The 245,831-nt window shown below is 38.4% G+C and overlaps 3 protein-coding genes across 16 annotated transcripts; 1 reads left to right on the top strand and 2 right to left on the bottom strand.

The window, feature by feature from the left end:
• Positions 1-2,681: 2,681 nt before the first annotated feature.
• On the bottom strand, positions 2,682-13,863 carry LOC117411770 (E3 ubiquitin-protein ligase XIAP-like). 6 transcript variants are annotated; one of them, XM_058989488.1, is made up of 7 exons: positions 13,797-13,863; positions 7,148-7,972; positions 6,603-6,702; positions 6,374-6,458; positions 5,893-5,932; positions 5,571-5,756; positions 2,682-4,414 (listed from the first exon to the last, which is right to left on the bottom strand). In XM_058989488.1, the coding sequence occupies exons 2-7, from the start codon at positions 7,938-7,940 to the stop codon at positions 4,221-4,223; spliced, it is 1,398 nt and encodes a 465-aa protein (XP_058845471.1). In that variant the 5' UTR covers positions 7,941-7,972; positions 13,797-13,863; the 3' UTR covers positions 2,682-4,220. The 6 variants fall into 6 exon arrangements, with proteins under 6 accessions (XP_058845471.1, XP_058845467.1, XP_058845469.1 ...); XM_058989484.1 differs by lacking the exon at positions 13,797-13,863 and adding an exon at positions 11,985-12,078; XM_058989486.1 differs by lacking the exon at positions 13,797-13,863 and adding an exon at positions 11,985-12,078 and having other exon boundaries at positions 5,601-5,756.
• Positions 13,863-53,885, top strand: LOC117411978 (THO complex subunit 2-like). Of its 4 annotated transcripts, none has more exons than XM_034019881.3 (40): positions 13,863-13,949; positions 17,027-17,085; positions 17,827-17,868; positions 18,637-18,728; positions 19,113-19,164; positions 19,265-19,335; positions 20,008-20,129; positions 20,826-20,959; positions 21,315-21,475; positions 22,150-22,242; positions 23,206-23,361; positions 24,335-24,507; positions 25,023-25,218; positions 25,855-25,890; positions 26,406-26,536; positions 27,140-27,241; positions 29,906-29,990; positions 32,416-32,509; positions 33,433-33,513; positions 33,673-33,769; positions 34,335-34,452; positions 34,919-35,098; positions 36,986-37,150; positions 37,735-38,010; positions 38,760-38,901; positions 39,692-39,849; positions 39,981-40,109; positions 40,292-40,423; positions 40,689-40,873; positions 42,195-42,376; positions 42,641-42,743; positions 43,165-43,580; positions 43,792-43,850; positions 46,218-46,253; positions 49,183-49,302; positions 49,927-49,993; positions 50,134-50,276; positions 50,653-50,729; positions 51,454-51,501; positions 53,054-53,885. In XM_034019881.3, exons 1-39 carry the CDS (start codon positions 13,885-13,887, stop codon positions 51,479-51,481), a joined length of 4,758 nt encoding a protein of 1,585 aa, XP_033875772.2. In that variant the 5' UTR covers positions 13,863-13,884; the 3' UTR covers positions 51,482-51,501; positions 53,054-53,885. The 4 variants fall into 4 exon arrangements, with proteins under 4 accessions (XP_033875772.2, XP_033875771.2, XP_033875774.2 ...); XM_034019880.3 differs by having other exon boundaries at positions 39,674-39,849; XM_034019883.3 differs by lacking the exon at positions 17,827-17,868.
• An 11,641-nt stretch (positions 53,886-65,526) lies between these two features.
• LOC117412419 (glutamate receptor 3) lies at positions 65,527-147,857 on the bottom strand. Of its 6 annotated transcripts, none has more exons than XM_034020827.3 (16): positions 147,233-147,828; positions 146,197-146,355; positions 124,267-124,506; positions 107,748-107,935; positions 98,769-98,822; positions 98,130-98,291; positions 94,717-94,884; positions 94,298-94,402; positions 92,769-92,876; positions 92,275-92,481; positions 87,573-87,946; positions 83,996-84,194; positions 75,084-75,331; positions 74,217-74,331; positions 68,379-68,626; positions 65,527-67,485 (listed from the first exon to the last, which is right to left on the bottom strand). In XM_034020827.3, exons 1-15 carry the CDS (start codon positions 147,318-147,320, stop codon positions 68,381-68,383), a joined length of 2,661 nt encoding a protein of 886 aa, XP_033876718.3. In that variant the 5' UTR covers positions 147,321-147,828; the 3' UTR covers positions 65,527-67,485; positions 68,379-68,380. The 6 variants fall into 6 exon arrangements, 4 of the variants coding, with proteins under 4 accessions (XP_033876718.3, XP_033876719.3, XP_033876720.3 ...); XM_034020828.3 differs by lacking the exon at positions 74,217-74,331 and adding an exon at positions 70,283-70,397; XR_004545926.3 differs by lacking the exon at positions 65,527-67,485 and adding an exon at positions 70,283-70,397 and having other exon boundaries at positions 68,489-68,626; positions 147,233-147,847.
• Between the last annotated feature and the right edge of the window lie 97,974 nt (positions 147,858-245,831).

The following is a 245,831-nucleotide window of genomic DNA, read 5'->3' as shown; positions in this document are numbered from 1 at the left end:
TAGTACCTGTATTATGAGCATTGCATAGAAGATTGCTACATTTGCCACTGTAAATTTATGGGTAAAGAGAGGCTTAAGAAAGGTTTACTTGACAATACAACTCTCTCAGCAACTGCACCAATTTGCATCATTAGATCAGTTAGGTCATGTAGATCAGGGATTGCTTAGATCGTATAGCAGTTAGGTCATGTAGATCAGGGATTGCTTAGATCGTATAGCAGTTAGGTCATGTAGATCAGGGATTGCTTAGATCGTATAGCAGTTAGGTCATGTAGATCAGGGATTGCTTAGATCGTATAGCAGTTAGGTCATGTAGATCAGGGATTGCTTAGATCTTATATCAGTTAGGTCATGTAGATCAGGAATTGCTTAGATCATATAGCAGTTAGGTCATGTAGATCAGGAATTGCTTAGATCGTATAGCAGTTAGGTCATGTAGATCAGGAATTGCTTAGATCTTATAGCAGTTAGGTCATGTAGATCAGGAATTGCTTAGATCGTATAGCAGTTAGGTCATGTAGATCAGGAATTGCTTAGATCTTATAGCAGTTAGGTCATGTAGATCAGGAATTGCTTAGATCATATAGCAGTTAGGTCATGTAGATCAGGGATTGCTTAGATCTTATAGCAGTTAGGTCATGTAGATCAGGGATTGCTTAGATCTTATAGCAGTTAGGTCATGTAGATCAGGAATTGCTTAGATCTTATATCAGTTAGGTCATGTAGATCTCATTTCCCTGCACATACTGTTCTGCCATTCAGGAACACAACAAGCTACACGTATACAGTGCAGTAATCATTGTATGGAGAAACCTTCAGCTCTTTTCATTTCAAATATGCACATATTTCACTCAAAGATGACCCAGGTAACTTGTATCTGTACCAGGTACTGTATCTGTACTGTATGTCTGCAGATTCCAATTTGAAGTGTAAAATACAAGCAAAGAACCAAAACACCTTTAATAGAATTAAAAGGATAGCAGTGATCATACTGCTCGTGACAATAAACAGTAACACATCTTTACTGCACCAATATACTCTCCCCTCCAACAAGTGTCCACCCAATACTGACCCAGCAGTCACCGGCGCTTTACCAAACGGTTTAACTACTATCTAAGTATATAAAATCATAGTTAAACCATATATATGTGTGTGTATGTTTACGTATTTACATGTAACTCCGTTATTATTTGTAATATTATATTGAAACGCCTGAACCGAATTTGAATAGATTTGAACTAATTTTGTCTCATACAAATACACCACTATTTGACACGTATTAATAACGTTTGTTAATATACTTGTATAGGGGGTGCTTTCATTCCCTGCCTCTATGACTGCTATCCTGGCAGGGAAGATGCTCTCTGGACCCTGATGGATCAGGTCTGCCATGCGAGGTGGCGTTCTGCAAGGAAACTATTTCAACTGTCACGATTAATGCTTCTGCAAAGCACTGGTGTTTTAAAAGTCAATAAATAACACATTTTAAAAAAGGGGGTTCCAGTCTGATGAATGGTGAAATTAACTGGTCTGGACGCTCTGGGTAATTAATGAAATAATGAATTATTAACTTTGCAAATTACATTTCTAATTACTCAAGGGAATAACATGGGATTGCTTTTTATTTTTTTCACAGCTGCAATTGACTTACCATACTAAACAGGGTGTTGATTTGAATCACCTTCCCAGCATACATGCTTCAGTTTCTCTAAGTTTCCGCACTGCTCCGAAATGGGGTTTCTGTTAATCTCCACATTAATAACAACATTAAAGGCTTTGTTTCCAGTAAATTGAGAAATTTTGACTGGCATAAAGTCCAATAAAGCAATTGATTTGAAAGAATGCACTTAACTGCTGTGTTGTGGTGCAGCACTGAAATAAGCCCCTTCCCAGATAGGGAACAGACAATTTAAAGTAAGGGGGCTGTTTTAAATGCTGCACACTGCCGCTACAGGTAAGGTGCATGCTTTATTGATCAATCTAATTGAAAATTAGAGTTTTTTAAAAAAAGCTTTTTTGCATGCAGGGCAAATTCCACTACTTACTATCATCTCTCAATTACTCCTACTAGGAATACTGGAACTCATAGCAAACACTAATACTGTGTTTGTATTAGAAACATGTACTGTATATATGGTCTGTTATTACATTAACCAAAACCAGTCATCTCTGTTCAGCAAAATTAGTTTTTCAGATGTCCCAGACCAGCATTTTAAAGACTAACAACTGTATTCAGAGACTGTGCTGGAGTGTTAGTGCTCACTTAAGTGTGCCACTGGAATGTTTTTTTCCTATTAAGATGCAGTTTCATTCACCATCCCCTCCAGAAATAAATGATACCATATTTGTAAACACACACACTATACTACAAGTCCAATAATTACTATAAATACAAATAGTAGCATCCTTTTAGTTTATAGTCAAATATTTAACCAAGTAAGGCATATATTACACATATCAGAAAGATTCATTCATTGAATAAAATACAGCATGTGCTAAAAGCAGCAAAGCTTTGGCTGTATGAAAAGGTTCATGAAGATCATTATGATAATTAGCCTAGACCATTGCTTGCAAGCGACATTTAGAATATACAAGATATTTCTGTTTGCATGTTTCAGTAGTGCGCATACATCCTAATGACCATCTGCAAGCTTGAAAAATAAAAACACTTACTAGTACTATACATTTAAGAGGATGCATTTAATTTGCATTTAACAAAAGGGATGTTGCAAAGCTAAGTAAATCACAATGAAAGTTTACAATAAATAATTGTTAAAAATAGTCTACTACAAAAATAAGCTCTAGGTATTCAATGTTATTGAAGCTGTCTATACCCCCTATATGTTAACCAAAACTATCCGTCTCCAGTTCAATCAAACTGTCACTGGATTTTAGAGAACACTATTACAATTACAAATAAATGATATTTTAGTGTTAAACTGAACATGATTGTGGTACACAGAAACTTAATGTATTGCTGTATTAACATTACAGTACTTCTCAAAATATATGAAGCACATTGCTATAACCTCTGTACAATACGTATATATATATCTTTAGCTCGACTGTAAAATAAATGATTTTAAATAGAATATATCTAAATCCCCCCCACCAATCAGAATCTACATCATAGTATAAATAGTTTAAGAAAATCTACATAACGACCTGTTAATATTATGTTAACTGAACAGCCCCCCGACTGCTTTACAAGAACGCATAACATGATTTAAATGCAAGGATAGATACATTATATATATATATATATATATATATATATATATATTAGATATAGATAGATATATAAGAATCATTATTTCCACAGCAATATATACATTCTTAAGTTTCACAAATTGTGCACTTCCTAGGCCAGTAGCTTAATGAACTCTCTTCAGTGCTCAGCAATGCCAGCAGTACAGCAGCATCATTGTACAGTTCATACAAGCTGGTGAGGTTTCAAGCAACACATTCAGGGTCTCTATGTCACAGCGTTGCACTTTCTGTTTATTATTCAAATTCAAGGCTTTGCTGTGGGCTTGTGAGGGGCAGCGTCAGGGGCACATACATGTTTCCCTGTTGGCATTATTATCTTTCTTAGCCCCGAAGGCACAAACAAAAAGCACCGCTCCAACTATTCAGTGCTGAACGCCAAAGCCCTTTTGTGTTTGCCCAAATAAGGCCAGCCTTCCCCAGTACTTGTACTTTATTCACACTACCCAAAGCCGCTCAGTCAGGTTTTCAATACAGGTTTATTGTGCATTACTCAGAGAATGGGCTATTAGGTAGTGAATAGGGTATCAATTACATACTTTCTACTATGCTGCAGAGAGTTCTATTAATTGAGCTTCACTGTTAATCTATTGCAAGGAATGTCATTTTATGTCAGTGAGAAGTACATGTCATAATGGGGACTGCCTGTTTGCTGAGGCATTGTTCCAAATGTGCCAAAGTCGAACGAATATGATTTACAGTTTTAAAACACTCTAAAAGTGTCTGCCCCACGGCAATGCTAAAACACAAAAAAAAATCTCTTGTCTACTTGTAATGTCAGAAGTCAAAACGGCCGTTTTACTGCCGTTTCAACAAAGTCAGTAATGGGCAGGGACTGAAATAAAGCAGAGCCTTGCTTTAAAATATGCCGATAGGAGTCCCAATCACTTCTAGTATATATTTAGCCAAGTAGAACACGAACAGTCGTATGCAATCCTAGTATTAATCAGGGTTCACGAGAGGTAGGTTTTAACCTTCTGAATGATAGGTGCGCAGCATATGGGGCATTTACTAAGGACCTCGGAACACTTCTTGCAGGTGACCAGATGTCCACAGGGGATGAAGACTATGGCAATGTTTTTGTCCATGCAGACTTTACAGAGCTTCTCCTGCTGTAGTTTCCTCAGCTTCTCCATAGGGTCCTCCTCTGGAAAACACAAATGAAATGACTTCCTTAAAATGTGGGGCCCCATTTAGAAATGAATTATAAAAACAGACACAGGATATGCATTGCTGTCTGCTTACTCCAGTGACTTAATGTTTGTAACATTACTCTTCCTATTCTGTAATAATTATCACTGAAGGTTATGGTTTTGGGGTTTAGATGCACACATGTATGGATGTTATTTGATAATATTTTTGTATTATAAGATGGCATGTATGTTATTTAAAAATTGAATAAATATTTATAATAAAAACACACAAACAGATACAGGAACTTGCTACCTAGTTGGATCTAACAAAAACTTAAGTTTGCATTCTCAAAAGTAATAAAACAAAACCAAACAAAAATTGATAAATAGAAACGAACAAAATTACCAGCATCACTACAGTGTTTTGTTTTTTTTGGCCATTTTCAGTAAATATAATTCTTCCACAAGAGGGTGCTTCCAACACCTCAGCTGTGACACCAGAATGAACAGATACGGCATAAGCAAGAATGTAGGCTTATCTATACAAACCTGTGCGTTCAAGTTACCTGTGCATGTTTTACCTATTTTTTCACGTACTAATAGTTTGAAAGGATTAGTCTTTAAATCGCCATCACGTATATTCTTTATTTAAAAGTACGCAGCTTGCTCCAAGTTCAGACCACTCCGTCTGATAAAATAAATAGGTTCCACAATCACAAGCTTTAATTGACATCAATATATTGGGTAATCTTTAATATAAGCTACAATACTTTTCGTCCACCATTAAAGAAATTCCATCTTAAAGCAACATATCGTAGTATTTGCATAATACAATGTCCTTGATGCAGGGAAAGGCCACAGTAATTTGAATGTTATCTACAGAACGAACCACTCAAGTAGAATAAAGCTTGGAAATGCAATCTTTTTTTTTTTAAATATTTGCTTGTTTTAATTGTATTTTTTTCTTTTTTAACTCTACAGCAATGTGATTATATACCCACACCGTCTTTACAGCATTAGACCACATTATAAAATAGAAGTTTACTGCATTACAATAAATAGGTCTACATCAATGACGGAAGATTTATAGATTCATAGAATTACCAGATATGCAACTCAAGTACAACAGAAAAAACAAAAATAATAAGGATACTTTTGTGAAAGTCCTACCCTCTTTATCTTGTGTTTCATCTGACTCACTTTCAGCCCTGGTCAGGTCACTGATCAGAGCTTCCACTGAATCATACTCCATCCCAGTCTTACAAACCCTCTCCCGGGCTGTTCTCTCAACTTCTGCAGCATCGAAGCCCATCTCCAGAGCCCTCTGCACTACAGAGGACTGCATGATGCCCGAATCTGTGAAAGATTAAGAGAAATAAAAACACAAATCCACCCAAACACTGGTACTGCAAAATCCAATGGTGCAATGTAAATAGCCTGAGCTTCCTTCAATCCTCTGAAACAAAAGAGATCAATAAAAACAGGCAAATACCTTCTTGTCGTACTGCCAGTCCATTTGGAACACGTTCTGCCTGTGAAATGAATAGAAGAATTGTGACACGTTAATAAAACGTACACACGTGCTCAATATAACGTTAGGGGACAAATAGCAACCTGTTTTAACGTTTCGTTACATGCACAAAACGCTCTCTAGGTTAACACATAAAATATTTGAATAAATACATGCCCAGCCATGGCTTAAAATATGAAATGAGAGATTTTCATTATCATGAAACAGTGACCTACAGCCACTCTATGTACATGCAAAACTGTACCACACTTAGATACTTGATGCCATAACTACGCTTTGTAGATTTGATACTTATCTAAAGTGTGATGTGCATATATCAATAGGCATTACCTGGGCTATGCATGCATACCATCTTACCACAACTTCAAGGTTTCTGTAAAAAACCTGATTCTGTTCAGAGAGAGAGGCAGTGAAGGAGAATAAGGGATGCTTGGAAGCTTACACTTACAGCAGAGTTCCTGCAGGGATTCCCCAACTGGATACTGTTCACAAACGCTTGGCCTTTCTCAGCAATAAGAAAGTTACACCTGTTTAAAAATAAGCAAGGAAATAAAAGTTCACAACGACGTCAAACTGAATCATCTGTACAGCACTTGGCAGTGACAAGATACAGAGACAGTATCCTCCAGATATAGGTTCTGATTTTAAATACTGCATTTAAAATTATTTACCCTGGATAGTATTTGGCATGTTTCTCCCAGGGGTCCTCAGCAGCCTGCCAGCCCTTCAGATCCCCTGCACATTGGAAACATATCACCTTGTCCAGCTCACCTGAAAGGACACACAATTTAACACACATTACGAACATACTGCACGTGTGGCTGACAATGCAGAACTGGAGTTGTATCAGAAAAAAAACAGGTACATTACAATGATCTACTGCATGTACATGTAAATATAGAAGTGTGACATACCTACAAACACTAAACATTGAAGTGCCACATAAGCGCTACTTATTTCAAAGTTAGAACTTAAGTGTAATACATGCGTTTTATTTGGTTAGATGACCCATTCCACGTCATGTGTGTTACAGCAACATTTAACTGGAAATCACTCCTTAAGAGTTTTAAAAAATATTAAAATCGTTTCCTTTAGGAGGCTTTTTGCCTATATAAAACTTTTCAAAAATATGCGTTACACCAAGTCTTCAGCCTACATTACAATGCAGAATGGTAAAACATGCAATGTGCAGATACATTCTATAAAAATACGGTACCTGTACTGTAAAACCCAGCCCTCGCCAGTCTCTCTGGGTCGACGGGATGCTGCTGGCCAGTGAAGCTGCGGAGACGCTCCTCATAGGATCCCATGTACGGAACTGTATCCATGTCAGGGGGCTGCTGGCAAGGAATGTTCCCCACTTCGTGGCCCAGGATGAAGAAGCAGTTGCTGAAGTGTCTCTCGTGCTCCTTCCAGGCTTCATCTCCAGGCTCCCAGTTCTCCAGCACGCTACCACAGCAAAAGCACTCAACCCGGTCCCTGGAGTTAGTGTAATAGAACCCGGCCTGGGCCAGCTCCCGGGGCCTCACAGGGGCAGACGGGGGCCACGACTGGAAGGTGTCCAGCCTGGCTTCCTCTCTGCACATGTCACGGTGTTTCGGATAGTCAGTCTCATCCACAACCTCTCCCGTTCGCAGGCGGTACTCCAGATCCTCTCTTTCCTCGTCGTACGCAGCACTGTTGGTTGATGGGGCCGCGTGTCCGTTGAGCGTGGCTGGCTGGGAGGGGACTCTCTGCGTGCAGCTCAGGTAGGTGCAGCAAGGGGACACCTGTCGATGCCTCTCTACAGGGGAGTCTCCACTGCTCCAGTTCTCCACAGTGTGATTGCAGCTGAAGCACCTGACCTGGTCGGAGTTGCCTGTGAAATAAAAGCCAGCTCTGGCCAGCCTCTGATGAGATACCAGGTTATCCTTGGGGAAGTTATGGAATGACTGGAGCCGTGTGTGGATTTCAGACATGTCCCCACAGTTGTCCGATTCAAGGTCGTTGTCAGACTGGGAATAAGCCATATCACAGATGTTTGCAAAGATAAGATAGAAATCTGTAAGATAAAAATATAATATATTTGTATTTATAAAACTGGATTAAAAGAATGAACAGTGAAGGATCTGTATAATGCACAGGGTGCAGATTTATTTCTACTGCAGCACTGGCCCTCAAATTATTGTTAATAATTGTCACTCCATTCCCCCTGAATTAAGATTAAACGTGTCGGAGGACTGGCAGAATTTGGTATTATATTTAAAGGTGGTATTTTGGTTGTGCAGGTTTCCATCTTGTTTAGATACACCTAACAGGGTTGGTCTGTGTCTTATTTAGCCATGGCAACAGTAACCACAGTGCAAGTATCCTGTGCCTTTAAGAGATTCCGAGTCACATGCAGCCCGGATACAGGCATGTGAGAGGGAGGAGGAACACTGTGTACTCTGTGAGATTATGACCCACAGGAGCCACCCAGCTCAAACCGCTATAGCTTGAACATAGCTTTTCACAATTAGGGTGCAGTAAGGCGCTAGATTCCTTCTGCTGAGAAAACAATCGTTGCTAAGAATTATTACCATTAACCATTTTGAATGCTGTTGTACACAACACATGGTTCAAACTCAGGTGTCCTGATTCAGCAGGGCAAAAAAAACTGCATGGGCAGGCTGTTAAAATCCTATCCTCCATTTTGTCAGAGGCTCTTGCTTATTTTTCCAGTTGTCTCAGACGAGCACATTCACTTTTTAGATGGTGAGAATTTGACATTGTCCTTGTCAAACCAGTTTCCCCACCCAGGATCTAATTTCACAACAATTATTAGTTTAAATAACTAGACGTGCTGTTTGTTAATACAGTCCCGAATGGATGATCCTAGACCAATTAAACCTGACACATCTCAAACCAAACAAGTACGCAACTGACCTATAGCATAAATAGCAAACATTTTTAATGGAACTCTGCCAGTAGTGATAACAGAGTACTGTGAAAATCTGCTGCTGTCAAGGTCTGACTTGACTGTTGAAGCAGTCTCTTTCTTTCTGTAAGCAACAGAAAACATCTCTGTTCATCATCTTCTATTAATTGACCCCTGGTTATTATTTCTGCACATCACTCAGGTTCCTAAATAAGAACATTGTGTCATTTTAGTTGAATTTTAGGATTTTTCTCCTTTCAAAAGAGTAGGAGTTAGTTAAGAAATGGAGAGGCTATTGTAAGAATCATTACTTTATACACTACCCACAACCAAGCACGGGACACTGTGTGTATGCGTGTGTGTGTCCGTGCGTGCGTGCGTGCGTCTGTGTGTGTGTGTATCACTGACACGACACCCGAGTGAGGCTAGTCTAAAAGGATTAGCGAGTTGCACTTCACAAAATGTTAAAGCAGGGAAGTAAGATGAAGCCACAGAAACTGAAGTGGGAAGCGAAAAACTGGATCAGTGCGAGAATGGCTTTTTCTTCTCTTAGTGCCCAATTACTGTTGGCATTCACCCATTTTCTCATGGATTTTAAATGCCTAATTTGACTGTTGCTGTAACCCATGTACCAACCAGGAGAAATGATCAACAGCCAGGCAACTGGAGGTGTCTGGCTTCGTTCACCCTGACCAGTAGAGCTCGCTGTGGGGCGGTGAGGCAGACCAACAAAAGAAGCCCTTCCATGGGAGCTCAAAGGACAATGCAGCACTGCCAGTGAACCGCCAAACAAGATCTGTATTTGAACCAGACTCACCCTGCACGCCATGCATCAGTGCCTTTACTGGGCGAGTTGTACAACTATGGACACAAATACTGCAGGTCTTCAAACTAACATTCAGAGTTGCTCCTTGCTAGTCTTGAAACATTACCACTTTACACACTGGAGTAACAAGCTTTGGGAAAATAAATAAATAAAATAAATAAATAAAATAAATAAATAAATAAATAAAAAGGAAAGTGCCTGTGTGTCTTAAAATCAGCATCACTTTTTCAGTTCAAGCTAAAAACTTTAGTCAGAGAGCATTAATGTTATATTAGCAAATGCGGTATTGAGATCGTACAGTAGATCATACTTTGTGAACTGGCACAATCAACTAGACATGCAAAACTTTCAGACGGAAAGGTGGTCAGACAGACAGACAAACAGAAGGGACGTCACTGAACTTGTATTAAACTTTCTTAGCAAGCTGCGTCCCAACTGGACAAGCGGGACATCAAAAGTGTAACATATGGACAGGGCCTGTGCATCACCAGCGGGGATAATACGTCTCTGTGGGTGCTGAGGAAGATAAGGAAGCCACACCGTAAAGGAAATTATTCATGCAAAGGGGGCATTGTTTTAAGATCATTCTTCAATTCCTGTTTGTTTTTTTTCCACAGATGTAAAAACCACTTCATTAACACAAAGCTTTGGTTTAAAGTCTAGTCGCTCATAATTATCCTTCATTGTTAACCATTAACTTAAATCAGATATGTTTTAAAACCTTTTATATCATGCTCTTTTACTTTTCAATTGTAGATGGTGCAGATTAATACATAAATTACCATTTTTTAAATGAATTGTTTTTGTTATGCTTACAAGATAAACAGTTTTAGGCACTCCCAACAGAAATAACATGGCTGCTCTGTGGTAATAACAAATATAGAAATACAATTCACGTCTGCTTTCAAAGGATTTGTTTTTTTCCCCTTCTATCAAAAAAGGAGAGGTTGATGGTAGGAGAATCTGTAGGGGAAGTTTGAGTGGTTGGGTGAAGGCATCGCATGGGGATTTTTTTCGTTCTCAGTCTAATAACAGGATACATGTATTGTTTATAGTAAAGTCCCGGGAAAGTTTCGGAGAATCCCTTGGAATTTCAGCAGAATCCCCTCAGCCAGTTTGTATCACAATAAAAAAAAATAAAAAAAACACTGACATGAGGTAACTTGTACAGAAATACAGATTCACAACCTAATTTTTTTTTTTTTTTTTTCAGCAGGGAGATTTTATTTAATAAAAGACAAACTTAGGCAGTCTGTAAACTAACTTAGTTTGGTGTTCTCAAGCATGCTTCTCTGTCAAATGCTGGTATTGACCTTCTCTTTAAAGTGTCATTTGCTATACACCCATGAGGTTTACAGGGGTACAATACCTTGATTTTAAGAGACTTTAAAAAACAGACTGGGTATTTCTGTATTGATCCCTCTACATTATACTTTGATAAATGAGTTTATAACTTTTCATGGAGCAGGTCAATTTGACTACAGCGCGCAGGGCATCCAGTGCTATTTCTTGAGACAAACTGTGTGTCTCATTGTGCTACACAATATAACTAATTGGATTTAGTCATCTAAGAATGCGAAAATGTATTTCATACAATTAAACGTTTAGGTTTTTGGCAACTACACCTATTAAAGCCTTTCCATTTGTACTTAATTTGTGTTTTTCCTGGTCTCTCGTTTGCGCACTGCACTATCTGGACAATATTAATGCCGCGTTGGTTATCTTGCGCGTAACGCCTCAGCGATTTATCATATTATAGTACAAACACATGTTTGCAAGAACGCTTAAAGAAAATAAAACGTTTGCAACGCGGATGATGCCACCTCACCTCACCAGCAGCATTCTGCTTTCACGACAGTTTAACTTTCACCTATTCACACAACAGCTACACATTTAGAACCAAAAATAATAACGCTACAACGACACATACCTCTTGTTAAGGTGTAGTAAATTACTCCAGTCAACCGAATGGTATTCGTTTTACTGCATCTGCTGTTACAAATTACACATTTCTGAAGCTGTCAGGACCCTGCAAAAATGAACCAAGCCCGTCCCTAATTTAAATCTCCACTACGTCCATTTGTACTGTATTAATTATACGCTTAGTGTCCCTTTGTTGTGTTTAAATAAGAGTAAAACAAAAACAAAATCATTTCTACAGCTAAAGATGTTACTTTCAATGCTTAACAGTATCGCTGTTTGCTTTTTCTACACTTTCGATATGTATAGACAGTACAGTACACGTGATTGTTCATGCTAGTTAACTGGTTACCAGTACTCTTAGACAAACATCTTTTCTCCTTTCTAGAATATTCTGAATACTTACAGTACCTTTCCGCTGTACGCCAAACAACGTCTTCCTTTGCCTGAGTGGAAGAGAAAGTAACCCGTCCCGTCCGTCAACCATAAACTGACGTTCGCGTTGAACGTCACATGAACGCAACCAATAGGGTGACACTGACAGGACATTTCTAGGACATTTGTTAATGGTTTATTGGGAAAGAGAACAAACACATTCTTCTTTTTGGATAATTTATGTTGCAAAACTATTATATACATATACATATACATACATACATTATATATATATATATATATATATATATATATATATATATATATATATATATATATATCTGATTGTTATACTCGCTATATGATGGCACAGTGCAGGTGCACCAGATAAATGCTCACCAGGCGTGATGCATCAACTCTTCAGACTGTGTGAGCTTACCGTTTATTTAAAAACATGTTTTAATGTTGTGCTGCACCTGTCTTGATTGGAACGACTAATTAGACAACAGTAAACTAATCTGATGGCACACCTGTTTGCTAGCTGTTAGTTCCTGACCCAGCATACAAAGCAGAAGCAGCAGCATTGTTTTTTTTATGTTGCACCGGATTTGCTATACATCATGGCAAAGGCAAAATTCCCCTTAAACCCCACAAGTTTCAAGTTGTTACCATATCCCTTTTCAAAAGCTATTCTTAATTAAGTTAAGTAAGTTAATAGAGAACTGATAGTACCATGTAAATGGTCACATTTATTGTGTTTCCCAGAAATGACGTCCATATACCACTTGCACTTAAAAGCCATTTGAAACTAGACGTGTTCATTTTCAAGTTAAATCAATTTGGGAAGACGTGGATCCTAGAGGAGGACGCATAGCCGCAGAAGCCGCTACACAACACATTGCAAGATGAAGAATTCACTTCACTGCCTAGCGATACTGACTGAGAATGAAATGCCTCTGTATTTTGCATTTTGTAACTTACATTAATAAAGCTGTTAAACTTGTTTGAGCCGTAATATAGTTTCTTAAATCATGAACTATTCCTACATGTGATTTATTTTTATTTGAACCAATATAAATATTTGGCCATTACCAGGTGTAAAGGTTAATTTCTTTCTTTTTTTCCCCCCTATGAAACATGTTTAATTAAAAGGTAGTGACGCTCAACTGAAAGACACTGGTAATAACATCAGGTGCCAAAGGGGGACCTCTAGTGGCAAGCACTTTCATTTTTGACAATGCCATTTTACGAACCTGAAGGATGAAACCAAGTTAATGAGACTGGAAATCAATCACTGGTATACAGGCCTAACATTTCAAATGTGTGGTCCTTGTAAGTAAGCATGGGTTATTGTAATGCACAACAATAAACAATTCCTAACTCAAAGTAGAATATACATTAACACTCTACCATAATATATGTTTTAGTAAATGTATCACATGCATATTCCTGGATGCTGGCGTTTGTATGTGGCTTTGATGTGCAAAACAACAACACAAATATACCAAAAAAAAGGTGTGTTTTAAAAGTAGCGTGCGTTTTTCTACAAAGCGTTCATGTTACTAAAATTAATGTGCTTTTTTTATACCAAGTGTGCATCTTTCTATAGTGTGCAGCCTCTTTCTAAAATTAGTGTGCATTTTTTTTTTAATTAAGCGCACATCTTCCAAAACGTAGGGTCAGTTTTGTTCAAAGCAACACCTAGTATGCAACTAAGTTGGGTAGAGAAATGTTTTGTGTTGGCGTTGTAGTACTGGGTTTTACTTGATCGATTTTATTCGAAACGTTTCATAGTCTCTGCCTTGTATAAACTTCAAGACAAAAACCTGTTGTGAAATATAAACTCACCCAGCTCGTCCCGGCATGCAGCTGCACGTGTCCTTTGACCCGGCGCTTTGTGCTAAACATCCGGGCTAAGTGCGGTATAGTGGGGAAGATGGCGGCGTTGGTGGTACCTGCTGATTGGATCAGAAACTGGGAAAAATCGGGGAAAAATGAGTTGTGAGTTGCAATCTTTTGTGATGTTAACAAAATATGTGAAGAAACGAGTATGCTTACAAGGGACGCGAAACTGACCGGGTCGATGTCTGTAAAGTACGTTACCAGAACGGGTTAAACTAGTACTTTCTGCATTGTCTCCATCTCCACCTAGTTACTCTCTCAGAGCCGTGCGAGATTAATACAGGGGATCGAGGTATTAAAGCGGGATAAGCAACAGGAGATGGGACGTTCCTTTCAGCAAATTGCATGGCAATACCTTAGATCAATATAGCAAACTGAGAGGTTGAAAAAAAAGGCGCTTTCTAATCAACCTCAAAGCCTTGTCCTGGGCGCCCGATCGAGTCTCATCGCGCTCGACTTTTTGCGTGTGGATTTTTTGTGTTGCACACTTTACTGTACAGAGGCGTGGGACAAATAAGTAAACTAACCCAGTCAGTAAGAACATTAAAGAGTTATTGCACCTACAGTAAACTCCATCCGATTTCGTGTTTTTAACACAGGTTTGCTGTGTGCGTAAAATATAGCGAGGGATATTAAACAATGTGACTATTGATATTTTCAACCAAATAATGTGAGTCAGGGTTAAATATGATCTGCAGTAAGAAAACTCTTGCTAGGACTATATTAAATAATATAATAATACAGCAGAGCAATACTAGGACCAATTAAAAAAAAATATATATATATTGCACAAGCATAGTTCGAAACAGGAAATACCAATGACGCGTTAGGTGCTAACACGACCATGTCTTGCGTTACATTTACAGTGTACACCACTACTTGCATTACATTATTGTCGGCAGACATTTTCACGGTATTTTTAAATGCCCCCCCCCCCCCCCCCCCCCCCCCCCCCCATTTGGATCTTTGGTTTAAAAATGACAGTGAACAATAACACAACACACGTGCTGCTACACTCCTTTCTTTTATACAACGTTTTTTTTATTGTAGTTTTCTTTTTAATAATCGTAGGAGTAAGTATAGTAAAGTCTAATAACCCTCACCTTCACTAAGTACGCATAAACCCTTGGGCGCGGGGGGGGGGGGGGCTGCTGGTGAATTCAGGTGTTTCATACTGAAAAATGTTTTGAAGTTTCTGTTTGTAATGATGGTCAACAAAGTGTTCTCGTTCTTCTGAATCAGGGATGACCAACGTTGGACTGTTCCAACCCTGTTCTAAATTGTTTAACTGAACCAATTAAACCTCCATCCAGATCCTGAATTTAGTTAATGATATGGATTTTACCTGATAAACCTGGAGTGGACACCCCTGTTTTAAACGTACAGCCAGTGTTTGCTACCGTCCTTTGATATCAGCTCAAGTAACAGAGCACTATTTTCAGTATAATTAGCAGGGGACTAAGCCTGGAGATTGTTGTTTGCAATTCCTCCTTGCGCACTAGTTGCCCTCCAGACATGTTATTTATCAGCATTCCCATTGCCTCATTCTGCACACACAGTGCAGTTGGGTTTTGCTTTAACTGAAGGCAATATCCTACTTGTCTGTAAATAAGTCAAAGATTTTATAGTATTTGACATCAGAATTCTGAATGTTTTTAATGCTGAAATCAGATAATACAACTATAACTTGAAATAGCTATATGTATAATTAGTACCATATTGCAGTAAATACATCCCTCATATGACCTATATGTTTTTCATATTATTAATGCATCGGTTTCCTTTGCATGTAATGTTTTTGATACTGTCGTTTAATAAGACATACAGTAAATAGATCTTAAGGCTTGACATGCCAAATAAATAGTAGAACGTCAAGAGTTTAGTGGTAACATTACAGTAAGTGAGCTTCAAGGGTTCGGTGTGGGAGGAAGCTGATTCTGGGGACGTCTTGTAACAGATTTCACACCCTGCTTTGAGTCCTATATTCAGCATGCCAGGCAAACGGACACTATCAACGGCCAAGAACACGTCAGATCCGTTTAGAATTATCTTAACTCAACGTCATTCATATCTGGTTGGCTGTTCTAATATTATTAAGTGTGCCCAGGATATCCTGCTCAATTCACATTATGTAAATGTTTGATTTCATAGGAACCATACTGTAAAATCTAGCGACATTTACAAATATCAATATATGGCATTACACATCCTGCTCATGTATGGAAGTCTCATTCATTTAGCATTGTGAACATGGCACTCTGATAATTCTAGGGTTGTCTATTGGGAGGATTGTGCTAAGCCTAATGTATAGACTGTGATGCTGGGAAGAGTCTCTGAGCCCCTTAAGGGATACATTTAACAGATGAAGAAACACAAATTAAAAACCCTTGAGGTGTAAATAATGTATTTCTACTGTAGCAAACCAGGGGCTGGTTTTTCAAAACTTGTAATCTTGATAAAATTGATCCGCATTTTGTGATCAAGATTACTTTTATCTGTATCGTTTTTTTCAGAAAATGTCACTGCTGGATTACATTTATCCAGATTACAAATAATTCAGATTAATAAATATATATATATATATATATATATATTTAAAAAAGGAATCTCGATCACAAAATATAGGATTACAAAATCCGGATCATTTCTATCCAAGTTTTGAAAAACCAGCCCCTGGTGACGTCTTTGTCAGATTGAGAATGATGTCCTTCATTATACAGTAATGGAACAGGAGTAATGTCAGTTTGTTATGTCTGAGGACGTGTGTCGTAAAGCTGTACTTATCACAACAACATCAAAGCCCGCACTCGCTTCTGTACAGTTTGAGTTCTTAATACAGATTTAAGAGTGGGTGGTACAGACAGTATTTAGGAGTAAGGCTCATGATCATGTGGCTTGTTAGTACTGTGTACTTGTTAGTTCATTTGCTAATAAATAACATGATCTTTTTTTCAACGTGTGAAAAGAACTAAAAGGAAACTATCACTGGGCAAATACAAGGGTTGGACATTAAAATAGAAAAATCTTGCGATTTACGTATTAGAGAGAGTTGAAGACCACACTGGGCGTAGCCCTGCATTTACACAAGTGTGTGCTGCATGTGGGATGTGTTTTCAAGGCAGCGGTAACTTGGTCATTGGTGATATTTAAGCTGTTTTTTTTTTTTGTATTTACAGTTTACAATTATGTCGGAATCTTGCAGAAAGTAAACCAAGTGATGACGTGACATTAAGAGGTAAGTTTGAAACACTGTACATCACTGAGAAAGCCATCAACAGAGGCACTTGCAATAAACATGTGCAGCTACAATTAAAATCGTATGCAGGTACAGTAGGTACTTGAATTGAATCTGATTGCCCTCTCGTTAGTCGGCATGTGGAAGGGGTGGAAAGTAAAAATGAATACATGAAAGAGCTGCTCGGAGACAATGCTGGGTGATATTGCAGGCTAGGGGCAGGTCATAAGGGAGCTGTGTTTACAGCGCTCTGCTCCCAGTGGAGTTCTGTAGGAAGCTGTGCAGAAAGGTTGCCACTGACAACCTTGTAACATTTTGGCTATTTTCAGTAAAGCACAGTGTGAAGGATGTGTTTCACTCCATACCCGTCACGGTGGATATGATTGCATTTACAGCACCATAGTGTTCATGTTGTTCTGCTCTTGGAGTAGGGGTTATTATATTTAGAACATTTAGTAATTATTGATTTCCCTTGGGAAATGAGCAAGGATACGCCCATCCTATCAGGCCTGTAAGACCTTTTCGAAATGCAATGGAGTTGCACGCAGTCACCCAGAAAAAGAATGATGAATATTGGGTGTAATGATTTTGATGTTAAACCGTCTGTATTTTGTGGTGTACTGTGTTTCTATAAAGTACTGTGGGGACAGGTGATCTTAACGGTGGCGGTGGCAGACCTGTAGTGCTGGTCCTGTCTAATTTTATCATCAAACCAAGATGTTTTTCCCTTTGTTGTTGTAGAAAGCTCAGCTGCCACATTGGAAAGAAAACAGGAGCATGATGGTATAAACATGTTATTTCTTTTTGGAAGTTCACAATGTGCAGGGTGATTAGAAAGTAAGCCAGTGATATGGTGTGTTGATGTGGTAAACTTACTTTCTAACCCCCCTGTATGTTGATTACTTTATTGTCACCCTCTCCGTGAGTCACATTCCTCACAACAGCACCTTACAGTATGATTTAAACCCTGCTGCTTTGTTACAAGCTTTAGAGGTTGAGACACATTTAATCTGGCATCAACTAACTGGCTCTTTGCTGGGTTGGCATTAAACACTGCCTTAACTCTGAGATTTGAGGGGTTTTTTTTGTTTTAATTGGCATCATTGACAGTTAAAAGGCCCCTCTTCTGGATGCAGGAGTACTGTGCAGCAGTAGTTTAATCTTTGGAAGGCTTTTTAATTGTGCATCGTTGAGCTGGAACTGTATAACAGACTGTCATCTCCGTCTGTAGAACAATCAGCCCATGAACTGAACTAGAATGAGCTTCATAACAGTGAATTGTGTTTAATGAGAAATGTAATCACTGGGACTTTGTTTTTCACAACTTAGAAATGATTACCATTGATTTGTTTCCCACTGTTCTTATAGGCTTTTGTTTTTAAAGCAGTGTTTCTATTTATCCTGTATTCTTCTTATGTGCAACAGTGTCCATTTGAATTGGCTTCATGTGGGAATGTCTTTGTTCTCCCTGTAGTGGCTTCATAACGTATGCAAAATGAATGATTAATGATCTGCAATTCATTTCTCTGATCTCCGTTTTCATTTCCACAGATATCCAGGCTGCTCTGTATGAGCTGGCGTGGCAGGTCATTAAAGGCAATCTCAAACTTGATCAGGCTGCTAGCGTTCTTAATGATGTAATGGTAAGTGTAAAACCGAGACTTGCTTTACTAAGCCAATTAAGTACTGTGTGTACTTGGAGCATGTAGTCATTTGAGAAGCAGAAATTCCTCTGAGGAGGGGAGCTGTGCCAGTGGCAATATATTATGATTATGTTGAAATCAGTGTTCAAATGATAGGGAAACAAAAGCAATGTTTTGGCCCCAAACGGCGTGGTTTATTATTTTGTTACTCTACCTCTGGATTTGATGTTTAAGCGCAGGGTGAATTGATGTTTAGGTTTGGCTGTTTCAAAACACTTTACTCAGAGTTTGAGCAATTCTGACCTGAAAAAGCGAAATGTTGACACTTACTCCAACAGAAATCATGCTCAGTATTGTGTGTTTTTTTTTTCATTTGTATTACAGGAATTTCGAGAAGATATGTCGTCAATTTTAGCTGATGTTTTCTGCATTTTAGGTAGGTTTGTCTTAGTGTTTTTTAATGTGTGTTGATGTTTGGATGTGCATGAAATTCACTTTTAAATACGATAACTTATTTATGTGATTTATTTTTGTAGATATAGAAACAGGTTGCTTGGAAGAAAAAAATAAGCGAGAGCATTTTACCCAGTTGGTTGGAGCGTGTTTGGTAAGTTCCACTCACACTGTACTCTACAGTATCTGGTAGTTTTTACCCTAGACTCCCTGTCAGGGCAGCAGAGCCCTCCTGTTACTGATTTTCTATCTAGCATCACTACACAGAGGTACTAAAAGTGGAATACTTAATGTACAATGCTTGTGAGATGATCAGTGTGTTTTTCCAGATTAAAAAAACAAAACAAAATGGCTTTCCGTGCGGTCACTAGGTGGCAGTATTCCTCTAGACATTTTTTTTTATCTCTTTCTAACACTGCTTAAAACATGCATAGCATTTGTGAGCACTTTTTTCAGTAAATTATTATTGTTGGTATTTCTGCATGAAATCCTCCCTAGACCCCTGGATTAGCTGGCTTAGTGCGAGTGAGGGACCTACATTCCCCTCCATCTCGCGGTCTTTATACCATCCTCACAAGGCCACATTACTATTCTAGGAAAAAAGAGAAAATTCTTCAGGGAAGCTTTAAAGATGACCTGTAACTAGATTTAAAATAGTGTCAATAATTGTAGCAGACTTGAAGCTTTCAAAGTACGTCTCTTTGAAGGCTCTGCAATGCCTATCTCGCTTCAGAGTGCAGGAGCACGTCCCGAAATGTATGTGCGTCCCTCTTGCGTAGAATAGCCCATCAGAAGGGGCTCAGCACACCTGGGTTTTGTTTTTCAGGTCCTGGTACCGGACACGGTGCTGAAGGAGAGGCTGGATCCCGAGACTCTGGAATCCCTCGGACTCATCAAGCAAGCCCAGCAGTTTAATCAGAAAATTGTCAAAATAAAAACCAAACTATTGTAAGTAATTGAAGTCTGGGACTGGCTTTGCAGATTGCCAGAGGCATGAAGGCTACAGATCCAGTAAACAGTACAGATGGGTTGTTTATATTCTGCCCATGCTTGTAGACACTCAGTATGGGTTTTGGCAGCTGAGATTTGAGCTGTGTTACTGTGTTTTCTGAGAGAATTTCATCTGCAGACCAGACTCCTTGTTCACATTTTAGACTGGAACTGCAACATCTCTGGACAGACATTTGCACTAATAATGAGCCAATTTGTTCTAAAATGAATTTTCTTGTAGACTTCTGATTTGTACTGCCAGTAGTGATTCGCCTCCCTCGTTTATATTACTTGTCTTCAGAGATAATCAGGCATTATCATTATTATTAGGTTGGACAGGCTCTCAGGACTGGTCCACATAAGCTTGTGTCTGCTAATCATTTTCCCCCATCCTGTTCTGTTGTTTTGCAGACAATGGTGTGATTATAATTCTGATTCAGTAGCCTGAATCGGTACAAAGGACCATATGTAAAACAAATGAAGTAGAGGAGTAATAGATGGAGATTTGGATCTGATTGCAAGTCCTTATTTTATTAATTTAATTTTAGATACGATACAGCAACGAATAGTCAGTGTATATGTGTCTTTCATTCATGATAAATCTATTTTTTAAAAATATTTAATAATATTAATTTTAGTGTTCTCTCTTTGCAGTTATAAGCAACAGAAGTTTAACTTGCTAAGAGAAGAAAATGAAGGCTATGCGAAGTTGATAACTGAGCTGGGTCAAGACTTGTCCGGGAATATCACCAGTCGTTTAGTCCTTGAGAACATCAAGTCTTTGATAGGTAAGCAAACAGAGGAAGAAAACCAAACGCAAGAGCCTTAGCTCTGCTGAATTGGAGGCTGCCTGTTGAAAGCCATTAAATCACTTGTGTCCTTTTTATTAAAATACATAACCATCCTCCAGCTATGTCAAGGCATATAACATCAGAATAATGGTTTCAGTGATTTCTTTGGGTTGTGCAAGTTGTCTGAGCTTCAAACCCAGTAGCGCGTGTTGCAAGATGTAGTATTCTGCTTGTATTTTAATGTGTACTATTCTCTAACACATAACCAGGTCTAACGCAGTGTTTTGGTAGCTATAGGTTAATATGTGTGTGTGTGATAGTGTTTGACAGTCTTGCTCTTTTCCCCCTGCAGGATGTTTTAATTTGGACCCGAACCGTGTGTTGGACATCATCCTTGAAGTCTATGAATGTAGATCCGATCAAGACGAATTCTTCGTACCTCTTATTAAATCTTATATGTGTGAAGCACAAACACTGTGTCACATCTTGGGATTTAAATTTAAATTTTATCAGGTAATGAATGAATGAATATTTTCTCTAGCTTTTTAAAAAAATATATATTGTATTCATGTTTAAGGGCTATTGTTAAAATTTAAATGTGAGCCACAGTAGTGATTCCTGATGTAACTCTTTTATATACATTGAATGGAGTCTATTATAGTGATTTAAATATTGCTGTCCATACTGTTTTTTACCCCTTGGAGTCATCTATTGACCCTCTTGTTAACAATACAATAAAATACAGTGCATAGAGCAAGGTCACAAGTTTTAGGATGGCAGTATTTAGATCCTCCAGATTAATTCAATAGACCCAAGTGTATCTACCCCATTCCTAATCTGTACTGTACTGTTTCTGTACGTTATGAATATACAAACCTAAAGAATGATCAGAAATGTTGCTAAAGCCTTACGCTTATTAGATTTGATAAAGGTTGCATTGCAAGTATATCAAGCCAACAGATCAGCAGTGTGCTGCCTGTGTTTAAAGCCCCAGCTGAACTCATTATGAACTGATGGCTTTTAGTCGTAGTCCCAGATTTTATTAATTACGAGGGTCTTGCTCTAGTAAACAGTTTTTTCTGTGCTTGCTCTTGTGTTGAAATAATCCATTGCATTCCACTCAGTTTAATGATATGCCCGTCTGAAACAATGGGCTCTAATTTAATGACTGCTCTGTTTGATTCTAGGAACCAAACGGGGAGACGCCCTCATCGCTTTATCATGTCGCTGCTGCACTGCTCCAGCATAACTTGATCGAGCTGGGGGATCTCTACGTGCATGTAAGCGCTTCATGCTTCAGACCCACATGATGTCCTGTCCTGGACTAGCCCAGGCAACAGCTACACTTCATGACAACGTGCCACATCGAAATGAAACCTATTGTAACAAATCAAAACTAAAACAAACTGTATTAGTGTTTAACCCTTTGACATATCAAGCAGCTGCTGATCCTTCTGAACAAATGAGCCGACTAAGGTTGATAAAGGGTTGATGCTGTGCGCTTTAGTATTATTTATTTCTTAGCAGATGCCCTTATCCAGGGCGACTACAATTGTTACAAGATATCACATTATTTTACGTACAATTACCTATTTATACAGTTGGGTTTTTCTTGGAGCAATCTAGGAAAAGTACCTTGCTCAAGGGTACAGCAGCAGTGTCACCCACCAGGGATTGAACCCACAACCCTCCGGTCAAGAGTCCAGAGCCCTAACCGCTACTCCACACTGCTGCCCTATGACCTGAATGTTGGATTGTTTTAAAGACCTTTTAAGCAAACCGTCTCGCTCAAAGTGCCCAGTGCACCCCAAGGGCATTGAAGTGTCATGTAAATCCACTAGTAATGTGTCCGAAACCAGGTGCTGGTGATTAACAGTTAGATCCTCTGGCAAGCAAACCTCCTTTGATGCAGCTGCCTTATTTTTAAAATGCAACTCAATAATTTTAGAATGAAAGTGGGTGAATTGTATGTAATTGGAAGTGTACATTACTATTCCACAGTGATGAGCAAGGGCTGAGTTTATAAGAGAAAGTCATTTTTTATGGTAATTTGAGAGTCAGTATTTACAGTTAAATCCACATTAATTGAATTTCCAATTCTAAGGTCAAGCGGTAGCCCCACTGGTACACTGATCAAGTCAGTAAAAAGTAGTTTGTTTTCTATGTTAGATTACAGTGGATTAGCTCTTATATCTCTTGCCATTTTGGTTTGAGTGTTTTTATTTGCTGTTTTTTTTTTCTAGCTGCTTCCTATGGATCCCAGTATCCTGGAGGAACACAAGCGGGAGATTACGGAAGCCAAGCAGATCGCCCGGAAGCTCACTATGGTTGTGGTGCCTTCTGAAAAGACAGAGGAGAAGGATAAAGAAAAAGAAAAGGAGGAGGAGAAGAATGAAAAGGTATGCAGTCTGTGTTTTCATGGATCACCCCTAGGCTCCAGCCCTGTCCCAGGTTGGCTGGTAGCTAAATGGAAGTCCATTGAAGGTGTGCTCGTTCACTATAATGAGTCTAAATAAAACCTCTCTAGAGTCTTATTCCCTGATTAGCCGTCCTTAACATAGAGTCTAGGGAGAAGTCTTTATTGGAGCAACATGACCCAGAACAAATTATTTCAGACAGCGGAAAATATTTTTTAATGTAAACAACAACAAAAATGCCTAGGATCTCATCCGGTATTGTCTTAATTATAATTATATATACAATACACCTAGATCCTGGCTACGGGGTTAGTACATATCCCAGTCCATTCAGAATATGAGTTCACAGCAATTACTGCACACGACTCCAGAAACGTTAAGTGTAGAGTGTTTGTTAATGAGGGAGACGAGACCTGAGTGAACTACTTAAGAGACTTTGCAGAAAGGGCTGTGTTCTACAAAGAGGAGTTTGATTGCAATTTTTTTTTATTACTAGATCACCTTGCTTTTAAAATGAGGTAATGCTCTTTTTTTTCTGTGATCAGTCATGAGGAACTGTAACTGAAACAGTGCTGACAGTGAGTGATGACTGAAAAGAAATGGAAGATACTTGATCAGGTCCATCAATGCAAAAAATAAGTTGTCACCAGAGAAGAAAGTGCCCAGTTTTTAAAAAGGCTGTTCCATTTAAAATTGAAGGGTATTTGATCTTTTTTTATGAAACTGCCGTTAATTACCGATTTGTGTGTTTATTATTTGGAACCTGTTATGTATTCTACTAATATTTTACGACATTGCAATGAAATGCTGTCTTCATTTTAAAGAAGGAATAAAAATCCACATTTATTCTGTTTACAGCATGATGAATAATTCATGAAGGAGGATGTGCTAGCAGGTTATGATGAAACATTTTCCAATTACTGTTGATGCTGAAATTTACATTTTTTTCTACCAGCCCCCTGATAACCAGAAGCTTGGGCTCCTGGAAGCTTTATTGAAGATTGGTGACTGGCAACACGCACAGAGTATCATGGACCAGATGCCTTCGTTTTATGCCGCATCCCATAAGTCTATAGCTGTCGCTCTTTGTCAGCTGCTTCATATTACCATCGAACCCTTATACCGAAGGTAACAGAACGTACTCCTCAGGGGAATTCTGACATGTTCTGCGTTTTGAGCACATTCCATCTTTTAGGTTCTGTTATTTATACAGCAAAAACCTGTATTTTTGCAGTAATACAATTTTTGTGTGTTGTACATCTTTTCTGATAAGCAGCATAAAGATATAGATGCTGTATTTTGTGCTGGCTGAACTTTAGATTGACATCACTGGAGCCTTGAGAATTGGAGGTCTCTGTAGTTCAGGTGCAGATGCAATGCAGTCATAATTTGTTGCCAGCACCTCTGTCTGTCTTCTGTAGACGGTGGGATGCGTCTGCTTGGTCTAATACAGCTTTGTCCCCAAAGGAGGTTATTACTGTGCAGTTTACGCTGTAGCATATGTTGGGTATTGACAGTTTTATTTAGAGAGTTGGCTACTGCTACTGGAAATTGTATTAATTTAGCCATTTTAGTTTTGTCGAACTTAGAAAGTTAATGTGTTGTCTTTCCGTGTTCCTCATTGTGTTTCATTGGTTTTACAGAGCTGGGGTCCCTAAAGGTGCCAAAGGAGCTCTCAATCGGCCGCTGAAAAGCAAGCAAGCTCCCAAGCCTGCTGAGGCATTTGAGGATCTGAGGAAGGAGGTGTTCACCATGCTGTGCTACCTGGGCCCTCATCTTTCCCATGACCCCGTCTTGTTTGCAAAGATTGTGCGCTTGGGCAAAGGATTCATGAAAGAGGTTATTAAGATACTGAAGCATCCATTTGTGGAGTCGGGCAGACATAACGAGACTGCGTGATCCCTGTTTGAAATTACAGAACCTCTGTGTGCTGTGCCGAGCTGACAGTTTTGCCTGCCATGTTGCTTTCAGTTTGTTGGTAGGAAAGAAAGCCCTGGCAGTACAGATGTATAATGCTGATGTAATGCCAGTCAGGACGACTACTAGCTGTTTACAACAGTTTAATGTGCGCTAAAAATAAATTGGTCTTATTGGCTTTTACCTCTAGTTGAATGTGCTGTTAAAAGCATCTTTCCTGTTTCTGAAATTAAATCCAGTGGAAGAGGATGGAGCAAAACTGATAACCCAGCTGCAGCTCCTCGGTACAGTCCCACATCCTGTAGATTTGTTTAAACGTCCTCAAAGTTAATGGCCAGGGGTTTGCATTTTTCTTATGATGTTGCAAAAAATGGTTTCTGTATCCCTTTGAATTCCAGCCCAGCTTATATGCCGGTCATGGAAGCTTGAATGGCTCTTTTTTTATTGACAGTGACAACCGAAGAGCTTTCACAAAGCTTGTGTCTAAAGTCTATCGATTTGCTCGACACGGTGTATACATTTTAACGTATGCGTAATGTGTTTTTACTTGTCTTGCAGTATCAAAATGACAAACAAGAGGACAAGGACAGAATGGTAAATTAAAAAAAAAAAAGTTTAATTTTCAATTATAATGATCATGATATATTTATTCCTGCCCGGGTGTTTTTAGTTTTTTTTTTTACGAAATTAAAAAGAGGTGGTGTTATGTCTCCTAAATTTAAATGATGTGCTGTCAAAATGATCAGATAGATCAAGAGTTGTAGCTAATTTTTGTTGGTTCTGATTTATTCCAATTCATGGCACGTAATAAATAACACGTAGGAAAGTCTTTTAAGAATTGATGCTTGGATTACTGGGGCTTGGGAATGTTTTTTTTCTGTTCATTTGAGAGCTAGAGGCTGATGTTTTATGCATGCATTATTAGCTTGTCTTTGTGTGTATGTAACTGCAGTAAAGATTACTATTCATTACTAGATCGGGGTTTTGCAGGTTATAATATAAAAGATTAAATGTTGCAACCCATTATCAAGCGAAATATAACCCATGTAATGTGATGCTGCTGTCTATTTCTGGGCTAAGCTTATTTGTGTATTTGTTTTGTTCCCTAGGACACACTGTTGAGCTGCTTTCTCAGTATAACAGACCAGGTTTTGCTCCCCTCGCTGACACTAATGGACTGTAATGCCTGTATGTCTGAGGAGCTCTGGGGATTATTCAAAATGTTTCCCTACCAGCACAGGTAGCTTACTACAATATTATTGTATATTTATTTTTACATATATATATATATATATATATATATATATATATATATATATATATATATATATATATATATATATAAATATCTATATATAAATATCTATATATAAATATCTATAGATATATATATATTTTTTAACACAACTTTAAATATAGAATTCATTAGAAATTGCCACAATTTTATGTGTGGAGCTGATGGTGGTGTTGCCCTCCAGTTTAAGCAGACCGTGCAATAATTTATCGATGCAACTTTAATTTGTTAACTATCATAGCTACTCCCTGGTTTTGATTAATGAAAAGGCAATTATGAGCCTGGTGCTGTTGACATACCAGCTCTGGTATATTTCACTCTGAATTTCAAAGAGATGTCTCTTTAGTAATAGTCCAAGTACTGTAAGAACATGAAAGCTAGAAACAGTGGGGTACATGTAATAGATTTGAACGTAGCCATCATGCCATTGTTAAGATGGGACCCTGTCTTGTGTGTTCCAAGGTTTGACTCCTGAGTCTCGCATGCTCTGTATTACCTTGGTGGTTCTGCTAAATTGTTAAATGTGTGGGATCCTGTTGTGCTTTTCAGGTATCGTCTTTATGGACAGTGGAAAAATGAAACCTACAACAGTCATCCTCTGCTTGTAAAAGTCAAAGCCCAAACGGTTGACAGAGCCAAATATATTATGAAGTAAGTCTTGGCTTTTTTTATTGCTTTCTTTCTTTGTGTGTATGTATGTATGTATGTATGTATGTATGTATGTATGTATATATAATATTATTCCCCACATTAAAAGGTAATATTACTATTACCGTTCTCCAGTTTGAACTGGTAAAATGGTTTTCCTTCTGAGAGAATAAATAGTGTCTGTAGCACACCAGCACATCATTATCACAAACTCACTTTGTAGGCTAGTTCACTCGGCAAGCTGTGAAGAACTTGGAAATGTCTGAAGCCGTAATTCGCTGTATACTGTACCTGATAATAATGCTAGAAGCTGGGAGTAAAAGTGTTAAGCAGGATTTTACCTAAACCTGGTAATTTACCTAATTAGCAAACCCCATTATTAGGCCTAGTTTGACCGGAGAGGTTTGACCTTTTAGGCATGGCTTACAGGTTTAAGTCTATAATTCTTCCCCGTTCACATGAATGAATATCACTTATTCCCTTAGTGAGAACGCCCTCTTGGAAAATGTCTGATTCTAAAGAAACCACAGACGCATCACTGAAATCTTCTTTATTCGTGAATGAGCATTGCCCAATCTGCTTTAAATCACCAGTGCTGTCACAAAATGTATCTGCTACGTTTTGCCTTGCTTGGGTCAATCATTTCCTTGAATCATTAATAAAGCTTCCATTCAAAGTCAAATAAAGAAATAAAGTGCATTTCCCAAAATTGCACAGATTTCCAAACATGTCTAGTGAGGAGAATAATCTTTCAGGAGTCCCTATGCATAATATTGTGTTTCAAGGATGGGGTTACCTGCAGATTGATCACGTGAGCAGGAATGCTTTGATCAGCACAGGCCTTGATAAATGGCTGGAGACTGCAGTGCTGCAGTAATGTAATGTTGGGATCAGTGGAGTGGTACATTTGCAAGAGTTATAGATTGGAAACCTATAAAGCTAAAAGCACTGAAGTGCCCGACTGAAAATTGAAATGACTGTGATGCCATCGTCCTATCAGATTTATATGAACAAATTGTTCTGTTTATAAAATCTGAATCTTCCAGTTTCAGTATTAAGCTGCCACTTCATTATTAAAGCTGCTGCTGAGCTGAAGAAGTGCATTTGTCATACCTGTGCCCGCATTTGTTTATCCTCGGGCTGTTCCAGTTTTCAGGGCAGCCTCATTTCGCTTGTACATCAATAAAGACGTATTTTGTTCAGCAGGCGTGCCACCATTCAACCATTCCTTTGCATTTTCTAATGTCAAATGCACGACAAAATCCCATTTCTACACAATCACACGTTGTGCTGCTACTATTACTAAGCAGCACAACAGACAGCTGTAACCACGCGATATATCATCATAAGATATGCGTGGAGTCTGCATTTATCCCCTTTTATCTGTTTTCTTTTATTACGGGTGTGTTTATAAATTAATATGCAATACCAAGCATCGCCTTCAAAGCCACCATTAACTGAAACAGCTTTCTAATGTGAAAGAAACACTAATTCAATAACTTATGAAGGCACATTTGTCTTTTCAAAACTACAGACTTGTTTTTTTACTAGCATTATTTAAAAAACAAAAGGAGGCTGTATTTGTAGCTTGACTTGTGAACTTTACTGTAGTGTGAATGATCGATTTCAGCTCCATGTTGTTATATGGGTTTATTCAGCCAGGTTTAATATCTCACAAGACTACATGTATAAAGGAAATTCTATTAACACTAATAATAATGTGTACAGTCTGTTCTTGACGCTGTCATATTTGACCAAAATACTGTAAATCCTATCTACTGTGCACCACCAGTCCCTTTAAATTTCCACATCACAGCCCACCAGTAGTGGTAAGTAACGTCCTGTACACTCTCCAATAATTTAATTTTTCACATTGCTTCCCACCCACCTCGTCTTCGTATTCCAGTGTGTTTTTTATATGTACGCTGAGCGAAGTTGGCGACTCAGTGATGCAATCAGCTGCGTTAGAAATGGATAGATTTAATTTGCTACATGAGGTAACAGTTGTGGGAAAAATCCAAACACTAAGGTGGTCCCTTGAAAAAGGTTGGGAACCACTGATCTAAATCATTCATATTAATCCTCCCCGTTATTTTTCTTCATATTTTCCCACACCGAAATAAACAAGTGTGGAGGAGGGGGTGGGACTGTTTTAATAAAAAAGTTATTCACAGTAAAATGCTGCTCACTTTGCTTAAAGCAACGCAAGGGTCTGGGCAGCATCATTTCCTTGAAGTGCAAATGTATAAATGTCTCTTACCTCTTTGCACCTTGTTTTAGAGAAAGGAACATGTACAACCAATTATATAAACCTCTTAATATTCCAAACAAATTAGCTTCACTTTTAAGTTGCAGTGTGGAACAAAGGCCTTGATAAATCTGGTCGAAATGAAAGTATTCAGTGGTGTTGAAGAGCATAACCATTAGACACCCTTTATTCAGCTCTGCAATACAAGCAGGAGGTGCTCCTGCCAATCATGTGGCTTTGCTAATTGAAGATTCAGAGCCCGTCTTTGATTTGTTGTTTTTAGATTTTACAGCATGGTGGTGATATTAAAATGTCCGCTACAACATTGTAGATAAGTGAGTTTATTTTGACACACTGCCTCAGTACTCCTCTGTATTGTAAGTGTGATTACACTACCTTCATCTGCACTCCTTTTCTAGGCGATTGACCAAGGAAAATGTGAAGCCTTCTGGAAGACAGATTGGAAAGCTGAGCCACAGCAACCCAACCATTCTCTTTGATTACGTATGTATTTTATTGCTTACGACAGATATCATTGGATAATGCAAGATGAGTGAGAAAATTTGATGTGGTCTCATTTGATTATTTTCTTTCTGCTGTTGAAACATACATTTTCATTGTTCTCATGGTGTCCTTTGAAAATATTGACTGACTGGTAACAACCGCACATTTGTAATGTCAAAACGAGAAGTAAGCAGCTAACAAACAGCCTAATGTAGAATCATGTATTGATTTGGTGGTCAGACTGTTCCTGTGTAATGTAATAAATTACAAATTACAACGTGGATTTCTAGCGAGCGTAATATCGCCGTCTTAGAGTCCAGAAAAAAAAAAAGTAATAAGCCTGGCTCGGTCTGCAAAAAAATGCAAGTGGTTTTCTTTCAAGTTAAATTAAATGATTTACTGTAACTAACTTGAATAGGCTTCAATTGCCGTTATCCCCTTATTTTACCACAACTAAACCAAACTGGTTTTTATAAGTTGCCCGTAAACTGAAAGAAATCAATCTGTTTATTGTTAAACCTTTGCTAAATTGATATTGTTGCCACGATGCAGCATGACGATACAATAGTCTTTTTACGAAATTCCAACAGTAAAATGCATCTTCAATATATTTTATGTCGGAGCTCAGATGTAGAATAACATACAGAAAAACAACTAACTTTAGAGAGAGTAAATATTAGTTGGCTTCACCACACAGCACAGCTCCACTTGTTACAACTTAAAAAAGAAATTAAAAAAACTTCTGCCTACCAGCATTCTGTTTCCTGGCAGCCAGCTGGCAGTGTAGACAAGTTCCTCGCACAAAAACATCATTATTAAACTGAGGTGAGGAAGAGTTTTCATTGAAAGAACGCTGGCTAACCTGAAACAGTATTTGCTAATCATTTGCTGATTTAGGTTTTTGAAAGTTGGTAGCTTTATCCATAAATGCAACACAGCGACTCTGATTGTATATGTTACTCGCGGGAACGAGATTTAGTGTATGTTAAACTGAGGAGAATATATGCTATTAAAATTTAACAAGAACGGTCCTATGGATTAGTGAAAAGCCAATGCCTGGCTTCAGTACAGGGAGCTGTGTCCTCGCAGGCTCCAGTCTACAGCTCTGGACAAAGTTTGGCATCACCTAGAGAATGAACTCATTTGATTGAATTGTCTGAAAGTCGAAATGAAACCTGCTGAATAATGTTACGTTAACATATTGAATACATACAGGTTTGTAGTTTTCCATAGTACTTAATGGAAAACTGACAAAAATTGAACAATTTGACATTTCAAAATCTAACGTGAAATACTGTACTGCTAATGGCTTTCGGTAGACTTTTGTGTTAATACAGTGGGTTTTTTTTTTAATTGTGTCTCAAACCTAATATTCCAGGTGATTGCAAAACTTTTGGCCATTGCTGTAGGCTGCTGGTTGACAAAAATAAAAATAAAAAACTATTTTCTGAATCAATAAATTGTTATTAAGTCAAACTATGTTGGTTCTTTTTGGTCAATTATTTTATATATGAATCCTACACTTTGGCCTTGACTTACGTTTAGTGGCCTTGGTGTTTCTACAAATCTATTAAACGGAAGGCCATTTTGGCCTTGCCCTTTTTGTTGCCAATTTAGAGCCCTGGATTAGCATCCCTTTTTAAGGCTTATTTAAAAAAACATTTTTTGTAAGATCCAATCTGGACGTGGAGGAAAGAGTGATTTAAGAGTGAAGGTTAATTTGTCGAATGGCGTTTTCACTGTGAGTGGTGATGGTGGAGGGTGAAACGAAGCATGTCAGGATTTCTGTCTGTCTCACAAGGGCAGATCCACAGGGCTTGGGGGAGCAAGATTAGAATTGAACAGCACAAACACAAGCACCCTTTAACCTTGTAACTCTTGCTCCAGTGGTTCAACTCCAGGTGAAGTACAGGATAAGTGCCACATCAGTTGATAAAAACAAAGTGCGTGTCACCAGAATCTGAATAATGAGTCTGCTGTATACTGACATGCATCCTGTTGATAGCATTTTCAGCAGAGGCAGCTGTGAGACTTGAGCCCCGGGCTTCTTGTATGAAGTCTAGCTGAAAACAGATGTGTGTGTTTTTTTTGTTTTTGTTTTGTTTTTTTTAAAACAAGAAAAGCCCTGAAGACAAAACCATCTGAATTTTACTAGATATATTATTTAAAAAAAAAAAAACATGCACTGTTTTAAGGTGACAGATGATTTTTCAGACAAAGTGCTTTACATTGTGTTTTGCATGAGAAGGTGTCATTTTGAAACACCTCCACATAGATACAGACTGTCTGAGACAAGTTTTTATAGAACGGCCTTTGTTATGAAATTCTAGGATATCTTTGAGGGGGGCGTGTTCCAAAATGATTTGAAGAGCATGTCGTTCCTCTTTATCGCTGTGTCTGAAAGTTCTGTCTTTGTTTTTTTTAGATGTTGTCTCAGATCCAGTGGTATGACAACCTCATAACGCCTGTTGTCGATTCTCTGAAGTATCTCACTTCACTGAACTACGATGTCTTGGCTTGTATCCTTTTTAAGATTTAGAACACTTTTAATTGGCGCGACAGGAAGCAACATTTTGTTTTGGCTTTTGCTGAAGAAAATAATGAAGAGCTCTGCGATTATGGATATGACATGAAAGTAATAAAAAAATACAAAGTCAAAGCTTGGAGCCGTTCTCACTACTTCACAGGCACTTTATAGACCCGGACTGCTCTTGATGATTTCGTTTCACACAGGCACGCAAAGCTTTTTTTCGGATGATCAAATGATGCACTGTAAAAAAGATAACATTTTCAAAGCAGGCATTGGACAAAAATATGCTCTTTCATCCATTAGAATGTGTTTGAGGTCAGTCTTAATTCATAACAGCCCATCTCTAAAACCATAACTCTATATTCATGATTTATTGCCTCCTTATTAACATCACTAAATGCAGTAAAACATATAATGGAAAAAATAAAAGTGCCTCTTACCAAAATCACACAGTTCAAGTAAGACACATTAACGCAGTATGACAGTGGCTTCAATTTTAACAGATTCCTATTCTGAGACACCTGAAGAAAATCTGTCCCTCATCAATGCCCATCATGTCAGCTCCAGTATGTGTTGTATTATTTATACAGTGACTTCCTGCTGTTTGGCATTTTGCATTTGAATTAGTCTGTGAGACAATGTTTATATTTCCTGTTGTCTTGCTCACACTATGTGCATATGTTAACATTGTGGTTGTTGTCTGCCTTCAATTGGACCCAGGAGGATGCATTCAGCTACCTGTAATCATCCATGCCTTTTCTCGCCTTTGCTGAAGGGTCTGGCTTTAGGCAGGAGGCTTATCCATGTTTGGAAGATAATACCGCATGTGGTGTCGGTGGTTCGGATGAGGTTTTACAATTCAAATTCAGGTGCAGGAAGCACTTTGCTAATTGTCCTTAACCCTTTCAAAAGATTGCATTATTGAAGCGCTGGCTAATCCTGAGAAGGAGAAAATGAAGCATGACGACACCACCATTTCTGCCTGGTTACAGAGTAAGTCGTTTTAAGAACAGTTCACTCTCCGTGCATCGTGCCACCATCCTGGGTTGAAACGATTTAAAAAGGTGCACCAGTCCAGTTACTTTCCTTTTATTGCATGTTGGAGAAATGCGTTTCTGATCCCTGTATTTTATTTTATTTCTTTTTCCACAGGCCTTGCAAGTCTTTGTGGTTCAGTTTTCAGAAAGTACCCTATAGAGCTGGCAGGTCTCCTTCAGTATGTGACAAATCAGCTTAAAGCTGGTAAAAGGTGTGTATGGAAATGGTAACCTGTATTATGTATCCTCGTGTGAGCTGCTGTATAATAATCACATTTTATAGTTTTTATTATGTTGCCCAGCTGAGGTCTGTTCTGCCACCACATTCTATTTGGCTGATATTTGTAAGCAGGGGCTCCATATATCCAGAACACTAAATACAGTTTTGTTTTTTGGTTTTATAGCATAGCAGTTTTACATTGTTCTAACCATTAGAGTGATCTGACTTGTCCATTTTAGTATGTAATTTCAAGACATGACAGGTGGTAAGGTGTATTCAATAAAGTACACAACATCCAGATGTATCCAAAGACCAATGCATTCACCCCGGCCGCTGGGAATGCTTTTTCAGTTGAGCGAAGAAACAAAATAAAAAAAAACATACGGTATGTAAAAGATGTTTAAACTGTGATCGAATACCCTAAAGATATGGGCATTAAGGCAGCATGAATAATTCAACCAGATAACTTCGGAGCTGTTTGTCTAGTTCGTTTCTTGAGCTCGGCTCCCCTGCTTGTTTTCTAATAAATTAACTCCTTTGTGGTCTCATCTATTTAGTTTTGATCTGCTAATTCTCAAAGAAGTGGTTCAGAAAATGGCTGGGATTGAAATTGCAGACGAGATGACACAAGAACAACTCGAGGCCATGACCGGTGGGGAACAGTTAAAAGCAGAGGTAAGGAATCAGCCTGAAAAATGAGCGCGTTGTGTTTGATTTCTACAGGGCTTGCCTTGCTTATCCGTGTAAAGTAAAGCTTTGCGATAGCCTGAGGCAACAAACCCGATGTTGTAGCAAATGGAATTTAAGTGGATTTTTTTATTTTTTATTATTTGTTTTTTTCCCTTGTGTACTTCTTATTGCATAGTTTTATGCCTTCCTCTGAATGAAGCAGTGGTTTTACAACAGGGCCCTGGTAAAGCTTGCTTTGGCACCCTCATCACAGCAGCAGCTATGTGCAATGAAGTAGCAAAGCATATCCCTCTATTGGCCTTATTGGTGCACTGTGATCTGTCAACTTGGTGTCAGAGAGCCCTCCTGCTCCAGCCAGTATTCTATACAGTCTGAATTGGCTCTGATTGGTTTGGCTGACTGCTGTCTCAGTGTCATCTCATTGCCATCTCGTCTATGTGTTCTTTGATAGGGTGGCTATTTTGGACAGATCCGGAACACCAAGAAATCATCCCAGAGGCTGAAGGACGCTCTCCTGGACCATGAGCTGGCTCTCCCCCTCTGTCTGCTCATGGCCCAGCAGAGGAATGGAGTCGTCTTTCTGGAGGGGGGAGAGAAGCATCTCAAACTTGTTGGGAAGCTCTACGATCAGGTAAAAACAAACGGTTCAGTGCAACTGCAAGCCCTCGAATTAAAGGAGCGACCACCGGTACTTTTAAAAACCTTTTTGATGAGCAGCATCTTTGTTCGTTACCTGCCAATTGGGATATGCAGATATGTCATATATACCAGGAAGCAACGGTGTATTTTTGTTCTGTAGAAATCTGTATAGCCTGAATTACAGTAGAAAAAAAAAAAAATCAAACCGTCTACAGATCAAAATAAAAAAGGGGGCTGTTTGTAAGGTTGCTTGGCTAATAAGAAGTAAACAAAATGCATTGTAAAGCCTTGGTTAATGCCCCGTATATTAAGCATGGCTTTGTATTTTTATTTGTACGATATCTAAAACATATATACATCTTTTTGACACCCTCCATATTTAACGTTGATGTGATTGTTCCATGTTGTTACATGAATAAAGCATGTGCATGTGAATATGTACATATTGATAAAATAGAAGAGCAACCAGACTGACGTCTTCTATTGAGCTGAATATTTTTGTCAAGTGATCTCCCAGATGTGATGTTTGAAAGAGAATCTAATGATGGATTGTCTGAGTCGTCTTTCATATTCAAATTGTGTACATTCTTACTGCAGATGGAGCTAAAGACCTTGCATTTTAAAGGTACTGCATAACATGAGGATACAAAAGACAGGATTTGGAGTATAATGCATTTTAATCCATGAATGATTCAAATTGCAGTATTTAAAAACGATCACCCATTTTTCTTTGCATTTTCCAAATGACTAGTCAAGAAAATCATTTTTAAAATGTTTTTTTTTTTTAGTTAAGTGAAAAATATTAATTGCATCACGTCCCCAAAGTGAATGGAGTGAAATACAAGAAAGCTGCACATTTACACTCCCTGTATTAACTTAAGGAATGCTGCAGAATGGATGAATCGCATTATAATGTACAAGCCCACTGCAGTTAAAAAATAAATAAAATAATAAATCTAGCAAAAATGTATTTGTCGGTTTTCTACTTTTAAATCTGTAAAGCAAGGTTATTACATAAAGGCAGGTATTACAGACACAGAGGCGTTAGCGCCTCACAAATCTGTAATTGGCTTCAAGAACAGATTGTGAACATATTGTACTGTCTGAAAGTCAAGTGAAAATGCAGACCCTAGAAATTACTCTCCTGCTAGTCTAGGATTCCTCTGTTCACAGTTGAATCATCTCATATTCTTCTATATTATTATTATTATTATTATTATTATTATTATTATTATTATTATTATTATTAATAACAGGATATTATTTTAATTCCTGATGCATTGTGATGTATTTAAACAAGGAACAACAATCCCATGATGCTGGGGAAGTGTGTGTTTATTGACCCCAGAATATTGAAATTACCCCAGTTTCGATGTGCCACCTCTTTCAGGGTGGGGCAATTTCAGTGTTATGGGGTGAAACACCCCACCAGGACAAAACATAATGATTCATTCATTCTCCTGCATGAATAGCATCAGTAAATACATGATCCTCTTTGTTGAGGGGAGAATACTATTATAAGCCTATGGGTTTGGATTAAAAAAACATTGTGTGCAAATTGTGAAGTGAGATACACAATGCTATTTTGCACAGTTAAGCTCCATTCCTGCTGAATGTTGGAGCCCTTTGAAATGGATAAAGATAATCGATTCCAGGACTGGAACCTGTATGTGAAAAAGAATTGCTTGCAGCGATTATAGATGCTGTGTGTGCAGGTGTCCCTCCTGGCTGCCGTATTCCATGGCTGGAACGTTTGCATTGAAGTTGAAGGCAGGCATGTGGAATCTGCATGTCATCAGTGCTCACATACAGGGTGCACATGTACACTCGCTTTGTGCTTGAGGATTGACAATGATTTTTTTTTGTCCCCTCCATTTAGTGCCACGATACGCTTGTACAGTTTGGAGGATTTTTAGCATCCAATCTCAGCACAGAAGATTACATAAAGCGAGTACCGTCCGTGGACATCCTCTGTAACCAATTCCACACGCCCCACGATGCAGCATTTTTCTTGTCAAGGCCCATGTATGCACACCAAATATTGGTAAGTAGAATTGATAAGTCTTGACTGCCAGCCAGGATCTGTGAAAGCTGCTGCCACTTCATTGCTGGCTTTCTCTCTCTGGGGCTTGAATTGAAGAGTGGGTGGTGTTTTTATATCTTCACTGCAGAGATTTTTCATTTCTGTACAAAATGCTGTTAGACCATTTTTATGGCGACATTTGACACATACACTTTATCTGTAGATTGTGTATTTTATTTAATGTTTCTCAGGTTATTTTAGTGTGGCCTTTTATAGTACAATGGTTCATTGTACAATTCCTTTTTTTCTTTTCTAGTGTTTCATTTGGGATGTGTTTATTAATTGTCATTACCCACAATGTATTTTCTGCACTCTGAAAAGCCTCCCCAATGTCTTGCCAAGTGTCCCTATCAGATGTTGGCCATTCTGGGGTTAGTCTTTTCCTTCTGAAGTCTGTCCTTCCTGCAGTGCCAGGGTCTACTTAAATTTATGAAAGGCGGGGAGATATTTTAATTGTATAACTTTTTTTTTTCTTTTTCTCTTGAGCATGTGTTGTAGTTCTACTTAGCAACGCCAAATTGATTTTGCACAATCCCTCATTGCAGTCTAAATACGACGAGCTGAAGAAGACTGAAAAGGGAAACCGACAGCAGCAGAAAGTCCACAAGTACATCGCGGCCTGCGATCTGGTGATGGCTCCTGTCCACGATTCAGTGGTCTCCCTGCACCCCCCCAAGGTCTGGGATGACATCAGCCCTCAGTTCTATGCCACGTTCTGGTCGCTCACGATGTATGACCTCGCTGTGCCACACAATGCCTACAACAGGGAGGTCAACAAACTCAAAGTTCAGATGAAAGCCATTGATGAAAATCCAGAAATGGTACGTGCTTTGTCGGATTCTATACTTGTTTTCTGAAACGCATATTCTGGCACACATACAGTATTAAAATACATTAATGGCATTTTTAATTGAATATGTTAACGGAACGGTTTCTTTTTCCTAATTTCTGATATAAGTCACACAGATCGTATCAGCCAGCACAGTCTCAGTGGAGTGATCATTATTCCACAGGACAGTGCACGTAAAGCTAACAGGAATCTTAAAAACCTTAAACTCCAAGCAGTCTAAGCGATCGAGTTCAAATTATAACCGAAAAATACATTTAAAAAAAAGTCTTCATACAAAAAACTTTTTTAAATTATTCAGAATGCATTAATATCCTCCACAGCGGTCACTGCCCATGGATAATTGACCTTCTTTTCCATTAAGTGCCTTTTCCCAGGAAACCTAACTACCTGCTGGATAATTGACTTGTGCAGCAATGACCGCTGCATTGGATATAACTGCTTGAGTAATACGAAGTATGCATACTGGAAAAGCTAATCATACATTTTAATAAAAACATATACTGGGGTCTTGGCTGCCTTAAATCTTTAAATTGTTATAATGGCTGTGTCTTTCCATGGGAGTGGGGGGATACGGTAACATTTAAAATGATAATAAATAATTATGACGAGGTCTGATTCTCACCAGTGGAAACCAAAAGCACATCTCGCTGTTCCGGCCTGTCCGAACTTTAATAGTGTGTGGTGTTTTTGTCTTGGTTTTGTCCCCTTAATACCAATCAGCCCCCAAACAAGAAGAAGAAGGAGAAGGAGAGGTGTACTGCGCTTCAGGACAAGCTTCAAGAGGAGGAGAAGAAGCAGCTGGAGCATGTCCAGAGAGTCCTGCAGAGGCTGAAACTGGAGAAAGACAACTGGCTTTTAGCAAGTAAGTCACACTTCTGTTACCTGTATGAATCATTTGCTCACTGCTCTTCACTACTCTGTCATTCTTGCTTTAAGAGCTCATCTAGATCAATTATTTCCGGTAAAACCAATTTTTTTGTCAATTTTTATACTGCGAAATGTAAAAATTCGTCACACAAAAACAGGTACATTGAGGATTATATCGCCAGTACTGCATGAACAGATGTTAATGTTAATACTCCATGAATAATTGAAATGTCAAAATATATGAAATGGTTTGTTATTAACCCCCTGTAAATGAGACGCTCCCCTGTGTGGGTATCGCAAAGATCTTCTAATGTTTCATCGGCAGCCCAGCAGCATCTTGTGATCTCAATTTAAAAACAAAATGCCATTATACGCAAGTGAATGCCAGAATCTTAGCAGTTGCTATTTTTCTGATCAGACAGATACAGAAGAAGCTTTTCAACCAAGAAATAGGTCAATTTGTGTCTTCAGGTTCTGACTGTGTGAGTAATCGAAATTGTGAAGCTGGCTTTTCTGCCACTTTGTGTTTGCAGTGAATGAACAAATAGCGGAACATATTATTATTATTATTATTTATTTCTTAGCAGACGCCCTTATCCAGGGCGACTTACAATTGTTACAAGAATCACATTATACATTATTTCACATTATACAGATATCACATTATTTTTACATACAATTATGTAAACATATATAATATATATATATATAATTAAAAGCTGAATGCCCTGGCCTGTGGCATTATTGATCGGTAACTTTGGTTTAAGCGGTTTGTTTCTCTGCAGAATCCACTAAGAACGAGACAATCACAAAGTTCCTCCAGCTGTGCATATTTCCTCGCTGCATTTTCTCTGCCATTGACGCAGTTTACTGCGCCCGCTTTGTGGAGCTCGTGCACCAGCAGAGAACACCCAACTTCTGCACCCTCCTGTGCTACGACAGGGTAAGACTTAGCTATACTTGGGTAATAAGGTAGGACTAGGAGATTTTTTTAGCCAGTCTGTAAATAATATCACCTGCACCATCTTAAAAGAGAATAATCGTTGAGATGCCTGCGCTTTCTTTCCTCTTAAGGTTTTCTCTGACATTATCTACACTGTGGCAAGCTGCACAGAGAATGAGGCCCGGCGCTATGGGCGCTTCCTCTGCTGCATGCTGGATACTGTGACAAGGTGGCACAGCGACAGAGCCATTTACGAAAAGGTAAAACCAAAACCAACCTTTTGAAACTAAAGCTGATTTTAGACATGCCTTTTTATAGGTCAATAGCAGAAGAAGAGAGAAGCTTGAGAAGAAAAATACATTACAAATGTAAATCTTGAGGTTCAGCGGTTGTTTTTAATCGTCTCAAAATTAAATCAAATTTATTTTCGTTTCATTGTCAGGAGTGTGGAAATTACCCAGGGTTCCTGACCATTCTGCGGGCAACTGGTTTCGATGGAGGAAACAAGGCAGACCAGCTGGATTATGAAAACTTCCGCCATGTTGTCCATAAGTGGCATTATAAATTAACTAAAGTAAGTACTGTTTCCCTTTTGAAGATTGCACTATAAATGAACTAAAGTAAGTACAGTGCTCCCCCTTTTTAACTGTGTTGTCAGGAGCAGCAAGTAAAAGAACAAGAACACAAGTCCTAGTGTAATGGCATGACCATACTGCCTTACATTCTGCAACCAGGCAGCGTATGCACTGTTCTTATCTAGCTTACGTCATCTGAAGGAATAATGAAATGAAATCCTGAAAAACTGGAAATGGATGTTGTGTTTGTATTTCTCTCTCTAGGCTTCGGTGCACTGTTTGGAGACTGGCGAATACACCCACATCCGGAATATCCTGATTGTGCTCACCAAGATCCTGCTGTGCTACCCCAAAGTGCTGAACCTGGGGCAAGCCCTGGAGCGCAGGGTGCACAAGATCTGCCTGGAGGAGAAGGAGAAGAGGCCTGATCTTTATGCATTGGCTATGGGGTAACGGAGTGACCAACAATTGAGTGATACTACAATACACTGCGATTTAGCGTTTATACAGTTCATGTTAAAACACAGGCTGAAAATACAGTTTTAATCTCTTTTTTTTTTTTCTTCCCATTACATTTTCTGATTTGAGATCTGTTGCTCCATTACTGAGGCTTACTCGTCTTTCCCTCTAAAACTTTCTGCTGAATGTGATGTTATTTTGTGCTTAGTACCTGCTTGCTGTCTCTTAACTTTCGATGACATTTTCATATTGGAGAATCAGGTTTCCCCGCTGTAACATTCAAGAGTGCAGAGAGCAATTTCCAGTGTGGCATCCAACATTGTGCACATGCTTGTATGTGTGCAGGGACTAACCATAGCAATTACAGCAGACGAGATTATCAATAGCCATTCCAATTTATTTTTAATTGAGGTTTTCTGCTTGCGGTGCATTAGAAGCTGTTGATTTTCTCTGCAAATACTGCCCCATTAATTACATGTGGAGCCTGTTCCCCACGTTTCCTGGTTATATTTTACTGCAGTCAATACCTTCTGAGATTAAATGGCAGGATAAGGTCACGGTTGTTGGCTAATGGAAACGATTCATTTTAACAGGTGGACTTGCTGGGATCACATCTCCCCAGTTTCGTCCGGTCATGATGAAGTGATCTTATCAGATGTTCATTGTAAAGAGATTCGTAATTTACTGCAGCAGAAAAACTCTTCCTCTTCCTGTCCACACCAGCTGACACTATTAAGATAACTGTCAATTTGGAGACGATCTTGAAGGGCTCGCTCCATGTTTTACCGTTGTACTCACCTTATTGGTGATTGTAATGTATTTGAACAGTGGGTTTTATTGATTGATTTATTTAAACTTTTTTTTGATATTTTTTTCGAATATATATTTGTATATATATTTTGGGTTGTGTATATTCCCTAAAGTAGGTCCTAGTGCCCAACAGCAGAAACACACAATTCCATTGTCCTTTTGATGAAGCTATAACAATAAATAAAACCATTTAAGTTGACAAGCCCAACCCCTTAAGTGTTCTTGAACTGAAACCTCGCCCTACATGGTTTATCCCTAAGGGAAACGCTTGTATATCGCTGGCTGAGAACAAGAACACCGTAACAAACAAAATCCATCCACAAACAAAATTCTTGATATTTAATTTTGTATTTTAATAACACGTATGCATTTTTTTTTGCGCTCAACCAGCAATATGTGCAAACTCCGAATACCTGTATTCGTTTTTTCTTTAATGCATTTTTATTTTTATTTTTTTTTGTTTGTTTGTTTGTGCCTCTTAACAATGTGTGCGACTTGCAGCTATTCCGGGCAGTTGAAAAGCAGGAAACCGTACATGGTGCCCGAGAACGAGTTCCACCACAAAGAGCTGCCAGTGAGGAACACCGGCCCTACCACGGTGCAGAACGGACCGGGTAGCGCTGGCAAGCCTGCGTCCACCACCAGCACCGGCAAACCCGAGGAGGGAGCCTCCGAGGAGAATGGTGAGATCCATGGCTGGCTCATAACCACTTTACGATCCCCTGCTCCGATCACATCACTGAAATGGGTTCAATTTGCTTTATTGTTGAGCCGTTTTAGGGTTCTAAATATATCCCGTATACAGTACTTTAACATCACCCTTTCTAGCATATTGTGTTTACAACCCAGCCTGCAAATCATATTCTTCAGAGGCTTGGATTACCTGATGTCATAAACCTAGAGTGCAGAATGTAGAAGGTTACAGAAACTGTATTTATCTTGCACAGAAAAATCCAAGGAGAAGTCTCAGAGTGCTGCGAAAGCTGCAAGCAAAACCAACAATACAACACCAAAGGTCACCACCAGCAATGGAAATGGTGCTACAAATAGGTAAGAAGGGATCACAGAAAGAAGCACAGGCAACAGAGAGAAATGCATCCGGAATATTACGATGTGAACTAAAGGAACTATTTGAATGCAAAAAAACTAATATTATTTTTTTTTATTTAATTGTTCAATATTTCGCTGAGGCTATACAATAAATTTAATATAGGAATACATTTATTTTGTAGAGCACCTTGAGAGCTTGATTTTTATTTGTATGCAGTCATTATTCATTGCTTGGTTGACTGTAGAATGGCATTCTTAAACTGAAATATATTGTACCCTGTGCAATTATAAAGCAGTGTGGTGGTACTTGGGCTGCTGACTAAACTGTAGCCGTTCTCAGTGGCTTTCATTAGTTTGTTACAGGTATAGGTTGTGATATAACCATTATAAATAGACTGACGTTTTTGTTGGTTTACCTTAGCACAAAGTTAATCAAGGAGAAGGAAGACAAAGACAAAAGCGGGAAGGAAAAAAATAAGGAGAAGAAAGAGAAAACACCAGCTGCCACTCCAGAGGCCAAAGCCCCGGGGAAGGAGAAACAGAAAGAAGAGAGGCCAGGCAAAGAGGAGAAGACCCGGGAGACCAAGGAGAAGACCCCCAAATCCGAGAAGGAGAAGTTCAAGAAAGACGAGAAGGCCAGCAAGGACGACAAAGCCAAGGCGAGCGGTGGCGAGTTGAAGTCATCTGCCGAGAAGGAGAGAGAGAAGGAGCCGTCCAAGGAGAGAGATGTAGCCAAGGAAGCCAAAACTAAGGAGAGCAGTAAAGGAGAGAAGGCAGCTGTGGCTGGGTCCTTGAAGTCGCCCGTTCCCCGGTCCGAATCCTCCGAGTCTGAGAGGGGTGAGTGGAAGTCTGGACAGCTTTTCAAGTACCTAGGATTAGGAGTGTGTGGTTTTGTGTTTTGTTTGTTTGTTTGTTTGTTTGTTTTTTTTTTTTTTGGGGGGTGGGGTTACTTGTAGCTATAAAGTTGGGTAGCGGGTTAAGTAGAAAGCCAGTAGTGTGTTCAGTGTTTCTAATTCCCATACTCAAAACAATCTCTTTCCACTTCCAGAACAAAAGCGACGCAAACTTGATACCCACCCTTCACCATCACATTCCTCCACTGTTAAGGTTAGTATAGCCTGAGGAAGGCAGCGTCCCTATTTCTGGCCCTTCTGGTGTTCTTCAAAGTGTCCGTCTCCCTCCAAGTTGATGTAAAGTGCACACTGGAGCCTCTGGAGTCAATTTGTTTTGGTGAAATAGAAACCTGCATTCCACGTCTATACTGGAGGACTGTGTTTTGTTTTTTGTTTTGTAGAATGAAATATTTTTTTAAAAAGAAATGTTATCCTTCAAGGACTTAGTCAAATTTTGTAAATAACAAATGTTTTTGAGAGTGAAAAATTCAACAACAGCATGCAGAAAAAAAAAATTCAAGTGCCTGAATTTTTTTTTTTTTTTACTTTTTTGTCGTGTTTTTTTTTTTGGGGAGTGCAATATCGCTATGAGCAAAACGGTCTTCCCAGCCAAGCGGAGCAGCAGAGTGTGTTTCTTTTTTGTTTTTGTTTCTTTTTTGAAGAAAGTATTGCACTGAAGAATTCCTGGATTGTTCACGGGCGTTTTACCTGGATACCTCTGGATTCATCAGGACCCCTGATGAGCCTGTTGCCGATGTGTGCCTTCTGAGAAGGAGATCCAATTAAAAAAAAAAAAAAAAAAGTCTGTGGCGTTCCAGTCTCCTGTAGTTGCATTTGCAGTATTCAGTCAGCGTGCACCCTTGCGGCGTTCACCTTCCCCTCGAAAGGGTCATCCTATCCCCCATGCCAGTCCTGCTGAGGCCTGCGTTAGGAATATAAAGCAGCCAAGCACACCAGCAAGCCAAGAGAAAGCTGAGGTGGCAAACCACTAGCACAAAACCGTGGGCGTAGCCTTCAGGAGGGATCTGGGTAGCCACTACTCCAGGCATCGTGTGTTTTAATTCTTTCTGTACCCTAACCTACCAAGAAGTCGTTGCATTCCCATTGCTTTGAACCCCTTTGGACTGTAAGTTGTTAATTATACATAAAGAACACTAGCAAGAACCGCTGTGCTCTTAAGCAGCCAGGCTCCATTGAAACACAATTAAATAGCATGAAGATATTTAATGCGAGTAGGACAATAATCTGGTTGGAATTCACGAAAACCTCCCCCCTCCTCCCCCCCCCCCCCCCCCCCCACACACACACACACGCACGCACGCACGCACACACACACACACACACACACACACACACACACACACACACACACACACACACACACACACGCCCACGCAAACACTCCACGCTAGGGTTTTATTTTGCAGGATAGTCTTATAGCATTTTATAATTTGAAATACCCACATTAAACTGGTGTCAATTTTAAGAAAAAAAAATGAGAATACATGATTTAGGTTTGCCCTTTTTCATTTATTTGGATATATGCAGAGTAGTTCTTCCTCAGGGATTTGTATAGATGTACAGTCTGACTTCACTGTAACGAACCCCCATGGGACCTGGAGAAATGTTTTGTTATATCAAGGTGATCACTACAATAGGCTTTGGCAGTTTGCTTCACCAGAATAATGAAAGAACACCCAATTTGAATTGAACATCAATATATAATACTTTTTTGAAGATTACTTCACATTGGTCAACATTTAAACGGTATGTTTAAAAGAAAACAGTAAAGAAATGAAAAAGAACAAGTTGTACTCTTACATGTTGAATATAGTATGGCATGTGAGAATATGGCATGTCCTTCCTCTTGAAAGAAATGATTGCAACAGTGCTGCTTGTTAGCTGAGTTCTTGGCAGATTGTGGCTTGTGATTTTCTTTTATTGTCCAGATCATCGATGATTTGAAGTTTTGTTTTCAGAGACAAAGCCGATCTCTTACTCCCCATCTTCACTCCTTTTGCCTGGCTGCAGTTGCCTGGTTGCAGTTGCCTGGCTGCAGTTAGCTAGTTGCAGTTGCTTCCTCACACCTGTTGAATTAACCAATCATGGTCTTTGTTTTCACTGAGAGTATAACACGTTCACACTGGAGAAAGCAGTGTCAGTGAGTACTGATATCATTGTATCCGGTCAGTCCTGTTAAAGTCATTGTTCTAATAGGGCTAATTTCCATTGAAAAAATCTGTTCTTTCTGTTGGTGTCGTTCAAAACGGGGCTCGTTATAGTGAAGTTGTACCATGTGCATATATACATACATATACATACACATACATACACACACACACACACACATATAGGTTAATACAATATTACATATTTGAAATAGCATCAATTAGGAGCTTTAGGTCCAGGCTGTGAAACAAGATTAACGTTTGAAGCCTTTTTGTCTCCAAATAACAATGTCAAAGACTTAGTCCCTGAAGGTCTAGCTGGATGTGTGGAGTGACCACCAGCCATGCTTCCACAATCTCCTGGTTTCTGAGAACTGTTCCAGCTCATCTGTCATCTCAATTCATTCCTACAGGATAATCTCAACGAACTCAAGGATTCAGCCACAAAGGTTTGGATTGTCTGTGTTTTAATATCAAAGCATTCTTCATTTCTAACTCTATTATTCTAAAGCAGTTATGTAGCTCCCTTGTTCCTTGGGCAAACAATCAATACGTTATTAAGCCTTGCTGCTTAAATATTAGAATCACCCATGTCTTACATTTTTTTTATGACTTCTCATGGGGGAAAAAAAATATTTTTGAAGTTATTAAATCTCGTAAGAGAGCTGTTTTAAAGAATTTCAAGTGTTTTCAGGATGTATGGGCACTTGAACGTTTAGTTTCGGATATTTTTTTCTATCTACAGGATTGCTTATTAAGAGAGTGTGGTTTTGAAGCAGAAAACAGTGACAGCACTCTGGTCTCAACCTCATGTTTAACCTCCAGGCTTTTTCAGCTATTGCATTTTATGTTCTGGGTCTTGGTCTTGTTTAGTTTTTATTTTCCCTCGAGGCTTTTTCTGCTGGTGAACTTTTATTTTCTAAAGCATTTCTTACTTTTTCTTTTCAAATGTCTGTTCCTTTAGCTGAGAACAAGTATTGGTGCTAGACTTTGATTCTCACCACAATCCACTGTAGTACACCCACAGTGAACACAAGTACAAAAAGTATCGTCGGAATCTTATTAGATTAAAGGTTACATTGCGGGCAACTTCCGAAGTTACCTGGCTCTTCCCTTAATAACCCTTACTGGGCTGCTCAGTCATACGAAGTTGAGTTCTTACACGTCTGTGTGTGTTAATTATGGACTGTCAGAGTCCAGAAGCCATGCAGACAAGGCAAAGTTGGTCTCCAGCTTGTGTAACCGTGGCCGGCTTGCCGTTGCTCAAGTCGGTAAACCCTGAAATTGTCAAAGCATTCTTCAGCAGTCGTGTGTGATGTAGAGCTGGGAGTCTGATGCTAATTATTGGTGCTATTTGTGCATGTCGTCCACTGTGGTCCCCTAATCCCTGTGGAAAGTCTTTGCTCTGTGTAAGCCTCTGCAGGTTGAGATTGGTGTGTGACTGCAGGATCCTGCACTGTAACTCACACTAAGTGTCATCTACCCATCAGCTACCCTCTGTGATGCTGAAGTGAGGTCTTTAGCTCGCTTTAACTGCACAGTGGCAGTTGTAAGGAGTGACACACAAGTCAGGGAGAGAATGTGTTTGAATGCCTCCCCAATAATTGGTTGTCTCTTGGGGAGAGGTATATATTATGTAGAAAAGACAGAACGCTGAAAAACATGCCTTGGAAATGAAATGCTAAACTTGTATGATTACAATTTTGCTTGCAGTTCAATCTGTCTAGGGATTGTACAATTTGAAATACAGTAGAGTCAATTATCTGAACTAATTGGGACCGATACTAGTTCGCATAAGGTATTAATAACAATTACTGTACCTTTTAATAATGTATAGAATAAAGTTAACGTTCACAAGTACCTACTGATGATATATAGCTAGTAACCTATTCTGTCACATTAAGCATACAAAATGACAAAGCTTTACAAATTATTAAATTTAATACAATTCAGTAAAACTGTAACACCTACAGTTAAGGTAATGAAATACTGTAATTAAACGTACCATATACCAAACTTTGAAAATCATCAAAGAATACAATTTAGTACAACTTTGACACATTACAGAACTTCAGGAATCATTAAAACTTCAAAAATTCAGTAAAATGTTTCTATACTCTGATACTTGCTGTTAAGGCATTGTAATAACATGCAATTGAAATGAATAAAATAAAAGTTCTTGGCTGCTCAGTAACATATACAGGATCTGCAGCCCTTACTGACGAAATAGAGAAGATTCAAGAACGAGGTTTTAATTTGCTTAACTGCAACCATTTAAAGCACTCAATGCTCCATCTAAGGTTTTGGTGTCTGAATAATTCTGTAACTTTCATTAACCTCAGTCTGCTGGTCCTTTTTTTGGCAGCTAAATCTCGTAGCCGTTTCGGCAGCAGAAGCTGTGTTCGTAATACACCACACGTAATACATCACGTGATTACAGGTGCGTTCGGTTGATTAGACAGCATGGTTCATCAAAGATCACATAATTGACTCTCTATTGTACGAGTATATTCAGTGCCACCCAATGCCATTGTAAACACCGTATATTGAATCGTATGTTTGTTGTTCTTCTGAGAGACAAGTAGACAATCATTTTGGCTAATGCCTTCAGTTTTCTTCTAGAAGACAAGTGGTCACATTGAATCCATTCCTTCGATACCTGTTCCACTGTTACACCCATTATTATTTCACGATTCTTAATGTGGTGTTTGCAGTTAATCAGGTATTTATATAGCTTAGTTTTGGTTACACCATGATTCTGATAGAGCCAAGTAAAATCAAATACAATCAAAATAAATAAAAGGCCCTCGCTGGCTAGAGATTATTTGAACACAGAGGAGCCTGCAGCTTTACATAACTTTGCAAGTAAAAAAGGAATATTCAGAATCTTTTATAGGCCTAATTAGGCCAAAGGAAATAAATGTGCAGTAATATATATAGGCTTGCATTAAGCATTAAGTGTGCAGCTAACCCTCTGCTCAGCACTGCATGGTATAATGAGATCCAGTGTTTTTCCCCAGTGTACATACTTTTTCTATTGCAGAGGAATAAAATAAGGCACAAGTTAATACTGTATTTTGTAAAAGTGGAGTAAGAAGTAGTGCCGCAATTGTGTGATGCATTGCTTTGAAAGTTCAGTGGATATGTGTAGCTTTAAACTGATTGAAATGTTATACTGTAGATAATATAAATACCCATTCATGTTAAAATCAAACATTTCCAACAAAAACAATTCTTCTTCGGCGCCTTTTGTGTTGGACTGGGTTCTTATGCTGGGAAAGGTGTAATCATTTGACACCAGGAATAAGTGTTTAATCCTTTTAAGTTTACCATACCGGTAACCCCAATTATAAAGTGCATGTCCCTTAATTTCACCAGCACTACACCAACCACAGCACAGCCACACTATCCAAGAGCAAAGAGAGGGAGGTGGATAAGAAAGATATGGAGAAATCCAGGGATCGATCGAGAGAAAGAGAAAAGAAGGAGCGGAAACGAGTAAGTAGCACACCACCCTCTACCCGAGACCCCCACTGGTCTGTATTTAAGATGGTAGAGTGCATCAACAGCCAGCTGATTCTCACAAGCACGAAGTAACCCTCACGTCTTCAGTAGGCATGTTCAGTGTTTTCTCTGGTACCATCAGCTACATTGAATTTCCACTATGTTACAGACTGTTATGAGACTAAATAATCTACAAATCAACCAACAACTACCATAAGACCAGCTAGGGTTTGTATCTGGTGCTTAATATATAGGTAAATCCACTGTAACTGCAGCAAGAAAATTAGTGTAATGTTCTCCTATATAATGTAGAACGAGGAGTGAGATTGATTGATTTACCAGTTCTCTTATTTTACTGTTGGCCATTGATAAATTAATTTCCCATTCATGCATTGAAAAAAATGGTACATTTAGAATCCTGGTTGATGTATGTTGATAGTGGGGTGTTGCATTAAGTTCAGTAGAAACTGGTTGATGTAGGTGATAGTGGGGTGTTGCATTAAGTTCAGTAGAAACTGGTTGATGTAGATAATAGTGGGGTGTTGCATTAAGTTCAGTAGATGTATGGCTGGGGTAAACGTGTCATTTGCTGAATTTTAAATGTTCTTTTAATTGAAGGATCATTCAAACAGTGACCGTGAAGTGGCTCAAGAATTAAAACGCCGGAAAGATGAAAATGGAACAAGTAAGTAATGAAAGGGTGTAAACGATGCTTCTCATCACTTTCCGAACCGGCTGCATCTCTGTTTTCAGTTCATCGGTGAGCCCTCTAGTGTTTCGCTCGGTTCTCTTTCTAACTACAAGCGGTGGTGTTGAATGTTGCAGGCTCCTCAAAGCACAGCAAGAGCGAAAGCCCGTCCAATTCCCCACAACCCAACGAGAAGGAAAAAAGCAAAAGCTCAAAATCATCTAGCAAAGAGAAAAGTGATTCAGCCAAACCGGAGAAGGGTTCATCTGGAGGCAAAAAGGTATTTATTTAAAACCTGCCCTTTAGACATGCTTTATTTTATTTTGTGGTACTTTAGGTTTCTTTTATGGAGTTGTTTTATATGATGATAAAGAATACATATCTGCATGTTATGCAAAGAGAAAAAAAAACATTGGCACGAACAGTTTAATAGAATACAATTCTTTTAAATAAAGTACAAGTCTGTGTAGCTTTTGCAGTCAACTTCATTATCTGAAAGAAGTAACTGCGGGTATTTCTTTGTCTGTTGCTCTTTAGATAAAACAGGACATTGCCGATCTCAAACCCTGTTGCATGTTCCCTGTATAACAAAGACTAGAAGGCTATGAATGTGCCTTGTATCACTGAAGTCACTCTGCCTGTTTCCCCTTCTCTAGGAGTCGCGACACGATAAAGAAAAAGCTGAAAAGAAAGAGAAGAGGGAAAGCACTGGAGCGAAGGAAGACAAAAAACAATATCCTTTACTGTTTAAATCTGTTTTTGAGATGTAGATCTGTTCAGACTCAAAGACATGCTTCCATTTCAGTCAAACTGCACTGCTGCAAACAGGGGCTCTCCAGAGCGCTGTGAGTTAAGCATGTGTGCAGATAGAGGCACTCCTTGACACTCATTTCCAGTGCGCAGAAGCAATGCCAGAGCTGTGCTGGTGCCCGTGGTGATCACATGGCAAATTGATGTGTGGAGTTTGGACGGCTGGGACCCCCTGTACCTGCAGAGACCGTCCTATCAGATGCTATTACAATTAGCCACTTCTATAGGAAAAACAAAAATATTTCATTTGATTTTCAAGTAAACAAAACCAATCTGCTGTAGCACTCCAAGGAAGAATGCTGCTAGTGTATTATCGCATTAGCACCATATTCTGTTAGCTCCACAGCTGGCTGTATTACTTGAGCTTTGCAGCAGTTTGCATATCTTTTTTTAGTTTTTTTTTGTGTATCTTTTATATTAGTATATATACCCCACAAACTAGTGCTGTTTTTACTGTTTTTTTATTTTTGTATTTATTTTTTTACTGTTTTTAGTCTTCATACAAATTAAAAATGCTATTTCTTGTCTGGAACATTTTATGAAACATGTTTACACTTGAAGAATGAATGGGTTTGTGTGGTGTTCTCAAAGTTAGGCAGTTTTAGACATCTGAAGTTTAAACAAAACATTTCCCTTAACAATGGTACCCATAAATCATCGGACAAGCATAGATAATGTATGTTGATGCAGCCAAGGTGAGGAATCATTTCAGAACTTGCTGTTAAAAACATATTCTTATTTTGCAACACTTAATCAACGTGTCAGATGACATATGCACAGCCTTGAAGGGAGAGTTGGAGTTGCATGACTTTTTTTCATTAACAATAAGTTCTAGGTTCATGCAGAGACACATTCCTCTCCTACTGTGCATTTCAATCAAATATTTATTGTTTTATGAAAACAACAGTACGTGACTGGCTTATTTTCTATCCACAATTCATTATAACATTTTCTATATCTGTACGTTTTAACTGGGGGATGAGAAACGAAACGAGACACCTTCATTTTCACAGATCTTAAGACTACGGGGTTAAAACAGGAACACACGCCCTATGTGTGTTTATATCTGTTTTCTCTGGTTCACAAACCTGTAGTTTCACAATTCCACATTAGTCAGTGGTCTTTTGCAGTCTCATTTTCTACCAAGAGGACCCTGTTTTAAATTGGATTGCAGTTGTTGCAAGTGGTGTGTTAACATAATTTATTAGAAAATGTTACTAAATCTGTGGCTAGAGATAACATCTGTAGACTCAACTACAGCCGAGTTGAAAAGAATAACTAATTATGTTTAAGCCACAACAGTCCAAGCAACTCTGAAGTAATGGTATAACTTTGAATGCTTGCATAGAGTTTGTGGTATGCAGTCAATCATATACTTAAGATAATTTTTACAGCTAATTTTAACTGCCTACAAATTGTAGTTCATCAACTGAAAGCCTTTATTTATGTATATATAAAAAGACAAAAAAAAATTGTTCCAGTAATCATTTCAGATGAACAGTTTTCTGAATAGCATTATACAATGTTATCTCCAGTGATGCTGAAGAACATGCACTGTAATTATGGTTGGTAAATTGAAAACTTGCCAAGTTGCTGCCTCTAAGTGATGCACTCTCTATGTGTTTCTCTGTGTGAATAATTTTACTAAAGTAATAGTTGACCATATTTTCAAATGAAGAACATAAACATGCATCTTTCACCAACTTTAAAAAAGTGATTTATTCTCCAAACGTTTCACTTTTGGGCTTGATACTGTGTTATATTTAATAAATCATGATGTATTAAATACAATAAAACCTATGTGAACAAACACAGTAACCTGTGCCATACATGTGACTAACCCATTTAAGACAGTACGCTACTTTGTAATATAAATGTAATGTGTCAGATTACATACATACAGCTTGCATTCTGATGTATTTATTTTTCCAGAGAGATGTATTTGGTACTTAATGGGTTAAAAGGTATTCCTGAATGAAAGATGCATGGTTTTGAAACGGAGGGATAAACTAAAACCCCTCTGTAGGAAACAGTTGAGAAAACAACAGATGTGACGCTTGCCCTTGTAGTGGAACCCCCCAATACCCCTTTAAAACAGCAGGCGCAAGTAGAGTCAGGCAGCACTTTATAATCTGCCATGCAGATCACTGTAATACCTATCCTGAGCTTTCAACTGGGACCAGCAGGGCACAGGAGGCGTGTCTGTATGTGCATGTATTGTTTGACATGTGCTCATTATTGTTTCAGATGAAATTTGCCGCTGGCTGCCACAGTCCCCGATTTCAGACCTGATTTTACTAAAATGCATCTGGATGCTATGGAGTTAGGCTTTTATTGTTTTTCCTTTTTGTATGGATCACCGTGAAAACAGAGGACCCAGCTAAAGTATAACGTGTTTATTTACTGCCTGCACAAATATTCTTTGTTGTTTTGCCCAAAAAATAAAAACGGTGTGTTGGTGTCTTTTTAACCTGATCTTTTTCGTTACGTTCCTGTGTATTTTCAGTAAACAGCTGAAAGTCTGCTTCCCTTTACTCTGAGCACAATGTGCTGCAAACAGGACCGTGTAATTGAGTTCAGACTGTTCCTACAGGATGTCCAAATGGAAAAGCATTTGGGTTTTTGTCAGTGTTTCCCCATTACAAATATACTTCTTCTTTTGGCATTTATCTCATTTTGGGCTCCATTTTATTTATTTTTCTTTGAATCCATGTATACTTAGCAGTAGCTCTGTTTCAAACATTGAAAATGGTATATTTGTATATTATGTATACAGTAATAAAATGGTTCCCTGTAATTAAAATCAGATTATTTGTTAGTTTCATTTCAAATGTTCCTTGCAATTTTTTTTTTTTTTGTGTGCGTGTGTGTGTTTTCCTCACAATGTTTTTAAATGAATTGTATAAAAGTTGAATAACTTGATGACACAAATATAAGTGTGGCTTGTATAACCGCAGGAGATTTGTATTGCCAACATTTAGTCAAAGTTTCAGAATTACTTTTTTGCAATTTTTATCTGCTGTATTCTACCAGTGTACTTTTTTTTTTTTTTTTTCCTAAATAAATGATAGTTTTCTCAGTGGGTCGTAAATAACTGTTGTGTGCGTCATTCTTTGTGCTCTGGGAAGATGCATTGTTTCATGGACATTTGAAAAGTGTTTAATTGACCAGCTGAATGATTCGAGCTGTGCAATGCAAATTGGTACTGTTTTCTTTTTTTATATAAGCATGCGTTAAGATTAGGAATGACAGTGATTGGGGGAAATTGAACTTGCTTTATAATGTTGAATGCAGTGCCAGCAGCAATGTCTGTCCTATTGTGAACTCCCTGATTTATAAATCTTGCTGCTTAATGTAACCAGTATCCCAACAGGCTCATGTTGCTTTTTCTAAGTATTTATTTGAGGGGAGCTAACACAGTGGGTTCATGCAATTGTTTCAATGTAAATGTATAATATATAGATTCAGAGCCGTTGGAAAGAACAAACGCAGCTTCTAAGTCAATGTTGTTACCAGCCATGCATTTCTAGAAGTGTCCAGGTACAGTATAATTAGAGCTTCTGGGTTTCGGTTTTAACTGATAAAACACCCCTGATTTAAATAAATAAATAAATAAATAAATGAAATCGGTGCATATCCAATAAACACTGGAAATGGTTACTCAATTCGTTGACTTGTCCTGTTGAAAAATAAAATAAAATACAGTAACCTCCCTGACTTGTGTCTCGCGTTGATTCGTTCTGAATACTTTAAACCCACCCCAACTACTGAGTGACAGCATTCCTACATTTGTATTGGAGGATTGTAACACGCGGGTGAGATTTAATTACTAGAGCAGAGGATTGTTCAAGAATTTTGGAAAGTAACTGAAAACAATAATTTCATACAGTATATAAAAAGTGGTTTACATAAAACTCAAATAGCTCAAAATAAACACTGAAAAATGAAATGAATAAAACTGAAAAGCAGAAGCCCTAAGTATAAGTATATCTATACATGGTGTGTTTGTATGTATGCAAGTATAATGCATTCTCTATACATGGTGTGTTTGTATGTAAGTATAATGCATTCTCTATACATGGTGTGTTTGTATGTAAGTATAATGCATTCTCTATACATGGTGTGTTTGTATGTAAGTATAATGCATTCTGTATACATGGTGTGTTTGTATGTAAGTATAATGCATTCTCTATACATGGTGTGTTTGTATGTAAGTATAATGCATTCTCTATACATGGTGTGTTTGTATGTATGCAAGTCTAATGCATTATCTGTACATGGCATGATTGTTTCTATGTATGTATATAAGTCTGAATGCAGCGTGATGGAGGTTAATCCAGAATCCAATGGGCTGTAATCCTTTCCACAGTGGACTGCACACTCTGTAACAGGAAGAGACGGCATGTTTAAAACCCTCCCAAGGACAAGCGTTCTTGTCGTTTTGACATTCCATCTTTCTACATTTCTGCATTAAATTATACACGCATGTGACATGGTTTAAAAATCAATTATTTTTTCCTAATTGAGACAATGTTCCCAGAGACCTGCCAGAAATAATCTCAAGGGCAAATCTTAAACCAGCAGCTTGCAGTGCGACAAAGGACTTGGGGTCCTATTTAATGCTAGTCCGTTCACTTCATGATTAACATTAGTTAGGTTCAATGGTATATAAAAAAAAAAATCTTAAACTGTAGCCTTCTGCAAGAAAGGATTTTGCCTCTTTGCTGTAGCATAATGCTGAAAATTTCCCTTATAGATGTACATACGTACTATACCAAGTTCAGGCCACCAACTGTAACATTAAAAACATTGATAATTCCTTTACGATAAAGCGCAAACAACATGCAACCAGCTTCAAGTGCCTTTTTATATGTCCCTTACTATTGTGAGTTACTTCTGAAATTCTCAAAATCTGGTTAGCTGGTTTTGCTCTTGAGAGACAATTATAACTCAAGATGGGAGCAACAGAACTAATGATTAGAAACACCATAGGAACACGTAAAAAAGGTACTTCAATGAAAACATGCAGAAGCTTAAACTGCACAGAAGGGTTACGTCGGACACTATATAGTCTGAACCAGCGCTTCTCTCCATCGGAACGGCTGTGTAGAATGTGTCATGTAAACCAAAGCACAGTACCAAGGTTTTAACAGACTTGTTTGTCCTTAACAGGTTTACAGTGATCAGTTTTGAGCTGCTGCAAAAATCTCAGAAGTACTTGTAACCACTACAATTCCAGCATCTGTGGAGGAAGCGCTGTCTGTGTTGCAAACATATTTGTTGTTGGTCAGTGGAAACAGAATCTTTTTACATGGAAAAATATGGTGTTATTGCTGTAAGAGAAAACAGGCTGTTATCGGAAAATTAACTACAGCAGATCAAATAATCAATTAGTAATTAGTAAAATCCCAAATGTTCAAAATCATTTCATTTAATGATACAATCAATGAGTTGTTATATACTCCTAAAGACATAAATCTATCTAGTTATCTCGTTAGCTAGCGAGCTATATTTCTATTTTATATATATATATATATATATATATATATATATATATATATATATATATATATATATATATATATATAAATGTGTGTGTGTGTGTGTGTAACGTCAGAGTGAGGTCCTTTGTAGTTCTAATCTGTTTCAATACTGGCCTAAAAGAGCACAAATGCAGCACTCAGATTGGCACCAGTTGTGAAAAATCTTTTGTTAAATTCAGTGGAGATCTGTTCTTTTTAGCTTGAGGTCTTGTTAGACTGAATGCTATTGGTTTATCTTGAAAAATAACCATCTGTAGAAAGCTTTAGGGAATTCACAACCATTAGTGGGTTTGCAAACTTCTGCCATTTTTAATTTTCAAACACACAGAGCCGAAACAATTGGTGTGCTATCTCTGAAAAGAGATGCCCAGAGGCACAGCAGTTAAACATCTAAATAATTAAAAGCGCATGCTTACAGTTCTTTTCCCACTTCTTATTTTTTTCTTCTTTTAAATAATATATGCCTTGTATTGCAATCTGTCAGCTACCAGTAAAGTTTTGGAAAGAGAACTCTCCATCGATGCTAACCATTTTAATTCATAGCGATTAAAAGGGTCTTGGACGGGATTCTTTTAAAATCTTCCTGATGTGTTTCCCCTTTTGTTCCAAAGCCCTTGTATATTACGTGTTGAAAACTGCAGCTCAAAGAGTGAGTGCAGCAGCAGGGGGTGTTGGCGCTGCTGTTATTAGGGATACAGTGTCTGTGGTGCTCCAGGGAGCCCCAAAATCAGTCTTCCAGGCTGCCGCTCTGTAAAATAGAACAGCCAACAAGGGAGCTCTCCTTGACTGCAGAATGCCAATGACGTGCCCTGAAATAAACTTCCCAATGCAGTGATTTAATACGTTAACATGAGGATTTTTATATCTCGGCAAAGCATTTCACATACCAAGTGATGGCAGTTAGAGCACTCGAGTGGTAAAAACCGAGCTACGAGACAAGAAAGGTCGTCTGACAGTCTAAACCAAGTAGTGCTTCATTTATTTGAACCAGTTCATTAGTGCATCAGCGGCCATTCAGTAATATCCAAGGAGTTTGAATTTGGATGGTGTTTGCTAGTGCTACTGTTAGGTACTGTATAAACTACTTCATTTTACTAATCATGTGCTCGTTGCAGTTGTGCTGAGTTGGTACACTTGTAGTGGCTAAGCAGCTAGGTACTGTCAATCCAGAGGTGCCACACTGTTGTCTTTCAAGCAATATTTAACAGTCGTCCTGAATTAAATCCGATATTGATGCCTATCATTGAACTTTTACATTGATTTAATTCAGGTCATAGAAAGATCACATGACCAGACCAGACACTGGTGATTAAACACTAAACTGTGCTGTAGTTTTGTGATGCTGAGTCATCACAATCTATAGCAATGGCTAAAAGTACATCAGTTTCCCTAATAAAAAGATATATGGGTCAATCTGTGATACAAAAAAAAACCAGTAAGATCAAAGACAATACACAGACTAGAGAACTGTGTTTAAACTTGTGTCTTTTAAATTGTAAAAGTGGCAGTTTATCTTGTGTCCTACATTATTAGTTTTATGATGTGACACATGCATAACTAGGAGGAACATTAAAAAAAAAACACAAAAAAAAATCTGTTTGTGTATTACTGTGGACAGGCTAACCCCCCTAAAGCAGGACCTATATTGCACACTACAGTATGCTGTTTTTCCATACAGGTCCTGTTGATAGGTCACATAAGCCCTTAGTGTATGCGCCCGTGAAAGCATAGCTACTTTCTGTATTCCTGTGTGTAGTCTGAAGTTCTTTTCTAGGGCAGTTATCCTAAATAAGGGCAACTGAGTTCCTAACGAGCTTCTTACTGCTTGCTGTGCTGTGCTGTGAAACACTCACCCACTTCTTGAACTACTTTGGATGAAGTCGCTAATGTTGTGTCCGCAGGAATGCAGTTGTAACTCATGTATGAGCCCTGAGCTTCACTTCATTCATCTTCAAAACGCAGCGCCAAACAGAGGTCACCTGCGTGTTAACTCAACTACACAAGCGGTTTGAGGACTTCGCAATGTGACGGCACTGTCTCCGGACTTTAGGCAGTCCTGCAGCTAGACAAAGACTTTTCTGAGCAAACCTTTAACATTCAGAAACCCCCCAGAACCAATCTGAACTGCAATACTAACAGTTTGTTGTTCTGCTAACGTCCTCTAAGATACTTACATGTGCATTAAACAGCATTGAACATACTTGTAGTCTAATTGAAGCTGAATATAAATAGACCGTCGAGAAGCCAATTAATAGAGTCAGGATGCCAATCAGGTGGATTAAAAGATGCATGACAGCGCAGAAAAAGAGTTGGTCTTCATTGTCGATTTCCTGTGGGGGCTTACTCTACCCCCTTCGTTGTTCAGGTGACGACCAAAGTGTAGCGTGAACAGAAAAAAGACCTGTTTGATAGGAAAGCAACTCGTCTGCTCTGCACAGGGGCCGCAGTTCTTTAGGTTTATTTTTTATGTATGCACAGAAACAATGACACATAGAAACATTTAGCACTAGTCAGGGATTATTTGAAAATAATAAAAAAAGATTTTCTTCTTCTCTCTCATTCTTCAAACTGATCCTGTGTCCCTGTTGACTTCATGGTAGAGGAATAATAATTGGCTTCCAAACGCCATCCTGCTGCCTTCACCATCATCACTCTTACTTAAAACAGAAATGTATGTAAATGCAGCATGTAGCAATCATTGGACCGGATTTACTAATCTCCATTTGAAATCGTTGTGTTATATAAACTGTCAATGTAAGCTATTAAAGGGTAAGTAGCTTAGAATTACATTTTCATGGTTAGACACAGAATAGAATATCAACAGGACCACCACCAGCTCTCTGTGTTAATATTTAATGTCAGCATTGTATATCGAATACATTTTCCAAATCCTCTCCCTTTTAATATTCATTCCATTTAAGGTTGGGTTGGGTCCCACCATAACACGTAGCAAGGGCATATTTAAATCAACTAGAAATAACTGATTCTAGTTGGGGAGGATTTTAACCTTTTGAAGCTGTTTATTGGCATTGTGAATTTAGCAGACAATCGCTCATGTGATAGTTTAAAACTACCAATTTTGAGCGTGTTTGGTGGCTCTCCCTTTCACCCGTTCGTTCCTTTATTTTCAAAGACTCGGTTAATTTACCTTATAATCAATGACAAGATAAATCTTCCATGGACATGAGATGGCACCGTGGGATAATTTGTTAGCATGCTGTGCTGGACCTCCTTGTGGTACTGGGTTCAAAGCCAGCTGGTTCCTCCCTTTATTTTCAAAATGGTTAATTGACCTTATAGTCAGTGTGAAACTCAGTTTTCATTGTAAAACTCTGGTGGTGCAGTGGGCTAATCCCATAGTCTTCTCTTTCTGAAGACAGCAGTTCAAATCCAAGAAATCTGTGTTTCACACTGACTAAATTGTCAATCAACAATTCTTTGAAAATAAAGGAAGGAGTCAACTAGATTTGAACCCAGTACTTGAAGGACAGCAACACAGCATGTTAGAGAATTAGCTCACTGTGCCATCTCACTTGGTTTTTTCATTGAATATATAGGAAATTAACAAATTCTTTGAAAATGAAGAATCAATCAGCTGCATTTGAAAGCCCCAATCAGTGTATTAGCCCATTGTGCCATCTCACTTCCATGGAAAATTGCTTTTTCAATGACAATAAGATAAATTAACCAAGTCCTTGAAAATACAAAAAATAAAAATCAGCTAGATTTGTACCCAGTCTTCCAAGGAGGAACAGCATAGCATGTTAGTGAAATAGCCCACTGTGCCATCTCACTTCTGTGGAAGAACTTGTTTTTTCATTGGGTATTTAAGAAATGAACCAAAAAGCACCACCCCTGCCGCTGCTACATTCCTGCTACAATTAAATGTGCAATAGCATTGATTGTTACATTTTGTTTGTTTCTTTTGACTTACACTCTGAACAACTGGAGCTCGGAATTTGGAATCAGAACCGTGTTATATTTCAATCCGTAGACTGACTTTGCATTCTGTGAGCAGGTCACAATGTACCCAAGTGCACTATAGATCCTTTCACTAATGTGAGATCGATAATTGACCAACTATGAAAAAGGGAGAGATTGGCTCGAGCTTTTAGAAAGCTGTGAGTGAAGCACCCCCCATTGATTTATATTGGTTGGATTGTGCCTACCGAAGCAAAATAGTTCATATTATTCATTTGAAAACAGATTGAGTGTTAGTGTCTGCAGAGTGTTCCGTAAAAAAAGGTCGCAGGGGGTTGTTAGTGGAATCAATTCAAATCAATTTACGTCTGCAGAGAGAAATCAATTTTCATTGAGCCGTGCTGGAGAACAGGACTGCAGCCGTCTCATGAACTGAAGTGTGTGGAGAAATTGAACATGCTCCCGGGGTAAAGAGATTTGCAAAGATTGCTGCTACTGCAGCAGCTTCTCTGGAGAACAACACCCATGTGATTAAAACTGTGCTGTCAAGTTTTACAATCTGAAACTCGCAATGAGAACTAAATGGCAGTCAGATTAGATTTATTCTTGCGTTTGCTGTAAATAAGGACTGCAGCAAGTCTCCTCCTGGGACCGTGCTAATATGGTTCAGAAAGACTGATATTGTCAGGTTAACTTCACGTCAGGTCCTATTCTGTCCTTCGCGGACTCTTTTTTGGCTTGCTGAAAATAAAAAAGTCAAAACCCAGCTAAATAGTTTGAAGGTCATTTTCACTTACTGTATTCAGCTGCAGTGCCCAGTAGGCAAGACTGAATGCCTGAATTATTAATGTACTGAAAAAAAGAGACACATTCAACCTAATGGAAATCCCAGCAATGACCAGCACTGGGCTATACTTGCCAGAGCTGGCAGTCATATTGGTTTTTAAATGAGCTTGCTGGTTCAGCTGGCTGTGCTGGTTTAAATAAAAATAGTCATTTTAAAGCCCTGTGTAACATTCGGAAGGCAATTTATTCTAGTGTATAATTGCTGTACACCTGTGTTGAGTTATTTTATACCAGCCTGGCACCCAGAAAACAAACCATTAAATGTGTTTCCAGTTCCCAACTTTTGCTGGTTACCAGCTCAGGGTTTCACATAGAAAAATATGTCATGAACGGCACATCTTTTAAATAATTGATTTAAAAAAATGCTCTGCGGAAAACCTAATTACACTCAATGAATGGAATGCTTAACATGCTCAACACACAGCGATGCCCCGTGATTTGTACTCTTATTAACAGTTCTAAGGGTAAGTATCAATGACCTGTTCCTTAATGCTGAGCCAGAAGACACAAAGACCCCATCTGCTGCAATACTCAAGTGCAAGCCCTGGTGATAGTTCTAGCTGGTTAACTGATGGCATCAAGGGTTTATTGAGTTGCTGTTTGCAGGGTAAGAGAGTGGGTGAAGTAATGCAGGACACCCCAGAGACATTTCACAAACCTTAATACTTCCCTCGAGGCCGGTTTTAATGTAACCCTTTCACGCATGGTGACCTCATATTGGGACGGATTAAACAAACTCTCTTTAATGTAACCCTTTCACGCATGGTGACCTCATATCGGGACGGATTAAACAAACTCTCTTGTGGTCTTCATATGGAAGATGCAGACGCATGACGACTTCATATGACGATGCCATTTTTCCCTGTATAAAGCAATGGAAACAAATTTAAAAAATGTTTAATGAAAAATATATTATCAACATGATTTTCAAGAGGGGCCAATTAATAACTAGGTCGCAAAGTGATTTCTAAAAGCTAATTTTGGTCACTAAGTATATGACTTAGAAGAAAGGAGTCGTTTATTCACTTGTTGAGCTTTAGAAATATAAATCAAGTGATGTTGTTAGAGTAATCAGGCTTTAAAAATCATTTTGAGACCTAGTGCTTATTTTGCCCCTTTTGAAAATCATGCTCTATGTGTCCAAAACTATTTTTTCAGCTATTTTCAATATTTCATGCATGAAAGGATTATGTAAAAAAAAATGTATACATTCCTTTGGGACTGTGTGTACAGTCTAATTAATTTATAATTAATGTAAATTGTTTTCCATTGGTATTGCTGTTTCCTAAAAATTGATTTGTTTGGGCCTCAACTGTCAATCAAAGAGGAATGAAAACAATGAAGAGAAATGTTTGGGGTCACAAGAGGACATTTCATTTCTTCTGTAACGAGCCCTTGTCTTTCTTATTTTTTCTTGTGTTTTTGCTGCTGATCATTTTCCTTCATTAGTACTAGCTAAACTATCAGTGAAGCTGGCCCTGGGAATGTACATTTCTGTGGTGGGGGCTCTCTCGCTATTCCATTGCTAGATTAAGATTGTATTCATAAAATCTTTAGGAATATGGACAGATAAGGCAATAAAACCTTTCAAAACAGTTTAGTCAAAGGGTTGGTTAGTTGTTGATTTATTTTAATACTATATAACCACAGGTTTTATGACTTTTGGCTGGCCCTGATAAACACTCATTGGGGACTACCTCATGTTGCCTTAACAGTATGTGAAACCAGTCATCACAGTTTTAAATTATGGGTTAATTATGTCATTCAAAGTGATTAAGAAAGTTAATAAAAAATGATTTCCCCGGAATATCCCAGTGCAGCGCAGAGGGGTTAAGTGACTCATCCCAACGATCACACAATAATCATTAACACATTAGAATAAGTGTCAGTAATTCAGATGCAATTAAAGGTAAACTAACATGCTGAAGTCAAGCTGACAAACAGCACTTTCACTACCTGCACCATAGTTGCATATCACAGTGGTGTAGGGGAGCAGAAACTGCAAGAACAGAGACTTTGGTTTGGACAAATTAACAGTAGTTGAAATGGGAACTATGCGTTTTCTCTGATTGCAATGCGTGCTAGTTGGGGTAGTGATATTGTAGGTGCTAACACCACTATACATTGAAAATGTGTTCAGAACAGACTTAGCCATAAACTGAACATTTGTAGATGTCTTTACCATATTGGTTTCACACTGGTCCAGGATTGCACAGAAGATGCAGGTTGTGCTCTTTGTAAAGCGCGGTTCAGCAGGCTGAGCTGTGTGCTGACTGTCCTTGAGCGATCTGACCCTTTAATCTGGGATCCCAGGAGGTGATGGTGTGCAGTGCCAGACAGCCTCAGGAGCACAGGAACACAGGCAGCTAAACATAGGGACGAGGAGGTCAGAGAGGACACCTTGACCAACTTCCACTGCCAGGCTGTACAACCTTCTACATGCCTTCTATAAAAAAATTTTAAAAAACTAGAAACGTAAGCAACTGGCTGAAGGTAACATTTTAAGCCATTTTAATCTTGATCTGAGTTCAAGGAGAAAAGTGCTTTAAAATGTTTCAACCAAGCAGGGTAGCTGCATGGGAGAGGTAGTAAACCTGGTGATATTTATAATTTCCTGGTTAATTGGGAGAGAAACATCCCGTGTGTTGGTGTAATCAGTGTGGCCTGCAGTGTAACAATGATGTACAGTGTGACAGAATGTAGAAGTCCTATATGTAAGTGGGTCAAGATAAGAGATACTCGCACAATATTGTGCTTCCAAAGACACCTGTAGATTTTTGTTTGCAGAAGACATCCCTATAATTGCTAATAATTTCTAGTAATTATGGCTGGTATGTTTTTCAGTGTAGAAGCTCATTATTTGAGCTGCCCAGGAGATTAGAATGGATTCTGCCTGTGTGCAGTAGGTATCATCAGGATTCCATTTATAGTATTGTTATTTCATGGTGACTGTGCAGCTGCTTCAGGTTGTTGGTATTGATAAATTTTGTATTGTGCAAATCACCAAACCGCTCGGCCCCTGTGTTTTCACAAAGTCTGCCCTGCGCTCTGGCTACCTCCTCTGTCATACTGTCTAACAAACACGGGACAAGAAACACACTCATTCACAGCCGGGGCTGACTGCTGTATGACTAACTCCCCTTAGCTCCCTCTCCTTCACAAAACAGTCCAAACAGGAACTGCCTTTCCCTGTCGACAGCAATTCGCAAACCCCCCAGTGTACCATTAAGCTTTCGTAGTGTAATTGTCATCCAATTAAAATCACAACTAAAATTGGGAGCAATTATACTTAATGGTTGTTGTTCTTAATAGATTCTAATTTTAAACCTGTTTGAGGTGCCTAAGTATTTTCACTGCAGCGTTTTGTTGTCCTTGATGTTTCTTTTTATTTCCTTCATTTTTTCCCCCGTTCCTTGTTATTCACAATCATCCTTTTTAACTGTAAAAATAGTTAAATGTTACATAGACTTACACAAATATTCCCGGCTCAAGTTTCCACACCTGCAGCCCCAGTACAAGTTTCCATCATACAGTTTTATGGCTGCAGTTATTCATTTGTATGCTAGAGCTGATAGAATAAGTACTATAGATTTTATAAAACTGTCTTTAAAATGCCCAAACAAATGCAATCATATTTCACTGATATGTTCAGACTAGAGGACTACTTAACACTTACAACCAATAAAACACACAGGGCTATTTTTCAAAGCATTTACGTCAGTCTTTTATTAATTCCTATTTTTTGAAAGAGGTAAAATGCCTGTTCATTTTACAGAACTAAAACCAAGCAGCTGAGGCATACATATGTCAAGTCCTCCTAAGCACTTTCAAGGTCTTTTGTTTTTTTATTTTATAACATTAACATGTTTTTTTTTTCTCCTTTCATAATAGGAGTTAATCAAAGAATGGAGGAAACACTTCAAAAAAAACATGTAGCTATCAATAGTTAACAAAAAAAAAAAACCGTGTCATTTAAAATGTAAAATAAGATTGTGACAGTACGGGATATTTGTTGTGTTTGTGTCGATTTGTATCTATTGCTTTTAACAAGTATTAGTTATTAGATGGTAAACAAGTACACCAGAGCTACATACAGGGTTAAATGAACTGTCTTTCAGTTCCTCATTCAATACTGCATAAACGTCATCGCTCATATCTAAACTAAATGCAATGAAATGTCCACTAAATGTCCAAGTACATTCTGCTGGGTCACCATTGTTAAAGGCAAAATGCGGCTGGTGGGAAGCTGGTAATTGTTACATCAAATAGATCTGTTCCCATGTCGGTTTACTCCAGACCCACCATGCCGGTCATTGGCTGCTTCCACATTTCATTTGTTAGAAGCAGGCTGTATTAGAGCACTCACACACACATTCAGAGAACGCTTAGCAAGAAACACAAGGACGCTGCATTTTCTATACAGTTTATTTACAAAATGTATTAAAATTCTTTGTACAATACCTCATTAATGGGGCTTTATCATTTATTTATGTTCTCACATGCAGTTTTATTTATTTTTTTTCTTTATTATTTTTATGCTTTTATAATCGCTAGGCTGCTTGGCAATTTTTCTTTTCACTGAAGTGTAGTTACAAAAACAAAACAAAAAAAGTCCTGGAGTTACTACTGCTGCCCTTCTGCAGCGTTAAGTAAATAGCAAGGATTGTTACGCAATCACCACTTTGTACATGCAGTTTTAAAAGTAAGAAAAATCTAAACAAACTCCCACCTGAAAAGCTTTTGCTCTCGTGAAATTTGTTTGAACAAGTGTACAGTTTTCTTTACATTAAATTCTTTTCATTTATTTCTAAATTGTTTTCTTCTTTTTTTTTAAAAAAAAAGTTTATAGAAAACTATCTTTCTGCAATATTTTTGAGTTATATTCATAAAGCACAGTTTCTTTCTTTCTTTTACATTTCTTAAAGACAGTGGAATCCTAGTTTTCTTTGAGAAAGTAAAACATATTAACAGGGGTATCTCTAGATTGAAATGTGTTACAATTTCCTTGCCTCCTTGCCTCCTTGTTTCCAATATTTGCCAAATTTTGCACAACAAAAAAAACTTAACACAGCTTGATTCAGAAATGTCCATCTTAAAAACAAAAACTAAGATCTAAAAATTTGTAAAGGCATTGGCAGGTCTTTGTAGAAATGAATTTAGCACAAGTATTGAACTCAATGATAGCTGGCAATGGGAGCTCTACTGCTCTGTATCCCAAGCATTGTAAATTGTAACATGGTGTGACAAGTGCTTAGGAATTGGATGTCGCTTTGTTCTTTCCAGTATATATCCCTTGTCTTGTACATTCAAATGACCTTTCATCAGCGCGACTGCCAGGAAGAGAACACTTCACACTATAAAACCATATGCTGTCACATTAGAGGTAATTAATATGCAGGTGCTCTTTTGAACAGTCTGTTTTAGTAACTCACAATTATGCCTCCCCCCCACCCTCCCCCAAGAATTGATATTAGCTAAGTAGCTATCTGGCACAAAATCAAGTTTGGAAATTGCTTTCATGACAAATGAATTCCGTGCACTCCTTTTGCAGTTGGCTTTACTAGATGTAAACAAAGTTGCACACCTTTTTCACACATACAGTTTTGATAGGCAATTTCTATACGGTCAGCAGGACATAAATTCTTTGGGTCTTAAATAAAACATTTTTTCCCCACTTTTTAACATTAGCTTTGTGCTAATACATTTTAAAAGCAACAACTGCCTGAAGATTGGTGTCCTGTTCTTTCGTGAGAGAAGCACACCAACAGAAATTCTATTTTGAATGTAGTAATGTGAAACAAAAATGTGGAACCTAGAGCATTCTGTAATACACCACATGTTGCCTTGCCTTGCCGAAGGGACGTTAAAGTCAGCAAACTGCATGAAGATGAGGAGATTTTAAACCAAGGAAGAAGACTCCCTCCACTCCCATCGTATCTTCTTAACTTAGATATATTCTCCAATTGTCTACATGAACAGCGTGTCCTGTTGTGCAGGGGCAGCTAATGATCACTTTTGTTCTTGAAATAGTTTATCCGAACCAGAAAGTACGATTTCCCATTTGAAGAAAAATGTGTCATTTCTCCATTTCTTTTATCAAGCAAAGCAATATACTACTGTGAGGAGTTGCATTGCTGTTGTGGCTCTGTGAATGATCCATAAGGCACTGAAGGAAGAATTCACTTCTTTTAAATAACAAGTCAGTTGCATCGTCAACGATTATCGTGCCAGGCCTGACACCCAGGGGGAGGGGGGGGGGGGCAGCGTGCAGTGACCGTGGGTTGTCGAGGCCCATGGCACGGCCATTCTCTTCATCGCTCCCAGTCACAGATGTCACCCTTAACGTGTGTGCAGCTGCTGGCCCACCAGCTGTTCAGCAGAGGAAAACAGAGACAATGACCCTCCACCACCACATTGCAACAGAACAGGGGAAAGGGCAAAAGCAGAACAAGCACTCGTTGTCATAATTAATCGCGTTGCCAGCGGTTCTGTCCTGGCTTGAGTCCTGCTAAGACAAAATGGGTCTGGATTGGGTTGACATCAGTGTCATCGAAAAACAGAAGAATACTTCCAGATTTGCTCAGGATTTCCCTGGGTTGGTTAAATGACAAGTCTGTTATCTTTTATATTTATGTTTTATCTGTATTATATTGTATTTTGAATGTGGGACTCACCACTGCAACCCACCTACCAATAAGGAAGATCTTTCCACATGCTATCCCAAGCAGCTGATGTTACCAAACTCTGCCTGACATCCGCTATGCCCAGCTAATTCCACCCCACCACCAAAACACAGGAGCGCAAAGGCCAATACAGCACTCTCTGTGGGCCCCCAGCTAAGAGAGGCAACTAAGTGCAAACCACAATCGCATGGCTCACCCCATACTTCCCCTCCTTCAAGCGGTGGTGCTTTTACTAAGTGAGTTTTGGGTTGGTTAGTATCAGTTAATGACTGTTCTGGCTTGTTCTGGCTTTTACACATTCCATGAAATGGCAGGCTTATTTTATTTAGAAAAACAGTGTTCTGGAAAGCAGTAAGACAGAGCAGATCCAATTAGAAAGGGCATGTTATTGACACACCGCATTCAAGAAAACAGACGGACACTATTAAACGAATTGCAAACAGAAAATGTCTGACACCTAAACAAAGAAACGACAGAAAAACTGAAAAAAAGTAAATTAATAAAAAATATAAATGCCAAGTCAATTATGAAATTTACAGTAAGACCCACAGTACAGGGTTAGTGGATTCTCATTCATACCCCTAGATTTTAACACTCTCTGTTCCATACACGTTGTATCCTTCTCGGTAGGTGGCGAAGTTCTGGGTGTTTGTTGGGGGAACAGGTTTAAAGTTTTGAGTATTCTTTGCAAGTTTCAGGCTTTTGGACTCTGCTCGGGACTTGTAACAGAACTCTATCAAAGCTACCATCATGGCCAGCCCGAGCCCTCCAACAAGAATATAGAAGACTCCAGCCACATTGCTCAAACTCAGTGCACTTGTCTTGTCCTAAGAAAGGTGAACAGAACAGTTAGCATGTCTCATACAGGAAGCAGGGCTTGCACAAAACAAGCTAATAAGAATAAAGCTGCACTCAAACAATAACCCTGGTCTCTGTCCCTTCTGGAAAGGTCTCCCATTCAAATCCCAGTCAAGGCCGACAGCCAAATACAGACCCCTTCTTCATGCTCTGTTTCTAACGCTAACGCTAATGCAATATTGCTACAACCCCCCCACAAGAAAAGGCTATCATTAGAGCTTAGGTTCTTGTCGTGGGATGAAGAGCTGGAAGCAAATATCTAACTGCCAAGTTCCTCACTGGCATTTGCCAATAAATTGGTGGAACCTTGGACTCCTGCCATCTTGCCATCCTCAAGTGGAGGAACAGCCATGGCCACTGCTAGTGTCTGTTGCTGAGTAAAGCTAGTTTGGTGAATGTAGAGGATGTCGTGTTATTTTTCATCTACTCTGATCCGTGGCTCTTTTGAGAGACACCACTGAAAGGAAGGCAGTAACTCACAGGTCGAAACTGACTAAACTGACTCAGTAAAAAAGAAACAAAAAAAAAAAAATTAAAAATGGTAGTTTAATCATATTCTAGACTATCTGAGCACTGAGAAATAATCTTATTTTGTTTTTTAAAGTCTGTAATCCTACAACTCATAAGCAAGCTCAGTGAAGTTCATTAAACCATTTTGCTGCTGCTATCTACCAAATTAATTTATTGAAAATGAAGTTATTAAGAGTTTTACCATTTGCAGTTTAACCCTATGAGGACCGGCAGGTCATTTTAGAGTCAAAATAGCTAAAGGATAACTATCTAAACGCAATTATTCCAGAATTTTATGTTGGAAAGTCATATCTGCTGTGCTTATTTGAACTCAGAGGGTTAAATATTAGGTTTATAACATTCCTTAACATCATATAGTGTGCAAACAAAATGTATTTATTTAGACAATACTATTTCAAACATAACTTCCAAACACACATTGCATTTCACATGGCATTTGCAGGTCAGCTTGGACTAGTTTGTCAGAATAATACATTTTGTTTGTCCACCACACTGCATGAAGTTGAAAAATCGAATAAACGCTGTCCATGCAAATAAGTAACAACGCCAATAAATTGATTTTAATAGCAAACTTGGTAAATAAAGACAGCAGCATAATGGTTCAGAAAGTTAATGGATGTCAAGTATGAGAATGAGCAAGTATGACACTACTCAAGCTTTAAATACCCAGATTATAAAAAATATTAGCATCAGTAATAATTATCTATAAAATTTATACATGAGTTGCACATATTCCCCAGGCATGCTGTACTTATTCCTATAATAATAATAATAATAATAATAATAATAATAATAATAATAATAATAATAATACAGTTTTTCTTAATTGTACATAAAAATACAAACTTGAATGTATCTTTTGGATAATACAATGTAAATAAGTACTGTAACTGGGAAAATAGTTTAATACTTATTGTTTTAAAAAAAAAAAAATAATAACAGTGTTTGAAATTTGTTTTCATTTAAAAACAAACAAACCAAAAAAAGAAAAATAAATAATAAAATATGTTTTCTAAATATTGCTGTTCTTTGCATATGAACAATAGGTCAAAATGCAATTTTGGAATCAGTACAAAAGACCTGCAGTGACTGACCTTACTTCCAGAGTCCTTGGCTCCACATTCACCCTTATCGTACCACCATTTGTTTTTCAGCTTGTCTAAGATGCCTTGTTCACTGAGTTTCAATACTGCAAGGTTTACAGGAGTTCTTCACGTGGGAAATAACATAAATAACATTATATTATGTTATTTTATGTTATTCAATCTTTAAACTACTTCAGTTTTTACAAAGCGATAAAGCAGGGATCCTGGCCAATACAACAACACAGAGTGCAGACAAGCTGTCTATTACCTTTTAAATACCACAGCTATTCTAAGGTGCCAGGGCCTACCCATATCGCTTTGAGTAATCGGCACACACTGTGATAAAGTATAACAAGGAGGGAGGGAAGGAAGTATCAAATGGAACACTGAAACATAAGCTGGTTAAAATATCTACTGCTCCTTTACCAGTTCTTAACAAGTTTGATCAAACGGGAACCCATTCTTGCCAGATAGACAAATGAAAACAACCAGCTGGATAGTGTGCCAGCTGAAGAGAAGGGTAGCCATCGCCTTACAAAAGAAGCATACAGACACCTTCAGAGCACCTCCAGATTCCAGGACACACTGATTGGAACAAACCCCTGGCCTACCTTGGATTGAGGACACTTCATACCACAGGAAAAAGTGAAAAAGTGAGGGGTAACCATGGCATACTGTGGGTTTGTTTGCATAGATGCAAACGAGAAAATAGGTGCCGTGCTAGAGCTTCTGTACCGCAGTCTAGTACCGAGGAAGCAAGCAGTCGTTCAGAGACTTCTGCAGAGCAGCTTCAGGCAACACAGGCTTACATAACAAACTAGTTCACAATCAGTCTGCTTTGAGGATGCTATAGTAACCACTCTGGCATGTAGGATTTCGTTTGCAAGGCATTATGTTATCACCGATCCTCTTAGGATTCTGTTTATTCATTTTCATCTTAAAATTATAAACATTTGCATTGTTAACTCCATGCAACATATTGTATACACCCCATTCGAGCAGAGAAACCCAGGTAAATGTCTTTATGAGATCGGAGTATAATGCTATGTGCATTAAAGAGTATTGTGAGATTACAAGTGTGTGTGTAGCGTGCTTGAGGCAAACAGCAGGCCATCTGGATGAATGCAAGAATGAGAAATTACCTCCAGAGATTTTGTACTCTTTCTTCAAAGTTCAGGTTACTTTGCTTGCTGTTTTAAATAATTTGCAATGTTTTCAAAAAGCAAGAGTCCATTCAATTAGACTGCGTATGAAAATCTCGTTAAGATTCTGCATGACTGTGTTTGGATTTCCTAGATGCACTGCTTGATTGCAGCTAACTACGCAGATCTTCAAAAACGTTTAAAACTAGAACCTCAATCCCGTTTTTGCATCTATTTCCCATTTTTCTCGGGTAGGAAAACACAATCAAAATGATTTGCCATGGGCCTCTTGCATACAATGTATTTTAAAACATGCAGTTAAAAGTATAAAGGTTTATATTTTTTAAAACAATGAATAAACGAGAAACATAAGCAGCATAAGCAATATCATAATGATGTCGGTCTCTCTTGGCAAATTTCTTGGTAAGAAGGTCTGAACTTTGCATGCTTTTGAGGATAGTACTTATGTCCTTCTTACACCAAGGAAGAAACAGCTATACCCAACGCCAACCAGGGGAATAGCCTTTCCTTAGTGATGAGCCAAGTGCTTTAATGACGGAAATGGAAATGGCACCAGGATTGTTGGTGGATCGGCTCATGGGTGATGTTCATAAAATGTAACCATACCTGTTTATTTCCGTCTCAACTCAGTACAAAATGTCAGAAGATTCTTCTATAAATTATAAGGGATCAGATCATCTCCTGAACCCTGACTCCAGTAGAAACCTGCAGTTGTAAATGCCTTGCTATTGAGTCGACAGGAACAGCTGCTGTCGATGACAGGGAAAACCTGTGCTTTTGTTTTTAAATACACTTTCAGGCTGGTTGTTTCCCGTGATGATCTGGATTCCCCCTAGACTGCGCTCGTAGCTTCAGCAAGTAAGCACAGAGATGTCTGTGGAGAGGGGCTGGGAGGAGCAAGCCCGTGCACACTGGGACTTGCTCTCAAGGCTCAGCAGTACAACACCATCTGGCTCCCATCCTAGAGGCTCCCCATGAGCCGTCCCTTCTGCTGCTCACCGGGGAATGAGACTGGAGACGTGGGGCCCATAACTATTGACACCAATCATTTCATATACCGTTCCCCTAGCCTGCAATAAATGTTCATTTTGAATCTGTGTTTTGATATTTTAAGTTCCAAGGCCCGTCTCTATGGGCACTGCTGACTACAGCTGCAGATGTGAGAGAAAAGCAGCCAGCCTTTGATTACTGAGCAGTTGTCACAGATATGCTGAGAAGCATGGCACAAAAAAACATGTGCAAAATGTTTAGCAGCTGTAATAAAACCAGGCTATGCAAAATCATAAGAATGATGAATGGGTGTCAGTACTTATGATGGATTTTTTCAATAAACTCATTTTGAACTGTGTATTTGTAACTGTATTGCTGTTGAAAGCTATTTCTTTCATAATTGATCTGATTATCCAGTAACATGTTCTGACAGCCACATGGTGAAGCAGAAGACTTCCTGTGCTGTAGGGCTTGTGGTCTTATTACACCGCAAGTTTCATCTGTTGTGTTGTATTGAGAAGTATCTGTACATCTGCATGATATAATAGACCAGCAAACATACAAGAGATCTACAGCACAACACAAAGGGCAAAGCCAAGTGATAATGTTGCAATTGCAAAAGCAGATGTAAAGCCTTGTTTTTCCTATAATGCTTCCTGCTCCAACAAAACCAGCAGCCACCTGTCAATCCTTCATTTTACAAATGGAATGAAATTCCTCCTTAAGTCTTATTTTATGACTCATGGAAAAAATGCAATTTCAATAAAGACAGATGCTTGTTCTATGTTCAGGACTGAAACTAAATTACATTTTACTTGCAAATTGATTTAAAAAAAAAAAAGGCTGTCGTCTGCAGACATCTTCTAATCTTATATTCTAAATCCCGGTTCTTTTTCAAAACTTTCGACACTCATACATTAAGGTCATGCAGAATAAGAAAGCAATTCAAACACTGGCCACCCGGTGGCACTGTATGCTAAGTTAAAATCCAAATTATACAACATGTGACTGCTGAGCAAAATGAGAAAAAAAAGTGAAATGGTGTCTAAATAGCATACAATCATGATTATGTGAGATCGAGTCAGAAATTCTGGCTGTATTTTCAATTAACCTCAACTTTTCAATTTCAGTGTGGCTGTCAAGCCTGTGAGATAGAAACAGAGCCGTTGCATTGAAGCTCAATGAATGATTCTCGTGTTCTTCTGAATACCCATTGAACACACACGCACCTTCATGGGTTTCTGGAAAACAGACTGCCCTCCAAATGCATAAAGCAGAGTGAACTTTCCAAACACCGGTGCTGTTCATCTTTGCAGGGGAACATAAAGTTGACCTTGAAATCCATCACTAACTGAGAACGTGTCTAAAGAATAATTTCATACCCCTGCTTGCATGTCACAAGTTCATATAATCTGACCTTAACAACTCTGTACCCCTTCTGTAAATGGATGCAGTTACACATACTGTATAATACAGCTGGAAAACGACCTCTACACACATTTGGTTTGGAAGATGTTTTTTATCTCCCGAATGGCTACACATAAAACGCTCTTCAGTAACACAAACAATCTGTTGGTTCTTTTATCCCCCCCCCTCATCAGGCAAGTAGGGGGTCCCTGAGTTTGATCCCAATTGCTAATGATACTGGTAAAGTCACATCAATGTTAATCAATGCTGTTGGACTAGTGAGTGTTTGTTTGCCATTTTATTATTTTTTTTTTTTTTCGTGTTAACAGCCTTGCCGATTACTCTGCACTAAGGTACCCGATTCTGGTGACATTGAGGCTGACCTTGGAGTCACCTCCCCCGCTGCCGCACTCTCCTTTGTCGTACCACCATTTGTTTTTCAATTTGTCCAAGAGGCCTTGCTCATTCAGTTTTAATACTGCCAGGTTAACAGCATTTCTTGAAACGATAAAACATAGCTTGTAAGAAAATGCACAGGTCTGTGAGAAATCTAACGTATAATAAGAATGACGATTAATAATAATCATAAGAATCATTGTAATAATCATAATATAAGGAGCACGAGAGGACAAATTGGTTAAGAATTTCACGGATATGGAGAGATAAGAAACGCTTGTACAGCAAAGAAAGTGTTAAATATTGGAAAGGTGGCATGGAGGATAACATTGCTCAGAACTGAAGTGTGCGGGATGGGGAGCTTGTCTTTGAGAAGAAAGAAACAACAACAAACACCATGCAATTAACATTCGTCACATGTGACAGCTCAGCTTTTATAAGGTAAATTGAAAAACCATTGAACTGTAAAATGAAAGCGACAACAAACAGTCAGAGAGGACAGCGCACACGAAGGAAAGAAAGAGACAAAAAGAAGAAAGGAAGGAAGGAAGGGAGGAAGGAGGGAGGGAGGGAGGGAGGGAGGGAGGGAGGGAGGGAAAGAAAGAAAGAAAGAAAGAAAGAAAGAAAGAAAGAAAGAAAGAAAGAAAGAAATGGATGCATTGAGAAAAAAATAAGTAAAATTTACCAGGTTTTTTGTTCTTTAAAAGCAAAGCCTTCAAATTTAGGCAAAGTAAAGCACATAAAACCGTTACCTCATGATGTCCTCAAAGAAAGAATAAAAAGACAACACAAAACATCAGGGTGGGTAGAATACTATAACAACATGGATGATATTGTTATATTATTCCACCCACCTTAATGCTGAGCCTTTGGGGGTCGCCACACCATAGCCCTTAGAGTCGAGGTTCCCGCCCACTTTCAACGTGTCGCAGGGCTTCCGCTGCTCAATATACTCGTTCATGGTGGATTCGAGAAGAAAGGCGAACTTTCCCTTCGACTTTCGTACCCGGGCAACCCCATCCGGTGTTGTCTTGGCAAACACAGTGGGTTCTGCGGATTTCATGTAAGACCACATTTTCTCGTAAACGGCTATTTTCGACCGCTGCATAGGGAAAGAGGGAGGAGAAAGAAAGCAATAAAGAAAGAAAGAAAGAAAGAAAGAAAAATATATTAAACACTGTACTTAGGCAGATGTTTGGCAAACTAAAATAAAGACATCATTACTTATTTCAAGATATTTCTTTATATATATCTAAGTTATTAGCAAGCTATCTCGAAGTATTTGTAGATATCTTTAAATAGCATGTTTTAGATATCTTCAAATAGTTCAAGAAATCGATAAAAAAAAAAATTCAAATGAGTAGCTGAGAAGTACATAAATATCTTGAAATCTAGTCACATACTGCATCAGTAATGCTTAAGATATCTTGGATGAGTTTTGCCATCATCTGAATTTTAAAGATACATGGTTATGTTTAATGTAATATTGAAACACTTATAAGATAGTTAAACCTCTCTGATAAACCTCATTTTAAATGACCACTGAATACCCTATATGGTCACGAGGGAAATATAAATGTATTTCTACTAATGTGGATGATAAGCTGACACTTTTGTAATGCATCATAATTTAACACACGTGTCGGTTCATATGATTGTGATATCATTGCTCGTTCAAGATATGAAAATGTTACCTCTGTAGCATTGAGCACACCAATATAAAACATGGCCTTCATAGTCCTGCTATCTTATATCTTAGATCTCCACAGTGTGAAACACTAAAACACTGCATCCATTTAAAAAACAGAACCTCTTTTCAGGTTTGCATACACTATAGAAACCTTCCCAGAGCCTGTCTTTCCTGATTTAGAAATGATTATTAAAACATGATTCCCCAGGCCTGGGAGAGGAAGCAGGCGAGGAGAAGGACACCTATCTGGAGCCCCCCTGGACGCAATGCCTGTTACAAAGCAGATCCGCAAAGACCCATAAATGAAGGGTTTAAGGAATTGATTGCTGTAGCCAGAATGAGTACCGCCTCAGTGCTTTATAGACTTCATTCATCAATACTAGTGTCTTAAATGTAACTGAAATCAGCAGATTCTCCCTACCTCTTAATGCTGTCACACTGTGGCAGCCGTGACTAGGTTACCTAAATCGGACCCAAACTTTGAAACAGTCCTCAAGCCAAACAAACTTGTTACTTGCTGGGCTTGTTTTGCGTTTTTTAATTAGCTTTTGCTCACAGGGAAGAACTGACTTGGGGACTGCAGTACAGTATGTCCACTAGGTATGTGTGAGCAGCTGATATCACAGAGTTCTAGCTTTTAAAAGACCTGGCGAGGCCACTAACATTGTATCTGTGAACGGCTGCTTTAAGGAGCCTGGGAAGAGTTTACATTAGATCCCACTGACATCTTCTGGACAGACAAATGCATGAGTTAAAACAGGAATCCTTTTCACTGTTTCAAAATGTTGACAAAATACCAAAATGTTGATATTACAGTGTGCAAATAACGAATCCGCTATAGTTACTTGACTATAGATCCCAGGGAAAACATCAAAAGTCCCGGATTTGAAAACAGGCGGAGGAAAAGGAAAATGTGTATCCCTCCATCTGTCTACATCATACTCACTTACCTGCCCACTCTCACATGCTACTTTAATAAGCCAGGCACGTTAGGGTTATATAAAGAAAAATAAAAGAATAACAGAATACGATTATAACGTTTTTAAAAAAAAATCACAATCAATACAGACATATTTTAATTTCACATCATTTTAAAAAACTTTAGACTTAGGGCTACTGCAGCTCTATGAAGATTTATAGTGCCTGGCGCTCTTGTTCCATCAGTGTAAAAGTCGCTGCCCTGTACACACAGCAACGCTCACATGACAACGCTATAAATTTGGACAGAACTGCATAAGTCAAACATATAAAATTGTAACAGCTGTTATCACATGTTTATAAAGCTTAAGTACTGAAACATTGATCAGTGGGCCTGGATGCCATGATGTGCGCTGCTGTACAGAGTGCACCAGGCAGGTAAATAACATTCAGGAGAGAGCTAGAGGCTTTTCTAACTAGAGGATACCAAATCCCAGGATACAGTTCTCAAATCCTGGTGGCAATTCCTTGGTCACAGTGTATTTTCATCTCCCGTACAGTTTGTCTGTAAAAACTTGTTACCTGAAAAGGGCTTATAAACATCTCGGAGTGAATGTAAACTGATATCTTCCCTCAATGCAAACCTGCAAGGCTAACCTCTATTGGTCCAGAGCTGGGCTGAACTCTTTGCTCCTGTCTTGCAGACTGTGGCTTGTCCATTGGGGCCTGCTTTATTAATGTTTCCGAACCTCACTGTGGATAATGATGGTTTACTTTTAGTTATTCCTTTTTATAAACAGGCTTATCCTGTATTCTGCTATGTTACATTCTCCAGATACCCAGAGTGAAAGTGTAATGCTGTCGCTGCTTACCAGGTGTGTGCATGTTCTCTTTATTAGTGTGGCTACATGCCCACACAATTTCTTCTTACGTAACAGTTTTCAGAGAACGTTTCAGAATATTGCTATTGGATTAACTGTTCCAAATCATGTCAATGTGAAGAAATGCAGGTTTGAGAAAACCTATACAACAGTACTTTTCATAAAAATCATGCACCGTGCTCTCGCAGTATTTTAAGGTCAGTCCACATTGACAGAAATTGTACAGGCACCGTATTTTACAGTATTAGGGTCCTTTACTAATTTGCTGTATTTAATATGTGTCAGTCAGATAGAGGCTGCTCTACACACATCCGTTTGTTAATGTAAGAACTATCTACCAATAGGGCTGTACTAACCAATGATCACATTTGTTAAATAGTCATATGATCATTGCGTTGAATTTTGTATACATTTCTGATCACTTAAAGAATAGTGCACATTGCAGAAAGTTAAAGTACCAACACCTGGAGGATAATTGAAGTCAGTTGAGCTAATTTACCATTCTGGAGGTTGAAGCAATTGAAGAGTAGGTGTTTGAACGTGTGCTGATTAAGCTCAGAAAAGATTTGCTTTTGTCTTTAGATGCAGTAAATTCAATAAAGTGTATGCAAATTGAGTGATTCATTGAATAGTTTGAAAAAACATACAAAATACTGATTATTATTATTATTATTATTATTATTATTATTATTATTTATTTGGCAGGTGCCTTTATCCAAGACGAGCCCAGCTCTTTTGCATTGTGGTTAAGATACTTGCTTGTGGTTCACACCCAGCCTCCAACCTGCTACACTGGCAAGCCACCTGGCTATCTTTAAACCCTGATTGAAGTCAGTGATATCTGACAGGGAATCGGTCCAGATGGTTCTTGAAAGCCCAGCTACAGTCATGTAACTCTAGCTGCTTTCAATTCGATATTGCATTGTATACATAACATTGTGTGTTCCATATGGAACTGCATGGTGCTTTAGCCATGCTTTGCTGGCATTTCTGCATTACACAAAATAAATCCACATTCACCATTTAGCACCGTACGGTTTCTTATATTTACCCAGCATTGCATAGCTCAAAACAATACAATGTAATGCATCAGAAGAGGACTTGCTGTATAGAATGAAAACATGCACCCAAGAAGCAAGCTATCCCGAGGCTGGTGTGTTCCAGTAAAGGAGAACCAGCCTGCACGTAACATTAACATGCAGCATTACAGTGCAGAACAAACACAAGCCCAAGTGCCATCCTCATTTAAAGGTGGTTCGATAACAAGGCTACAAAAAGGAACAGAGTGTGCCATTTATCCAAATATCTCCTGCACACCCTGGGGCCTCTGCATAAAAAGAAAAAGAAAAAAAACTCACTAGGTCTGCTGGGGGTAATCTTCATTATTTTAGATCACATGCAGAGCCATGCATTTCACAACCAAGACCCAAAAAAGCATAGCTGAGGTGTGAACCATTTATTCTGAGTGTGTGCCAGGGTAGACCCTTACATTTAACCACAGTGCATTTGCGGTCTTCCCATGCTTTCCCCATGGTTATAGTGAGCATTTACCATAGTTTACCATGCCTTTTCTCTATGCTTTACCAGACCTCTCTGTGCTTTACAGTGCTTGCCTATGCTTTACCATGCATCCACCATGCTTTATTACACTTACTATGGGATAATGTTATAAGGGAAAGGGGGCACAGTCAAGTCAGGGCGTGTTAATTTGTGTCCTTACTGAGAGTTGTGACAGCTATCCTCAAAATATAAGGGGCTGATATTATAGCCTGTGTGTCCCAACAATTAGAGGGCCAGCATACTATATTAGAATGCAGTCCAGATTCTCAGGTTCCCACAAGCCTGGATCTAATAGCCTATTCACATTTCACACTGCTTTTTAAAACTGCAATAGTGAATGAGGTGAATGTCAATCCCATGATTTCAGGTAGTGTGTATAGGGTATAATCTCCCAGCTGCTGAAAATGCTGAGCTCCAAACATCAGACCCTGCAAATCAGCAACACTAATCATTCTAACCATTAAAAGCGTAAGGTTTTCTCTTATGGGTATTACGATTAAAAGAGTCAATTATGAGATCTAATTATTTACCTACAGTTAGATTATTTAAACTTTTTTGCACATCTTCTTCACAGATTCCCTGCGCTGTAACAGCCCAATTAAAACAAGCACTCAGAAATTAAAAAAGCAATTTACACTTTCAGCAAAGTGTAAAAAACAAACGCACACAGAGTGCTGACATGGAGCTTTATTTACAGAAGTGCTGCTAAATAGCTGCAAAGGTCATTTGTCTTGGGTTTGTGAGCATCCGTTCTCTTGAAACCAGTTATCAGGGTGAATTAGGACACTTCAGTTTAGTCAAACTGGATTAAAATGTGATAAGACTTTTTAAAGTCACTTTGGTCAAATGCGTATTAACGGGATTACTTAAATGCTGGATTAACATGAATCTCTTTTTGAAAAATAAAATATACAACCGGGTGCATAATGTAATCCTTGGTGTAATGTGGCAGTTCAAGGAAACATTACATTTCAAGACTTCATTCAGAAGGACTCAGCGGAGTGATCCATTGTTAATCAGCAGCATTGCATAAGAACAGGAACACGCTTTTTAGGTAATGAGCCTGATGCCGCATTCGTAAAGGTTGATTAAATTTGTTTTCAACAAAGAGGTAGACTGGCACTTAATGTATGGTATTTTTATACATGGACTTGCTACAATCTAAGTTTAGCTAACTAAGGACACTTCTGAGATAAAGGACAGGTTTCTAAGACTTTTCTCCAGGTCAACATTTTGAGGTCTTTCACACCATACAAATTGCTTTCATTCAAGAATGCCATTGCAGGAGCCTACACATGTCAGGCTGGTGCTTTAAATATCACAGATTTGACCCCTTGGAGCAAACCCTGACGCAGGCTAAAGCTGGACAAACACAGCATCATTAAAGATGACACGATAACATTTTATTTTAGGCTCCATTATGAACAATGTAATCGGCAAGCAACTTCTTAAAAAAGTGACACGTGAATTCATTGGAAGTAAGCAATAATTAACAATACATTCCACGGAACCCGGAACCTACTGTGAATTCTTTATGAACAGGGATAGGACTATCATGGACAGACACTGGATTGAATGTAATCAATGGCTAAATCATATCCAGTATGAAATAAATAAACTGAGCTTTTGGTTCATTTGGTATTCCACTGTTATTAGCAGAGCTTTAGATTCCCTTTCAACACGCTCCACTGGGTATTGCTGCTCATGAAGGCAGCAACTCAGAGTTATTGTAATACTTTATGACAAGCGACCGCACCATAAAAGAAGAATGTATTCACTGGCCCACATTTGTACTCCCTTTTATAATAAATTGTCTGGAGTCAAATGAATGAGGCATTTTGGATTTTATGGGCAATGTTGTTTTACAGAATTCCCAAAGTGTGAAACTGTGCGGTCCAGGAAATAGAGATACGAATGACTGACGAATATAAATAAAGTAAACACATGTAAATAGGAATATAAAGATAACACTGTTATTAATGTAGTTGGTGGAACAAGTATGCACATTTATATAGTAGAATATGTAAGTGCAAATGAAAATAAGTACTGGTACAAAAACCTCAAATCTAAATACTCTTTACATGCGAGAGATTGTCACCCTGTCACAACAATACTATATCTCCATATCAATTGAATTGAAATGATCTTAATGTGTACATTTCTGTTACACCTTGAGCTCAGGCTAACCCTGACATGATTGAGTTGGCAGTATCACTTATATTTTGACCTTCAAAACGATCTGACCTGGTACTATATTTACTGAATCAATGAAACATCTTCATCAAGCTCCACTTCCCAATTCTAATTTCTTATTAAAGACCAGCAATAAGAAATCCTGATAGCATAACCCCAACTCTAATTTGATTATTTCTTTGCATGACAGACATCCTTGGCCTTATGTTATGTCTTGTAAAAACTTACATCAATTACAATGCTGACTGGCCTAAGAATGCAGATTTTTAAAAAAAAAAATAATGGTAAAGACAAGGTTGCTTAAAAAAAATGTATCAGTTTAAGTTTTCTTCAGGTGACAGTGCATGAATAGATATGCAATTGCATTGTAATACCTGGGTAATACCATTGATTCCTGTGCTGTATAACTACATGGAAATGGCTTTGTGATGCAATAACAGGGTAACACTGTGGCCTTTCCTTGTAATAACACACGTGCACCGCCAGCTGTTACACAGTTACTATTCATGCTAATTCCTCTGTCTATATTTCTATACTGGTCAGAAATTCATGTTTGTCTTGATATTGAAAATAAAGGCTTGTTGATATCAGAAAGCACACACTCGCCCAGCCTAACCAAGCAGCAACATCATTACTGACGCACTGTACGCATACACAATAGGTACAAAACCAAAATTATCTTCCAATTACCACAGCTGTCATTAACGCGCACAGAATTTGTATGCTTGCTTCATTCAGGGTGCATCACTAGTAATTATAGGAAGCTATAATTATTTACCTGTAGCTGGGATTTAATCAGCTGACCCATCTACAGATTCACCATGACGGGAATTTAATGAACTTTTCCGAACACACAACACAGATACTTTGCAATTCACGTATTGTTATTTGATTTAATTCTGGTTACAGAAATACTTTTTTTTTTTTTTAATATAAGTCGGTGTGTTTTAAGATCTTGTCTTGTCTTCACACCATTCCTTCTTCAGGAAATGATCTTCTAGTCTTATAAATATGAATTTTCATGAAGTTCTTTTGAAGACTGAAGGGAGTCATTGCGAAAGAGCGGCAGGCTTTCTCAGTAAAGATTTTCCATGCAAACACTGTAAACCCACGGCATGCCATGTGTACTGGCACAGCCAGACAGTTACATGCACAAGGGTTCAAAATGACTGCTACCACTTAAAGAAAATGATGAGAATATGTGTGGAGGGCAACTGGACATGTAAGAGCTATTATTTTGCAATGAAGAACATTTGCTTCATTGGAATAGTGCTCATGTATTCCAAAATGAAATGATTAGAGCACTTTATTATTTACTGAAGAACCTCTATAATCATTTTGGGGATTTCTTTTGTTCAGCCAAATACCATTTTAATTACAATTCCCATGGGAACAAGGCTCCCGCTTGTCATTTCCAATTTAAAGTCTGACAGTGTAACTAGGGCACTCATTAAAAGCAGTATATTTTTAAAATTGCCTTTCAATTATCTCACAAACCTACTGCACTGCTCCTTGAGATTATATATATATATATATATATATATATATATATATATATATATTATATATATATATATATATATATATATATATATATATATATATATATATATATATATATATATATATTAATACTGTATATACACATTACCAAGCATGTAACGTTAAACCACCATCGGCAGGCTTTATAGAAAGTGATTTTTCATAGTATTAGCAGTTTGTCCATGCAGGCACAATGTCCGTGCACATACAATGCATTTACTGAGCTTTACCACGGTTTACCGTTTACCACAGTTTTTACCCCTCCTTGCTTCCATACCTTTTTGGTTTTTTTTTTACCATGTCTTACTAAACATTATTTGCTATGGCATACTGCAGCACATTTTTAAGGACAACATTTATATGGCAAATAACATACCTCTATTCATTCGCTTCAATATTCAACAAACGCCAGCACCCTACCATGAAATTCACCAAGCATGTTCAGTAGGAAATGGTTTCCTTTTAAACACACTGAATCATAAGCTGCTGTCACTGGTTCATTTGTTTTACCCCTTGCTATCAGTTGATACGTCCTGTGTAGGGAGTCTCTAGTTGTATCAGAGAAGTCCTCTCAGGCAGTGGTTCTGACTGCTCATGCATGATTGATTAGATATTTAGATTATTCCATGAACAAGGATCACGTCTACTCTGCCTTCCCTCATTAACAGTTTTTGATACATTATTGATTCCACACCATCCTATCCGTTTGCTTAATTGCAGTCCGTTTCCTTATATACACTCAGCCTTTATACCTGCTCAATGAACTATTGACACCCATCCGTCTAATTGCTAAATACAATCCTTACCTGCTGAGTAAAAAAAGATGACCTCTGACCGAAAGCGGTCTGTCACTTTGAGTATGGATATATCCCCCCATGCACCCGCACGTGCATTCACAAACATCCTGCCGCAAAACAGGGTGGCATACAAACTGGCAGAAAGGAGCAACACGATTTAAACCCAGAGAAAGGTGAGGACTCACTCTAAAGAATTCTTTGGTGGAGCCCGAGTCCAGGGTCCCGTACGCGATATCGGTTTGTTTGGCCAGATCTTCTGCGCTTTCAATGGGGGACACCATCCTCTCCACAGTGAGGAAAGCAGCAAGATTGGCGGTGTAGGATGAAATGATGATGAGGGTGAAGAACCACCACACACCTCCAACAATTCGTCCTGACAGGGATCTAAATTTATAAAAAACAAACAGAAAAACAAAACATTACTAATAAATATTATTAATGTTATTGTTCCATTTGAATGTAACAGAAGCATTGCAGAACAACGAATCGTCCTATAAACTACTGTACTTAACAAACCAAACCCTAAACTCCCTGACGGCTAAAATACCAAATGAGCTGTTGCCATGTGGTCACAATATCGATAAGGGGTTAAAGTTCAACTGGACAGCTTATTGTATACAGGTTCAGCTGGTGTTAAGTCACATGAATAAAGGGATGTGCTTGGCTAAAGAATACCCAGTGGTATTAATAAAATAAGCTCTATGAATTTTACGCCTTGATAAATCTTATTACATGTCATCTATTTTAAGAGCAAAAGTCATAAATCAAAGTCGAGTCAATGCACTGCAGAGGAAAGCTGCAAACCCTTTCACTTATGTGAGAGCGGTCATCTGTCCTTAACATCAATCAAGACAAAGCACTGGAACTGTTTACTCATAGCATGTACAGTGCTCAAAGCCAGACTAAGCAGGGGATCAACACAAGGGATCTGGTTCAGATAAATGGTAATGCAGGTTTTTTTTTTTTTTTTTTTTTTTTTACAGTTTACAACAATAAGCGATTAGACTGACTAAATAAAATAATCAATAAGTAATAAGCAAGCAAACTTTAATGTGGGAATATATATAAAAAATATATGCATACCTTTAGATGAAATGCATCGCGGAGCATGTGATGACGTAATGGTTATACAGTATTGAAAGAAAAGAAGAGCATGAGTGTGGCTAATGACACATGCTTCACTCTACTGGATGGAACATGTGATTCCTGTGTAGGTTTTAGCTTCACTCTACTGGATGGATCATGTGATTCCAGTGTAGGTTTTAGCTTCACTGTACTGGATGGAACATGTGATTCCTGTGTAGGTTTTAGCTTCACTCTACTGGATGGATCATGTGATTCCTGTGTAGGTTTTAGCTTCACTGTACTGGATGGAACATGTGATTCCTGTGTAGGTTTTAGCTTCACTCTACTGGATGGATCATGTGATTCCTGTGTAGGTTTTAGCTTCACTCTACTGGATGGATCATGTGATTCCTGTGTAGGTTTTAGCTTCACTCTACTGGATGGATCATGTGATTCCTGTGTAGGTTTTAGCTTCACTCTACTGGATGGAACATGTGATTCCTGTGTAGGTTTTAGCTTCACTCTACTGGATGGAACATGTGATTCCTGTGTAGGTTTTAGCTTCACTCTACTGGATGGATCATGTGATTCCTGTGTAGGTTTTAGCTTCACTCTACTGGATGGATCATGTGATTCCTGTGTAGGTTTTAGCAGGAATCTTTCCATTCCGTGTCAGTGTTGTCAAACATCATTCTGACAGGCCCTTTTGGGTGTAATTGTTAAGAACAAAATTGACGGTCTGCAAAAGCGATCTTGAAAAAGAACCGTTGTTGGGAGAAGCTGGATGACAGCAGGCTCCCTGTTAGCATTGCAATTTGATTCCTCCGTCTCCAGCAATAGCTTTATGTTCCATGCAAGGTGGGTATTTTGTATGAGTTAGAGCTGAAATGAATACCAGGTAGGTCCAAGATCTGAACTGCAGTTTCTCACAATTTTAAGTTAACCGCTGTCCATAATGGATACCTCAGTGCAGTAAGTGCTTTTCACAACAAAAAAGAATATATCAAAATGGCTCCCTCCTCACGCTCAGCAAATTTGTCAATTGTAGCTGAAGTTTCTACACAAAATGTCAAATCTAATAAAAAAAAGGTCATGTAGCATTATCACATTTTATTTTTAGTCTCAATACTCTGTGAATTAAAAGGATTATTAATACTGCCTTTTTAAAATATAATTCACTTAACGTGTGTCAAAGGGACCACATAGCTAATCAAATATGGAAATATGCACACCCCACATCGCACTATTCCTTAGACTTTAGCAGACTATTTAATTCCATGTTAGGACAGAGCTGGCATATTGTTCTCCTGTTCTTCTTCAGTACAGGTAGAGCTGCATTTGTGTTTGTACCGCACATGAAAGTAAGGCTTGACGTTTTGGTACAGATAAATGGCGGGCGACTGTCAGGATCAACATTTGAGTAATGTCTGGTGGTCATGACAATTAGAGGGCGAGCGAGGTGGTCTGCAGTGATTTGTGATTTTATATTTTTGTGACAGGCTTGAATTTGGATACAATTTACAATGCAGCTGTAGGCATTAGGATGACACACTTGCTGCTACTTCTGCAGTATAGACGATGTTTGGGAGCTAAGCGTTTTGCTATAATGAGGCAATTGTTATAGAGAAGCACTAAATTACAGTTAAACTATTGATAAAACTGAGGAGCTATCCAACTGTAGCCTTCAACAGGGCTTGTTCGATAAAGAGGAGGTTTATAGCGTGGATTCACTGGGTGAAGCCCAAAGAGCATGATATAGATACACTTTCTGCATAATTATAAACATCTTGGATCTGGATTTTTCATCTGTAGCGCTCAGTGTGAATCTATACTGTTTATAGCTGGAACACCGATGCACAGGATCATGCTAGTTAATTGTATTACAGTGTATTTCAAGTGGACCGCATCTTGGTCATACATGACAAATTACATAATTCAGCAATGATCATCTTTCAAAACCCTATTCATACCATGCATTTAGTTAACTCAAGACCAATCACTGACTCTAGGAATGATTGTCGCTGCAGAGCAGCAGCTGCATGCATAAATAAAGAGGTGTATAACAACCTACAAAGGGGCTCTAATTAAGATACAACCTGCAACATAAGAAAACAACAAGTTGAACAATGGCATTTCTTATTAGGAACATTGAGAGTGATGCTGGAGAAAGCAATAACGGTAATGGAAGAAGGGATGGATTGAAAGATGAATCAGCGAAAAAACAAGAAAAGAGAGACAGGACAGGGTTTAAAATGATTGAAAACAAAGTCATTACGATGAGGCAACCCGCTTGAAGGTGCTTCATCAAAATGACTGCTGAGGCTGCTGCAACCGCTCTGCTATGCTCTCAAGCTTCTGAGTCCTCCAATGCAAAAGCACCGCAAATATGTTATATGCACCAAGCTGATGACCGTAAAATGGGATATGCAGCAAAAACACGGTAGCCCTCCAAGTGTTGTAGGAATAAAAATAAAACAAAATGACCCTATGCATTTTACAGTGTCGGCATGGTGTATATAAGTTATTCGTGGATGCAATGCATGGATGCATGCGTGGCGGCTAGATGATGAAGCTCTTGCATTTGAATGGGGGGAAGAGAAATAAAAGAATGGAGTGGAAAAAAATAACATATATGCACCATAATCAGCTAATGACCATAAAATGCAAAAAGGTGGATGGATGTAATGGGTAACCAACCTTGGTGAAATATCGCATCCTTGCTGCATAAAGGCCCCCAGAGAAAACCAGAGGCTATTAAAAATCCCAAAGTCGTTTGGCGGGTCCGGTGGGGTCTGGGGGTCACGCGCTTCATCATTGTCATCCAAATGCCACTCATAAGGGCTGAATCGGCTGACCAGGAAGAGCACCACACTGACTCCGATATAGGCAAACACTATACACATCCAAATTTCATAGGCCAATGGGTCCAGGAAGGAGAACACTCCAGGTTTGGACTTTTGAGGCTTCTTTATCATAATGGAGATCCCCAAGCTCATAAAGGGTTTAGAAAAGTCAATCATTTCTTCTCGTACCAGTGTTATAGTAAGCGGTGCAACAGCTATATCTGCTCTCTGGAAACGGGAAAACGTTTTGTATTAGTGTTCAGACTTTAAGCAATGTTTTAGCAGTACATTATTTGGCTAAGCTGTATAACAAAGCCTGGCTGGCCATGGTGGAAATCATGAATGGGCACTGTTAGCAAAGAAAATAAGAGCACCTACTGTATTTGTTTGCATTTTGAAGCAAAGTAACACATAGTTTGCTTAGCACTAAAGGACAGGTAACGGACAGGAAGTATCACTCCTTAGCAAGTCTATGCTGTGCAGTCTTTAGGCCTGTCAGAGCTAAGACTGGTAATATGGTTCTCTTCACATGTAATGGTACCTCGGATAATGTCTGAATACTATCCAATAAAGTCTGTCTGAGATCGCCAAACCTCAATTAATTTTGAAATGCCACCTAATGGTAGAAAAAGTAATTACAAGCCTTTTGTGCTTTTTACTCTTTTTTTCTCCTACAGAACTCTTTCAACCAGAAAGAGATCTATTAGAAGTAACAGCCGTTCACATCAGCAGCCAGGAAACGTGATCTGTGGAGCTCCTAATGACGAAATTGCAGGTTTACCTGCAGCTTTTCAAAAGTAAGCCTCATACGTTGCTCCTTATGATTCAACACATTAACCTGCAACAGTTTTTTCTAACAAACTGCAGGAAATCTATCCCGATCAATCATTACCTATGAGATGACATTGATCTGTAAAAGCTCTTGCATTTACAGTACAATGTTCTGCACAGATTATTGGCAGATTGCATTAATTAAGCTGGCTTTAAATACATAATTGTGCATTGAAATAATTAGCGGTTGCATATTTAAAATAGACTTCTCCAAATGTAAATGTGTTAAAGGTCTATATTGATAAGGAGAAATACAGCCGCTACACTTCAAATTCCAAAGATTGTTAGCACTTTGGTAAAATTGCATTTTTAATGAAAGAAACCTTATCCTCGCTACAGTCGTCATTGTCGTCTCAAAAATGACATTTGACGAGTGTATCTCAGCCACAGAAAAGGTGATTAACAAGCAGGTGAGACGGAATCATAGGAGGAACAAGACAATACTGAAAATAAGGTTTTGTAAATCAGATCCCCATTTTCTCTTGTTCAGGCTGTGCTTTTATATCACAGGTTAACTTTGAAAAAGGCAAAGAGCTATTTAGCAATTAAGTGAGCTATATAACTGAACGTGGCTTAGCAATTTTCTCCACTTAATAAAACAGCCTTTAAACAGCCCTTTGTATCGAAGGTGTATTTGCATATAAATGACTAACTAATGGTCAGAATGATTTATTGATCATGTAAAAATGTGCTGCTAAGCTAGTATAGGTGAACTGAATAACTGCAGATCTTTTAGCATTATCCCTCCAAACACACAAGGGGATGTAATCACACAGCGGTTCAACATTTTAACATTCGCCTGTATGTATAAAACCCTGAACTGCCATGTGAATGTGTGTTGTGAACCTTGTATAGAAAGCCCGGATAGAGTGATTTGCTGAATATAGCACATTCTTTAAATTCTTGTGTGGCTGAAGGCTGCTAGTCTTTGTTGCAATGCTGCTGTTAAGCAGAGGCACAAAGACAGCAGAGTACAAAGACTATATTGTGTGTAATGGAACATTAGTGCCGTAGTCCTCTTACGTCTGCATCTCTTACAGATCTTGTCCTTCGAATTAAATCCACCTCCTGTTTGTTAGCAGACTCTTTATCAATATTAATTCTTTTGGATCTTAGTGCTGCATTTGACACTGTAAATCATGAGATTCTTCTTAACAGATTAGAGTGTTTATTTGGTATCTCTGGCACTGCTCTTAAGTAGTTTAACTCTTATCTAACAGGGTGCCAACAATTCATCTCGCATTCAAGTAAGAACTACAGACTTAAGCCTAGCAAAACAAACATGCAAGTTAGAAACTAAATGGATTAAATAGAAACTGCCTGAAATCAAATTTCATATTAAGTTACATAAGAACACTGGAGCAGACTGTGTCAAATTGAAGACAAGCTACTGAAAACATTAACAGTTGTGTGTTTACTTAACCTCTGCAGAGCTTTCCTTTAAGAATATTTCAAATACCGATAAATAACATCTGATTTCAACAACAAGACCACAAGATGCAATAGCAATATTAACAATCATTACATGTGCTCTCCGGCAGTGCGTGTGACAGTAACACACAGCGCTAATGCAGTCAATAAATACACTTTTAAAGGACAACTGAGCGCAGTGTCATTTATGGGTCAGCCAAAATGAGGTACATATACACTTTCCAGTGAGTTTTTTTGGGGTTGCGTGTGAGAGGATTGGTCAACATATTCGTATTTCTCCTGGATAATTCACTTCAAGCCCAGTTTTCTATTTTGAAAGATAATTTACTGCATCAAATCAGGCAATCAGTTCCACTAATGGCTGGAAAACTGGATGGTAAGGTCACCCAACCTTCACACACTGCACCAGAAATGCTGATTTAAAAAATAAAAATTCAGCGAAAGAGGAACTAAGCTGTAGTGTTTCAGGGATGAAAACTGTATCCTGCTTCATTAGGTAAATTCCTTACAAAGATAATCAAAGGGTAACCAAAAATGTCCTTATCACGCTGTTTAAAAATCAAATGTCACTGCTATACAAAACCCGTTTTTGGTACATGCTGTTGAGCACCCTCAGCATGTTTAGCTCCGTCTATTTTTGCTGTTTCTATAGATTTATTTGTTGTTGCTCGTTATCATATTTGAAATGTGCTGTAGCTGTCTGCTTGTGCTGTCCTACCTTGACCCTCTTGGAAAGAAGAGCATGATCTTAGCGTGTACAGTACTCTCCTGGGTAAATCAATAAACAATTCAATAAATAAAGCTAACCTCGTTCCTATCGCTGCAGACACACTGACACAGCATCCCAGCTTGCTATGTTATAAACTGATCAATAAATCTTTGTTAATGATTACGATCACCTGTTTTGGATGGGAAATGATGAGCTAATTACAATCTGGACTTGAAATGACTGAAGTGGGTTACCCTTGTGCAGACTTTGGTAAAGAGATCAAACATACCGTTCAGAAGTATCCAGGAGAGTAACTGGATTGGGATTGAGATATTGATTGATATATCCTGCCGTTTTTTTTTGATCCTCTATGTTAACAACACGCAAATACAATGGTTTGGTAGAAAATTCTCTATACGGTATTGAAATATACCATTGAATAACTGGTTCCATTCTTTGGTACCATCACGTTTTTTAAGTTCCATTAATATATAACTTTGTGTTTATTTATAAACTGTCTCATGATTTCCTACTGTAAGCATCAATTAATAACAGAAAATGTGTCCAGATCAGCAATCCCATCTCTGTTCATGGCAATGCTATCCCTGTTGAATTAGGTTTTCATGTAAGTGCACCATTATTATCAGCACCTACATAGCATTCCCTTTAGTGTATGTTCGGTAACACGTTACACTAGGCGTCTCTAACTACTCTTTAATTACAGTGTAATTGCTTGTGTGCTAGCATGGTAATTCCATTGTAAATACATAGTCTGATGTGAAAAATATGGTGTAATTAGAAAAGGCATTAGCGACTGTAATTAAACAGGTTGTTGCACTGTAACGACACAACCACATGTGTAATAACTATGCTATGAGAGTGTAATGACAGTGCAGGTAGAGTGTTGTAATGTAAAGTGTTGCTGTATATTGTGTATGCTAAGACTATGTTCTAAAGCTCTGTAATTCTGGATTACTGTTGGACTGCTGTCAGTGGAATACTGCTGGAAAACCTGAGACATTGATCCTGTTATAAATTTATCTGATAAATAAATAAAGAAATATGAATACGTTGGTCTTTGCTCCGATGTGGTAAAAGAACACACCCTGCATCTTTGTCAGTAACCGTTGTGTATCCATAGTAACTGCTGTTCTATAAATTAGATGTGACACACTCTACTGCTTAAAGAGATCTGCTGCCCTACACTGAGGCTCTAGTTAGCACAGCTCCACAATACCATGTCTTAAAAAGCTTTTAATACAACAACATGTTTCTGCCTCACAATTATTGATGGAAGGATGCCAAGTTGCTTGATTTTCTCTGTCTCCTGATATATCTTACCACACATCACAAATGAAAAGTCAAAACATGGGTTTATGACTCTTTCACAGGATTGTATTACTCTGCTAAGCGCATTATTATAAACTGTTATTTTTGCTCAGGCTAGTCAAATGAAATGGCTACAGTTTTGGGGTAATGTAGTAATTATGATTTATTACAGGATCTACATTGTACTACAGTACATAAACGGGCGTCTCTTATCTAATAATTGTGAAAAGATATAATATGTAATTCCGATACTTACCCCATATACAAGTTCACCCACCATACCATTCCATATCTTAGTTTCTGAGTCTCTCGCTCCATATTTTCCATCTGCCACAACCGACAGTTTGTATTTTATTCCAACATGCTTCGCAATTTCAGAAGCTAAATCGACACAGTAGCCTTCGTATCTTTCATTCCCTTCCAGCTGCTCGTAGTTTTTCTTCAGCATCACATAAGGAGCTTCCTAAACATGTGGAAAGGGGAATTAAACACATGCTATAAATAATGTGCCGTTACTCACACGCAGTGTGTGTGTGTGTGTGTGTGTGTGCGTGCGTGCATACCTGACAATATCACTGTTTAAACTTGATCACCAGGAAATTTTATTAAGCTGCATCATCTTGCAAGAATGTCCCAGTGGGAGCTGGCAACATAACTAAATCCAAATAAGAACGCCATCCCTCCCTGTAATACCCTACATTCCAAATGCTTGTTCATTTATCAGTATCAAAAGAATGTAGGTGAATGTACCATGATGGTAGTGACTATGATCGTTCGATTTTCCATAGAAGAGGAGTCGTTGGTGACCTGCTGATCCATGATGTACACGAATCTCTCGTATTCGTTCCAATAGCCCACCTGAAAGAAACCCAAGCATTATGATCTGATTGTCTCCCTGCTACACGCTCAAGATCAATACCTTTCCTCGAATGAGGGTGGTTGAACTCAATCGAGTGTATCCTTACGAGACAGGCCGCGCAATAGCAATAGATAAAACATCAACACCCACAGTTCAAAAAGACACAACAATGCCTTAACGTTTCCACAAGAAAAGGCATGCTTTATAACCTGCACAAAGAAAAAAAAGGCTTGGATGAAATGCAGTTTTTCCCTTTGTTTTTTCAACACTTAACATACACTTTATCAAGACCTATAAAACACTCAATAGTGCGAAATTTAGAAATACTAAAAGAAACATTGAGGTCATTAAAAAATGTATTCAACTACTTTAAAAAAAAAAAACCCTTAACATGCTTTTTAAATGGGCTGACCTTGTGTGATGCCTCATGCTGACACTGTGCCTTGCAGACATACATGAAATAAAGTCAGCACAACTGGATGAACAGCAACCTCATCACGCCGCAAGAGGGATTCTTCTCTGCACTGCCCGTCCCTGCTGAGGTGTCCCTGTTGTTCTCTACAGTCCCAGCTCTTATGTTAAAAAGCTCTAAAGCCCTAATTTCTATTTTTACACGTTGCCATGGAAGCAGTGTCTCAAACCTCAGACCATTCCTATAGCCGTTGAGGAGTCTGGATTTGAGCCGAGCACCCTGATCCACTTGTACAAGCTGAATACAAACCCACCACAAGAGTTTGCTCAGCATGTGTGACAGCTGCAGCTTCCGGGCACAGTTTGTTATTCATGGTCTTCACTGAACAGTGGGGAGCAGCCTGAGCTGGAGATTCTCACAGTGTAGGGGTGACTGTCAGTACTGGGACGTTAGCTGATTATGCTGAAATATTTTCTTAATTACTAGTGGAAAGCATATGGTCCCGACAATATAAACCAGTGTGTCTTTGCTCCATGTAATCAGTTATTATAAACCTGCTCTGACTTGCAGATGAACTTATTCCGGGGCTGTATATATATAGAATCAATCTCCAGACAGCGTAGCCATACATCGGTTCACTTCAGAATTTGAATATAGTTACCTGAAGAATGACATCACCAAGGGTCAGCCAGTTTACCCTGGAGTTTAGCCTTTCATTTCCACTTCCACTGGACTCAATCACAGGAATAACTTGGCTAGGCTAGTGGGAATGGGGAATCAAACCCACATCTACCTTCTGTAGTTTCTCAAAGCGTTAAATAAACCACATCTATGTGTTCCATTAAAAAGTATGTTCATTACTGTAAACATTCCAAACATGGTTCTGCAATGAAACACATCAAAGGAATATTCCAAATATGGTTCTGCAATGACACACATCAAATGATAACCCATTTCAATACAGATCCTGGGGATTTCCTATATGTACTCAAAGCAGCACAGACGAACCTTTCGGGAACCGCCAGCTTTCATTTCGTACACATCGATGGTGTAGTTTGATCTCCGACCAAAGGTGTCAAACTGGATGTTTCCTGTCATGCCCTGAACCTGGACCTGAAATGCAAGAACGCAAACAAACCACAACGAATGAAGAGACACCTTAATGGCAAACGTTATCCTGTGTCTCAGTATTAATAGTCATGCTGGAATCAAACCTACCAGGAAGCAGAAGATTATCTGTAATGCTTGCATATCACAAATTATTATATTTATTATTAATTGTAATAATAATAATAATAATAATAATAATAATAATAATAATAATAACCAAATGATTCAGAACAATGAAGGTGGGGAGCAGTGATAATGTCATATAAGGATTTTAAAGCCGTTGATAGCACGAATTGGAGCAGCACGTTCCCTCCTACCATTTTCAGAGCTCTCTCAATGTCAATGCCTTGGCTCCAGGGTACAGCAGGGTTGGCTAAGCAGTCTCCAGTGCTGCCCCTTCTCGACACGTCCACCCGCTGCCGTCTCAGGTACCGAAAGGCTTCAGCGATCACGAGTATGGCATCGTGGGTCAGAGCAGACGTGTACTGAAACACAGAGCACAGGGTGGCATAGCAGTCACGCATTCTCAAGCACACACTGGGGTTGCACTGTAGTAATCAGTAGTTGGAATTTGTATAATGTGTCTTTATATATATATATATATATATATATATATATATATATATATATATATATATATATATATATATATATATATATATATATATATAAATCAAGTTTTGGGTTTCAGCTCATTTTGTTGCTCTTAAAAAAATAATTTACTGAACCACTTTGGTTTGAAGTTTTTTTAATGAAATATTCATCATACATAAAGCTTGAAAGAGAGGCGAAATGTACTTTGATGTGAGTCAACAAAGCCGCTGGCAAAAATTATGAAAGTGATGTTTTAAAAGTGCCTGCACTTTCTTTGGCAAGCGTTTCTGATAAACACAGGACTCTCTGTCCTACATGCCGCAGTGTGCCCTACATAGCTGTCAGAGAATAGCTTTTCAAACAATAACACATGTAATCATTATAAAGTCAATAGATTCCTGTGTCAGCTCTGTGACTAGAATTAATTTGCTGTGGTCTCTCTAGGTGGAGATGCCAACAATCCACAGCAGAGAAATATAAATGTTTGATTAAGTCACAGTCATGCATTCATTCAGTTGGGTTCAGATTCAGTTAAAGAAAATGCACAATATATTGAAAGCACCAATCACTCTGGTACGTTACCACATATTCAATTCAGTAGAATAACCCCACCTCACTGACTTGAGTGACTGGGACAGTGACATGTTAAGTTTTAAAACTCCATGTGCCATAGACTGCTTGCAATTGGTGAGTTCAAGCAGCATGCTTGCATGATGTCAATGAAACACGGACGGTATTGAAGCACAGTTTTTCCTTTTGAAGATGCCATTACTAAATTTCTAAGGCATATGAAATATTAACAGCACTTGATAAGAGATGAATTGTCCTTCTGGGCGGGACAAACAAAACTGTTATGAAAGTTATCATAAAGCAGATATGAATAAGACGAACGATACACGCTCCAAATTTGAGCAAATGGTCAAACAAAAGTGTTATTTTAATGACTTTGTTAAGCTTGATTTGAGATATCAGCAATACCTAGTTTCTGGAATATTAACAAGTCTCATGAATCTGTATTAAAGTGATACATCCTCAGTTACAGGGAGTTCATACCCCTAACAAAACAATACAACCTTCTGTGCAGTGGAACACGCCAGCACACCAATAAACAGTATGCGAAACATTATAAAGAGCTGTATTAAAATGTAATATGTTGGCTTTTAACTCAATTGTGCTAATATCATGAGCATACATTTGCATAATATGAATCCCTTTTTAAAATGCATCAGAAATGGTCTATCAAAGAATGGGTGACCTATTTCATAATGCCTTAATTAGCCTAGGTCTTATTTTCAGCTCGATACATTGGAGGCAAGGAAGCATGATTAAATAACTGCATTTTAAACTGTTAGAAGCCAATATTAATTTCAGAAAGAAACGAAACAAAGTATCAGTTCCTTAAAGGTAGTGGAGAGGCTTTCTGGAACGCATGTCAGTGTTTGTGTTAGACCTGCCGTGACTGATGTCAACTAAACACACTGCGGTCAGACAGGATCTCGACATCAGGAGACAGAATGGGGTTATTATTATTACTAATGTGATGAATGGCTCTAAAATGGCTCGGGGTCAAAACTGGCATTTAACAACTAGAATAAAATAACTGGCATTGCTAATTCTTTAACTATTGCTGTATACACATAGTTGGCAATGTAGGGCACGGGAACTATACCTGGGTATTGTCTTCACGTGCATCATTTAAGTAGTATTAATTGCATGATAAGTAGACACAAACTCCAGCATTTAGTATTAGATACTAAAAATGTGAATATGAGGTCAAAATGACTTTTAATACACCCAGGCTTCTTTATAAGTTGTAGCCTGTGCAACACAAACCATGCTTGAAATAAGGTAATATGTTGAATGATAACACCCACAAACAGACCAACAAAAATACAAGCCAATTCTACCCGTATTTAATACACACATCACACTGTGTGACCTGTTACATAACAACATTAACACCTCTTACATGTTACTGTGCAAATCACTATAAATGAATACTGAATGGTGGTTTGAATTTTCTAGTTTATTCCACACCTGCTTAATGCACTATAATATTAGAGATCTTGGTAGAATCTTTCTAAAGTGGTGTCAAAAGAACTATCTCAATTTCCACCTATTTCTTTTTCAACTTGCAAATGCATGAGCATGCAAAAAAAGTGTTAAAGGTTGACACAAATTGATTCAATTAAACACTGAGATTTAGGTCTCTAGATCATTTTATTTCCTAATTAGAAACGCAGTACATGCATTTTAGCAAGCTTTTTGTCTGGTAAATAAATATTCTAGAATTGCTTAGGTAACGAGAGATAGATGTTATTTAAAATTGTGTTAAGTTGTTTATATTAATGCCCTGCTTACTCCAGCTACACTGTGTTCATAGAACAGGGCACACACATTTCCCCATCTTCGTATACAGACACCACATAGGTAATAGACTCTAGCCTGATTTGCAAGGCAGTGAGTATTCATTACTTTTTCATTGACTGACCTGAGAGACTTGAGTTTTAGTTTATTATCTGCTATTTCTAGGCACAGACATTACAGTTTTACAAAAACAATCAAACCAAATGCTGCTGAGGTTTAGTGCATGGTGCTTACATAAAGTAATTGTACAATAATTGCACATTGAGATTTCAGTGCAAATTAAATCAATGTCGAAATCAATGAAACATGCATTACTGGGTCGCCAACGATATTGAAATTCCTTGACTTCTCAAGACAGGGCCAGCTTATTCTTCAGGGTTTTGAAAACCACATAATTTATGGGTTGACCATAATGGCGTGTGATCGTTTAGTATGAGAGACCATTGAAACAGCTTTTGTTTTTATCTCTTTACCTATATTATCTCCTCTCACTTATCCAGATATGTTTTAGCGCACAGAATATTGTTTTCTTTTCACACATTATTTTTTTATAAAAACCCCCTCAACTTCTCTGTGTGTGTGATGATAACTAGAGGCGATGTATGCAATAATAAAAAGTGCCGGCAGCTTTAAGACTTGAACCTATTTTCTATGAAGTCGTATTGACTATTTATTTTTGTTAAGGATGACATATGGCACTGCAAAAGGCCAAGGCGGAGGACATAACCTTTTCGGGAGCAATTCCCTTGCACTATGATAAAAGGCTTACCTTCAGCGGAGTGTTTTTCGCTTCAGGGAATTCTCTTTCATCCAGGCGGACCCAGCGCTGCATGAACTGCTGTACGATTGGGTTTTCAGGGTTGATAATCTGAAACCCTGTTATATTTGATCCGCCTTGCAGGACCCTCTCCATGCTAACATTTGAGAAGCCCTGGAATGAGCAAGAACATTAAAAACGACACGACAGAGGAGAGCATTAGAAAACAGAACATTGTGCTCAATTACTTTGCAGCACGGGGACTAGAATGCAGTATGTGTCACCACGCTAAGGCACATTCTGTGAAATTTCCTGAAGGCGATGTAATGTGGCAAATAGAACTAGCACTTGGGATTGTTTAACAGCTCTACCCTCTGCACCCTGTACAGAAACACGCAACCTTATTACATGCCTTTGCTTCTCATCATGCATGATAACATTTTATTTCACAGCATGCTTTTGCTAATTCCTTTATAAGGCCTTCTACTGGTCTCTTATACAAAGGTGACGCCCATGCTACACAAAATATCAGAACTGTGCATAATGTCATTAATTAAAGTGTTCCACCCACTTGGCTAAAGTGTATTAATATTTGAATGCATATGGGGAATATTTATGTGCCCTGATTGTATGCCAGCAGATAACACTTACCAGGTTAGCCAGAACATAATGGTAACCTCGGCTGTGTTTACCAAGGACTACAACCTGCAGAGAGAAAAAAAAAAGAAAAACACAACTTGACATTCAACTCACTTGAAATGTTGAGTTTTCTTATTTCACTTACTGTACCCTGTGAAACATTCTTGGTGAATCACACAGTGTACTGCAATAGTGAGTTGCAACTGCAATGGTAATTTCTGAGCACCTATGAATGCAGCTGCTATTGTGAGTGTGATTGCTCTGCAAGGATGCCTGTGGGCGGCTCTTTGTGCTGAAGCAGTTTCTAAATGGGGAAAATGTTAAAAGCAAAATTATTATGTACTCTCTCTATTACACTGTAGCTCCCTGGTGTATCAACACTTCAAATGAAAATCACAGTTTAAACATCATATACAAAATACACCAGTGGGTGAAAAAATCAGCATTGACCTTACACAGCAGCCATTACTAGATTTTTTATAACATACAGTTAAATAAGAATAATTAAACAACACAGCTAATTTTTATTTCCATTTGGCTGCTGCTCGGTGGTGGGAGAGCCGTCTCCCTGTACAGTGAATTATGCTTCCATTCATTTTTCTCGATCTCATTAACATGCATTTTGATGAACGATTTCCACTTATTTAGTCATTGAGACAGGAAGTGATGTACATGACCTGCGACAATTAAACTTTTTAACGAGAAATGCGTTCATTAATGACCTTGTCGACTCAATTTCAAAGCATTAACGGATTGATTTAATTAACACGTTTCGTTTGAAAATCACGTGCTACTAAAGCTCTCGTTACTATACCACGAGTTCGATACAGTAACACTGTTTTTTTTAAAATCCTACCCTATATCTCTTGCTACCGTCGCATAAAATATCAGGGAAATTAAGCATATTGAGGCAAAATGCAATGGGCATACACCAGAGACTCAGTAAGGTTGCTGCCTAATAACATTGCCACTACCCGAGTGCTTTTTTACCATAGCAAACAATCTGTAATGTCGGGCATGTAATTGTGTTTTAGTTGCTTTATTTCCAGAGGTTTGGCTTGGGATGCACTTAGATTGGCTGGGGTTGTACTCTCTGTGCTGGTTCAAAGTAGATTCATATATTGTTTACCTGGATAATACGGAATGTCCTATTTCCCCAGCAAGATACCACTGGGATCCTATTGTACTGCTAGAGTGTTACCCTTGAATAAACCCTAGCAGAACTATTAGCAGACCCCAGCATTGCCCGCAATGGCAATACAGTGGACAGGGATCAGACATGGCAAACCTGTGATGCTAATGTTGAGATGGAAACGTTCTACCTAAGGCTCGTACCTTTGCATGCTGCCTTTGTGCAAAGCATTGTTTTGCCATTGTAGTGCCACTGCATTGCCACCGATCATTTGGCATTGAAAGGTCTCAAAGCTGAACAGTCAGGTTTTATTTACCATAATTCTTTAAAAAAAAAAAAAAAACAGCCTTCCCTACAATATAGCTTCTTCTGGCATTCAAATGTCATTACTGGCTGTCCCTGTGCGGTATGAGTGAATCCACTCCCATCATGAAGTGTAGTGGATTAATGCAGCAGTCTTTACCTCTGAACCCTTCATTTGAATCCACCCCCAGCACAGAGAGAACGAAATGCATCAGCTTCTTGTCTTTCCAAGTCCTTCGGGGGAAAGAAGTCTCAGCCTTTTCTTAATGTGCATGAAAAAATAATTACACCCTAAATCCATCCTTAATACACAGATAGGGCTAAATGGCACAAAGGGAACGCAAAGAATGAGAATTCATAACCTTTCACAGAAAATAAAACCAATTCAGAGTGGGTTTGCTACAGACTGTACTGACTAACAACAATAATATACATGTTTGTATTGCTCTCAAGTGGATACTGCAAATCTTTAACATGGTCTCTTCATAAATATAACGGCTAAGGAAAAATATCTGTAGCTGCAGTGTCTCTACTGTACCTCAGCATTTATGGGATGTATTGTCGCAGAGAATGGTGCATCTTTACAGTTTCACCTGGAGACATAAAGATCCAGACAGGCTTTTAATCTGAATAAATCTAAAATGACATTCCTATTAGCTTCAGTGCTTAAAAAAAAAGTCATTCTAGAATGGAAATATTCACAGCTCTCCAGCATATGAACAGGGGCTCATGGTGAAACAAGACGAGCTGTCAGCGGCTGTGCTGAAAACCTGCTCATTAAAATGTGGCTCTTGAAGGGCTGTTGATTGCATCAATGAGCTGATTCCAATAGGTGAACCACCTGCAGACCTCTACATACATACTGTAGCAGAGCCGCTCACATATATTTAACAAATCAACCGGGTCTTCACCTCAATCCTTCTGTAATGCAATATCTTGTATAGCTACTGACAGGACAATGAGTCCTGCTGCAACCACATACCCTTTCCTCCACATGTTCAATGTCATCCAGTGCAATTCACTCAACCACACCAAGCCTGTTTTAACCTCTGAAGCCTTTTTCAGCAGATAAAAAGAGCACTGGTGATTATTTCATCAGCTGATCTTGCAGCTTCCTAGCAGCACCACTGTGCTGTGCTTAGCATGCTCTAGCTGTCTGGGCGGAGGGTATGATCTTAATGCTTCCAAGTGTAACAGCAATGCCCCTCCTTTCTTGCCTATTGGCCATTTTTATGATCAATCTTGCAATCTGTTTTTGTCGTTGCACGGTTTCAATGTGTTCTTAAACTCTCCTGCAGTTACCGGACTGTCACCTCTCCTTGTGCTGGCAATGTAGCCCAGAGAATGATGGAATGCACAGCAGCTTTGCAATGTATCAAATGCTTTTCCATTTTCTAGAGTGCATGTACAGTCCTATATTCCATTTAAAATGCAATCTCCATACAATTTTTATTTACCAGTTGTTTGACATTCATTTCACCTTGCACATTTCTTTGGCGAATTGTGTTAAAGAGCCTAATGTCACCTTTCTTTGTCTGGATTAGGTCTGTTTAACATCAACATGCTAATCTGGTCTGGTAATCGCCACTTTGTGTATCCGGCTTATTCATTATTTGTATACACAATACAATTCTAAGTGTTGCTAAGTAGGGTGCTAATATGATTTTACAAATCCAATTTCTTTTAAACGGTAGGATAATTTATTGATTTATTTTTTTTACTTGTTTGACATTTGACAGTGTGTTTCCCTAAATGGGTTGATATTTAGAGAGAATGTCAATTACTGAGATGCTCAAACATTTTGTTTCCTGATCAATTCAACCAACAGTCATATTTTTTTTTCTCACTTCATTCCATTGCAATATATTTGTACTCCTCTCTGACAGTTTGGCTTTTGCTTAGCTTCATTACGTCTTTACACAGATGGAGGTATTATCAGGATTGTTTTACTTCATAATTCATAATTAGGGCCAAATGTGAACGCTTACATCTTCTATTGCAGCAAGCCAGGGTTTGAACTGTGGACATGTGGTCATAAAGCCAGAAGCTTCACCTCAGAGACAAAGACGTTCACTAAAGACAGACAGCACATTACAACTGGCAATTAAAGTATTTTGTTCAATAACCACTAAATTGTGGAGTCAGATGAATGGTTTGACTGTAGGCAAAAATGGTAAGACTGCCATGACTGCATTTGAAGGTATGGACAGATTGATGACTGGCATGTCAAATCTAATTAAATACTCCCCAAGGTTTTTTTTTTTTTTTTAAATATTACTCTATTTTTTCTTCTCTAGGTCTAGTGGTTTTTTTTCTTTTTTTCGGAAAATCCTAGCTTAAGCCAATTTCACACATCCCGACACATCATTTGAATCCTGATATCTTCATAATCCTAGAAACATTTCATTAAACTTGACACCTTCCCTATTATACTCCTCCTGTTAATATCCTGCTTCCCAAAATGACCCAGTTACAGCTCGCTTTCCATTCCTTCCTTCCACTGAGCTCTGATGGATTCCAGGCTTCACTGCTGAGCAACCCAACATGGCCTGCTCCTCACATTAATAAAGCATGGCCTGCTCCTCACATTAATAAAGTAGATGGAGGAAGGGAGAACAGGGGTGATATTTTCCCCAGGATTGACTCTTAACCGCTCTATTCAATGTAAATTAACAGCGGTTTATCTAAATAGCAATGTGATTCAGAGCTATATTTTTAGGGTATTAAATACACCTTCTCTCTACTGCATAGCAGGATGCTAGTGCAGCTTTGTGAGCAGTAGGAGAAATGCACCAGCCTAGTGTGACGTTTTTTGGGTCAAAGCAACAATGTGTAGCACACACATGCCATCCCACTCTGCTGCCTACAACAACTGCAGCACCCACAATGCATCTCTCCTTTATCTTTGAGCTGGAGCCTGACATCCATCTCCACCATGCATAGACCCTGAGGGAGCTGATCTCTATTTATTATCTAGGATCATTCCCTTAACCTGTAGTGCTCCCCACACCTTGCTGGGATTGATAGGTAGCCTGTGACGATCCACAGATAAAGAGATTCTAACTGCTTTGCTAATGCAGCCCTGGTGCAGTGGAAGAGCGCACCGCCTGAGTGAGGTGGATGATGGGAAAATATCAGGATTGTTAGAAGTCCTGTAGGTTCTCGTGCAGTCAGGACCTGCCTATTGCTATCCATCACATTTCCCTGCTTTTACTTTCTGGTTCCCCCTGAGACCAGGCACATTAGTCAACATCAGTAGCCCAGCTTTCCAACCTCCCTGCCTGCTCCTGACTCAGCAGAATGGGAGTATTGAGCTCACTGCCTTAAGGAGTAGTAGCTTTCCTCTGAAATGTAACTTCTCTTGTCTGCTTGATGACCCAAGCAATGAGCAGGAGTTCAACAAGCCAAAGCTCCACAGCAACATTAACTCTGTGGCACCATTAACATGAGCTGAATCAATTGTTGCTGTACAGCAGCCCTGCTGCTGGAGGATGTCAAGGAAAAATGGTCCAACTTGCTTTGAAAGCTGCAGCAAAGTGTGTCTCTTGTTTAGCCCAACATGCAAAGAGCACAGTTATCTTAATTTCCTTTCCTTGAGGCTCGGTTGGCTCTGAGGCCATTATCTTATAGTATGCCAATTAACTGCATGTAGCTTCGATAGCTAGCCTTTCTACCTGGCAGACCTGGTGGTGTACCCCAGTGGATTAAATAAGCTTACCTCCAGAAAAGAACACCACAGAAGGAATGGTTGCATAATAGTGATGTATTCATTTATTTCTTTAACAAGGTTGGGGATTTCTGCAAATGAAGCACCCAAAAGCACAACATGAATGTCCACTGGGCAATGGAGTACCCAGCCTCACATCTCAACCTGTCTAGCATAGGCTGGAATCTCCTTTATTAGGGCTTAGGCCATGCCTGTTCAGTATCGACTCTTCAGTAGTAGACTATCAATTGATCTATCAATTAGAACTACAATGTCAGGTATAACAGTTCTGGCTGCTTAAACTAGGCAAAACTGTAGAATTGCCCTGCACCACCTTGTGCACGAGATCTGTTATGGAATTTAGACAAATCTGTAACTGTGAACGATTTTTTCATGTGATTTATCACATCAGAACAATGTCCAGGAAAGACTGACATGAACCCCTTTTCCTAACCAAGTGGTAGTGCATAAGCAGATTGATTGCATTTAAATTAATTTCATTCTGTAACACTGGATGCCCATTTTCCTGCCAGTAATTCTGGCAGAAACCCATTACTGTACATCTAAAGGATGTGTTGTGGCGTTATGCAAATTAAAAAAAAGAAAACAGCCCTCTGTGTCTTCCAGCTCATGTAAAACAATGCCTAGTCGATTTTCTTTCCCAATACCGTAACATTAATTCTTTTTTTCTCTCTCCCCAGTAGCCCTCTTCATAAACAAAGAGGTAGTTACAGGCTGTTCTCCAAAGACCAGACATGGAGAGGAATCATTACCATTCCAGAGGCTCAATAAAAAATCAGGAACAAGTGGCACTCTGCTTGATAGAGCTCTGTCTTTAGGGCTTGCTTCAATGTGCAAAGCTGCATGCTGTTTTAGTTCTTTGCAGGAATCTGTTCTCAAAGAGGTTACACACAGGCCTGACATCACCTTACATATGCGCAGCAGGTCAAAATCAGTACTCTTTTCTTTGTATCTGTATCACACATGGTCTTATGCAATCCAAAGATAAATTCAAAATAGCGTTTGTGACAAAGCGGCAAGCGCTAGGATCTTTAAACTATTTGGTGGAGACAGAGGCAACATCTGCTTTTGTCTGGCAGGCATTTCATTTTTAATTTTCAGCTTGACAAAACACTATGGATATAGGCTACCTCTGTAAGTCTATATCAGTCTTTCATTTATTTTCTATATACAGTATGTCATAATATATGTTTAGGTTTTTATACTGATAAAGGGATAATGTACAAATGTATCTAGGCCTTTTTTCCGGAACCTTGAGAGGATTTGGAAATGCAAGTTCCACATTCCATTCCAAATTAGGGCAAGCCCCTCAGTTGTACCCTACGGCAGAATGCTTTGTGCTCAACTCCCACAAGCTTCTGTAGTTTTGCTGCAAACCGTTCCCGTGGCAAGCATTACAAACTGATCTCTCATCTTAAGCAGCTTGCAGGCCCTCTTTCTGTAGCCACCCATTTATGCCTGCTTGTTCGTTACTGCAAAGATGAGCAGGTTGCTGCCTTAAAGCTGACTGCGACAAAGAAAGCCCAAAGGGGGAGATCCAGGCTACTCTGTAACCTATACATCTTAATTAGGGGCATCAGGGGCTACCTTCTGTGTTGCTGTTTAAACTGATAGGGAAGCATGTCACGATCTATCCTCATCTAATCATTTCTGCTCTTAAAATCCACTTAGAAATGCTGCCAAATACAAAAGACCACAACCACGTGTGGTTTGTGAATGTGGACCGAAGTTGTTTCAATTGTAAAATAGCAAAAAGCCACCAGAAGGCATTTTTGCAGGCTGTTATTTAGCTATCTTTTGATCGTGTGTTTTTTAAATTTCAGCCCTGTGTTTTCCTACCCGATTTGAAACGGTGAATCTGAATGCTGCTTTAATGCTGCCGATCAGGAAAGAGGATCAACCAACGACCTTCACTCCCGCCGTCACGCCAATCACCTTTTTTCACCAAAGCAACTGAACTCTGTAGGCATCTGCAGACATAGTAGATGAGCTATGACTCCACAGTTCTCCAAAGGGCAAAGGCAAATGTAGCTCTCCCTCTGGGTCTCCAGACATGACTGGTCAGCACAGGATTTGAAACAGCAAGCTCCTGATCGTATGACTCACCCTTCCCTTCAACGCGGCAGTGCCTTTAGCGGAGCAGCTTCTGGAGAAAACTATTTCCAGGCTGTTATGTGGAATCATTGGAAGTTTGGGAAGTGAGATTATACTCATGCTCCACCAAAGGAGAGAAAGATTTTTACTTAAAAACACGAGCGAAAAAAGGTCACCATTAAGGGCTTTCAAGTGAAATCATAACAAGAAAAAAACAAAACCTTTGTGTCCAGACACAGAGACAGATATTCACAGCTTGAAACTTCTGCTAATTAAATGCCCACTGAGGAGATGAAGAATACAGGGATTAATGGCCCTTAAATGCCAGGTCAGTTAGATGGTTAACTGGAGCAGGAGAATAAATGCTGGCATAATTAGCTGGAACCTGTCTCTCGTGAAAGACTCCTCTACACACACTGTATAGGCAATAGCTGTTAATGCAGTCTGTAGTAAAGACAAAAAAGCAACACACCAAAAAGTATTTGTCTCTGAAGATGACTCCTTAATGAACCTGACAAATACAGCTGCATTGAGACCTGAGAGGTTGTTGTATGAGATGACCCCCCCTCCCCCCTTTGTAATTAATAGCTCTGCACCTCAATTAAGAATACAGTCCGTCTACAAAATGGAAATGTTAAAGTGCTGTAAGTATTTTTCTTTTTAGAACCCCGAAAATTGCAATGGTCCGTGACACATCTTCCTGCAACAATGTTACAATGACAACACACCAAATCGCTTATCAATTCCCAAAGAAGCAAACCGATTAAATTTCAAACTCACACCCATTGACTTTAGTTATGTTTGTAAGAAATAATAACTAACATTTCGTACCAAATACTTTCCTAACATACCTACGAACCTAGAAGCCTTAAAATATCCAAGTGGTTCAGTGGTTCAACATGACTAGGTATCCCATGCCATACCCTCACCACTCTGTGTGTGAAGAAGAATCTCCTTCCCTCTGTCCTAAATCTATCTCCACTTAATTAAACTGTGTCCTCTGGTCCTGGTTTCTGTGCTGCGCTTAAAGTATTGATTCAGGTTATCTATGTCAACTCCTTTTAAGATTTTAAAGATTTTAAAAGGAATTTACCAGGATTATATTAAGTCAGGGAACTGAGATCACTGGAATTGAATTAAATACAATTAATTAACACTGAAAATCATTTTGTGTTTAACAGTCAGCTACAGCTTAAATTAAATTCTCGAAAAACAACTTAAAATAGAACTCATCGTGTAATATTGTTCAGTGGAATGAACCAATATACAGTGTCTAAACTAACACAAACTAACACGGTCCAATTAATTAAGTAATGACCTTCTACTGTAAGCAACAGCACAAAACTGCTTTGCATTAATGGCTCTCATTAAAAAGGAACGGCATTCACATTTCTAGTTTCCAAGATAAGAAAGAAGCTTCGATTCAAGAACAAGGAGAAGGCAGCTGCAGTGTTCTCCTCATCTTCCCACAGCTTTGCTGCAAACACATTAATAAAACATTGCTAATCCATTCATCTTAATTTTATCCTCCAAGGATGCTGTTTTGCATTTTATTTTAATGACAGTGCTGTACTCTAAGTAAAACAAGGTTATGCTACATTTAAAAGCGATTAAAGTTGCAGTGTATTTCAACTGACTGTTATCTGTTTATCTTGCACCCCCGAGCGTAGCCGAAAGCTACAAACAATCAAACAAAAAAAACTAACAAGCAAGTTAACAGCTTGGAAAAGCGTACCTGCTCCAGGATGGCATTTATCCTCTCGACCTCACAGTCTATTAAGTAGTGTTTCTCTTGCCGCCTGTCCATTTCTTCAATGATGCGTCTGAATTCCTGTGGATCGCTTATACTCCCCACTGACCGCGCGGTCACCTGCCAGTTGTTTGCCACAGCTGACTCCATGATTGCTTGTAGAATGGAGAATCCTGGAAACAAAAATGACAGCTCTTAACCTCTGCCTTGGTAACATATGGCAGTAGGGTTGCCTGGAGAATGCCTGGAATTCAGCAGGCTGGACAGCAGGAGATCCTGGTCTTCAGTGGATAACAAGAGGCCGGTTTTTAAAAACTTGTAATCTGGATAACAGTGATCTGGATAACAGTATTTTGTGATTGAGATTACTTTTTTTTTTTTTAAAAATTGCATTTCATAATCGTAATTATTTGTAATATGGATAAACGTAATCCAGAAAAAAATGGATCAAAATGATCCAGATAAAAGTAATCTCGATCACAAAATATAGGATAACAAAATCCGGATCACTTTTATCCAGATTACACATTTTGAAAAACCGGCCCCTGGGCTTTAAAATATCTTACCATTATCAAAAATTATAACTGGTCCCCACTTACAATCTAGCATGTTTAAACTGGTGACTTTCTGCTTCCTGTGCTTCAGGTCACTCCTATAGTGTGGCCTCGACCATGGAAGTGAGAGTCACTTGCAGCACAGGAAGTAATAAGAAACCAGTTCACTTCAACCTGTACAATCTATAGAGGTGAACTTGATCTTCAGATCTTCGGCAGTGTGATTTATTTTAAAGCCTTGGTTGTTATCACTTGTATTTTTGCATGCCACTGAAGTTTGCTTTAACCCTTAATCACTCAGCATTGACCTTATTTTCCCCTTTTAAAAGATTGCATGACACTACAGGAGCAAATGCAATGATCTATAGCAGGGGTCGGCAAAATTCATTTTTTTTATTAAATTCCTTTGCAGGACTGCTCCAACCCAGACCTTCGTTATTTCATTGATCTCCAGCACTACCTTGATGAAGGCACTATCCAGAACAGAAGAGCCAAGGTTAACTCTCTGAACTATAGGAAAACGCTTATCACAAAACCATTGTGTCTGTGACGATGAAAACAAAACCGCGCCCCTTGCCAGCAAACACACTGATGTTAACTTAAGTGACAGATAGAAGTTATTTTCTTCTTTTAAACTAGAACCAATTCAGCTGTACCATTTTTTATTGTTAACTGGCTGCCTTATCTATATGTGCATGTGTTTATGAACTGCATTGCTCTGAGTCAGATACAATTTTTCCTTTCCAATTAAACAGATTTGTGTGGCTCACAGCAGAGCAAAAACAACGTGTTATTCATGCATTGTGGGTAGAATAGTCCAAGTGCTTGTCAAACCAAGAGAGAGCCATGTTCATAATATTGCATTCGATTACATCTAACATCTCCAGCACCACACTTTCACCTCCCAGAGGGATTGCAGAATCCTTCTTTTTAAGAGCAGCGTCGACGGAAAAAAGCTATTTTGTGAAAAATAAATCATGTTTTTTACAGTTGCAACACAGAGAAAGAGGTTTTATGCATTATAAATGACATTCGGAGGCTGGCAAGACAAAGTGGTCCCAGCATATCTACTTGCATGCCTTCAAAAGCATTTAGAGAGGCAAGGAGAACACCCCCGACACCTGCGCTCTACATTATAAGATAAGATAGCACATTATGTATACTGTTCATACTGTACATTAATATATACTCAAGGCTGACCTCTTTAGTAATGTGGTCCATGCAAATAGGAATCCGTGAAACCAGCTGTGTATATTTTAAAACCGATTCCAAACTTTGGTGCAATGCAGAAACTTTACAAGAGATTGAAAGAAAGTACATTTATTAGAGTTTAATACTTCCATGATGATCTTGGAGAAGAGCTTGCAGAGTTTGGTAACCCCCCCCCCCCCCCCCCCCGCATCATATCCCTCATACATTCCATATTCTAATGATCTAAACATCGACAGTGTTCATCCTGCAGCTGTTTGACCCCAGGTGTGATAAACTATTGTTACGCAATGTTATTGCATGTTTCCAAGAATTCCATCCTGACCTCAACGTTCCCTATTTTAATTGTAATCGATTTTCTCCCTGCTTTCCCATTCCAGAGGACTGCCTCTGGAATTAGTAAGATAACGGTTAATACAGACCCAACTGAAATACCTCATGACGCAACCAAAAGACATGCAATTACTGTTAATCAAGCTTTTTCTTTCATTTGTATGAAGCATGAGGGCTGGATTTCTGCTCAGCTTCGCTGAGTCAATCCGCAGCAGTGCAGTGCTCTCCACAGATATGAAAAATTGCTGATACAAAAAATGATAGATATTTCTCCTTGCACAGAAACAGTCACTGGGGATTATGCTAATGCGCTCGGCAGTCTGAATGAAGCCCTGCTACAGTGAGACCTTACTAAAGCACAAACGCATTCACGACCCAGTTTATACTAAACAGCTCTGACTCGACTACGCAGTCCAGTTCTTATCTGCACACTGCTTACATGGCTGGGGCCATTCAAAATAAAACACTTGCTTGATTTCGACACAAATGAGTTTTCCAGGCTCATTCAAGGGCACCCTTCAACATCTTTGACATTTTGCCTGTTTCATTCTCACGTTGTCTGCGGTGTGCTTGTACTATTCTCTCTGACCCACATGGGTTTCACTACTCCTCCCTCTCCATGTACCCCTGTCTCCTCTACAGGGCTACAGCAGAGTATCTGAGCTCTTTAAATGACTGTCAACTTTCAAATAGAAACAGACTGGGATATTAGGGGAGGCCAGAGACCGTTTTGATTTGAGTATGATCATTTTGATCATTATCTAAAGCTATTGAACACCACTAATGCTAGGAAAAGTTTACTGGAGGGAGGTTTGCCAAGCTCTGTTGAAACATCACATTCAGGTTTTAGTTTATGTTTCTCTAGAAGCTGATGCCAGTGGATAATATCTGTACCTATACCATAGAAATCAACTGTTCAAGGAAATCACAAACAGTCAAACAGCGTGAGAAAAAAGAAATCAATCCACAGGGACTGTGAGATCAAAACCGACTTGAACTTTGACTTTAAAGGGCCTGTAATCAATCCAGCTGGTTTGTTGACCAAAATAAAAATGGTTCCTCGCTTGCACTGTTTGCTGCATGTTTGTATTTTCCACAGAGGCTTTTTATAAACTAAAAGTCAAAGGACTCTCCCTGTCATGTGACCTTCCAGCGTGAGTGGAGCAATCAATGCAGTTCTGGTGATTGAAATCAATCCTTTTCCCAACCCCCGACAATACTATTGAGGAAGAACCACATTGATTCCACAATGTCTGCTCATCAGTACAGACTGGGTATTCAAATCAATCGTGTTCCTAGTGTAAGCTGCACTTTGTGCCAGACAACAGATTTTTTACTCTGAAGTAATTAATGCCCTTCCTTAATTGCATCATGCATAATGTACATACTGCTTCGATCTTAAAAAAAAAACACACACACAAAAAACCTTATACTATCTAGATAATTGTTAAGGCTTCTTTTGTGCTTGAAGTCATACATATGCTTAGACAGTACTTACTCTACATGCAAATAATGCTGCTCAAAATCAACAGCAAAATGAGAAAACCTTGCTGCAGGCTAAATGTTGTTTACCTTGCACTGGTCTCTGCCAGTAATGTGTATGCAGCACTGTTTTATTTAAATATACATGGACAGGACATGCTGTGTCCTGGAGAGAAATCTAAAATTCTATGTGCTTGTAAATCTTATATTGTTGTATATAATTACCAATATGAAATAATCTGTTGATCATCAACAATTTCACATTTGTGTTTACACTTGTGATCTTGTAAATAATTTGCCAATTAAACACTCGACAGTTCCTCGCCAATTTAGATTAAATCTGTATTAATAACAATATACAGCAAGACATGAATATGCATCTGAAATTCAGGAACTCGCCTTAGCTGTCAGTTTTCATTTTAAACCACACAGACACAGTGCAGAACCTCTCTGAACACAGACACAGGCTGCTGAGGGTACATTCTGAATTTCTGCATGTACAACAGCTGGATGTTTTTTGATGCTGTTTTATGAATAAGGCAAAGATGGTTAAGCTGTATATTTGTCCTTTGTACCTTATCTGAGACTGCTCATTGACACAAAATAAGACTATAGAATTACTTGATGCCTTTCCGATAGCGGTTAAATTTACTGCAATCCACGGACCACACATTATTGGAGAGATTTCGAACTAAAAAATGCACTCAACACAATAATCGTCCCCAGAAATGCACTACAGAAAAATCGCGTAGTAACGATAGTGGTCCTTAAAGGGATATAGATACTGTTTAAGGTCATAGCCATGAATTTAAATGAAGTCTAGCCAAGACATCTACTGTACTTAAAAACAGCTTACTAAAATGATTGTGCAGTATGAGTCATTTAAAATGCATGTCATGCATATGAATCTTCAGCTAATACCTAAATGACCCAACTTCTTTGCAAGTGCAAATCTGAGGAGACTGGGAGTCTAATGCTGTCTGCGAGGAGCACACTAGACTGGAGCTGGCATATGCCATCACCAAAAGGTGTGCCTTACATTGGGTACTACCAACAGTGTGGCCCCAGTGCTTTTCTGCATAAAGCAAATTAGCTGAGACCTTTAATGGGATGAGTTAGAGACATGGCAAATGAAAGTGGCTGTGCTCACAACACAGAATGGTGGGTTAATGGCATGTCTTTTTAAAAAGCTCAAAACCAGGGGGCAGGGGACATGGATAGCCCGCAGTCCGATTTATTGACAAGGAAGAATTGCACTTCCATGTGTGCTGATCATCTCTGACATTGGTTTAGCTGCTTTGGGCTATGGAGTGTTCACACAATACCTCTGCACTAAAGATCACACTGCTATAAAAAGAGAAACAACTGTTAAGGCACCCATGGTAAACTACCGTTCATTAAAATGGATTTTTGTGATGACAATGAATATGAAGCAGAAAATGGTGGTAGAAAAAAGCTGCAATGCATGAACTTCTTTTTAGCATTATGAGAACAGCAAATGGCTTTGCTAACTGTGCTTACTGGAAATTCAAGTACACTGAACTTCAGCTCCATGCATCTAAAATGGCTCTGGAAAGGACTGATGCAAATCCCACATCATGATCACTTTTTACAGCTTCCTTCTTAAATGGTTATCCTGATAGTTCTGATCATTTGCATTTAAATGTAGCTATTACACTGAGGGATTAAACAGATGTAATTGAATAATGTGTCTACATTTAATCAAAACTTCAGAGGAGTAGCATGTACCTGTATCCCTTGATGGGTTTATCAAATGTAACACAAATGTTAAGCATTTGTAGGATCCTCATTCAAAATATGAACCCTTCTGCACTGATCGTGTCTGTCTGACTGTCTGCCTATCTGTCTGACTCTGTCTGCCTGCCTGCCTGCCTGCCTGTCTGTCTGTCACACTCTGGTTAACATTTTGACCAACCTTCTCTGAACTTTTATTAGAGGCTCCTATCCTTCTATAGATCTCCCGGCTTGCATTCGGTTAAAACCTGATGATTTTACATGTTGTTTCTAGACAAAAAGCACCACACAATTTGAGATGATTTGGCACATTTTGGGAAGTCACGGCTCAGCCCAAGGAAAGGAATGTATTATTTCCTTGTTCTATTGCAAACTTCAATAGACTACCCAGAGGCTGTTATTTTTTGTAACACATTAGCATGTCCTGAACATGACCTGTGATACAGTGTGGGTCTTTTTGCGGTGGTGTATAATTTAATGGAGTCTATCCTATAATGGATTGAATAGCACCATTAAACAAATAAACATAGCAGGTCTAATGAAAGGCTCAAAGAAAGTCATCCCAAGCTGCTTCTCTGACGCTCTCTGATCCAGTTATAAGAGACCGGTGCTGCAGTCTTGGTTTTGGCATGTTTGCTGTGCATCTGTATTCAATGCCTTTAAATCCAGAGGGATACTGACTTTGTTTTTAAAGCTTGAGAACTGCAAAAGCACGTACAGTGCACAGGGCATTTTAATTAATCCTAAACGTCGGGCATTTAAGCTTTCTGGAATTAACTGGAGCAGTTGTATATCTTATCTAGGGTCTTATACAAGTAATACTCAGAGGATGAAGATAATTAGGAGCCGTCTGTTTTGAACACCCCTGCCATTACCAAACAGTGGAACATAACAAAACTCAAAATATAATTTAGATGAACAATTTCAACGTTGTTATAACAAACATGCAAACAAGTGCAATTAAGTCCCTTCTGGTACCGCAGGTCCAGTATCTACTTGTAAAACCCCCACTTCTGTCAATTCGTTATTGGTTCCATGAAATCTGAAGCATGATGTCTGGGCTCAGCCACCGTTACGCAGTGCACACCTCATCCTAAGAACACCTGCTATTCTGTGTCAACAGCATTGTGTTCTCCGATAGGGTGGTCTTCATTGATGCCATTACTGTGACTGATAGCAAAGCTGCAATGGGTGTACCTTTCCATTATCTGATGAAAAGGTTACTGACAGTGATATAGCAGCCTGCAACAATTATCAATAGAGTGCCTTTTGGTGGCATCCAGACCCATCCTGTAATATAAATGGCCAAACCAAGGAAGACATAAAGATTTTACAATAGTCCTGCAGTATTTCGGGCAGTGGTAATTTCTAAAAGGTACTTATTGACTTGACTAAACTAGATCTTCGCAAACAATGCCCCCAAGTCAAGCAAAGTCTAGACAGAACATGCTATTCCTCTCTGGGACAGCTTTACTGCTGACCCTATTTTTGTTCCTTTGTTTGCTTGTATCTGCACAGTTTCTTTCAGTCATTTTATACACAGATAGATGTTTTTGCATCGACAGGATGATAAAAAGAAGCTAAACAATGGGTTTCTGGTAACTTCAAACTGAAGGACTGAAAGGTCTGGCCTTGTTTTCATGTACATTAGTATTGAAGTAGGTTATTGAACCATGAAACCTGAAGTAGCCTTGGGGTGCATGCAAAATGATCAAAGCTTCTGCTGGTACTAGGAATGTTACCAGCTCAAACCATACAAGAGAAACGGAGTTCAAGAGCTGTGTGCGAATTGACAGAGTTTCTGTTTGTTTGCTGATTTAGCATTCAGGATATCAAGGAAATCCCCATATCTGATCTGTTGTTAGCTCACTTCAGAATCGTAAAGTCAATTTGAAGCTATGAGGGATCATGATGTTTGTGAGATTTTTTCAGTCGCTGAAGGTATTGACCCCACAGTGCAGACTAAGCTAGGTAAGTATGTATCAAGCCTATATAAATGGAATGTTAATCCTTGATCGTGTTCTTTTCAATAAGATGATAAATCGGAAGACAGCGAGCACCTTCTATTCCCTTAATCCAAGCTAGAAAGGTTTAGTAAAGTGAATGTCCGGTTGAAAATGGTTTTAGAAACTAACACGTGAATCTTAAAAATATGTTATGTACTGCATAATCCGCCAGCAAATGCAGCGCAGACACAGAGAAAGCCCCACCTACTGCTCCTTTGTTGCATGCATCTTTTAGTGTACCCCTTGATATAGAGTTTGCATTCAATTAACATTATCTTGCTGCTCAAACATTGATACAGCTTTACATTGCTCAGAGGTAATAGATGTCAAATCAAACAGGTAGGACATTTCTGTTGATGCTGTAAAGAAAACTGCACATATTTATTACAACCAACAATAAAAATACACTACAAGAGAAAAACATTTTACAATTATATTTTGCTCCCTACATACTTTTCCTCTAAATTGTGGTTTCCCCATAGACAAAAAAAATGATTCCGCTTATTAAATTAATCACACATTTCACAACATCTGCTAAGGTACTTGAGCCAATCAACAAAATGCCTTTTATGTATCCGGTTGCATTCAGGTCAGTTTGTCTTGCATGCAGGTGTACAAGAAAGATTGCTGCTGGCTACAATTTCATGTTTGAAGCTGGATCTTGGTAGGTGGTGCTTTGTCCTAATGCCAGGATCCTTTTGCTGCTTTGCCCAGCAAGACTGACTGTGAAGCAATGCAGCATTCTTGAGAGCCACGCTGTAACGGTAAGTGACAAAGAGACAGGTAAAAACCACGGATCTGACAATGCTGTGGCACTACAATGGCAGTAGTATTAGTAATTCTGTACTGACAGGCACAAGAGCACCTACAAGTGCATGAGTCATTGGTAAAACGGTGCTGCATACTTTGACGTACACTATTCATTGCAGTATGATGCTGCCTTATCAGTACTTGTGTGCCACAGTATCAGGACCACAGTGAGATATCCCTTTCCAAACCCATTGTGTTTCCATTTTTGGTAACGCTGTGGTCTGATAACGGTTCTGCCTTGTATTTTCTTCAGGGTAATGCAATGACATTGCAGTTATAGAATTGTTCAAAACTTTTCTGTCATATAACAAAGTTCCTGCAGCATGGATTGGATTGTAAAGAGGTGCATTGGCATGATATATACTGTAAAATGATGCTGCTCTTGTCAGGATGGTAGACTTAAGTATATTGGGGCCATGCTGCCACGGCTGATAGATAAAGAAAACACTGGTGTTTACTGATTCAGTGATTCTTCATGCTGCAGATGCATGGATTTATCAACACCCATTGGCTTTGTTCACTATAGTATCATGCTGAGGTGTTCTTCTTGATCATGTCCAAACTGATTTATTGGCTTTTCCAAGAATACTTGAGTTTATATGATTGGGGAAAAGGGGATTGTAAAACACACCGGCATAGGGATAGGTTATTCAGGTTAAAAAACACACAAGTATGATTGATGTGTCATTCTGTGGTAAAATGGTTAACAGTGTGCAGGTGCAGGTGATCAATAAACAGACAGACAATTATAATCCAGGTGCAATGTTGTTTAATGACTTGTAATTCCAGTGCCTGACGGCAAAACAAACAGTAAACAATAAATGATGCTAAGTAATACAGCGGCGTGTGTTACTTTATTTATAATCCCCGGGTTTGTCCCGAAATAATAATCCTGTTCTTTATGCACCCACACAAAACACGAAACACATACACAAGTCAGTTAGTAAGTGAATTAGTGCTCGTGGTGCAATACAGTTCTCCGTGATACAAGTGCAGGGATGTTGTCCGGTTTGGTGCTGGGCTTTGGCGACAGCTCCGGATCGTGTTAGCCACCTTATCACAATAAACAAACAGTTTTCAGACACGACAGTACAAACAAACGAAACACTCACGTTTTCACCAGTCTCCTTTTAGGTTTGTTCTAACCATTTACAAAGGAACAGATCACCTCACTTCATCCCCTTTATATACCGTCAACCATGACCCCTTGGTTAACGAGCGCACCCGCTCCTCCAATCTGCGGATGCCACACCGTTTACCTTCTGGGTCAATGATTTAGTGTACCGTAGCTCAGTCCCCTTTCTAGATGGCCGACTTCCGCCTAACCCTGGGAATGAACTGTCGTGCCATCTAGTCCACGGTACTCTGTTCCCTTTACTCAGCACCCTCACAGGTCAGGAAGGAGATCTAACAACAAGAATCATTCGATCTCTGTCACACATTCTTATTGATGGTAGGATGCTTCTAGGTAGAAAAACAAAAGCCGGTAACAAGATCTCTCCCATGCACTTCACTGAGTTTCCTACACATTCATAATCCCTCTTACATAACAGTCATCAAACACGTGGCAAACCATTCATGCAAGTATTATTGTGTTATGCAAAGAAAGAATGACAAACGTCAACCATTCCTTCACCTTCGTTCAAAGCGTTAAATTTAGCTTCACAAACTTCGCAAGGCAAATAGATTCAACTTCTTTTTTTCTTGTGTAATACATTTTCCGGGGATTAGATTCCCTTTAGAATCGGTGGGGGCATTGATTCTTATAGACAACTACTCTACTGTAGGTGCTCTGGAAGCTGCTCTATGTTAAAAAATAAGGCTCCTTCAAACCAACTGTGTGACAAGAATGCCAATGAGTCAATTCAGCTGGTGCCAACTTCTGCTGCAAGGGCCAATGATTGCTGATTAGGGTTCCCAACGCAGGGCATTCTTGCTTTGCTTTTAGTAAACGAGTCAGTTTCCAGTAGAGACGAGATTCCCATACATTAGGCACTAAGGGTTACACACCTCAGTTCTTTCCAATAAGACAGAAAGTGTTTCAGGCAGGCCTACAGTGATACCTCAGCTTGCACACGACAGGCTTGTGATGTTACAATGCCCAGGCTTTGCTGGTGCTTTGCCATTAAAACATAACAGTTTTGTAGCAAGATACTTTCCCCCTTGATTGAATCAGCAAAAGCAGCTCAATGTTTCATTAAAATCCAATTGAGAAATCGCAGCTCTTCTTCAGATCGGTAGCAGACTGTATTCTTGAAATGTGTCCAAACTTTATTACAGCTTTACTACAGCAGTTAAACCCCACCTGCCCATCATTCCTATCAATACCAGCACCTCAGACACTCAGCCATTTCCATCTGGGTTCTTTGTTGTCTTTGTTTCTTAACAGATTCATCTATTAGACCTTTTCACTCAAATGTACACAGTCTAAAACTTGCAGAATGTGTTTTATTGTAGCAGTAAAAAAACAGCTTTAAATAAGACTATAACCACACCACTAGTGAGTCCAAATATTTTTTATTATACTGTACTTTTCATTATGTATCTGGATATACCGCCTCCTAATTAACAGCTGTTTGACTTTACACCGCCACTACAAATAATTAATACAATCAGTAACAAGACCTTTCAGGATTTTATTATATTGCATTGATTTATTTAAAAATCAATACAATGAACAAACAGTCCTTTCAACATTGTTTCCCTGGTTTCCTGACTCGTTGTTGATGCAGCATAACACCAGTGTACTCCCTGGTTTCCTGACTTGTTTTTGATGCAGTATAATACCAGTGTGTTCAATACCAGTGTATTCCCAGGCAAGCCCATTGGAAACCCTGTGGGTTTGGAGCCATTAGCACACTACATTCCTGATATGAAGTCTTGTTATTATGTTTGGGGATGAAGAAACAATACATGTTATTTTAAAGCCCATACTAACTGAGTGCATCATTGAAATTGCTAATATTTCACTCACCCATTATAATTTACAGTACCAGAGAGTGTTTCAGCACAAGCATTGGCCCACCCTGGGGATCTACAGAAAGATTTTCAAAGACTTTTTGTGATTTTAAAGTCTTTCAAACCTTGATCAATGACATTTTTATAATGAATGTTTTGAGGCATCATAATAACCAGTAGTAATTAACTGAATATTCTCTCCCAGGGTTATTAAAAGAGACTGCTGTAGAAAAAAGAAAACGCAAAAGCGCCCATCGTTATCTTTTCAGAACAAGAGCTAATTTCCATTTCAAAATGCCTGAATGGTGACCTGAATGTTGGATATGATACGACAGAAAGAGTCAAATCACTTTGGCAGAAAGAGTCAAATCACTTTGGCAGAATTATACTGTAGCCACCATTCTTCACAACACGAATCGACACAAAGGTCTGTTCATTGAGTTTCTCTTAATTGCTCAAGTTATAATTTCTGCTCCCCCCTCCCCCCCAGCAAAACAGTTAACAGAAGCAATGCATTGTAGGTAAATATCATTAGGAAACTTGATAGCTGATAGCTCCCCCAATAAGGATTGCCATAAAGCAAACATGCTTGAGGAATACTGAAGGACTGCACCACTAGAAAAAGTGCCATTGAAACACTGTTTAGCTGTTTGTTTGCTGTTAGCCTGGGAAAATAACAGGAGCCAAGAAAAGCCAGCATTTCGAGTTCAGAAGGTGGCATCAGGAGAGTGAAGGGTTAACAGGTTGTTGAAGAGTTCAATCTAACGCACAGCACGAATATAAAATGATAAGGTACAGACTACGGGAAAAACATAAACAAAAAATAATATGCACCCAGCTGTAGCACATGTTAGCTTGAGCTACCACTTACAATAGCTGCTTTTCAAAAGGGGAAAGTGCTGTAGGCTCTTTTTGAGCAAGGTAGAGCATTGCCACTGAATCAACCCTCTGATTGGGCTTTTGGCAGCGGAGGAGAAAGGTTCTTAAGTGTGGTCAGCTAATTAGCCAATTCAAAATCAACTTGGCCCTCTGCCTTGTGTTCCTGTTGTGCTGGCCAATTCCATGGATACTATTCATTATTTTTAAAGCTGAAAGGAATTGCAGATAAACAATGCTGTTATTGTAAATTGAGGGAGCAGGTCTTTTGAAGTGGAAGCACCCTTTAATTAGGGAAAAAATAGACCAAGTGGGCTTCACTCTGTAACCTCAGCTAGACTATTCTGCAGACAGTAAGTCTAACACAGAACTTGGAAGTTAATACACATTAGACAGTACCCAACACTTATTCTTATTAGGGCTGCGTGCCGATTAATCAACTAATGAATTGATCGGAGATTCATTTTTTCACAATTTAATCGAGCAGAATTTTATTTTATTTTTTTCACGTTATAAAATGTCACATATCCTCCCTGACTGTTTACCCGCCCTGATCAAAGTTTCATCAACGTCAGTCATGTAGACAGCGCCAATGCAAAAGGCTACAGCAAGTGTGTTTACAATTTCTTTTAAAAAAGAGAGATGTCTCTGGAAAGAGGGCATTATGCCTGGGATGATTCAAAATAAACCCCTTTTGGATTCTGCTCTTACAGAATATTTGATGCCAGTGTATTCCTCCACAGAAACTCTAGCAGAACCATTAGCAGAACACAGCAGTGCCAGCCATTGCAACACAATGGATTTTGAACAAATGTCCTGTAGCACACTGCTACTCATACTACAGAGTACTATCATGGATTAGCAGCATGTATTAGTTCATACATCTGTGATACTGTTCATATGCCAATATATGAAAAGGTTACCCGCCGCGGTAATATTCTGCCAGCTGCCCTGGGGTTTGCATTGCTTTACTCAAAGGACCATCTTACCTTCGAACTCGGGCATGCACTGGCACTAAGTCAATGAGAAAATACATTCAGCCAATGCATACAGCACCCCCTGCAATGGAAAAATGAATCTAACTTGATGAAAGTGTCTGGAATACCAAAGAAGGTGCGTGCATTAGGGAGGCCTCTGCAATGGAATAGCCCTGCCATCACCCTCTTCCTGCCACTCTTGTAATGAGCCTGTGTTCCAATGCAGAGCCAACCTACTGAGGCGTTTAGCACCATATCATTAATCAGATTTTACTGCGGGCAGGACACCAGAAAGACAACCAACAGTGTTAAGCTCATTGATTTCATACCAAACCAAACAGAAGTGTTGGCACCCAACCTACTTTCTGTATATGTAGTATTAAAACAGTATGGGAACATCTTCTTTTTGTGTGTAGATAAAGCCTGCAGTTTTCAGGACTGATATTAGCAGTAATTACGAAATGTCATTCTGCCAATCCTTGCACATTGCATTGACAAAAAGACCAAATACTCCAATGAGGTCAAATGCAGCACTTCTTTAGCAAGGCTAAATAAAATGAATCCAAGAGAATCTCACTTCATCGTTTTCAGTGCAAACATATGCAAAGTATGTCACCCACAAGACAATGCAAGTAATGTTTAACACAGTCAATTGTATTGCTTCAGTTCTACACTGCTGTCACACCATACCTGACATGTTCACAAAACAATTCTCACAAACACACGCTTGCTTTTATATACAAACAATGTTCACAGCCCCGAGCTCAATATCAGTATCATGGAAACTGCAAACAATCACTGCCAGTCCCAGCTTCAGCTTTATTGGGTAATGCAATGTCACACTCTGAAATGGATGCTGGCCTCTGCTTTCACCCAGCAAATCATTCTGCTCTTGCTGTTCACAGCTCGCCCTCACGAATGTCAGGTGAAAGCAAGCAGCCTTGAGTTTCCAATAGCCAGTCAGTGTCTACAGGTTCTGAAAGGTACACCATATACTGAAAATCAATCAATGCATGTATGTATGTACAGCTATGGCTTCATGAAGTCGAATGAAACCTGCTGAATAATATTGCGTTAGCATATTGAATTACATACCGCTTTGTAGTTTTCCCTATTCTTAACGACAAACTGACCAAAAATTGAAAAATCTAACATGAAATCCTGTACTACTATTATGGCTTCCGGTACTTTTGCAGTATTATTTTGTAGTGGTGATTTTAATCTACCTTCCTGGCAGCATTCAAGCTTTGAGATCAGCATGCAGTGTTTTGTGAGATCATCAGAAAATGTGACAGCTTAGGTGTCACTCGTTTTCATTGGTATCGCAAACATAAAGATAGCCCTGTACCTTGCCTGAGTCCCGCAAGCAGTCATTCACAAATCCATTATCAACCAGGCTCTCGAGATGGCTTTGTGAAGACCCATCACAATCGCTTAGGCACAGTCTGGTGAGCAGACCACTGTTTCAGGTACTGCCAACCACATTTAGCAACTGTCAATGGAGGTCATTTATTTTAACTTCCTTTGAGAATTACAAACTTCTTTACAGTATATGTGAAGTGTCTACAGATTATATATACAGGGTGATTAGAAAGTTTACTACATCAACACACCATATCGTTGATGTGATAAACTTACTTTCTAATCACCCTGTGTGTGTGTGTGTGTATGTGTATATATATATATATATATATATATATATATATATATATATATATATATATATATATACACACAAAGACTGTTTGAACGTATGGAAGATTAAGATGAAGTGGATTTGTATGCAGATGATGAGGTATTTTTATATTAGCAATTGATCGCTGTCCTATAATAGTTCAATTTTACACTACATTAAAATATAATTCCTTGGTAGCATGCCTTCTTTGACTTCTTTATTTATTTATTTATTTATTTATTTATTTATTTATTTATGTATGTATGTATTTGTACAATACCAGGCAGCAGACTATCCCCACAACATAGTTTGCAGTTGCAACGGTAATTATTTTTGAGAAAAGCTTTAGTTAAATATCACAAATCCAGCAAATAGCAGAAAGCTTTTGCCAAAAAAAAAAGAGAAAATCCTGCTAATGGCAAATCACAGTTTACTTTGGAGCAGCAGTCACAGCTACAGTCAGTGTGAAAATCCGTTCATCAGTTTCGGGCAACTGCCTATAAAATGTCATCATCATTGTTGGGCAAGTGGATCAAGTTCTGCCTCAGTAATAAAGATTTAAACTGATTTCAGTTTACCAAATACCAGCAATGACTTCCTGTCCACTCCATCTCCATATTTGGCTGTTGCAACAATTTTGCTCAGGATCCAGTCCAGTTGTTTCATTCAGTCTCAATCACGTTTCAATTTGCCAGCACTAGTGCTGCACTGACGCCCTGCATTTTAGTATAAATAATTAGATAATAATAAATGCGATATTAGGGTCATTTAAAAAGAAAATTGGGACCCTTTTGAACTGATCGTGTCCGCCTGTCTCTCTGTCACACATGATAACTGCCTAGATTTTGCACAAATCGTCAGCAATTTTTTATCATACACTCCTTTCCTCCTCTAGACATTTCGAAATGTAATTGGCTATAATACCATGAACTCTTAAATGTATGCAGTAATGTTTTTTAACCTTCTGGGTATTGTGCAATTAAACATAATTACAAAGAACCTCTGAATGTGGGTGCACTGGTAGTTTGCTTGTCTGTATTTCATTTGGCATGGTGCAAAGGATTTGAGAGTGTTTCTGTTATGTCTGCTGATCGTGTTCAATTCTCTCTGGTGTCATGAAAGTGATCAGAGAGGCTCCACTAAGCTATGGCTTCTGATCAAGATGCCTCCTCAATAAATCCAAGTGTTGTCAGGCATGAAAATGGCAAGGGGTTTGATGCAGCACAGCAAGAACTTCTGATATATATGTATATTAGTTCATCTTCGCCAAGCTAATAAAACTGCTATTTCATTTGTACATATCAGGAACAGATAACAGTTCCAGAAGAACTCAGTTATGCATGTGTGATGACATCCCAAATCAGATTTACGTAAACGCACAGCAATAAAAGAAATGAGGGAAACTGCTGATGTGCATCTCAGTGAAGTGGGTTCTTGAGATCATGCGTCAATTCTGCAACGGATTGCTTTATTTAAAACAAAACCCAAATAAAGCTTACTGACCTTTAGGAACTGCAAAGCAATGTGCTTTACTCATATGTGCATAATATATACAAAAATACAAACTGGATTTTATAAACAGGCTTCATTCAACAGTGATTATACTGTGAAAATTAAAGTACTAAAAACTGTCTTCTTTTGTATAATGCAATAGCCTGAGTCCAAAAAGAGATCATGATCTATTTCTGGTATCAGGAATCACGAAGAAAGCCAGAGCAACAGGGAAGCAGGACAATCATGGCACTCTTACTTGAGCCTCCCATTTTAAATAAACTCCTTCTCCAATGTATCTGTCCTCTTGGAGATTTAAACAAGACTGGGAAGGTAAACTGAAATGCAAACTGAATCAGGGGCAGGTTATGTACCTACCTCTTTCTGTGTCATAAAGGTACACAAACTTCTCCCATTTGTAGTGGGCGAGGAGACTCAAGATGGCCCCTTTCAACGCTGGCCTCATCTGGATGACAAACTGAACATCGGCGCCTGTCGGGTAACTGGGCGTGACGAAGGAAGTATGGAGGGCCCCACAGAACGAGGTGAGCGTGTTCATTGACTTCTTGTCGTAAAAGCCAAAGATGGCGTAAACTCCTCGTGAGAACTGTGAGCAGACTGGAACGAGAGAGAGAGAAAGAACACACATCAGAGAGATAATTGGAAAATGCAAAACAAAAATAGAGAGAGGACACACATTAAAAGGAATAGACCAAGAAGTTAATGACTCGGACCCATTTTTACATGCATAGTTTGTTCTAGTTATTCTGTGATTATAACCCACCTCCTTTTTTTATAGAGGTGCATTCAAGTCCATTGAGTTTCAATGGATTTGCGATTGTGCGTCTATTTTAAAATCGAGTGCCATATAGCTGTCTGAGTTAAAATACTGGTGATTGTTTCAAGCTGTGAAAAAAGGCTTCATTGTACACACAATATACTAGAACAGAATATGACAAGAAAGTAGCTTTTAATTTATGAAGAAGAATGGAAAAAAAAACAAAGCAAACAAACTGAAAGCCAGGGATTCCCCAAATAGATCTTACGAGTCAGGAAGTATCTTCATGTACAATACACTTTCCCTGGTCTGGGGCCATGCCTCATCACTTTCTCTTGTTCAGAGATTCCCTTTTGTCATGTTGCATTTTAATAATGCATATTTAGTTACAGTCACAATAACGCAGTGTATTCACTGTCATTATCTTCAGTTGAAAAGCAAATTCACATTTCTTTCTTTCGCTTACATGTCTACTTATTTTTAATCACTGCAGTTTTACTGTCATCAAATAGCTTGTTCTAATTATCAAGATCTAAACAACGATCAAAAACAGGAAATTTAATTATTGGATTGCAGTTGCGGCACAAATGATGAAAAATGTTCGAAACGCGCTGCCCTATATTCTTGTTCTTTCCCTCAGGAAAGTAATGATCAGATTTCAGTATCTCTGGCTGACATGCACTCCCTCCTCCAGAGTGAACAGGGATCTGAAATAGCCTGAAGATGGAAATTGTTTGCAGTAAATGTCACTGCGGATCACACTCGCGTTTTCCTTTTCCTTTTTTTCTCTTGAAGTTCAAAATGACCTCGACCTTGTCATCACAAGCTGGGCCAAGACTCTTCTAGGGGATTCCGCCAACTGGGACTCCTTTTAATCATTTGTCTTGACGTGGAAACGCATTTCAGCTTTTTATTTTAATTGTCAACTTAAAATGATGCAGTGACGCAAGCCGAATTCAGGAATGTAAAAGGCAAACCTTTTGTTGTAATCATGTTTCGCATACACAGATTTCTGGGAGCACAAAGAATTTCATGGAAAGCTCTTGTTGTATGATATTCGATAGGCTGCTAGGGTAGAAATCTACAAAGTTCAAACAACCATTGTTTAAGAGCAGCAGGGCATTCGGAGGAATCAGAATGCAAGCCCAGACCATGACAACTACAGCAATGAAATGGGCTGAATGAAAGCAGCATTGACCCTAGACGGTCCTTTTAACTTCCACCTGGTATGAGCCCAGGTTAAACCAACTGGTACCACGGGAACAACCATGTACATAAAGCAAGAGCTATTGTTCTAATTGAAAACTGTAACACATTTAAACATTAGCTGTACAGTGATGCGCCAGGGAAGAACACCTAATCACCTCACACTGCCTAGTATTCGTTTTTTGTGATTTTGTGCAAACATCAGAAGCAGCCTCCCGCCTCAAGTCATTAAACCCTATATCAGTAATGTTCAAAGGCACAGTGAAACTGGAGGGCCTCATCCCAAGTGTTATAGAAAGCGTCTTTCTACTCGATACTCATTAATATTATCTGTCATTCTCTCCACTCGTCGGTATGTATTGCAGCTCTCTGCTGCATGCTCACCGCCTCTGGCCTGCAGCTTCCTAGAGATGTCTTGTTTTTGTTCAAATTCTGTCCTATGTTTTATTGAGATATTGTAACATATAATTTGTCACTTGCAATTACTTATGCACTCGTTTTAATAAAAAATATAAGCTTTGGTAAAAACAGAACGCAGATAAAAGCGACCATATTTTCCTGTATCTAGGGCCATGGTTTTCAGGAGGTACAGATTGCAGTTTAAGAGTGCTAATCAGAGTGAGAATAGCAGTAAATACAGATCAGTATTGGCATAACAAAATATGGTCTTTTGCCAGCTGATTTCCTCCATGGATTTTTTTTCCATTATTTTATTCATAAAAAAGGAGAATTTGATGGAAAATGGTTTATTGTGGGATTTAGAAAGCTTACTCATGAATACCAGTTAAATTGCTATTATAACTTTAGCTTTTGACTGATGCTGTCTTTTTTCTGTATTATAGTTACAGTGGTGATACAGGACATGCCCAGCATATTGATCTCTTCAATATTCCAGCAGTATTCTTTAATGTCCAAAAAAAACCCACATCAGCTTTAAAATCATTGCTGAGGAGCTGTGGTGAGGCTGGAATTAATTCCTTGTGACTTGTTATTTTCCTCCAGGGCTGCTGCTATCCTCCAGTACTCAAATTTATCGTATCATGATTCATATTAAGCACACCATGAATACTAGCATACCATAACATCCTTGGTGATGAAGGTTACAATACAGGTCCCTGGTCCCAGCACTGCAAATTAAATTTAACTTCTGAATTCATGACCAGTAGTGATGAGTACCTGATCCACAACAGAACACTGTCTCCTTCATTACAGAGGTGAATCCACAATGAAAACTCTCTGTTGTGATCTGCCTCCACAGCCTGTTCAGAATGATAATACAGCACAGAGGTAGAATGAGGACTGGCAGGCGATTCACAGGTTATATCTGCGGCAGTTATAATGCGGCGAGGAATCTGCATTTCAGACACGCTTTGAGCACTTGGGTTCTGACGCTACACGCTTGACGAGACCCAGCTTCAGAACACAAAACTGACAGTTTATTTGTACGTTTTCAGTCCTCAAAATTCTTCCAGTGGAAAATCCAGTATTGGCTCAGGTTAACCCTAACCCTAAGGTCTCTTAAGTCGTTAACGCTCTCAAATAGTTTTTCTAATTTTGTAACATTACCATATTTTGGCTTTCAAAAGCTGTCGAATGTCAGTTTAAAACCACAGCTTACTGAGACAGTAGTCAAGGCCCCACACACCCCGCTTCCGGCCCGAGCAAGTTGAATTACAAGGAGGTGATAAGCTCTCCGAATGCTACCGCCACGGCTTTCTCCCGTTGATGCAGCTGTTATGGTTCTGGAAGGTTGATACTCAGCACTGCAGTCGGGAAATCAATTTGTCCCTGCTGCTGTTGTTTTTTTTTTACAAACATACAACCACGTAACGTTAACACAAGGTTACCGAGGTTAAAGGAGTTACTCCGGAAAAGGAATTTAGAAAGTGCTCTCTCTGACACTTGCTGCTTTTCTAAATCCTCCCGATCATATTTAATGGAACGACAGTGTTGGTTCTGTGACATTTTCAAAGCCCTAGAGGTGGCACTTCTGGCTAGGGGGAGGTGTGGTGGGGGGGAGCGCTAAATGTGCCACATGGTTTGTGCAATGTGTAACTGCCTGTACTGGTCATTTGAAAAGGCCCTGCACGGTTCAATTATCTCTAGCTTCCTCCGGAGGTGTGTGGGGTGAAAGACGCTGAGTCACAGAGGACAGCTCTTACCCATGTGAATACCTTGGATCAAGGCCACAGTACTTCAGTCAGTCCCAGAAGTTGAGTGGAAAATAAATGTCCTTTTGCCATTTATATACCTTTTTACAAACAGCACAGAGTATAGCTGACTGTGCACTGCTGACTGTGTTTATAATTTTTTGTGTGTTTTTTTTTTTCTTCAGGTGACTACCACAAAATCCAGATTTATTAATGATCAGGCCTTTAAAATACTAACAGCAGAAGCACAAAGAGAGGAGGAAATGCTGCCATGGCACAAAGTCCCACACAGATTTCCTAGCATGTAGGTTTGATTACGATTACGTCTTTGCAAGCTCTGACGAAAAGGCCCCATGACAACAGTCTGAATAACATTGACAGTTGTGTTTTCCAGTTTTATCCCAGGTGGTGTAATAGAAAAACAAAATATTTCACAGAAACAAAAATAAAAAAAATACCAGAAAAGTTCAAAGACAAACTGCAGTGCCACATATTTCTTTAGTTTTTGTTTGTTTGTTTGTTTGTTTTTTGAGATAGAGTTTATTCCACCAAGGGTAAGACAATCTGAAGGAAGGGTTTTTGCTGAGCGGTCCAGCATGGTAATAGTCCAAATCTTTTCTGTAAGCTGGAGTTGCAGAGGATTTGTTATCATTTCAGTCCAGGTTAACTTCCATGCAGAACAGTAAAAAAAACACTAATCTCATGATTAAGTCAGTCAGACTGAATGAGCAGTTGACACGTATCAGCCTCCAGGCTATTCTGTGATGACACAATAATTCCTTATTATTTCACTACATTGGAGAGGACTCCACTGGAGAGTGTACCGTACATGCACAGACATAAAAGGGTCTTCATATTTGCTCCTCTGTCTACTGTACGTAACTATCAATCTGATACTTGTACTCAGCCTTTTGTCTACAGAGAAAGGCTTCCTTTGATGTGCAAATCAGCTGTCCAATGTAATAAATATAATATGATACAGGCTCTAAACTAAATTGCTCAAAATGGGGAAACCTCTTGGAAACAATCAGCAAAGACCACTCAGTTGTGTACCTTTCCTTCCAAGCTTCACTGCAGCAAATAGCACGGCCGTGTTTAAGCCCCTTGTTCATCCTGAGTGGAATTTTATGAAGAAGAGGAGCCAGGGAGGAGAATGAATACTTCACTGCAAAGTGGCTAGAATCACATCCTTATTAATCCATAGAAGGAGGTCAATTCCTGTCTAGTCTAGAATCCCCTTCAGCAAGACATCTTTGGGATCTCTGAGATTTATGCTTGTGTTAAAAATGGGCCACGCTGCGTAATGAAAATCAATAAGAAAGTTGAGGATACAGTACAGAGAGCCACTGAGTGGAGAAATACTGTATGGAGATGCACTGAGAGAGGCAAAATGCATGATATCCAGCATCCGGTCAAACCGAAGGCTAATGGCAGTGGGTTTAAATGTGTGTGTACACTAAAAAAAAACAACGTATCCATTTGTTTTGTTGCAGTACGCCATGCACACATGACAAAGCGGTTATGCATCCCTTGAATCCCTTGCAGCAACAGGTGGTTAAAAATCAAGCTGTCACTGACCTATTTGTTACTCAGATCTTACTTTTTAAGATTTTTGAACCAGCTCGTAAATGAACATCTAAACCCAAGCTCTAAGGTAAACCCAAGACTATCCATGCGGTACAGCACGTACTCCTCAATGATAACTGCCTGAATAATGTATGTGAATAAACAACTTTTCTTTCTTCTCTTTTCATGCTCTTTAAGAAGCTCACCAGGCAATGTCTTGAGAAGGCTGTATCTTCTTTTGACGCTGTTTGATGTTTAATTAAAAAAGTGTGTTCATTCTTTAAAAACAAGATAGCTCAATCCAGCATAGAGCTGCTGATCTTTTATAGTGTCGGAAAAGGGGGGCAACTGTAGTGACTCAGATCCCCTCCAAGATCTGTCTCAAACAATCGGTCATGTGTACAGGACCACACTGTATCGTGCAGACATGGAGGAGAGGAGTCAGGGACAGCAACCACCCCCCGAACTGTGCGACAGAATGGAGGGAGGGTTTCCTTGCATCTTTTCAGGCAAATTAGCCAAATAAGAATTTCATCTCATGCATTCTATGCTCTAGGTACTTTCAGCCAATCAGTGCACCAGCTGACATTCATTGATTCCAATGTATTTGAAACCATTGCGCTTGAATCTAAATTGCCTTTGATAGCTGAATCAGATGATGAATCATTCATTCATACGCAAACTAATCACAGAATGCCTATGGTATTTTGACACTGTTTTGGCCGAAATCCCTTCTGGGATTACCTGCTCCTATGTTATCTAATTTATGCAACACTCCTCTGCTTAGTACAACAGTTAAGGGATTGGGAAAATGAATTTTCTTTTTTTAAATACCATTTTCTGCCGATTAACTGCACACCCCACAATACCTGGAGCTGACAGGACTATTCATATTTTTCTGAAACAAATAGAGCAGAATGTGCAGCCCTGTCCTGGTTTTTATTTATTTTTTTTGCTGTAGATTTTTTACTAAATGCGCTCCAGCAAGATGTAACAAACATACTCTCCTGTTATTGTTACAGGCACAGTGAAATGTTGGCATTGCCTAGCATTGCCCTAGTATTCATTTCAATATTATTAACGTAATAATTATACATACTGTTTAATTTTACTTTACGTTAAACTTATTTTCCCAAGCAAGGCACTCAAACACACACACACACACACATTTGCTATAACTGGTCTGAGATGATGTCATACATGGCGTATTACACGTTCACAGAGCCTAAACCCTGTCAGTGGGTGATGTATTGACGTTGGTCTTGAAACTGATACCACTGCAGAATGCACAGCTAGAGCTGCAGTAAGAAAACACCTTCACAGTACTTCCTTTTAGGAAGTTAGAGTAAGCAAGCAGAGTGCTCCCATGTAACTGTACGGCGCAGTATCAGTAAGCATTGTAAACGTCTGTTGAAAGGATTAATCCTATTGAAATGCTAATAGGTTTAGCGACTTGATGAAACATGAGCTTAAGTGACAGCCTTGATGGGCCAACATAAAGAGCTGCCTCTTGTGAGAAAAGACGGTATCTGATGTATGGGACTAATTCACATGATAAAATGTCAATCTTTTACAAACCTCTCCGATAAAATGTTCACTTAAAACACGGGGATCAGAGAACGGCAAGTCTGCCTGAAATTCCCGGCACACACGCTGCTCAACTAATGACAATCCGCAGTTTGCACAAAGAACGTTCAGTAGCAGTATGGAATCTGGAAGCATCCCATTTATTGAGCAATGCAACCCTCCGTTTGCATTCCAGTTCTGTTTTAATTGATCTTGACAAGCGCAGTGACTAGAACAGGTCAATGATCAGGACTAATTATCGATACATTCATTGCTGGATAAACTATTGATTGCTTTAAGCAGACGTGATGTAGAGTGTACATCAAAAGGCATGCTTATGCTGCATTTACTGTAGAAAATGCTGTGCCACGGGTGAAATAAAACAAGTAACCTCTCGAGCCTGATTAAAAAAATTCAGTCTGCAGTCAGTTGAATGCTGTCGGCTACATCTCGCTGCCTTTCCATTTTGGAGCTGGCTATTCTTCTGACCCTTGTGATCTGATACTGTTGAAGTGCACCACTACACAGCATTGCATCAGATCTGTATCCTTGCAATCCCGCAGCAAATGAGGTCCGGCCGTCACAATATTCCTCTACTGCTCCTCTAGCAGCCCTCATAGAGGTATCTTGGCGTAATCCTAATTCAGACAGATTTACAGACTCGGTGAGTTAGAGGCCACTCATCTTTCATCAAATCCTGACTGATCTTTCGCTCTTGGTGTGCAGTATGTATATATACTGTACTATAAATGTGCTGGAAGTATGAACCATTTTAGGATTGTTTTCTAAATGAATGAGCGTAAACAAGGGTAGCAAGGGTAAACAACTCGAACCATATTATTGATTGATGAAAAGCATCAAGTGCCTGGAATAATTAAAGAGCTCAGTTTATTAAAGATGATTTACAAAAAAAATCCATAAGCATGGAACCAGAGCTGGATTACGCAAGCTATAAGCAATGGCTCCAGTCAAGATAACATTGATCAGCTAAACGAAAAAACAACATAACAGACTTTAAAATCCAGCAACACACATGAAGATATGTCGGACAATGAAAATGCCCAGGTGCTACAGAGCATACTTGCAATTTCAGTGAAAACAGCTTCTGTCTCATGAACATGTGCTGCATCTCCGTGCATGTTCCCGTTCTAATAAATAAATGATTAGAAATGGAAATAAACCTGACATCAGAAAAGTAGAATCCCAGTGTACACAAAACAAACAGTACGAGTCACAGGATACCACGGCTGTGAAGAAAGCCCTGTGTACACAAAACAAACAGTACGAGTCACAGGATAACATGGCTGTGAAGAAAGCCCTGTGTATACAAAACAAACAGCCCAGAAGGAGAAGAATAATGTTTAGAAATTCAAACGAGGTCTGATTCATCAGAATGTATTTTAAATAGGACTGTCAAGCAATTAAAAAATGTATCGCGATTAATCTTCAGATTTAAAAAATGAATCTCAGTTAATCTTGGTTTTAATCGCATATACAATTACTGAATCTGTCTCATTTAAGTTTTATTATTATTATTATTATTATTATTATTATTATTATTATTATTATCATCCAAAAAACAGCCTAGCATAAAAACCCTGTTTTTCTATTTCTGGATTCTTTTCATAGTTTTACATTTATTTACAATCCAGCATTGTTGTTAAATTGTTTGAACCAACTGCTAAATCACAATGGAGTCAGTTCGTTAATCACCCTACTGCATTTACAATAATCAGTTTCTTTTACTCATAAACTGATGTTTTTCATTGTCGTTTAAATAATAATAATAATTTTAAACAATAACTTGAAATTGCCTAAATAAAACAAAACATTCAGTGAGTAAAGGTTATATCCTCCATAATTGTAAATAATATTGTTTAAAAATAAATGTGGTTATTGAAATAAAACAAAGCTACAATGTTAACAGGTCTGCAGTCAGTAGCTATCCAACAGCACTAGTTATGGTATCGTACTCAGCTTGATTCATGGGTTTGCAGTGATCCTGAATTTCTAAGAGTACTCTGTCGAAACTGACAGGTTTCATTTGTTGTTGTATTGTGTTGTCTGTCGCAGAAAAACTACTAGAGTGTATTTTGAAGTTAGAGCATGTTTAACATGCAGGTGGTACAGCACACTAGATGCACTTCTGTGATACTGGAACTCACTTTGACAGTAGATACAAGTAACCCTCTTTCTATCCAATGAACTGTCAGAAAGTTTTGAAAAAATAAACTTCCCATTCACAAGTCCTTCAGTTTGAGTGCTGTGCTACATAATGCAGTTCCGTGACTAATTTTATATTCAAATGATGACTACACTCATTCAATCCTGGCATGCACTAAAATGGTGCTGCAGGAAATGAATTACGGTGTGCTAAGAGGGACAAGACAGGAGTGCGATTAATGTGCATTAAAAAAATTAATCTCCCAAAAAATGTACGTGTTAATCGCAGAAGTTAACTGTGATTAATTGACAGTCCTAATTATAAATGAAAACTAGCATACATCTCAGGTGAAACATTCTGTAACATTTTGTAATATAATTTGATTATTTATGTGATGTGTGTGTTGAGAGGTTTTTGGGGGGGGGGTGCCCTGTGTCCCATGTCCCATATTTACTAAGCTTTCTTGAGGTGATGTGCTTGCTTTTCTTAAAAACTTTTCTTGAAACTTAGAAACATGGTATTACATTCACGCTGCCTGTCAGCTGCCTTCTTGAACTGCAGACAGGTCTCGGAGGAGAGGTTCACAGCATGGTCACTGGACAAGTTGCTGTTTTTAGACTTAAACGTTAGGCTGATGCCGCCTCAGTCATGAAAACTGTTCAATTTGCTCTTTGTTCTTTTTTTTCTTTCCTTGGGTCACTTTACTCCAAGTCCTCCCTGCGGTAGCGACAGAATGAAATCTCCTTTCAACATCTTCCCAAGTTTTTGACAGTGGGTCACTTTGAGTTCACTAAACTTCCACACACCAATAACTGGGGCAACTCCAATGCTCAAGACCACATCGCAGTTAAAGACTTATCTAGTGGCTTTGAGGCTATGTGAGTATGAAAGCATGGCTTGAAATGCTGAACATAATGAACAGTGCATTGTGAAACCGCTATTTTAAATCACTAGACTCTCTGAGAGGACTTTATTATTACATCCCTTCCTAGGCTATATAATCTTTCAGCTCTTATCTAGCTAATATGCACTTCTGAAGGTTTGGTATGTGGTTCATGGCACACTTCAGGTCCTCACCTAACAACAATAATCCCTGAAAGCTTTAAAAGGAACGGGTCTTGGGGTGCTCCTGCTTGCTTTCTTTGGTATTCAAGCCTGTGGTTCAACTAGGCAAAGCCTGATGCCAGGGTCAGTATAGGGACAGCTCTAGCTTTAAAAGGGGATATACAAAATGGTTACAAATCAACTCCCTTTTAAGACCTCTTAGATTTCCAACATCAAACTCAGTGACACTGCACTGCCAATAAGAGTTAGCCCTTATAAAAAGCTGAGAACTATATATTTGTACAGTAATGTTGCGTTTTACTGTGCTTTTCCCATTCTTGAATATGCACTTACTGCTCTTTCCTATAGTTTCCTTGGTCTTACCTTGCTTTACCATATTTCCCAGTGATTCGCTATGCTTGCCTATCATTTACTATGCTTTACCACACATGGCTTTGCTTATAGTACGGTTTACCAGACTACTCTTTTAGAAGAGACTGACCAGAAAAACAAAGAGGCATGTGTATTTTTAAACATTTCGTTCACAATGCCTGAGTCTGCAAGTCCCCCATCCCTTTCAGCAGGTACAGCAGTCCAGGGAAAGGTTTATTGTGGTTCTGTAATTGTCCAACCTCAACACAGCCCTGGCAGACACGGTCTCTCTCTTTCTCTTCCCTCCATGGCTGCATGCGCAAAACCCTCTTTCTCTGAAGTGTCTACAGCGCTGTACTCAACCACTAATTTAAGCCAGGATTTGAATCCAGGACCCTTAAAGACGAACGCTAAGCCACTGCAATACATTTTACTTGCTGTATCCCTGATCACTCTGACAACTGGGAAGGTGGGGGAAAAAATCAAATAGTGTACAGTTAGAGTTTGCAACACCCTTGCATACATTACACTTGAAAGGTTTACAGCGTAACCTTTATTCTAAATCTTATTTTCATGTGGAATGCCATCGGGGATATGGATTGGATTACTGACAGTCCTGAAGGAAAATCTTGATTTGCTGACACAAAGGACATTCTTTCTTTAAGATAATAGGAGCGTACTGTTCGACCTTTATCATGCTGCAGATGTTAGGGGGAGAGATCTATATGACAAGAAAGCTCTCTGCACTCAAATTCACCACAGTGATGGTGTCCCGAAGCTGTCACCCTATCGATCAAATAGGCTTTAGATTGGCCAGAGCTAAAGGGGTTATGTAATGAGCACTAAAATCTGACCCATGTGGGGTTGCATATAAGCAACAACATGCCTTTGATCAAAGACACTGTGAGGACTTAAGGAAGCATGCCTTATTATAAAAGCATTCTGCCTCTTGTATGAAAGAAGGCAGATCTGTATTCTTTATTATGCCAGAAGGATATATATATATATATATATATATATATATATATATATATATATATATATATATATATATATATATATATCCCCTTTGGTCACAGTTGTAAAATTTTTTGAAATCTTAAAAACTGTTTATGTAAACACTATGGGGTAGGAAAAGTTGTCCTGCCAAGATTTTAATGATTAAAATATTGAATAGTTCTTGAGAGTGTGAAATGTGTCTAAACAGCCCTTCCTAATATGTTGCATTTAAAATTCAAATGTTCCAATGATTTCCACAAATTACCATAATTGTGGTTTTCACTTTTACAGCCATTGTTTCCCCACAGTAAAGATGGCGTCAGGAACACAAGAACACATGAGGTGTGAGTGGGCTGTGGTGTGCAGCTTCATCAGCCTGTGGCAAGGCAGTACTGTTTTAATGCTCCACTCCAGGGTAACAGAAAAAGGCAGGAATACTCAGTAATACTCAGCACCATCAAATCTAATTTATAGGATATAATATAAAATAAAATTGCCTTCTGGTTTCAGAATGAATTGCGGTTAACTTAAATAATTTACAGCTTATGTTCTTCTTGTGTAAATTATACAGCTTCCCATAGGTTTTTTTTTTTTGGGGGTGGGGGGGGGGGGGGGATCTCTTTTAACCTTGAAATGTATTAAATAAAATATGATCTTTTTTAAATATGCTGTTTCAAACATGCTTTGAGATGTTGAAATGCATGTCTGGTTAGGAAAATGACCACAACAGAGGCATCATCGGGACTGTACTGCAGAACTGAGTGACTGAAACTGCTTATTTCTTCTTGTCATAAAGAACTTGAATCTGGAGAGGACTGCTTCTACATGAACCAGAAAATCAGGATCATGCGTTAATCTTTAGGAATGTTTGCTTATAAAATTATTTGAACTGAATGATCTGGAAACAGTGCAGGCATACATTTGAATATTTTGAGTACATGCTGCACAGAAGCAAGACTAAAATGACTACCATACTGTAAATGCATCCCTAAATATATATCTATATAGTTAGGGATTTGGTGTATTTATAAAAATCTTTATTTGGTGGAAGCACATTCTTTTTACGCTAGCATACCACATTAGGTCTGTAACGAATTCCCCCGTTTTAACGCAGAAAAGGGAAACGATTCTGTATTTTGCGTTACATTTTTGATGTACGGCAGCAGACTGCAGAAAGTGCCGGCCAAGCAGCCATCTGAGGGTGTGGAGGAAATCTGGAGAATCCAATAAAAAGGGAGAGGGGATACACACCATTAGCTAAGTGACAGGATGAAGAATGAGACACTGTGTAGGGACAGCACAGGCAAGAACCAAAGCAAATCTGTCTAATAGAAATCAGGGGGAATATGCTAATAAATGGTATAAGATAGAGGTGCAAGGCTGTTAGCATCATACTTCACGCACCAGCTAAAGGTAAAGAAACGAAATCTTGACCATTAATATTTTCACAGCTAAAAGCGAAGGAGTTTATTTTTTTCATCATCGTGTTTGCTATTGCTTGCTTGCAGCCAGCACTTTCAGCTCATTCTTAACCAGCTGCCTTTGATCTTCCTAGGATTTAAACCAATGGTGAATATGGATTTGCTGCAGGACACTAATTCAAAAACAACCACTGGATTTAAAGTAAAGTCTAGCTACTGTGCCCCAAGACTCCAGAATTAATGGCCTTAAAGTTCTGTTTTCCCCTGGTTTACTAACTCTTTATATCTAAAGTGCTTTAAGATTCTGCCGGGAAAGGCTCTATAGAAATAGAAGCATGCATTGTATTGTATTGACGGATGATTTTTAAAGCGCAATACATGTGTCCTTTGTTACAGAACAAGTCAATTGTCAGCAACAAGGGCCCCAGTCTGAGGAAAGGGCCAAGGTAAAGCAAATCAGAAAGGAATACAATAATTATAACAGCATGAAGCTAGCAAGTAACTGCTGTACCTGGAACAACAATTTAAATGACTGTTCCTGCAAATGCTACTGATATTATTACAGTTACAATCTGACTTTCCTCTTTGCACTTCGTGGGCTTCAAAATTGAGGAGAGAGAGAGAGAGAGAGAGAGAGAGAGAGAGAGAGAGAGAGTGAGAGAGAGAGAGAGAGAGAGAGAGAGAGAGAGAGAGAGCGAGAGAGAGAAGCAGTTAGTATGTTAAGTACAATGGGTAGAAGATTCGATTGTGCCATTTCTTGGAGATATTAATTGTTGCACTTGTGTTATCGTACTTTTCTGTACTTGATCATAAAACTGCCCTCCAGCCACAGTGCTTTACACTTGTCTTTAATATCCGATACACGATTCTGTTGTCTTTTCAATCTGCGGGTATCAGATTTTTATTTAATAATTCATACAGAACAGTTTCAGTTACTATTGGCTTATGAGCCCGCTGATCAAGAGCCTAATATAAACAAAGTAAACAATGCAAAGAAATCATGACCAGACGTAGCGTGTGCATCATACAAAACCACCTGTAGCAAACTTCAACAAGGTGCCAAAGCTGAAAACTTGAACAATCAAAATCTTACTGAGGGGTGTTTCAAGTTTTTATATGCTACCAAGCCTATGCAAAGATGTTTCTTCCATTCTATTAGATCACCAAAGATTAGCAATTGTTGTGATTATTTCAACCAAGAAACTGTCCTGAGCCCTTCTAGTCAAAAGACAAAAATAAAAAAGCTTTAGTTTTATTTAGTTCTTTCAGCATTGTTCCAACTCTGTCCTCAACACTGCAGAACATACATTACCTTTATAAGCTTACAAAGGTGACTAAAGGACCACTTTCAGAAAAGCATTTTGTTTTGTTTATTAAGCGAAACAAACATCTACATGCATTAACTGACATTGATTTAATAGTTGAGTGGGTATAAGGCATGTGTGCAGTCTTAATGTGCCACATAGTCACTACTAATGTTCCCTGTAGCATACAGATGCTTTCATGGCTGTACCCTTCGCAGGAACAAATCTCTTTCTAAAGCTTCAATGTGAGAGTGTCATATGCAAAACTGAACAAGCTGTGTCTAAATGCGGGCCAGCTGCCACACAACGTCCACAGAAACTCACGGAGGCCTGTGCTGTCTTATGGGATGCAGTCTGGCGCATTCCTGCAGTGTTGTTAATATTTTACTTAAAAGTTATAAGACACTCCGTGATTGTTACTGTCAATAACCACCCTGTTTATTTAGTGGTAGTAATGAGCAAACGGAAGCGGATACGTTTGGATGCTGCTTCAAAAAAGAGCAAAAATCTCTCTTCTGATGATCCAGAATGTCAGAGGGAAAAAAATCAGTAAAAACACTGAATCCAAACCGAATGTTAGTACAGTACAGCTGCATGATCTGAATTCTGCTGCTTTTCCAGGATGAGCACGGTAAGTGCACATTTAAAGATTTGTTTGTATTTTAATTTTTTTAGTGGCTTACGTATATTAAAATTAATAATGTATTTTCCTAATTATTATTATTATTATTATTATTATTATTATCAGCAGTAACCATTTACAGCCCTATTGATTATATTAGAACTCCCTGAGTTTACAGTCTTATTATGTGCAGCTGTAAGATTATAAGGGTTATTATGTACAGGTCGCATGTGCATCTTAACTGACTTCACCGCAGCTCACAAACTGGCAGCTTAATGAAAAGGATGACCAGATTTCAAAACGTTACTGATGAAAACAGAGACGTGTTCATTGAAAATCAGGAAAATGCTTCCACAAGAAAAAAAAAAGACGTAGCGTGATATCAATTTACTAAAAGCTTAAGTGGAAGAAAATGGAGAAAACAGGAAAATTCATCAAATACCAGTACAGCAACTAGACAACATTACACTATACTGGGAAGCAAAAACGGGTATTTAAAACGACACGAATATGACAGTTCAATGTACTACATTAACCAGACAGACTTCACAAAAACACAAGAAAGTGAAGGGCAAAACAAAAGCATTAAAAGAACAAGGGAAGGGAAATGGCCATGTGTGCTACTTTTACAAGCTATTGTAAACGGCTACAACTAATTATAACAAGTAAAGTACACCAAGGTGTGCAATAAAAAGCCTGTCATTGTATCTCGGGCTTCTGGTGACACGGATCCTCCACCTTCGGTCTCGTCGTTGATCTTGCCCCGAGAGTTTATTCCTAATATTACTATTACTGTTATTGATGGTTTATTTTTTAACTGCCTGTTTTGTCATGTGTAACATAAAAAACAAAGTTAATGTTTATATGCCATGCTTAGGGCATGAGTAATAATTAGTTGTAGTGATTGTGAGAGTACAATGATCAGAAATGGAACCAGCATAACAGATATGTGAGCTGGTTTTTCCCCTAGTTTAAGTCTGTATTTCAAATGGGTTAATTTGTAGCTTTTATTGTTGTTGTGGACTATTTGGCTTCCACTGTAGTTCCTGTTCTGTCTAGATGGCAGCGCGCTGTGTATATTTGATTGCGGTTTTCTAATAGGATAGTGTAGGTGCTGTGAAACTCAGGAAAGAACATAAATGCAGCACTCTGATTGGCTGAAACCCTTTACAGCACGGTGATGCAGAGCTGTTATCTGCATGTGAAGGGACGTTGGTGTGGTTCAGCTGTGCGCACCATGTGAAAGATTTCTGGGGGCGCACCTGTATTTCTGTTTGTACAGAACGACAGCATACTGTTGCAACCTTGAATTAAATATGTACACTGTGAAAGGAAGAAAACTAGATTGTGTACAGTATGCAATAATAATGCCAAATACAACAAGACAGCCTTCAAATATTTAACCTTGGGTGCTGTCTCTCAATGCACTGTGTCATGAACATTGCACGTCAAGTGCTGCAATGCATTAAAAGCATGTTAATGAATGCGATTCTACCGATTAACATGCAGACTGCATAGCTTTAGAGCTGGAAGGGCGGGCTGCTGGAAACTCTCTTCCTTCTATATCAATGATACGTTTTTGCATTAAAAACAATCGTACGCCCAAGCATCAAATCGAGCTGCTGCACTGTCAGTCTCTGCTACAGACTTTTTATTTCATCTGTAGCACAGTTGCACCACTTACAGCAAATGAGGTATTTCTTTTATTATTTGTTTATTTAGCAGACGCCTTTATCCAAGGCGACTTACAGAGACTAGGGTGTGTGAACTATGCATCAGCTGCAGAGTCACTTACAACTACATCTCACCCGAAAGACAGAGCACAAGGGGGTTAAGTGACTTGCTCAGGGTCACACAATGAGTCAGTGGCTGAGGTGGGATTTGAACCGGGGACCTCCTGGTTCCAAGCCCTTTTCTTTAACCACTGGACCACACAGACCATTTCTTCCATCCCCACAGGGCAGATTATTGCAGGGGACAGGTAAACCGTGTACCTGATATACTGTAGAGTGAAAGATTGTCATGGCCGTAGGGGTGCTTTCAACTGCGGTCACCAGAATGTGATGACTGAAATAAATTAAAAAAATGATACAAAGTGAATCTAAAAAAGCTGAATAATATATTAGGTAGGATAACAGGCAGTGTTGTGTGATACACTGCCGGCACGGATTCTGTCCCCTGTCGGTGAGATGAGAGGAGGTTAAAAGGTCTAAAACCACGAATGCAGACGAGGCCCGGCTCTTTTGCATTGTGGTTAAGGTGCTCACCTTCGGTGCACCGGGTCGCCGGTTCGCACCCAGCCTCTGCCCTATTACATTCAGATAACTAATGTGTTTACTTGCTGCACATCCTTTAAATGCACTGAAGTGGTTTCTTACTAGTTCTGGATGCTACATTATGCAAAAATTGCACTGAGGCAATACGAGACAGAATTGAGTCTGTACAATTCGCTTCAAGGTCATCAATACACTGCTGCAGAATTGCCTGTTCAACACAATCAGAAACATAGCAAGACGCGAGAAGAGGGAAGCAGGGAAACAACATACCACTGCAGTTAATGGACAAATGAAGTGCACTCACAGCTAACAATGAAGGTTCTGATGTTTACTGTGACATCTAAATAGCAAATATTCATATTTCTTGAATTGCTCAAATCATTTTATAGCTTTATTAATTAGCATGTTCCAATTTTAGTAGATTTTTGAAATTTTATTCTATTGACAGGACATTTACTGTATAAGAAGTCTGGTGATAAAATTGAATGGAGCGCAGATTCCCAATGGACCATTTCGATTTAGCAAAGAGTCTGTCACTGTATTAATTAGATTCTGCAATCAGGCCCCATTCTCCCTCACCTCTTGCTGCATGAGCAACATGCATGAAATTGCACAGATTCTTTTATTGACAATGCTTTGCCAACAAATGTTACTGCTGCTAACCTTGAGTTTACAGTTTCTGTTTCTAGTTTTTTGGGGTTTTTTGCAAACATATCTCTATCCATAAGCATTTGTTGGCTGGAAAGGTGTAGAGAAGCAATTTGTGCAATGCCAGGGAATATGAGATCTGTGTGCTAATGAGCTGACACTGCAGAGGCTGGGGGAGATGTACTGTAGTACAGTACAGGAGGAGAGAAGAAAGATGCAGCACTGTTAGTTCCCTGGGACTGCTCCCTGCAAGCCAATATCAAAGTTAAAGTCTCCAGTATGTCTGGGTCCCTCACACACTGACTTGTGGGCAGATGATGGTGTGAACCCAAAAATACAGTCAACCTACTTTATTAGAACATGGGCACCATTGTGAAGAGCTGCTATGCTGTTACAATACCTCTTGAAACTGAAGACCACTGAAGAAGAAACGACTCAAAACTAAGCATAACCTGTTGTGAGGTTAATACCGGGAGAACTACGCTATCAGACAGTTCACTCGAGCATTACAATATGAGCACAATTAAACCTTCTACACAAGAAACATGCAAAGCACACCGCATTCATGGTAGAACATATATTGACGCAGCTATTTGGTATGAGCAAGGCTAACATAAATAGCATAATAACATTAAATGAGTCATCTATTCCAGACTAACTGAACCATACACAAGAACTTATTTCTTCCGCCAATCTTCCATGCACCCGGTACATTCAAAATATTTAAACAAAAGCATGTACAGCAAAAGTCAATAAAAAATGATTCATCTCCTTTACACACGCTAAGCATTGCTTTTCATTCCTCACCTTAGAGTTGGTGCGCATGTCTTAGTCATATACAAATATGGGTTCCAATAACCAGACATGAAGATACTTGGTGTTATTTCCAAGTCAAATATTTTGTGGGTGTGAAAAGGCTTCTCTAAAACATTTACATTGCTCGCCTTGCTTTCATATTGCATGATTTTAATTACTGTAGTCTTTCAAGTCAATGTAATATTATTCACACAGTGCCAGGACCATCCTGACAGACAGTGGTGCTGTTAAGTATTTACTGGTTGTATAATCCTTTTGTACATTAGCATTGATAACAGCTTAATTAAATAAAGGGTTTACACAACAAGTAAAAACTGCCATGAATCCATAATTAATAATTAATAAACTGGTTCTGCCTATGACTAGATAGCTGCTACTCCTTTATTGAATTTAAACAATGCATTGTAATTTTGTGTAAAAACAAAACACAACCTGTGTTCCCTGCCCTATAGTACTTCAATAGATCTGTTTCTCATTAATACAAACCCCACTTTAACTTTTACTCACTTCTCTAAAGGAACCTTTTAATCAAGTTTGGTTTTATACAATGTTATACTTGATATAATTATATTTTTTTTCTGGACCAATGCTTTTTATAAACTAGGTTAACAATTTTAAACCACTTGAATAAGGGGTTCATTCGATCAACCTATACCCCAAAGCGAAACAGCTGGATATTGTTACAGCATTTTACAGCACTAGGAAATCACCCTGGGCTGCATCAAAAATACATGGTCATGTGGAGTCGAGTTGGATCAAATCAACCCCTTAGTTATGCATTGGTAGCGTTGGTATTGTTACAGGATGTTAAGCATGTAAGAAGTTTACACAGCTGGCAATGAAACTTTGTAGAAAAAGTAAGAGAACACAAGGAGTTCACGTGGACAGTGTGCAACGCTCAATCAATCATTCCAGCATGGAGAGAACGTCATCATCTTGGCTGCATTGAAATTGCTAATCCATTTATTTAGAATTTGAGATGGCATGGGCATGTTTTAATGGTGGTCTAGTGATTCCCATACAGATATGATATAGTCCAACACTGGAGGAGACCATTTCAAATCAGCATTAAAATGGGACAAGCCTACACACTGCATAGCTTATTCAGATACAGTATAGTTCTATTATTAGAAGACCACCTTCCACGACCTTGGTCAAAGGATTCTATTTTTAGCCATGCCAGGTAATAACCATTTGAATCTTTGTCCTACCACTTAAGCACCACACAAAGCACAACATTGTAACTCTATGGAATGCTTAGCACAATATACCAGCAGTGTGGAGTAGTGGTTAGGGCTCTGGACTCGTGACCGGAGGGTTGTGGGTTCAATCCCCAGTGGGGGACACTGCTGTTGTACCCTTGAGCAAGGTACTTTACCTAGATTGCTCCAGTAAAAACCCAACTGTATAAATGGGGGATTGTATGTAAAATACTGTGATATCTGTATAATGTGAAATAATGTATAATGTGATGTCTTGTAACAATTGTAAGTCGCCCTGGATAAGGGCGTCTGCTAAGAAATAAATAATAATAATAATAATAATAATAATAATAATAATAATAATAATAATAATAATATAATTATACCATTAAGTAAGGCATTGTAAGCCAAGAATAAGGACAGATTATACTTACACAATACTACCTGTTATACAGATCAGTTCAGATTTGAATAGGAAAGGCTATCACCAACTCTGAATTAGGCTGTGAGCCATCCAAGCTGATGCAATGAGTTTTCATCTGCATGGCAGAAGTATGTAAGTGGAAGAAATCAGTTCCCTTACTGACTCACCCATGTTGTCAGCATGATAGTTCACCATGGCTCTAACATTTGAAACATGTTACCAATGTGCTAATAAATAATAACTCCACTTAATGTGTTTACTGCTAGTATACACAGTGCTGTTTTATTGCCTGTCAATACAATGCGTTTCCATAAAGACACAATTCTGTGCATTTATATGACAGCAGAATCCACCTAAATCAATGCACGATAGCCTATTATCGGGAGAACAATCCTTTAAATTCTCCTGCAGGGTTTTTCTTTACTAGTCTTTGTATCAGTAAGGGTTTCCAACTCTGATTATGGGAATGAGGGTTATATTACCACCTGATATTGCTTACAGTTCCACATTGAATCTGTAAAGACATGACTACTTCATTTTTCTAATGCCAACAGAGCAGTCAAAACAAATGGTGCCTTATCCAGCAGGTAAATGTAGAAATCCTGATAGAAAACATGTTGTGGGATCTGCGCCATGACCTCCTCACACACATTTACACAAGCCCCACACATACATTGCAGGGCTGTATTTTTAATGTCAATGCTTTAGCTGTTTACTCGTTATTGGAATGAAATCAGCATAACTTCAAATAACACTCCAGGGGCATTAATGTGGTAGTATGCTAAAAATAATGCATGTGAGCATTTTACTTAATGACCTACATATCGAGAGAATGTGACCTACAAATGTTTACTGCACCTCAGCACTGAAACATACTGTGCAGACTACATTACCGACTATGAAACAAGTGTTTAACAAGACTGACGTTCATATGTTTAGTTTATCTGCACTGCTTACATATATATATATATATATATATATATATATATATATATATATATATATATATATATATATATATATAGGCGATTCATGCAAAGAATGAAAAAACAATAAACCCGCTTGTTTCTTAAATAAATAAATAAATAAATAAATAAAAATCGTAAAACGGAATAGCATCTGCAACCCGCCATATTTTCCTCAGTTTTATTAAAATCGATTAAGTCACCAAATATAAAAGCGACAACTAAGCAAAACAACGGAGTAATATGGCTAAATATTCCATTTCATTCAACATCATTGGCACAGAAACCACACTTCCAAACCCAATTATACTGTTGCAAAATTAATAAACAAACAAACAATGAGATCAATACATAAATAAATAAATAAATAAATGCATAAATAAATAAATGAGCATCATTTTGGCCAGGCACTGTTAAGATAACATTGTACTTTACTGGATTGCAGTACTGCATGGTCAAAACTAGCAAGTGGACGGACTGCACGTCTTAATTCCTTTGCACAGAAGCTCCATCGATAAAGCGTGACTAGATTGCAACTCAGTAGCCTACTAATTATATAGATGCCATCGGAATAATAACACTGCCCCTATGTATTACAGTCGCTCTTATCTTGTACCTTCGTTTATTACACACAGCAATGGAAAAGAGATGTGGAGGGGGAGGGGGTGGGGGACTCAAAGAACATCTTCCAGGCGAAAAAGAAGAAAGCTTTCGGTCCTCCGGGAAAACACATTAAGCTTACAAAAGAAAAACAAGCTTTAGCGAAATCCAAAAGGGGTACTCACAAGCATGAGTCACAGAAAAGCTGTTGGATGATTCGAGGTGATCCACATGATAGTTCAGATTAAAGGGTTTTTCGGTCACATTTTGATTTGTGTTGTACAGTTGTACGGCAAACCTGAAAGCGCTGTGCTCCTGCGCTGTAGATCTCATGAAAAGTCCTCCTAAAACAACAAGTAAAAAAAAAAGATAACATCAAGGATTTAAAAAGAGAGGATGCTCTATTACCGCTTACTGTTTTAATAAAACAGAGCCAAATACAACATGACCTGTATTGTATATACTACTGAATATACCTGGTATGCCTGTGTAAATGCGCAGAGCTGAGAAACATGGACCCTGTGCAGCTGCATTGATTGATTCCTCCGTTTACAGATCATTGGTTTATTTAGATGTAGATTGAATAACAATAGTCTTCTTGTTAAATGCCAGCAAAAAGGATATTCACAAGCGCTATATGCATTGTGTATGGTTTGATATATACTGTATAAAGCCTCGGTTTATCCAACTCTAACAACATTCTTATTAAACTATAGCAACTAAGAACACCCTTGGGTGATTTCTGCGCTAGTCTACTGATGCGTAAGAGTTTATTGAGGTCTTATTCAAAGTAGGTTACATTGTTATTCCGGTATGTCACACATATTTCTAATCAGATATCCTTCCTTTTTAATTATCTTTTCATAATTCTAAAGCTCAAGTAACTTGATCTTTAGATTAGATTCGCATTAGATTTTGAAGCGAAATCCAGCCTTTTGTGTGTGTGTGTTTTTTTGTTTGTGTTTTTTTTTTGTTTGTTTTTTAAACCACAACCATTAGGGCAAAGCAGATTTCTAAGACTCAGACTCAGTAGCAAGTTTATCAATTTCAAACTTAAACACAGATTACTTTAGCTATCAGTCACTGATGTCCGCTGCACAAAAAGATCCAGCGCGCTTTGTTTTAACGCTACACACAAAAAACAAAAAATATACATTTTTTGTTTGTTTTTTTTCTTTTCTTTTCTTTTTTTTTTACTAGTTTTGCATAAAGATTACTTACCTATACTGATCGTGTTAGGAAAGCCACCAAACGATTTACCGACAAGCCACATTAGAAAAAAGACAGTCTGTACAACGCTACGTCCCATTTTCTCCAACCTCTAAATTCAACTCCTAAACCGAAAGTGAAAAGGCAGAAGCATGTATTCACAGCCTTGCAACGCTGAGGCAATCCTCCAGTTTTTTATTCTTCAGCCCTTTCTTTCTTTTCTTTTTCTTTCACAGTACCCCAGTCAGGTTGAAATGCAAGCTGGGTTGCGGATCAAATTCTCTGCCACTGAAAAAAATAAGTGAGGTATCCCAAAGATGGTGGTAGAGCAGGAGGACCAGCGCGGATTGTGAATAAGGCTCTTCCAATTGGGCCAGCAGGGGGATATTGATCAAACTTGATCTGACGTTGAATTAAAGCAGCATCTCTAGCATCCTCACAACTGCAGAGCCCTACTGCACAGCACCAGTGCCGCGTTAGCCAACACTGAGGGGCGATCAATAGAAACGCGCTAGCTTCACGTGGACTGTAATTTAAAACAACCATTCACCGTTTTTTAAAGCTGCAGAGGTCGCTTTTTCAAAGACCCCATCTGCCTTGAAATAGCTGCGCTTCTTAATGGCATTTACTTACAAAATGAAACAACCACTGCGCCCGCCTGCTTTGTACACTAACCGGATAACCTAGTACATTGTGCTTCCAATTTCTATCACCGTTTCCGACATAATCACAATTTTATTATTTTTATTTCTTGAACTCATCTCTTCCATTCGTGCAGAAGGCTAAACACTGCGGTATATAGCAGGTGCTTATGCTTGCAGATTATAGAATTCTAATAAGAGCATTTCACGCGGTATGTAATACGATCCGCTAACCCTAATGTCACCTTAATGGTTACAGTATACTTTATATTTTAGGCTACCGTTTTAAAACTCCGCTTACTATAAGCCCTACATAGTTAGAACACAAGCGACTGGTTTCACAGGCACCAACTAGCACTAATCTCGGACTAGCTGATGTTACCTTAGGTAAGGTAGTCCAAGACTATAGAGCTCATGAGGGTCTGTGAAACCACAAGGTTCACTGTAAACCAAATGTTTAAGAATTACACTTACATCTTATGCAACGGAATGACAACTATAATTATTCTGCTTTTCGAAGCATTACTATTTTAAACATGTAGCTGATCATCTATATATATATATATATATATATATATATATATATATATATATATATATATATATATATATATATATATATATCATAATACGTGATATTGTTGGATGATATAACTTAAGCAAATGCTGAAATAAACTGTGATAAATTACAGTGCTAGCGTTTTTTTTTTTTTCAGACCACGTACCATGACTGCTGAATAATGAATTAATCTAATTTAACTGTATTGTTATTTACTGCAACCATAAATAATACTAGAAGACACAGAAAAAAAAAACATTGTGTCTTGGGATAGCAACTTCTCCTGCAATACAGATAATATTAGTTTAATGCCAATCACGTTCCTGCTGTGCTTTTGTGAGCACGTCACGAAAACGAATTTCTAAAATATGAGTTACCGGTACAGTACTTGACATTGCTATTAAATCTGAGGAAAAAAAATATGTTATGGTTGCTGGCAAGCCACACCTAACTAGTAAATAACTGATGTTGTTTAACCCCTTAAGGTACACAAGGAATTGTGCGCTTGTTCAAACGGGTTCTTCTTAAAATTCATTTGAGAGTGAGGAAACTGAAAATTTGGATGACCAGATCCCACCTGTCAATACATTTTAAACACTGTTCCGTGCACGTCATTGTAAAAGCACGAGCGTTTGCATCACGTTGTCCCTTGTACCTTAAAGGGTTAACGGGTGGCACGCTGTATTATACAGGGTACATCTGGGTTACATGCAGGTCAAGTGAAAGAGCACTTCGAACCTGACTTGTGTCTTCCAAAGTAACTACATCCCCAGCAAATACCTTCACGGAGAAGACAGATCACTGGACACTTGCGAATAGGTCTTTTAACATGTTGTTCATAATGAATCTAGCAGATTCAGCTTTCACCCTATTCCTCAAGAGAGGCTTAGCTGAAGCAGCTCCCTAAACGGGCACAAAGAAACTTGCCCACAAGCAGAGGTTTTAAATAAACTCACTTAATGTTGTCAAACATATGGGGGAGCTGTCAATGGTGCTGAAATCCAACGGCGAATTCCAATACAGCAAAGAAAACAAGTTAATTTTAACAATTACATATGCACTTGATGCACAGTATGGGATGTAGGTACGGTACTGAAAATGAACCATGTGCTTTATTTTAGTCTTCATAGGATACCTGTAGTTTGTTTTAACCATTGCTACACGTTTATATATGTTTTACCGCGTAATGTGTTTTCTTGTTTATCAATCATATTTGTCTTCCCTATTAGAATCTTGTTTCTGTGGGCACCCTAATTCTGTAGATTCTTTTTTTTTTTTAGCTGGAACAGTAGTAGTAGTAGTAATAGTCGTAGTATCAATAATAATAATAATAATAATAATAATAATAATAATAATAATAATAATAATAATAATAATAATAATAATAATAATAAACTATAGGAGACACTGGAGCAATAACAGAAATCAATAGTGTTACCGTCTTAACATATTTAGGCTTTACACCACTGCAGCACATCAATCATTCTGGAATGTTCTGCTTGGTTTGGAGGTCAACCGGTGTCGTCTTTGGTGACGCCTCTTTTGATGAAGTCTTCCTCCTAACTCATCCCACACATGCTCAGATCGGGTTCTAACTGGGGGGGCAGCACGTGGCCGTTTCTCCTGTAGGTAAGCTTTTCTTTTCTCACTTTCAGTGTAGGCTTCCACAACACCTGTTGTAGTCACGCCGCTGGTTTGTCAGCAACAAAGCTGTGTTCCCCCTTACCAGAAATAGACCTATTAATACAGTACTCGACTGTCCGTGGAAATCCAATTGTACGTTAATTCCCCTTAAACAGACACTACATTCAACAAACCCCTCTGCTTCTCAAACACCAATGGAGTTAATACATCAACATCTCTTCATGCTGGATTTATATAAATCCTTCTTAAAAAGAATACAGCCTTATATCTTTTTGTATGTTGTTTACCTAAAAACGTTTATTTTATTTATTTTTCAGGGCAAAAGGTTATCTTCACTATTTTTTCTTGTTGTCGGTGGAGTATGGCTCTTCAGCTTAACCATTTCTTAAACCCTGAAAGCAAATTAACCTTTGAGTACTGTTTGTTTGTTTATTTGTTTATTTATATATAACACTGGGGTCTATTTTAATGAAGCAGACTGGGGGAAAAGACCGTCAGCATTAACACAGAGTTAAAGTATTTAGAATATCAAATCTACCCCATAGCCTTTGCTTCCCCTATGTGTGTATTGTTTAGTCTCTCTCCTAATGTTCTATATGAATGTTTTTTTCTTGGAGACAAGTGCAGAGGTTGAGCAGTTTCACTGTTTCAGTTTTGATCGCTTTATAATTAAAGTTATTTATGGATACTTCAGTGCAATTACCACACAGAGCAGGATTGCTATGAACTTGTGTTGCCTCTCTTGTCAAAACATTTATGCAATGGCAAGTTTTCCTAGAAAGGCCTTGGAATAATAAAGGAAGCAAGACTTACGTTCAATAGCTTTTTTAAAAAAAGGAAAGCATTTAGATTCACAAAATCACACATGTTGTTGCTGATTAAATTTTCACACTGCCATATAGCAAAATGTATACAGGTCATATGCGGCTGATTTTAACCAAATCAATAGCTTATTGACACAGCTGGATTACCTTTTTGGGAGAATCAGGATAGACAAAATGATAAGCAGAATGAACTTTATAAGTGTGTGTGTGAGTGGGTGGGGGTGGAATTGTGAGACAGAGAGAGAGAGAGAGAGAGAGAGAGAGACAGTGATTGTATATTGAGTCTATTCATTTAGGTTAAATGACCAAACAGATAATACAAAACAGTAAAACATACTGGGGCCATACATTGATTTGTAGTCAAAATTCCAGAGAGAGGTACGGCAGAAATGTGTGTTAATACTGGTGTAATAAATGTATCTGAAATGATTTTATGTCAGAACTGGGGAGAGGGGGGTTATGAGAAGAATACATTTTAATTAATGCAATAAATATTTCTGAAATGATTTAAGTCAAAATAAAGTAAGGGACAAGAATAATTCATACTTAATATGTCAGATTTAAAATTGGGGCGGGGGGTCTATGGCAAGATTAAATATCATGTATTTTATTTTTTGGCAAAAGCTGAACCCTTTGAGGTTTGTAGTTAATTATCAGCACACAGGAGAAAGATGTGATATTAGGACATACTGCATGAAATACCAACACTCCAGCATGGATAGAACACAAATGTATGGGAACCGACAATGCAGCTCTCGTTTGCAGCTTGCTCTGGCAGCTACCTGATTATAAAATACCCAGCTTATGTTTGTTCAGTGTCTGAAACAGTGAAGTATTCCTAGCATGGGGGATGAATGCAAGAAGGCGGGCATCTGTAGTTACAGCACAGCCAAGGGACCACCATGGAGAGAGGGTCTCCTGTGGCCTCACCCCCGAGCTGATACTCTGAAGTTAATCAAGTCATCAGTGTAGCCTAGCATTTTGCAGGAAATTGCTTTAGCAACAACACAAGTGTACTGGGGAAATTCACTTGGAGGCCCCGGGGCTGAGCCGGCCATTGTAGCGATGGGTTAGCTAATCTCGAGAAAGGGAACAAGGTCAGGGTCATTTCATTCTGCTAATCTGGAAAGGAATGCATGGCTTAGCATTAGCAGTCAACATTGTGGCTTAACAGCCTGCCTTCTGGACGAGCTGAGTGGAAGATGGAGTGAGGGTGGGTAACCAGTGCAGCTTTGTTGTTTGTTTGGTTTTGTTTTGTTTTTTTTGCTATTGTGCATGGCATTGGTCTTTTCTTTTGGTTGATAATCAGCTTCATTCTACTACAGCACCATGGCTATTTAGGTCAATTATGTGAAATCCCAATCAAAGCCAACTCAAACTGTGGGTTAAAGCAAAGGATGAAAATCTTGTCTACTTTGTCTTAATAAAAGATCATACTGTTTAAAAATGATGATCACGTTCAACAAACTGGTAAAAAGAAAATGTCCTTAACATTAGCGGAATTGGATTGCCCAACATAGGATTGGATACGCATGGGAAAAATAAGAAGGTGGCAGCAGATAAGTTCATGTCTGCAAAAGTAGCCTATGGTGGTTCCATTAGAGGTGACACAACCTCCATGGTAAAGATTACATTGGGTCCGTCAGGCAAAAATCCCATTTTGTAGACCCGTCTGCCGCAAACGTGTTAAATGTTGCTTCAGTTCCTCCATGGCTTGTTCAGTATGAGACTCAAAGCACAGCATTCTGCCTGGATAAATGCTTATATATGTATACATGTCTACTGTTTCCAAGCAGCCCCACTAAATAATTAACAATAGCCTTCTAGCCTCAGCTATAGAATCCATTTAAAAAGGCAGGTGTGGTCAGGAATTGATATGAGGGTCACATTTTACTTTGCGATAAATACAGATTTCTGTATTTTCCTTTACTGTATAAAACTGATGAAGGGTAAATGTCAGTTTACAATTGTCATTTTTTTTTTTTAAACAAAGGTCTGACCTTTGTAAATATGGAGTGTTGCACGTGGATAATGAAATGCTTTCTTTGCACAAACAAAGGCAAGGGGAGTCAGCAGTTTGTTCAAACACTTGCATATATATTCTGCCGGCTAACAGAACACAACGTTTCAAGGAATACAATTAGAATTAGAGGTGTACGCCTATTGTGTATTTACTCACTATCACACAGGCATTTGACAATACTGTGGAAAAAAACTCTATCTGAACCGCTCTGCTGTATTTGTTCTCAATCCATTGTGCTGCCATTACCAGCACTGCAGTGGTCTGCTAATGATTCTAAAGGATCTCCAGGGCTTGTTATTCAGGTGTCTACTGTAAGGTGTATTTTTCTCTTAAGAGATAAACTAAAATTCCTCTTGATACAGTCAGGCAGAGATGTTCAAGCCTCCCTTGTTTCACAGCAACCTGGCCCCCAGGATATCAATTCCTTAACTCTCTAAGGAGAGTCTCTCCTTGAAAAGTAACTGCTTAGAAAACTTTTTATTTCTTACTCAACAGTGTTATTAAACGCCTGCACTTTCCTCATGTGGCATTTCTAGTCAATGGAGTGGTATGTGGTAAGGGTTTAAAACACATTGGTTAAAAACTGATAAGGATTGCTCACTGTAATAGAAGACTGCTTTAGTAGCACAATTTTAATATACACTCTGTTAGTTGTGGAGTTATTTGTTATTTATTTACCATGCATTGTATACATACAGTTACCGCCACTGTCTGACTTTGAACACACATTCCCTTGAGAAAGGCATGTCAACAGAAACAAAATGTAAATACTGCCATGTATAATGTATACATAAACCAAATGCATGTGGGGTTATGCTGAATGATATGAGCCAGCCGTGTTCGATCATTCACGATTGGTCCATGCTGGATCATTCACCTATTGGTCCATGTTGGATCATTCACCTATTGGTCCATGTTCGATACAGTAAACCCCTGCGTAATGGTGTTATTAAGCATGCTGTAGCAGCTATTACTTGATTGTTTTCTGGAGTATGACAGCCCACAGGCCATGCTTTCAGGCTCATTGATGGGGAATCCTGTGATCCCACTTCAGAGAGGATAGGAAGAAATTTTCATGCTGAATCTTCATGCTCTGTTTCCCAGACATCTAAACCACACCGCTGTTTCTGTGGCTCTGACTAGCAGGGCGAGTTTAATATATTTTACAAAAAGCAGCAGCAGGGGTACTAGGGATTTTTTTTATTACACTATCTTCGATCTGTTCAGGATTTTGAGGCTGTACACACTTCATAAATAATTAGAAGACTGACATGACACTGGAAACTAAAAGAAGCAGTCTCTCTGATCGTTATTTCTCAAGAAATTCAAGGTCCAGAACAAACGATTCAAAGCGTAAGCTGGTGAAACAAACACAGAACACAGGTTAAAGGGTTTTTAATGTATTTCTACTTGAGACTGCTTATAACAGCAATAATGCTTTCGGCCCTGGACGTTACCTGGGGAATTAATAACTGACTGATAGAACTGGTGCCTGATCCCCCTGGAAACACAATGAAAATCTAAATATGGCAGCCTTTGCTGGTTTTAGAATAGCTCCTTTCGTGACACAAAAATACACTAAAGAGAGCATTGTTGAGTCATTGGTATTTATAACCTTGGTGAACTGGTAAATAAAGTGCTCAAGATCAAACGTTCCTGGATTATTAAAATAGAACCCATTATCTCTTCCTGTACATCAGGCCACGATCCATGCCACTCTGTATGAAAGAAGCTCACATAGCAACTCCGCACGGATACATGTTCTACAGCACAGGTAAAGAAAAAAACAATCTGTAATTAAATTCAGAGAATAAAGTAGTTCATTCAAAAGAATCTACTTGTGGTACAATACACATCTACTCAACACACATCTTCTTCAAAAGGCTACCTCTTCTAGTGGTCTCAGTTCGGTTCTGTTTGGTTCGTTTGCCAATCGAACTTTGATGTTCACACTGCTCTCCAAACGAACCGAACCGTACTGAGTATGAAAAAAAGCTCCAGTGTGAACAGGCCCTAAGAATGAAACAGCCTTTTTTGAGGACATGGTTTTTGACTTCAATTGCTTAAATTACGCTGGTAACATCGAACATTTACATATTGCATTAGAGTGTTAATGGCAATCTAATTGTTAATAACATAATTAATACCATGTTTGCCGATTGTAGAAAACTACTTATAATATAAACTAAAGCACTACTGAAACAAACAGGTATGGACAGATGTGTTTATAGAGAGAGCCTTGTAAATGCAGTTTAATAATAGCTGGGCTCTACATTATTATCATTTAAATAGAACACAATGGGGGTAAGTTGATCGTACTAGAAGCTACAGATAGACAAAAAGGCCTCCAATTTCTTTCTGTTCATGCAATGTTTTATATTCGAACTCCGGTACTGTTTACTGTGTGCCTGAACAAGGGCCAATTACTGATAATGAAGCACATGCAGTGACAGTATAAGGATGAAGTACAGCAGTGGCAGACAGAATCTTGTCAATAGAGCATAAAGTCTACATAATTGGCTGGCAAAATCAGTTAATTAATTTTCACCTCCAGAGTAAAAACAAAAGAGAGAAATCCTTAACAGTGCTGCTTTACTGGTGTGTTTTTGAAAACCCAATTAATTAGGACCAGGCTCCAACTGGATTTGGTATTGCGTAGGCTTTGTATCAAGTAAATAGTATGCCAGTTAAAGTTATGAGCAGTTATTGGGCAGGAGGTGTTCTATTAGAATTTTTTTGTCTGTTATTATTAAGAGGGTAGAGTATGTGGGGATTCAGTCACAAATGTGAATGTGAGTTTTGGAACAGTGAAGCCCAACCCTGCTGTTTCCTCCTGTTATTTTCCATATGGCGGTATTCAATCAAAAGGTTTCTGCATCATGCCACTGTGCTACTCAGCCAGCAATTGCCTGGCAATTCACTGTTTGTTAAAAACATGTTACGTCTATGGTTCCTACAGTATTACTGCCTTTTACAGAGTCGTGAACTGAGCCTGCATGGAAATCCATACATCAATTCTGCTAAATCCGCAATATGGAAAGCTTGCTTACCAGTCTGTACAACCAAGTGCTGTCAAGAAGGAAAACTCTGGTTCTTCAAAAATGGAAGACTTGTCTTGAGGCTGTGGGATGGGTATCTGGCCCTTCTGTCAATTGGGTAATCGACATGAATGTGTATATCTGCCACTCTGCTGGCATAAGCCATTTTCTGCATCATGACCTGAGGTTTATATGATTAAGGGGTCCTCCTTTTTTGCAGAAACCACGTGGAGATGTCACTCAGGGTTCTGCACAGCGAATCCATTTCAAAGGGTGTTCAATGCAATGTAATTCTGGAGGCAATGCAGGCAGACAGAGGCCAGTTAGAACCAAAGGGATCACAGGTGCACTGAATTAGTGTAGCTTCTCCTATAACACAGTTGTAGTATGTCTATATCCACCAAGTACTGCAGTGCTCATCCATTCTCCAGTAGTGAACACATGTATAAATGATCATTGCAGGCACACTGTAGTGCTTGCATTGCAGTGGTACTGTGTATATGGTCTGGTGCTCAATCCCACTTGTGTTGTGTCTGATTTCTGACGGAGCTGCTTGTGATGGTAAGCTGTGTACAGGTGTTTTTAAAAACATTAATCATTGCGATCTTATGAACAGTTCAATTGTAGGCTAAGTCTGCTATTTTTCGCGACACCAGCATTTACTGTAATGGATTATTCATGACTTGATTATATTTACTGTCTGTATTCTGCATTTACCATGCTTTACCATAAAACCATGCACTACCAGCACTGTTTTGCCATGCTTGCCTATATGATTTACCTTGCTTTACCATACAGTATCATACTTTGCAGCGCTGCACCTATGGTACACCTTTGTAAGGGAGTGCTTTTTGAAGAAGGCTGAATGTTAATATAGTTCTAGTGAAATGCAAGGCCCCTGTCAGCAAATTTTACTTGAGAAATCCCATTTGCATGTTCAGCATTTTTCCTAATGCAGTTTGAGCCTGTGGGAGGTATTACCTGAACCATGTGGCTTCTGCACAGTGTGTGTGGGAATTCTTAACTGAAGTGTTTTCAATATAGTACTGAGGGAAAGCTTTGGTTAAGGGAAAAACTGTCTCATATCTCAAAAACAATATATGTGCAAGCACACACATACAGTGCAATCACACAGATGCAGATGCACAGTGATTACCATGACCTTGTTAAAATATTTACATGCTGTAGGTGTATCCTTAATGCTGGGAATAGTGAAGACACTCTGTCTGTTATTTTTAAACTTGAACAGCACCAGCTATACAATTTGCTATAAATGAGTTTTGCAAATTGGCTAACTGTCATACAGTTCACACAGTACTTTACACTGAGTCTCTAATTACATAGTAGTTACTTAGTAAATGCACGTGTACTTGCCCATAACTACAATGTTATTGTGCATAGTTACAATGTACTTACTGTGTACATCTTTTTGCAAGATATATGTAAGTACACAATTGTTTTAGGAAAAGGTTAGGGTTATATCGTGCAAAAGATTTACACATTAAGTACATTGCAACTGAATCTTAAGAGCTACATACATTTCCTTTCAGTGGACTTAACCCAAAAATAACTCAAACAAACTTTTACACTCAAGAACAGACAATGAGAATTGTTTTTACAACAAAAAAGTAGTTCATTCATTTCTTCCATTTGTACCCGCTAACAGTAAATCATAGCACTCATAAAGATACAGTTGTGCCAGGTCATGTGACCCGAGGGTCCTTTCCCAATGCGTAATGGTTAACATTCCATTCATCTTACCCTGCCAGGCCTCTAGTATGAAGGTTCCAGTGCTGGGGATCTGAAAGAAGGTGTGCTCTGATGACCTGTCAGAAGGAGGGCAGGATTGATTTAGAACTCCACCTACACCTCTCAGCCATGAGGTCTGTCGCGGTGTTCACTCCTCTGCATGAGCTTTTACAGTCTCATCTCTACACTCAGGGAGAGATGAATAAGTCTGCTGATCATAATTACTGGAGGTTAGGAAGCTGTTCAGTGATGCTGTGAGTACCCCTGCCGACTGCAAGTCCGCTAATCATGTCTGTGCATCATTTATTTAGGATTCTTTGTGTCCCTGTTAAGAAACAAAGTCAAGCAAGAGCTGTGCAGAGCGACTTGCAGTGACCCTGTCCCTTAATAAAAGTAATCAATGGGAACTGGCAATGCTGAGGTAGACATTCATTCAGAGATATAGTTCATGTGTTTCAATATGTATTTAAATGGCAGCAACACATTTTAATTAAAAGGATGTGTTCATTTATTATACAATATTTTTTTGTTGTTGTTGTTGCATTAATTTATTTCCTCAAAGCCTTCTCCCTGCTGTAAACGTACTGACTCCTGATTTCTATTGGAAGACATTTGTTTTTTACTCTAAACCATTTACTGTATGCTCAAGGTCCTGGCAATGAAAATGGAGAATGGTTTGTGAAGATGACTGCCTTTGACTTTCAAGAACAAAGGTAGTTATTGTGCATGCAGCTGTTGCCCTGGCAAATAATGTTTGACAGCACCACCTGCTCTCGCCCGCCAAGTCATGAAAAATACAGCAAAAGGTGAACAATGTTGAAGGAAAGCACAGTTTTTATTTAAGTGTTTTTAATGAATATAGTCATTTAAATACATTATGCGATGGTTGATAGACTTTTTTATTGCTATCAAAATGTTGAATGATTAATACAAATATTCAACAATTTTCACCTTTAAATATATAAATATCCAAGGAATAGAGGCATAAGAATGGTGTGCATGAACTGTTTTACACCTGCTGTATTTAAAGTGTGGAATAAATATATCATTGCTCCAGTCCTTTTCCATTGTGTGTGCTACAACTACAGTAATAACGGTGTCTGTTGGCACATGTGTTGTGATGCTGAAATGTGTATTCTAAGAAATGGTCATTATATATCATTTATAACATATTCTTAGACACTCAGTTTAAACACTAACTCAGTAGTCTTGCTTGACAGTTAACAGGAACACAGTATGGTATTCTGGTAACACTTTAGTTTAAGGATCAATTATAAATGATCGATAATGCATGTATAAATGTATTATAAAGGATGTTATATACCGCATACAATACATATAAGACAGCTGTATCAATACAGTGGTTAAAGATCACGTAACCTAAGCATTGATCACTAAAAGAAATGCCAGTGAAGAGTTATTTTTTTTCAATTAAATTAGTGCCCTGAGCTGTTATTATCATACATGTTGATTCTATCCTTGTCAAGAAAACTGAGGCATGCTTTGCACTAGTGCAAACAGAACACAACAGAACACAAATTGGGCCCAGTGTGATGTTATGTAACATCTCTTTGTTCCCCTGGGTACTCAGAAGCCAAAGGTACATTACAGCTAATTCATCCTTAACCTTTTGCAACTGGATATGGCTGCTTATATGAAATAAAATCTAAGCTCCATAAATAGGAAGATGGTAGAATAATGTGTAAAAAGGTCAAATCTAATAGTGTGTGTAAGCAGTACATGTACAATACATATTTTGTAGTTATATTGTGAATATTGACTCATGCTGTGTAGAGTAGTTGAATTGAATCCAGTGTTGGTGAACCACATACAGAGAGAGAGAGAGAGAGAGAGAGAGAGAGAGAGAGAGAGAGAGAGAGAGAGAGAGAGAGAGAGCAAATTAAAATGAAAACCAAAAGGTCATATTTATCTGTTTGGGTCCTGCCAATAATGATCTGTTGATAGCAATCTCAGAGGTGTGAGTCATTAACTCTGGCCTTTAAACAGTTCAGAGTCCATCAATCTATTTCTCTTTATTTCTATCTGTACGGAAACCTACAGTAAAAGGAGAGACCATTTCGCACAAAGTTGACTTTGGGCTTACACAATATAACCCCAAGCTGTTGTATTTCATTAACTCGATGACCAATTTAACCTTTAGCTCAGGAATGGACTTAGAATAATTCTGGGCTTTTTCTTTTTAAGGAATCATTCCTAAAGGTAAAAGGTTACAGCAATTAGCCAGAGCATTCATCAACTGCCCACCTAGGCCCTTGATGTCACAACAAGTGCCACCAAGCCTTTGGCCAAGTGACAGGAGTCATTTGTCATTCTGTAAGGAACGTGAAGCAGTTCCCTCACATGTGACTGTGGAAGCAAAAAGAGGACAAAATGTAGATCTGTGAATGCGAGCAATGACAGGATGAAATCCTTGTCACTTTGCTTGACAGATGGGAAAGTAAAAGATGAGACAAGAAAACACCATTAAAAAGAAGGTGTTTTAACCTTGTGAAATCCCCAGTGCTTCAACAGCGAATCAAAGGCAATCCAAGGTCACACAGCATATATAATATTGTAATGTAAGTGCAGCAACGAAGACGGTGTGCATTTTTGGAAGTATGGAAAGTAATACAATTGTTTAATAAGCGCCATTGGACAGGCTATCTTTTCTGAGAAAGGAGGTCAGGCTCAAATTGTTATTTATTCTGTCTGATGAAAACATTAAAGCCGCTGCATGGACTTTGCCCATGGAAATACAATCTTGACAACCAATGCAGAAAATAACGTCTAAGGTTACTGTAATAAACTGTACTTTGCAGAACTAAGCATGACCGGAATTTGACTTGGTTTTGAATATGATTTAGCTCTTGCAACTTGTAGCAGTTCCCTTATAAAAGTTTACACTAGTAAAAGCAAAGCAAATTGTAATAAAGCATGGTGAATGTATGTTAAAGCATAACTAGATTGCCCCGCCCAACTAGATTGTAACGTTTTCTGAACAAAGATTATATCATAGCTGCAGCAGGTAACTGTTTTCAATGTTAAATTTAAATCTATCGTCTTGCCTGTGACACTGCAAGCTTTGACAAACACGTCCCCGTTGCGGTTTGCAGACTGATGAATAAGCAGTACAAGGTGCTGACATATAGCTGTGGGATCATGAACTTCAAAAAGTCATGTTTTAGCAATTCATGCTGTTATTAAAAAATGCTATTGAAATATCCACTTCAAAGATCACTGTATTGGAACTGTCAAGGTCACGACTTGAGCAGGAATTCAATTAAGGGGATTATGAGTGATACTGATAATGCATCCCGTTGAAGTGCAGAGTAAGTGTGGCCTTTGTGAGAGTGAACTTTAAAGACCATCCACAGACAGATGGATGACTGCTGATCACCTCCAACATATTACATACATCTGTATTGAATTTAATTTGTTTTAGATTGGGTCCATATTGATAGGTACAGCTTGCAGGTCTTTAATTGTTTGTTTATCTTATTAACAAATTATAATTAGATATAATACCACTCTATTGCAATACACAGTCATGCTATAATATACACGATTGCTATGTTTGTGTATATAGGGTTACCACTCATGTTTTTTCTTTGTTTCTTATCTTATCTCATCTCAGTTTAACTGTAACTATCTTTCAAACCCCAGACATTGTGTTTCCATCACATGTATTTGGGGTAGATTTATATATATAGATATATATATATTTAAATATCTTGACGTTCATGCTTGGATCAACCATCTACAGAACTTTTTCAAACATCTGAAAAATGTAAGAACGTTTTGGATTATTTGGGATATGACAAGCCCAACTGGGCAGCAGTGTGGAGTAGTGGTTAGGGCTCTGGACTCTTGACCGGAGGGTTGTGGGTTCAATCCCCAGTGGGGGACACTGCTGTTGTACCCTTGAGCAAGGTACTTTACCTAGATTGCTCCAGTAAAAACCCAACTGTATAAATGGGGAATTGTATGTAAAAATAATGTGATATCTGTATAATGTGAAATAATGTATAATGTGATACCTTGTAACAATTGTAAGTCGTCCTGGATAAGGGCGTCTGCTAAGAAATAAATAATAATAATAATAATAATAACTGATTTTAATCAGATGGTTTCTCTTGACTGTGTAGTAATTGTCTCTACGTGTGACATTTTCACATAGGGTGAACACACAACCCCATTTCAGTGAGAAAAATATTCAATGGCTGGGTAATGGTTAATGGCTATAGAGAGGCTTGTGTAGGTGCGGACACACAACTCATCCGCGTGCCATTCCTGGTGCATCATGACATGTCTGCGTTCTGTCACCACAAGACACTGGAACTTTATTAAACTGATACCGCAGCATGCTAAGGACTTTAAATTGTGCTGAAAGCAGTTCATACTTGCAATGATTAGTAAAATGATGAGCAATTATAGCCAGATATTGCTTTAGTTTCAGTTTTATTTATTTGTCATGGGGTTGAGGTAATTGTGCAACATGATTTTAAAGATGCAAACTGGGAGCTTTTAAAAAAAGTAAGCTAAATACCTGTGTCTAACACATTGGATGGTGCTGGAATCATTGTTAACCCTTTCTGTAGCCAGACTATGATATGTTTTCTCTCAAACTGCCTAAATCAAGGTAGAATTTCTGCTATAAGAAGAAGAAGAAAACAGAACAGTATTATGATTTGATTATGCACCAATCTAGTCTTAACATTACATACCTTGCAGGCTTTTTTCATCTCAGATGAGTTGCATTTGCTTTTGCTTCAAAATATAGCAAATGTTAAATTCTCAGCGAAGCCATAGATCATTAACTGGCACAGCGTTAGCAGTATCATGTTTACTATGAATTAAATATGCTGTGGGAACAATGTGGTAGTTGTGTGTGTGACTGCATTGCTATGAACAGAACTTAAAGAGGTACCATGGAATTGAAGAGTGTATTAATGTTAGTATGTACAGCCACATTTCTTAGGTGTTCTCCCGTGGATTTCAATATTTCTTTAAAATGCTCTTACCGTATGCAAAACCAATAACAGAGGTTTTCGTTAACGTAATACATTTAGCTACACTATAAAGTGGCAGGTTTATTATGATAAATAGCATGCTTCTGGCTATCCCTGCATCTTTACTTGTACATCAAAGAATACACACTGAGGTTAGATTAAAGTGTGTCTCATCCAAATAGCTTTGCTGCAGAGATATGCATTAAATAACATCCAGAAGATCAAAACAAAGCTCCAGGAATCAGGGTATTTAGTTTTGCACACAATTTCTGAGATGGGAATATGCACATCATATAATTTATGTATCCTAAATCCTTTTGCTATATAAGGAGTGTCTGCAATAATGAAGCAATCCATTACTTCAAAAAACTCAATCTACAGAAAAGAAGGTAACACTTAGAAGAAGGGACCATGCAGTAATGAAACATCAGTGTACAGGATGCATATTGTAATATATGAAGGATATGTGATGCTTTTCATTTTTATACCACCAATTATCTGCATGACTTTTGCAAGTCCATACAAAATCTTTATAAGATACTAAAGTACTTTGCTTACTGTGCTGTGGCTGAATTAACCTTTACTTGTCTACTGCGACCCAGCTCAAAACTGTCAGTACGATATGCTAGCTAATAAAACTTCCAACATCTTTTCATTTTGTAATAAGGCATGTTGTTGCATTGTAACTACATGCATACCTGGGTAATAACTGTGTTATTACACTGCAGTTACAGTGTGCTTAGAGACATGTAAAGTGTTACCAAATCGTATTTAATAACTCTAATCAGACTATAAGCAAGCAGTCTTTAAATAATTCATGAGTTACACTGTGGTGAATCGAGTCGGTCATCACAACAAGAGACAGTAAACACTTTCAACACCTGATCAAAAACTCAGCCGAGAACACCAGGTTGTGAACTTTCATTGCCTCATGTCCTGCGTATGCATTCACATTGCAAGGATTTAATCTCTTTTCAGATTTGGAAAGAAATTGCTTCCTACACTCAGATTCTATTAACATCTCATAAGGAGGGCGCCGAAGCTGCTATTGCATTTCGTGTATAAGGTTATGTAGTCTGACATTTATCTGCATAGACATAGTATAGATAAATGACCTTTGGATTGTAAGATATTATATTACCAAGGGTTGGTATAGAATACAAATACAATGACAATAGTTCTTTAGATATACTACTGTTACGACTCGTACCGCTGCTTTTATGAACCAAAAATATTATTATTATTATTATTATTATTATTATTATTATTATTATTATTATTATGTAAAGTACTGGGCATTGGCTGATATATAAATAGTTCTCTCTACGTGTGGTTTATACAGTAGATTTTTTGAGAAGTAGCGACACAGAATTGATTCTTTCCAGTTTGTCAGAAAACTGTTTTGTGCTGCTAAGTAAAATGGATACTTTTTTAAAATAATTTTTCAGTGAATGTGCCCCCCTTGACAGATTGTGTTGACAGCCATGGCTAATCTGTGCACATTGGTGCCTTGAAGGTAGTGATGTAGAAAAATATTGATCTCATGAACACAGCTCCTAATCAGTCCAGGAAGAGAAGATGAAAAATGTGGAGAGGTGGGGAATGCTGTGTTTGTATCTGGGAAGAGGAAGGACTATCCATGAAAAAAAATCCATTGTTTGTTAATAGAAACAAAATCTAGTTAAACACAGACATGGCGAGCTTTGCAGCTAGAGCAAAACAAATGATGAGATTATTGTTCAATTTGAATCCTTAAAACATTTTTTTTTCTTATTCACTGTTCCCCGTTTACATGTTAAAGTAATTATTCAAGCATGTCAAACATTTTGTACAGCTTTAAAAAAAAAACCTCTTGTACATCATTTAATTGCCATACAGTCCAGTCAATCGGCTTCCATCAACTGTCCAAAGACCAGAGCTATCTTTCCCTGAGAAAACCTTCAACATCGAGAAAATGACTGAGCTGTAAACCAAGGTGGCTATTTTATCAGATCCGGGACAGCTGGGGTCGCATACATTCAGTTGACAGATCTTGATCTTTATTGAATTTATTATGTCTGATGGATAGCCAGTGTATTTCAGTTCTTCAACTTGACAATTCGTGTTTCCAATACTATTGATCATGTGTGCACTCCTCCTTAATCTTGTATCTCGCAACACAGAGCTTACTGCTAATCATACTTGTTATTGTATTTGCTGCAGAGACTCTTGAGTTACCACACCGCACCACAGCGCTCTTCAGTTTCATTTACAGCGTTGTAAAGAAACGTTGCAACTCTATCGTTGCGTCATCGGTAGCTGTTTTAGCACAGTGACTAGATCTGTCAGGCTGCAAACGGGTTGGAGGATGCAAAAAAAAATAGAATAAACTTTAAATTATTCATGGTTTCTGATGCTATCCAAGTTTATAGCAGGTGTGCTAAAATGCCTCTACATTGTAAGCGGGGTGATCTCTGTTTTGCTGCAAGGATTGCTATAACTATTCTAGCATGATTTGTGTCTCGTTGACGGTAGTAGATTGGAATGTGTACATCTTGCTTAGAAATCGGACACTTCCAGATAGGATTGTTGCTGTTGAACTTGCAGGAAGATACCTAATAAGCAAACAATTCATGTGTCAGGTGTTAAAAAACAAGCCCTCGAAAATTCACAACTGTGTGTTTAAATGCAGTGGAAGTCCGTAAGACAGTTGCAGCTGCCAAAAGATTTTAATGTTGGAAATAAGCATGTGTTTACAGTGTAACTACACATCATTTTGTGTAAGTACTGTGTTATTACATTGTAATGAGGTATAGTTGAAAACCTGCTACAAGTGTGAGCCTACTCGTGCATTTCCAGACCGGTGTTCCACTGGATTGGATAAGAAGGCTACCAAGAGAATGCTGTCATGGTTGTCATGCCTACCAGGGGGCTGAACCTGGAAAGATGATGTCACTGCCAATATGTCTATAGAATCTTCCTTCATACCCCTTGCCTTTCAGCTATTTTGCTGTACAGTATGGAAAGAACATTATTTTATTGTGATTTTAAAACATTTTAATGAACACATTTACAGATTTATTTGCCTTTTCAATGTTTTACTTTCCTTCTGTTTTTGCTATTTTTAAAGCATGATGCTGTCTCCGTCTTTTGTACAGTTCCACTGGCAGCTACCATGTGGCATGATGATATCCTTGATTTTCTATTTCTCGAGTTCTATTAAAAATTGCCTGATAGTCCCCATGGTAAAGACCCCTTCAGATTTGAAGCTAGAAAAGTAAAGAAAATGGAGATAATATTTTTGCAAAGCATCTCGGCCAGAAAAGATCATTGGTTTTCAGCAGGCTAGTGTTCAGGATTTCATTCTGTAGAATGTTGATCCTCATAATGTTTTTGACATTCCTTCATTAATCTTGAGTCAACAAATCCAATCCTTCGGCAAGCAGAAACCGATCTTCGCGTTTAATCTGTACTGTCACGTTTCCCTTTTTGCTTTTTTTCGGATTTAAGTTATTTCGGATTTAATTCACCTATGTGCACAGTGTGGGAGTCTGTGCAACTATTCAGCAACAATCATTGGAAAGCAGAGGCATCTTGGTGACTTCACAAAGGACATGATAGCGAATGGCCATCCCACAACACTCAGAAAACCACCACCGGAAAACACAACTCTGGTCACATGATGGATCAAGTCCACAGACAAGCCATTGTGACCCAAATCACAGAAACTCAACACCAGGTAAGATGTACCTGTTGCCACTCAAACAATGAGACAGGAGCTATGTATATGCTGGCTTTTGTGTGTCTGTGTGTGTGTTTAGGGACCAGTAAATAATCCTTACATGATGGTTATACGCTATAGCGATAGACAAAGGTGCTACATCACACTTAATTCATCTTAAATAATTGACCACAGCAAATGTATACAGGTTTCCTTGCATTGTTTCAGAACATTTCAAGTAGGTTTTCAATTATTCATTTATGTTTTTATTGTGGTCAGCATTGTGAGTCCAAGCTGGTTATGTGAATCCAATAAAGAGACTTCAGTCCTGAGTATTTTGGCTACAGTTTTCTCTCTTTGAATCATCTGACCATATAAAGATATCTGACCATACAAAGAGGGATCTCATGCCCTGCTTCCTTTGTCAATTCTAATGCTTCCCAGGCTGCTGACACTTCAGTTCTTCAGTTCTTCTTCAGCAGTCACTGTGTTGACATTGTGACACTGTGAAGATGATCATGTAAATCTGCAACGACCTGTAGCCTTGGCTCTTGACTGACAGATCACAACTATAATGTCACAGCACATGCAACAATTGCATCGGCTTACATTTTTAAATACATGTTAACATATATAGCTTCAACAAACTATGCTATCTTTTTGCCACCATGAAAACACTATTGGGACTGGGATATTAAAATCCCAGTTCATAACTCATAGCTGGTTATATAGCCCTAAGATAGTAGTGAACTGGTCACAATGGTATTGCAATGGCTTTCCAGTGTACTGGTACATACCAAAAAGGAATCTGTTTGGACAGTATTTCATTTGATTTCTCTTGAAATTCAGTGCATGCTAAATATTATTGTTTATTCAACAGAAAGAAAGATCAGTTCAAACCTATTGTAATGGTAATACTAAGCAATATTAATGGCAATAAATTTTCTACATCATTTAAAATATATATATATATTTTTTAAAAGGTCTCAGATTAGCTACTGCCTGACCAAACCACAGAAAGATACATGCTGTATATATTTGAGGATCTGTGCCCATTCCCTCTCTGAACATTTAGATCTGTTAGCACAATACATGCTAATAGTTTTCAGCAGGGCACTTGGTGCCAATACTGTTTTTATTTTGCTGAGTGTATTCTTTTTTTAACTTCATTACTAAATGTCTCGTGTCGCACCAGAAATGCGCTGACATCTTTACAATCCAAACATATTATTTGAAGATTTAAAAGGTTTTATATGGCACATTTTCCAAGCACTATGGTATAAAGTGAAGAAACAACTTTTGCATTTCAGTACTGACCTCAATTTAAATAGATAAATGTTTAAAATGAGCCATTCTCTAAGCTAGCAAATTGAAGATTTAAATAAAGAGTTTCTAAAGATATTGAAGCTGACAATATTTTCAAATGAAATATTGATGAGTGTTGGGAAAAGTGCTAAGATCACCAAAACGTTTTGTAAAAAGCTCATTAGATAAGAAATCAGCTGTATTTTAATGATATAAATGCTGGCAATCCAACAGAGCCCTCCCAGGGGATTTACTTGCTTTTGCATACAAAGGTACACCAAAGTGACTCTCTGTACTGTTAGAAAAGTGCCTTACTTTCCATGCTTTTTAATAGCAAGCTTTATTTGTGGGATGCATCTACATGTTTATTCAATGCATGCAGAAGTATATCATTTTAATTGCGTGCATGGCCTTGCTACATATTTGTAGTTCTGCACATACTGTTACCCCCTGCAAGCTAGTTCATTATGAAAATGCATCTGGTCAACCTGCATAAATACATGTTTGTTTGTTTTTTAACTCTGTGCTTGTTTAACAGGCAATGTTGTGTGTTTTACGCTGTCATCATTGATACTGCTGAACCATCTATGCCAGACGAAGCGATGGGGTGTGAGATTGATGAAGTTTAAATAGATTAGGAGAGACAAATGGGTGCTTTAATGCTTAGAATTTCCTGCAATCTTTTATCATGTCTCCTATACTATGCAAATAGCAGCGGGAGGGTCATACTATGCATATAGCAGCCTACTTCCACACAGTGCAGAGGGAGGTTCTTATACCTGCTGTACAGGAAACCGCCTACTTCCACACAGAGCAGAGGGAGGTTCTTATACTTGCTGTACAAGTATAATCGTAGAGGGTTACTAATCACAATGAAGTAAAATACAGAGCTCCTTTATTTACCCACATATTCTCAAACAGCTGATGTCATGTTACTACATTTAGTTCAATGCTACATTGCGAGAACATTAGGTTCACTAAATGCTATTGGTTAACAATCTTAATCCTTTACTTGATACCTGTCTCTCAGTGCTGTCTTGAAGACTGTATGAAGATGTAAGTCTGTAAGGAGGGCATTTGGAGGTAAGTTATACACAATCTATAAACATGTTATTATTATGCTATTAACAGTTAACATAGATTGTAACTAGACATATTAACACTGCAATACCGTAATACCTTTCTGAGATCTTTATTTGCTTTAACAGGCTGTTGGATGTATATTATTAAATGATTCAGATACATAATCACTTAAAATACAGTGTTACCTCAGTGTTTGCCTTTATTACATTATAGTCGATCATGCATATCTATACATGCATGTGGCGGAGTGTCCCGCCCCTATTTATTATTATTTGTATTTTTGTTTGCGGCGCGGATAAAAGCGCCGCGTCTTTTATTATATTTAAAAACCCAGTGAGGATGCATGGCTGATCAGCTACTGATCATTTAACTAGCTGACAGTCATGCATCCTTACCAAATGCGTGCAGACTCTGGCCGAGGGATAATAAGATAATTAACAGCTAGTTAACCCCTCGGCCAGAGTATATAAACCTGCAGCTCTCTGCACTCGTGGTTGAGTGTAGAGGAGAGTACGGGAGAGTGGAGAGAGAAAGAGCGCGAGGAGAATAAGTATCCAGCACGACACTTACTTGTTTGTTTGTTTATTCGTTTGGCCCTCGTGCCCTTTTGTTTTGTGTTTCGTTAAAATCATTTGTTTGTTTATTAAATACGCTGAGTGCAATAGCATTCAGCTTCACCCGCCCATCCACTGTTTTGGTGTCAGTTACTTCCTGGTCCGTGACGTCATCCACCTCACCACTGCGAGCCAGACTGTCACATACTCTGGCCGAGGGATTAACTAGTAGTTAATTATCTTATTATCCCTCAGCCAGTCTGCATGCATTTGGTAAGGATGCATGACTGTCAGCTAGTTAAATAATCAGTAGCTGATCAGCCATGCATCCTCACAGGGTTTTTAAATATAATAAAAGACGCGGCGCTTTTATCCGCGCCGCAAACAAAAATACAAATAATAATAAATAGGGGCGGGACACTCCGCCGCAATGCATTATAAAGCATGTGTTCATAATACTAATACAGTGCTATCAGAACATGTCATTAAGGTGTTTATAAGAAATGTTGTAATTGCTTATAATATGACATGGAGCTTAAACTAGAAATGTAAGAAACTGTTACCCCTTGTTAATAACTGTTAAAACCTTTTATAACACATTGTGGCAGTGTAGCAGGGTAAAAGCCCTGCCGAGGGACAGGTGTGTGTGTGTGGGGGGGGGGGGGGGTATTGGGTGGCAGGGAGGGAGTTAAAATCCTCCCTGCAAAAGCATGTGGGTGTATAAAGAGGGTGATCACAGATGTTAGATTAGTAATGATTGGGGTTGATGTTGTTGAGAGGTGAATGTGTTTGCTTGTAGTGTTTTTGTAGACCTTTTGTTTTGACCCTTGTGCTGTTTAGTTTGTTAATGTGTTTTGTTCTGTGTTCTGTTTAGTGTTCTGTTATTCGTTTGTTTGTTAATAAACATGTGCCTGAGCGTTTAACCTGCAGCTTCTGTGTCTGAGTCTTCCTTCCTGGTCTAAACACCACTGAACAGGAAATGGACACATTTGTTTTTATAACCTTTAGTGCACGTTAACAATGTGTTTTTCTTTCTGTTGCTGTGCTTGTTGCTTTCAGCAGGTTTGCCCTCTGCACACAATGCAAACTGACAGTTTGCAATCTGTAAACAGCCTTTTAATTGAGCCCTCCCTCTTAGAATGCATGTTACAATTATATATTTTTTTATCAGTGACATTTTTTTAATGATTATAGCTTATTTGTTTATAATCTTTTTTTCAGCTATGGAATATATTTTATGAGTATGACCTTTCCAAGCTTTCCAAATGTACACAGAAACCCACAATGTTCGGTATTTTATTATTATTACTGATTATGTACACAGACGTTGAGGACTGTGCAGAAGAAACGGTGGCCAATCTAAATATCACCATTATTTCATTAAAGAAGGTGATTTTGTAAAAAGCAAAACACTAGCAAAATGAAATGCATATTATTAAAGCCTTGACAGTATTTATATGCACCATTGTTTAGGTTAATTGAATAGACCCAGGTTTGTTTTAGGTCAATATAGGTTCTTAACAAAATAACAACCACCTGCACTGAAGCGATTCAAGCCACTCATTCTACTGGTCCTTAATGGATTTGTTAAGTCTGATCTTCAGAAAGGGCAGTGCTTTCAGAAGCTTTCCCAGTTCTGGCCTCAGGCGTGACTGCTCCAGTGGAAGCAGACACTGTGAAATCACTCAAGGGCGTTGGTGGTAAGTTTTGGGTCGGCTGTACATTTATTTTCTCTTTGTTCGACTTCTGAAAATGTGCTGCTGTCATTGATGTTTCCACCAAATTCTTTCTTCAACGAACAGATAAATGGAATGCAGAAATGTCACCCAACTAGAACGGAAATCTCATAGAAATAATAAGCATGAACAAAATAGAGAACGACAGCATGATGCATCGATGAGTGCATATTCCATGATGAACCAGAAACAAAACCGGTAACGCATGAATACAAAATAAATTACACGAAGAAAAAAAAATGAAAAACTTGCCTTTGAGATTTATAAGCCGTGTAGCAGAGATTAAATAGCAATATCTCATCACATCAACTGGTTTGTGGGAAAGATATGCTCACAGTAAAATCACTCGTGAGAGACGGGAGGATGGGATATGCATGTTGGTGGTACGATTAGTAAGAGAAAGGAGCCATGCACAGGAAGAGTCATGGAGCAGAATCACCAGGGGACATCAGGAAAGGGGACAACATGCATGGCCAATAACGGGACAGCATTGAAAAACCCAACTATCATGAATGTGAATGCCTTGAATCAAGTAGAATGAGTGTGGCCAAGGGGGAAAAAGGGGATCTGTTTGTAGATTTGAAAAGATTTCTCTCTCTTTCTCTCTCTCTTTTTGACAGTATGCAATGAGCAACCAAACAAAATGTAATGCATTGTAAAGCACTTTAAAACTAAAATATTATTAGATTTCCCACTGCAAGAACACCTGTTTCAGCATGCTATCAGATCAGTACAGGCTTTCCAGGCTAAGATTCGGTTTATTGATTCAAGACTCATCAGCACATCCTTTGCCCTGACAAAGTCTGATGAAAGAGGTGGGCAGTGGTAGGGAGTGATTGGAAGATTCTGGCGTGTCAGAAGGCAGGCACATCTACAGTAAGAGGCAGCATCAGGCATGAAGGCGTCGGGCAGCCTAATTCAAGGGTCACTGCAGGGTCATTGGTTGCATGGGTCTCCAGTGGCTGAACATGCCTCCAAAAAAATATCCTTTTGGCAAGAGGATAATTCATACAGTTGAAAACAGGAGGGCTGATGTGATTCAAGGAGGGGAAAGGAATTCGTAGTTATGACATAGATCACCATGTTAATGCAGAGGCCATTAGGATAGCAGGCAGCATTGCAAGAAAATGGATGACCGTCTGAATGCGAGCAGGACCAGAGATCTGAGCAATTCTGCAATGATTGCATTGCACACAGGATACATATTTTGTCAGCTCCAAAAACATTTTAAGAATGACACTGATTGCAATAGCTATTAAGCTCTAAGTACAGGACCTGCTGCTAGGGTCATTCATCAACAAAACCAATAGTTTTCAATGAATTCATAACGACACTGAAAGCTTAAAGAAACCCAGTGCAGGATGAATCTCAGTCGCTCACACACTCCTGCACAGGTGAATCTTTTTCATTGTTTTGTCCCTTGCTAAAATAAATTAAAAAAAAAAAAACACAGAGCAGACAATCTTTCTTGACATGTTATATGAGAATCAGAAACTGGGAATTGAGAATCAAATTGAAAAAGTGAAGACAAAGCCCCTTGGCCATGCTACAGCATTTTTAATTATAAAGTGATTGCTGATAATGAGGAATACTAATCCTAAAGGAAAGGGGGGCGGGCAGTGGTCATGAAAGCGCTTTACTTTAAGAAATACTGCAGACTGTGGAATTAAGAGTTAGCTAGCACACAAAATCAAATGAAATCCACAGATAGAGGTTCAGCAGGAGAGTTGCAGAGCGCAGACTGATTATTTGCATTCCATTAGCTGTTGGTTCTATTTAATGTCAGATTGTATTTGATCTTCTACTGACCTGATAATAGGCAGTGTTAAATTCCAATCACAAACTTTGAAGATAGTTTGTGTGTGTATGTGTGTGCGTGTGTGTATGTGTGTGTGTCTATACTTGTCAGGAAAAAAAAGTCAAATTAAATAAACACAAACAATATCAAATCTAGAGTTTGTTTGGTAATTTAATTTTCTTTTTCTTAAGGTTCATGCAGGCATTTGTCTGAATTGGATTTCAATATCTGCCACTTGTTATCTGCTATGGAATGAAATGGTGCTATCTAAACTCATGTATCATGTTTTCAGTCGGCGTTTTGCACCAGCTTTGAATGGAAAATGAATATGTGTTTTTCTATGGGGAATCGTTCCAAGGGAGATTAGTTTGAAGTCATTTAAGATGGACAGATGAGGACTGTGAATGAGAACAATATCATTTGTACCAGTTTTACTTTCTTCCCTTCACAATAGAATAACATTAGCCGCTCCAAATTAAATTTGAATTAACCTTGAGAAGTTAAAATATCCATTATATTGTCGTTGATCTAAACCAAATCATCCTTTAAAAGTTTTACTGGAGGCTCTGTGATTAACTCTATTAACTTGTAGGCCCACACTGTTGACATTTATAGTGTGTATACCAAAACAGTAATTTGAAAAATATGACCCTGTTTCAAGGCCAAGAATATTCCCTGATGTATTTCCAATGAAAGAGTAAAGAAGAAATAACACCCTAATTAAAGGTTTTCTGCAGTATAGCTTTGTAAAAAAAAAAAAAAAAAAAGTCACAGCATCATGCTGTAGTGTGCACAGGCAAGTGCAGTAAACCAGAGTATTATAGGCATGGAAACTGCAAAAACATAGCTTATATCCTCTGTGCTATTCTCAGTGCAAATGTACAATTACTAGTGTAAATAATGTTATACAGTAATTATAAGGTTTATTTTACATGTCTTACTTACATATGCACCACTGCAATAGTACTGTATAGCCTTTTTATTATATTATTCATAACATGTTTATAACATTGTTTATCACTCATTTATCACAAATATTATTGATTGGTCATGGATTCTGAAACTAAAGTGCTACCAATCTGCTGCTAAAGTTTCATTTGGGAAAACTGCCTTGACTTTCCTAATAAAGTAAATTAGATCCTGTAGGGCTTAAAATCTAACAGAAATCCCTGAATGAAACGCCTATGGGAGGTATAGGTAGAAAGTGACAGTGTCTATTATCCTAATACGCACTAAAACTAAAGGTCAAGTCCATTCTCTTGCCATCATGTTCCCCCGCAAAGGTCACTGATATTTGTAAAAGAATTAAAGCAGAACCTATTTTTCATCTGATTCGCTGATATCCTGGCAAGTGTCAATGGAGTTGACAGAAGCACGCAGAACGTTATACAACAGAAGCTTTCTATTCTTAAGCAAAAAAATTATAATTCTTGTGTAGATCTTTCCTGGGGCTATGTACCCGCTTTGGGATTGAGAACCTTAAAAAACAAAATCCAAACGCAACTCCTAAAGTTGGAAAAAGTAATAAAAATATAAGGGTGTCTCCTAAGAAAATTAATAATAATAATAATAATAATAATAATAATAATAATAATAATAATAATAATAATAATAATAATAATAACATTACCTATGGGTGTTTTCTCTCTTTAAACCTGTCACTTTTAAATTGAAACAGGTTTTTGTTGTTGTATGGAACTCTATCATTTTTTTTCATGTAGCAGTTCCCAGAAAAGATAGGGTTACCATATGATTCCATGTATGCCAGGACAGTGCGGTACAGGTCAGGCTTTTCAACTCACACCCCAATGCATTCTGGTAAGTGTAGTCCTGCTGTGAAAGGTACCTGAGACAGGTAAAACGTACCAGAATGCATTACGATGTGAGTTGAAAAGCCTGAACTGTCCCAAACTGTCCCAGTATACATGGAGTCATACTATAACTCTAAGAGGCATATGGTTACAATTTTGGCTGACCAAAAGACATCCCAGTGTGAGGGCCAGGAGCCGCAGATATTTACAGTAGCATCCTGAGCCGGTTTGAGCTCCTGAGTCGGGACGGACTCTACAGCCACGCTCTAGTTTTCCTGACCCTTGCTCCCATGCAGGACACTCAGCACAGGCTGAGGGTACAAGAGCCAGACCTGTGGCAGATGCCAAGCAGACTGCCCGCCAGATGGGTTTCAAGGGCATTGCAAGAGACTTCTCCAGAGCAGACACAACAGATTCACAAAACATCCTTCCCACGGTGACTTTCTGTTTAGCCCGAGGAAAAGCAACCAAGGGTATTTATTTAGATCTTTTTGCATTTTTTTTCCCTCCAGACCACTATGCTCAGGGAAGCCTCTGTTGTTCATTTATCTGCTTGATGGAGTCATTTCCAGTGAAACTCCAGTCATCTCATAATCTTGGGATTCACTGGTGAAACATCTGAACTTTCCATAACCTTGTATTTTTTTCCCTTTTCCTCACTAATTGAAGCATGTAGTGACAGGAGAATCGCTCTTAGTGCATGCCAATTTTTCTAAATAAGGACCTAAATGGAGCTGGTCACAAATGCACTTTTGATCTTTCAGTCAGTCCTGTTAGTTTTTCGTGTTTTAGATATCTACACATGGGATACTGGAGACTCAATCCTTCTCCTTGAATTGCCTTAGCTAATTAAAAAACAGTAAATAAAATATACACACTTGACATGGGCTAAGCATTGCAATCTAAATAAATATCATAACAATTATGTATCAAATATTCCTTTGCTATTACTGGTTTGTTTTACAAGCAGAATTATATACACAGTTCTTAAAGAAGCCAGCCCTAATGGGAACAAAAGCCTGAGGGCCTGTTGTGGCCTATATTTACACAGTACACTACTAGTTCATTTCCTCACATTTGTATGCAGGCAGCAAACAGCATCAGCAACCCATTCACTGTCTCACGCAGCATTTAAACCACAACCTGTCATGCTCATAATCTTAAAAAAAACATATAATAGTAATTATAATAATATATTCTTAAAAACACTCTTAAAATGGTTACATAGCTAATTAATATGTTGGAAGCCATTATAAATAATACAGACATACCTTGATCCATTCGGCCAAGAAATGCATACGTTCCTAACTAAACCCCACGTGTTCCGCCTCCTTAACCATGGTACCACAGGGTGTCAGCGTTTGGGGTCCTTCAGTTCTGATTACTGCTGGGGAAAATGTCAGCAGCTCAGAGTACTACCACAGAAATTCAGCAGCACTCGGGTAAACTGGAATGCTCAGCAAGAAATGATGCTCCTATTTGAACTTTTCAAAATTGCAATGCAGTAGCATTTCAATGCACATTCTCGGCCCTTCAGGCTATCAATAATTGATATGCCATTTCTCCAATGTTAAAAAGGGAACAGGGACTCGGAAAAAAGAAAACTGGGGTTGGTAGAAAAATAGTAGAGCTTTCCGTAGGCAACACAACCGGTATTTAATTTATAAAAAAAATAAAGTGTTGTTCTTGCTTGGAGGCTGCAGGATAAATTTGAACAGTAAAAAACACAGCTTTAAAAATCATTGGGGTCTGATTTCTATACCCACTTGCCTGGCAGGGAAGCAGAGGCTTGACTCATCCATACATCACCAAAGGCATCAACAATTTTTCAATGGCATATACTGGTAGTGAACACTAAACAGTATTAGCCTGATATACAAAAAACAGCTTCGGTTCACAATAAACTCTAAATTAAAGAGGTGCCACATTTGTGTCTTCTTAAGGCACATGGCTGCTTGTGGTTGCCTATGTCCTGAATCAAACCCCCGGTAAGAAGGGGCTCCAGTCACTACCAATCACCATCACCAGTCTTCCTTGCTATTCTATTCTTGGACAACAGCGCAAACTTTTTGTCAGTGTAATTTTATGTTGAAATAAAAAACATCATGCATGCATTTGGCTTTACTATTTTTGGCCCTGGTTTTCATTTTTATAACCTTGTTTTCTTGTCTTCTATTTGCTTCATAAAGTGTTTTAAAATTGCATGTGAAGAGCTGGTCTCCACAGTTTGTTTCAAAGACTTGAGAAACGATTTGCCCAGTGTTTACTGTTTGCTGTACAGAACCGTCATTGAAATGTTCGGACTCAGCTTTATCTACTGCAGTGTATATTCTCTGAGCTTGCATAGTCAGTTTTCTTCAGAAGCTTGATAGTATGTTGCTTTCTGGCAAGTCCATGCTGTGTGCTTCTTTTTTTTTCTCAAATGTCCTCGTTTTCCTGGCAAGCGGTCCAGCTGCATCTGTGTTTATTACAGTCAGTGGCCTGTAGCAATCACATGCTTTCCTTAATCATGAGGTCCAGTTTCCACAGCACATCCCGCCATGTGTTAGTGAGTTCTTTAAAGCATCCCTTTCCCCATCTGGGCAGTTGGCACTGCAGCTATGGCAGGGTTTAGCAACTGCAGTTGGCGTTGTTTTCTTGTTTTAACTTCTAGTTTCCTGTGGGTTTCTAGTTTTGGAGGCACTGCGATGGTCTGAACCCCAGCTCAGCCCCTTAATAACTGCGTGCCCACTAGAAAGCATTGACCTCCCAACTGTAGAATAAAGTGTTGTTAAAATATAAGGTTTTAGACAGTTGCATGCACACAGTATTTAAATGAAGTGAGCATTATGCTCTTAACAGGCATGTGTAGTGACTTCATTAATGGACAGCAATCAGAATATACTGTGGCAGCAAGATTTTTTTAAAAAATCAATATGAGTATCGTGCATTGGCATGGGTCAGTGTTTTTTTATTTGGATCTCTAGGTTAACAATGGCTAGTGGGGTGCCTCTCGTTATCTCAGTTCCACACTGCATTTGCATTTTAATTTAGTGTCTTAGCCTGTAAGCAGTGGAATTAAAGATGCTCCGGCCTGATTTTCTGACCCTCTAAGATTAAAATGTTCACAGCTAACAAAAATGTTTCAATTTGGCTGGCACTTCCCAGCCCGGTTTTTGAAAATCCTAAATTAAAATATGCTTTTTAATAAACATTCTAATTGCTGTGAGTATATAGTCAAGAAGAAAGTGCATTAACCATGTGAACACTTTAATCACATCAGTTGTTCAAACAGTTTCTTCTTAAAAGACATTTGAGAGTGATTCAAGTATTATGAGCAAACTGACAATTTCGATGACCAGATCCAACCTTCACTTTATGAAGCAAATAGAAGACAAGAAAACAAGGTTATACATTGCAAAAGTAAGAAAGTTATCATAATTTAATTTCTTTATTAAAGGGTCACTATAGACAGATTCCAAGATAAGATAAGTCAACCAAGAACTCTGAGTAATAAGATTATGGGTTATTAAGAACATAAGAAATGTTGGCAGAAAGGTGGTAAGACTGTTTGCTCATCAAGGCTTGTCTCCTGCTAGCACACCACATCCCAGGGCAGAATCCAAATGAATCAGGGTCCCCCGAGTGGCTCATCCAGTTAAAGTGCTGCCACTGGGAGCACAGGATGAGTCATACAGTTTGGACAGCACAAGTTCGCATCTGGTCTGTGCAAAGAGGCCAAACTTTGCTGGGGACTCCGAAGGGGGCGTCACATTGGCTCTGGCGCTCCCTAGGTGAGGGATGGGAAACTGGCAGGGATTCCTTCTTCTCATCATGCAACAACGAACCCTACTGGCCAGACACTGAGCACATTCATAGTGGATAAAAAAGCTGGGCTGATCTGTACCCTGCCCACCTCTGCTCTGGATTGCTCAGCGTAAAAGCAATTCTGGCTTTAGGCTTGTGAGATCAGCAGACACTTAGTACACAAGTACCTATTGATGATATATAGATAGTAAGCTATTCTAATTCAGTAAAACTTTAACACCTACAGGTAAGGTAATGAAATACTGTAATTAAACGTACCATATACCAGACTTTGAAAATCATCAAAGAATACAATTCAGTACAACTTTGACACATTACAGAACTTCAGGAATCATTAAAACTTCAAAAATTCAGTAAAATGTTTCGATACTTTGATACTTGCTGTTAAGGCATTGTAATAACATGCAATTGAAATGAAATGAATAAAAAGTTCTTGGCTGCTCAATAACATAGACAGGATCTCCAGCCCTTGCTGAAGAAATAGAAGAAAAATCAAGAACGAGGCGACTGTTTTAATTTGCTTAACTGCAGAAATGTAAAGCACACAATGCTCCATCTAAGGTTTTTGTGGTCTGAATAATTTTGCAACTTTCATTAGCCTCAGTCTGCTGGTCCTTTTTTTGGCAGCTAAATCTCATAGCTGTTTTAGCAACAGAAGCTGTGTGTAATACAACCACACGTAATTTATCACGTGATTACAGGTGCGTTTGGTTGATTAGACAGTACGGTTTCATAAAGATCGGATAACTGACTCTCTACTGTATTTGTGTCATGTTCAAGTCAATGATGTTCTAGTGATCGAGAAAAAAATAGCTTGTAGGGTAGAAGTGCCATGATGCATAAACGTGCTTTCCTTCCTACGCAAAAGAAAGCAGATGAAGTTTGGCATTTAATAATTAGAAATGAAAAATGTTCCAGTAACCAGTGCATATCTATTGACATATCATTTGCTGCAGTGTTGAGACATGAGCCATTCAAATTCAAATTCATGTTCTGTCAGACATTGCTTTTCTGGCGGGTTGAGGTTATGAGGGCTAGGTGACTGAAGTACAGAGTCACAACTTAGACAGCGGGTTGAGGTCATGAGGGCTAGGTGACTGAAGTACAGAGTCACAACTTAGACAGCGGGTTGAGGTCATGAGGGCTAGGTGACTGAAGTACAGAGTCACAACTTAGACAGCGGGTTGAGGTCATGAGGGCTAGGTGACTGAAGTACAGAGTCACAATTTAGACAGCGGGTTGAGGTCATGAGGGCTAGGTGACTGAAGTACAGAGTCACAACTTAGACAGCGGGTTGAGGTCATGAGGGCTAGGTGACTGAAGTACAGAGTCACAACTTAGACAGCGGGTTGAGGTCATGAGGGCTAGGTGACTGAAGTACAGAGTCACAACTTAGACAGTGGGTTGGGGTCATGAGGGAGAGGTGACTGAAGTACAGAGTCACAACTTAGACAGCGGGTTGAGGTCATGAGGGCTAGGTGACTGAAGAACAGAGTCACAACTTAGACAGTGGGTTGGGGTCATGAGGGAGAGGTGACTGAAGTACAGAGTCACAACTTAGACAGCGGGTTGAGGTCATGAGGGCTAGGTGACTGAAGAACAGAGTCACAACTTAGACAGTGGGTTGGGGTCATGAGGGAGAGGTGACTGAAGTACAGAGTCACAACTTAGACAGCGGGTTGAGGTCATGAGGGCAAGGTGACTGAAGTACAGAGTCACAACTTAGACAGCGGGTTGAGGTCATGAGGGCTAGGTGACTGAAGTACAGAGTCACAACTTAGACAGTGGGTTGGGGTCATGAGGGCAAGGTGACTGCCTGGTCCTTCTGTAGCTGTTCATTTTTTACTGTTGTCTGGTGCCGTTTTGAGCATTTTATGACCAACAACAGTTACATTTCTACACAATCCACTGTCACTATAGTCTGTTTTAGAGCTGTCCTTAATAGCCCCTATACCTTAGCGGACTGCATCAGTACATTTTAAAATCAGCCCATCAAAGCCCATGTCTTCCCAGAAAAGGTTTGGCTGTCTGTTATAATGAGAGGATATGTATATCCAGAGGCATTGAAATAAAACACATAAATACTTCACTGAAATCTGTGCTCCAAAATAATGATGTCACTTCTTCAAAAGCCCTGCCTTTCACAGTCTTTCTCCCCACAGGTACTGCAGATTAGAAGTGTTGTCGTCCTTCATTTACTATAAAAAAAACACACAGCGCTATAAGAATCTTGCAATGAATCATGTGGCAGCTGAGCGTGTCAACATTCTCACTTCGTGTTCCATGCCCACTGCATTCCTGACCTACACACTGCATGCTTCACTCTTGTAGATGGAGCTTGCTTCATCAGTGCTGTACTGTTTCCGCCATTCAACTCTGAACCTAGGCCACATCAGCTCATATTACCGTTATAATTATACCGAGCTTACGAGTGAATAAATAAATAAACAAAACTACCAAATAGAAACCTTCCGAATAAACTCATTGTAGTTGAGGGGCGCTAGGGGTCCCTGCTCTCAGCATCCTGCTCTCCACTCCTTGCTCCCCTCTCCTCTCTCCCTGCTGCCCATTCCACACCCATTCCTAAATCATCTCCCGGTGTTTTATTGCTCTGCTGTTAACAGAGGAACCATTTATCAAACAAATCAGTCTGCAACAACACTCCCGAACAGCACTCTCACTCACATACCCATACAGTATAATAATCTCTTACAAGTATTGAGCTAAATTAATAAAAGCAGGACGACTTGAAGGGACATTTGTTTCTCTTTTTAGGCACTGAATGTATAACAGTCTTGGCCTTCGCCATTGCAGAAACCCAGTTTGAGGGGAGATTCAAGAGCAAATGTCCAATTGTTTTTCATTAGTGGTAAATATACTAGGGGCATCACTGCACTTCTAGGAGGGATTGCTGTTTAAAACATTGTGCATAGATATGTGTGATTATAAATGCAGGGATTCCAATATATTTAGTAAGCAATGGGTCTGCGAGCGGGGTGTAGTTACACACCTCTTATTTACACATCCAGCATGATCTGCACAATCTGTATGGCATAACACAGGGGGGTTGGAACACTCCCTTGTGAGTTGTATGCATGACCAGTGCAATTAAAACATGAAAAATAAAAATGGAAATGGAAACAGTCTTAAACAAAGGCATATTTTTTTTGTATTATTCAAGTAACTTAGAGGCTGCTGCTGTGGGTTGGCACAGTTGCATAAACTAGGGCAGAGCAAATGAGTAAGTACAGAATATTCCAGCCCACACAATAAAGACCAATGTTCTGAAGCCTCAGTCATAAGTGCCTCCTTTTATACATATGCAAAGGCAGAATCCACTGAATTCACCAACATTTGAGTGCATTGGGAAATGAGATGAATATAATAGTTGCTTAAGAATATCTTATTCCATTGGTGGAGAGAGAGAGAGAGAGAGAGAGAGAGAGAGAGAGAGAGAGAGAGAGAGAGAGAGAGAGAGAGAGAGAGAGAGAGAGAGAGAGAGAGAGAGAGAGAATATTTGGAACAAAGACATATCTTAAAGATTCTAATTATTACCTTCATTTAGTCAGTTGTGTTTATTATTTATTATTGAATTTAATCATGATCATACACAACATTATTTAAAAAGAGCTTCTAATATTGAACAAGTTTAAAAAAAAAAAAAACACTAACATGCAGAAGCTTACTTTGTCATGAATGATTATATTTTGTTTTGCACAGGAAGTAATAAAGAGGTCCAGGTTGAGGCGTTGTTCCGTCTGTAAGTACGATGGAACAGCAGTGAAGGGTTGTTTGTTGTTGGGAGTTATTTCAAACTCGTACTGGCAAGATATAAAAAAAACAACAGCATCACTAAGGAGAAGTAGCTTGCCACATTTCAGCGTCATTGCATTCTATCTGGCTTGGAACTAATTGGTTGTTGGATCTATGCTCAAACAAGATAATGACCCCAAGCATATTCATCCGTCGACTTAGAAAGGAATCTGAGGGAGCGTCAACATGAGACCGCCAATACCAACACACACACACACACACACACACACACACACACACACAGACAGACACACGCACACACAGACACACACACAGACACGCACACAGACAGACACACGCGCACACACACACACACATATACACACAGACAGACACACACACACACACACACACAGACAAACACAGGCACACATAGACACACACACACAGACAGACACACGCGCACACACACACACACACACATACACACAGACAGACAGACACACACACACGATAACTTACTCTAATTTTGCTAACAAGTCTAAATGTAATGTATCAAATTACATAAATACAGCTTGTGTTCTGATTTTTTCCAAGGAAATTGTATTTGGTACTTGTTGGGCTTCTCACAGCTTTTTACTCCAAATCGTTACAACGCTTATGCTTTTAAAGTAATGTCTGCAATTCCCAATAGGTCCAACAGTTTGCTATGGTATTCCACTGAAATAATTATGAATCCTTTTAAAGTCATCTTCATAACTCACTTTTAAGTCATTATTCAGAGCTTTTCATATGTAACTCCAAAATTCTATGAAATTATATAGAGGTATTCAACATTGATTTCAAAGTGTGCCGCATCAACAACAGATATTTACAGCTCACACATTTAATGTCTGAGTTTTGCTTGTGCTACTTTATGAAAAAAAGTCATGCTAATGATTCAGTAAAATGCTTCCAGAATCCAGCCTGTTGTGTTCAAATGTTATCCTGCTGACAATGTAATGTAACATCTCTGCTGCCTCCTAATGATCTGCATTCACCCAGACATCTCCTTGGAAAATAATAATAATAATAATAATCATATTTTAAACCTGAACCTACATTGTCTCTAGATTTAAAGAGACTTCTTGAAAAAAAAAAAGTTGCAACACTATAAAGGGAATTGGTTCAGGAAGTTTACATCGTCAGATTATTAAATTTACATCATGGAAATAGTCGGAATATGTACTGTAAATAAAATAAACGTATAAAACAGTGACCAACCAGATTAAAATTGCGCCGTGGCGAAGGAGCTGCTTGACAAAGTCATTGCGTCACTGTCACTGAAAGGTTAAACTACCATTTTAAAAATAACAATAACCAAATGGGATTTATAAAGCGTTTTATTTTTTTGTTTGCATTTAAGTCTTTTTTGAGAAAATGATTTATGCATTTGCCATGCTACACCGAAAGCTGGCAGTGGGAGTTGTTCTAATTTACATGCAGATTCACAGCTGTTTATTCCTCACAGTTGTGAAACTGCGAAGGCTGCACTGGAGTGTGTGATGTGAAACGTTACAGATTAAGAGAGGCACTCAGCAGATCTCTGATTGGAATCTGTGCTCTCAAAAAGAAGAGCCGTTCCTGAGATTAAAAGTCTCCAGGTTACAGTGAAAGGTCTTTCAGGACACCTTTCTGTGTGGCAAATATGTATGAAGTCTGAATGAGTTTGCTCTTCAGCTATTTAGCTGTGTATATATACGTGTCTTTAGTAAAATTATTCATTTGCATTGACTTGAATGTCTCTGACAATTGGCTGCATTAAATTAACACCAATCTATAACGATGTAACGGCTTGGTGAAATGTATACACATTTATTTTAATGCAACCTGGCATACTTCTCTCTTATTTTTTATTTTTTTACTTTAATATTTCATTCTATCTTTTAATGATTTACTCCCTAGCAACATCACTAAGCACCTTTGAACTACTTCAGAGATTTGTAGCGTCCTCTGGGTGTTAATTAGTTATTGTTAAAAACGAACCCCTTAGAAAAGCTTACCATGCTTTTCTGATGTAATGCTTTCCCTGTGTTTTCTGCTACTTTAAAGTGATTTGTCTGTAGCAGGGCAACACACTCCAGTGACACACCAGCTTCTAATATGAAACACAATGCCAGCTCAAACAGCAGTTCCACATTCGTCTGATGAGCGAAGCCTACTTTAATTAATAACAATGATCCGAATTCAGAAGCAAGAATGAGCACACATACTGGCCCAGCCACAGAAGCAGAGATGACAGGCTCAGGAAGAAGAGAAGAGAGACAGGGAGATGAACTCAACAGGTCATGATAGAATCATGATGTGAATACCAGGTACGAAGCTGGTGAGTCTAGTCTGGCTTTGCGGTACGCAGCAGAATAAAAGAGAAAATGACATCAGATAGGCAAGCATCAAGCATTTTATTGATCTAAACAGTGGGGGACAGTAACGCCGCCACTCTTTATCTCTGTATTAATCCTGCTTGTGTTTCCTCCCAGGGATGATTTACTTAATGCATTTACACACATTTTAGGATGGCGGTATTAATTAAGAACCATGCCAGTTCAGATAATTCAAATAGGCCCCTGTGGGTACACATAACTGCTTATTCTTAGAATTACCTCTAAATGGCCTCTGTGTGATGACAACCTGTATGCAATTATGCATCTCAGAACTGTCTCATTGTGAAAGCCTTTGGCTGAAACCTTGGTAGAGCTCATTGAATGGCTGGAAATCTTCTGGAAATCTTATACAGTTTTTGGAGACACCTGCAAACGATTACATGAAAGAAATACATCACAAAAAAATAATGAATATATATATATATATATATATATATATATATATATATATATATATATATATATATTAATTTTTAACATTTTGGATTTAAACAGTTTTGGGTTTTTTTGTATTTTTTTTTGTATGTTTTCTGTTGATCCTGACTCAAAGATATCACTATAGGGGCTTCCCAAGATTAATTAGAAATGCACCACTATATATGAATTACTATTTGTTACGAAAGTGCTTTGATGCTATTGCTGATCCTTAATCCATCTTTGGCTTCTTTTTGTCTTACGTGTGCTGTTTTACAATGGGCAAATGAAAAGCACAGCAATCAATATCTCTTGCACTTTTATCTAAACTGTTCTCCAGGGCCCACCAAACAAATGCCTCAAAACAGCTGTTCAAAATTCAGGCTGCTGGCCTGGGTATTTCCTGTTTTCCCTTAGCTCAAAGTTCTCTGACTTTTGCAATGCAGATATTTCCAAGGAGTGACACTCTCAGTTACAGTATAGCTTCACTAATACAAACCTCTTCCCTTTAATTCTATCATACTGAAATACATGCTAAAAGCAGCAGCAGAAGTCTAACTTCAGTATCAAAATTCTAGGATAAGTGTGCCAAACATTTCTGTAACATTAAGTGTCTCTAATTATTGTGCATTTACATAGTAGTTACTTATAAATACATATGTACTCATACATAATTATAATGATAGTATGCATAGTTACAATGTTGTTAATGTGTAAATATTTTTGTGCAATATATGTAAGTACACAATTGTATTAAAAAAGGGTTAACCTTAACTTTTAACTTAACCTGATACAGTTGTGTACTTACTCACATTGCACGCAAAGATTTACACATTAAGTACATTGTAACTATGCATAATAACATTGTAATGATGTGTAAGAACACATGTATTTGCTAAGTAACTACTATGTAAATGCACAGTACTTACAGACACTTAATGTAAAGTGTTACCAACATCTCCAGCTGTCCCTGTATGTTTTATAAAAAAAAAAAAAGGTTATTACAGGTGCTTGATAAAATATAAGTATCAGAAATGTAAATTTAGCACAGATCCAATCATTACTCCATTCAATTCTGAACAGGATCCCCTCCAAACGGGTTGGGTTAGGGTTAGGGTTAGGGTTAGGCTTGCTTATGCTTGAAGTGAAACAAAAAACAAATAAAAAAAGCATTATCATCTGAATAGAATAGATTGGCATTTTGACATTGTAAAAGTAAACAGCAGTTTATGAGTGAAAAACTAAATAAAAAATAAAACAGCATTAATGCATTGAAATGTATATTAGGTGCATGAAAAACAAACACTGTTTGATTGTTTCTGATAAGCTATGCTTGGGTTGTCTGTGCAGCGGCCCATATAATTGCAGGTGCACAACAGTGTCTTGTTTTGTCATTGATGTTCTGTTGTAGGAGTGACCTATGGAGGTCACTTTGAAATCTCCCCTTTATCTCCTTCACTAGAAGGCTCTGAATCACATTGGTGTTTTCAAGGACTGATAGGAGAGCAGTTTTAATCTGCCAGCAGGTGATGGGACCCTGTCAGATCTTATTTGGCAGAAATACGAAAAGCAAGTATGAAAATTCTTTAACAAACATTGCGACTAGAAGCCTTTTGGTATTTCTAAAGATATCTTCTACTTATGAGAGTTTTTTTGTTTTTAAAACAGCAGAAAGCATCTTTCTTTCTTATTTATTTATTTTTTTTAATTGAAGGGGTGGGTGGAACAAAGTGCAAAAATGAGTCACATAATTGTAACTCTCTTGGCTACAGTATTCCTGTTTTGCATAAAACTCTCACACCCAAATAACTAAAAATCACCAAGTGGAGGCTTATCCTTTCAATTGCTTATCTTTTTGCTGTTTATGTTAGCATTAAAGAAAGAAAATGCTAAAAACCAGACCGTTTTAGAATTGAATTTGTCTCTGGCTCATGCACTACAGTGACCCCTAATGGTCAGGCACCCAGTGAGCTGAAACGGACAGCTGCATGGATGGCTATTGACCTCCAGGGGGCGGAAGCTCGCAGGCATCTGCTGGGGAGTGCTCCAGACTGCAAAGAGGTAATGGACTTGACCTTCAGTTCTCTTGAGCCGTGGTGGGGGGGTTAGTGCAGTAAAAACAAACAAAAAAAAAAATACCCGAAAGATAATCTGTTTTAAATCTTACTTTATACTTTAAATATTTATTTAATCAGTTTCTTCACAAATTGAATGAACTGCATGCATGCTGATTGGTTAAAATCTGTATCGGTAAAATGAAACAAAGAAGAAAAAGAGAAATCATTTGTAACAAGAAAGCATTTATAACAAGTGTATCTTCTTCTAAAAACGTTTTTTGCGACCATGCTGTAGCATTCTTAAACAAAAGCTTCACAAACGATTTCACTTAATGGTCCCGTGAATGCAAATTATTGATCCTGTCATTTTTATTTAGTCAAGCAGTGCTTGCCAGAACAGCCTGCAATGCATTAACCTCATTATCTTCTATAGTTACGCTAACACCCAGCACTTCTATTAATATGGGGGGCCAAAACCACCCCCTTTCTTTTTTCTTGCTTTCGTCTGTACGGAGAATTGACTGCATATTGTAAGATGCTGCTGATTTCCTGTAGGGAACAAAACTGACCCTATCTGTATGCTGCTGTTGTAACCCAGCTGCACTGCTTAAACATTTTGAAACAGTAGGATGAGTTCCCTGGATTGAAAAGGCTTATGATGGCTAGCATGCATTAAACAACATTATAAAAATGCATGCATTTAAATGGAGATGTACATACTATCGTTGTAAAGCAAGCTTCGGTAAAACAGGGCTGCTTATATAATTGATTTGTAGAACCATATGGCTAATGTGTATGTGAAATGAGTTCCGCTGCTTGAGTGGCTGTGCAGCTAAAGGTGAAATGGATATCAGCACAGTGCAGACATGGAATGCAAAGTGACGGGGTTTCAATTGCTAACAATATTAACATGATGATAAGCATCCCCGACTGTGAACACAGCCAGAGAAGCCTTTCACTAAAACCTGGTCTATTTGACTTGACTATATTATATTTTAGTAACAGGAAAAAAAAAATATGAAGAATAAAAAAAGAAAATATTATAAAACGGATATAGTTTAGGGTGCTGTGTAAATGATATAATTTAGGGTGCTGCGTAAAAATGATATAGTTTAGGGTGCTGCGTAATCACTGTTGGACCAGAAATGCCAGCAAGACGCAGTTGTCCAACTAGATTTCACATTCCTGAGCAGAGATGATAGCATTAAAACATGTAGTAAAATATCATTCACTCTATTTCTCCTGAAAGCCAGCTTGACATGATGATGGAGCTTGTGAGATCTGCCATGTTTGCAATGCGGTGGCTGATTGTGTTCGAACTGCACACACCAGACTCGCATGTACTCGCATGTACTTTACCATGTACTGACACCTCGCTGTATCACCATCTACAGTATATGGCACAGCACTGTGCAAACACTAAGGTTCAATTCAAGGGTTAATGGGATTTGATTCATACAGAATGCTTGAGCTGAGCTCACTGTAAATACACACACTGGGTGGCTTTGTGAATTTACAGCTGGATTTCAAAGGTCTGAACCTCTCAGTTTTGTTTAGTTTGAGACTGTCAGTGCTATAAAAAAAAATAAAAATAACTGATAAACTGAAAACTCACTGTTTTAATAATTAGCTCCAGCAATAATTAGCTTCCGCCTTTTTCAGATAGCATGACAGAAACTGCTAGGCGGAAGCCGAAAGGTGGTAGCTACTATTTATCACTTACTTTTCTTCTTGCTTAAGTATTTCTTGTCTCTCTCTCTCTCTCTCTCTCATGTTGGCACCAGTGTGGTTGAGCTCTCCCGTGACGTCCCTCCAGTGCAGAAACAAAGAGACGCACTCTGTGTACACTGCTGTCCTTCTCACAACTGTCATGAAAACCAGATTTAACAGCGGAAAAGAATAGCCATATTCGTATACATGCAATTATGTGCAGTAATAGTCATAGAGATAATAGAGAATAGTAAGTTACGCAATTAGCTTGTGATTATCTAATTTGATAATTGATCTTGAGAATGGGATCTTTCCATGTCTATGCTAATTCTTGGAGAGAGATGATCACCTCCTAATTTTGAATGTACTAATTAAACTGCACAGCACTTCCTCCCCTCTCAGCTAGACAAGGCCCTGCGTGTGGGCCTTGGAAACGATCTAAGGCTGCTACTGTGCGAAGTCGCTGGTGCAGTGAGCCTGTCAGCTTTCATTACACGAGTCAGACAAGTTGTCATAACTGTCTCCCGTAACTCTCTAGTCTTAATATAACTTTGACTCAAGTTATTATTATTATTATTATTATTCAGTTATTCAATCTCTCCAGGGGCTAAACAGCACTAATGTCCTAATAATGTGTGAAAAACAAAATAGCTTCAAAAGCCCACTGCTCTAACTCTTTCATTGTATTTTTACCCTTATTGTCATCCTGAGACATAACAAGGCATTAAAGGGAATGATTTGGATCAACTCGTGTAGTGACGTCAACTCCCAGAAACGTTTCCTTTTCAAAAAAGTCTTTGTCAACAATATTTTCCTTGACGTTGACCCCTGTTGAGAACCACTGGGTAAATGTGATGGATTAGCTACTACAACACTTCATGTTAGCTGCTCATGTATAGTTTACTTGGAGTTGTTGTGATCACAAGTTTTTGAAGATTCTGATCAATGTGAATTAAAGATTGCTAAATGACAAGCTTGGTTTCTTCTCACCCAAACTAAGCTGTATTAATTACAGTCAAAGTTGTTATAATAGTGGAAACACTAGTGGAGGCTTTGAGTAAATTGTTGATGCTCATAACATCGGTATATATACTGTAACTCCTGAATGTGTCTAAGACTTTTGCACAGCAGTGTACGCTGAAATTGTACTATATGCATATGTTATATAAACTGAATCCTCATGATCCTCTTCGGGTCAATTCCATTGCTAGCACTTCCTCGGCGAATCAGAAAATTCTGTCTGACTGTATTTATGAGCTGGGTAATCCAAATAGCTTTATAGTATAGCCTAAAAACACATCTACCTTTATAATAAAATACAGCTCTATTAAACATAATTCATGGACAATAACTAGTCAGGGTACTTATCATTTAAAGGGAAAGCTGCAACTTTGAAAAAGTATTGCAGCAATCAGATTGTTCCATTGTCTCCTTAGACTTGCAGCTCACTCTTCTCTGTTTTACAGGCACGGGGGGGGGATGTGTGCCTGCAGGCTTCCAAGCAGAGGCACAAAGCAGATCTGAAAAGCCCTGAGGCAAAGCCTCTCTGAGAGACCTTCCAAGGGCACTGCCAGAACATTTGCATTTTATCTCAAGGAGCTCACCTAAAATACGCAATGCACTTTCTGCACTGAGACTAAACATGCACCAGCAAATGCGCTCCTATAATCTGCAGTCTGCATTATTCTAAAAAAAAAAAATTACATGTTTTACATTTTTATTGTTTGATCACATTTGAAGAAAATACAAAAGTGAAATTCTATTATACAGGCGTGTTCTGATCCTGCTTTGTATTGATGGTTATCTGAAGTCTTTTCATAGGGCAGAATGCTAATAAGGAATGAAGCCGTTCTTTGTATAAGAACACAATAGGCAGGTGAAATGAGATAATAAGCGCTGATAATATAGTACGCAGCTTTTACATAGCTTTAGGAGATCTCCCTTGCTCTTATTTACATCATACCATACTTTAAACTAAATGGTAATGAGTTAGATACATGCAGTAACTGGTTAATAGTTACTAGAGCAGTGCCGAGCAACAAGTATAAATGAGCATCCGTTACAAACATGGCACTCCTGGTTTTATCACAACCACCCCCCCCATTGGATTGTACCTGCAGAACCATATGTGCAAATTACTGTCAATATTACTGTAATGTTTTGCCACAATTTAACACATAACCGCATAGTGCTCCCAGCAATCGATTTCTGTGGGTTTCATCAAACTGTAGCCGCAATATAATTATTCTGCAGGAACCACAGTTTTGATTAAATATTTATTATCGGTTGAGTCAGCAGAGCCTTCCTCGAAGTACAACATAATCAAACCGTGAATCCTGAGTTCATCAAAGCCTTGAATATTCTCAGCTGTATTTGCTGAATACTCAAGTCTTCAAACTGCTGTAACACAGGCCCAGTGCATTTCACACATACTCAGAGAGCCAATCCAGCACCTCTGCTTACTCCAGGAAAGGCAAGCAGGCCCCCAGATTCCTCAGCAGCTTGGTTGCTCTCTTAACAAGCAGTATAATTGGAAGAAAAAAATGTAAGTGGAAGATAATGTAACAGTGTTTTCAAACTAATGATAAAGCCTTGGTTAGACAGGTGTTGATTAAATAGAAGCCATCTACCCAAAGACAACATGAGTAACAATAGTGGATTTGATTGAAGCACAACAAAGACAAGAAAAATAACATACTGTATACTTTTGAACACCAAGTAATGAATGAATGCACTCTTTCTGTATACTGCAAGTGCACACCATACATGCCATGTTTTAATTGCTCCACATCCAGGATACCCTCAACAACAGTCCTAATGTCTACAGCTTTAAAAGACCAAATAGGAAATCTGAAACTTCAGTTTATTTAAACTGTAATGTAGAGCTCCACAAACAAAAGAAGAAACAGCTGCTTGAATTTGTGAAGATTGCTGCTCTCCACATAAGCAGGCTTGGTGGTCCAGTGGTTAGAGAAAGGGGCTTGTTACCAGGAGGTTCCCGGTTCAAATCCCAGCTCTGCCACTGACTCACTGTGTGTGACCCTGAGCAAGTCACTTAACCTCCTTGTGCTCCATCCTTCAGATGAGACGTAAAACCGAGGTCCTATAGGTGACTCTGCAGCAGCAGTTGTAATGCATAGTTCACCCCCTAGTCTCTGAGGGCAGCAGTGTGGAGTAGTGGTTAGGGCTCTGGACTCTTGACCGGAGGGTTGTGGGTTCAATCCCCAGTAGGGGACACTGCTGTTGTACCCTTGAGCAAGGTACTTTACCTAGATTGCTCCAGTAAACACCCAACTGTATAAATGGGTAAGTGTATGTAAAATAATGTGATATCTGTATAATGTGAAATAATGTATAATGTGATATCTTGTAACAATTGTAAGTCGCCCTGGATAAGGGCGTCTGCTAAGAAATAAAATAATAATAATAATAATAAAAAGCGTCTGCTAAATGACTAATTAAACAGAAAGCTAACAGCTTTGTGGAGCACAGCAATCAGCAGAGATCAATGCAGTTGTTTCTTCAGTTGTCTCGATGGGAGTGGAGAACTAGCTTAATCAGCACCATCAAGCCTCACCCTGGGGGTCATCACCTTTGAGCTGTGGAAACCTCAATCCAAATAATCTAGTATTGTGCAGCAACTCATATTGACAGTGATGGACAGGAAATGCTTTGCCCAGGTCTTTCACATAATATCCCTGGGATTCATGTAACTGCTGTCTTAGCAACTGGTTTGCACATCACTACACAATGCATGAAGAGTCTCACATGTACCGAAGGAGATGCTGTAGGTTGTCATAACTTAGGTAAGTAAAGGGACCCATTTTTAATGATCTACAACTTTGGCCTAAGGTTTTGCATCACCCTATAGAATTAACTCATTGTGTTTCATAAAGAGCTGTAATGTTACAGGTACTTAGATCACTGTTTACGTAATTGAACAGCCCCCTGTCTCTTTTCAACAACATGAAGTAAATTAAACTAAGAGCTGAACCTTATTGAATCCATGTCAAATATATATGCTTGCAGTAAATTGCTCAGATTGCTCCAGAAGCTTTCAGCTTGAATTCTAATTACCGTGCTTCTTTGTAGCAACTTTTGCCGAGACAAAACATCAACTTTCTGCTTCGCATATCAGCTTCTCTCTCCCTCATGAGGAGCCCCATTAAAAAGCAGACTAATTAGAAATCAAGTGTAGTTGTTGCACCTCTTCCGGACACAGGGCGTCTCTTAAAGCTGTCTCATCTGCTAACCCCACTTAAAAGAGTTCCACCTTTCAGCCTTCCTTACACAAATATTGCGCACAAGATTATGCAAGTCAAATGTAGAATCTCGCATCGTGTATCTTGTAGGGCTGTTAGCTGGATATCCCAATTAGAACACAGCATGGCCCATGCATGAAACTAAGAAATTTGAGTGATGGCCAGATTATACAACACAGCAATGACTAGATTCTACAATACAGCTAAATGCATGGGCTTGATGATCATGTGTACAAGGGGAGGTAGCTTTGTTCTAAACCAAACAGGGCCTCATTTAAGACATCCCATATTTGCAGCATGTATGGAAAACGGCAATGAAAAAAACATGCTTTTCTTAGTTTCCATATTGAAGTAGCATTGCCATTTCACTCACCACAGTGACTGTATTTGCAGGTACAGTCCTCTTACAGGTAGAGCAGTATGGTAGGTGAAACTGATAAAACATTCTTTGGTAAATTGAGTAAGTACCATTGGAGGCTTAAGGCTGCGTTTTTAAATATAATCTCACTATAGGAAGGAGCATATAGCATTATTTGTTAAGGATGAACAATTTAAAAATCAATTTCCATCCCAGTTGGTTATCTATATCTGATGGCCTCTTTGACAATCAATATAAATGCTCCTGCTGTTATGCTGAATTGAGAAGATTTTGTCTATCAGTAGTTAGGGTATCATTACTTCCCACTGTGCAAACATGCTATGTCTTTGTGCAAGGTACGACTATTGATTCTTACCAAGTTTTTAAAGCAATTTCAGAACCTTTAAGTTGCTTTTTCGGCTGTTACAGATGGATATCTTGTTTTAATTACATTTTCTGTTCCCTCTTGTAGCGGTAGTTAATCCGTTGTCTTGTTTTTATGCTGCTCTGAAAATAACAACAGGCAGCTTAATGTACTATAGAAACGTATGCGAAAAAAAGAGCACATCAAGAAAAACAGCACCAGCTGTAAAAAAAACCCAAAACCTTTATTAAAAATACATTAGAAATATGCTGTGTGATCTGTATCTGTATTAAAATTACCATGTAAATCTATTCAAGCCTCCCTCTGCTGATGTTATCAAGCCTCTTCTGTAAGCATTGTTTAAAAAGACTATTGATGTTCCAGCTGATTCAATTCTGGAAGCTTTAGATTCTAACACTGTTGCAAAAGCAAGCAAATAGTTTAAATAATTCTGCTTATGGTTACCTGTTTTGTTTTTCCCTCCTGATATAAAAAAAATCAAAAGGGTACCAAAAAAAATTAAAAAAAAGAAAGACCCAAACAGATGATTAATGTGTAGGGATTTATCAGGTGCTAATTTAGCAGTTCAATACCTACAGAACGGCTTCAATGTTATAACAAGAAATTCCAAACTTAATGAGCAAAGTAAATCTCCTTTCCTGCTGAGGCTGGCAATTACACAGCAGCATTGTGAAGCCATGAAATATAAAGGAGTGCGGGGGAAGCAGAAAGTGTCCTCCTGGGTGCCAGGAATAAGAGCATTGAGACCCTCCCAGGCTCTGCAACCCAAACTTTAATCAACAGCATTGTATTGGACTGTATCTCGAGTGTCCCAGCAGCTCTCATTAAAGGATGTATTTATTTCATGTGAAGGAAATAAATACATTGTGCCAACTTTCCAGAATGAAAAATAAACTTATGCCATTAATATTTCCATGACCTTTGGTGTGTGGTATCTCTCAGTTCGGAATCATTTGAACCCTCGTACAGTACATATATGCAATTAGAGATGTTGTATTCTGATTTGTGATTAATGTTAGAACACAGTATACAAAGGTGCTAGATGCTTCTGCTGTATTGCTCCGAAATTCTGGAATGAGCTGCCCAGTACTGTAAGGGAAGCTCCCTCATTGATGTTTTTAAATCTCCATTAAAAACACATTTTTATAGTCTGGCGTATCCAGTTATCTAAAATCATACTCTTGTTATTCCAATCACTGGTATTACTTTATTAGTTTTTTCTTTTGTTTTTGTCTTCATGTAAAGTGCTTTGTGGTGACCCTCATTAAAAGCACTATTCAAAAATAAAGATTGATTGACACTTTTTTTTTTTCTATTGAAAAAAAAACACACCAATTAAGTTGCATGCCTGAGTGGTTTATTTCTGGTTTGTTCATTTAATTGTGCTTGTTTTCTCCTCTCTGAAAAGAACTGTGCTAGTGAGGATTTGGAGTACATATATTTGAGAATGTAGCCCATTTTGTTGGATTTGGTTTGGTTGGCATAACAACTCCCAATTTTCATTGCCTTGCATAAAACATTACAGAATCCTTTTTTAATTACTGGACTGTTAGACTGCATGTTGAATCATAAGCGATAATGTATTGAGCACAGATACAATATATTCAGTTGACTCCTATATAAAGGTTTATTGGTTAAATGGCTGAACATTCTTATTGAATGATGTTTTTTTTATTGCATGACTCCAGTTTTAATGTTTCTGCGTGCCATTGTTTGCTGCCATTTGGGACATCTCTTCTCATGAGGCCTGTCCTTAAAATAACATTTTTAGATAACTATAATAAAAACCTGTCACTGCCAATTTACAGACTAATAGCCCTTCATTGTCTCTGTGCTGGAGAAAAAACAGAAAGACGTTTATAGCAAGTGTACAAGCCTGTCCTTGCGGGATAATCCTGAATTATAAAAAACGAACAGCACTGCGTTGCTAAAATATACTTATTTGCTATTTGTATTAAATACTGAAGTTAATAAAATAGAATCGGTCTGTTAATATCTGCTTAGCTTGCATCTCAATATATTGACCCTGGAAAAGGTTTTTGTGCACTCAGTGAAGAGCACGTCATTGTGTATGCTGTCTCAGAAAGCAACATGAGCACTGCAAATCAGGTTTCAATCCCGGCGAGGAGATGAGGGTTACCTTCACTAACAGGCTGCTGATTCTGAGATTCAAAGTGTAACACCATCTGGTAAATGGTATCGCATTTCAGAGTATTCATAACTGTTTTGCGCTTCTCGTTTTTAATGACTGCATATGGACAGTTAATTATTTAAAAAAAAAAAAAAAAGATTTGAAAATACCGAAGAAGGTTACGAATGACGAAAACATCAGCTCTACTGTTTCTCATTATTTTGCATCGTGTTATAAGCAGATAAATGCTCCCAATTAGATTGTGTGAAGAGGATATTATTTAGTTAAAGGTCTTTTTTTATTTTTGTATCCCTCAGTAGGAAAGTATGCAGGACCAAATCTTATTATTCTGCAGGTCTAAGGATGAAGGCAATTGTATAATTAAACAGCCCTTTAGTTCACAGAGTTGCTTCCAGCTACTATTTAAGTAAAGACATTGTGTTCATATCCTCCCCTTATGTGCCAGAGTGCATGCATGACATGTGGATAAAAAGGGCTCAGGGTGTATTGACTGGAGAGGATTGTGCATCACTTTGGGGACAAATAGAACTTAATAAAGCATTCAGGCAAAACACGTAATTGGTAAATAATTGTGTATTGCTATGTTGTTATTAAAGTTAAGGATTGTGCGAATATAATTGTTTCTCTATTTTATGAAATCTCTATTCTTGAGTATTGAGTTTTGTGGCTGAGCCGTTTTTGGAAGACACTGAATAGGCCTAATAAAACAATTTTAAAAAGACTTAACTCGTTGTAATATTCTTTTTGGTAATATATGTATTTGAAAAAAGGGAAATCCTACCCAGTCCTGTATCCTTTGCTGCTTTATTTCACAGTCGGTTACAGATTCAGAAAGTCCTATGATTTTGGCAAAAATAAATACATTTGTTTAATCGAGACCTTCTTCTCGCTTGCACTTTGGGTGTCCTTTTTCTATCCAAAGGGCTCACAGAAATGAGCACATAAATTCTGATCTGCCAGTTTCTTAAAACTTAAAGACAGAAACAGGTCAGAAGCTGCACTGTAACTATTAAACAGCTAGTTTATAACCTTATCAGTTAACTTGCTGAGCACACTGAATGCAATAGCAAAACCAGTTAACTGTTTCTGACTGGGACAAAAAAATGAAGGTTGAAAACTATGAGAATCCCAGTTTCCCGGGATGCCTGTAACTGAAACTCCTGAAGCTGAAAGGAATGCCCTTGTCCCTGAGAAGACTTCCTGCCCTTAAATAAATAATAAACGCTGGAAACATATCAAGGGAGGGAACCGGGATTCCTTTTATTTTACCAGATTGCTTCATCCTCTCTCGATTCATTCACACAGATGTACCATTTGAGAGCAAGACTGCTTCATGGAAGTGCTCAGCACATGCTTCTGCTTGACAAAGGAGGAGTGTTGAGAGGCCCCAGATACCACAGATCATGGGGAAAACAGACTTGTCTCGGCGGAGATTGAAATCTCCCTGTTACTTCAAAAGCGCCATTTTCTTTGACATTGACTTCTGAGCTTTTTTTCTTTCACGATTTCAGGAGTGCGTCACACTCAACTTGTTTTGTAAGCATTTCTATCTCGCTCCACAATTCTACCTGTTCAGCACATTTGTCGGGCTGAACTAAAAACTGCATCTCACCAAAGAGTCTAATGTATTTTTCGTACTATGCTTCCAGCTATTTTTAATGTTGTTGTATGATTTTATTAGGACTAGTTAGACAGGGAGGGGCTATGCTGTTTTACCTTGATATTACAGGACTGATAAACTTGTTTACTGTGTTCCAAACAGCAGGTAGGTGAAGACCAGAATAATTATCAGATAGAGCGTAGCTTGTGTGTTTTGGATAGGTAAAAGGTTTATTGTGTTCAATATATGGCAGAAATGCATACAAATTCGCACAAACCTTAGTTATCAGGTTTCGAGACAGCCCTGTTTTTTTTAAGCAGCTTCTGTCTTGGAAGGGACAAACCTATCGGTTAGGACTATCGATTCCAAAAATATTTGGACAATTTCCAAATAAAAAGCGCTATCAATTCCAAAAAGATTTGGATAATTTCCATGTACAAAGAGCTATCAATTCCAAAAAGATTATGTTCTGTGTAATCTGTACACAAAACAATATCTATGTAATACTTCAGTTCAGGCATCTGTTAACAACAATCTATACACGTTTACAATACACTATTCATTGACACATTACTGTTACACATTATAATATTATGTGATTACATAATTGCCTTTATCCACCTATAACGGTTCCCTAAATTAAAATGTTACCAATATCTATATGTAGAATAATAGATGTTTTAATTCTCTTGAGAAGCTAAATATTTAAACTACTGTACTGTTTGCTTAAAATGAGACACATTTCATTTAATGCCACCCGGTAAATAAAACTAAATGATATGTATTGCTTTTAAACCACTCCTGCTTTTCTATGCATAGAACAATTATCTCTGTATTGAATGCCACCAATCCCATTTCCACCTCATTTCGCAAATGTAATAGCCAACTCTTCAGGTCTGCTCCCAGCAATATGGAAAAAAGCAGGCTGCAAAAATTGTAGATTGCAAAAACTACGGTTTGAAGTCAAGCAATTACATGGCTATAAAGTCACGTGGCCACTTGGCACTGCCGCTGTGTAAAGAACAAATACAGTACAGTACAACCACAGCTACAAAACCTGGCCTCAATAGCCATCATTCATCTCAAGGATATTTCATGTAACACCACAGTCAGGCACTATTCTATTTAAACCTTCAGGCATCACGGTATTGTCTCTCTATCCATGTAGTTTCCTTTACTGTTCTGTATTGACGTGAAAGTTGAAAGTAAAGCACCCCGGCAGCAATGGCAATAGAAGAGAAGACACTGCGAGAATCTGGGGATTCATTAAACTGATCGTGACCTGGGTGTCCTTGACATAGCGATTATTTGACAAATATTAGCTCTTCTGCTGGGCGCTAGATTTAAAATGAATTCAATCAAGTATTGAAGGAACAATCCTGTACTGCATGGGTCTAGTGGCAAAGTGTAGGCATTGGGAGGGAAATAGCATTGCTGCAGACTTTCTGAATAAGTAGGAGAAAAAATTTAGTACATTCATACCCACTTGTACTCCCACCCCCACTTTAGAGAGTGGTCTGAACCTACCCACTGTATATGGTAGAGAGCTTCAGGGCATATATTTCATGCAAGAAGCCCCAACTCCACTGTTTTACTGCTGTTGACTACATAACACAATTGTGCATTTATTCCAATAAACATTTAATGTGGCTAACTGTATATTGTTCTAAAACAAAGCATGTGTTTTATGAGAAACAGAATTCGTATTAGTATACTCCTGCTGTCACTTTCGAAAAGCTGATTTTATTATAACATGGCAGGATTTAATTGTGATAAATGACATTTCTGCTCAGACACAACGACTACTAAATCAGCAGTCTGAGCTTACTGTATAAAATCAGCAATCCCTTCTATTCATTGATCACAGTAAAGTAATATCAAATGGGATTGGTGGAAATAGATAATACCCTTTAGGATAATTCAGATATTTTTTTTCATATATTTTATTTTCATTTTTTTCTTTTAAATTACTCACAATATGTTTAATTTTTTTATAATACTTTAATTTGCTTGGACAGAACTACCTGATGCTTTTTCAGTCAATATTTCACTGTAACAGTTGAACAATACAGCACAGAGTCGAGTGTCCGGAAGTCTATTAACCACACCTCTACCTGGGTACAAAACATATTTCTGATTACTATATATTTTTTGTAAAATGTGTTAGGTGATATTTTTCAGGCTACCCTGGTTTGTAACTGGCAGCATCATTCTTTTAAAGAAGGCAATGCTAGGCACTTACATTAGTTTTCATTTCTTGCAATGCATCCCTGTTACTTTCAGCATGTGGGTCAATTATCCAGAAAATATGTTGATGGAGCTGCTAACGTCCCCCACTGGTCTGGTAAATTGATGTTGCACTATACTGTATATGCTGAAACTTAGCAGCCAATCTAAAACAAACAACTACCAGTACATTAACCTTCAACTAAGTGGTTACCTCATCCTGCCCAGTAAATCACAGACACACCAAGCAGCCTCAGTCCCTTTGCCAGTTGATTTCTTTATATTTCTGTAGTGCATAATATTGTATGGTGCTGAGGGGAAAAAAACGATGTGTTTTCTTAAATGAGTTGCCTTAAATGCATGCTGCTATAACACGTTACATGTAGTGGCAGCCAGCAGCTTACCGTGAGGTGCAATCCGCATGTCAATGAGTATGTTGTAACCTTGACATGGCTGTAGCTTCGAGATCCCTCTTAATTGATTACTAAAAGCAATCCCATCTCCTATCTCAATCCCATCTCCTATCTCAATCCCCTCCTATCTCAATCCCATTTCCCATCTCACTAGCTCTTTATAAACGGGATGGGAAAAAAACACATTGTGCTCCGTGAATAAGATACACTGTGTAAATGCCGCAGTGTCACGGGTGGGGGTGCCCTGGAGTCTCCGCAAGCAATGAAGCCAGGCTTGCATTTATTCACTCCCCCAGTGGATCTATGTGAATAAGCAAGGACATGGTCAGAAAGCATTAACATGAACCATATTAGCATTAGCATGCGGGTAATTGCATGAGAATTAAATGCACCGATTGATATTCTAATGGTTTATCAATGAGGCCTATATTAATTTGCAAGACATGTCCACGTGGTCTTGTTCTGGAAGAATGTCAGTTTCTTTTGGTAGACATCTAGACTCAGAGCAGAATCCATTGATTTTTAAGCCAGTGCTAAACCGCTTGAAAAAAATCAGTATTCATTGTAAAGTGTTTGGAAATGATGTGTGCCATAAGCATTCTTTTTCATATATGTTTTAATGATATATCATTTTAAACACAAGCCTTGCTGTTTGTTTTTGCTATGAAGCCAGGGGGGTTCTGACATCAGATCCAGGCTATTTCATTTTGCTTTCAGTCAAGCCTTGGAGATCTATACCAGGAAGGATCTGCATTTTCTGCATTCTGACTTCCAATCTAATCATGTCATAAACTCGGGTTATCTCAACAAAACCCAGGGAGATTAGATCTCAGCCATTTGTGTCTACAGCATTCTCTTACTACTGAACCTCCCAAACTGTTTGAAGTCATCATTCTTCATGGCATTCAGAGAAAACCTTTTCATAATAATGTGAACACATGTTTTTCAACCTAATATCCTATAAGAAAAAAAAGTAGCTCATCAACTAACATTAAATATATATATATATATATATATATATATATATATATATATATATATATATATATATATATATATATATATATATTTGGAATGCTGTTGAAATGTCTTTTGTAATTGGGTATGTATTAGCTTAGTTTAAGTATTACAATAAATACATTAAACATTGATTTATTAAAACATCTATAAATGGTTTCGTGATAACAAAGAACAATGATAGCATTTTAATGACACATTACAAGTGTAAAGTTTCATGGCTTATAAGGACATGCTATGGAAATATTAAGGTTTGTTAACAATGCCTCAGCTATTCTTATAATGCTGTTATTGTTAGTGTTTCTAAATGTCCAACATAACACTTGTAAGTGCATTATTGATTGTCTACTGTATATGGGATCCTTAAACTAAAGTGTTATGTGTCATTAAAATGTTTGTGTAATAAACTGTCCCCCCTTTTCAGTAATCATGAAAACCTTTAACAATGTACCTTTTTTTGTACGATATAAGTAAACATGCATCAACTTCTCTGTAAATACGCAGTAATTAGGGGCACCGCATGTAAAGTGTTATCTCGCTTTGCTTATTACTGGATTGCATTTCAGATTTTATAATTACAAAAAAGGATTTTACCATTTTGCTGTAACAGATTTGACCTTCAGAATTTGACCACAGAAACAGGAGTCTTGCATATCCCGGTTACCCCCTGAATTGAAACTATTTATAAAAAAATAAGACACGGTGAACTTCACCCAAGGGTAGGAAAGCAGTGCAAAACTGTGTCTTTTGAAGTAAGGATGCTGCAGCAACCAAACAGAACGTTAAATTAGTTTCAGGGGACTGCAGTGGTGCATGAAATTATTTCCGATGGCACATTACATAGACCCATCCCCTGTGGGAACGCAGCACATGAACAGAAATAGCCGTGATCTGCTCTTGTGCTCACAATGGTGATAGAAGGAAACTGACAGATGCTCCTTGCGCTATCGGGTTCTGGTGTTGTTTAAAAGTGCTCTAGGCTGCAGAAACGCATTTTTAATTCATCATGTACTGTATGTCCGCTTTGAGTAAACCAGGTGAGGGACTGATGTGCGACATTGTTAAATGTATTTGTTCACGTACAGCAGCTGTTCTTTAAAAGCACTTTGTGTGATACTGGGACATTACATATGCTGCATATTCCTTGACAAGCTCTTAAATTGCTAAATGTTATTGTTTCGTGTGCTGAGCACACAGTTTGGAGTGCATTACTGGTAAAGGCAGAAGTTGGGTCATTCTGAGATGACATTGGTTAATGCTAGAATGACCTGCCAATAATATAATATAAATGTTAAAACAAATTATAATTGCACATACTAAGTATATAATACAGTGAGTGTTTGAAGCTGATGTCATGAGGATCAGAAGTGCAGGACATAATTGGGTTTCTTTCATCTCTATGAGGTCTCATCAATATCACTACAATATGACTGCATGCACCACTTCTATCAGGTATTGTTTGGTATTGTTTGTTATCCCTTGTACAGAACATCATCATTCATTAACCAGTCAACACATGCAATTCAATAAGCAAAGCCCCTGAACAGAAACAAATGGTTTCATTGTTAATGTGCAAACGTTTTTTGTTTTGTTTATTTTCACAAATACAATCAACCTCTATTATGTTCTTGAAAGTCCAAATTGTAATTCCAGGCAGGTTCTGTCCTATCTGTAGGTGAACACATAGACAGATTGCGGTTTGTTTTGATCCCTGTGACTCTGCTCTGTGATTCTGTGTTCTGTCTTACAAAAGAAACCAGGGATGCTCAATGCTGCAATTTACTCCACTGTGGTTGATGAAAAGCCAAGACATTTGCAATCAATGAGAACATGAGCCTCCAATTTAAGAAACTGTTTCTGCAAATTACATTTTTAAGATGCTTCTCTTGCTGTGTTTGACTCACTCAAAAGACCTGCATGTCTACAATCTTTATATATAAATTTTATAAAGGTTCTCCCATTGAAACATTGCCTGAGCTTTACAATATCCTTCTATCTTGTTCAACACCTCTGTGCGTATATTATTTTATATACTGAATATCAATTCAATTAAAATGTATGCATGTTTAAAATGCTAGTGACGTTAAATACATCCATGCATAAGCATCAAAGTATCCACAGGGTAAGCAGAGGAAAGCCATCAATTTAATATTTAATATCACAGGAAGGCAGTAGTAGAACCTAAAGCCCTGAGGTGGACACTCTCTCGTGGGTTGTCTTAATTCAAACCCTACCCCCTATAATGGAACCAGCACATACGTTTTCCCCTCCCCTCTCAAGCCAGAGAAGTTTACTATGTGCTAAATATTGTTCGCTACATATTGCTGACGTATTTAGGCCATATGAAAACTGCATGCTTCCAGTTCATTGACAGTCCCCTGTGAAGGATGGCAAAATAAAAAATGCACTTCTGAAAAGGTAAGACACAGCCCTAGTTAAGCTAAAAGAGTCACCTTCACTAGAATAGTGCATTTCTTTTAAAGAAAAGTATGGAAGGGAATTCTCAGAAGTAATGTATTGTATATTTAATTTAGATGACCCAGTACATCTGTACAAAGTTTGAAGCTGTGGGAAAAAATAGGTTATTTTTTAGTGTGATTAGGGACAACGACGATGACGGCAAAAAAACAGCTCATTATTGTTCGTGGTTTTTTTTTTTTTTTACATCATAATTCTGAAATATTCCTTCTGCATAGAAAATGCCATCTCTAATGATTCCTTGACCCTAAGATGGAAATCGAGCACAAGTTTATAATTTGGCATTGGGTTCTCAAACATAGCTGATGTCTTGGCATCAAAAAGATAAAAACTGAAAGAATCCACAGGTGGGGCTCGGCTGATGTTCAAACTGCTTGTGCTGCACTCTTGTGGTTCACTGATGTCAGTGTTCCCCATCTAGTGAATTGCTGCCTTGTTCTCATCTCTCCACACATGTACAGTATGCATATGTATCACCACCGTGGCTTTGTGGAGTGTTCTGGGCACAAGCTCAGTCCATTAACTCATAGAGATGCTGAAGCTCTATGAAACTCTCTTATGGATGGGTGTACTTGTGCTCTAGGTAGGTGACTGGTAGGACCATGCATTTTTGGTTAAATGACCTCTAACTCAATTAATCTCATTTGATAATTTTCTAATAGAGGCAGCAAGGTTTCCTTAATGCTGCTCACCTGATTTCACTCCGCTGTTTTCGTCGGTTCATTCCCTTTGTTTGCGCCAGGTCATGCTTTTGAGTTGCTTTACTGTAGCCACCAGGTGTGTAACTCAGCTCATTTACAATTCAGTATTTGTACTGAATGATGTAACCATATGGGACCAGATCATCAGAAACATACTGTATATGCAGTGAATTCACTTCCAAGGTTTTGACTAGAATCTCTTATTCATCACATCACAAGTGGAGTTTGTGGGAGCCTTTTTAAAGCAGCACTGTGCATCAAAAAAACTCTAACACTGAGCATGCAAATGGTGCTTGGACTTGTCTTGCTTTGATAAACCCATGGTGATTTAGTGCTCAGCCCCAGGCTGGGTCTATACATGACGCTTCTGCTGAAATCTGTTTATTCCCTTCAACATAATATTACATGAGTAAAGAATCAACGATGAATCCATTTCCATGTGTTACTTTCATGTGTGGAGCCCTCAGCTCTGTAGGGATGGACTGTACTCTGGATCCTTCATGTGATAGTCAGTTGCAATGTTACAACCCCACTCCCAAACTGTCTTCTATCTAACATTCAATAAAGACAAATAGAAACACATTCATCACACTTAGGAAATCCCAGAGATGCTTGCTTCCTGACAAATCAGAGTTTCAGATCATATGTATTTCAGCCCGACGCATCATGAGAATATCTGCTGAGATACTGCACATGTTCCACTCCTCAAATACCACTGGTGCAGTAGTCCCAAAGGTCGTGAATTGCACAGGTTTACCTTCTACATTCACTAATTGTACATTGAAATAAGATTAGTATGGGCAATGTACTTGTATATGCTTTCGTCCTGCAAGTATAAGTACTCAAAATTTTTCTCCCTGTATTTGTAGTCTGGTTAAAGCTCTTAAGTCCCTGTTTTGATCCGGTTGCGTTGTCATTGTCATGTTTGGGAGTTTTCTTTACAGCACAATAAGGGATGCGTCTTTCTCTGAGGCCATTACTTTAATTGCAGATGTGAAAGCCTCCATTCACTATTCAGAGCCACAGCTAAAATTGGGATTTGCAGAAAATCTCTAGAGGATAAAGCCTTTAATAACAGCAGGGACTCCTTGTGACCTGTTCTTAACTGCAATGGAATTGAGTTCACCTTTTCCAAACTAAGTTGGCTTGCACACAGGGAATAGTGTGCCCTTCTGGTCCTAAAGCCCTAGAATACGTAAGTAAGAAATGTTACATTTTTCTTGTGTTATTCCATATTCTAGTCCAAATAACTGGGCACATAGAACGATATACATTATTCATTATAAACTGTGTTTAATGGAAGAGAATGCAAATAATGCTATTCAGAAGCCATGCAGCAAATTGCATATATATGGTATGCAACCTTTAATTCATACCTATCTTTATCAGTTAAGATCAAGACTCAAGACCTGGTGGGTTATGTACAGCATTGGGACTGAGTGAATGGGAGGAAGCTGTGAGTTTATTATTTTCTGTTATTTTGATTCTACATATTAAAAGACTGATACATCCATTCCTCCAGTGAACAGTAAGCATGTCTGTGGCAGGGTGCTTTGAAGACGATGGGCTCTATTTAATGATATAAACAGATGGGGGGATTCAAAGGGTGGCAGTATTAAGAATAGGCTTGCTATCTGTGCTGGGATTTTTTTTTCTTGGATCGTCTAGCATTGGAAATAAGTGTGTCCCGGGATTTCAGCCTGCTTTCACTTCCAAAACACAAAACAAAACACACATTTCGATATAGATCCCCTTCGGACACAAATTTGTAATTACTTTTTTAAAAGTTTGTGTGAGCTCTATGGAGTTCGAGAAGTTCACCTGCCAGAAAAAAAGCACATATGCATTATAAAATATATACATAGATAGGAAACTTAACATGGTACAATTATGCACACGGTGACTGAAGGGGATCTTTTCTGTGATCAATAGAATAGATCACAATGGAACAGAAGTAAAAATACAAGTTACTGCAGTTACACTGTAATTGTCCTTTACTAATATTTACTCCATGCAATTAGCACCCAATTCCGTGATTATAAAGATAGACTTCCATGCATCAACAACATGTATTAACAAAGGTATTTTCCCCAAAATATAATTTTGTTATAAGTACAAATATTGAAGTACAACTATTGTGAGTTGTCCTTGATTCAGCCAAATGGCAGGGGTGGTTAACAGAGAACGTCACCTGAACCTCCTCCACCTGCACATTGTCATTTGCAAGAACAATTTGACTTGATAACTGCAGCTAGTCGCTTTTCTTCAGCGGTGTTTTCTCTGCTGAATAAAGACTCTTTTATTCCGATGGAAAGGAGTACTGGAACATGAGATTTTTTCTTTTTTTCTTTGAACACTGTCACAGGAACAGCATAATGTTCTTTGTATACAATTTATAAAGGCTATCCAGGCCAATTGTGGATAATTCTAGAGTTATCCAGCTAATATATATGTATAGCTAATGCTAGAATTTAGTGCGTGCTTTTAGAATAAGCCTTAACCATGACATATTGTGCAAATGTCCTGTAGTAAACCCTAATAGTGCAAACAGTTGTGCAGTATGCAGATGAGTATGCAATAAGCCTAGTCACATACCAGTACTGCACCTAATGGAAGGTTAAATGAGTTTATTCTTTAATCAGATAATACATTCAGATAGTCATGACAGTTTAATTAAATTATAGTTATAGTTACCAGTACTAAGAATTAATCTATGCACCAGCTCCTGCAAAGAAGCATGTTTATGTGTTTGACCTCCATGGATAAAGTTGGATACTGAATATGTTGTAAATGTTTATTTGATATGAACCATATAACATAAAACCATTAAAACTACTCACTTTCATTTGTAAGATTCTACACTCTTGGAGGCATTCTATCAATTTGGGTTAGCAGGCAGTGCAAGTCTTGCATGTTCCATGCATACTGATTTGGATCAGGGTGAATTGTCCATATACTGTATGATAGACTTACAAAATATACATGAGTTTTGCAGTACACACTTTCAGTGTGCCACCAGATGGTTTGCACTGGATTCATTACTAAATACGTATTTTCCCTTCTACAGAGAACATCTAACGCACAGACTTTGAAACACCTCAGCTACGGTGACATGCACTGAGCACGGACTGAAAAGGCACACATGCAATCCTCCTTCACTGCCAAGTAAACAGACCTGTATGTTTCATTCAGTGTTAAACAACAAATAAATGCCATGCTACTGTACACACATTGGCTATCTATGTTCCACATGAGCGACGTCTGGCTCCAGGGGAAGACTGGCCATCAGTAAAGTCACTGAAGTGCACTTGACAGTGTTCCATTGAACCCATCCCATTAAACACTGATGGCAAAACCTGAAATGTATACTTAGTCTTTTAGAGTAGGTTGCTTGAGTGATCGGAAGTCAGTCCATTAAACACCATTCGTTGGGTACTGAAGCTATTTCAGTAACTGATAAACCAAGGCACTCCGATTGCAGTTTGGTGATCCCAGTGATAACCATACCGGATGAAGGACGGTTGGTCAGGGACCTGTCTGTGATAGAGACGGGGAAGAGGACGCATTATATCAGTGAAGGAGTAAATTGGTTAAGAGTAAGAAAATAAACTGCATGGGCGTCCAAGGGGACTGGCAAGCAAAGTGAATGTGTATCTGAGCCAGCTGATTAACAACCACCCATTCAGCCAATATTCCTTCCCAGCAAAACAAATGATCGTCATTTTATGGTGTGACAGCCAGCCTTCAGCCAGTGAAACGTGTTATGCAGCCTTCATATTAAACAGCTTCTTGAAACGAAAATAATAATCCCCCTTGGAACAAACATTCAACTCTTTCTTCTTTAAGGGACGCGGGATGATATACAGTGAATGTAAAGTATAGCATGTGAATCAAACTATAGAAACAATGGTAACCATGTTCTTCACTGTGGTTCTCTTTAACAAATGATCCTCAATGGCATTGGATGAGTAGCAAGCTGATGATTTTGTACTGTACGTAGAGGTATCTACTGCACTGTTGAATTTTCCATAGGAGATGTATCCATATTTTTCATTGTTAAGTGATCCCAGTGAATTTTGTTCAAGAATGGCAATGCACATACTGTCGTTTCCAAACAGTTTATCAAATTTAAAATCTGCATCTCTAATCTGTTGGTTGAGATGTGTCGCCATGGAGACCTTTCTGGAAGATGCCAACGGAACATGTGAGCTGACTGCAAGTGGTATTAAAGTTTTATTTGTATTCACTTGAGTCTACAGCACATCTATTAACCTGTAATAATCCAAGCGCTATAAACCTACATATATTATTCTTCGCTAATGAGTACGAGGAATGGAAAGTCTTAGGTGAGAACAAAATTACGCTGTTTTATTTTAATTATATAGTACTGACAATGTTGTATTTCAGCTGTGAATGTTTGTTTCTTTTTTAAGTAAGGAGAAGCAGTGCCTGACCTTTCCTATGGTTTCTATGGAAACAGAAAATGAGGGAAGAATTTCAAACATGTCCAATAAGCTCCCCTTTGATGCCTTCAGGCCCGAATAGCTGACTACTACACAATTAGACAGAAAAGTTGTTTAGCAGGACCTGTAGATTATTTTTTTTTATCAAAGCTGTTTTTTTTCTGAACTCGTGTAATATTCATGTACGCTAGTTATGTTTTATAAAAAAAAAAAAAAAAAAAAAAGAAGCATGTACTGTATTTTGTATTAATTTTTTTGGAACACAGTTTTGTTAGACTTATTTAACAACATATGAATTCCATTAAATAATTAGAGCATGCAAACACCTCTAAAGGAGTTCTGACCAAGGTTTTAAAATCACAATACTGTACCACACACAGCGTAAATTATATTAAACATGGCAGGTATGGAAAAAGTACAATTAACACATGATCATATGTTGTCCACAGAGGAGAAAGTAAAATTATGCTCAAATAAATAAGCCATTGTGCGTGATGACAGTACATAACAGTTAACACAGTTTACACCTGCTGCTGTACAGAGTCAAATATTAATGTTTTACAAATTAGACTACATGCAGGTCTCTTCCGAAAGACACAGTCAACAGCAGAGTTCATAATGAAATAGCGTGCTTGTCCTCAGATTGATTAAGCCTTATGATATTCAAGCAAATATTCAGAGCTGAAATGTACATGCATCAGTGGGCTTTAGTGGGAGAAGCAGTGACAAGTCTAAGATTAACATGTTTATGCTGAAGGCTATGTTTAAAAAAATAAATAAATAAATAGTCGCTACATTAAAAGTGAGCAAGAAGGTGGGAGGATGTAATGGTAATAATTAAACTGTTTCTGGGTTTGTTGAGAAATAAGGGTTTGTTTAGCCTAGGTCTGTTAAACCTGTTGAAAGCCTGATACTTTCTACATCGAGGGCAATTTTCATTTTCTCAGGTCCCTAATTAATTCAGACACCTGAAGCAGTACATCACGCAGCTCTGGAAATTAAACGAATGATTTGTAGTACATCAGTTATTGCCTGAAGTTTTATTCTGTTATTTAAAATCTAATATTCTGATCTCTGAGTGCATTTTCAGCTGGGGCTGGAGGGGAAGAGACAACATGTGCCTCTTATTATGTCATCGTTATCTGGAATGGTGAGAGACTCATGAATAATCTTAATAATTCTGAGAAACTCTATTAATAAACCCTTGCAATCAATCTTTTTTTTATTTTCTCTGCTGTTCAAGCTCTTTATTAGTTCAGGCTTTATGAGATCATTCCTGTCAATTCCCAAACCGATAGATTTAATGTCAGTATATAAAAAAAGGTCTTATTCCTCTGAATGGTTTTCTGCGATCACTCAGATGGAATGAAGAGAGTAATGTACAGAGTTGTGGTTGGTGACACAGGTGAGGCTCTTTTATTGTATTCTCACCTGTGGTGGCCCGCATCTAGCTCAACCTTCTCAACGAGCAGAAACCATCAGAAGCCACAAGCTTGGCTCTTATGATTTAAAAACTGTAATGAAGTACTTTGGCAGCTGACTGGGTTAAGTATTCTAAATGATGTAAGAGAAACCAAACAATCTTCGTTAAGGACGTGTCAGCATTCCAACACATCAGATCCTGTGTACAGATGGCATCCCGTGCGCAGAAGTATGTTTAATAGCAGATCCTGAGTACAATCTTCGCTTTAATAAGTTCATTCATGGTTTGTCTCTTGTTAGAATAGGAATTATTTTGCATGCTTTACCTGCATGACATGGCTAAAAACAAATTAGCTGCGTGTTTAGCAAGCTCAGTTAAATGTTCAAAGCCAGTTTGTTACCAGGCTTGTAAGAACAGGACAGTTTTATGAATGTGTAATCAATGGTTTCAAATTGGAAAGGAAACAAAGTGATGCATTACTTTGCAGTGGCTAAAAATAAACGGTATGCCAAAGTACTTGGCACATGCAGTACACAGATAAAGTTGTTGCTGGCAAATGGTGTTCCCAGAGCAAAGCCCCAGTAATCCTCCCATTGTTTTAACTTTCCTTTATTACTCCACTGGGAGTTTGTAGTTTTCAGTTAAAGTAAGGACCTGCACCAGTGAAGATAACACTTTCTTCATTCTTTTCTTTTTCTGATCTGTTTATTGACAAATGAGCTGGAAATGGAAAAGCAGAGTCTCTGGATTGCTGTGTTTGGTCCATGTGTGCTTCTCAGCTTCCAATACAGTACAACTTCAGTGATTGTACTTACTTGTTTTGGAGTTTGAATTCGCTTTTAGAAACAAAACAAAGGTATCCCTGCAACTCTTATAAACTCCTGCCTACTTTTATTGCCAATTTCAAGGTTCAGTCATCATAGTACTATAATTTATTGGTCCTATTTATTGACATTTTCTTAGTCTGACATGAAAAATACTACACAGGCTCAATGTTTGAAGACAGTACTGGGCTGAGATTGCGATGTTCTTCGTTCCTTCTGTCACTCTTGCTATCGGCAGGTAGAAAAACATCATTTTTCACAATCTATAAATTCCGCCTTCTGACAAATTTACAAATCACTTTACTGTGCTATTGTGTAAAGTAAACCAGGGCTGCCAAGACATGACAATTGTTTTATCGACAGCCTGAAAGTGAATCAGTCACAACTATTGCAGTATTAGCAAAGCTAATTTAAAAAGCTGCAATTAGTTTTTCTACTGCATGTACTGTATAGGCTGAAGCTATAAGAAATGTTGATGTCCACTAACCAAAAACTTGATTATAACAGACTCTTCTAGATAGATTGCATGGGCACTTGGAAATGGGAGAGTGTTTGATTTTGCAATAACTTTTTCGGGACCTGGGGAGTCATTGCAATGAAGAACCTGCGGCTTATTTTTGTCTGGTTCTAATTCTCTATAAATGAATGCACTGGGGCTATTTGAACAAGTTTCAACAGAGCTGGTGCGGCAGTAAGGAGAAAAATAATGTAATTATTTTGGTTAACGACTTGAAATCCATGGATTTCTCTTGGATTTATTAGGTTGTATAAAGATCACTATGGGCACACTCAGACCTTTTATTAGACCAGCACTAATATTGAGAATACAAAACTGAGGCATCATGTCTGAAAGCAGCCTTTTCTAATGCAGCTGCAATGACAGTACACATGCATGTGTGTGGTTACAATGGGGTTACTGTCTAACTGGTGTGCATTTATTACTGAGGAATTAAAGAAACTCTGCACGCTGATTGGTCAAAAGCCATGTCCTTAACAGAGCACAATCTGATCATTTCACCTGATTGCAGCCCAATCCGAATTATATCTGGGATTCTATACAGTACTGTTTTGACCCTATGAAGTTATATTTCTTACAGTCTGCTTCAAATGAAGTGTCATGAATCTGTTAAGTATTTATTTCTAGTTAATGCGCTGTAATCTGTCACACAATTTAATGAACCACAGGGCAGAATACACACTCTCAATGAATGATTCACTGAACATCTGTGTTAATAAAGGTCTGTTACAGTTCAACGATGAGTAATAAACATTTTACTAATGAGGAAGGATCTGATTGAGAGGTAGATGATGTCTAACCACGAAGCATTCATTACAGCTGCTGGTAAACAATTTTTTTTAGGACAATCAATTTTGAGGTGTGGTTTGGGTGCTGGAAAAAATACACCTTCTAAAAGTCAAACTGGTATGAAGGGCCACATTTTGATTAAAGGGATTCACACTAATCTTGGACTACCTTACCTAAAATAACCATAGATTAGGGCCAATAAAGGTATGTGAAACCAGCCATGGGGTATATGTGAAACCAGCCATGGGGTATATGTGAAACCAGCCATGGGGTATATGTGAAACCAGCCATGGGGTATTTCAATCTGTCGTCGTTCAAAACCATTAAATATAATCAGTGAGTATTGTGTATCTGCCGTTAATATACTAGGTAATGTTAAAACACCCTCAGCTAGTGTTAATAACCCTCCAGTCATGCACTCAAGCATCCATCCTGAGAGCATCTATATGTATATTTATATATCTCCTATACTGTAAGACAGAGGTAACAGCAAGAAAGAGTACAATAACATTTGATTGCAGTCATGATTTGATTATCAGGTAAAGGATATATAAACCATGGATGGTAAGAAGCGGTGGATTCCAGTTGTATTTTATTTAGAAAAACCGACAGCATTAGCATTCCTTATGATTTGAATGTAACATTTAATAACAGTGAATGCGTTGACCTCCACCAAGTACTCTTGTGTTTTATCGTTGTGTGCTCGAGGCCCTGTACCATCTGCTTTCCTTATGTTAGCTTAGTTGTTTGAAATTCACTTTTACAGACTGCACCATGTTGATAAATGAACTGCCAATGCTGACTCCAACTGCAACAGATATTAATCAAGTACTGTACAACTATTTATGTCAGCATATTCAGACCCATATGCACATCAACACTCATGGTCATGGCTATTCAGATGTACATGTTATGACTATATATACATACTGTAAGACAGCAGGGAGGGGGTTAATTTCCTCCCTGCAGAAAAACATGTGAAAATGCACTCGCAGGGCAATTGTTAATTGATTTATTGTTTAATTATCCCCTGCACCTGGGCGGCAATTGTAAATTAGTACCAGTTGCAGGGTATAAGAGAAGAACAGTTACTTAGTTCGTGGCTGCTGAGTAGAAGGAGGCAGAAGAGGTGCTCTGCTTCCGAGCAGTCGAGAAAAAGGTGGCTGCAGTTTAAACAGGTGAGGTTTGGTTTTGTTGTTCTGTGTTTGGTGGGGAAACGGCTTAGCCATCTGTGGCAAAGTGGTAAAGACGTGCAGGTGTGTGCAGTGCAGAGCGGAGTAATCACACGTACAACATTTGTACAGGTGCAAGGGTGTTTATTTAATTTGATAAATGTCCAGAGCCTTAAGGCAAACCTGTAAATAATGACAATGTTGGAAGTGGTACAGCGGCGTGTATCACTTCGGTTTGTAATCCCACGGGTTTGACCCGTAACCCAAAGTCCCGTTCCGTCACCCACACAAAACACAAAACACAGACACAATTTAGACAGTGCGTGATTCTAGTGCTAGTGGTGAAAACAAAGACAGTACCTGTAGTGGAAAAGGTGCGTGCTGAAATCCGGGTTTTTGCTGGCCTGCGGCTGCAGCTCCAGAGTTTAGTTAGTGCTCGTAAAGAGCTAGGTGTTTGTTTTGTGTTTGTTTCATTTTTGTGAATTAAAAATAGTGCGTCAGCGCATAAAAATCCATTCCTGTGTGTGTTGGGTCAGTTTTTAAAGGGGCAACGAACCCGAGTGGAAGCAGCTCGGTTACAATACATATATGTGTGTGTGTGTGTGTGTGTGTGTGTGTGTGTGTATGTATTCAGCCTTTACATTGCTATTTGAATTGCAAATGCTAAATGTAAAAGATGCTGTCCAGCATAAAGACAGGTAAACGGAAGCAGGTTTTTTTATCTTAAATTTAAAATCATCTTCAATTGCAATATTCTTTAATATGGAACTAGAATTCTGAATGTTTATTTTGCTTCATTGAATGATCTATTTCTGGTGTATATATAACCTTAGGCTAAAACCCTTAAAGGGGAAACATTTTGCAAAGCTAATAATGCTTCATTTTAAATAATTGAAACATACTTGCATATTATGAAGTAATGAAAATTCTTTAATACATAGTGATTTACACAGAGGAAATGCCCAATGCATATTAATGTAAAACGAATAGATCTGAAGCCTAATATATGAAGGCACTGCAACGTAAAAGCATGCTCCCTCATACTCACATGGTATGCATTTCATCTTCTAGTTTATTACAGCTTAAAGCAAGGGACCTCTAGGTATTCTTGAAGGTCATTTCTTCACTGAGGGAACAGCCATTCCATTTTCTGTAACATTGTAATGAAGTAAAGACAATTCATTAAAAAAAAACCTGTTAGAGTCCTCCTGTAGCAAATAGATAGATCTGAAAATTCCAGCCATTCCCTAATGGAAAGTGCACTGGCCTTGTTATGAATGTACTTATTATAATAGATTTCCAAGTTGCTATTTGGCTGTGATGACTTTGGCTGTAAATTGGAAATAGCAGTAAAATGTTTGCAGCGAGCTGTGAGGCATGTCAATAAAAATAAAGACACAGTGAGTTTTATAAATTGCCATATCATAAGCTCTGAGCTTATATTTAACTGCAACCATGCATCACTGTGCACAGGGACATTGTGTGGCAACTCTGTATTCAAGTTCTGTAATAGAAAAAGATTGCCTTGTCCTTGTGGCAATGTATTCATTGCATGTGTCCTTGGCAAAATGAGTTCCCCCTGGAAATACAAGGCAAAAAATCCACAGATCCCCGAGATTCATGTGGATACAGCTAAGTGGTTGTAACCCGTGCTAAAAAATCCAATAAGCCTGCAAGGCTTCTGGGCTGGACTTCAATGCATGGGCCTTCTGCTTTAAATTGAATTGCCCTTTTATTTCAAACAAAAAGAAGACGACATACAGTAGCTACAGCTTTTTTGATTCATTTGTTGGCATCAGGTGGCCAGTTAAAACTGTTCAGCAGACGTCAGATCGCTACTTAGGGTTTATCAGCTCCAGGTCGATCATATCATTCACACTGAGTTAGATTTGTTTAAATGCATTTTTAAACTCTTTCTATAGTAATGTTTTTTTTAAGCAAGATCAGGTGGTATACAGTATTATTATACCTTTGTATTAGTTTGTAAATGAGTACTACGGTACTTATTAACTACCTATTAACACAAAATGAGCATCTGTTAACATGTAAATAAACTAGTAGTTAACAATTCATTAACATCAAAAAAAGTGCCTCGGTTTTGCTTTACATTTACAGTGCAATATCATTGGTTGATTTTTTTTTTTTTTTTTTTTATCATATAAAGGACGTATCTTCATATAAAAACACAGACTGGAATTAGATCACATTTATTGCTCCTATACCCACGCAGCAAAATAACAAATAAAAAATAAAAAATTGTGATAAAGATAATTTTCAGTCATGTTATCCCAAAACCTGACAACGAAATTAATTACATTTTTTATCATTTTCTTATTTGTTTCTTGTTTGTTTGTTTGCTTGCTGGTACTTTGTATAGCAGTGTAGGATAGCAGCAGCATCATTTATCAGAGTCCCCATTGTGAGTTGGTAATGCACTTAGACAAACATTCTGACGAGAAGTCTTGTCAGTTGATATAAGAAAAGGCATTGACAAATTGCTTGTCTGAATGTATTTCTATCGTATGTCTAAAGTTAAATGGATGAATCGTTATGAGTTTGGATACAAAAGGGAAATATGGCACGCGTTAATGGCCTATTCCCACTTCCTATATAAAGCACGATGCCTGTGAATGGGACTGCAGTGTATGGCAATCACGTGGTTTCAGTCTAAGTTGATTGTGCATTATTGAGTGTGGACTGGGTATTGGAGCGGAAGACTGTGAATAAATGCAGGGGGTCTGATGACTATAATGTGGTTTATTTTTTACAAGAAATGACATCACTTCTGCTACAAAGAACAGCGACATGCAGTGAAGCTGTACTGAATAGAATCCAGTGCCCACAGAACCTCAGAGTCTCCTGAAGGTTCCAATGCCATTGTGAAGAGTGCTAATTGTTTCTCCTGCTTTACATTCCAGCCATTTTCACAAGCTGCAGAATCCATCTCAGAGTGACCCAAGCCACACTCAGTACAATGTCTGAAGGACAATTATTCATAAGGCCTGCATTATGGCCTTGCACTTCACAATGTGTACAAATATCTATCCTAATGCTCTTTTGGGTTATTCCGTGCCACATAGGCACGCTCTCTTGATCGTCCCTACATTTCCCCATACCTTCACATCCACAAATGATTTGAATTGAACAATTCTTTATTGCATTTGACAGAGCCATGCCCATGAAGGAACGTGTTATACATTTTGGCCCATTGCCTTGTCCATTGGAGCGCTATAGCTGCCCCATGAGCTGGCTGAACTTTAACACAATGATCCTTGATTGATGACAGTTATAGCCAGCGGGCAGGACAGGTGGCACTCTGGGCCAACTTCCTCCTGGACAAGGCACGCTGCAAGGTGGAGGCAGGGGAGGAGGAGGACCAAACAAAGAAACGACAAGGAGGCGTATGATTAGAGAGGGGCTCCTCCTATCAGAAACACAACGTAGTTTCTAATTCCCATGTGAAACAAATGAAAAGAATAAAAGATGGTGAGGTAGGAAAGCTGGACTGACCCCTGTTACATTTACATCAGTTTTGAAGTCCCATTTACAAGCACATACGCTACACATAAGCCACGCGATTGCGGAATACTAATAGACAGAATGATGAAATTAATACCACAGTACTGGACAGTTTATCTTCATCTTGGAGATGGACTGCAGATTTAACTGGTCACTCCATTTCATTCTGTCGGTCCCCCTGTCCCTGTTCAGGTATCAGCACTGTGTTTCAGGAGCCACTGCTCAAGTGTCAGTCAAACTGGCCTGGAGAGACAGAATACTCTACAGTTTAATATATCCCACACAATTGTTATTGATTGCACACATACTGTATACAGCTGAGACCGGCCAGCTCTGATGAACACATGCAGCTGACTGAATCTGACATCCCTGTGATTGTTGGAAGGGCTACCAAACAAATATTGTCCCTTCCCAAAACATCCTTTTGGTTGATTGTTGCAATCAGACAACAGTAGCTCATGACATTCTATCATTACGACAATCATCTTTACACCCAAACACAGAGGAGGAAAGGCAGATTGTCAAATAACAACAAAAAAAAAATCCCATCTGCAAATATCAAGAGCATCTTAAAAAAACAAGAGTCTGCATCTTCAATCCTGCCAGGGGGCTTGCATGCTTTACATCACGGAGGGAAAGATATGAAAAAAACAGGAACGACAGACACAAGCAAACAATGGAAATCATCCAATCCTGGATCTCACAATCATAAGACAGGAAGCACATTTAAACACTGATAGATCAAAACCGGTCAGTGGTATATTCTTCTTGTGGTAACACTTTGCATTAAGTGTCTAATTACTATGTATTTACAAAGTAGTTACTTAGTAAAGGCATGTATACTTGCACATAATTACAATGGTATTATGCATAGTTACAATGTACTTAACGTGTAAATCCTTTTGCATGATTGTGAACAGGATAGCTGATGGTGACGTCAGACCAGGAAACAGATACACAGTACTGTGAGTGCAATGCGCTGGTGCGCAGATTTATTTCAAAGTAAATAGTTTTAACAAAACAAAACACCTATACAAAAACAAACGGCACGATGGCCAAAATAAACCTGAGGGTTAGGGATAGGGTTAGTGCGTGCAAAAAGATGTACACATTAAGTAGATTGTAACTATGCATAATACCATTGTAATGATGTGTAAGTGCACATGTATTTACTAAGTAACTACTATGTAAATACACCGCAGTTCGAGACACAATGTAAAGTGTTATCCGGTATTTCCAATCAGGAGGACTGGAGAAATGGTTTGCTTCACATTCGCTGGGTGTCATGGATTTCCTTCTTCTTGTCCAGTTGAGTGAGATTGTGTTGACCTGGTAATGCACAGAATATTGGAAACTCCACAGGCTTTTTATATAATGCTGGAGTCGACCAAGATAGTGTCCAGATATACAGAGGTTTCCTTTATTGCAAAAAAATAAAATCAATCATTCACGAACACTGCGGCTGCCAGTTTTCCAGTAGCCACACATGTACGTTTTGAATTATGAAATGTTACATGGTAAGGAGACTGGGGAATCTGCAGTGTGGTAACTGAACACACTTTGATGACATTTCCTAAATGTGCTGGTCTACTTATTTTCAGTTCATGTAGAAATAACACAATACTTAATGGGAATGCTACTAGACCTAAACAAAAGCTATGTCAATGAAAAGGGTTACTTCATGTTTGTATTTGTTTGTCTCATTACATTCAGGGGTGGACCTTTCCATAGATCCCCTTCGGTCACACGTTATTAATAACATTTTTTACAAATTTTAAAACAGATTATGTGAACTGTATGGCGTATGAGAAGTTGCCATGCCATAACTGTGAAAAAAAAACAAAAACATTATGCATTATAAAACAGATACATAGATAGGAAATTTAACATTGTACAATTGTGCACACAGTGACTGAAGGGGATATATATTAAAATAAACAAAAATTCAATGACAAACATTTGGAGCAGAAGTCTTCTTTGTATAGCAATAAAGAAGCAGGAGCAGCAGCTTGTAGGTCAGTCATGGGAAATGCAAGATTTACAGCGGTAATCTTTTTATTTATTTGTTTATTTATTTAGCAGACACCTTTATCCAAGGCAACTTATAGAGACTAGGGTGTGTGAACTATGCATCAGCTGCAGAGTGACTTACAATTACATCTCACCCGAAAGACGGAGCACAAGGAGGTTAAGTGACTTGTTTCGGGTCACACAATGAGTCAGTGGCTGAGGTGGGATTTGAACCGGGGACCTCCTGCTTACAAGTCCTTTTCTTTAACCACTGGACCACACAGCCTTTTTCAAGGCAATAGCTGTGAAGGGTGCGGATAAAGTTTGTTAAAAAAAATAAAATGAAAAGCACAAAATCAGTACAAATGTATGAACTGAGAAAGCAGGAAGTCAAAAACACAGATGCTTTTCAAATGCAATGATTCTGAAGCCCAGCAGGCTGTATCACAGGAAGGAGCTGAGCTGTGCTGTTATTCATAGCTCATTTTCTTTATCTTTCTTGCTGTTAATAAAAAGCCAGACATCCAAATGCATTAACAGGAAGCGTTCATTTCTGGTAAACAGCAGGATGCTTATACTAGCATGCTAATATTATGAATGCAGATTCAGAAAGCACATCTGCATATAAACCATAAAGAGCAATTTAGTAAAAAGAACCAAATATATTGGATAGTTTTAGAGGGCAGCCTTTAAGTGGATTTTTATATAGCAAAAAGAAAAGTTATTTGAGGTAATGTACAGAGACACAAATACAATGATTGTTCAGATTATCTGCTAATGTAGGGAAGTGGCTAGATGCACACAGGATGGGAGGGACAGATGCATTGATACAGTTCATGTAAATCCACATCATTAACACTGCACCTCACCAGAAAAACAGACACTGTCAATGTACAGTACAAATGCTTTATAGATACTTACAATGTAACACTTTACATTGTGTCTCTAATTAATGTATATCTACATAGTAGTTACTTAGTAAATACATGTGTCCTTGCACATAATTACAATGTTATTATGCAGTTTCTGCATGACAGAGCCTAACCCTAACTCTACCCTTGGTAGGAATACGGTACATTGTAACTATGCATAATAGCACTGTAATGTATTTACTAGGTAACTACTATGTAAATACACAGTAATTAGAGACACAATGTAAAGTGTTCTTCCCATCGACTTTACTGAGACATTTGAATGCGAGACCTCGGCTCAATATGGTTGCACTCCTCTGCTTCCCAACACCAGAACACCAATTGTAATTCCTACAGTATGATCATCCATCAAGATACAAACATTTAAAGACATAACAAGAGCAGTGTCTACCTGCGTCAGCAGTTGCATTATGTATGTGCAGACCAAACCAGACCTAGCTCTCGCTTTCATGGAGCCTACAGCCTTTGCATTCACATTTATCTGCACGCAGATCGGAAGGACTGATAGCATTTTGACTGACAAGTAAGAGGACAGCCCATGACCTTGTGCACATGATAGGAACCACGTTCCGAGTCCTTTAGACAGCTGGAATGCTTCATGTCTTTAAAAGTTCATAAAAATGGTAATCAGATTATTAAATATAGAATCTCGCTCGTGACATATCATATGTCTTCTAAGTATTTTTTTTCCTCATTTATATTCTCAGTTCATGCTGAAGGTCTTTCTGGTCAACTAAGCTTCCTCCTTCCTTGAATAGCAGAACACCTTCACAGGCTGTCACTAATAGGCTTAAAGCTGAGGCAGTTATAATTATGAGCTGCCGCGTTCCCATTGTAGGCAGTAAGCCTCTTTGATTATTAAATGTGTCTTTTGTGAGGGTTGACACTGAAACTGACACATCATTGTCAACTCTCTTTTATTTCTTGACAAGTTGCCTGTATCGGCTTAGAACTGGACCAGATGTTTATGCAGAAACTGGATTACAGTGCCAAGAAGTATTATTAAGAGTTTCATTTTCAAAACCTGTTAAAAAAGTTAGCCATAGTATTTTTTGTACAATAAAGTTGCCTGTTCCATTCTTTTTCTCGTACGTATACTGCATCTTTACTGTTCTTCACTATGCTTTCCAGTCTTATCTGTGATTCACAATATCTTTAATATGTTTTACTGCACTTTTATGTGCTTTGGCAATAGTATGACACTATTAACCATTCTAACCATTGTACATTAGGTAATTGTATAGGGCAGCAGTAGTGGTTAGGGCTTTGGACTCTTGTCCGGAGAGTCGTGGGTTCAATCCCAGGTGGGGGACACTGCTGCTGTACCCTTGAGCAAGGTACTTTACCTAGATTGCTCCAGTAAAAACCCAACTGTACAAATGGGTAATTGTATGTAAAAATAATGTAATGGTATGTAAAAATAATGTGATATCTTGTAACAATTGTAAGTCGCCCTGGATAAGGGCGTCTGCTAAGAAATAAATAATAATAATAATTGTGAAGGTATGCTTGCTTCTGTACAGTATTTGCTTTCAAATGTACTTTTCATGCTTAACAAACAAAAGAATGGGAGTCCTGCGCTGGGAGAACAGAAGGCGATCGAAAGCAATGAAACTTGGTATGCAGCTGTAACAGAGCAGATGCTGTATGTGAACCGGTGGCAAGGATCCTTTGCACCCGTGGTTTTAGAGCTTTTAACCTCATCTCACCGACAGGGGACAGGACGGCAGTGTATTATACAGCACTGCCCCCTTACACAACAACAGCTGACGGGAAGAGGTTTGGTGTAGCTGCGGAAGTAGATAACTGACACTAAGGCTGGTCACCCCTGTGGATGTGCTGGGCTCCGCACAGGGTGTTAATGTAAAGTCATTGCAAAGATGCAAGTCACATTGGGCATGCAGAAATGACATGACAGCTCCCCTATGATTTAAGGCGCCAGCCATACCATCGCTGTACAACGCAGACCTTTCCTCCGTCCTGTCAGTGAACCAGTCAAGTCAGTGTATACTGTGTGGAAGGGTCCTCTGAATATGAAACTAGAATAAAAAAAATGAAAATAACCTAAACCTAGTAGGCCTGCAGGGAGAGAAAGCTGTGTTGTAATGTGCACTCCACAGTGTAGGTGAAGCGTACTTTAATGAATTATACTTTTTATACTGTCAGTTCGCAGATGCAACAGCCCCGGGGATGGAAGATGGAGGCTAAACGACATTGCTGACTGCCAGCCTGCATTTGTGACTAGTGACTGGCATGCCTGGCAGGTGGAGAGGCACCCCTGAGACTAAACCTCTACTGTAATCATTACATCTGTGGCTTTCAGTTAAACTGAGCAGACCGCGTGTCTTCAATTGGAGCACAGATTCAGCACCTTACTGACAATGTCATCATCCTTATTCCTTTAAACTGTTTTTTTAATGCATTTTAGCATTACGTATTCTAGAAGCCAGCATAAAAGAAATAAAAAAAATGACAGTGCTGTCTTTCATTTAGAAATGAAAGCTCCAACATCCATTTCAATGAGCATAAGAAGGGGGGGGGGGGTTAGAGTGTATCCTAATACTTAATTTAATAATGTCAAGTTATGTGTTTGGCATGTTCTCATTTCTATCACTGTATAAATAATGTAAAATATATAATATAACATTTTTTAAAGGCTTCCTTTTCATCAGTTTGTTTATTGAAGCCTTTTGCATGAGGAGGCTCACCTTGCGCAAACACGGCTGATTTGGAAGGCATGGTGTCTAACCGGCTCATCATCATGCAGCAGGCATACCTTGTAAGATGAATGCATAATGCAATGCCATTGTTTTACTGGAGACAAGTGGCTTGAACGCACCCTTTACTTGTTGTGTTTTTTACATACTGTTGAAAAAAAGTATTGCTACAGTATCTACCACTGAGAATATATTAATACTGTATAGTAGATCATGATGTTAATGTGATACAGCCATGGCTTGTATCAGATCGTTTGTAGCATATTGAAGTGACATCACATTGAAATGAGCTATTATATATATATATATATATATATATATATATATATATATATATATATATATATATATATATATATATATATATAGTGGCCCACCTTTCTTAACATCAATGCTTATAATAGACACGATCTGACCTCCCACAACAAAGACAATTGTCCATCTTTGAATTAGCACAAGATTCATTCTTTCTCTGTCACAGGGGGCTAGCACGGAAGTCTTTTTTTAACGTTCACAACTAAGGCTCCATCAGATTTAATATTCTACTATACAGTATGCATTCCCTGTGATCAATCTGTTTCTGCATATATATATACAGTATATATATTTTTTTCTGATGATTTATATTGTTTCGTAATTCATAATACAGATCTTTCATGTATTTTTTTTTTTCAAATCTGTACTATTGCCTTCAGTCCCCAAGGTACTTATTCTTTCAACATCATAAGGTTTTAGCAGTGGTGTGTTTGGCAAATGCCTTCTATGTCTGGAAGTGTGATTGAATAGCACCATAACACAGGGAATTAACAGCGCCATATCTTTTGATTAAATCTACCCCTAAAACATTATAAAGACAGAACATGAGAATTAGTTCTTTTTTACTTTCTGCAGAGACACAGAGTCCTTCCTAGCTGCTGACAATGAACTCTACATGGATATTTAACTGCTGTTATGCATCCAACAAATAGAATGACGAAGCATTTTATTAAAGCTCAGAAAGTTCCTTATTAAAACAGAAATATATATATATATATATATATATATATATATATATATATATTAGTGCAAACACACAAAATACTGTACAAGTCCATGTAGTAACTGCTGACCAGTTATATGGCTATGTATAGATCCACTTTCAGCTTGAAAGTTGTGGATTTGTACTACTGAATTAACTGGCTCATCAGTAAAAATAAAAAAATTAAAACAATTGTGCTTGTTACAGTGCATATCATTTTAGATTCAGATTTCCCTGTTTTTAGAGATATTTTTTTAAACTTTTGGGTCTGTTGGATATAATACCAACAGACCCGATAGTTGATGAGTTGCACTTTTCTGAATAAAATTAAATAATTGCTGTTTACCACAGGCCTTGCTCAAACACTGCCTCCATTGAAAGATTAAGTAAGGCAGAACAACATGCAGTCAAGTCCATTGCCTAGAATCTGTTTTTTCTCTTAGGAACCCAATGCTGCTGCCTAATCAAAATTCTTTGTCTGCATACCCCAGGGTTGAGATAATAATACAAACTGGATTTCCACTGCACATCATATCACAAACTGTAATGATACACATGCATTTCCATTAAAGGCTTTTTTTTCCTATTCAAACGTTGCAGACTGAACCTTTTATCATTGCCGAATCAGCGACTGACGGAAGCCCATTTAATGAAATCGGCAGACTTAAATGGACTGGGTGCCATTGCCGTTTAAAGCCTTCACCTTCTGAGATCTACGTTCAAATGTTTCCATCAGCAGCGAGTCGAAAAATCTCACCTCTTTGCACGTTCATCAGAGCCTGCAAATTGTTTACAGAAGCATCAATACTGAACTACAATCACACTCATTGAAGCCAGCCTTCTAAAAGCATGTGATAAACAGGCAGAATGAGGGAAAGCATGCTGTATTATTGCATTTACCAGTGCTGTATGGAGAGAAATTTTATTCCCCTCGGACTGTTTATTTTTTATTCTCAATCACAGGCTCCCACCAAAACAATCTTTGTGATTAATCTTTACTGTTTGCCTCACTTAATGCACCCTGCCAGCTAAACTGAGCAATCTGATAGTGCTATGCCAAAAGGAAGTACTATGAGGTAATTGAATAAAACACAAACAAATGTACTGTACTTAAAAGCACATTTCTCAGGTAATCGCAGTGGCACTGGAATGGATGCCAGTGTAGTGGCTCCCCCGGAGAGGAACAGTGCTGCAGTGCACCAAACCTGAGCATGTGGTACCTTTACCTTGAGAGATTACACACTTCAGAACGAAGATTACCCTTTTATACATATATTAGAAACTGCAGTGCTGTGTTCATTGATTTCTTACAATTACAGCATTTTACCATCGTCATTATCAATTATAAAACATATTTTTAAAACTATCAACATATAAACAATATAAACAATACTTTAAAACTATCAACACCAAGATGTCTTAACTATCGCACTTCTCACATGGTTTTAACACATGCATTTTGAAATGTCTCTGTACTTTTTACCTCCAAACCTTCCAGAAGCAGTTTCCTGTTATGTCTCAAACAGACATTTTTAGCACAGACAGTTCTGCAGTTATTTTTCCACTTTCAAGTGATTGAACTTCAATATTCAGTTCCTTACAGAGACACTCACTTATGCAGTCCAGTCGGTGTACATGGTCACAGTAATATATTTTTACAAAACCTATGTTAAAGGGAGATATAGCCTTTGTTAACACGTGTTTATGGCAGCTTCAAGTTTAAAGCACCTTAAAAATACATAAATACATAAACTCCCAACCTTGATTGATTGCAATGAGATTGCAAACATCCTGAAAAAGTTACAGGACAGTAAAACAGCAGAACCTTCCTTCAAATAAAACTCGCTGTCAGGAAAAACCCCATTCCCCTGTACTATGGCTCTATCATTGCAGTGCCACTGCATTGTCATTAAAGATCATTTGGGAAGGTTTAATAAGCTACGATGCACTAGTACCATATCTAGCCTTCATTGGCTCCACATCTCCCAGGAAGAAAACCATGTGTATAAAATACCAGTTTGTATTATACTGCACATGCACACCTCTTCCCAAGTCAGGCTATCATTAGCCCCCTGCTACACTAGATAGTTGAATCTCAGTGGGCTGTGATCGTGATACAATGTTCTCAGCACATAAATACCCACGCTGCGTCTGTGTTGCTGTCTCTCGTCTCGCTTTGCATTTTATGTTAGGAGAAGTGAGGTGTGGTTATGTCATGTATGTGGCACTGGCACTAAATGGAAGGGTTTACAGGATTTTTTTTAATAGACACATCTCTATTACAAAGTCTTAAGCTTATTTTCTTTGGGACTTGAGCGTCCGAACTTAAAAGCAAAAGCTCCGATAATTAAGGAGACTAAACTGCATCAACATATTGATCTGGTTCTAATAAAACCCCTTACTTAGCACTACAGTTGTTTGCTGGAGGCGATAGGCTGTCATGAATACAGACCAGCCCCTTGAAATACATAACCAGACACTGTTTTATTTGATCTTTCTTCTACCACGCTTTTAAATACAAGGGCTGCAAAATACTAAATGAATGTGATTAAGTAAAAATGCCTTGGGGTATTTTAGGTCTATTAATAGCTTCAAATGAATAGAACAATTGACTTAATTTAGCACTGGATGGATGATGGAATTTGGACTGCCATATTAACTGTGCAGTCAACAGCATGCTTATCTAACTGGCTGTCTGTCTGTCCAGTGCATGACATAAAACTCTTTGCCAGACAGCCTTGTATTAACAGGGATAAGCAATCATCATGAATGTCTTCATTTAATTAATTTGCATTAAGCTGTAGATTGAAAGTACTCAGGTTTATTTGTATGTGGTTCTGTGCACTGCATTAGCAGTCCACTCTATTGTATGTTATGAGAGGGAAATAAAATGATAGCTTGTCATCAGAAGATGAAGATCTTTTGCTTGACCTTGAGCTTGATTCCCTCCAACATAATGCAAGCATAATGAGGCTTATTGTAAGCAAAAGGAGCAGGAAGAAGGGAAATGTCTGGTACTACCCTCATCTAATTCACACAGAGCAATGCTGACAGAACATCTATATATAGCCAGAAGATGTAGAAAAAATATTGCAATGTCACACTCGTCCAAACACATAAAATCTTAGTGTGGTAGAAGGTATTAGTTTGTTTTTGTGCAATGCATTTTTATTGCAGCTAAAACATTTTTTTTAAATGTATCCATTAAAAAAAATGTAATTCAGTGGAGATTACGGCCATCAAATTTAAAAAGCAATGGGACCACTTTGCGAAAGGATTGATCTTGAATTGATTGTCAAGTTTCTGAATCACTTCATAAAAAGACAGATGAAGAATGCTCCCCCCGTGAGATAATTGCAATAGTCATGTATGTTTACTACAGCCTTGAATTGCACATTTAACAACACATTCATATGTAAGATGTGCAGAGATAATTGCACAGTAATAATTATGAATTTCGCTGTAGACATTTCTATGCCTCTTTAAAAACCAATTATTCTATTATCTACCCTGTTTTTTTAAAAGGTTGATTTTGAAAAATAAATAATGTTTGGTATCCATGATAGAATTCTTAACAGTTTCTAAATACAGTGTTAGGTTAGGTTAGTCATTCACTGTTAGGTCATGTTGACAGTAAATTGCACCAGTAATATATTTTGCTGTATAAGGGCCCAGCACTGGGGCTGGTACTGAAACTACCAGCCCCCTATATCTTCCAAGCCCACAGTCTCACAGTCAGTTATTGCACACGATTTTTCATCAGCAAACGTATTTATGATAGCTTTAAGTCTCTTTGTCAGCACGCTGTGATTTAATTCAACAGGATCTTCTTTCCTGGGAGACCGTCACTAATTTAAAATGCACTGCTTCAATTTTCAAGATGCTGTGTGTCATTCGCACTTATTACATTTTACAGCTCACCTGGCTGCCTCTTCTGGGACTCTGCTCAGATGAGTGGCCCCAGTAGGTCGTCCGTCCTCCCCCCCTTCCTTCTCCCATGTATATCCCTTTCCAAGCATATCAGGTTCCAAACGTTTTCAGGCTGGATTAATGTTCCAGAGAAGATATGATCCGCCGTTGTCAAAGGTCAGCACACCCTTCCCGCTGGTTTTGTAGGTGCAGTGCCCAGAGATTTATGTAGGTGCTTGAGAACAGGACAACAGCTCTGGAACCCGCAGTCGATCCAGTTCAGCTTGTCCTTACCTATAAAGTTTAGAGAAAATGTCAGAAGTACAAAAAAGCGCTTCAGTAGAGACGAAGCATCTCTCTTTTCGGTTGACCGCTCTTCTATAATTACTTGTTAAAACAGCTATTAAATCCCCAATCAGATAAAGACCTAACATGTGAAATGTTATGACAGTGCACTTTTTTAATGAAATTAACACATGCTTTTTGCTGCAAATTGTACAGCCAGCTAAATCATTTCAATAACGTAATGCTTGATTTGATGTCCTAAATAATGCATGTAAATGACAAGTTATTTATTTATTTATTTTGTTCAGGTCGATGGGCAAGCTGAGTTAGCAAAAAATAAATTCACTTCTATTAACCCCGTAGTGTTTTGACTGTCTGGAATATACTTACAGGTAGTTCCACAAAACTGTATTTATTCTTCGGTACATTGAATGTCTCTAAATGTATTGTAATTGCAGATGTGCTTACCTAGTAATTACATTGTAAATACACAATCACACAGTTAGTTTATCAGGTTCCAACATTTGGCACTCCGTAATTAAGCATTGTAACTTACATGTAATTACTGAGTCATTACAGTGCTGTTACAATGTAGGCACAGGCACTTAATGTGAAATGTTAGCCACTTCTATCTTCTATCCAACGACCAGTGGACAATATTACTTTTCACACTGCGGTCAGAATGAATTGAAGCTGGTCCATTTTGTATCGTTATTTAGAAGTTTCACACCTTGCTTCCCCGTTCCATAGGGAACCAATGTTATACAGAAATGATACAGGAATAAAAAGAGAACATGTTTACAATCTTGCGTTGAATGCCAGCAACATCCAGTACACACTGCCCTGTAATACAGCATCCCTACCCTTGCTGGAAGGCTGTGTCTCGCAGCGGGGTGTGTTTCGATGGCTGTGACTACAATGATCTCAGTGGCACAGAGAAAACAAGAAGCTCCATCGGAAAGGATAGACATCTTGTTTTATGTGTAAAAGGTTTTGCCGAGACGTATCTTTTGCAATGAACAAATGAACTAACTGTTTTCTCCAGTTGTACCGTCTCTCTGCTAAAGCACTTAAACAGAAATCAATAACTCTGTTATTTATGGTTGTCATGTCAGTTCTTAAATCCAGAAATAAACAAAAACTCCCTGTACAAACGGCTTGCTTCCCTTCGATAGAGGAGGGCATGTTAATCAAACTCAAGACTGGCTTCAGAGTCATGTCACATCAGATTAAATAACTGGCATCTAATTTAGGTCTGCTGATGAGTATCAGGGGTACTTGCCTAAGTTCCTCCCCTTGGGTGCTTTCAGGTCTTGAGCCAGGTCCACAGCTCTGTGATTTGGAACGGCAGTGAGGACATTGCAGTGGCTGTTTGTGAGTGCTAGCGCAAGGGGTTGCACGCAGAAACACAGGTTATACTACCGAGCAATGGAAAGCATGTATTCATTTCATTAAAAAAGTGCAGTCATAACAATTTGCATGCTAGATCTTTATCTGATTGAGGATTTAACAGCTGTTTTAACAAGTAATTATAGAAGAGTGGTCAACCAAAAAGAGAGATGCTTCAGTCTCGTAAAACCGCTCTGCTGAAGCACTTTTTTTGTACTTCTGACAATTTATCAAAACTTTACAGGTAAGGACAAGCCGAATTCTCAAGAGCGGTATTCTCAAGAGGGGCCTTGACATCAGTGCAGCAGCACCAGGCTTTATCTTAACAAAACCACAAATTACAACATACAGCGCCTCAGAACAGAGCCTCCGGCAGAGATCTGCAAGAGAGTAGCAGCTGCAGAAACAGAACTGGAATTACCATTAAAAAACAAACCGCTTCTAGTTCCAGTTCCACAGTTAATCCATGTCTCATTGATTGTGTTTATATAATAATTTAATATATTAAAACAATAACTGGATTTTTTTTTAAATGGTTTTAATTGAATTTATGGCATAATGAAATGGGGAACATTACGTTCTGTTCAGTAGAAGGGACAACTTCCGACACAGATTACGTCACCAGTAACCCAGCTAAATATAACCCAGTTGCCTGTTGTTCATTGCTATTGGATGGGACGGGATGGGTTGGAGTGTCTCAGTAGCCTTTTCCAATTGTCAGGCAGTGTCAACCCTTTCCAAGTGGGTTTTGAGACATTTCTGATTCACTCTAGTGGTGCAGGATGTTCTGAACTACTGCTATTAATCGCTTAATAAAAATTGATTGCAATAGAGGCAATATCTGACAGCAAATGAGAATGAACAGTATTTGAGGGAGGACCCTCCAGTTGATATACAGCATGCATTCAGCTTAGAACCAACAAAGCCGTCTATAATCTACGAGTCCCTGGAATATGATTCCCGCCCTTGTCAAAATACGTCTAAATTGGTATTTCAGAAGAACAAATAAGAAAAAATAGAATAGCATAAAAAAAATACATTACACACAATCCACGCCTCCCTGGGTACAAGGAAGCACGGTGATTAATCACTACAGGCCGTTTAAAAATACATTATTAGCTTTACACAACAATTAATAAGCCATTCAAAATGTAAGTGGCTCTTTACAGTCCACCAAATGACAAGGAATGAAACGCATTCCAGCAAATGAAGACAAATCCCAGTAAGCACACAGCAGCAAAGCAATTAACACAATCCCTGCCTTTGCAGAAGAACAATTCAATCAAAACAAATGTTGGCATAGCGGTGTGTAGCAATGCCAGAGGCCTGCAGAAAACATGCATCCGGCTTTCTACACACAAATGTCACTTGTTTCATTCTACACATGCTGACTAAACCGCAGCTGACAATTTCAACAGTGGCGGTCTGTGTTGCTGTAGCTGTACTGCTGCAGTGCAATAAATGCAGTACAATAAATTGTAGTCTTCTGATACTATCAATCAATGCAACCCCTCAAAAAAAAGGTGAAAGTTATCAGTCCATTCTTGTCATTCTTTATTGAATAAGTGTTTCTTAAAATAGATTCTCTGAGACATACATGTCACTGCAGCTGCAAGAGGCCCTGTCTCTGCTTTCTTTTCTCCTGAACTTCATTTTGGTTACCATCATCAATTTAGGTATTTAAGTCTGTTGAACGTGTGCTACATTTATTGTACATGTCAGCAAGTGTACCATAGTCTGTTTTACACAAACTTCATTTCCATATTCTTAGTGCACTTAGTCATTCTCCCACTCAAAGACTACCTGCTGTGTTGCCTCACCTTAGGCAAAGCCTAATTTACTGCAGTGCCTTCTAATGCATCTTTAATAATCTCTGTACAAGCGTAATGCCCTGCAATGAGGTGGAGCCTTATGATGGATATGCAAGTTCAATATCTGAAAAGCAGCAGTATTGCAATGGGATTGCACTTTGGTACTGCAGTGCTACTAATTCTTAACACAATCCAGTCATTGTAACACCAAAAGAGTGTGTCATTTTTCAAAACGATGGTCACAACATTCCAATGCTTGCAACCTTCCAAAGACATTGCTCCACGATTTACAGTCCGCTGTGGTACTTGACACGCAGGTACACTCAGCTCAGTCGTTGCCGTGCATACGCAATACAATTGGGAAAACAGTGAACGTTCTCTAATAATACAAATGCATTTCAGAAAATAAAACCTCTATCTTCCAAGTCATGGAAACACAGCAGGCATAATTAAAACCTTTGAACAAAATAATAAAATAATAACAATAATAAGATGATATCTCTGTAAATAATAACAATGACATGGTATCTCTGTAAAATAATAACAATAATAAGATGATCTCTCTATAAAAACAGAATTAATTCCCTTGATTAATATTTGGTTTCTTTCGCATTAAGGTCGAATTGTGGTTGTGATTCAGATCTACAGGAATTTTATATATGATTTTGTTTCTGATTTTGTGGTTTGTTGGTTCTGTTGTTTACTGATTTCGAAGGAAACTCTACAGAAGAAAGATGACAAGTCTGTGTAAGTAACTGTATGACATATAAGAGGGTGCCTCCCACGACCTGGGAGCTCTCCAGTGAATCAGTATGATTGATCTGTGTAATAACCAACACAAAACAGACTCAGCTTCCCTTGAGTTCTAGCTGGCTGTGTCACTTAAAACACTATAGGATTTAAAAACAAAATAAATGTGTGCGTGTCCAGACACACATACCGCATTAGATTCATTCCATCTGAGGTGTCTGTGGTTTGGGGCTTGTGCAGTGGCTATGCAGACTGGAGATCCTGTTAGGAGATAACTACACACAGATCTTTTTTTTAATTCTCTCTCTCTTTGGTGTTTCATTTCCTTACAATTCTTTCAGACCCAAATGTTTATTAACAGCTGACAGTGATATGGACAAGATCCAGGTATTTACACCATGGTTTGGTTTCACCTTTTGTGCACTGAATTCGGTTTGCAATACCTGTGGAGCAGTTTATTGTAGAGGGAAGTGGTTTTGGGAACACATGCACTGGACTGCGGGGAACAGGAGCCCTCTAAAAGACGAGGCCACTTTGCAGACCTCTCATCGCAACACACATAGTTGACATGATGTTAACCATCAGATTGAGTTTCACTGTACAAATAAACTGTTGCAAAGTTATATTTGTTCAGAGTGGACACAAAAAAAAGATTATATTAATCTATTATATTAATCTTAATTTTAGGATTGAGACATAATTTTAAAAAATATGTATAGGGACATAATTTTGATCTTTTATTTAACATTAACATCATAGTACAGTATGTTATGTTAGATTTTGAAATGTCACATTTTTCCATTTTTGGCAGTTTTTTTGGCAGTATACGGTGTGTAATTCAATATGTTAATGTAACATTATTCAGCAGGGTTCATTCGACTTTATGAAGCACAAATGTGTCAATTCTATTGGGTGATGCAAACCTTTGGCCATAGCTGTACATTTGAGACCATGTAATACCAAATGTCACTCCCGTTTTTCTCACAAGGTGTGATCTGACTAAATGGTAAGGAAATTAAAAAGACAGTCCGTCTGTTATTGTCATCCTAATGACCTACTTGGTGAAAGTGGACAGATTTCTTTTGACACTTTGCAGATGATCCTGTGATCTTGTTACCAGGTGATGCATGGCTTATATAATACCCAAACATACAGAGTGTCACTGTTACTGTAAGTTTGATAAAGTATAGCTGTAAAGACACAGACCTGCATATCCAGAATAGATGTCTTTGAATTCAAAGCATGCCTTTGACCTGAGAACCATTATCCACACAAGCTCTGCTCTTAGGAGACTGCTGCCTATCTTATACACTGAAAGTAAATTCCAGACTATCGAAACTTATTCTTCACTTTTTTCATTTTGTATTTTTTTTTAACACTTTTAAACCATTAGTTTCGGTCATTGACCAAGACATGGCTAGATGTAATTTGCACTTAACATAGAAAATATGCTTTTCATGCTTCATTTAGTTATTTGTGAAATTACATTCACACTACAGTTTCAGTCCATCTCCTAAACAATACTCTGGGGTTCCCTACAGTGAGAGAGATACAGTAGGAGTCCTCATCCAGTATATTTAAGTGCACTGTTATTTTATTTTTTATTTTTTTAATATCCTGTTCACCTTGCTTTCACAGGATATTTTATTATATGCATTGAAATACTGCTCAACAAAACCTAGCAAAGTTCATGATTAATGCTTTGTTTCTTCTGCACTGCAAACGTCCTTACCCAAACTTTAAAAAATGACATCATCTCATTCGCAATAAGTAACAATTACTCATTTTACTATGCAAAAATCAAAAGAAATAGGTAAAGTATGCAGCGTGATTCAATCAATTATTAATCAACCAAGCTGACGGTTTCAAGATCAAAACCCTGCTTTCTGCAGCTATGCCTGCAACTATGCAAATAGCATTTGCAAGTGTGTCAGTGACAGATGTGTGATCTCCCCCACTGTGCATCATCACCTTTGCAAGCACATCTTTCTTGAAGATCAGACACTGGAATATTATTTCCAAACACCTGGCCTGCATGTACTGAAATATATTCTGGCTACATATAATCAAATACTATTAGAGGAACCCTTGCTCTGAATTGGCAAGTTAATATGCTCAGAGCGTCCCCGCGATTTCTTTGATATACAGTCATTTATACCAGGCACCACTATATTGTCATTTCAAATGTACTCGCTGATATTTATTCTATTCCTTTCACAAGAGATCAGTTTTTAAAAGCCGATAAAAGCGCAGAGTAGCCTTAAAGTCAGAAAACTAACACTGCAATCAATTTAGAACTGACAGTGGGAAAATATTAAAAAGGCCGTCAAGAGGCACCTGCTTAATAAATATTTAAAGATACGAGTGAATAATTGCTCATAATGATAGCTGTATTACTTTATGGCAGAGCTTAGGTATGTATTTGCTTCTTTTTTTTTTACAAATTTATTATAAAACTAAAACTAATTTAAATAATTAAAAAAATAATCATATCTGCGTTGAGATGGATAGCATAAAAAATTCCGAGGCCCTAGAAATAGCAGACAAACAAAAAAATGCAGAACACTTTCATAGTATTTCATATTGAAAACACAAGAGTTATAGGAAATAGAGAGATTGGTTAGTGAGTAGTTTCTGGAATCTGGAAGTCCTAGCGCTGTTCTGGCACACGAGTGTAGCCAATTTAACCAGCGTTGCACCACAGGGTCCTATCTGAAGGCGATTGGTTGGGCATCACAGTGACAGTGACACAGGTCCAGCTCTCTGATTGCCAGGGCTACTGCCACTCCAAACAAATCAGAAGAAACACATAAAGCATCCTAGGTGATTCGATAAATAATTCATCAATCGATTTAAGTGACCTCTAAGGTCAAAAACTGTCGTTCTAATCCCACCTCCTGCAATTATGCCTATTTAGTGTGCTCCTTTTTCTCCTTAACGACCTTTAGCTTCATAATGCGTGTCTCAATCAAATAAAGGGTCTCTTTGTCAACAGAACTTAATAAGGGACAGTGAAAATCCAGCCCTAGGTAGCTTAAGAACCCATTTCTCAATGTATTGATGGCATTGGTGAAAACAATGTAGACATGTTATCTTATGTCAGCCCCTCTTAGATTTCATAAGAGGACAAAGTTGTGAAAAATGTGTTTAATAATGTACTCAGCCTTCTGCATAAAAGGCTGCACCCTCCAGCAAAGGGGGCTTGGGCAGACATATTGTGTATTTAAGCAATCCAATAAGTACTACAAAGAAGAAAGAATCCTTATGCATGATAATGGTATAATATAAATGCTTTTTTTATTGCATAGCTACAGTAAATACCGCTGAATCATAAAGCTGGTCTCCCAGGGGATTGGAAACAGCATTATCAGTGCTGCAGCAGATTCTTTTAGCAACTTGTCTGGGCTGAACTACTTCATTCTAGTCTTTTAAGATGCAATGTTTTACTTTCATTAGGTTTTGCTTTCATTTGTATTTCTTTAATATATATATATATATATATATATATATATATATATATATATATATATATATATATATATATATATATATATATATATATATATATATATACTGTATGTATTTCATGCAAATTGGAAAAAAAAGGTTTATTTTTGAGCACAGCGGGACAGTGCTGGAAATGAATATTGCAAGCGTGCGTTTACTGGTACTTCAATACGCTCCCCTGTTTTCATTAAAATTTTAATAAAAGCTTTCTGATGATGTCTGTTTATTTAAATGACTCGGGCATTCCAAAATATATTATTTAATGCTCAGAATATAAAATGCATTTGTTCTTGGGCTTGTTTTAGCAGTCAAAAGAAAAATATTTGACCTGGGTGAAAAGGCAGTTTTACTTGTCATAGCTGGATGGTCATAACCATATGCCATTAACCCCAGCTGGGAAAAGTACTTGAGGAAAATATGAATCTGTGCAACAAAGACGATATCCACAGTAACTAAATTATGCTTATTTGATGTGCTTTGAAACTCCATTTACAATTACTTTTTCAACACCTGATCATCGTGTATTGTTTGGATGCTGTGAACGGGGTAACACAGATGTGGATCAATTTAGATTGTTTGTTTTACAGCTCTAAGAATTTTACCATTAAACTGCAGGGTCTTCTGTGGAGTGATCGATGATATACATGGAAAGTATGTACCATTCAAACACCAGCATGCCACCAACTTGAGCATTATTTTTTTACCAAGCCAATATATAAAGCATTGGTCATTTAATATTAACACATTGCTTGAATCATGTTGTAAAGCCTTGAATAAATACATGGAAACACTTCAAATGAAGTGTCTCTAATTACTGTGTATTTACATAGTAGTTACTTAGTAAATACATGTGTACTTACACATAATTACAATGTTATTGTAATTATGTGTAAGTAGTTCATTGGTATCACTTCAGTTCACAGATTCTCAAACTCTTCAGTAGGATAGTGACCTGCTAAATGACAATGGAGGGAAAGGTAAATCAAAAAAGAAAAACTGTACTGGAGTGAATGGAAAGACTGAATGTACATCAGCTGTAAGTATCCCAATGCCAGTTTCACACCACAGCAGTGAAATGCCACGTGTCTTACATTATATGTGTTGTTTAACAAAAGAGACATATCATGCTTACTGTAAAATAAACTTTAGAACTGTTTATAACGTAACATAGCTTTAAACTAGTGAAAATGCCTTGGTAATAATCTGTAATATCCTCTTAATAATGACATATATTCTTAATAATGAGACATTCACTAAAACATGTACAGGGTGTTTTGGAAATATTTAAATTGGCCCATTCATCTTCCATCAGTTTTCTTGAACACTGTAAATACAATAAAGCATAACATTTCAAAGATTATTTTTAGTGCCTGACATTGCAAGATCGCCCATAGGCTGCATAAGAGCCCAGCTATTTCTAAGTAGTCCTTGTGGAACATGGAACTTGCTTTCAGTTCAGTATTCCCTGGTGGCAGATCCATACTGCTCAACTTTCTAATCTTATTGGCTCCAGATAATCTCTCCCAAGAAGCACATGCAGACCCCTAGGCCCAGAGTAAATAATACATGTAAATGCTGCTGTTTGCTGTGGGTGTTGAGTACAGCTACTACTGGGCAGAACACACAATCAGCAAACAAACAAGAACTCTAGAAGAAGTAGCTCTGTAGAGAAGGTGACACAAAACACAAATGGCAGAGTTAAACAAGGCACAAATGCATCTAAATTCTGGCTCAGTCCTAACCAAGCTGTTTCAGCTGTGTTGCTTGATTAGCTCCCTCTAGTGGTCCACAGCTGTACTGTGTAGCGCATGACAGCACCTCTGTCAGCCCAGACAGAGGTGCAAAATGTAATTAAAAACTAAGCTTTTTTTTTGGTGTGTTGCATACGATTCATGAGCTCACACTCTGATTTTTATACTGGGAGTTTCTGGAAAATGAACGACCCGTGAAATAGTGACCAATTAGATGCTTTAGTTCACAACATTCTACCGGGCTTATAATAAACTTTACACTTGAGAAGGGGTCACTTATAGCCCATCACAAAGCACATAACTGGAGCAGATGATCAATACAAAGAGACCTAATAGCCAGAATACAGGTTTACTTTTATTGTTTCCCTCCAGTACTGAATCCACTAAGGTTAACAATGACAGGCTCCACCTTCCCGTGGATTATACAATAGGAAAGTTTCTCAAACCATTTAACATTAACAAATCTAAGCTAAGAAATCAAGTTTGCAATTTGAACTCCTGGACTAGAAACAGAGCTTCATACAGCCAGGTGCTGACAGACAATGAGTAAAACCCCATTGTCCTACCAGCATTTCATTGTAATGGATTGAGCAACCTCCTGGATCGATGACAGCCAGTCAGATAGAGTGAGAGTGCTGCCAGACAACAGCTATATGAATTCCTAAAACTGAACCAATTTGTGTATCATTGGCATGACCGTGGAATTTAACAGTCTTCCTATGGGTGCTAAGAAGCACGCGGTGGATTTAAAAAGGAGCAGCGCCGTGCCTGTGAGTGACGCACTGTCGTTACACTTCTGACCCCTTCAGATGAGACGAGGTTACCGTCTCAGCATCTACTCATACTAACAAGCCTGACTTTTGTACAGTGGTTAAGACGCTCACTTGGGTTACTGTGCAGATTACACGTCTACAGCATAGAAATGGAATCACAGAAGGCTCCTGTGTGAGCCACGACAGGGAAGACATTGCACATTACTTTTAGTGTCACTGATCTTTGAATGAATGCAATCAAACTCTTGTGGTTCTTCTGATGTATAGTAATCCAGGAAATGAAGGGATTCAGTTCAAAACAAATGCAGGACTTTACAAGCACTCTGCCTTTGTGCTTTTTCCACATCCACGTTTAGGCTTACAATAGAGTATTCCTTTCCACAGGAAATGTTTTGACAGTGAAAAAGCGTCTTCAGCAGATTGAGATCTGGTGTACTGCGGTCGCGAAACTCGTTCATATGGTTTTAACGACAATTAAATAGACAATGTCCTTGTCTATTAATGTCAGCCGTAGAAAATAATTTGTCTTTCTTCATTTGCATTCAAATGGACTTATATCTTCTGAGAAAAAGGGAGAAGAAAAACATACAAAGGAATCAATTAAAACATTATAAAATTAAACAAAGGGGCTATTGCTGTGCCAAGCAGACGCTTTTTATATTCCAAAGCTTTTGTTCAACGCTTTTGAAAAACGTGAAGGCTGCCTCTATCCGGGATGCACTTAATGCACTGTAGATGTAGTCGCAGTTGATATGTTGAACCGGGTTGATAGTGCTGTGGTCTCATTTGTTTTCATCGGCAGCAGACCAAGATCAAATCAGTTTGACTTGGGACTCTGTTAAACCTATAACTGCAGAACAAAAGGTAACACATGATATTGTTATTATGCACTGTTACAATGTACTTCATGTGTACATCTTTTTTCACAATATAACCCCAACCCTGACCCTGACTCTAAACAAACCCTTTTCTGCTACAATTATGTACTTACATATATCGTGCAAAAATATTTACACATGAAGTACATTGTAACTCCTGTCTCCTGTGCATCACATGAATGTGGGAATCAGTCACCCATACCTGGACAGTTCCTCATATGAAGCTGTTGAATATTTAGAATTTCCTGCCTGCCATAAAAAACTTTTGAGGCTTTTTCATAACCAAGAATTAGAGGGGACTTACATCGAATCTCAAGGTAATATTTACTAAATTCATTATTTTGGGGTCCTTTAAATAAATAGATCATTTTATCCATCATATATTTTGTGTCCAAATAGGTTTCCTTTTCAATGCCTTTTTCAAAAAGGGAACGAAAGCCAGTTTAAAAGGCTGCTGAATTAGTCATGCTTGCATTTCTATCTTGGGGGCTTGCGTTTGAAAACCTGCTACAAAATATCTGCTTCGTTAATCTCATGCCTCAGCTGGTCTGTGATTGCATTTAACTGTAATTAAATTGCAATCGGAATGGCACCACACCTGGGAATTGGACTAGTCATGCTGCACATTCAGCAGCTTTTGACCTGTGTCATTTATTAAAGGGAAATCTCAACATCCGGACAAGGACAGCAAGAATTTGTTGCAATGTGGGTCTGTTGTCCTCTTTATTTATTCATTATGCATTTTAATCTCCTGACTCATGGACCTTTTCAACTTCAGTGAACTCAGTACACATGAGAAAGGTGGGCTGGCATTAGTTACATAGACTACATAGAATTCTCAAGACATGTTTAGAACACTGGCTTCTGCAAAATTCTACAAAGAGCATTGTGCAGAACCTTGTACATGGTTCTTGAGGCTGTGCCTGGTTATCTGGGTGCTGATCCCACCCAAACCCACCACTGTGCCTGATCATCTGGGTGCTGGTCCCACCCAAACCAACCAACTTCTATAGTCCAAAAGGGAGATATATCTTGGGCTGCTTCCACTTCTTAAGTAGATATTTAAATAAGTATAAATATAACCATCACATACATGCACACAGGCCCGTACACGCTCAGACGTTTGCATTTATGATATGACTATTTCTGCTGCTACAAAGTATAGATTGATTCCAGACTTGTCAAGTTGAATGTTCCACCATCTATACTGGAGTCAAATAGCAAATATAATTTTAGAGAAAATATGCATTATATTTGTTAGCACCTAAAATAAATGATGTTTACATAGTTAAACCACAGCTAACCCACAATTTTAATATAGACGAAGGGAACTTGTAAAGCAAATGGAGTTAGAGTAAATGTATTTGTAAATGTATTTGATCTCATATCCCCAACCCTTGGGCACTGACTGCTGCAGGGAATCAACGACAAAGGATCTGTCATCCAATTCTGAGCAATATTTTAATATGAGCACATGCTATTCTAATGAAAAGAAACAGTAATGCATCAAATAAAGACTTATTTCTAGCTTTGAGGGATAATTAATTGAATTAAGGACATTTATCTGCTGCTGTAAGACACCTTCAAAATAGAACTGAGTGTTGTATTTGCCCTTTCAATCACTTTGATGTAATAAAAAATGTCTTGTACAATCTTCTTGTTGCACATCTTAGAATGTAACCTTTTCAGAGAAAACTCAGCTTAAGCTGTGATGCTGATACTGTGTCAGTAAAATGAGCAGGTGTCAGAATTCATGGCCATGCTAAATCTGTTCTTGATGGAGCCCGGCGTCCTGTTGAGTTAACCAATAATTATATTCTAGAATCCTACTCCTATTTGACTGGCTCTTAGTGCAGAAGGTAACATGCTGATTTCCAAACCAGAAGACCAGGGATCAATCCTCGTAGCTCATAACATCAATGTTATGTAAAAGGACCATGATGTACCTTCCTTGACGATAATAGTGACCACATCTGAGACTTTACATGCACCATGAATAAATACCAACTGTGAGAGAACGGCCCATGATCAAGCAGTGCGGTGCATGGGGCGATGGTTCACGTCCAGCATCCACACTATTACACCTACACACAGGTAAGATCTACGATGGAGGGCTGGCAAACTCTTGGTATCAGAGCTGGTTATTGCATACTGACAGCTCTCTCTCATAATTTCCTGTCTGAACTGCATTGCTCTCTGATCCAGCAAGGGTTTCCTTTGCTTCATCTAATGGCATGATGCAATGAGATTTACTGTGCCACGGGGTGATGCAACAGCATTTTAAGAGCCTCAGTCCCTTGTGACAGGCTTCCTAACAACTCTGTTTAACACGCTGGCACAACTTCAGATGCTGAACTCTGCATTTAAGAGGGATATAGACCTGTAATTGACTCCATTCCGTTTTCTTTTCAGGGATTAGCTAAATGAATGCGATCTACAATGTATCCAAATGAAGAGACTTTATAGGGCTTCTAGATGTTCTGATTTCAGTCTGGGGGGGTTACCAAGGGGCTTAGAAAAGTCTGAAGGAAATCCGAACTCAAGCACTTATCATATCGGCTGACTTATTCTTAATGTCTTACTCAACCCAGAGATCTCCTCATTAGGCTTGTCACTCTAGACCCCCTTGAAGCTAGAAAGTTCAAAGTTTGAAGTAATGGTATGCACAAAAACCTTGTGAAAGGAAAGAACAGTCGATATGTTTTTGTTCTGATTTGTTTCTTGCTAGTTTTAATGAATACCACAGATAGATGAATACCACAGGAATAACACCTGAATATCTTATGCACTTCCTCTGAGTTCTGAAGTCATTCATTTTGAATTGATCCCTGTTAATTAATGTGGAATTAATTACCCGTATTCATTCCATGTTCCTTTGTAAAAAATGATGTTGATCACATTATTATTATTATTTGTTTATATAGCAGACACATTTATCCAAGGTGACTTACACAGGCTAGGGTTGTGTGAACTATGCAGCAACAGCAGAGTCACTTACAACAACGTCTCACCAGAAAGACGGAGCACAGGGAGGTCAAGTGACTTGCTCAGGGTCAAACAGTGAGCCGGGTTTTGAACCGGGGACCTCCTGGTTGCAAGCTTCTCATAATCTTACTCCTCACACTGAATGCATTTTCATGTTCTGAGTGAAAAGTTTACCTCATTTACTTAAACAACTGATACTCAGTCACTATATTTCTATACTGACAACAAAACTCTGTCAGCTTATTTTATTAAGATGGTGTTATTAAATGGTAATAAACTGGGTGGTAAATGCAGGTTTGAGTTACACAGCCGATGCTGTGGTGAAGATGAATTTCACTTAAATAAAAACAGCAGGCCATGAATCCCCTGGATAACTCATTTAGAGTCGCGTCCTTATGTAAGCACTATTGCTACCACTGTCAGCAATATAAGTTCAGTATTAAAAATGTAGCTCTTGCAAACTTTTCACCGCTGATATTTTGGTGTCTCATGGAATTCGTAGACGTGGTATGCTCTTCATTGTATTATTTAAATGTTCCTAATTATCTTCTTGTTCAGCGGTAGTATCAGAATCCTCTAGGAAAGCAGGACTAAGGCTTAGTGGTTGTGAATGGACAAGAGCATGTTTCCATACATCTGAAGCAGGGCGGTGGCTGAATGCAAAATTAAAAGCAAAACCAGTTCTGTTGAGCTTGGGTTTTAACCTGCTTCGTTCACGGTTCTGAGACCATACAGTGCATCCAGGCAAAGCTTTCCATGTGTGTCTGATAGAAGTGAGGAAAATAACTGTGTATCTATTTAGAAAGTGCCTTTTGAGAAATCAGTGAGCACAGTGAAAAAAAATCAGGCTTCCTTCACTTTTTCAATAACGTAAAACCTATAGTTTTCATCATTGTCAGCACAGACCAATGTAGCTGCTATTTTTAGAGTGACTTTTGGTAGAGTGGGCCTGGAGGATTGCTGTCCTAGAAAATTATTTTAAATTGGAGCATAAAAGAGCAGGTTCTGGCAACAAAGAATATAATTTTTTTGGCATTTATGTTGCTTTCTTAATCAGTTGTACAGAAGGTTTCAATAAATCCCATATGTGTTGTCTTTATTTATTTATTATTATTATTATTATTATTATTATTATTATTATTATTATTATTATTATTATTAGTTTATTTAGCAGACGCATTTATCAAAGGCAACTTACAGAGACAAGGTAACATTTAAAGGTGATTGATTAGTATTGGTTCTATGAACATGTTATTAATTGTGCTATTAACAGTTATAGGTTAAAAATAATAACACTGTATTACAATATATAAATCCATGCGATGCCCAAAATGGTTTAAATAAAAATGAATCTACTGTTGGGCAGACATGGAAACCTGCACTATGAACTCCCACTGTGCAATGTAATCAATATAATACCAAACTCTTGGTTTTTGTAATGGCCTCTCCAATAGGTTAAGGTATTATACTCTTCCAGTTGTGATTGCTGAAACCTGAGGAAACATCATTGGAGCTGGAATGAGGAGGCTCAATAATGCATGAGCTTCTGCACCATCGCAAGCACGGAGGGGTGTAGGGGTGGAGGGGGGTTGACTGGGGGCTAGAACTCCAATGAAGCTAAACAGAGGTCTGCAGAGAATCAAGGAAATAAGCCTCACGTAAAAAACATCATAAAAAAATATAGAATTATTATTTTGCATGATGTAAAAGAATGCTGCCTTCGGTAATTGCACTTAGAACTATAAAGTGGCAATAAAGTAAAAATCATGGCAATAAAGGGAACTAGGAGGTTTTGTTTGGTGTCATTATACTCAATACTATTAGATAAGCAGCACTTTAATTGTTTCTAGTGATTGCATAATACGATACTCACACCTAATTTGTTTTCACAATCTCAGTCAGAACTGTTCAGAAAGAACTCTAAAGATGTTCCAATGTTCCACCACGGGTTCCATGTCTATGATCCTGATATGTACACACAGCCTTCTTAATGTTTGTGCTGATAGCCCTCCAGGCTGTTCTGATATTGTCTTGATATTGTCTTTTTTTTTTTTTTGGATATCATTGGGAATACGTGTCAGGTCCCTGGAAATCAACTTGGTAAATTGTAGGCATTAAGGTATAAAATATAAATTATTCACAGATTATTTAACAAAATGAGAGTGTTTCAAGGGCAAACCTTGAGTCATCAGTAATGCTGAACCAAAGAAACAGTAGAATTAAATTCCGTCGACTGCCTGTATGTGCTTACGTGCACATTTCTATACTTGCATTGATTAGCTACCGCATGAAAAAAAAGAAAGGATATGCCCTTTCCTCCTCATGCAAACTTGAAAAAGGCTTTAGGTTCTCTAGGCTTTTTTTGTGTGTTTTCTTTATGCCGGGATAATGCAGTATAAATGTGTGCAATCAATAGATCCCAAAGTGGCATCTCATTACAAGAGGGGGCTGTTAATGCTTACTAGCAAACTAACAAAGTTTACTGCCGCATCAGACTGGCATGTAATTAGATAAAATTACAGCTCAGCAGCAATTTGGAGAAAAGCAAATTATTTGTGGTAATTTATTTCATGATACAGTGGAAAGTAATATCACTGTCTTGTGTCCTCTTCAATGTTCCAGAGTTGAGTTGTCATGGTTGAGTTCAGAAGCTTTTGTTTTCTGTTGGACAATTTCACAAAACCGGGTTTACAATTCAGGTTGAATTTTCCAACTTTCAGGAAGTTTACAAGCTGTGTATGCAAACTGAGTCGTGAGAAAGAGAGAGAGAGAGAGAGAGAGAGAGAGAGAGAGAGAGAGAGAGAGAGAGAGAGAGAGAGAGAGAGAGAGCACAGAGTATAATATGCAGTTGAACTATATTTCCATTATTAAACTGGTAAAACAATTACATGGGCAGATAGCAGTGCCCAAATGGCTGAGTAGACACTTGGAAACACATTTTCTATCAAGGACGAATAGTAGATGTGGCACTTCAAGTGTGTAACAGTTGCCTAAGAACTAGAATTACAAGGAACTATTTATTATGCAACATACTACAATATTCAGATGTCATTATAGCCCAAAGAACCTGCTACTAGGGTGATATTTAAATGTGACCATTGTGTTCATTTCATGGGGAATTTCACTGATTGCAAATGACAGTCCTCAAAACCCTACTTGAAACAAAGGGATTACATTTCCATGTAGATTTTGTGGATTTGTATAGATTTTTCCAAGTCATGGTAAATGTGCAGAAAGCATACAGTTCTCTAGGAGAGGATGCTGTCAACCAAGAACAAAAGCTCCCTTAACATTTAAAAGCCAGTCGTACTCTGAAACACGTAATTAAGACACACATCTTAATGGCATACACCCATTATATCTTATTGAATATGGGGCCCTGTAGCCATATTCAAGTTAAAGAAAGTATTGTTCCTGTTTCCGCTGCAAACAAGTTCCTACTCATTTTATGCCGAGGTGCTAGGGAGATGCTAGGGAGGCCGCACTTTGGTTGATCCCTGGAGCCATCATCACCGCGGTCGTGTGTGTTGATGTGCCAGAGAGGCTGCAAATAGCCCTCAACACCAGGCCAATAGGAAAGCACTGAAGGCTCATATATTACAGCAAAGCTATGTCTTGGTTGGTCCCCACCACTCATTTTATCTTGGAGAAAGCAGTCCAATATAATCATGAAGTAAATAACAACTACTCTCCTGTAATGAAAACCATGCCAATGTAGCACCAGAATGGGAAAACCCAGCACCACAATTCCATATCAGTCCAGTCTTTAATTCCAACCAGTCTCAATCTGCATTATGTGTCAGTGTCTATACTAATTGTTCTTTGCACATCAGATAACTATTTATGGAATGAATATAACATAAACCTGCACTAGAATGGGATTTTAAAAACTATTCGCTTCCTTAGCATTGCAGCATGGAACTGTGGCAAAGTGCCCCGCCCCTGTGTGCATTTGTGTG

Source organism: Acipenser ruthenus, chromosome 16, assembly GCF_902713425.1.
Source record: "Acipenser ruthenus chromosome 16, fAciRut3.2 maternal haplotype, whole genome shotgun sequence".
Classification (NCBI taxonomy): domain Eukaryota; kingdom Metazoa; phylum Chordata; class Actinopteri; order Acipenseriformes; family Acipenseridae; genus Acipenser; species Acipenser ruthenus.
The sequence above is the reverse complement of the archived record's forward strand: the minus strand, read 5'-3'. Positions and strand labels throughout refer to the sequence as shown.

Coding starts and splice junctions, on each gene's coding strand:
- LOC117411770 (XM_058989484.1), bottom strand. CDS start 12,060: ATGGTTGACGGACGGGACGGGTTACTTTCTCTTCCACTCAGGCAAAGG. Junction 6,459..6,602: donor CATGCCAAATACTATCCAGG/GTAAATAATTTT, acceptor ATTTTTAAACAG/GTGTAACTTTCTTATTGCTG. Junction 4,415..5,570: donor TGAAACACAAGATAAAGAGG/GTAGGACTTTCA, acceptor TGTGTTTTCCAG/AGGAGGACCCTATGGAGAAG.
- LOC117411978 (XM_034019880.3), top strand. CDS start 13,885: ATGGCGGCGTTGGTGGTACCTGCTGATTGGATCAGAAACTGGGAAAAA. Junction 29,991..32,415: donor CAACCATTCTCTTTGATTAC/GTATGTATTTTA, acceptor TGTTTTTTTTAG/ATGTTGTCTCAGATCCAGTG. Junction 37,151..37,734: donor TGTATGCACACCAAATATTG/GTAAGTAGAATT, acceptor CCCTCATTGCAG/TCTAAATACGACGAGCTGAA.
- LOC117412419 (XM_034020829.3), bottom strand. CDS start 147,320: ATGGGACGTAGCGTTGTACAGACTGTCTTTTTTCTAATGTGGCTTGTC. Junction 94,885..98,129: donor CGAAAAACACTCCGCTGAAG/GTAAGCCTTTTA, acceptor TCTGTGTTTCAG/TACACGTCTGCTCTGACCCA. Junction 92,482..92,768: donor TCATAGTCACTACCATCATG/GTACATTCACCT, acceptor CCACATGTTTAG/GAAGCTCCTTATGTGATGCT.